The 288358-nt window shown below is 40.6% G+C and overlaps 4 protein-coding genes across 8 annotated transcripts in view; 2 read left to right on the forward strand and 2 right to left on the reverse strand.

Annotated features, from left to right (window-relative positions):
* Nucleotides 1-54533: 54533 nt before the first annotated feature.
* On the reverse strand, nucleotides 54534-173359 carry LOC117552984 (seizure protein 6 homolog). 3 transcript variants are annotated; one of them, XM_034226721.1, is made up of 18 exons: nucleotides 173140-173359; nucleotides 112325-113029; nucleotides 109091-109212; nucleotides 90675-90867; nucleotides 81311-81496; nucleotides 79905-80073; nucleotides 79239-79405; nucleotides 78817-79011; nucleotides 77169-77307; nucleotides 69556-69752; nucleotides 68294-68488; nucleotides 66485-66676; nucleotides 60680-60874; nucleotides 58567-58602; nucleotides 58358-58466; nucleotides 58166-58262; nucleotides 57582-57651; nucleotides 54534-55589 (listed from the first exon to the last, which is right to left on the reverse strand). In XM_034226721.1, exons 1-17 carry the CDS (start codon nucleotides 173225-173227, stop codon nucleotides 57625-57627), a joined length of 3012 nt encoding a protein of 1003 aa, XP_034082612.1. In that variant the 5' UTR covers nucleotides 173228-173359; the 3' UTR covers nucleotides 54534-55589; nucleotides 57582-57624. The 3 variants fall into 3 exon arrangements, with proteins under 3 accessions (XP_034082612.1, XP_034082614.1, XP_034082611.1); XM_034226723.1 differs by lacking the exons at nucleotides 54534-55589; nucleotides 57582-57651; nucleotides 173140-173359 and adding an exon at nucleotides 119774-119908 and having other exon boundaries at nucleotides 57665-58262; XM_034226720.1 differs by lacking the exons at nucleotides 54534-55589; nucleotides 57582-57651 and having other exon boundaries at nucleotides 57666-58262.
* A 62515-nt stretch (nucleotides 173360-235874) lies between these two features.
* Nucleotides 235875-238769, forward strand: LOC117552875. The gene is made up of 2 exons (XM_034226547.1): nucleotides 235875-237436; nucleotides 237644-238769. Exons 1-2 carry the CDS (start codon nucleotides 236066-236068, stop codon nucleotides 238154-238156), a joined length of 1884 nt encoding a protein of 627 aa, XP_034082438.1. The 5' UTR covers nucleotides 235875-236065; the 3' UTR covers nucleotides 238157-238769.
* A 5816-nt stretch (nucleotides 238770-244585) lies between these two features.
* On the forward strand, nucleotides 244586-254917 carry LOC117552876. Its single transcript, XM_034226548.1, has 2 exons — nucleotides 244586-246906; nucleotides 254846-254917. The coding sequence occupies exon 1, from the start codon at nucleotides 244884-244886 to the stop codon at nucleotides 245778-245780; it is 897 nt and encodes a 298-aa protein (XP_034082439.1). The 5' UTR covers nucleotides 244586-244883; the 3' UTR covers nucleotides 245781-246906; nucleotides 254846-254917.
* An 8219-nt stretch (nucleotides 254918-263136) lies between these two features.
* LOC117552941 (unconventional myosin-XVIIIa-like) overlaps nucleotides 263137-288358 on the reverse strand; it is a 123663-nt gene continuing 98441 nt past the window's right edge. For 2 of the 3 annotated variants that reach the window (XM_034226655.1, XM_034226654.1), the window contains 12 exons: nucleotides 284674-284778; nucleotides 284383-284529; nucleotides 283575-283688; nucleotides 282174-282290; nucleotides 280606-280689; nucleotides 278100-278237; nucleotides 277141-277326; nucleotides 276917-277056; nucleotides 276307-276351; nucleotides 270551-270673; nucleotides 267984-269403; nucleotides 264905-265027 (listed from right to left, as the gene is read on the reverse strand). In XM_034226655.1, the coding sequence (XP_034082546.1) occupies nucleotides 267999-269403; nucleotides 270551-270673; nucleotides 276307-276351; nucleotides 276917-277056; nucleotides 277141-277326; nucleotides 278100-278237; nucleotides 280606-280689; nucleotides 282174-282290; nucleotides 283575-283688; nucleotides 284383-284529; nucleotides 284674-284778 (2604 nt within the window). In that variant the 3' untranslated portion in view covers nucleotides 264905-265027; nucleotides 267984-267998. Of the gene's footprint in view, nucleotides 265028-267983; nucleotides 269404-270550; nucleotides 270674-276306; nucleotides 276352-276916; nucleotides 277057-277140; nucleotides 277327-278099; nucleotides 278238-280605; nucleotides 280690-282173; nucleotides 282291-283574; nucleotides 283689-284382; nucleotides 284530-284673; nucleotides 284779-288358 lie in introns of all 3 variants that reach the window. The other variant, XM_034226656.1, reaches the window with a different exon arrangement.

A 288358-nucleotide genomic window follows, 5' to 3' on the forward strand; every position in this document is an offset into this window, starting at 1 on the left:
TGAAGGATTCAAATCTAACCTCAGGTATCAGTACTGTTTCTTCAAATTCAGAGAGCAATTCAACGCTACTTTGTTCCACCATCATCATTAGTTTTTTAAACTCTACTTCGTCTCCTTTGCATCCTCTGTAGACAAAGCGTTTTTGCTGATGTGTAGAATGTCCACAGATAGCATTACTTTTGTTCCAGTACTCAAGGAGAGTTAATGTGAGCAATTGTTTTTAGTTGTACGTTGTTTGTTGAGTTGCCTTTTAGTAAAATCTTCTCTGGTATGCAACGATGCTGTTATTGTGAAAGGGAGACGATGACCAAGACGCAGACAGAATTACATTTTAAGCGGGGCTTAAACAAAACAGATCTAAACTAAACAATTCATTCATTGGAGTGCATGGATTGTATGTAGAATCCATGCACTCAAAATTGTCTTTATACTTAAAGGTCTCATGTCATGCTTTTCCGGTTATACCCGTCCCCTTGTGTGTTATGAAGGTTTTTATGCATGTAAACGGTCTGCAGTCACAAACCCTCAAAGTACACCCTGTAGCGAGTAAAACTGAACACAGAAAAGACCTGTCTATGCTGCCCCAGAACGCCTCGTTGGACATTTCTCATGTTCCATCGTTTACTTCCTGGGTACTGTGACGTGTGAATACCCAGAGGCCACACCCTCTGCCAGCATTTCACGAAACAAAGCTTCACAAACCTTTCAGCTATTCATGCCGGATATGTACAGCGTAGGGCTGAAGAACGATGCTGTTCCTACTTTGTTTGGACCAGCGGGAGATTCGGGTACACAACCTGTCAGTATTCATTGTTGTTTGTGTATTTATGATGTTTGAAACAAACAAGGTATATACCACGACTGTTTAAATGGGTAAAAGTTTTTCGGGCTGCTAAGTTGGGATCACGGAGAAATGCTCTCCGCAGACCCATTCTCACAGCGTTATAAACCTTTTTCTTACTCAATATCAAGCCACACTTATTGTTTTTACTTCGGCTGTGAGTGTTTGTGTGTGCTCAGGATGAGTTTCGCTTGTTCTCGCTGTATCGCCGACCCGGAAGCCTGTCCACTCCTCGCAGCAGATCGCAGCAACGAGCCTCGCAACGTCCCGACCAATCAGAGCACACTGGGCTCACAGGGAGGGGGGGCAGGAGCTCCAACAAGCCGTTTAGGACAGAGAGTGAATACCTGGTGAATACACATACTTTACAGAGATGCTGTATGAGAAACCAATGTGATTTTGGAAAATTGCACAGTATACATCTATTTTAGTTTACCTCAACAATGGAATTATGATCAGTAGAAATGGCCATGACATGGGACCTTTAATATTTATATAGTTATTTTCTCATTAAATACATATAGGCACACAAATATACACACAAGTGCTTTTTCCCCAGTGAGCTGCTAGCAGAGTTTATTTCTCAAATCCAGTGTTTCCCCTCTTGATTTGATGCCCCTTCTAACTGACAGGAGTGTAGCCTGTGTTTCTGTGTGTGTGTGTGTGTGTGTGTGTGTGTGTGTGTGTGATTGCGTGTGTGTGTGCAAGTACATCCCCATGTCCATTGTGTATGTGCACACGAGATAAAGAGGGACAGAGAGAATTGGGAGCGAGTACATGCCTGTAGCCAGACTATCCACATTTTTAATCAACATAAAAAACACAAACCAACAATCCGGGCTTCTTCTTCTTATCAGCAGCTGTGTCCTTTCCTTCCTCTCAGACTGCCCTCCCATCCCTGTCTGGCCTCCCAGATATGCTAATCACTTTGTAAGAATATCCTGTTGGATAATTACCATACATTACCCTGTGCTCATCTCCCGATTAATCCTTCATGTGCATAATCGCATTTGGGCTTCTTTTCCAGCTCAATGTTAAAGGTGAAACGTGGGTAAATACAATTTATACCGGTCGCACGTTATAGTATGGAATGTGTTAGCAGCCCTTACCTCCAGGATATTGTCTGCAGACTGAGATGGCTAAATGAAGAGGATTATCTCTTCAAACATTAACTGTCCAGACTGCTGGATCTTAGAGAGTTGTAATACCATCACCGGAGGCGGTATTCAATGGTGGATCCTGGCATTACCCTTTGTTATGTGATGGTTTTACATTCATTTGAATAGTTGTATTGGTGTCTTACAGTAAACCGGTGGCACCAAATACGTAATTATAGCATGAATTAAGCTTCTTTTTTGACTTCTATTTCAGCACTATACATTTACACATTCCCATAATTGAGTTGCCTTTAAAAAAATAAAAATGAATGGATGTGGATCTAGCACACAACCAAGAACACACAGCATAGTAATCATCTGCTCTTTAAACATATTTTTAATGTTTTATTTTACATTTCCAAGAAGGTACAGTTTGCATGAAATATCCGATTCCAAACGAATACACAGACTGCCGTAGGGTACACAATTCTGTGTTATTCCAATGTTCATGCATTCACAGAAATACATTTCAGAATAAACTTGTTGGGGTCATAACAAGTTTAAGACATGCTATTTTCCAAATCACTTATAGACATTAAACTGCGTTCACAAAAAATAAATGTGTCTGGTTGGCAGACTGATCAATGCATTCTCTTCACATGATGCTACACCTGGAACCCTCCCTTTATTGATAGCCCCTCCCCTATTCTTATATCTCATTTGAATATATTGAGTGAGCCATCTGTAAGCCATTTATCTACATCAAAAAGCCGTTAGAATTGCCGTCTCCTCCCCCTGGCCCTGCCTCCAGCCCGGTCGGCACATACAAATCAACACATGCATGCATATGTTGCTGCAAGCAAGCACACACATGCTCACATGGACGAAATACAAATGATTTTTCTGACAAGCCTCAAAAGCGTTGATGTATCTCATTGTCATATTTTCACAACCAATAATCAGTTGCACTGCTTAATTTTCATCAGCGTACCTTCAAATATTTCAGGGTCAGCGTTAGCCTTCTTCATGGACACATAGGAAGTTGTTTTAATATGATCCTCCTGACAACTGATGCCTACGTCTCTGTCTGCAGACCTTTCCACAAAGACCCGCCGTGGTGGTTGCACACATGACCCCTTGCGAAGGAAACACAAAAGCACTATTACAAGAGTAATGACCAAATTTAACACTTTGCCTCAGCACACCTGGGTTCCAGACAAGGACCGTATATTTCCTCTGACAGTCCCACCATCTCTGCAGAGCGCAGCGAACCAGAACTGAACTGGCAGGGTCAATATCCCTGGAGAGAGAGGAGTACTCTGAAGAAATAGTGAGTTTGTTGGTTCTCATTTGTGGCTGCATAAAGGCCCAGAGGGCAGCGAGGAGGACATTGAACAGAGCTCTTTGTTAATTGTTACAACTCTGGAATGAGAGACTGGACAGCAGTGAGGAAGTGTGTGGCTAGTATTGGCTTAAAAGGGGAGTTCTTTCTGCAAAAAGAGTCCACAATGCCAGACGCTTTCAGATGTTAGGCCTTTAATTTATAGTAACATATAAAAAACACAACTTTTATGTTTTAAGCTGTAACATTTCATTGTAAAGTAAATGTTTATTGGCACAATGTAATGGCTATTGAATAGACCAATGACCTAATGCTACTAAAGATTCGATTTACAGCACAAAATAAATAAGTTAACAATTGCACAACCAAAACAAGAAGATTATAGTAATTTTAGCCTGTTTACCTGGTAACTATCGGTAACTATCGGTAGCTATTGGTAGCTTTTGATAGCTATTGGTAGCTCACCCCAGTTACCAATGGAGATACAATGTAAGTTAAGTTACCATCCCGGTGCGGAATTGGTAGACACTGGTAAATCTGAAGTAACTGTCCAAAAACTAAATGCAGTGTCCTGTGCAGAGTTGCTTACTATTTTCCAATATTTTGACTTCAAATGCTAATTTGCATCATGTGGACGTCATCGCACAATATTTGCATGAAGCTTAGTGGTTTTCATAGTTGCAGCGATGAAGAGACTACATATAATAGTTTATTTGAATATATTTGTGTTCCTTTTCCCCCGATGTTCTGAATAAGTCAATCTAAATTTGTTGCCAATATACAAAGAAAAATAAAGCAATCCAGTTGTGACAGCGGCGTCAACAATCCTACCAATTAACACCTGGGGGGAGTTGTCTAATGCAACTCAACATGCAAAAATGGCCAGAGTGGTAGAGTTAGATAATAAAACCTTTTCTTTAAAAATAAATCAGAGCAGGATAATCGTCTGCTGAGGTTAGGGAGCAGCAGTGGCTTTAATAGCCAACAAGGCCTCAGGCAGGGCCAGAAGTCTTCATTTAGACGCAATGCTAATAGGTTAATCTGTTTTCTCTCAGCACACCCTAGGGGTTTATTATGGCCATCAAATAGTCTTTTCAACAAATTAGTTAATCGGTCACACAATAGGGAGAGACAAGGATGGAAATATATATTTTGTGTTTGCTATAATATAAAAAAATATGGTGTGCTTTAATAAACACCTTTGCTTACAGTATCAACTTGTTACTGTCCCTGTTTGCTGTGAAAAATTATTTTGTATGACTGCCCAGTTTTAAAAAACAAATATAAAACCAGAAAGAAATACATTGAGATCACAGCATGCAAAAGCTTTTAAAAATATATATCAGCAAGATTTGTGAATCTAAACTGATTTGCATCACAATATATTATTCATGTCACAATTGGTCACCCTCTGAGCTGCCAGTGCCAGAGTCAGCAAGGAGGTGGGTGGTAAGACTTGGGGGAGCGCACAGAGAAAAGTGCTAATGGATTGACACATTTGAGTGTCTGCCAAACCCAATGCCTCTTGACTGAGACATATGCTCAAAACAAATCACATCTCTAACATAGCTGGGGCACACTCACTGCTCTTTACTCAAACCTCCCACCGTTTTCTGGCTTTACCCCACATCCACCAAACACCTTGCCATGCCAATAAAACACCTATAGGAGATGAAAGGGGGCAGGACTGGGACGACCTGGAATAACACATTATATAGTTCATTAGCCATAACACATACACATTTTACACATCTCTCGAAATGCCCCCGTCGGCGGGGACCCTGTTTTTTTTTTTTCACGACACTGTGTCTCAGGGGATCTTAATATTTAAGAACCTATTAATGTGTTATACCAGATTAACGGAAATAATCTCAGCTAACTGACGATACAAACCATTTTTACCAAAACGAAACACAAGTCTCATAAGAAGCATCTAAATGACCCGTCAGCGAAAGATGCTAACGGACATTGGCACAGAACTCAAGATAAAAGTACCCTTATTACTTATCATAGCTGCACATACAATATATCCGATTAAAGCTGAGACTCCACAGATTATTTAGGTATATACTGTATATCATCACTGAGTGATCTGAACTCGCGACAGGGGAAGCAAACACAGACATCACACCACGTACCTTTACGGAGCTTCTAGGGAGATCGTCTCACCACCGTAGCTTTCAATCTGATCAAAATACGTGTTCAATGGCATTAAAACGAGAAAAAACGCGGCTGAATCGGTTAATCCATAGATTTTTAACGTCTCTGTATAAAAAAATGATTTAATTTATAATCCATAATTTCATTTTTATGTAAAAATTGGAGAGCAAATGTTAGCTGCTAATGGTAGCCACCAGAGTGGCTGCTGCTTCCGGTCTAGGCTATGCGGCAGTCTCACACACACATTACCAAATAAGGACTATGTGGGAGTTCCCCTCGATTCCATTGGCTCTGACTGTCAGAAAGAGATGTCACATGTCAAAATCCTGCAAGGGGGGCCAGAGATATGGAAAATCCACCCCATTTGGGTGGATTTTCCATATCTCTGGCCCCCCTTGCAGGATGAGTTTTTTTGTGCTAAATCTGTCAAAAAGGTCAAATATCACTTGTTTTGCATCAATCTTGATACAGGGTACTTATTATATGTTGTACTTTGGATTCCTAAAGCTTTTAGTCTACTAACCCATCATCCAAGGTTAGTTTTCACTATAAGTACAACATATTTTTTGGACGGACACTATAATTTACAGTTTTTTACCATGTTCAATCTGAATTTTCTTTAAAATAAAAAACATCTATTGAATCTGACTTTTCTACATCCAACTCACAGGTTTATCATTACTTTGAGAAAAAAGATTATTAATGTAACCCTTTTAGAAGGGAAGATATGGTCATTTGTTCTGGGAATGTCATTTTCGAGCCTGAAACCTGAAAAACAGACTCGGGGTTTAACAGGTTTTAACCAGTGGAATTTTACATGATGATTAGATTGATTTACAATATAAGGAACAAATTATCTGGTTATTCACAAAACAACTCACAACCATGTGCATTGACCCAACATTAATAGTGTTAAAAGTGTCCTTAAAATTATGTTTCTTCAGAATGTCAACTTTTTATTAAGTGGTTTTTAAACAGCTTCAAAAGAAGGGCAAATTTCTGAACCCACAAATGAACTCTTCAGTTTGTCTGTCAAACTCTGTCACCAATTCGAGAGAAACACGATTTCCTTTGGACAGCAACAATTAAATAAATACTTGATCTTATTGCAAATCCTACTGATTTTCAATCCTTATTGATCATATGCTGTATCTGTCATTACTTCACTCCTACACGGTTACATTGCCATGCCAACTATTTGTCCAAACAGCCTCATCAATGCAGATGTTTCATTTGTCATGTCAATAAAGCTATTTGCAAGTAATTGATCAGTTGCGACGTCCCGGATCCCACAAGGGGTTGAGTCCGAATTAAGGAGGGAATGACCAGTGGAAGGAGTGATTGACTGATTCGTCACCACTGACCCCAGATAATATCACAGGACCTGCATGAGCTCTTGTCAGTGCATTGCCTTGCTATCGCACACCTATTGGCTCCTCACTCTGGAGATAGTGAGAGATAAAAGAAGCCATGACACTGTACTCTCCCATCAGGAGTTGTCAAAGATCAGCATCAAACCCCTGGGGAGAAAGTAGGGCCTCCGTAGAGAAACCGGTGTCTGAATATTGCAGAGTGGATTCTCTCTTTGGCCTTTCCCCCAACAACATAGGACTTTGGACTATGCCCTTTTCTGATCCAGGCTGGCAATCACTGCATTCATGCTTACCTAGAATGCTTTTGGGTTATTCCCACCTTGGGATAGAAGAAAGACGTATCTGTCAGTTGAACAAAGCGTTGCTGCTGTTTTTTTTTTTTAAAAGAGGGAAAATCAATGGTTATCTCCAGTTTGTGGAGACACAATCAATTCTGTGTGGGTCTTATCCTCTCAATGGAGATGAGGGAACAAGAACAGAATATGGTCATTTCAGGGTCACTGCAGACTTTGGGAGATGGCCTCTGGTCGAGGTGTTTGTGTTGGATCCTGAGTGTTGTGTGTTGAGTATTGATTTCTTTCATTCTCTGTTGTCTGCACGAACCTGGCCTCCTTCACACAGGGAGGAGGCAAATCACCCCTTCATGGCTGCTCAATTTTCTGTCTCTATAGGTACTGTGAGGAGACCACAGCACGCCTTATTGTATATTTTGTCTCAGCCAGTGCTTAATAATGTTCCAAAACACATGACCAATTATAATTCTGTGGCTTTTACATTTTGAAGAGGTCATACATCTGAAAGGAATAATGCTTTTGCTGACCCCAATGCCCCCTCAACACAAGACACAACGTTCACGTGGTATGGCTTTGCACACCAACCCAAATCTTCTGGAACAACATAATCACTGTCGTCTCACACATCCAGGGTCACTGCACAACGCTTCCTAATAGCTTAGAATCTGCCACATACATGTTGCACATCACTAAGTGTTTGGATTCACTATACATCTAAAGAGAATGTCTGTGATTGTATTCTAACCAATACCATGAACAAGCAAGCAACGCCTGGTGCTTGGTGTTGGTGTGGGAGTTTGATTTACGGAGCGTCCACACTACAGCTTCAAAAAAAGCTTGGAGCTGGGCGTGTCTGAAGCTTGGGGATTTTATTCAAGCAACGCGACCAACAACCAATCACATGAATCTCCCGCCCCCGACATACAAAGCAAAAACCCCCGGGGATTTTATGGGAGCAATATATATATAAACTCCCCAAACAGGCGAAAACCTACCAGTTTCATCCACTGTCTCTGCCACCTCCCTCCATGCCTGGTTCCTCCGGTTTGTATCCCGGTAGGTGAAGAGGGTCTGGTCATACAAAACCGGGTGATTTGCTACGGCGATAATTAGTTTCTCCTCCATCTTTTTTTGAAATATAGAAATGAACGGCGGGATATCTCTCCCAGCTTAGACGCGGTTTGATTGGCTACGGCTTGAGCTGTCAGATTTTCCGAAACGGGATTTGATTGGCTGGCGCTGGCTACTCAGGCGTCTCCGGCGGAGACGGACCGCTATGCTACCCACAATTCAGTTCGGCGAAAAAGCGAGGCAACGTGACGTCACCCCATTCAAAGTGAATGGGCAGATTGAAGCTGTTCGACGCTGTCGACGCTGTAGTGTGGACGGGCCGTTAGATCTGTTTAAATGCAGTTTTGACATTTCTGACAAACTGAGAAATCAAAACCAAAAATCTAACTGATGATTTAAATACAAAATAATATAAGGAGGATTAAGCACAGGTGAGGGCAATGAGTTAATTAGGCAGGAAAACAGGCAGGGATTGGCTGGGAAGGACTAACGAGGCTGATTCAGAGCAAGTGTGTAGATGAGCCAAAGAGGGAAAGGCAGCAAAAGAACAGAAGTGGAAAAACTTAAAAAGCAAAGTCTACAACTCAGTAAAGTCTTAACAATACGTCTAAATTAATGCTGGATACAAAGCCAGCCTCTGGCAAATAATTAAATACATTTGTTTCCAATTCAAAAGAACCCTGAATCAAAAGTCCACAGTATGAAAAATAATAATTTTGTTCCAATAAAATGTTATAATGCAATCAACATCAGGGAGGGATCAGTCAGTACATGAAGCATTTATACAAATGAGGCATAGTAAAAGATAATTAAAATGAAAAAAAATAACAAATGAAATCATTATAAGTATAAACCCCTCCTTACCAACACAAACAAATAATAATTCACCTGGGATGACTTGTTTGCTATAAGATTATCATCCTGATTTCTAATAATCCCCTAAAATAATATTTAAATCTATTCCCACCCCGGGGATTAGGCTGCTTTATTCCACTGCATCTGTTGTGTACCTCCTGTGATTTGATACACCTTTGCTTGCCTGCAACCAAAAACTCTTCCCGTCATTCATTTTCTTTCTTTTTGAACCCCAGATAATCCATGATTGGCATGGTATCATCTTTTGATGTGTTACATCATGTGAGCAAAGCCTCAAAGTCATTGTCTTTGTATAGATTAGTCTTATTCTTCATGTAAATCGCTTCTTTGTTGCAGTGCATCCACTAATACACTCGGTCTCTGTCTATTGATGTAGGCCGTGGTTCTTCCTGGGCGATGCAAAGACATTGACAGGCAATGCATCATATCACACAGCAGGGCTTTGCATCAGACAAGTTTGCTGTCTTGTGACCTTTGCTTCCACATCATCTCCTCCCTGAGACACACAATGACTACTTGTCCAGGATTAGATACGACCATTGTCTTCACCACAGTTGAAAAGTCATTTGAAGGGAAAATCAATTTTCTACGTGTGGCAGACGCACTGACCCCCTTTACACCTTCCATTTAAATGTGTCTGGTTTTAAGATGGTTGAACCTTATTACATTTACACTTGGTATAAATGTAATACACTGTATGTGTCTTCAGTTTCTACATTCAGACCTGATTGAGAACCGATCGCAGTGTCCAGCTCTAATAGCAGAACATCATGTCCCCCTCTCTTTTGCGTGAGAACCAGAGAAGAATGGTGTTTTATGAAGCTGCCTGTTATTTGGGCCGCCACAGAAGACGATCTGGATGTGGGAACGCGTTCAAGAATGTAGGAAAAGGATAGATGACAGAAAAAAAACTGTAGTTAAACCTACTTATATCTGTTATCCTTTCATTACTGACTGCCTTTGACGTTTTCCAGAAAAGACAGCCATATTTGAGCCTATATAGTCTTTGAATGTCGATTGCAATCAGTCCATGACAACCTACGGAGGCACCCCTGGCCCAGAAGGTGATTTGGCGGATCAGAAAAAAAGAAAGAAAACAACAACAACAACAAAAGAACTGTCCACAATGCTTTTTTGGTGATTTACACATGTTTGTTCATGTGGTAAACACTGTTTCATTGCAATCAGATGACCTGAAAAGCATTTAATGCAAGGTCAAGTTGAGATCTTTCACACACCGTCATAATTAAGTTCAGCACTTACATCTTTGTTGCTTCAGGAAAGAACATAATGTTCTTGGCTTGGTTGCATCTATGTTGTTTACTTATCAAAATGTAATGCTATTGAAGAGACCAAAGTCAGAAGAACGACTTTCGGAAAATGGTACCATTAAGGGATATTTCTAAAGTAAAATTGGCTTTGAAGGAAGTATGCGCTCCTTGAGTACCATTATAGAAGTATAGGTGTTATGAGGTCTACTTGTTAAGTGCGGTGGACAAGGGCTTTTTTACACGTATACATTGTTTACATCCATTTGTTCTATGAATGTTTTTTGTGATTGGACTAACACTAAACACACAGGTTGATTTTACGAGTGGTTAGCACACACTTCAGAATAAATCAAACTGTAGAAGATGAACAGCCGTAATGAGCTGAGAGATGTTGTATGGAAAGATGGAACATGAGAACTGGGAACATCTGTCAGTATTTGTGATGAATCGAAAATGGACTTCTCTTTTCCATCCTCAGCGCTCCAGTATTCTCCACCACCTTGGATGACATTTCTCTTATCAGTCATGTTTTGCACATTTGTGGCAAATTAGTCCATCAGACATTGCTAGCACCTGTCCGTCAGACAAAGGGGGGAGCCTGATGTCTCACGGACAGGTGAGTGACAAGGACGGGCATGAGGGAGAAAACCAACCAGAGGCGGTGGTGCGAAAGAAATGAGGAGAGTAGAAAAGAGTGAAGAATGAGAAAAGCCAGCGACTGGTGAATTCCCCGGGGTGAAGCAGTATCAGTCAATCTGGGGGCTAATTCATGTCAGAGTGTGCCAGCTCCTTCAGAGGCCAGCAGAAGGTTGATCAAATTCAAGTGGAAATGAAGTTTGGCTGCACAAGTGGATAGATAAAAGACCGGTGACAATGATGAGGATGTTCTTTCTTTCAGTAGTATCTCTTTGCCCTTGGACTAATTCTTGCCTTCACTCCAATTTCTTTTATGTTTCAAAGAGCAATCCTAAACATTATTTTTCCATTTTAAAATGAAAAATAAGTATGTATCTGAAGAGAGTAACCAAACCAATTGTACATATAAAGAGTCTGTTTAAGGGTCTTAATACTACTTATATGATAACAATTGTCTCAAGTCACATCACTTGAGTCTTCATCGCATGGTCTGAAGAATACAAACATGACAATTAAAAGAAAATTGAGAATATGGAGTTTACCAGACCTGTAGCTCGCTCCTTATCCTTGCTTGAGGCTTAAAAGTACAAACTGCTACTACAGTAGCTTAACACACCTGGAACTCTGACAAAACTCGGGCAGCTGAGCTGCATTGTGGGTAATGTGGGTGGCAGGTGTTAACCTATGGTTAAGGAAGAAAAAATGCATGGAATGAAGAAATATGTTATATCTGGTTCGGTTTCATCAATTCTCATAGTCTTTTTCTCCCTTTTTTTCAGAAAAGCAATGAATTATTTCAAAATTGCATCGTAAGAAATCATGAATCTTCCTAAAGAGAGTAGGCCAGATGTCAGAAGACAACAGTATATGCTTATTACAAGTATATTAACTCTTACTTCCTAAACATGTTTTATTTTTTCTTTATATTTTCACTCTCAGAACCCCCCAGTATTCCGAAATGAAACTGAAACATCTGAGAAATCCTAAAACCTTTCCGGTGCCCCAACAAGGTCGTACATTCCTCTTTTTACAGATAATATAACAAAAATATCCCTATTTAGTAATTTGACATATTTATGTAATTTAGCATGTACTACAATGTATTCATGTCCCGTTCCAGTGATCAATGCATGGTTTGATAACATGATATCTTTTAAATGTTTCTATAAAGATTTAATATAGGGAGAGAAAATAAAACATAGGCAGGGGCAGGTGAGAGAGAGCAGATGGTGAGGTCGGAGCTCTGTGTCGAGTGCATAATGTGCCCTTGGGCCAGAGGAAGCGATGTCTAAATTAATATGATTTGTCCACCTTTGATATTTAAGAGGATTATACCTTATGTTCCAACACAGGGTTGTGAATAGCCTAGGATGAAAAGTGACACAGAGCGGAATAGAATTAGCGCTCCTGGAGGACTTCTTCATTCATTGTTAACTTCTTGCCTAATCCTTATTAGGATGTACAGGTCTGAGGGTGCTGGTCGGGGCTATGGGGACATGTGCCCCCATTGTGTGTCTGGTGGTTAATCATGCTGTCATGGCAGGGGGAGGGGACAGCAAATGGGAAAAGAGTGAGGGATCAAGAAAGTGCATAAAGGCCCCCTGCTTTTTATGGGTGTTACCCAGTCTGGCTGAGCTCTGATCCTCCTCTATGGCTTTAAGTACCAAGCACAGAGCACAGGCACTGACTCCCAGCATGTGCACATGAGGTATATCACACATACAAACCTGCAAATTGCATGTGGGTCTATTGTGGAAAAACAGCAAGTGCTTTTAGAACATAAGCACTATTGGATTTATAAAACACATGTTATTCATCAGTACCATCAAACATTGGATTTTGGGCCCTGTCTGAATAGATCGTGCTGCTGATAATCTTTAATATACACTTTCTCAGTCTTTATGTCATTATATACATTTCTCACTTATTCCTATTTTGTTTTACAATTGTGCTTGCGTGTGTAAATGGGTTTGTATGTAGCTGTTTTCTCATATCATCTCATATGAACCCCAGGGATATCCCGGGAATAAGGTCTTAATAATATATTTTATTTCTATAGCGCTTTTCTTGAACCCAAAGACGCTTTACATTTGGGAGGGAGGGTAGACAAACAAATCAAAAACAAAACCAAAAAGAACAAAGAAACAAAACAAAACAGAAAAGCAGTCAGGGGGGGATTACAATATTAATAATTAATTAATAATATTATAAATATTAATAACATTAATATCTTACGTTTCCTTTTGACAGGTAGCAGACAACAGGAGATTGTCCTGGTCGGAAGTGTTCATTCTTACCGAATACTGCATTGGTTTAGGTGAGGGTTAGCGCCTCGATAGATTAGCATGATCACAAGATGACATACAATGCAATCTTGCCATTCCTTGTATTTGTCTTACAATTTCAACTTCTGCCTCTCAGACCCAAACACACCTAGCTGTTTATGGATTGTTGATCAAAATCGAGCGTTTAGGATGCATTGTTTGCTTCTTTTTTTCAATGTTTGTATCACAACAAGGGCTTGTATATTTGCAGTTATATGTTTCCCTTTTTGAATACCAACGCCTGCTGTTGAGTTGCTTCATCTTATGCAGGCGCAGAACCTACATTTTAGTCGGCCATTGTCTTTAGTTTTTGCGGTGAGTTCAAATGTGACATACATTACATTACATTACATTTAGCTGACGCTTTTATCCAAAGCGACTTACAATAAGTGCATTCGACCAGGAAGATACAAACTTGAAGAAAACAGAATCATATAAGTACATCAGGTTTCATAGAGCCAAACATTTCAAGTGCTACTCAACTGGCTTTAGATAAGCCAGTCCTTTATTATATATAAGTGCTCTGTTAGCAGTTCTTTGTTAGTAATTCTATCGCTCGAGGTGGAGTCGAAAGAGATGAGTTTTCAGTTTGCGCCGGAAGATGTGCAAGCTTTCTGCTGTCCTGATGTCAATGGGGAGCTCATTCCACCATTTTGGAGCCAGGATAGCAGGATAGTCAGAGGAGACGTGGAACAGTCGGCTATGTTGTTACTAGTTATTTCATGTCTGTTTGTTGTGTCTGGGCGGACAAAAGTCCCCGAATCACTTCGTCTCCCCAGTAACACTTTTACGTTTGCGTGTTTATCTGACGAATGACAGAATTGTAATTGACAGGCACACTCGCTTGCTTCAAACTCTCAATGGCTTTTTTCACCTTTGGGCTCAATCAAAGCCAGACTATGTTCAAAGAAGCTGGCAGGGTCAAGTCTGTTTGATGTCAGGTCTGAAATGATTCATTTACAACTAGCAATGTCTAGATCATTTCAGGGTGGCAGTGCTTGTTTTTGCATGTTTGCCTTCTGTCCTAAGAAAAGCCTCCTGCTCCCCTGCTGATATCCATGACCTGTTTCCTGGGCCTCTCAGAAAGGATCATCACCATGGAAACACACTGTGGCAGTCCATTGTTTTTAACTGTCATCATAAATGTGTTAAGACACTGTTGCTATTGTTACATTGCTTTGCATAGAAGAATTGCTCTCTACCTAATGACAGCACAGCTCATACTGTATGAATCAGTGTGTTGTGGATTGTTGGGAGAATTACATGTACTGATTCATTTTGTGCCCTCTGCCCCAATCCTCTTTCGACCTATCAGTATCTCTGATGAGAATAAGCTTTATTTCACTTACACAGATCATCAATCTTGGAGAAAACACAGATCTAAGGGGTGATTCTTTTCAGATTGTTCCACTCCAGTCAATTAACCCTGAGTGGGATGCCCACACTTCGACTTACTGCTACTATAGCCCTTTTTCCCTTCAGATATATGTGATAATTGATGCATTGCATAAGAAACTTTTTTTTTTAGAAACTGCCACATTCAATACGATGCACCTTGTTCCTGTATATATCATTTAGGAATGTTTGTCTATATGAAAGAAATTGCTGAACACCTTTGTCCCTTATTCAATTTTTGTCAGCAACTTATTTTGTTTTCCGGCTTAGGGTTAGGGTTTCCAACCTCGACATCTTCTGCTCCATTGAGTGGCGGATTACAACCATGGGTGCAACATGGCCTTACGTGTCAACTTTCGACTAAGCTCCAAACTAGTTGATGGACACGCACCTAATTAACATTTCTGTGGAAGCTTGGGCTTTGTCATCTTTGACCGTGTCAAAGAACATTAACATTAGGCTGCAACACTAACCTTCAAGATCCATTGACAAGGCCAGAAGCTGCTGGGAATCTTCATTTTCTGGAGCATTTAAAATGAGCAGAATTAGCTTTTCAGTTCAAAGTTCTCATTTAATTTTATATAGCCAAAAAGTCTGTAACAAAAATTCCCATAGGCTACAGATAATAACTGTTTTTTATTTGTTTATCACCTTTTTTTTAATATTATTATATATTATTTTAAGTGTATACTACTATATACTTCTATACATATACAAAATCCAACCCCATTGAATATAAGACATCCTTTTTTTAACATAGAAAATCCTTTGGTTTTATACTGATTCACTTTCAGGTAAATGACCGTTTTGTACAACACTATCAACATTATGCATATCCGAGTGTCTTTCATGGAGAGTATGTACTGTAACATAGCATAATGTGCAGTAACATCGACAGACATATATCAGGACATTTTCAGCATCGAAATCAATCAAATGGGACTTGTACATTCACAACAATGCATCAGCATCATATTTATATATCTCCCTGCCCTCCTGTGTTAATGTAAAACAGCATTGTCCAAAGCTAACCCTGTCATTGTGTATCATGTGTTGTCTTCTCAGATAAGAAAAACTGGGTAAGGTTATTTGTATTCATCACCCCCACTCTCCCAAACACCAACGTGCTTCCATCTAATGCCACAGTGCACTGCTCTGACCCCAGCATGCTCACAGAGACACAGAGGATCATGTAAATGAAGTCAGGCTCTTTTTAAAGGGCCTTTGGGAGATCACTGGTTTATCAGAAACATGCCTGCCAGAGCAGCTCAGTATTGTCCATTCACATCAGTGCACAGAGAGCGTGTTGGAGTCATAGTCACAGTCCAAAGGTCAACATCAATACTGATGCAAACGGAGCCCTGCACACAAAAAGGAACTGAATACCTATTGTGGCTGTTATGCTTAAAAAGGTCTTCTTTGTAATTCTCTATATAATGATGAGAGGACATAGGTAACCTTTAAAATACTGCATGTTTATTATGTTCACTGAAAAAACTGAAGCATTGACTTTAATTAAATGTATTTTGTCAACAAATTTCATATGACTGAATTAGGTTAGTTGAAAGCAATAATATTAAGTTAAACCTAATATTTTGTATTTAAACTTCACATTATTGCTTTCAACTAACCTAATACAGTTATGTGAATTATGTTGACCTAATACATTTAATTAAATGCAACGTCTCAAATGTTTCAGTGTACTCTTAGGTTCCCATTTGACATGTCTCTAGCAAAATACCACATTTTGAAATGCTAATAGTGTTGGGAAATACTTTACAGTTCATATACGTAGTATTGGAAGAAAAAACGAATTGATTTGGAAAACAAATCAACACTAGATTATTTATGGATTTGAATGCAGTTTAATATCTGCACTGCCCTAATATACCAAACAGTGCATGACATTGACAGGAACGCACCCTCTCGGTTATTCTTACGCCTGCAGAGCTCCCCATCAAAACGTAATTAAATTATGAAGTGATACACATCGGGCCCGTCACGCTTGTTTGTTTATCCATTATTAGAGGCAGAGAGCCTCCATCCTGTGAATAAGAAACAGGGCTGACTCAATGCTGCATGTGCCTCACAAGGGCAGACAAATTATTATTAAAAGGCTGGTTTTATAAACTGGTGTGAATGGAAACGGCCCAATAATAAGAAGTTAAGTGTGTGTGTTTTTGTACAAAGCAGGTTGTGTTTCTGGTACCAGCCAGGAGGGACAAATTGTGTGATATTTAAAGTCGATCTACAAAAATATCAACCCACTAAATGAAACAACAAGCACTTTCCTCAACTTATATCATTACATAAGCACTCAATATTGTTTTGTTAAAATACATGGAAATAACAAACTGACCCATGTTGAACAAGAGACGAACAACAATCCATTTTCTTGTTGATGGCTTTTGTTCACATGCTTGTCTACTGCCTTTGTCCAGATCGAAGCACTCACCCTACTTTCCGTTATCCCTCACAACATTTGAGACATGTTATGTTTTGAGGGTTCAATTTAACATTCGTCGTCGAGCGACAATTCAGCCATTTACTTTCTCCCAACAACGGAAACAAGTTATAATGAGAGATGTTGTGGTTCCCATTTAATATAGGCTACTGTATTTCACAAAAATAAATGGCATAATTGTGGTTGTTAGAGCAAATTATGACACTTGTGGATAAACGTTCAGTAAACTCCCATTAGAGGTTAGGAGGGTTTCTGCACGCTGTAAGAGAGCACAGAGAGCAGGTGGAGAGGCAACAGGCTCCAGCCACCACAATCTGCCATAATAACCCCCCCCCCCCCCCCCCCCCTCCCATCTCCCATTCTCCTGTATGATTGAAGGACAATTTCAGAACTAAGATGGTCCACTTAACTTTTAATCTCTTTGAGGCACATTGTTTGTGTTTAACCTTTTCATACAGAAATATACATGTTATTTTATTTACACTCATAAATAACCAAACTCATATTTCATACGATGACTTGTGAGTATTTACCATACGCTGTTTACTTTGCTATATGCATTTAGTATTTTCTGTTAGTAAATGAATTCTTCCTTCAATGGCCACTTGATAAAAATGTCTAAAATAGAAGTTCACCAAGCAGAAATTGAAGGACAAGTCAGACATGTTGGGAAATATGGTTGTTTACTTTGTATTGTAGGACTATTGAGAGGGTTAATACATAATTTAAAATATTTAAAATATGAAGCTACCCTCAGCAGCCAGCTAGATTTTCTTAAAAAAGACTGGAAACAGGTCAGTTGTCTGTCCAAGGATAATACTTTTTAAGGTATCCTCACTTTTTACCATGTTGTATCTTGCTTTTGCTTTGAGTTTTTGCGACAGTGCTTCAAACTCGTATTCTCACTAATAGCACAAGTTACACTACTGGTTGCACAAGTAGTCTTATTGTAAAAAGGCCAATGAGAAAATTATATTAATTCTCACTTGATTACTAACCCCAGTGAACATTTTCCTAATGAGTGTATGCTAGTTTAAAGTCATTGTGATTAGCATTTTGTTAATTGTGTAACAAATAGTCCCATTTAGAGTAATATGGGTGATACAGGTATGCTTTTAGGGCCTGATTAGTGACAGGTTGCCAGCACAGTGTATCCAGTCTGGGTGTAGTCTGTTTTTTTAGTCTAGTCTAGTTTAGTTATTTTAACGCCACCCTTCTGCTGGCTCTTGCTTCTTTGTGCTAAGCTAAATTAACTGGATGCTATCGATTCCAATTTGGCATACACACCTGAGAAAAGAAGAATCCTCTCATCCAACACTAGGCAAGAGAGCGATTAAGCGTATTTTCTAAAATGTTAATATTTCCTTTTCACCATCCAGTAAGGGATATGTTCTGTGTGGATCCTCGTGCTGTTGAGTTTCTCCTTAATTAAGAGTAAGAGCTCTTCATTTAAAGAGTCTTCCATTTCCGTGGTCACTCCTCTCAGATATGGTACAATTAGGACAATTACACAAGTAAAGTGGCACTCTGTCCTCAGTGAGAAAAAGTGTGTCATGTGACCCTCTGGCAGATTACCGTCTACACTTATACAGCCCTAATTAGACTGGAGTGTGTGGCTCGTTGAGGTTATGAACTCTCGCTGGACTTCTGATGCCCTGGTATTAGACGTGATAATGATCCACTTACGCCTGACACAGAAACCCCTCTTCTTTATCATCACACTAAATGGATGTGTGAATGTAAACATTGAGATACATATTCAAAGCAATGCTACTTCTGCTTTCACTGGCGAATTGATGATACTATAAGGAGTAGCAATTATTTATTATTTTGAGAAATAACATTACATTTCAGTGTTTGTTATATTGCATGTTTTTGATAAAATATGATTGCAGTGCTGTCTAAATGGTGCATTTACAACATTTAAAGTCCTGGTAAAGCAAACATAAATATGTGTTAATAACCATACAGGAAAATGTGTTATTAACCACACAGCCAAATTTGGATAATTTAGAAATATTGGCAATTACGCCTTCACAAAATTGGGTTTAGAAGTTGTAAACTGCAGAAAAATATCTTTAACACAAAAATGGTTAAAAAGGTTTGACTGTATAACTTTACAATTCAGTACAACATATACAGTTCATAGTCATTGTCACCAAAACGTTTTTATATGTAATATGTGTAGAAACAAATCTCTGATTGTATTTGACTGAGACTTTAACGCATTTAATCATTCTGTAGTCACTGTATAGGCCTGTCTGGCATTTTAAGCCATGCTGCAGCTTTCCAGTTTTAGTATTCCAACATCATTCATCTCCAGCCTTGACTTCAACTCTCTCTCTTCCAGTGTCTCAGACATACTTGGTGATTCACAAGCAGCACATGCCTGGAATGTAACATCTCTTTACCCAGTATGTTGTGACAGTGCTGTGTGTGTGTTTTCCCCACACACAACATTGCTCAGAAAATATTGCGATGAAGTGACTTGTTAGGTGAAAAAAAAAGGTCACAACTGAGTGTAGCTTGTCCTAAAAATTACACTACCAAACAACCAAACTGCATTGTCAATGTTTCAAGGCAAACATGCAGTATTTTCCCTCGGATTACATTTGTTATTGACAAATGGAGGCTGCTGTTTGTCTAATGTAAAACTGAAAGCCAACGTTGACTTATTTCATCTTGCATACTTAACAAAGGTATACATATTTAATTAAAACCATCATATTTTGCCAAACTTAACCAAGTTTAAACTACTTATCAATTCACAAAGATAACCAGATGTAATTGAGAATACACTTTTGTTGAATGGCAATGTCATTGTTAGCAGTCAGGGTTGCAGTGTGATAGGCTAAGTGGCCATTATCTTTTTATCCTTATGCTGGACATACATAATTTCATAATAAAGTATATTTTTTCTGTATTACACATTTTAATGTTTATCAGAGTATTAACCCTTGCCTTAAAAGAAAATGCCTTACAAAGCATCTATCAACCACATTTCATTTCTGAGCATTTCCGTGAGATGAAAGCGCTGATTTCAGTGACTTGTATTCATTATCATTTAAATATTAGACAAAAGGCAGCTGACAAAACTCTGTGCTCATGCACTTAAGCAGCATGCTCCTCAGCAGCTTAGTGAGAGAGTGTGACAGCTGGCATTGAAACATGGGTTGAAAGGACTCCTGCTTAATATTAGCTCAGTCTGATAGCAGATGTAAGGTTACACTTTGAGTCATGCACTATATACAGTAACTTACACATTATAACGAAAATAAAATCTCTCTATTTAATCCTCCATTATGCCTTATGGTCTTAAAGGCGAAATACATTTGCCAATCAGAGCAGACTGGGATTTTTCCTAGTGTTTCTTAAAGAGAAAGGCACTAAAACAGAGCCTTTCAGACAGGTGACTAAAGGAACATTCAGACAGACAGTAGGGGGAAATCATGTTTCTTACCTTTAATCATGTAAACATGTTCAAGTACAACACAAACACAAATATGAGCCGAGAAAATAGCAGAAGAATTTCACCTTTAATTACCTTTATTAGATGGTTTTACTTGAAGAGGACAGTTGGTGGCCACGCTTGTAATAAGTGCATAGAATTGCAAGCTTGTTTATGAATATCACGCTGGTCTCCTTTACCTGTCACTACACTCCTCAAAGTAATTCACTCTCCTGTTATGACAATATTTATAGCAAGTGATCTAATAACTCTGCTAATTATAAAGCAAAGGAGCCTAATTAGCCTATCTTGAGAAAAGCTGTGTGGAGATCTAGGCTGTGAAACCAAAGGCCAAAAAGGCACTTTGAGTGAAGGATCTTTGGTGCTCATGTTTTATCATTAGGAAAAATAGAGTCCATTATCAAACGCTGAGAACACCGCAATTAACCCTCCAATCATTTATTTAGGCTCTATCTGTATGGGCTTCATACAGTACTTAACCTCCATATATGTAGTTAAGCCTGGGCACCATTAACCAGGCTTGTCATGAGTGTAATGTAGCTCATCGTCTAGTCCTCCACTTCTTCACAGTCCTCATATCACCATAAGTTAAATTAATAATCTTCGATTCAAATAGTTGTACCAGTGTGATCATGAACCAACAATCTGTCCAAGTCTCAATGAAACCATTCATCCGTTGTCCATAGCAGTTTATCCTGCGCGGTGTAGTGTGTGGGGGGGGGGGGGGGGGGGAGACACTCACCATGACATTTTAGAAATAGAAGAGGTTTTATAACAATATTTCCCAACAGGAAAAGCCTATGTCACATTATTGGCTTCATATAATTAAATGGTTCTATAATAATAAAGATAAGACATCTTTATTGACAAAAAACAGCAAAGGAAATATCAACACTTCGTTCACAGTACACTGCATATTTGTGAGATATTAATGTATTTATAATAAAACATTTTGGTTAAATAAATTAAAAAATCCCATTCTCTCAACGCAATTTTCCTTCAGCTCTCCCTCATATATCTTCAGCCCCAATTGAAACATAAAATGACTAATTATAGTATAATTTGAAAATGCATTTGCTGGTAAGTGATTAATCAAGACACTTGTAAAATGTAGTACCGTGGTGCCCCTGGTTAACATATTAAAGAATATATTAAATTTTAATGTTTAATTATAAAAAGATCTCAAATTAAATATTGATGACTTTTAATGATTCAGGTAGTGATTTTATTCCTATTTGTAGTATGTGTGCTGCTTTCATAGCATTCATTTGGGTTCATGATTACAGCTTTTTAATATCTGAGATACTATAATATTTTGTTCTGGTACGAATAGGGTTCTTAAATAATAATAATGTTTTCCAACTACGCTACAAATGCATTATTCTTTGTTGTCGTATATAATCCTCGCCTCAAATTGGCCATAGTCCAGGTTTTCACAGTATACTAATGCTTGAAATGTAAAGCACTTGACAAATGAACTTGACCTTGAAACTAACAACGAAATTATTAATGTTTAAATACCTGATCAGCTAAGTCAGAGTTAAACTGATCGGTCCACATTTTTGTTCATCATCACCTTCTGTAAGGTACTGTATAAATATGAAATCACCAATGTGCCAAAACTATGCAAATTAAGAAAAATCTTCACCGACTTGACTAAAAGCGCTGCATAAACAAATTGCAGCGGATAAAAAAACACTGCAATGAGCTCAAAACACAACGACAACAGGGACACTAAAAAGTGATGCACATAGCTGAGACCAGAGCGCTTGATGACCTCTGGGGATTATAAAGTTGGCCAAGTGTCACTGGAAATGAACTTATTTTAACATTGTGCTCGCTTAATTCCTTACAACATTATTGCAGATCTGCTCTAAGAAGGCTAGCTAATGTAGCTAAGCTAGTCAGTTCAAATATACAGAACAACACCTACACTCACAATTATTGTAACAGTTGGCCACCTTTATAATCCCTGAAAGTCATTAAGCTTTCCTGTCCTCGTTTGTAGTGTCCCCGTTCCCGTTGTGTTTTGAGCTTCTTGCAGTGTTTTTTAGATTTGCAGCATTTTGTTTATTCAGCACTTTTAGTCAATATTTTCTAAAAGCTTTGCATGTGTTGTCAAAATGTCCCTTCATTTGCATGTGTTTTGGCACATTTGTGTTTCTTTTATTTGCATCATTTTTTGTGTTTTGGGCCGTTGTAATGCCTTTGCCCCTGTTGGCCACCGTAGAAGTTAGAAGAGAAATTAAATGAATTTCCTTTTCTCTTTTTTCGATATGTAGCCATTTCATTCGGGGCCTGGATTCTGGGGTGCACCTCCAGCGTCATATTAAGTGCAAACCTTCATATATGGTAGCTACCAGACAAAATAAAATCCAGAGCACTTGCACAAGATAATTGCTTTTTTCTTTATCTCTCTTTTTTTGACGAGTCTCTCGGTGGCTCCAACAGCAGTTCAAAAGAAATGGCAGTGCACAAGCTCTGCAAACGGAGTCTTGTTTACCCCTCTTTGTATCTCATGCATCTCAATGAAGCCGTGTGAAAACAAACTTTACCTGGCATCCCGCACATTTCAAATCAGTAATGTTTGATAATGATTATGCATCACTGTGCTGAGCAGAAATGTGGGAAGGAGGAGCGAGGGGGAGACTGAGATCGATATAAACAGCACATTCTTCCCCTCGGTGGCGGAAAGGGGATCTATTATGGAGAAATCATGATTTATGTCAACGGTAGGAGGAATGTCAGGTTGAGCAAGGGATGGAGGTACGAGCCAATAATGATAAATGCCCCCCATTCACGTGTCCACCCAGCCCCCCAGTGCTCTTCTATGTGACCAGAGGTGAAGCTCTTCAGCCTTTCCTCCATTCCTCCTCTGGTTCTCTTTGGCATTTGCACACACCTTCATCGAGCTTCTCTTGTTATCCACGCCTTTTAGATATAGTCCCCTCTTCTTCTCTGTTTAACCTGTCTGTTGTTGTCGGTTCCGTGTGATCTGTCTATATGGAGACCAGTTCTGCTCATGATGGATTCCAATGATCCAGCGCTTTAGGGAACAAGGAGCGAGGCAGTCACCTTTAAGCTGTGGCGGAGCAATCTGTCTCTGTCAGACATCCCCCATACATGCAACATGGGCCAGACAGTGAACAAGAGGAAGAGGAGGGAATGAAGAAGAGAAATGGCCTGGATAGTGTACAGGAGAAGAAAGAATATAGCAGTGGGGTAAGAAGTATTCAATACATTACTTAGGTGAAATACCTCGACCATACTGTAACAATAGAGAAGAGAAGATGGACCTTTATTAATCCTCGAGGGGGAAATTCAGTTTCGAATCTGTCGTACACACGCATACGTTTTTATACAGGTCATGCAGTACACACTTTTTAGAACATGCACATACATGTAGAGGAAACTTCTGTGTAGCATGCAATGGAGTCACCGACTCAGGAAGGAGACACGGGAAGAGTCGGAGCTTTGATGTCAAACCACTGTGATTTATTTGGAGTTGGTACCAGAGTATTCACATCACAAATCCAAGAGTCAGAGGTTCTGACTTCACGGTAGAGTTGCCACGTCAATTCTGGAGAGCCTCTCTCTTGCCAGCCCATCTAACTGGTTTCGCAGAGAGTAAACAACATATTTGAGAAGATAGCCTAAACAGTGTGGGAACACTGAGCTACTTGTGTCGGACACTTATGACCTCGAAGATTTTACCTTGGAGTCCACAAATACAAAGAAGGAAATGTCCCAGTGTACCCACAACACAGACCATCTGTATCCCAGTATTGACCGGTCACAGAATGGGAACAATAACATTATTGGCTAAGCCGCCTGTGTCCTTAAAGAAGGTAAACAGACATCAAGGTTTGTCCTGTATGTTACAAATTGGCGTCTATGATAATTATTTCCATAACAATACATATACACAGACAGTTATATGCACACATGCAGTTGAGAGGTCAGAGCAGAGGCAGCACGTCTAGCCGGCACCAGTGAACAGTTGGGGGTTAGGTGCCTTGCTCAAGGGGACTTCGGCAGTGGCCCAGAAGGTGAACTGGCCCCTCTGCAGTACCAGTCCACATTCCATATTTTTTGGTCCGATCGGGGACGTGAACCGACCACCCTTCGGTCCTAAGTCCAATCCCCTACAGACTGAACCACTCCCGCAATGCTCTGTAAGAAGAACAAATCCTCCAAATGTAATATATAAATGGAATCATTAAAATCTACTTCTGATGTGATGGAAATTCAATGTGTGTACTGGGAAACAAGTAAGCTGGAGGCTGACAAACTAAAGGTTTATTTAAAGAGGACATATTATACTCATTTCCAGGTTCATATTTGTATGTAGTGCCTCTACTGTGACATGTCTCCATGCTTTAATGTTCAAAAAGCACTTTTCGCAGGAGACTCCCGATTTCATTGCCCTCTCTCGGTTTCCTCCCGGGGTCATATTTCTCCCGCATTTCTCCCGATTTCTGACAAAATCAGATTTACTCAGGACTGTTTCCACTCAGACTTTAATACAGTTACACCATTGTTTGGTTTCCATGGTAGCGCGTCTCTTTAGTAGCATGCGCAACTGAAAGTCTAAGAGGGTGAGGAAGATAGTCACAGAAAACAGAACAAGAATCGACAACTCCACCCTCTGCTCACTCCTTTCCTGTAAAATACAGGTCCAGCCCACACATAAGCTCCATCAAGGATGGTGCTACAGGCCGCAAGGCATTGCACTTAGAACTACAATAAGTTCTAAGTTAAGTTTGTTAATTAAAAATAAAAATTGTAAGTAGCCGTTGCTAAGGATGGCTTTTGTTTTGGAGCAGTTTGTGGCCAGTCCTACCGTGGGTCAGCTAGACTGGTGTAGGAAGGTTGATTTGCGGTTAGTTGCGGACCATTATCACGTTTCTGTCTCCTCTGCTCTTGTTAAAAGTGAACTCAAGGCTACTTTGCTAACTGGACTAGTTGAACAGGGGTTTTTGAGTCTGCCTACTTTAGTGGAATCTCCTGGCACGGTGGCCGGGGCTGTAGCAGCAGTATCTCATGGTGGAGGCCGCGTTGGTGTTACTCCTGGTGTTCAGAGTGCTACGGAACAGGCAAAACTTTTCACCACACCTCAGTTTGGCTCGTTCTCGGCAGGATCCTCACCTACGGGGTCTAAATTAGATGCCAGGGTAAAAGTGTGTATGGCTCGTCTCCAGTGTGAGAGGGAGGAGCGTGATAGGGATTTTCAGCTCAGGAGGGAGCTGGAGATCAGGAAGCAGGAGCTGGAGATCAGGAAGTTGGAGGCAGACACTGCTGTCCGGATGCGTCAACTAGAGCTTCAGGCAGCTGGGATGGGTGATTCTGCCGTTACACCTTCTGGTCCTGCTGCCTCCTTCGACGTGAGTAGAAATATTTCTTTGGTCCCTGTGTTTCGTGAATCAGAGGTGGAAATCTATTTTGGTGCATTTGAGCGCATTGCTGCTGCTCTGCACTGGCCAGAAGATGTGTGGGCTATTCTTTTACAGTGCAAGCTAGTCGGCAAGGCTCAAGAGGCTTGCTCTTCTCTTTCTGTTGAGGATAGTTTGGTGTATGAGTTACTTACGTGGAAACTTTCAAACTTACGTGGACTTCGCGAGGGAGAAGAAAGTCCTCTTTGACAGGTGGTGTAGAGCTTGTAAAGCTGATGACATTACTTCAGTGTGTGAGCTGATGATGTTAGAGGAGTTTAAAAACTATGTACCGGAGCGTACGTTAGTTTATCTGAACGAGCAGGTGCGTGATCCTCCTCAGCGGGACACTTATCGTAGAGCTCCTGACAATTACGTTCCCTGTGCCAGTGTTCCAGTGTTGGATCCCAGCCTAGACAGAGCTTGTTTTTTTTGTGTGATAGCAGACTGTGCAGCTTTGAAGCGAGAGTGGGCAGCAGGTGGCAAGCACCCAAAAGGGGTGGGCTTGATTAAAACAGTGTGTCCTAGTGGTCAGACCACTGTTAAAACGGGGCCTGATGAGTGTTTTAAGCCGTTCATCTCCACTGATTTTGTCTCTCTATCAGGGAAGGTGGAGGACCAGCGGCAGGTTACTGTGTTACGAGACAGTGGTGGCTCACAGTCGTTCATTCTTGCCAGTGCTCTGCCCTTGAGTAATGCGTCCGCCTGTGATGTAAGTGCCGTGGTAAGAGGTATCGAAATGGGTTTTGTGCCCGCACCTCTCCACAATGTCCATGTCCAGTCCAAACTGGCTACTGGTTTCTTCACAGTTGCCGTACTCCCCAGGTTTCCAATCGACGGTGTGGATTTCATAATGGGAAACGATATAGCCGGAGGTAAAGTGTATCCTACTTCAGAGGTTGTTGACGTTCCAGTTCCTGGTGCTGTAGATGATAACCTAGCTCTGACTCATCCGGAGGTATTTGCAGTTAGTGTTTTGACCAGAGCTCAGGCCCGTAAGCAGGCTCAGGATGTGGATTTGTCTGATTCTTGGCTTGTTTCTGCCCTATCTAACGACAGGTTGACCTCTGTTGATGGATTAGTGGAGGGCCCTCCAACAGTGTGTGATGGTGAAATGGAACCTGTCGCTATTGCTCCAGAGGTGGCTATGCCTTTGACCCGTGAGGCGCTCATCACGGCACAGAGAGATGATCCTACCTTGATCAAGTGTTTCGACGCTGCTGAGAACCCTAACGAATGCAATAAGAAACAGTTGTTTTTTGTGGATGATGGGGTGCTGATGCGCCGGTGGGCTGACCAATCAAGTGATGCAGATGTTGGTTCAGGTGGTGATTGGAACAGCGTTTATCAGTTAGTGGTTCCTGTGAGTTGTCGGCAGCAGGTTCTGGCGTTAGCCCATGAGCACTTGTGGTCTGGCCACTTAGGTGTGACTAAGACTTATGACCGGATCCTTCAACATTTATTTTGGCCAGGATCGAAAGATGACGTAGCGTGTTTCTGTAGAACTTGTAGCACATGCCAGGTGGTGGGTAAACCAAATCAAGTAGTTCCCCCAGCGCCGTTGTGTCCTGTTCCGGCTATTGATGAGCCTTTTGACCATATCATTGCTGACTGTGTCGGTCCGTTGCCGAAGAACAAGGCAGGTAATCAGTTTCTGCTGACTGTGATGTGTGTATCAACCCATTTCCCTGAGGCCATCCCTTTGCGGAAAATCACTGCACCCGCCATCATTAAAGCACTGGCCAAGTTTTTTACCACCTTTGGGTTGCCGAAGGTTGTGCAGACTGATCAGGGAACTAACTTCCTTTCCAAGATTTTTAGACGAATCTTGCAGTCATTGGGTGTTTCCCATTCAGTGTCTAGTGCCTACCACCCAGAGTCACAAGAGGCACTTGAGCGTTGGCATCAGACATTGAAGTCGATGCTTGGTAAATACTGCCATGACACAGGCAGGGACTGGGATGAGGGTGTTCCCTTCGTGTTATTAGCTATTCGTGATGCAAAGCAGGAGTCTATTGGGTTTAGCCCAGCTGAACTAGTGTTTGGGCATAATGTGCATGGCCCATTAAAGATGTTCAGTCAGACAACTCACGTGTTTCTTTAACATGTTTATTAGAAGCAGCATATAGTTAAGTTTGGCGACTAGGCTCGGGCATCATCACTCCATAGATATACATAGCACGATGAGTGATGATCAAATAACTAACCCCCGAGCCTACAGGTGGAAGCTGGGGTGGTGGTGGGGCAGCAAGCAGCAGCGACGTAGAGCTGCAGCAATAGCAGCAGCAAGCAATGCATGGAGAGAGATCTGGCAGGTTAAGTAGAGCGGCATATTAAGGAGACTCTGTTTGGTTGGTTGTGGCAAGGGGACGTTATGTATGAATGCAGCATAAGTGCTCGAGTTGACTGCCTGAACTAGCTCGCAGGCTTCGCCCCATTTCAGTCAGACAACTCACGTGTTCCTTTAACATGTTTATTAGAAGCAGCATATAGTTAAGTTTGGCGACTAGGCTCGGGCATCCTCACTCCATAGTAGGGGTGTAACGGTACACATACCCGTACCGAAATTATTCGGTACGGGCCCTTCGGTTCGGTACAGGTGTGTACCGAAGTGTACCGAACGAATATAACGTTAAACGTAAAACATTGAGAACGTGAACAACTTTTTAGAAGTAATCTCAGGTGCTGCGTCGCAGCATTCAGAGTAATTTGCTCACATTGGGTTCAACGCCTCATAGAGCGAGCAAGTAATTTCATTGGATGAGAGGCATACTATGAGAGCTGGTCAGAGGGATGCGTTCAAATGTAGTCAGTAATTTGAGGAACTGTCGAAAATTAATGGCGAACGCAGATAAAGTTGAGCTCGAAAATCCTCCAGCATCATTGAAGTCTCCGGTTTGGGAACATTTGGTTTCGCAGTTACGTACAAGGATGAAGGACAAAGATAGGTGGACCGAACCAAAGCTGTTTGTCGGCATTGTTCAACTAAAATTGGTTACGCGGCTGGCAATACATCAAACTTGCACACTCTTGAAAAGGCATCACCCGAACGTGAATATCACCGGTACCAAAAGAAAAAAGACTGAAGTGCAAACCCAACTCCCACTAGCATGTAAGCCTCCACCACTCGCAGAGAGTTCAGACCGAGCCAAAGCTATTACAAACGCCAAATATCCTTATGTTGCCATGTTAGCAAAGCGCTACCTGGCTGTATCTGCTACCTCTGTCCCTAGAGAGGGTGTTCTCCACAGCAGGAGACATTGTTAGTGCCAGCAGATCTGCCCTTTCGGCAAGCAATGTGGACAAGTTCATCTTTCTTTAAAAAAACATGAAAATACAATGACAAGCATGTCATAATGTCAAACTGGCTGCTTAGGTACTAGCACAGTACAGTTCAAATACAGATTATTTCAGTTCATCAAAAAGCTGCACCTTAATGTTTATTTTATTATATTTTGTATTTATTTGAGTGAATATTCACAGTTTAATAATAATTAAAAACCCAAAACGAATAGTTTATGTTTTGTGAGTACTAGTAGCCTACAGTAAAGTTCAAATACAGATTATTTCAGTTAATCGAAATGCTGCACCTTAATGTTTATTTTATTATATTTTGTATTTATTTGAGTGAATACATTATTCACAGTTTAATAATAATAAAAAAAATATATATATATATGTTTTGTTTTGTGAAAAAAATTTCTGCTGTACCGAAAACGTACCGAACCGAACCGTGACCAAAAAACCGAGGTACGTACCGAACCGAAATGTTTGTGAACCGTTACACCCCTACTCCATAGATATACATAGCACGATGAGTGATGATTAAATAACTATCCCCCAAAACTGCGTAGCCCGCGCCTGACACTGGTGATGTAAATCTGATAAGTAGAGGGCCTGGCGAGATGCCATGTGGCCATTCCCCCTAAGCACAGCGGCTTTAAGGGGAATATACTACTAAGTGAGACTGCTATGTGTAGGCCTGAGGAATAGCCCAGAGCCGATTCTTCCCCGAGCACAGCGGCTTTGAGAGGAATATACTACCTATATACACTACCTAGTTAAACTGCTATGTGAAGGCCCGGGAACAGCCTGAAAAGCCATCCCCCTTAAGCACTGCGACTTTAAGGGGAATATACTACCTAGTGACTGCTATGTGAAGGCCCGGGAACAGCCTGAAAAGCCATCCCCCTTAAGCACCGCGACTTTAAGGGGAATATACTACCTAGTGACTGCTATGTGAAGGCCCGGGAACACCCCGAAAGCCATCCTCCCCCAGCACAGCGGCTTTGAGGGGAATATACTACCTATATATGCTACCTAATGAAACTGCTATGTGAAGGCCCGGGAACAGCCCGAAAAGCCATCCCCCTTAAGCACCGCGGCTTTGAGGGGAATATACTACCTAGAGAGACTGCTATGTGTAGGCCTGGAAGTGACCAGTGCCGACCCCCCCCCAGCACCGCGGCTTTGAGGGGAATATACTACCTATCAAGACTGCTGTGTCTAGGTCTTTGAGGCAGCAACAATGAGCTTTCCCCCCCAAGCATGCAGCTATGAGGGGAATATACTATAATGAAATACATATGATCTAACCCAGCAACCACCTGGTATGCAAATAACAGAATTCTACAGATATACATCTTTGAACGTTACTCACCATCGAGTAGTGCAAGAGCTCATAGTTGTTTGTGCTGAAAGGATCTCATTCATGTGAGGCATGATATAGCGCTGGTGGGCAGAAGATGACCGACGGCCCAGGATACTCAGGGTTGAGGTAGGCGGATATAGAGCTGCGGTTGTGGCTGTGCAAATTCTTAAACAGTGGGAATAGCGATCTGGGGGCAGATCGCAGCTTAGGCAGAGATCACGCAGCTTGGAGGAGAACCCTCGTCGTTGGGTTTGCAGCCATCGAATAAACATGGGTGCCGACCTATGTGTCAGAGGGCAATGATGCGAGAAGTTCAGCATGGAAGATAAAGGACAAAGAAAACAGTGTTAGTTTTAGCAATGATTATTCGGGGTTCCTTGACTCCCCAGACAGAACTGTCAGACATTGAATGTTTCAAAACAGTGTGTATATTTGATCTCCAAAGTTAATTCAGTAAGGGAGAGATTATGCTGAGGATTAAAAGGTGAGAGGTCTGTGTATATTCGCCACCTGAGAAACCAATAGAAAGCTGTAACAACTGCATCTGACGTTTATCAATGTATAGTGAAACCCCTTTGCCTTAACTTAGACATTAACCTTTGCACGGGTGCAAAGTTAAGAGGCAGTCTTTATCATTGCGTGGAGGACGTGCCTGCTTAAGGCCCTTGAGGAGCAAATGAATGAACTCTAGCGTGGCTTAATACTTAGCACTTGAAGATTGCAGGATTTGAATAAAAATACAATTAATGTATGAACAACTATTATATCTATTGCATAAGTACACAGAGGAGGTTGGGACAGAAGAAGATAAAGTACCAAGCTGAATTGTATGCTTTGAATCATGCTCTTGGTTGGAGGCAGAATATGGGAAATCCTTGAGGGGCTTGACGTGTAGATCCAGAGTCATTTGGTTGAACGAAGGGCATGGCAAGCATGTGGGGCAACCACTCATTGTGAAATCCCCCGAACCAGCAGAAGGCACAGCATCTGTAAGTAACTAGAGAGGATCTGAAGACATCGCAAGGTCATTTATAAAAGAATGAACATAACATTCATGGAGAGAGAAGGAAAATAGGATGGGGTGAGCTGCGCTCCCTGTGATACTGACTATTGCATGGAGCAAGACTTCTGATGGCTCAGGCAGTCTGCTGGCTATTGCAAGACTTCTGATGCTCAGGCAGTCTGCTGGCTATTGCGAGACTTCTGATCTCTCAGGCAGTCTGCTGGCTATTGCAAGACTTCTGATGCTCAGGCAGTCTGCTGGCTATTGCGAGACTTCTGATCTCTCAGGCAGTCTGCTGGCTATTGCGAGACTTCTGATCTCTCAGGCAGTCTGCTGGCTATTGCGAGACTTCTGATCTCTCAGGCAGTCTGCTAGCTATTTTGAGACTTCTGACCTCTCAGGCAGTCTGCTGGCTATTGTGAGACTTCTGACCTCTCAGGCAGTCTGCTGGCTATTGTGAGACTTCTGACCTCTCAGGCAGTCTGCTGGCTATTGTGAGACTTCTGACCTCTCAGGCAGTCTGCTGGCTATTGTGAGACTTCTAATGCTCAGGCAGTCTGCTGGCTATTGCGAGACTTCTGATGTCTCAGGCAGTCTGCTGCTATTGCAAGACTTCTGATGCTCAGGCAGTCTGCTGGCTATTGCAAGACTTCTGATGCTCAGGCAGTCTGCTGGCTATTGCAAGACTTCTGATGCTCAGGCAGTCTGCTGGCTATTGCAAGACTTCTTATCGCTCAGGTAGTCTGCTGGAATAAGTGAGAGAGGCATAGCATGTGGTAAAACATTATCTTAGAAGGATGTGATATACCACCACCACCAGTTATATGCATAGCTTACCGTAGGAGTTTAACAGTTTTTGATTAGCCAGTACGGTGCGGATATCAGGTCGGATAGGGCATACGTGTGGTTACACGCATAAGGGCAGAATAAGCAATCATTATAAAACAGAGAATGACAGGACAGGGATGCAATTAGATGAAACCGTTCTGGAGAAGTGCTGATTAATGAATAATGTAATGCAATGAAGGTATTCTGCAGATGATTAAAACGTGAGCCGAGTGAGTGACTCATTGCTGTGAGAGACATACGCTGCAAGACTACATTGAGCATGAGTTGTTTATATTGCATCCATTCCTTATGCTTGACGTGTGCACTGAGACATTAGCTGAGGTATGCTATTGAGGTACCAGATAGAGGGGATCGTATGATCATTAAAGCAAGCACGGTTTGCACCACCACCAGTTATATGCATGAAAGTATGAAGGAGCACCTGTGCATTCTTTCTTTCTTTTATATTATTCATTTTTAAATATATCATTATTTTATCCAGACTCCCCCAACCCAAAGGGGTGCCGAGATACGAATTTGATGAGACACGGAGGGGATCATGCCTAAACGTCCTGTGAACACGGATAAACGTCATTTATCTGCTTGTTGAATTCCTGGGAGGGATTGAATGTGGCGTAGAGGGCCTGCACACGGTCGGCTTGTGCGTAATGCGACTTCCGTGTTCACGGATCAGCTGATCGAGGGGCCTCGACTCGCTTCTGATGCCGGATCAGCTTTTTCGCTTATGCCGAGACGGCCGGACGTACCCGTGTTTCCGCGGATGGAGGTCTCTCCTCTCGCTCTTGCTTGATATCTGCTACGAGGATCTGAAACGGGTATGTCGGCAGCATGAACACCTGAAGTCACAGCTGATTGAAGTCTAAAATGATGGTCAAAAATGTATCGCGCTTCCCTTCATATTCACGTAACGGAAATGATTAATTTATTTCCATTTATAGTAGTACACTTAATAATAATAATAATAATGGGTTCCATTTATAAAGCACTTCATATTTGATTTCAAATCCCGAAGTGCTACAAGTAGTGAGCATTATAAATAAACATTACACAACACGGTAGAATTAATAAAAAAATAAATAAAAGGGTGATAAAAAGGTCTAGGCAAAGGCTCTTTTGAAGAGATGGGTTTTGAGGCCTTTTTTAAAAGCCTCCACGGTCTGTGGTGCTCTCATTTGTTTGGTTACAACTTCTGTATAATTGCCTCAAATATGACTTACTGCAGGCCAAATATTTCCACAATAAAACATTGCTTATGCAGAATAGTATTATATACCTGCCACGATGCGATTCCTAATGCTGCGTTCGCACAATGAATTGCTGCTGCAGGGGGCAGGAAGCTAGAACTTGTGACTGGATCTGGGACTCCAATTCCCAGAATCCTCGGGGGGGTGACGTCAGCGGCACAACGTGGTTGAACGCGGAAGTAGAAACATTTGTTTACATTGCAGGCAGAGGAAATTGAGTTTGTTCACGGGAATATCGTGGAATTAAAGGCTTCAACCGCTGATTTTACTTCGAGAAGGTGGGACAGGATGGCAGGGAATGCCGGAGTCAGCTTGCTCCTGCCTTTTGTTGTTTAAATACCCCGCCGACCGAGAGACAGTACGACTGATTGATTGATTGATTGATTGATTGAAAAGTGTATTAACAGCTTGTATATTGGGTACAGTCAGTAGGCTACTCGAGTTGAGGGGGGATGAGGGGGGATGGCATCCCCCCTGAAATAAAAACGGTCAAAATCATCCCCCTTCTAAAACTGCCATTCCCCTTTTCCATCCCTTATCCAGTTAAGCCCTGAGCCTGTTTTTCAGGTTTCAGGCTCGAAAATGCCACTAACACAACAAATGATATATCTTCACTTCTAAAAGGGGTAAATTAATAATTATTTTTCTCAAAGCAAGGTTACATATGTGAGTTGGATGTAGAAGTGTCAGAATCAATATAGATGTTTTTTATTTTAAAGTAAATTCAGATGGAACATAGTAAAAACATGTAAATTCTAATGTCCACCTAAAAAAAAACCTTTACTTATAGTGAAAACCACCCTTGCATGATGGGTTAGTAGACTAAAAGCTTTAGGAATCCAAACTATAACATATAATAAGTACCCTGTATCAAGATTGATGCAAAACAAGTGAAATTTGACCTTTTTAGAGAGATTTAGACAAATAAAGTCTAAGCGGACTCACCTCTGGGTAATTTGGGAACCATCGGTTCCATTTGAACTTTTTCACTGTAAAAATCATTTTATTACTTTGAATTATCACTATATGTATTCATTCCATCCAAATACAACTGTTGTGAAAAAATATATATATATTAGCCTCGAGCGAAAAATGCTAACCTATTACGGCACCGAAAATCACTCCTCGCTCCCTTATTACTTATCCTAGCTGCACATCCAACACATTGTTTATGATTTATGAAGAATCTAACGGTGCCCACCTCAACACTGAAAGATACAAACTCGCGACGTTATCAACAAAAACGTACATCAAAACAAATGGCGCTAGCGCTAATGCGCTAGGCTAACAATGACTTACCTTCCTCGTTGTCTGGTCTAAACTGGTCTTCAATGGCATTAAAACGATAAAAACGATGATGTAGTTAATCCATAGATTAATATCCAATGGGGCTGTGTCCCCTTTAAAATGTTCTGATAATCTATAAGCAATACAACTGCAATTCCGTTATCTGCTGTCCGCTCTGTGCTCCGTGCGCTCTGGGTCCTGCTGCATTTCCTGCTTCGTTACGTTGTAAACAATAAATGAAGTCGGCTGCGTAATGTACTTAAGCTGGCTGGCATTCTTTATACTTTACGCAGGTTCTCTGGAACCCATTGGTCGATTCGTGTGATTTACACCTTTTTCTTAACCATCAGAACCAATAGAATCGATGGGCAGTTCCCAAATCTACGTAAACATTACCATAGTGGACGTAATAGAGAAGCAAACGAAGCATAGCTGAAAGTGCAAGCCTGGACGGCAATACTTTATACCGAGTATATTACCATAAATATGATGATTGATTATCAGTAAAAAATTCTACGTGACACAAAGACATTGGATTAACCTTGAGATGCGTTTTTATTCCGTTGAACACAACTTTTGATCACAAATCAAAAAAGGTAAGACGTAATTATTGTAATATTTTTGGAACCGGATGTTGTTTACTTTCTCTTTTCTGGCTGATAGTTCCAGGAATTCGAGGTCTTACAGTGATGACATTACATGTGTGGAATCTGTGGAGTCTCAGCTTTAAATCGTATATCTTGTTTGTGCAGTTAAGATAGTAATAAGGGCATTTCTACCGTGTGTTGTGTGTAAAAAAGCGTTAGCATTAGTTAGCATTTTTTCGCTCAATGCTAATTCAAAGGCTTGGTATTACTCTTGTGTTTTTTTTAGCTAACAATTGTTCTTATTGTCAGTTAGCGGAGTTTCTTACCTTTAAAAGGGTATGAAACATTAATAGTTTCATAAATGTTAAGAAGCCCTGAGACATGTGAGAAAAAAAAAACTGTGGGAGGGGTTCACTGGGGGGACCTTCGGGCTTAACTGGTTATGTAATTTTATCAATGAACGTGGCACTGGTATTACTGCTATTTCAACATTAATTTTGCGCATTTTGAGTAAAATACTGTGGGCGAGGGAGCACGCAATGACATTTTTACCAAGTCACTGACGCTATACTATGCGAGTGCCCTAGAGGGCGCCAGAGCGACATGATGCGCCTGTTTGATGGATGCCAGAAGCGCAGGTAACGGTCATCACAATGGCCAAGCAACCAGGAGGACAACGCGATCTGAGGGACTTCATATTTAAAAATACTCAAAATAACATTTCAGGTAAGTCAAGAGTCAGTAATCTTAGTCATTACTCATTACTTTAGTCACCAAAGGTGGAATCTATGGACATAAGCAGCAATAACAACTTAGTTTGGAGTTATACGTTTTTCTCTCGTGTTAGCTAGCTGGTAAGACTCAAAACTGTTGATGAAATGATCCCACCAGCACCAGAAGAGCTGAAACCCCTCCTTCAAGCAGTGAACACTCTGGTCATCTCCACAGCTGAGTGTGAACGTGGGTTTAGTCAGATGAACATTTGAATCACAACTAGAAGCTCCCTAGAGGTAAAAAGCATGTCAGCCTTGCTTTTCATCAAGTGTGTTGGCCCTCCACTGAACAAGTTCAGACCAGAGGTATATATGTCAAGACTTGGCTTCAAAGCCATTGCTTAGCAAACAATCCGAAAGCAAGAGCCAGAAAAATTGAGACCAAAAAACATGATTATGAAAATCTTTGGAAACTTCCATGAGATGGGGGAGAGTGGAGTAGGCAGCCATTGACAACATTGGTCCTATTTTGTATTATCTGTATAATCTTTTAATATATTTTCATATTTTGTAAACAATTTTAATTTGCACTTAATTCCCTGTTAAAAAAAGTAACATTGGGAATGTTAACATAACATATTTGTATTTTAACTGCAATAAAATGATGACGGATCAATATTTTTCAAATCTTTTTCCTCACATTTTTCATGAAGTGTTAGGGTTAGGGTTACATAATGATTTAATTAATTACGATAAAAATGTAACCCTTTAGATACCAGTTTTGATCGTATACCAGTAACTGCTTTTTTGAAAAAATACACTATAATTCAATATTCTAAAAACTATTTTGACTTTATTATTAGTGTAATCAGTTGGTCCATCTGAATAATAAATGAGGGACTGTTAACCTACAAGATTTGTACCATAGACTTCCATTATAACCACATTTTTGTATCCCCTCCCCCCCTTTAAATTAAAGTGAAAAAAAGATTTTGCACTAATTGTCCTCTGCATTTGACCCTAAATGTTAGTGGTGCCATGGCAGCCCGGGGACCGACTCTAATTCTGAGGTGCCTTGGTCAAGAGCAATGAAAGGAGTATCTGAACATCCATAACATGCATGTTGTTTTAGGAGTATAATAATTATCTTTATGCTGGTTGGTCTCCCACCCTCGGCGGGTTATCAGCACAAATGATGTCCCCATATGATAAAATCCACCATCCCCCCTGATTTTTTTTACAACTTGAGTACTGGGTACAGTACAGTACAGCTCAAAACATACAATTGTTAAGGGGATGCAGACCAGAGAAAGACTTTCGTCTTGTTTACATCAGGGTCCCCCATTTCCAATTCATCATATCATTTAAGACTAAGACATATTTGACATACAGATGGCTTATTTACAATTTACATACAGGTGGTTTTTTACATACAGATTGCTTATTTACAATTTTCATTTTAGATTTCGTTCTAATACATCCTAACCGGACATTTAAGACATACCAAGTCTACAGATATACAGTTAGTAACAGAGTCTAAAATGCGAGTATATACATAGATGGGGGGGGGAAGCTGTCCATTGAACGACAGGTTGAGATTTGCACCATTACCGGGGCCAGTTTTGCAATGCTCTCCCCCGAAGGTGCTCTTTAAGAGAGGTTTTGAAGGTAAGTATAGTTTTACTTTCCTTTACAGTTGTGGGAAGATCCTCTTAGCTGACACACAAGAGAGGGGTTGTTACCATGGATGTATAATAAGAACTGGATACAGCGTGGGAGGCAGGGCCTCATTCATTCCTATGAGAGTTGCTCAATGGCGCATGATGACAAAATGGCCCAACTTTTGAGAGAGCGAAACGTCACAGATTACCCGGCATGCCTGAGAAGTACCCGTATGTGCACTCATAGAGCATGCGCAACTTTAACCACGCCGCCCAAAAGGCTCGTTCACATTAAGCACGTGAATTTGCGTACACATAACAGCACCGCGCGTTCATGACAGCATGGTACTGGATTTATATTAACGAGGCGGCAGTTAGCAGCTAGCGGCTAGCTAGTAAATTATGCTAAGTTACAAATCAATCGTTATGTACTTTTATATTACGCTGACATCAGGATCTAGTGATATCCAAGCAACAGAGCTTCATTTAGCATGATACTTGTGTGGGTTGTACATGAAACCACTTGGTAATATATAAAAATGTATATGTTGAAGGCTGTTATGATCAATTGTGAGCTAAAACTTTATCTAAAAAGTAAAGCTGATGATGGATTACTGTGGTGGAGTTAAAATAACAATAGCCTATTTCTTTTTGAAATGTGATGGAGTAAAAGGATAGTAACTGTGATTATTCATGTTAAGTAGCCCACAAGTAACAAAAAAAATTGCAAGTGCAATAAGAAGCTACAGGAACGTTAATCTACGTCGGTAATATTAACTTTATTTAATACAACATTTACGGTACAAGATTTACATCATACAGCCCATGTAGTATAATATTTTACAAATGATGAATTACAGCAAACATGTGCAATATATCCATTACTACAGCTCCGTGGGATGGCAGTAAGGCGATATGGTCCATTGTTATTGTGCATCCATGGGTAAAGAGAAACTCATGTAGTGTTGAACACGAAACATGAACGTGCCGGGCGGCGCGGGTCCCGTGGGTTAGATGCGCGTTCATAATGCCGAGGGAAATAACTCAGAATAACGTTATTAGCACATTTTTACAACTTGAGGAACGAATGTTTTTAATAAGGGCTATACAAACGTTCATACTGGGTAGTTTATTTAGTTTAAAATTATCCAACGAGTTACAGACCACTCTTTCCCAGCAACCTAAAGGAAGTGTAGTACCGCCGTTTGACCAGCACGAATATTCTCATCAGACTCCGGCGCACTTCCTGGGGGCTTGGTTGTTACCGGAGCTGGCGTAGAACTCGGGACTTCCTCTGGCCCAAAGGATATTAAAAGCTACTCCAGATGAGGACGGAAGGGAGTGGGACACCTGAATGTGTGTCGTGCGGGAGCTGTGGGTCGTTCCAGCGCCATCTGAACCATGCTCTGAGCCAGCCTGTGTTTCGGGAATGAGGCATTTCTTACGGCTTCTTGCGTATGATGATTCGGTTCCAGAGTCGGAGATTGCAATAGACATTTGCAAGGACAGCACCGGCAGGCAAGCAGCAGGAACATGAAACACAGCAGCAGGAACGTGAACGCAGCAATAGCAAGTGAACGCAGCAATAGCAAGTGAACACAGCAGTGGCAGCAGGCAAGCAGCAGCGACGTAGAGGTAGCTGCAGCAATAGCAGCAGCAAGCAATGCATGGAGAGAGATCTGGCAGTTTAAATAGAGCGGCATATAAAGGAGACTCTGTTTGGTTGGTTGTAGAGTGGCAAGGGGGCGTTATGTATGAATGCAGCATAAGTGCTCGAGTTGACTGCCTGAACTAGTTCGCAGGCTTCGCCCCATTTAAAAGATACATTGATGTCTGAGTCCCTTCCCGAAAACTGATGTGAAGAAGTTTGTGTCCCAGTGTCATGAGCGTTTACAGCAGGCGACTAAGCTAGCAAGCGAAGCTCTTTCATCTTCGCAGGAAAGCATGAAGAACAGGTACGATAGGAGAGCAGTTAAGCGGCAGTTTCAGCCTGGTGAGCAGGTGCTGGTGTTGCTGCCTACACCCGGATCTGCTCTCAACGCGCGTTTCTCAGGTGCGTATGTGGTTGTAAGGCAAGTGTCTGACACCAACTATATCATTGACACACCTGAGCGTAGGAGAAAAACAAGGTTGTGCCATCTTAACATGCTTAAGTCCTATCATGCCAGGGAAGCTTCCCAGGGGGAGCAGCAAGGCACTGTGGTGACTGCTGTTCCCAGCGTGGCCACTTCCCTAGCCTGTGCCAAGTCTCTCCTCTGTAGTGCTCCAGTGTTGTGTGCGCCTAACTTCACCCTTCCCTTCAAACTAGAGGTGGATGCTAGTGGTTCTGGGGCTGGGGCTGGTGCTGTTCTGCTGCAGGAAGGTGATGGGGGTGTGTGCCATCCTGTGTGCTACTTCTTGACCAAGTTCAAGCAACATCAGCAGAATTATTCCACCATTGAGAAGGAGACTCTGGCCATGCTCCTTGCCCTGCAGCATTTTCAAGTGTATGTTGGGTCCAGTTCAACGCCAGTGGTGGTGTACACCGACCACAACCCAGATGTTCAACCACAACCAGCGGTTGATGGTCTGGGCCCTGTTGGCACAAGACTACAACATCGTCATCAAATACAAGAAGGGAGCGGATAATGTGGTGGCCGATATACTGTCCCGTGGGTGCGATTTCACGATTCATGTCCAATAGTCTGAGTGTTTTTGGTAACTGTGGCCACACACTTGTTTGGTTTTATGGGGAGGGGTGTTACGTGCCGTAGTGTTTGTGTGGGTGTGTGTGTGTCTTTCTCTCTCTCCCTCTGATTCCCCAGTTGCAGCCTGATTGTCCCCAGGTGCAGCCTCTCCCCAGGTTCTCCTAATTTTCCCAATCAGGGCCTCCATATAGGACCGGAGGAAGACTGCAGTGAGGCCCCATTTTCCTCCTCTGGCTGCATGCGTACAACCTGTGTTCTGTAGTAGATCAATAAGAGATGTGCTCCTGGGTATGGGACACTAGTTTAATGTGCAAGTTAGCTGGTGAGCAGCCCGTGTTCTTTTTTTGACTATTAAAAGGCCTGTTCGTGACTCCAGAGAACGGTTTCCTCTCTTTTTTCTCGTGCCTGATCAATGTTGTGTTTTGTTACTTCCCTTGGTACACCTAGATTTAGAGGTAACGTAACAAATGGGTATTTTATGTAGTAAAAAATAACTCTCTCTAAACGTAACAAATGGTTTAGGGAACCATTTGTTACGTTCCCTCTAAATCTAGGGGTACCAAGTTACCAAAAACACTCAGACTATTGGACATGAATCGTGAAATCGCACCCACGGGACAGTACATCGGCCACCACATTATCCGCTCCCTTGACATGATGACGATGTTGTAGTCTTGTGCCAACAGGGCCCAGCGTATCAACCGCTGGTTGTGATTGAACATCTGGGACAAACATACGAGTGGGTTGTGGTCGGTGTACACCACCACTGGCGTTGAACTGGACCCAACATACACTTGAAAATGCTGCAGGGCAAGGAGCATGGCCAGAGTCTCCTTCTCAATGGTGGAATGATTCAGCTGATGTCGCTTGAACTTGGTTGAGAAGTAGCACACAGGATGGCACACATCCCCATCACCTTCCTGCAGCAGAACAGCACCAGCCTCAGAACCACTAGCATCCACCTCTAGTTTGAAGGGAAGGGTGAAGTTAGGCGCACACAACACTGGAGCACTACAGAGGAGAGACTTGGCAGAGCTAAGGAGCGGCAACACTCCTCAGTCCATACAAATGGAACATTAGGGCTACACAGTTGAATTAGCGGTGCCACAACTACCGAAAAGTTCTTGCAAAAACATCGGTAGTACCCAGCCATACCGAGGAACCGCCGGAGTTCAAGTCGGGTGGCTGGAGCTGGGTAGGAAAGGATGGCTTCCACTTTAGCATCTACGTGGTCAGGCGTTACAAAGGCCGAGATGTCTGAGGCCCTAGAAGTGTGAGGGACCTGCCAATATCCCTTAAGGAGATCCAACTTCGTGATAAACACACTAGGACCAATACTGTTGATGCAATCATCCATACGGGGCAAAGGAAGGCTTTCTGGAAGATACGCCAGGTTAGACTCTCAGCTCAACATAAACTCAGAGTTCATAACCTACCACACTGCTGACCACCAGAGGGCACTATCAAATCATCCTCCAAATAAGCAGGTAAAGTCAAGCTCCTTCTTACCAATGTCCAAATAAGCAGGTAAAGTCAATGAATGAACAAAAGCATTGTTGTATCTTAAAGCCACGCTTGTGCTTCAGCAAAATAACTTATCTAGCACACGATGGTCTGAATGTCGGTATGCAGGTGTGATTAACATTACACCTAATGTTAATCTAACAGCTCTGGCGATCCACTAGCACCTAAAAAAATATATAAAAACACGCTTCACTACAGGGAAGGGACAACCCAACAAAGCAAAATCAGGCTTGTTTAAAAGTAAGCAGTCAGTATACTTTACTCCTCTTGGTGTTATACTATCATATACTATTATTTTACTCATGCATAAATATAAAAGCATGATTCTACTCTTGTAGTCGGTTGAGGGAGAGAGTTATTTTTTACTATTTTATGTATAACACTGCCACTTTTCTGGAGATAATTTCCTCTTTTGATCCATTGTTGATCTTTGATTGTTCAGTTTGTTAAAATAGAGAAATATTTTGAAAAATTGTGCCAAAACTACCCAGATTACCGATTACTACTAATATTTAAAAAGAAAAGTGAATAACTTTTATATTTGTAAAGCCACAAAAAATAAATGTGAACAATTACTAAAACTATCAAAATAGTTGCCAATTCATGATTTCTATCATTGTTTCAGTTGTATTTTATTTGTCGTTTATAAGTAAATGTACGTAGTTACATTCCAATACTGCAAACTAGATGGAGAAGAATTACAATAGCAGTGATTTGAGTAATATACTGCTTGGGTTAAAAACAAATATTTGTATTGGAGGTTATTATTTAATAACTAAATTAAATAACATGAACATTTTAATTTCACTTGTATTGTATTACTCACTACACAGCATCAGTTGTAATGTTATTAGTGGTCCGAATGTCGGTATGCAATATAAATAGTTTGTAGAGATGCCATTACACATTTGAGGGGTGGATAGGAAACATTTTGGATGGCATAAATGAGGCTTGACATTTCTAAGTTTGTAATGATTTCATTTTAGTTTAATGAGTATTGAGTTGTGCATCAATATAATTTGACACAAATGACAGCTTCATTCATGACTCAAGCACACAGAATCAATATGAATTAGCATTAACCTAAGCACAGTGTTATCATTTATTAACACATATTATCAATAGTGTGTTACACTTGAATTATTTTCTTTTGTATGAGGTATTTCATATGTATTGAAAATGATGCCAAAGAATCAGAATCAAATAGGTTTACACATACCAGGAATTTACTTTGGTGTATAGTGGATGATTCATACAGTCAAATGTATTTATCTATAAAAAAGGATGAAATAAAAATAAAACAATGTCTAAAAAATCAAATAAAAAATGTTTACTAGAATATAAATATAAAAAATAAGTAAATAAGAATAGGATAAATTGCACCAAAAAAACATGTGCTGTATCTCAGTAAAATGTCGGTTCAGTATAATTGGTTCTTTATTGTTGTGAACATCCTTTGAATTTTGCAGCTGGTAATGGTGTGGCTTATGTAATGACATGTATACTACTAGGTATTTTTAAATGATTATAATTCATCATAATCTATTAGTTGATTTGTCTATTATTTATTAATGATATCAACCTGCAAGGTAACTAAAGCAGACAGAAAAAAAAATGTATGGAGTAAAAAAATACAATATTTGCATGAATATTAAGCATGAAATGGAAATACGTACACAAAGTTCATCGAAATGGCACTTCAGTACAGTACTTGAGTAAATGTCCTTAGTTACTTTCCACCACTGTGTGCATATATGTACAAAATAAAATATTGTATGAATGTTCTAAGAGGTTATATTTCCGGCTAAAGTCCAAAGCAGGACAGGTCAGTGATCAGCAGGACTGAGTGTAAGTGTGTGTGAGTGATTGTCTTTCTGTGTTAGACATGTGATCGACCAGACTGACATAGACCCAGCTCCTTCTTACCAATGTCCAAATAAGCAGGTAAAGTCAATGAATGAACAAAAGCATTGTTGTATCTTAAAGCCACGCTTGTGCTTCAGCAAAATAACTTATCTAGCACACGATCGGTGAGTATCTGTTGTGGGTGTGTGATGGGATATTTTTCACTGTGTGGTAATAGGAGTCCAAGAGGCACCTAGTGTGTAATTGACGGAGACAGATAGCAGTCAGATGTGATTAGTTCCAGCTAGGCAAGCAGTCCATCGGTGGCCTGGCTCACAGAAGAGAACAGACAAGCAGCAGTGGTAGCTGCTTAGAGACAGGGCAGACTGGTATTGCATTATGCATCGTCCATATTTTATAAAAGGACTTTATTTACTCATATTACAGTTTTTGTAATCTCTAAATTATGCATAAAGGACAGCTATTGAAACTCCAGACGCAAAACCTCAGCATAAGTCTCAAACTCTAAACAAATGTTCTGCGTTGCTCCCAATTTGCAACTCATCTGACACCTTTGCACAGTGTTCTCTTAAAAAAAGTCACATACTTTTTCTTCTCACTTTTAGTTTAAACCGCAGCTTCCCTTATGAAGAATGCACTTTTGCATGCAGTATGCATACAATTGGGACATATGTATACCTTGTGCAAAGGATTCTGGGTCAGAATGTCCAGAAAACCAGCATACAGTCTTGCATGCATCAAAATGCGACAGGATCACTGTAGGACATCCTGGTATTTTTGTCATACTGCCTATGACATATTATGTATTAGTACACGCTTAATCAAACCCAGACTACAACATTTCATTAGGATATCATATATACAGTATATCACATAGACTAGTATACATACTATAAAGTGCTTCAGATTGAGAATTTACACCTGCCAAAAAGTCATATACAGTAGTATATATTCTAATCTCAGTTAGACTTTTTACCTGGTTAAATACAGTAATATATATGTTTATCGGAAAAAAAGAAATGTGTATGGACTTTGGTAGCAGGTGTGTAGCTTGAGTTTATGCTTAAATGTATTGTGTATACCACAATGCATACAACGGCTTCTGCACCTAAGACCACATGCAGTAGGAGATCATTTTGACTCAACATCAGCTGTTTTTATACTTGACATTAGTTTGCACCTGCACATTTTCAGTATGGTAAATACCAGCTGTATGATTTGTATTGACTTTAGCAGTTTGACCTCCCACAACACCTTCTTGAATATGCAAATCATCTTTTTCCATATTTAGATAACCAAATTTGAGTTTTCACAACTATGAATTTACATATAAAAATGCTGCAGTTGATTGGCAAACAATGGCAATAAAATCTATTTAACATGCCGAGGTGCATGAGTAAATATGACGGCCCGACCGCCCGCTCCCTCTCCATATTTACTGTGAGGTGCACAGACAGAAATCTCCCTGTGCTTAAGCTTCCGGCAAACAGATTGTCTGCTGCAGATTTACATGTACGATGGATCAACTACGATTTTCAAATGCACATGTTAAAAAATCCATTGGTGAATTAACTTTAAAATAATAGGAAAACAAATGTTTATCTTCTCAATTTTTTGTCTTCAAACTAAATGTAAAAAGTTATGTTCTGGGCTTTAAGCTAAAAAACAGCAGTAGAAAATCAAGTAACACCGCCAAATAGATAACTCAGCAGCCTACACTGAAAAAACTGAAACGTTGACTTTAATTAAATGTATTATGTCAACAAATTTCACATAAGGTTAGTTGAAAGCCATAATATTAAGTTGAACCTATACATTTCACTTGTATTTAAACATAATACATTTAATTTGATTTCAGTTTTTTACTGGTCCCTGCTTCCGAGGACTGGTTCAAATCTATCCGGAACCATTTCAGGTGTCCTTCATTTCCAAGTCTATCCAATAAAGGCACTGGTGGGACAACATTGTTTTCTAAAAATAAAAATAAAAGGCTAAGCTGCTACCCATTTTCAGAACTCCTTTATTAGTCAAACAGTGTCCAATTTGATGGATGCTTAACGCTATTCCATACATTATCTTCCTTTTTAGCAATGCATATTACCTTGTTTTAATTTGAATGATAGCACACTAAAAAAACCTAAACGTTGACTTTATACATAATACAATGAATTAAAGTCAACGTTTCAGTTTTTTCAGAGCATAAAATATCTAGCTAGTTTTAGGATAACGCTAAACAATTCATTTTCTTTTAGAATACAGGTAAATAGAGGTAATATAGTGTGGAAAATGAGAGTTGTAAGTCTCATGTGCAGGTGTAGGCTGAACAATAGCAGATGCAGTGGTGCACAAACAGCTGACAGAATGTCTCTGCTGAGCGGGGAACATGATCTAAATACTAATCAAACATCATTTACAGCTGGCTTTATTTGACGCTCCTGAGACTGTCCCATTCCGCTCCTTCGCCATGGTAACCAGGGATTCATTTCAGAGGTGTCATGCTGCATTATCATCTCCCCGGCTCATCCACTCCCCTCCGCCCTCTGGCTCGCTCGCTTTTGTCCCCCCTCTGTTCAGACCCTTCAATCTGAAACCTGCCCAGCATCCTGGAAGGAAAACATCTCCTATCTTGCTCGAGCTCAGATAATACACCGGTGTGATCTCTCTGCCTTACACACTGACACACACACACACACACACACACACACACACACACACACACACACACACACACACACACACACACACACCACACACACACACACACACACACACACACACACACACACACACACACACACGCACACACACACACACACACACACACACACACACACACACACACACACACACACACACACACACACCCACAGACACTTGCAGGCTCACATGCATACAGAGTAGTAGTTAAAAAACACAATTGCGTGAGCAGCTGCACATATCCAACATATTTAAACATACTACACATTTATGCATTATTAAAATCACCAAATATAAATAATTTTGTATGAAATTTGTATTCTATAAAGTTGATACAGTAGAAAATATCTATTAAATCGACGACATTTATTTAACAGCGTTATTGGTAGACATGACGTGACATTGGGCATAGGGCATCGCTTTACGTCACACTTTTTAATTCTTGGTTTCTGTTTTTACAGCTCTGGTCAACTCTTTGAGCCACAAAGGCATGCATTGAACAAGGTAGAATGATAAGGGGATTGTATTATTATATTATTGCTTTTAACTAACCTATTACAGTTATGAGAAATTGGTTGACATAATACATTTAACTAAAGTCAAGTTTTCAGTGTTGAATGATAATAGCTTGATAACGTTGTAATAATAATTTAATAATTCATTTATTTTATATAGGCGCCTTTCAAGGCTCTCAAGGTCGCCGTACAAACACATAAAAAACAAGATACACAATACCTAACACCAGCATAAGAAACATAAACAAGTCAATGCAGTATATAACAAATCAAATAAATAAAACAGAGGATGTGTGATGGATAATGATCAGGGTGGATATGTTGCACATTCTCATCTCCTATACACCTAATGTTGTTCATGCCTCTCATATTTCTCCTCCAAGCTTCTGTTCTGGGGCAACAAACATATTCTTACTGTGTCATTTTCCCAGTTCAACAACTTCCTGCTTTATTCATCTTCAGAATCATTTATCCACCCTTTACATCCATTCATCATCAACCCTAAATGCTACCTTTTTAATCTTAGAATCATCCTGGCTATTTGTATTTGCCAATAATCACTCCCACTTTCTTGTAAAAGAACCAGAAGTGTGTTCCCCTAGCTGCTTCCGACCAGCCAAAACATCTCTGGCAGGCTGTTACTGGATGTGTTTTGCAGGAGGAGGTAGAGAGGACGATAGAAGCCTTCTTATGCCAAATGGGATATACATGTAAAAAAAAGACGTATTAAATGTTTCTCTTTCACACCTGTGCAGAAACAATACAGCCTCATCAACAACCTTTCTTACGTGTATTTCATTTTGTAAAAAGGCTCAAAAACTCTTAACAAAACATCCAAAAAAAGCTTGTTAAAACCTCCGAGACTCAACGCTGTCAAATTGCTCCATATCATTTCAAACTGTTTAGTAGTAACATATCAACACCCCAAGACTCCTAACCGAATAGAATCTTTTTGGTATTCTAAATCTGTTTAGTGAACACATTCATATTTAAAAGAAAGAGTATAGATTTCAATGGTTTTGTTTCAATGTTGTAAATACCCAACTAGGCTTCAATAGAGGCACTTTTCACACAAAAGGTACCACTGAGTTATTATGTAATGTCATACTTCATCTTCATATGACAACAAACATTTTATATACACTGTATGTGCACATACTGTATATACAGACCCAAGCATCAGAAGGGGGAAGACATTTGATTTACACGACTTTCAATGTGGTGGTAGGTGGTAGACGGGCTGGTTTGAGTGTTGCTGAAAAGTCTGTAAAACATGTCAATTCAATGAATATTTAAGATACATACACTAACACAGGATTGAGTCAGAAATGCCTTATAATCTATGAACGTTTTAAAAATGACAGTGGGGATATTTGGAAGTGTTAACTACCAAAAGAAATCCCCAAAAAACTAAATCATTCTGATAAATAAATGTTTTAAGATTCATCAGCCGCATGCTAAAGACAGTATTTTTTATTTCTATAAAATCAATGCTTGCTTAGAGGAGTAAAAACAGTCATAATTGTCTTCCCCTATGATAAATATAATACATCTAGTGTACAATGTCATTCTTTCATTTGGACACAATCATTTCCCCTTTTCACAGTACTTCAGAATGTCCAGTAGTCTCTTCCCTTATGAGGAAATGTGTTTCCTTTCCGTCAGAGACCAGCTGTTCCAGGCATGGATCCAGAGGTTGGAGATGGAGATCATTCCAGCACTTCTTTGTTTGCATGAGTCTCAGTGATCTGAGGGCATTGGGGAAGCCCTGACCCCCTACAAATTCTGGAGAGGGAGATTTGGCATCTTGCCACATCAAGCAACACCAGGGGCGTGCGGAGGGGCTTACCCTTTGTTTTGTGCAAAATGGCTTCCTGAGGCTGCAGTTTGTAATAACAAAGACAGTGAGCCCTGTCTGTGCGATATGACACGGCTGCCTGCCTCATCAGACACCCCCTCCCCGGGGGCCGTAACAAATACAGTAGAGTAGCATACTGGAGAATTTTCTTACAAGAGCAATGAAGGGATAAAAAAGGAAGAAATACATTATTCCATATTGAGGGATTGAAGAGAGAAATCCTTTTTCAGTTGACTTTGACCCTTGGACACAATGTTAGACATAATTCCAATGTTGAAACTATGGAATTACCCATTTAAGAATTATTCTTATGGTTTTATGTTGTATTTCTACGTACACATTAGCCCTCAGTCAATTTAATGCAATTGTCAAGCAAAGCTAATTGAAGGTTCTAATGTCTGTAATTCCTAAAACCGTCTGTGTTTATGATTATACCTATTAAAAATATGTAGTGCAGCAGGAAGAAGCTAATTGCATGGAAATTGTTGAATTAACTGTCATGAAAAAGCCACTCAGGTGTACTAATAAGAGAACAGGGGTGTAAAATATAAAGCACACATACTTCACTTCTTATAAGGGCACCACAGACAAGCTATATATATTAGCTATAAAAAAAAGAAATATGATGGCCCTTATTCTGTGGGTCTATGTGATAAAAGTTCAGGATTGTGAGGGTCGTAACCTCCATGGAGCAGCCATGCAACCATCTTCCCTCCTGCACCTTCCTTAAATGAGAGGCAGCTTGAAAGTGTCCAGGCTCCATTACTGAGTTAATATTTCTGCTGCTATACTGTTTTAATGGCACATTAATCAGATTAATAGTAAGGAGGGGGAGCTTTCCTGTCAATCTCTCTAAGAACACAGAAGAGCAAAAAGAAGCCTCAGGGTGAACCATCAAAGCACTGATAAATCTGATTAAACCTCAAATGTATACCAAACAGACAGAAATGAAATGTCTATTTTTTCACAAAATAAGAAGGATAAAGAATGATTAAGATGTTGATGCTGGTGGAAGTGGAAGGAGCTATTGCTAATATTTACGACAAACTAGTGTATCCTTCTTCTATAAATATATTCACGCGTGTTTGTTCACCAAAAAGAAAAAGCATTAATTAAATGTATTATGTTGTCAGATTTCACATAGCTACATTAGGCTAGTTGAAAGCAATAATATTAAGTTTAAATAATAAATATTAGGTTTAACTTAATATTATTGCTTATAATAACCTGATACAGTTCTGTGAAATGTGTTGACATAATACATTCAATTTCAGTCACCATTTGAGTTTGTTCAGTGTTTCAGGGAATATAATGCTCCTAAAACCCGATGAATGCAACACTAGCCCTGTTTAAATGGGTCATTACATTAAACTATGTCTCATAATACGCATCCCACAGCTCCGCGGTGAGCGTACTGTACGCCCTGGGGCCGCCGACACAGAGAGGGAGGTCTAATGGTCTGCAGTATTAGTGGCTTAATTGCCATATCCTGGTCTCCATTGGATTGCGAGCAGGGCGTTTTAGTTTAATTGTGAACCATCCTGTCCTGTAACCCCCCCCCCCCCCCCCCCCCCCCCCCCCCTCCATTCACACCATGCTACCCTATGATGCTACCCGGCCCACCAGAAGTGCATGGTGGGAGTATTTAGTGTTGGAGATGGTCTGCATGATGCACTTGAGGAAGCTGACCCCCTTTGGACAAGGATGTTGGTAATATACTGCCACCTACTGTCACAATAAAAAAACTAAAACCCTGTATTATAAAAACGAAGCAATGGATTCCCAATCCCAACGCTCCCCCTAACCCTAACCCTAAACCACACTGAAAAATCTGACTTCAAATAAATATATGATGTCAACAGATTCCACATAACTGTATTAGGTTATTTGAAAGCAATAATATTAATATTTTTTATTTGTGTTAAAATATAATATTAAAGGTGGGTTAGGTAATTTTGGAGAAACCAGCTCGAGTGCGCTAGAATTTGAAAATACTCCAACACACACGAACGCGCACATGACCAATGAGGGCACGAGATAAGTTTGTGCCCAGATGGAAGGCTGACAGGCAGGTAGGTCATCCAGTTACTTTAGCCGGGCCGGCTAAAATGATTGGTCGTGCTTTTTACAGATGACATTTTTTTATGGATTTTTTGTCAAAGCACTTAAGATATTCATTGCTATCGGGATGTTAAGAGCATTCCATGGAATATAACAAAAAGTGTATCTCGAGCCGGTTTCTCAAACGTACCTACCCCACCTTTAACTTAATATTATTGGTTCCAACTAACTTAATACAGTGATGTGAAATATGTTGACATAATACATTTAATTAAAGTCAACGGTTCAGTTTTTTAAGTATAGCGCTAATAAAAGTCATTTTTAACATTTGTCAGTATTTCATTTGTATCTACATTTTTAGGAATGTTACTTTCCAATGGTTCCTGTTATTAAAACTATTCACTTTACAACACATATTCACAACATCATAGCCTAGGATGTTTTCTTTAGGACTGCATTAGCCTAAGCCCCCATCCGAAAGATCGCAACATCTGCAAGAAACAGCGTCTGAGGGCTTCTTAACATTTAAAAACCTATTAATGTGTCATACCCACTTAACGGGAAGAAACTCAGCTATCAGACAATATTAACCATTTTTAGCAAAACAAAACAAAAGGGTAATAACAAAGGCTCTGAATTAGCCCTGAGCGAAGAAATGCTAACACACTTAGCACAGAACTGACGTTAAAATACCCTTATTACTTATCGTATCTGTACAAACAAGATATCGAGTAGCAAGCTGAGATTGCACAGACTCGACAAGTATTAGTATCATTACTGACCGATCCAAACTCGCGACATGAGAAGCTAACAAAGACATCACACCACGTAGCATTAGGTAGCCAACACGGCAATATGTCTTACCTTTGTTGTTTTCTGATCAAAAGTTGTCTTCAATGGCATTAAAACTATAAAAACGCTGCTGAAGGTGAATCCATAGGTTAATCCAATGTGTCTGTGTCACTTTGAAATTATTTCTGATAATCCATCAGCAATAAACCTAGTTTTCAGTTTTCAGAGCGTAAGATTTGGGCAAACTGCGTGCGCATAGTTGTCATTCCTCAATGGTAACGTCTTTGTGTATGTGGAAATTCCCCTTCGATTCTATTGGCTCTAACAGTTCAAAAGAGATGTCAATCATCAAAATCGACCAATGGGTTCCAGAGAAACGGCAAATCCACCCAAATGACCCCAGAGGTGTTTTTTTTGTTAATAAACCTCTCTAAAAAGGTGCAATTTCACTTGTTTTGCATCAATCTTGATACAGGGTACTTATTATATGTTATAGTTTGGATTCCTAAAGCTTTTAGTCTACTAACCCATCATTCAAGGGTGGTTTTCACTATAAGTAATGGTTTATTTTTGGACGGACACTATCATTTACATTTTTTTACTATGTTCAATCTGAATTTACTTTAAAATAAAAAAAATCTATATTGATTCTGACTTTTCTACATCCAACTCACAGGTTTATCATTGCTTTGAGAACAACGATTATTGATTTACCCATTTTAGAAGGGAAGTTATTGTCATTTGTTCTGGGAATGTCCTTTTCGAGACCTGAACAACAGGCTTGGGGCTTAACAGGTTAGAAGCTATTTGTTGTTCAATGTATTTGATATTTCAGATTTTATTATTATTACCTGGTCTTACCCATTTCAAAAGTAAAGTGATGTGATATCTGTTCTTTTGTCGACACATTTTAAAGAAAAAGTTGTAATTTTGTATTCCTTATACTAGAACTGAATCATATCCAACCTTCATTAAATGGTTTGTAATTTGAATCTCAAACAACACACATAAAAAGGGTATAAACTACATCAGCTAAACCTTGGTGCAATCATTGTTTTATTTGTTATTATACCCCTTTTCAATTGCATTATTCCTCTCTGTGATAGCAAACATTGAGTCAGTGTGTTGGTGATTAACATGTGAACAAAGAGAACAGGCTGACACATGAGCAGATCCTCACTTGTGGTCCCTTTTCCTCAACCTTCACTGACTGCACGGGGACATTTACATTTTAATGGCTCAGGCTGCTTGGTGCCCCCTGCCTCAGAGTGAAAGCTCAGCTGAAAGCGCGGGTGACTGCTCCCAGAGACAGACCAGCTCCACACAAACACAAAAGCTGCAGAAACGAAAAGCTGGACTTGGTTGTAAACGATTTTGGCTGAACCTCATATAATAAATCGTTGTTTCAGATATAAAATAGCATAATTCATTACTAACCCTCCCTAACCCTAGTCCAACCAGGAAGCCTGTCTTTGCTAAAGAAAAGGTTGGCAGGTTGTCATTGTGACTACTGCCATAAATAAGGGAGGATGTGGATTATCACTTCTCTACATAACTATGACCTGCACTGTGTATCATTCTTAGATATTTTAACTTTAATCTTTAATAACATGGCAGCAATTCATAATTGTGCTCATGATCCTGCATCTAAAGCGAGATGTATAGAAATTCAAATCCAGAGGGGTTTTCTTTTAAATCTATAGACATCTTCTTGTGTCCTGCTACTGTGGATCTATGTTAACTGTAAACTCTGTCAACTTGGTGCTGTTATATCCATTTTCTTTTCCAAATTATTTTGTATTCTTTCATATTTAAAGGAAAATAAGGAGCTGCTGTTTCTCCTATGGGGCCCTGTTCTATTGTCTCACAGTGGCTGGAGTATCAAGTCTAAAACGTTTAAAATAGACTAACTTCAGTACAGTCTAAATGTGTTTGCCCAAACCATTTATGTTCCTTTCTTTTTGGTCCATGTCTCATTTAACTTTCAATTCTTTGTTTTTGTGAATTGGGTAAAAAAGTCAAGGGTTAGGGTTAAGGTCAGGCTTCTAAAAGTCTAAGGAGCGAATATAAATTTTGAAAAAATGTCAGGACTACAAAAATAAATAGAAAGTGAGTATTGTATACATTGTAAATTGAATGAGTAAGACAGTACAATCATAACAAAGGCATGATCAATAATCTGTACCTCATTCCTTACCTTGTCCTTCTTGTTATGCTGCCATCTAGGGGTAAATAGCTGTGTTGCAATGTGTCCTACCATATTAAAATGCAGGCTACAATAAAATGGCAGTAGTTAATAAATGTGCTCATGACCCTGCGTCGAAAGCCAGATGTATAGAAAATGGTATGTCAAACAAATATCTGGCAGATGATTAATCATTATTTCCACTTTTTACATTCAGGTTTATTAATGACTGAGGTAAAGCTTGTTATAATCTGCCGAAAGTGTTGACCAATGAATAACACTCATAATTAACTCAATGAGTCCATGACAATACTTTAAACAACAATTTATTGTATTATTAATCAGGGCAATATAGATATTTGAAGGTAATCTGGTTCCTGGGTGTGGTTGCACCAGCTGTGATGCTGAAAGAAATACTTTTTAACGACATTAAAAACCCTGTTACATGGGGATCTATTTTGTGCACTGTACTTTATAGGTTGCAATGCAGGATTTAATCTGATGTTGCCTGCATCAGTAAGCCCGTCATTACTTTATGTTATCCCAACATTTGCCTTTATCTCCATAAATGCTGAGATGCAACCACATTTTGGAACACACACAAACGGACAAATTGCTACTTAACCTTTGAGGCAGACTTTACAGTTTGACATAAAACAAAGTAATGCATAGCTGACGTGAGAAATCCTCTGAGGCTGTCTGCAGTTGGAACAACACATCAGCTCGTATAGGGAAATATCCAGCATCATTTCCCCTTGTTTCTAGAAGTGACACTGCATGATGGAAAGGACCGAGCATAATGTGGAGTGCTAAGAATGTCAGGCCTACAAAATAACAGTTAAACAAAAGATATCAATTTTCTTACAAACATTTTCACACGTGATTTTCAGGTTATAGTCAGTCGTGAGGCACTCGTATTGGACAGGCAGTTTATTTACAAATAGCAGACCCATACACACGAAGAAAATAAAGTAATGATGTCAAATTTCCAAAGAATATGGATAATTGGATATTGGTTTTCAACAGATCTCAACAATCAACGCATTGTTGCCCCTCAGTCTCTAATTGTTACTGCATTAGGGCGTGAAAAAGTAATCAAAAAACATACAATCACCAACGGTCGTCACCTTTTTACTTTATAAAAATATCACCATGGTGGTTCACAGATTCACAGATTAGACCGTGGACAGAGAGACATATTTACAGTAATACACACGAAAGGGGAAAAATGGAAAAAAATCATTTTGGAACAAAAAGGTTGGCGGAGAAAATATGAGCAGTGCAGAGAGGGTCCCAAAAGGCAAAGCTTGAGCAATTCTTTCTTAAAGGTCTCTAAATGGACACCTTTATTCTTTTTCATTTGCCCTGTAAAGACCAGACAAATTAACAAGTTAAAAAGGAGACAGTTATATAGTTGTACACATTGTGATTAACATATCAAAACAAACGTATATTCTCTATTTGTAATCATGTCATTCTTATTTGACATACATGCCATGTGACTTGTGTACGTTTAGATAGAAACACAACTCTGAAGTGCTGGCTATTTTAAATAAAATAAATAATGTTTCAGAATTTTCTTACACATTTAATGAACTTAAATTATAAAACATACACAACAAATGAACTTGACAAAAACAGAAATTATGATATTGTTACAAGATATATTGCACGACCTGTTACACATCAGGATATATCTGATCCTGTTTTGACTATACTTTTTGCCAATTATAGCTTGTTTTTTCTAAATGTGTATGTCTGTTACGATTTTATTTGATCAGTTTAATAAACAAGATAATTACAAAACATATACCGGAAGTAAAGTGATGCTTTATACTTTTAAGTAGCGTGCACCATTCAATATTGTCCGTGACCATGGTTCCCATTTATTCAATTTAATTCTATGTTAAATGTCTCATCTGTTTGGAAGTATCTCATGCGGACAAGTTTTACATGTTCTTGTTAGTGTTTTATTTATGTAACCTTTATATAGGGAGACAACGGCTCCTTTGAGAAAGGTCTCAATTTGGATGGATCCCAGGTTAAATGTTATACATACAATATTTTAACAATTTCAAAGCGTATTATATCTAGAAAGCCAATATTTCTATGGATGGTAACCTTGTTCTTCAGAGCAAAGAATTCAATACATTTGGATATTTTTTTAAAAGTTTATAGTGCACAATTTATCATTTTCATAATAAAGAAAAAAAAACTGTGAATGCGGTATATGGACTGAAACCGTTGTATCTTTACACATGTGAAGTAGATGCCACAATCACACATATACAATTGTTATTGTTTCAAGATAACACAACATTATCTTTATTGAAATGTAGAATGACAGAGATGCAATGGGGGGAAAAAGTGGGGGAAATACAATTTAAAAAAAGTCAGATATATAATGTTAGAGTTTTCATTATTGTCAGAGTTATTAAACCCTTCAAATCTTTTATCCATTAGTCTTGGTATAAAAAACTGTTATTTTACTCAAAGGTCCCATGTCATGGCCATTTCTACTGATCATAATTCCATTGTTGAGGTATACTAAAATAGATTTATATTGTGCAATGTTCCAAAATCACGTTTCTCATACAGCATATCTGTATAGTATGTGTATTCTCTGTCCTAAATGGCTTGTTGGAGCTCCTGCCCCCCCCCCCCCCCCCCCCTCCCTATGAGCCCAGTGGCCATCTGCGAGACACAGCGAAACCCAGCCCGAACACACACCCGCAGCCTGGCTGGGAGTTTGTGTGTGTGCTCAGTGCTCATACACCGACTCACAGCCTCGCCGCGTCCCGCCGTGTCAGGGAGGAGAAATCGGCAGAGCTGCAGCTGAGAAAAGATTGAGTGTGTGAGGGACCAATCCACAGACTTAACGTAACGACTCTGCGGACGTAACGGCTCCACGGATTGGTCCATTTGGACCAATGGGTCCATTTGGGTATGGGCACGTCACTGTACCCAGGAAGAAACAAATGGAATAAGAGAAATCTCCAACGAGGCGTTCTGGGGCAGCATAGACAGGAGTTTTACTCGCTACAAGGTGTACTTTGAGGGTTTGTGACTTTGCAGACCGTTTACATGGATAAAAACCTTCATAACACACAAGGGGACGGGTAATAACCGGAAAAGCATGACATGGGACCTTTAAAAAGAGGCCACCTATCTCCGACTGCATTACATTCTTACCAAAAGAAAATGTGTAAATAACAGAGTGATTGGTTGATTTTGTGTACAAATGCCATTTGAAGCTCTGCTGTAAAACCACATCAGAATGTGTGGCATCACAAACGACATGATGGAAGGGTCGGATGACAGTGAGTGAGATGAGCTTTTAACATTAGAAGATCTCACCTCAAAGTTCTTCAGCAGTACGGCCAAATTGAACAAACTGGGTTTAGTATCTAGAATGAGACTGCCAGTGCTGAAGGAGCGTGGGAAAAACACAAGAGGACGCAATTGAGACCGCATATAAAAACAATAACAAAACCAAAGATAACTTACATCCATATTCACTTTTCCCATAATGTAGCACTTATAATAACCATCAAAAAGTAATACAATAATTAATTAAACATATGATAATAGTAACACATTTGAACGTTCTTGTTTTTAAAATAAAAAATAAAACATGTGTGCAGACTAACAAATGTACACACCTTTACAGCATGCAACATAAAACACTTTATATGACAGGGGTAGGATATGAAATGTGAATGATGCACTGCAACTTTACTATGTGGATGAAATATGGAAATCCAAGATCCAAAACAACAGAATGAGGTGACAAACGTGTTTACTGATGATGACAGGTGAGGTGGAGGGCGCCCTCTGCTGGTGAACCATGAGATGAGGACATGATGAGAGCCACAGGATCAGGACAGCACACTGGTGTTCTGTGAATCCACGTCTTGCATGCTCATGACATCTGTACTTACTCCGCTCTCATACACAGGGTTGTCGAAAGCTGACTCTTCGGTCATGTTGTTGTACGGCGGCAGGGATGTCGGCATTCTGATGGTCTTCCCTTGGATCCTGAGTAAAGAGTAAAGAGTAGAGAAGCAGGAACATCCTGTAAGAGCCCGGAAGAATTGACAATGAAATAAATGTTGTTAAAAGTTGCGACTTACTTTGCAAAGTAGACATAAATCCCGAGAACAACCACCAGGATGATTGCAGTCGGGATAAAAACTGCAAGGGCAATATTGGTTCCATCCATGCTGTAATCCATATTTACAACTAGAAAGAGGGGGGGGAAGACAATTAAAGGTATTATTTCATCTGTGAAATACGCACAAAACAAACATAATTATACTGCAATTTTGTATACGTAACTCACCATCTAGCCTGCGTTCATTCACAAATTCGGTTGAGGCTGCAACAAAGACACAAATGCAGTTTTTTCAGTATTTGCACCAAAATCACAGTGCGTTATATAACATGAAGAAATCCATCCTTGCATTCACAAACAACCACAAAAAAAGCTTGTATAGTAATATTTTTCCACAAATGAGACAGTTGTTAAATAATTTAACATTAGCTACCATGTGGTAGGACTGTCTGTTCTTTTACAAATATAATTCACTATTTTGATATATTGTGATATGTAAAGAAAATGTGAAAAAAGCCTGAGTGATGTTATCAGTCAAATTAATCTTTAAGTTGTTTATTCTTTGTTTTGTGTCTATTTTATGGAAAATGAATCACTCTGCAAATTGTATGTGTGGCGTTTGGGGGTGGAAGACAGAAACAGACGAAAATAATTGAAGAGGTGTTGGGTTCTTTTTTATACATCAGGGTTTCCCACACATAGACTATACTTGGGCGGGCCGCCCAGGTATATTAACGGCCGCCCAAGTATATTTCGCGACCCATTTAGTTTTTTTGTTTTTTTTTTATAACATTTTTTTTTATGTTTTTTTTTTTTTATTCGTCCGTGACCACGACGCCATCTGCGATCGATTAACTTGTAGACAATGATCCCTCGCTCCCTTGCTCTGATCTCGCCTCCTTCTGGCCTGTTAAGTGGCCTGCCTCACACAGGGTGACTGGCTGTCCACATGATGCCGACATGGCCACTGTCATACAGATCATAAATCAAAGCCCTTGATTGGTCTCTGTGTGTCATTCAAGCTCGGGATAACCTCAGCTCAGGTGAGGTAAAGGACTCTCTGAGTGTTTAGATAGTTAACTTAGTCTAAGTTCTCAGTGGGTCTCAAACGATGTGGTCACCATTTATGTAAACACATATTTCCATTTGAGAGGGTAGTGATTGGTCTAATGGAGAGTGAGGTGGGCTGAAGATCGGAAGGCTGTGAGTTCAAATCCCGCCAGGAACACCACCACTAGTGTGCCCTTGAGTAAGGCACTTAGCCCTTAGTTACTCCAGGGAGAATGTCCCTGTAATCGGTCATTATAAGTCGCTTTGGATAAAAGCGTCAGCTAAATGAAATGTAATGTGATTAGTAAAATATGCATGAATACATAAATAAAAAGTTAACTAGGTGAAAAAAGGTAAGATACACTTTTAAAACTTGTTGAGAGAAAACTAGTCTTTGCTGCTGCCTCAAAGAGGAGGGGGGGAGAGGAGGGAGAGGGGGGAGAGGAGGGAGAGGGAGGAGAGGAGGGAGACAGGAGAGGCTGATTCAGGAGCACAGACACACTCACAACTATAAATGAACCAAAAATTAATAAACAAGTTTCAGTGTTTTTTTCATATTGGAAATGGGATGTTGTTGGTTATGGCCTTGATTTTATGATTATTGAAATGTATACAGTTCTGTTAAATATAGGTGTTTCCATAGATCTAGTCTCTTTATTTTCCCCTCAAAATGCACCAGATTGATGCATTTAACTCCAAAATAAAAAATAAAATCTTACCGGGGGGGCATGCCCCTGGCCCCCCCCAGAGGATTTGAGGTCGACCCCCACTAAAAATCACATGGATAGGTTCCTAAATACATTAATAAATACATTTATTTTTTTAAATAGTAACCCATTTCCATATGTTCATGTGTGGGTAGTAGATTTAAACTATAGGGCTGTCACTACGGGCCCTGCCTGTACCTGTTCGCTCTGCCATCGCGTGAAGGGTCTGCTAACAAGCGACCAACAGAAATGTTAATGTTGTTGCACGTCACCTCAACCCCCCCCGCTACCACCACCCCCCAAAGTATATTTCAGCCTTTCATGAAATCCCAGAAGGATGAAGTGCTCTGACAAACAGTGCCATCTTTGCGCAAAATGATTATACCGGAATGAAAAGTCAATAAATAATGTTGTTAAAACTTTTCTTTTTTTTCGCGCACCACCCTTCCCCCCCCCCCCCCCTCCTTGCCACCACCCGCCCAAGTATATTTAATATCTGTGGGAAACACTGTACATGTATTATTAACAAGATGTCGTTTTTTTTTACATCGCAGTTATCTTCAATAAGTGAGTGCAGGGTTTACCTCTGCAGGCAGGGGGGGTGCTGTTCCACTGTGACGGGTGTCCGGGGATGCAGTAGATGGAGCCATGGCCCTGCAGCTCGTAACCCGAGTGGCAGGAGAAGCTCAGCGTCTCTCCTGCTTGGTAGAAGGCCTTCTCAGAGCTCTGCTCACTGGTGGAGGCGGCGCCGGGGTTCCTGCACGGCTCGTACTTCTCAGCTGAGAGGATGAAATGTCATGTTGTAAAAACATTGTTATGCACCTTTTTCAACAGTACAAACACTGACGAAATCAACCGAGACATAAAAGTGCAAGATAGTTTGTACTCTACGCATGTCAGAATACTTTTGTGCTTTTTCTTTTTTTGTCTTTAAAAATTGTATCAGTAATCAAACCTGCCTATTATTACAGAAGTGCACAAGGATTTAAGAATCCTTGTTGCATTTTTTAAAAAGGTCTCATATTAAGAAAACCAGTATAATCCAATTAATTGTTGTTTGAAGTGATCAAATTCTTTACTTAAAAAAATTATAATTCATGTTTAGGACTTTCTTTCCTAATCATTTTGTACCTCAAACAGTTGTTTTATTTTTTAGAGATGCAGTATATTGAAAGTTAATCATATGTTATCAATGTAAAATCTTAATCTAAGCAAAAAAGTAAATAGTAAATAGTAAAAATACATTATTTCCCTTTGTTATATTTCACACAGGCTCCGCCCTCTACTGGACTCTATGGGTACTACCCTTAACCATGCTATGCGAGCATTCACATACTGAGTTGCATAAACGAAGCCGGCTAATCAGGGCGAGCCTACCTGAATGCACGCGCAGGCACACAGTATGTAATGCGGCCACGCCTCCTGATCCTGTTATCATTTTTCTCTTCAGCGAGCGAGCAACAACTGATGCAGAGAAAGCAAAACACGTTTGAAAGAAGAAGAAATAAGTTATCATATCTTCATGGAGTCGCCACTTCTAGAGACCCAGGCCAGACCTTCGTGCCCTGGCTTAATAGCGGGCGCCGATCCCCAACACCTCTGCTTCGAGTGTTTGGGGTACCAGAATATGGCAGAGGCGGTGCCATTCACGTTCGCCATTCCAGCGGGGCGGATGGCTCCGTTTGCCCGGGAGGATGCACTTTTCGTTGTCGGGCACTTCCGGAGCGTGGCAGCCCATCTGCTCCCAGCAGGCAGCAGGCTGGGCAGAGAACCTCTGCCCCGCTGCCGCATGACAGGGCGGCTGCAAATGAACACGGGTGTGTTGGGCGTCTCGCCCCCACCTCACCGGATCAGATCGATTATTTGGCCGCAGCATCGGCCAAATTAATAGCTTGGTCTACGGCAGGGGTGCCCAACCTTTTTTGAACCGAGAGCTACTTTTAAAGTTGCCAGTCTGCCGAGATCTACCAGTCCAAATAGAGAGGCGTAGTTACTGACAGCCTACCAGGTAAATACACACTTCTACTTGTATAAAACTGACCTTTGTACAATTAATACTTCATAACATACTGCAGATTCTTTATCTTACCTCTTTCTAATCTACACACATACAAGTATTTAACTGAAGTTACACAACAGTATTGTTGATGCAGAGTTGGAGTTTATTCACACGTCACATACTACAGTGGGTAATGTTTTCAAGAAACATTGAACAGTGCTGCCACATATGACACAGGAAAAACAGAAAAGACTCTGAACCCTTTCTTTGTCATTATATAAAAATAGTGTTGCTACAAAAGTATAAATGAGGCTTACTAATAAGACAACTCAGATCTGAAGCTACTCAGGAATCTGCTGCCAAAGTGCAATAAAAAAGACAAAATTAATAGAATCAAACCCTTTTTTTGTTGCATTTTAGTAGATTATAAAAATAAATGCCTTTTTTAAAATAGGATGCAAGCAACACTAGTTTCTTAACCTGAATTGATAGACTATAATCAATTTAAGTTTGCATTCTTATACCATTTTGTACAATAATTATAATGAATAAGTTCAAACAAACTAAAACTAACAGCTGATTAATAATGGTATCTAACTTGAGTTTTTATTATATCAAAAACCTGTTGAAATGCTACTGTTATTTTGACTGTCCCCAAAAAGCGCGTCGGCAGCCTCCAGGAAAGCTTCTTTCACAACTTCGCCGTCTTTGAAAGACTTCATGTGTTTCGCAAGAACGTGACTGACACGATAAGGTGCTCTGGTAGCAGCCTTGCTCTTGTTGTTGGGCCTGGTGAAAATGGACTGCTGTGCATTTAGCTGTCCTTTCAGGCCCCTCCCCTTTTGGGAGCGTAGGGCAGAATCCGGAGGGAATTCCGTCTCGTAGCGTTTGTGCACTGTCTTGAAATGCCGCTCCTAAATGACCCTTCTTCGATAAAGCCACGCTCGCATTGCAGATAAGACAGATGGACTTTGAATTGGAATAGATACAAAAATAATCATCTTCCCACTCGGAGTGAAAATTATATATTTTGGGCTTTTTTGCTTCTGCCATAATTGCGGTCTTGTGTGTGTGCGGACTGTCACTCCTGTTGAGTGTTGACACGGACAATGTCAGCTAAATAGTGCCCACTGCCCACCAGCCACGCCCCGACACATGGGGTCACGCCGGCCAATCACAAAGCTTTGATGCGTTCAAGTGCATTATTCTGGCACAGGAAAATTATGTTATACGACATTAACGATAAAACAGAATATTGTTGTTCTATTTTTAGACACATCTCGCGATCGACTGGTTGGGCACCCCTGGCCTACGGTGTGGCCGCCGCTGCTTGCTGTGTGATGTCCCTGGGGGATCACGCCGCATGGCACTTTCCAAAAAAAGGCTGTGATGATCTCCTGGGAGCCCCCAGGTCTGCGGAAGGGCTCTTTGGATCAATTTTCTTGGTCACGTGGGTGAGGAGTAGTCACAGCTTGGCGTATGATGCTTCTTGCTCATCCTCAGAAGGCAGAACATTGTCCCACACTAGCCGCCCGGCTGTAACTCCAGTAAAGGTAGCAGCAGGCGGGCGCGCACACGCACGTGAGGAATAAACTGCAGAAAGTGCTGTCAAAGCACTGTGCGGGTTCAAGAGACGATATTGCCGGCGTGCTGTTGTCAGAAAACACACCTTGCCTGGTATAATAGCTCAGATTAATGCGTTTCACCATTGAATGTGAAAACACAGCGTTAATACGAAGGCGCGGGGCCCCGTGAGAGTGGCCGCGGTGCGTTCAACGACCTCCGTAGAGAACGGTGGGTTACGTATTGTAACATGTGTAACATGTCATGGCCAGGTCCAGGGAAGGGGCAAACACAGCCCAATTGATCCAAGTGGATTGTGGTCAATTGGAAGAAGAGCAGCCCCATACCTCACCAGCAGGTGCAGTATCTGGGGGTTCTGCTTGATGCAGGCAGACTACGGGCCACCCTGTCAGAGAGCAGACAGGCATCCCTGCTTCGGGCAGTTTGCAGACTGCGACAGGGGGCGACAGTGTCAGCTTTGACCATTATGCAGAGTTATGCGATTGCTGCATATGCGTCGACTGCAGAGGTGGTTTGCCGGTCTTCGTTTAGATCCAAAGAGGCACAAACGGCGTCTGGTGACCATCCCCCCTCAGTGGAGGGCAACCTCCGATACTTAGGGTCCCCAAAACATCTGCGGAGGGGAACTCCACTGCGGCGAGTGCCCTCCTACATGACGGTGTTCACGCCCAGTTCGGGAGAGCGGAGGTGGACCTGTTTGCCAACCGGCGCAACAGCCACTGTGCCCTGTGGTTTTCCATGGCTCTGGGGGACAATCCACCCTTGGGGGTGGACGCGTTTGCACACGAGCCATGGCCAAGAAAGCTGTTATACGCCTTTCCACCGCTGCGTCTCATTCTCCCCCTCCTGGAGAGGGTGAGACGGGAACATCTGTCAGTCATCCTAGTGTGGCCCCAGGTCGGCGTTTGGCGCCATGGTATGCAGAGGTGACACAGATGATGGTGGGCCAGCCTTGGGCGGTGCCTCAGGTCTGGGGAGCGCTGTCTCAGGAGGCAGGTGCAATGGGGGTGTTACCCACTCTGGGCCAACCTCTCCAGGCTTGGCTCCTGAGAGGGACAGGCTGAGACAGGGGGGATTGTCTGACGAGGTTATTCAGACTATCCAAGCAGCAAGAGCAGAATCCACCACAGCCTGTTACAGGCCAAAGTGGTTGGGATTCCAGCGATGGTGTGAAGAAAGGAGTCTAGAGCCTATGTCTTGTAAGCTGGGCTCTATTCTGTCCTACTTACAGTTACTGGTGGACAGGGGGCTTGCTTATTCCACAATTAAAGTGTATTCAGCAGCCATTTCATCCTGCCATGAGGGATTTGGTGGCAGGTCAGCCTTCAGTCAGCCGCTTATGGCGCGGTTTTTGCAGGGGGTCAGGAGACAGCGCCCAGTGGTGCACACCTCCTCCTTGCAGTGGGACCTGCCGTTGGTGCTCGAGGCTCTGGTCACAGAACCATTTGAGCCTCTGGAGCGCTCCTCCCTGAAGGCTCTGTCAATGAAAGCAGCTACGCTGCTTGCCTTGACTTCAGCCAAAAGAGTGTCCGAGCTGACCGCTCTGTCGGTACACCCGAGTTGCCTTTTGATCCGGGGTGACCGTAGCGGGGCGATACTCAGACCGAAACCCCTCCTTTGTTCCCAAAAACCTAGGGAGTTCCTTTCAGGTCAAGTGTTATACAGTTGAACGGCTTTAGTCTTCCACCCCATGTTATGTAGAGCGCATGGCTTCCATTAGGCGCACCGAACAGCTGTTTGTGTGCTTGGGGGGGGGGGGTAAAGCTCTGTCCAAGAAGCACCTGACAGGATGGCTCTGCGAGTGCATCTCATATGCCTACGGACAGGCGGAGAGGGCTTTCACGGGGTATGGCCGTGTCATCAGCCTTGTTCAACGAGTGTGGAGGACATATGCATGGCGACGTCTTGGTCTACAGGCCCCTTCATAAGGTCTTATCTCTTGGACATGTCTGACTCCTTCTCATCCTCGGTGCTTGCTGGGGCAACACACGACTGGTGAGAGAGGGGGGGGGCTATGGGTCAGTAGGTATCTGACCCCCCCCGGGACATAGTGCGCTTATTTTTTCCCATGCGCCTTAGGGACCCTGGAAACGTAGTATGCTGCAAACCCCATACAGGATTGGAGGACGCTCCTCGCCTTCCTCACTATTTTCCATGCACACTACACGAGGTAAGCGTGTGTGAGTGTGGGGACCAAAAGCCGGTCAGGGGCAGTGTGATGGGTCGATGTTGTTGAACGACAGGGCGTTTATCCATCAGGGCTCCGCCTGTGCTTATATAACCAGGGTTACAATATGTAACCCACCGTTATATTTCACACAGGCTCCACCCTTTACTGGACTCTATGGGTACAGTGGGTGGAGCCCTCTACCTAGGGGCCCTGTCTTTCCTATGCCGCTCGCTGAAGAGGGTGTAGGATAACAGGATCAGGAGGCGTCTTATATACTGTGTGCCTGCACGCGCATTCAGGTAGGCTCGCCCTGATTGGCCGGCTACGTTTATGCAACTCAGTATGTGAATGCTTGCATAGCATGGTTAAGGGTAGTACCCATAGAGTCCAGTAGAGGGCTCCACCTGTGCTTATATAACCAGGGTTACAATATGTAACCCACCGTTAAGTAGTTTAAAGTAGCATTAAATGGAAATACTAAACTAAAGTACTTCAAAATTGCACTTGCAGTACTTAAATGTATGTACTAACTGCCTTTTCCAATACTACATTGTTTAAATCATGTAGTCAAAGCCTGAAAGAAGCTGTGTGTTGAGTTATTTTGTGTCCATGTGTGTGTTCTGACTCATGGCTTACGGGTGCACTTGGGCAGCCTCTCGTTCCACTTGGGTGTGGCTGAGTCTCGGTTGTAGCAGGTGAGCAGGCTGCTGCCGGACAGGATGTAGCCTTTATTACAGACAAACTGCACTGTTGATCCAACAATGAAACGGTTCCCTGCTATCACCTTATGACTGTGCTCCACATTCCCTGGGTCCTGACACGTCAAAACTGGTGCAGCACAAACACAAAATACATAGATTATTAGTTGGCAGTTGTAGTAAAATAGAAAACATTTGTACTTTATGCCCACAAGATAATAAAGAACTGTTTATGATTTTAAAAGAGTAAACTGTTTTTTTTGCACTCTAATAACATTGTTATTCTCAAGACTGACAGTTCAAAAAATAATGTGAAATGTAATCAACACTTAAATCAGACTTTAGTTACACCTGGAGTAAATTCACAAGCTACCCTGCAGTATACAAAGTCATTAAAACTAGCTGTAACCTTACCAGCTTTGATAATGACCAATAATTATAAAACATATCATATATATTATTCTGAAGTGGACCATCTGCAGAAAAAGTACTTTTACTGTTGATACTTTAAGTAAATGTTGATGCTAATTGTTCTGTCATTCTAATGACTGACATCTATCTCCTTGACTGCTATATCCTTAGTGGCCTCTAGGGACAGGCAAGTGCGTTCCCAGTAAAACGTCTGTGTTAGGTTTCCGTTCTGCCATTTTGTTTGAGAGCCGCATGGGGAGCAGGTTCCTGTCTCTATCTGTCTCCATCTGGTTATTTTCAACCTTGAGAAGGCATAATCTGTGAGTACATTTGTTTAGGGAAACATTTTGTATAATGTGCTACTTATATTTTTGCATTTCATGTAACATTTATCTAAATTCAGCATATGTAGTTAAGCCATGTATGTAATTGCTGCATGAGTAGTAATTGTCCCTTATTGGATGTTGGAGTGCATTTGGTTTATTTTTGGGGAAAAGTACATCGTATTTTGTTGTGTTAGACATTTATACATGTCTTTGTTTGTATAATTTCAGTTTCACACCGCTCCTATTAAAATACCAAACGTCAGCTCCTGTCTCGGTCATTTTTGGGAGAGTGTTTAGCTCGCTGCATAGCCATGCATCTACATGCGTGGTGAGGGCAGAAGACTAATACGTTTGCACTTTTACTTGATTAACATTTAGAATGCAGGACTTTGACTTGTAACAGAGTATTCCTACACTCTGGTACTTCTACTTTTACTCATGTAAAATATCTAAGTACTTCTCCCACCTCTGGTTAGTAGCAGCTAATATAGCATCTAAACATTGGATACAATATGAAATGGGGAGTGGGCAAGCAGCAACCTTGGGTTTGAAAAACCTGAATTATTTCTAATGACCAGCAGGGTCAACCATCGTTGGTTGGAAAATAAGTCTGATTATATAGAGGTCTATGAACAAAATAATGCTACTCTTTACTTGATTTATTACCTCAGTACACATGTTCCTATTAAGCTCCAAGAATATCTGCTTATAGCAAAAAGACTATATATAGTCTTTTTGAAAGACTATAGAGGTTTAAAAATGGTTGCCAGGTGCCAACATTGGCCTAAACCAAAGAGACTAGTAAAGTAAATAGTTCAAATCTGTCATGGCTACTGGTATGAAAGGGATACTCCGGACAATATGTGCAGACCAGATTATCAGGATATTTTTATCCGAATTCATCTGAGAAAAATACTTATGATAACCAAACCAAAGGATTCTGGTGTTGTAAAACAACACCAGAATTTGCTCACTACTCTCCCAATGTGAACAAATGGAGAACAGTTTACCTTCCTGACATTTGGGCACATCTCCGCTCCATGTTAGGTCCCACTGGCACATGAGGATCTCCGAGCCTACCAGCTCAAACCCAGGGTAGCACTGGTAGGTGATGACGGTGCCATGGATGAGGTCAGGGTGGGACGTGCTCTTCCAGCCGTTGGTGATCTCCGGCAACTCGGAGCAGGTGTCGTTCCTCGCCACCTCTGTGGATGTTGTAGTAGATGTCAGAGGTGGGAAGTAGTGGAGTACAAAAACGTTGTCATTTTTCCGTTGTTCAGCATCAAAACATTCATTAGCTAACAATGACATTATTGTTCTATTAATATAAAGTGAGGTCAGTTACTCTTTAAAACAGTTGGTAGTTATGGGTACTTTTTACTTAAGTACATTTCGAAGCCCATACTACTTTACTTTTACTTGAGAAAATAAGTTTAGTCAGTGCTTTTACTTTTACCAGAGTATTTTTAAACACGAGTATCTGTACTTCTACTTGAGTAAAGGATGTGGGTACTTTTGCCATCTCTGGTAGATGTGTTGGTAGAAAAGATGCAAGAAAGAGTGGGAAATAGCTGATTACAGACATCTTTATGCAGACACAATGAGAAAAAAAACAATGGTACTGGGAAGATTTCTTTATGTATTACTTATTTCTTTAGTAAAAGGACAACTATTGAGGTTCCTTCGTGGAAATCCTAGCATTGATATACAAGAATGTCCTCTGCAGGGGAAGGGAATATAAATGTGAGACTGCCTGTGTGCACTATAAAGCAGCAGATGGAGAGGACAATGTAAATAGGGGCTTGTGATGTGTGCTTGGAGGAACACAGCATGTGGTTTGGCAGCAGTCAATCTGCGCCTCCCTAACTGCCGCATGCTGGGCTTAGAAAACAAGGCATAGCAAAACCAGCTGATGTTGAAGTGTACCCTATTATTTTCGTTCTGTGTTTGTTGTTGTCTCATCCTGTGCACCTTGGATAAGCCAGAAGACATCGGCAAATCAAAAGAAACACAGGAAAGAAAAAGGAACAAATCAAGAACATTTTATAATTTGTTACCTGCTGGGTAAGGAGAATTTCACATTTCACGTTTATTAGTACAATTTTTGTTGGTTTCTAGTGTCTCTTCTAATGGGAAAAGTACAATTAATGTCTATCATCATTTAATTGTAAGTTTAACTGCTTCGTACTTCATTAAACTGGAACAAAAAATCTAGTTATTTTTCTCAAAATAAATCCCAATTTGATCAAATATAAAGAAGAGCTGTTCTTACCAAAGAAGTGGACCACAAAGCCGTTATTGTAGCCATAGATGTTGGTGGCAGGGTCGGACTGAAATTGAATGGTGACATCCGCCATGGAGGTATAGAGCTTGAAGTGTGGCTTTGTACCGCTGTATTGTCCCAGGATGTTGGCTGTCAGGTCGTCTCCATCATAGAAGGTCAGCAGGTCATTCTTACCAATATGGAGACTGCAACAGACATCAGAAACGGGTTAATAAACATTTCATGTTCACAATGCATTCCTAAGTCCTTCATTCACATGTATTGCTTAGGTCTTTAACTTGTACAATGATAGTTCGTTATAGTGATGTTTAGACTGTATTGATGTGTATCTGATTAAGGATTATATTTTTACATTATAAGTGACCCAAATAAGAAGAACTAATAAATTCCTATTCGATGTGATCTGTGCTGATTTGTGCCAATAATATGAATGAAGCTATTGAAAAAAACAAGACTTCTAAAGATATTCATATAACGTGGAAAAAAACACCTAACTCCAATTAAATTAAATGTGTCTTACATGTCCAGCGTAGTACTAAAATGCTGTATTGATTTGGAGCCACTTAGTCATACAACATTGAAGCTATTGAAAACAAAACAAGACTTTTGGGTAGAGCTTTAACAGTTAGGTGACTGGTTACCATCTCAGTGTTGAAAGCAAAAGCGTTGTCAACAGGACTTGGGAAATATGAATTCTGTTTATGTTGGATGAATCTGATGTGAAGTAAACACTAAATAATGAATGATGTATTGCTCTTCGACCCCCCCCCCCACCCACATAGGTCTCATGAATATGTGCCAAATTGTAAATCTGCAATAATATTATCTTTTAATAATGGCACAATGCTAGCACTGCTTTTGAATTTATGAATCGCCTCCCACCCGCACAAACTCTCCATTTCTATTTGCTGTATGCGAATAAGTCACCAATCAAACTATTTTTAGTAAAGCAGTATTCTTTAAAAATGGTAACTAACCCCCAAGTGTATCTCTTTACAATTTGCACAATCTGGATTAACACAAATTCAAAGTGATTATGCCTGAAAATCACATTTCCCATTCTTTTTTCAGCTAGTACTGATCAGAAGCTTATTTACAAATGCTGTCTCCATAAATCTTTGTCATTGATAAACTTTAAAGGTCCTATCATGCTATTTTTAGGCAATAGTATAGGTCTCAGATATATACAAATATATAAAAAAACATGTCTATGAAGTGTTTTGCTCAAAATACCAAACAGATCACCCATTCTAGCCATGCCTCATATCCCTCTATTTCACTTCCTGTTTCAAAAGTGCTGATTTTATGTATAAAGCTTTAAAAAAAAAAAAAGATTTGATAAAAACGAGGGGCGGAGCTCATGCGGGAGATTCTACCGACTGACACTGCGGTGATGAAACGCCATATCATGGATTATCAAGGATTCTGTCTGAAACAGTATGGAGCTCAAAGGCTTTCTGTCTTGCCGGTTATACCACAAGGTGAGTTCCTTTTTATTTCCTGCTTCTTCACTTACATGCTCTCTCCAGTACAGCTTAGCTCTGAGTGTTAGCAATGCTACGGAGCCCTGGAGGGTTCATAGAGAGAAAATAAAATAAAACGAGGTCACGCTTTATTAATTTGTGCGCACGATATACTTTCTCGTTCGCACAAGATAGTTACCGGTGCGCCAAGTAGGAAGTGGAGCGCATAGAAATGGAGATTGAAGAGAGATCAAACTTTGTCAAGAAAGCCTTCAAACTAAACACTTAAAATAAGAAACAAAGGAGTACAAATCCTTTAGTAAGAAACATGCCTGCAAAGATTATTTACATCTAATCAATAGGTCAGAAGGAGAACATGCCAGAACCTCATGTAGTGAAATATTTAAGATTCAATGTAAACACGTGCGAGCATATGAACTGTATGACTGAGACGTCTGCAACTTAATACAATAATGTATTCTTATCACTGTATAATATCTCAAAAACTAATGGAACAAGCAACATGTTTTGAGTACTTGAAAACAAACCTAAATGCCTGTTTCTTTTGTCCTCTCAGTTAATGTATTGCTTGGTAATGAACACACAAAGAAACCAAAATACTTTCTTTTGAAATCAAATGTTACTCTCTATACCTGTATTCTTTGTGATACTACCCTCTGATTTTTCTGTTTTGTGTGTCGGTTCTAAAAACACATGGACATGTATTTTTGGCCTAATGAGTAACCTGTCTAAGAACTCTTTGTCTATGTTCATGTTGATTGTAGTGTGAGCGCACTGATCGCAAGCACCTGTCTGACTGGGTTTCTTATGTTTCCCTTCATTTTGTGCTGAATCACTGACAGGCGATAAAGGGCCTCCAGATTGAGGCTCCTTTCTTTTCTGGCAGATGGACTTTTAGAACCCATGAGACTAACCCAGAGAACATTGGAACTAACACAGTAGGAGCCTTTGACAGGGCCATTTGTTGTGGGATTGAAACAGTTTTATGTCAATGGAAGGAAACAAAAGACCTGAGTCTGTTTACCTCTCCTCAATCTCTTATTCACAACCTCCCCCACAATATTTCAACATTACTGCTGAGTAAAAACAAGCATGCAAGTAAAATGCATCCACTTTATCTTTAATCACCCAGACTGGGAACAAATCCTACCTTTTAACGTTTACTGTCGAAACCAACCAACAATGTATATGATTTGACAAACAACATGTAAATTCATGACCCACTAGATGAGGCTAAATATTTAAGACAAAAACATAACCAGACTGGCTGATCCACTGCCTGCCTGTTCAATGTGCTGGTACTGAAACAAAAATCAAAGCCAAAACTGAATTCCAGCTCCTGACAGACACATAGGAGATGCCAGCTAAATGAATGGCAGTGAAATGAGGTGCTGAGTGACAATACTCCCACTGGTTAGTTGGACGGCTATGGGCACAATTTACACCTCCAGGTTCTCCCAACAATCACCAAGTGTGTTATACATGACAGGTATAACATGCCAGTTTCCATTTCCAAATGGCCATGAAAACACTTTATGCTTATATGCAAAAATGGTCATAATAAAGCATGGGTAGTCCAGAAAGGAAGGCCACATTGTTTGCATTTTTAATTCTTATCATATTTTACACCTTAATTGTATTCAAGCTTTATCCTCGACCATCTGCTCATTTAAACAAGGCTTTTATCTATGTATTTTCTCTTATCTCCTCTAAAAGGCATCCCTGCATTTAGACTACCCTAGAAGTCAGGCAGTCTTAAACTGTTGTATTAACTGAACTATCTTCATTTAACTTCCCTTGTTGCTACATACCGTACATGTTCTCCAGAAACTTTTCAAGTGGATCTTCACTCCTCACGTAATTTATTCTATTTTGATTCACATTGGTGTATCTTATCAATGACACAATCTGTATTTTTTTACTTGTTGGACTACTCTGGTGTGGTCATGAGAGCTCAATAGCATTTATACTTAACAACAACCATTCACGAAAACACAAAGTGTTTTAGCATTTCGAAGCAAAGTACATTTTACAATAACTTCAAGAACTGATGACATTCTTTGAAGGGGTTAAAGTTCTCGGAGGAAAACACAGAGAACACCCAAAGTGGATGATACTGTTGAAGCGAACTGTCAATCAAAAGGTAGTCACGTCTTAAAGCATTCTCTGCCTGATCTTCAATTGTATTCTAATAGAACCATATTCATCAAAATGAACTTAGGTAATACATCAAGTGAGAAGTAGGGGTGGTTTTCTTATAGACTTTTATACAATTGGACTTATTTTTCCCTGTGTTGGATTTGAGAGAGAATGCAGGTTTACCACACATCTGCATTTGATTCACGTTTCAAACCCAGAGGTGGCCGTTTGGAAAAAATGTACTATAATGCAGTTCATTCCTATCTGACATCAACAACAAGAACTTTGATCTGATGTTGGACAAGATACGAGGCCAACTCAGCAGCCATTTCTAAAGACACCTGATAATAGTCAGCGGTATTGGCATATCACTTGCACACTTCACAATCTGTGACCTTCCCTCCTGTCTGGGTTCCTAAGCCTCCCCAATTGCTCTGACTTATCGACAGTGCTGCAGTCAACCTTGGTTTTAAATGTTCCCACTGACCCAATCCATCCGCTCCACTGACTGCTTGAAGTGCACTTGAAATGGTGACAACACAAAAGAATGCCAAAGTGCTTTCAGTCCAGACTGAGACAGCACTCTGAAACCCAAATGTCATCCCACCTGGCTTCCCTCCTCCAGACAGGAAAGCAGTCACTTCCTGTCCTCTGTTGCGAGCTGATAATCTACCAAATACATATTTTCACCCCTTTCTGTATGTGTTCCTTAGTTTATTTTCCATTTTGCAGTAGCATTAATGTTTATCACTCTGCTGTCAAGGTAATACAAAGTTTGACCACTTTAATACATTTGTATGATTTATTGGTTTGTTCTTGAAGATAAATAAATGGAAGTGTAGCTGTGGTGACAGTCACTCTTCTTGTAAAGGTTACAAATAAAAGCATTAACCCATCAGGCACTTTAAATCAGTATTGGCTATTGGCACAACCTTAACCCTAACCCTCAACTTTGTTATACCCCCCGCTGAATTAATTTGAGTCTTGTTTACTGAGCCCTTGAACTACTTGAAACTAAAGTGATGACAACATGGTGTGAGAGAGTATGACTTGCTTTTAACATGGTCAATGCAGCTGGAAAGGATTCATTGGGTCCATTTCAAAACAATTTCAAGGCAATACTTTAGAGTTGTCCTATACTATTAAATGTCTCCTTCATCGACGTGAAGTTCCAAGGGTTTTGAAAGAGGACTTTTAAAGAATTCCCGAAAAGCTCCTCTGCATACCAATGGCACCGTCTCGATTCTGCAGATGAGGGGATGACAGCTGTTTTTTTTACAAGCCTCTAGGCGTTTTGTCACCTTCACTGACCTGTCAAGTCAAGTCTGAAGAACCCGACAAATATCTAGTAACTCTAACAGAAAGGAAATTGCTTTTAATGTCACACTTTCGAAAGACAACTTTCTAAATCCATTCATATGGATTTGACATTTAATTTGTTCTGCTCTGTAAAAAAAAAAGGTTCTTTCTTAAAATGAAAAAGACCATTTATTTCCAAGGCACCTTATCCAGCACTAGTAGGGATTGCAATGGGGTGCAACGCTTAGAGTCTCAACAAGAGGGCACCATAAACCCAGTATGTCCAAATTAAAACGTCTCATGCTCAGTAAACTGACAACAACATTACCACGGTAAAACAGACTTTTCCCCACTGTGCTGAAATATGTTACACATTTCTAGATACAATACTCTGAATGCTAGAAATCCACATGTGAATGGTTAACCTTGTTGTATTCCACAGGTGGGGGATATCAGCTGTAACCTCTCGTCTCCCGCTCCGTGCTAATTAGCACAGAGCCAGCCCTCCTGTTTGGCCTAAATTAATTAATCAGTTCTCATTATGCACAGTGCTCCACTGTAATTGCCAGCACAAGCACAGTGATGAATGATAATACAGAAAACATTCTCATTAATGTGTAAAAGTGTGTGCCCACCCTTATAATGAGACAGCTCTCATCCACAAGAGCCTTTTGTCACATGTGTGCACACAAACACACAAACTATGTGTTGAACTAGCCTTTATGAATGCAGTTCTCAAGATGAGCAGACCAGACATGAGGGTAATGGGAGGGTCTGCGGGGACCACGCAAGCTGTGTGTTTCTACTGCCACGAAGGCCATGCATGACCAACCTTGAGATAAACCAGAGCCGGCCACCGCGTCATTAATTTGCAGCCAGCGGCCTCATGCGGCCTCATGCGGCTCAGGATTAAAACAAATATTAGGCTAGTGCAATTTAAAAAGAGATCCCTGAGTGAAAATCAGTTTACCTCAAATCAAACTTGTTTACTTCTGTATGAGGGGGGAACAAAATCCTTTTGACTTTCAACCAATTTTAATCATTGAGTCTTAATCTCAGAGTAAAGAACAGGGAGGCAAGCAGGGTCACACACAAACCCCTGTGTGGTATTTTGTTATTGTGTATTATTGTCATCCTTGGTATCCTCCTCACTTCCACCAAACATTCTTTGGAGTGTATTGAGGGTTTTTTACAAGACTTAATTTAGCCATATCTAGACAAATCTAAAGTATGCAATATAATGTTCTGTGCCTTATATATGTTGTCCAAATTCAAGTATTTGAATTTGTTTTATTAAGGAAAATGCTACCACGCATATACAGGAGTTATTTCCCGCTGATACTGGTCATGCACAATAATTGTTGTGAACTGTTTGCACTTTACTCTGATCTCTGTCGGATTGTGTGTTCACCACCAGAACAGGAATTATTCTCGTTTTCTTGTTTTTAAGTATGGTTTGTACAATACCACAACAAGCTGATACAGTACTTTGCCCTTATCAACTTGTGACCCCAGCACAAATTAGAATGTCCATCTGGTCCAATTATTAAAAATAATGATTAGCATAATTTGCTACATGCTCATGATTCATTTGTATGTATTTATTCATGTTTAAAAGAAAATAATTTTGGCTCCTGTCAACAAATAGATCTTAATTTTGTGTTCACTTAATTGGGAAACTTATATTAACGGTTTTCTTTTCCTGAAGAGAAACTAGGAAATTCTAAAAAATAAAAATAATATATATTGGGTTTTCTATTTCTACATGCTCTACCACTGTGGATTAAAATCGATATGCTCAGCATCGAAACCTGATGGCATGACTAAACCTTTCAAATCATAATGAAAGAATACATAAATAGAGGAATTAAGAAATTGTACACATAACCATTGTGTGCTTGCATTGATGACCACCATGACCTCTGAGATTTATCAGTGACTCTATTTTTCTCTGAACTCAGGCAGTATTATTTCCCGCTGGTTTAATTTGAACCTCTCTGCTCTTGTGTGCAAGTGCTTCAGGCATAAACACGAATCACTTAAACTGTGCTATACGGTAGGCATGCTGGAGTAAATATTGTGGAGAATCGCAAACGGATGAATCCACATAAGATAATATGCACAAATAGTTTTGCTTTTAAAGAGACATTTATAATATAATGTGTTTACTTAAGAGCAATTACTCGGATGACAAAGTATATGAAGGGACATTTATGTCAAGTAAGAGTGATGGATGGAGGAGAAACAAGTTTTCCTGTGCCTATATTTTGACATCTGTGCGCATGCGTGTTGAATGTGTGTTGAATTGCAGTTGGGAGGGCTGTATAAGTGGCTCAGAGTAGTTCACTGCCAGAGCATATTTATTTCAAAGCCAACTCTGAGACACACACCAGGGAAGTGGGAGCAGGGAGGCTTACTAGCTAATCTGGTCAGAGAGCGGGCTGGAAGCTACACAGAATTCTTAATGTAGCGGAGGAAAAAAATGAAATCTAATTAGTGACTGCAGACACAGAAACACTTTCCCATTACGTGTTGTAATATGTGCCTCTGCGAGTGAAATAAAAGATGAGAAAAAAAGCAAGTTTGTGTCCAGAGTGTTTAACAACTCCAGGTCGATCCGGTGTCCTCTCTGAACTCCCTGTGTGATTTGTAGTCTTACACCTGCGTGCGGTTTCTTACACTTGGATGTCCAGCATGATCCTCTTGTCCTCTTCCACGTGGATGCCCCAGATGCAGTCCTGACCCTTGTCGTAGGCCTCGGGCCAATTAGGAGACAGCACCACGCCGGCAGAGTCCGTGATCTCCCCGCTGCACACAGCTGCAACACACAACCCCTCAGGTTCACACTGAGACACAACTGCTAAAGGATTTCATCACACAGAAACCTTTGATTAAAATGTAACATGATTTGGAAAGCAAAGTAAATTTCAAATTGTTAGGTTAGAAACTAGCACTTTCTATGAAGCCCATGCCCTAAATATACTTGTTAAGACATTAAAATGTGGTTATAGCACTGTATAACTGTCCAAAATAAACACATACAAATATAAAATGCTTTATGATGAGCAAACATCAAACATTTAAAAAAAAATTATAATGACGTATCATTTAAAAAATCCTAACACTTAATAATTGCTGGTCATTCAGAAAAACTGTTTAATCTCCGTGTAATATGAATTCATAATTGTTATACATTATAAACATTTCATTATGCATTCCATTTAAGACTAAGTGGTGTTGCTTTTAATTGAATACATTTCATGAGCTTGTGTTTTTTTTATTCACTTTCTTTAACAAACTGACCATTTCTAGTGACCTAATCACATTTTATTGCATTATTACAGTGAATATAATTCATTTTATGTTAAATATCTGTTTATAAGTGCTTAACTATAAATATACAGCTAAGTAGATTATAATGCACTCCAAGTATGTCTAAAATGTACTAGAGGCATGGCTAGAATATTGCAAGTTTAAAGTATGTTGAATGAATGTGACTTTAAAGAATGGAACCATGCTTTTCACGCTTAATAAAAGGCATCTGCAATTGAGGGTGCAGACTCCTTGACGTGAACCTTGTAAAACTGCATACTAGCAACAAAGTGCTTGATGACCATGACCCACAGGAGCAGACATTAAATGTACTCATATCTAGCTTTCCAGTGTTGCAGAAGGCAACAAAGGCCAAGAGTGAGAGGCGTGTGTGTGTGTGTGTGTTGTGTGTGTGTGTGTGTGTGTGTGTGTGTGTGTGTGTGTGTGTGTGTGTGTGTGTGTGTGTGTGTGTGTGTGTGTGTGTGTGTGTGTGTGTGTGTGTGTGTGTGTGTGTGTGTGTGTGTGTGTGTGTGTGTGTGTGTGTGTGTGTGTGTGTGTGTGTGTGTGTGTGTGTGTGTGTGTGTGTTACACACACACATACACACAGACAGACGGGAAAGTGCTCAGGGGTAGCTATTAAGTCTAGTGCGTACAGTATATGCAGTGTGGTATTTTTCATTCTAGGCCATCTATTGTATTCCTTTTTAATCTTAAGCACTTCTAGAGTCCGCCCTGGAAGCGCATATATCAAAGTTAATCATTGTAACCATTTTAAGGGGAAATGTATCATGGATCAGAGAAAAGCAGCTTATACAGATACAGTTAACTTCCAGTGGTCTTTAATATTTCAAGAAAAAGTATTCCCTAGCTGCTGCATTGATCAAGCAGACAATGAAAGCTGGGGGTCTACAGGTCAGTCATATCTGCCTCTGAATTCCGCTCCAGTCGAAGCACATTTTTGAAAATATTTCTTTTATCGCACAATTACTCAAGCAGATGAAATCGGGTGACCCACCTCGACATGCCGGCTCCGTCTCATTCCACTGTGGGTTTTGTGCGTCCACACACTCGATCACTACCGAGCCTTGCTCCAGCGTGTAGCCGGGGTCGCACGAGAACTCCACCACTGTACCCAGACCGTAGGCGGAGTCGCTGCCGCTGAAGTTCCCGTACTTCACAAAGGGCTCATAGCACATACCTTTGGCAAAAGCTGTCGACAAAAAAATCAAATACCTGGCATCAAACATAACAAACAAGATTTTGATTTGTCAGGATTTGTTATATATTTCATTACTTTGTGGATTTTAATCGAATGTACATGCTTTGTACAGTATCACTGCTTTTGTGGAAAAAAACTGGGAAAATCAATGAAGATATACAAAAACAAAACATAAACAAAGAATGGGTTACTATTTGCAAACAGCATGATCAACCTGCCTTCATATCTGACGGCTGCTCCAGTGGAGGTCAATGTCCCGTCTGTGGTGAACTCTATAAACAGGTAACGTCCGGTACTGAGCACACCCTCATTGGGCAAATACTCAACCTTGTAGGAGTCGTACACTGGGGGGGAGTCTATGTTGTTGCCATTCTTAATCAGCAGCCTGAGAAACACACACACAGAGAAGGAAAACAGTTTAAAATGGATTTAACTGAGCCTTGAAAGGTAAGAGAATCACAAAAAAAGAGAAGTTACAAGCTCTCCGAGAGCTGCTCACTCTTCCAGTTGTGGCTGTAATAACTTTGTGATAACTTTCTCCCCCGCTCGGTAATGAAGTGAATGGCCATGTGTGACGATAGCCATGTGGATCAGTAGTTACTGGAGACAAATGTAATGCGATTGCTGTTTCCTTCCCCTCACCACCCCTGTGCAGTCCCTTCAATGCATCCGCTTGATAGAACACTGTTAAAGGATTATAATGATAGAAAGCCCTTTCAAATTCATCTGTTGTTCCCTAAAGATTTTGATTATTTATAGCCATTGGTCTAACCGCAGCCATACAGAAATTGAGTTTAAAGCTCAGTGCCATCTACAAGCTGAGGACATAAACATTCAAACTGTACACACTGATTGATTTATTTTATTCAATGTGTGTACACTACCTGTCATCATCCTCTGCCAGAGCCACCTTCTCAAAGTGGATGTGGAGCCGCTGGCCTTCAGGGGCCTCAAGGACCCAGTGGCACGTCAGGTTGTTGCTGTAGTTGCCAGGGAAACCGGGAGAGACGATACGACCATAGGTGGCGTTTTTGATCATCCCCCCACAGGATGCTGTATGAGAAGAAAGAGGGAGAAGACAAAGAGTTGGAGGGACAAGATGAGAAAAGTATTGACACCATCGATGGCGGGGGAGGGGGGTTTGGAGAAAAGTACTAGTCTGAGCTTTGATTGCATCAAAATCCAGCGGACTGTGGCTGGACTGCACTAGGCGGCTCACCTGGGTCTCAGAGTGTGTGCCTGTGTGTGATGTACTTGTAAAGAGAACAGCAGCAGAAACACTATCAGTCCGGAGCAGCTGAAGGCAGGCAGAAGGAGAAAGGCTGGAACTGGCAGATGAGTCTTTACCAGCAGGAGAAGGATAGTCATGCAGCCCAGTTCTAATTACAGCAGCCAGGTCCAATGGCCTTGTTTTGCATCCATTTCCAAAGACTAGCTCTGTGGGCTGCTAATCACATGCAAACACACTCATTTGCCCTCACAGTGTAACTAATCAACGCAGTAGGAGACAACCAAGTGAAAGGCTGCGTTAATCAAAATCACCTGGATTCTGGAGGAAAGCTTACAATAAAGCTCAAATGTTTAAGTTTGGTCATTTATTGTCAAGAAGTTTGGTGCTATCTTTGAAACCATAAGTTAATTATGCAAAACTCAATACACTACCCACACAACTTTAGCAGCAAAACATTATACATCTCTTGCAAAAGCAATGAAATATTACAAAATACTTCTTTTTATATGGGTGTTTGCCTCAACTCCCACATACCATTAACCATTCATTTAACCACACATACTGTAAGTGCACTAAAGCACTTGCTTTATTGTGTGCAGGGCATAACAATTTGAAATAGATTTCTTATACATGTAAAGCTGTGTGTTCTGAGTATAACTCACTCTCAATACAAATAAGGAGTGTTATTATTCCTCTCAAAATGTTCTTAATCTCCTAAAGTAAATGATCGTGCAATCTTTGTTGGCACAGCCATTAGAGCCTTCATCCACATCCCACAGGTAATGGTTTGGGTTTATGGAAATGCGAATGGAAAAATAGTGCAGCAATGTGGAGACCAATGCTTCTAGTTTTCCTAGAAGTGTGTCATTTCATTGCAAACTGAGTGCAAAGCAAAAATGCATTCATTCAATTTGGCAGGTGTAAATGGTTTCTCGGATAGTGCTCAAAGAATCTCTGAGCAGTCAGCGTTCAGAAAAAAAGGACCAACAGTTCTAGAAATGTAGCTCTGTATATGTATACCACCGTGTCCCAAATGTGTGTCTAACCAGTTTGTCTTACCCACACATCGGGGCTCCTTTCCACTCCAGTAAGGCGTGGTTGCATTGCGGCAGGTGAGCATTTTGGGGCCTTGCAGCTTGTAGCCGGTGAAGCAGCTGAAGAAGGCTTCTCCTCCAGCGTGGAGGTGCGTCACAGAAACTTCTCCTCCGGCAGGCTCTTTGGGGAACGCACAGCTCAGCACAAAGGCTGCAGAAAAAAGAGTCAGAAAAGTAGAGAAGAAGAGAAAAGGCAAATAATAATTAATAAAATACAATGAGAAAATGTTTTCCTGTGATATAGTTTGCATCTTGTGGCCCATAATGGACCTCTAAAACAAACCAATTACATTCTGATAAGCAATGTATACATGTCAATATTATGTATTTATTGTATGACAGTTTTCATACATTTTGGGCGTAACATGCTGCAGATTGGACAGCCCATATAATGTTGGACTAACACGTTATCGCTAAAATACAATTGAATTACATCAAACTTTGATTATTTTTGATTACTTTTAGCTCTGCCAGAAAACTGAACTTCATGTATGTTTTGATGATGAAACACACATCAAGAGTCCCACCTAACATTTATGAAAATATAACAAATATTTTGCCGGCATCTTGGAGCATGTGGGAGATTTTCAATAAAAATGATAAAACTAAGATTTGTAATATGTATATATGTTAAATGTTTTATTCTCAACAAAAGTCAAATTCTAGCCTAAACAAACAGCCAACAATGTTAACAGACATAACCCCCTATCCTACATTGTGTTACCGCTGCTGTTGTGCTGCATTGTTGTCCGTGTTGTCTCTTCACCCATACAGTACGCATTTAGATATATTTGTGGAAACAAAAATTGTTTTACCATTCCTATATGCCTGACCATCACACACACCCCTATACACACACACACACACACTTAGGTTTATAACCATCCTTCAAATGTGTTTATTATCACCCCCAGCTCCTAATTAATTGCAGTTTACATGTTCATGCAGTATGCCAATGTTCACAGACAACAATGCAGCACTACAGTAATCAACACCACCGTGCACAGCCACTGCAAACACTTTTGACAAATGGAAATGCTGCTGATCAGTGGAACATCATAGGCCTGTAATGTGATAGCTAGAACAAGAATTGCCTGTGTTGTGGTTGTCAAAGAGTTGTGAATCCAGCAGGGTAAGATCAATGTTCCTGGACTTGTTTTGCATTGTGATCCTGTCCTGGTTTTTTAAATAAATGGTGTAGGATGAGATGGAGTTCACTTGGATAATGGAGTAAGCTAACCAAGTCTGTAATGGAAGCTATTAAACAGCCTTCTCGTCCTGTCTTAACAGCCACACTGTTCTACCTCATTAGTATAGGCACTTTAATGACCAGACTAAAACTTTTAAACTCACGGAAACTGTGTGAACAACAAAAAAAGCACCATAATTGGACCCACTAAAGCCTGTGTTACATCAGTGTTTTTGAACCCTGGGAAAATTGCAAAAAGCTTTTAAAAGCTGCAACGTTAGTCTAACTTTTTCCATGTTCCAACTGAACATAGTGTATGCAAGCCATCTTTAGAGTATAGGGAGGGAAAAAAACACTAATAGGGCAAGCTGAAAAACCAGTATGCTCTAATATTGTACTTATAATCTTAAAAGCCTTTATGATGATAATTGAGAATGGGCTATGTCAGGGGTGTCAAACTCAAGGCCCGGGGGCCAAATATATATATATATATATATATATATATATATATATATATATATATATATATATATGTAATATAATACATATATATATTCAATATTTATATATGTATTTTTATATAGTCTTAAAGTAACAACCGGCCCTTTGAGTGCAACCATAGTGCTGATGTGGCCCGTGTTGAAATTGAGTTTGACACCCCTGGGCTATGTAGTGTAAATACATTAATCTACCTATGCTATAATGATTAAGGTTATACGTTGTGAAGATGTGGACTACTGGAAATTAAAATAATCCCTATTAGGTTTTATGAGGTTTACCCTTTCCTGTGGTGTGTTTTATACGTTTTTGTGCATGTAAATAGTCTACAAAGGCGAAAATCCCAAAGTTCCCTTCAGAGGAATTTTCTCTCCAACACTATATATTACTGCAAAATGCGCCTTTATTAGCATGAACGAAAGTCCTACAATTGCAACATCAGTATCCAAATTGTAAGCTGGTAACCCTAACCCTAACCCTTGTAAGCTGGTTTATCACTGGGTATTTGCTATGGTGCATAACACGAAACATAGCAAAAGAAAAGATTCAAATTAAATAATGCATCTAAATATTAAATGATAGAAAAGAAAGTGCAATTAAATTATTCCATAGTGCTGTGCATGTGAGAAGAATATCAACAACTAGACATTGACATAATCCATGTCAGTGGTGATCCATGGCCAATGAGGATGAAAAAAACATATTTACTAAGGATTTCAAAAGTCACATCAAACATGATTTTTGGCTTGGTGGTTTAGAACATGGTTGACCAAATCTGAATTACCATGATAAAGTAAGCACCAACTGTTCAACCATTTTGATGGAGCTTCCATGTTAAAACAGCTAAGCATCAAACAATTAGGGCTTGATCAGCAGCCACATGAAAAAAGATAAATCTGACAACGTGAATACTTTAATATATTTGGTTCCTGAGGTCTTTACATGCGCTGATGCAGAGCTATTGGAGGTTAAACGGCACCAAAAAAAGATGAAACACTTTGCAGCAGTTTGTATTTGGAGTACTTTAATTCCTTCTGGTCATTTAAAGATGAAAAACAACCCTTTAGTGATGTTTCTAGCCTTACCTTGAAGCTAAATTGGATACTTATAATGTTATTTTATCCATCTTTGAACTTGACCTAAAGGGAAAAAAGCCCTAAACACATAATGGGCATAAAAGCTTGTAACGCAGCCCCTCCTCTAGTATTTTTCACACTCACTTTTTTTTTTTTCTCTTACAAAAGTCACTGGGTTCCACCATAATAAAAGAGGTCTTTCTTTTTGCACTAAATCAGTGAGCCACAGGGACGAGGTGCGCTGCCCCCGGGTCATCCATTCACTTCACAGTTTATCACTAGCTCCAATGAACCTAGTTATTGCCATTATCATAGCAGCATTTACATCCCTATTGAGCATGCAGCGGGAGAGCCAGAGGCAACAATTGTAGAGCCAATTCCTGAAGTATTAAATGACGTGCGGTCCCGTTCCCGTAGATGTGGTGCTGGGCCATAAAGTCTGATTGTTTTGCCATTACGAATAATAGATTCACGGTGCAGACAGCCATGAAGATTAGCTGGTACTGTGGGGCCACAGGAAACACATGGGTCTTTGGTTATTGTTTCCTTTTAGAGGAGAGGATAAAGTCATATTGGAAATATGCAGGTAAACCTTCCGTTTTATAGCGTGACTGGTATGGACCAGTCACAGACATCATTCTCGAGATGAAGAAAGGTATTATGGTTCAAAATAAGGAGACAATGGTGACATTAAAGTCTGACACCATCTCACTGTCTCACAATCATCCTTTATAAGTTCTTTTAAAATAGGTATCCAAAGAAAGAAGAAGACAGGGGCAAAAATAGAAGCAAGCTTTTGGGATTTAAATGGCACGGTTTGAAGTGAGAATGGTTCAAATTAGGTTTTATGTGCGGCTTGTCATAATCAATACATATTCATCAGGCATCAGAACATTGGGTAAATGATTTTTTTTCACTCTATTTTTGTCATTTCTCGATGCTTGTTCAAAAAGTTCAAGTCCCCAGTGTGCTTTCTTTCTTTTTCTCTGTGCAACGGCAATGGAATTGTCCTGTTTTTTAATATACTGTAACACATTTCTGTTTATATTGCTTATATCTTGAATTCAAGTTGTTTTGTTGTTGTCACAAATATGGAGTTCTGAATGTGTATTTCGGATCCAATAATTATTTATTGTTTCTCAACTAAAATCATTTACATAGAAAGTAAACACTCGCACACTCCACACAATAATGAGCCTTATTCTGCTGTTTGCACAGTTTTCATTTGCCAAATTGAGAACGCTGCTGCTCTACCAATAATGGACAACCATTGTCGACTAGGGCACAATAGATGAGGTGGAGAAGGCAGTTAAACTAAGTAATCCACCGCGTTTGGACAAACAAATAAAATGCAAGTCAATTTAGGGCTAATAGACTGCTGCACTGTTGTATTCCAAGCCTGAATCCCTCCAGGTAAAGAGCTGGAATGAGATCAAACTTGGCAAGGCGAGGGCAGGAGATAATGAAATAGTGTGACAGAAAACAGAGCATGAATAATGAATGTAATGTCGATTTTTATTATATTTAATGCCAGTGTGTTTGGAGAATATTATCTGCCATGTTACAACAACAATTTGGGAGTAAAATGGGTTTTCCAAAAGGAGAGAAAATCCTGTGCTATTATGCAGTCATCTCCAGTCAGCTGTTTTGCTGGAGATGCAGTTATCAGGTGACTTGTTTTCACTGTATCCAAGCCCCATGTTCTGGCTGTGCACCAAAGCATTACCTTTAACAGAAAGATCAATAGTGTTGTCTCTGGGAAAGTGATTCAGTTGTAGAAAGCCATAGCATAGTGCTGCCATGATATGGCCTATTGACATTTATGTGGTTGGGTTGAAAACTTGATTTAAATGGTCATTTACTCAATAAAGGCTATTAAAGAGAAATAACTTTGGACCAGAGGCTGCATCTCATTATTGCTACTGAGAAGTTGTGGCAAATCGGTGGACCGCTGCCATTGGCCGAGCTCCACCGGCCAACCCAGCTTATTAGTTCCAGTCAATCAATAACTCCTGTAAAGCATCACAGCCATTGGCAATGCCATCGATATATGATGTACTTGACCAAATCCTGCAGTGACAATGATATGATGGCAATTCAATGACAAAGGAGTTGAATTCCATCATCATTTTAATTCCATTTCAAATGAAGGACCAATTGGGAGTATAATTTGCCTTGGGTTGTCCATATTTGCATGCAAGTACCGACAATGCTCATCAATAGAAATGAGTTATTTTTGTAATGAAATGACAGCATTTTTGTACTCCTCTGTGAAGAAAGTCTGAATATAGCTTTTATTGGTTTACCGATAATTAGTTTGATCATTTGGGTGCTGTTAGGGAATAATTCTCATAGACTCCTAGATATCTAACCTTTTTGCCCTTTGACGTGTATGACCAACCCTGACGTCTGTTATCTCCTTTAAGGAAATGGGCTGCTTCAGCCATAATGTTGTTGTTCCCATTCTATGACCGGGCAACTCTAGGTCACAGATGGTTTATTGTTGTGGGTACACTGGGACACTTCCTTCTCTGTGTTTGTGGACTCCAAGTTGTGAAATCTTCGAGGCCATAAGTGTCAGACGGAAGTGACTCAGTGTTCCCAACTGTTTAGGCTATCTTCTCAAAATATGTTGATTACTCTCTGTGAAACCAGTTAACAGATCTAGTAAGAGAGAGGCGCTCCAGAATTGATGTGGCAACTCTCCTGTGCAGTCAGAACCTGGCTGCTATGACTTGTGGTGTGAATCCTCCGGCCGATACTCGTAATAAACCATCAGTGTTTGACATCAAAGCTCCAACTCTCCTCTTGTCTCTCTGAGTCCTGACTCTCCATTGCTACAGAAGTTTCCCTTACAGGTGCCAATACTTTAAGATGAAGTAGTCTGTCAACATGCTTGCATCAATAATTGCAATGAATGATCCTTATAAAGAGGCATCATTTTAAAAAGTATATATATATTGCCTCAACCCATTGTTAATTGTGTCACAAAATAAAACGGTGTCATATATAGTGAAGAGTAAGCCAGGCCTGAATGCCATTAACAATTGTTGACAATAATAAATGATCAACCCAGTGTGAATAACATCACTGTTTATTTGTTTGTTCTCTGGGGAAATGAAATACAGATACAAAAGTAAATACATAGAAGCACTTGTCTGCATATTTACCCCCAACAAATACATGTGATACAATTATTCTCGTTGTGTGCTGATATATAATGAAAAGTTATTGCAAGTAATTGTCCAACTGATCTGAACAAAATAACAGTTGCAGAAACAGGTTATTCAATTATAAAATGTTACCTTTATATTTTAAGGTAATAATGCATCAAATCGCAAGCACGCACCAAGACAGGCCAAGAATCTTCACGTTTGTTTGATAGAAAAACATATGATTTAATACAGCAAATATTCCTGCATTTCTTTGTTTGATACTACACTTATTTTATATGGTTATGTTTTGCTCGCTAATATTATAAGGTTTGTAAGAGTTCATGTGTGTATTTTTTTACTTTTTGTGTCTTTTGGGTGTGTTTCTTATAAAAGCCATTACAAACACAACAGTCACAACATTACACTATATTTACATAACACAGTTTTTATGTGAAACATAATTTATGTTGCATGCATGGTTTGTTGTTAGATTCATGCACCGTTGGTTGTTTTCTTGTTCAAATGCTGTAGCTGCAGAAGATGTCTCTGTGGACATTGTTGTTGAATACAAAGAATGCTTCATGTAGATGAGAATCTGAAGAAAAGACAAGGTAATGAATAAGGATGTGGTATGCTTCCCTCCTTTCCAATAGTCCTACTTGGGACTCCATGCATATAAACAGTAAAACACCCCTATAATCATGTTCCGAGTGTTAGGCCCACTGCTGGTGTTATAGTGTGTAGAGGCATCCATCAATCTGCCATGGCAGGCCGAGCCAGCGCTGGAACAGATATTAATTACCCTGAGCTCAGATCCATCTCTGCACAGTTCTGTCCCCTTCTCCACGCTTGTCCAATCACATTTCTCACAGCCTATTATACAGACAAGGTGATACTCTGCTCACCAAGGGGAGAGGAGCACAAATTGAAATATCTTCTGCGTATCCAATATGTCTACTCTTCCAGAAAATCTGCTCATTGCATTTCTTCTCATTACTGTATCGAAATTGATATCAACTTTGAAGGCGATTGATTGGTGGAACATCACACATTTGCCTGCAGGCTGACAACACACGGTTATAGGTTCAGAATTATTCAAATGAAAAAGTGCTGAGGAATATACAGTAGACACAATTATTTAAAGGTTGTATGTTAAGTTAAAGTGAAATATGGTATTCTTTTTATAAAATAATTCATTTTGAAATTCATTAGAAGTATTGAAAAGTGCATGATAGGACTCCGGCAGCAAACTCCAGGTCGGAAAACGTAAACTCATTTCTCTTTAATATCCAGCAAGGGGCGACCAAAGGGAGTCTTGATGTATGTACATCTATGAAATAATGATCAGCATTACCTAATTAAACATGTTCCTATTGAGTTCATAGTCTCAATTGATAGTTTCAAGTCTTAATAGAGCAGGACTTTTATTCTGTAAATTATGGTCACATTTAAAGTAATTTACATGAAAAAATCAGTTATTGACAGGTCGCGACCATGGTGATGTCTGGTTTGGGAGATATTGCTGTTTTTGTCTTAGAACTCTACCTCATTCATAGTGTGTTTCTGGTTCATTGAAGATAATAATACCGTTTTAGTTGCCTTTAAATGTATTGTTTATAATTTAGCCTTTAATCACTAAGTCCCACAAATACAAAACATGTGGCTTCAAAAGCACATAATATATATTTCAATAGTTTAACAATAGACAAGCTTTAATTTAAGTGAATCAGATATGGTGAACTTGATGTGAATTATTTTGCGGCTCTGTTTGAATTCTGTGTTGTAATGTACTGACAGCTGATATTTCAGGAGCAAACATTTAGCATGTTAACCAATACTTTGGCTCTATTCATGATACATACCTGAATAAGTCTCAGCTCAGAAATTACTTTGTTTAATTTCAGGGTGTATATCATTACAGCTTGTATCATTATCTCAAGTGAGTGTGAACCTGCACACATGCATGCACAATATTCTAGTTGTGTGCCTTCTCTTGGTTTTGAGCTTATTCTAGATATGATGTTTGATTCGGACATATGGAACCACTCAATAATTCATATCCCTTAAGAAGTGTTGTGAGCAAATGCAACATCATGGGTCTCAAAATAAGTAGCAGCCAGCATTTTCAAAATGAAGGGCATCAGCACTCTGTATAGTGTCACAAAGTCTTCCTGGAGAGCCTTTTTGGCATTAGCTGCATACTACTATTAAAACATTATGTATTGTCTTGTGCTTTTGGGCAATTAAGTATAGTGATATTAACACCCATATGTTTATTTTGGATGCTTCCTTTCCACTTTCCAACATAATCGCCCAAAACAACCTTTTTGCTTGTTTTGCTACTCTTGACAATTCCAAAGAAAGGCACACGGTATTTTCATCAATAAACCTGGTAAACACTGGATGCAATTCTGCTGAGTATGTCAAGAGAAGGAGAAACGCATTAGAACTGACAGCGTAATATATTTCCTCCATTTGTAACCATGTGTCCCCATCTATGCACCACCCTGTATGATCAGCACTGACCTCTCACTGTCATCATTTCAGCCTGACCACACAGCAATATTCACACGTCCAACAGCGACAGGCTGATTTATCACACGTCAGCGGCACTGTTTTGATGGTCGCTTTCATTTTCGAGCTGATGAAAGTGCCACAGTAATGTGGTGGAATGAATGTTTTGTCCACCAGCATCCACCATGAACTCAAATCGATGGGGCATGTAATTGCTGGCCACTTTGTGTGATTGCTAAGATAAACAGACATTGTTGCGGACATGGGAGATCAGTGTCACACACGAAACAAAAGACAGAGGGGATGGACTTATGGGCCATAATATTCACCCACAACATACAGTAACCATATCTGCTGTTGATTCTGGCGCACAATATCATCAGCACTCACAAAACATTTGAATGTGTTGATATCAATGGTAAAGCTATCTTCTCTTCTGTCATAGAGTTCAGATTAAGTGGCAATCTCCTGGTCTGAAAAATGAAGCAACTCCAATGGTTGCAAATAGATCAATTATATAGAAGTATATGACAAAATAACCCTTACTTCTCAGTCGATTTATTGCCTTTGTTTATATTTTCCTATTAAGTGTATGGTCTCAATCGCTAGTTTCAAGTCTTTGTCCATACAGCATGATTAATGATGGTCCCATTAAGAGTACAATAGAGGATAAAGTAGGATATGCATTGTTGGTACTGTATGTGTTACTGGTATTTTTCAGTTTGGCCACATATTGCATCTATTTAAAAAGGACATCATTTCTGCAAACTGGGTTAAGCGCAGTTCAAGGCAATTGTTATCGGTCTAAAAGAATACAAGAAGAGCGTTTTTCTCCTACATCAAAATGAAAATGGGTTCAGCCAGAGAAAAAGCCTATCCAAGATGGTACTGACTCACCTTGGTAATGGAGCAGGAGTAACATGGAGTTGCGCTGTTTGTCACCACGAAATCTGATGGAGATTTGGTTGCTCCAGCTGCGGAGCACGAGGCCTCTCATCAACACCGACTCATTGGCAAGGATGAAGGGTTCCCGGCCACCCGTGTCCTCCACTATCACCTGCTCCCCCTCCAACACACTCACATTCAGCACCTGAAAAAAAAAAGAGACATTGGATTACATTCTTGTCTTTATCGCTGTACCTTTGTGTCACATATGCTATCATGCAAGAAAACAGTTCATGGCTGACTTATTGCAAAGGGGTCTTTGAAGAGTCACACTTTGCACAAAGGTAACAGGCTGTGCATTGTATTTCTAGCACTGTAAGAATGAGCACATTTATTTCCGTCCACTCTATGAAAAAAAACTAAAAGAACATTTCATACACTTTTAACTCCATCATTACACCCAAAAATCCCATTGCACACAAACATGGTGACTAACTGTTGACTTACGAGGTCTCAGTTTACACCAGATGGGATCTTAATTTAGCACCCCCGCTTGTTATCCCATTTAAAGCCAGGTTTAGTCTAATGATGATGTTGCTCTGAAAAATGGGTCACCTGCTGTGTTACTTTGCTCAGTTGTCTACCGAAGCAGTAGCACAGGGATCTGTTTGGTTTAGTCATTTCTTTGTTAACCTGCTCCGGGATTGTAGACACGTTCTTGAGTAATTGTAGAATCTGTCTGGGTCATTCTACTCATGATTGATTCATCCCCTTTCGGTGTTCGCCTTGTGCCTGTAAGCCACTCTGACAGCAGTGCTTTATGTCTTCAACAGGTTTGAACAGCATCTGCAGCTAAATCTGGTGAAGGAACCTCGGGAGGATTTGACGTTGTTAAACTGTCTGGATAATGGAGCACTGACATATTTTGGAACAGCATTTGATTCATTCCCCAACAGAACGATAAGAGGCATGTTAATCCAGCAGAAGGTCATGGTCATTATGCATGATAGATATAGAAAGAAACGTTCACCTTCACTTGAGTTGGCACAATAGTTTGTTCTGACTCGCTTCTTTCAAGGTGCATGATATGTATTACCTTGTGTTTGCATGGCACTCTTGAATAACAATATGGTTTAAAACATTTTTAGTTTGGAGTTAACCAAGGTTTTAATCTTTTTACTAAATTCAAATCATTTGGAATTCTTTAACATTTTATTCAGAATGATTGAAAGCCTGTTATTGTTGCACTAAAGTGTGCACAAACACTACCCGCCCGCCGCCCCCCTGAAACACACTTTGATAAAGACAAGCAGCGTCTCTGTTATGAAAGTAAAACAAATGCAGACCTTTTCTTAAACTTGCATTCTTTCTCATGACCAGCAGGAGGCGACTACACAGGTTGCAGGAACAAATCTGAATGTATAGAAGTCTATAAGATAATGATACTGCTTATGTAATGTATTACCTCAGTAAATATATTTTTAAATACAATATTGAGCTTAAACACTAGTTTAAAGTCCACTTCAATTGAGTATGATGATCATTTTGTAAACTATGGTGCCATTTGTAGTGAAAAATATCCTAAAGCAAGGAATGCTTAATTGAAATGGCTTCCTTGTGATTGACAGGTCAAATCCAAGATTGTATTCAGGTCTCGGTACTGTTGTTTTTTGTCTGAGAATATTAATCGTTTTAAATTGTGTTTTTAATTCATGAATGTTATTTTTTAACAGTTTTCAAGCCATGAGTTTAACTTTTTTGGGCAATTATCGTCTTGGTTTGAGGCTGTTGCAATCTTTGAATGTGTGCAACCAGAAATGACACGAGAGGCTGGAGCTAAGTACAATTGAATACTAAACAAGACATTTTTAGGAGTCAAAAATGTCTTGAAAAGCCAAAACCAAGATGATAATTGCCAAAAAAGTTAAACTCATGCTCAAAACTGTAGTCTTCAAATCAATGGGTGACATCACAATTACTACCTCCACCTCAGATAAACCGTTTATGGTTAAAGATGACTTAACCTCAAAACAAATGGCAATCAAATAACTTAATATTGAGATTGCCAAATAACTTAATATCAACAAATAGCTTAATGTTTTGGGCCTTTGCTACTAAAAAGAGAGGAGGCAACAGCTGCCCAATCTGATGATTTGGAGTGGAGCCAGCTCCTGTCTTGAATGACAAGTGCACCATCAAAGCCAAATCAACCACATCTCAAGCTCTCAGTGAAATACATAACGTGTTCTAAAAGCTAATGCTGTCACCGGTGGTGGGCTTAGGTCTTAGGTATGCCATGAGGCAGAAAAAGTGTTGCCGGCCCTCCATAGGCTGCTGTCCCTGAGGTAATATGTGTGCAGGAGTTTTAGTGCAACAGCCTGGAAAAGCTGAGACAGTGGGCAGGGTGCACGACGGCAGCAGGAAAAGGAATTTGGCCGGGTTGGCTGTCACTCAAAGTGAAAGGAGAGCTGGCAATGAGTGCAGAGGCTAATGGACACTGAGACTGAGCTTAGAGGTGACTTCATCCTGAATCATCTGTGAGCTCAGCCACTTTGATTGATTTGATTTTTATCACAAGCAGAATTGAACACAAGTCTAGGAGGTTTCAGCCAAAGTGAGAAAAAAAGACAAACACTACATAAAAATAGACAAATATTTGCTTGTGTGTTTCAAAATCACCTGTGCATGTTTGAAATGCAAACGCTGTGCATCTTAGCTTACATTGGTAATTTGTTGCAGTAACCTTTAACAACATAAAGGCATGCCACAGGATTTTAGAATCCCCCGTTTCTCTCTTTCTCAAGGGCATCGCCAATGACAAAGCCTTAGGCACAGATCTCTTTTTTTCCATTACTGCCTCTCTGTCTCTGAGTTGTTATGGAGGGCTTGGGTGTTTTGCAAATCAGGTTACTTCAGCTACTTGCGTATCTTATAACTTCATTTTGACCCCCACAGCACAGTACAGTAATTCTCCTTCAATTTAACATCCATTCTCATATATTCAAGTTATGACATGATAGCGTTGACAATGTGGAATTGCAATATTGCTAACAACAGAGGTAACTTGATAAAAAAAACAAATAGAGCCTATAATTTCCTTCATCTCTGAAATGTATTCTTAAATTATTATTCAAATATGTGTTTGCTTTGTCTCCACCATTGTGTAAAGCTGGTTGGAGATGAGAAATGGCTAGTTGATGAGAAACTCAAAAATGTATAATTCAAGCATATTTCCAAAAAGAAAAAAGAAGACTAGAAATCAAAATGACCTTCTTCCTTGAGCATTCGGTGGAACTGATGGAAAGTATATTTTTCTTGCTCAATCCACTCTCCCCTATACCCAATCCAAGTCAATCTTTTTGCCTGTTCTAATAATCAGATACTAGATATCTCAACATACATAACATGGAAGGAAAATAAATCTGATCTTGCCATTTCTACCAGCCATTGTATCCATTAATCTTTAGCTTTTTTCAACTCAACAAAATAATTGTTGTATCCTGTTTTTTACAATAACTGTCTCCAACAGATATAAACATACATACTGTATAGCCACGTATGCTCTCTGTTGTGCATTGAGTCAAAAATGCACAGCTGAATTATTAAATCACTTTGCTCCACATAAATGTTTCTGTTACTGTACATAACCTATTTATATGAATTCAAAAATATAATGTTATGTAAAATGTTCTCTTTGATGCTTTGGTCCTTTCTTTGTTCTTTTCCAGAACGTAGAGATTGTGACTAAGGAAACTCTCTAGAAAATAAAGTATATCATTCTTAATTTCAGTGAAAAAGTTCCTATATTTCATTTTAGACTTTGATTGTGATTTTCCTTCTTGCTAAATTAACCAAAAGTTATCAGTAAACATCACATAGGTGTGTATGGCATTGTGTTATTTCTAATGCATGGTACGCACTTTGATATTGCAACAACAGATATGATCATATCCAGTGAGGCTAGACAGGTAGTTGGTCTTTCACCTCTAGGTTTACATACACCAGGGCTGCTCATGAAGGACAGGTGAGCAGATGGTGGACAGTGAGCACTCGGAGTGATAGATAGTTTGTCCCCACAGGGCCCTATCATCTGTCATCCACCCTGGGACCGTCAGTGCAGCCAGCAACAGCTGTCCTGCCTCAATTATGAATCATTGGCCATGTCAGGAGAAATCACACTACCTTATCCTCACCAGTGCTGGAGCCAAATCCCCAGAGGGCCTCTTTCTTTCAGTCTCTCACACGCACGCACGCACGCACGCACGCACGCACGCACGCACGCACGCACGCACGCACGCACGCACGCACGCACGCACGCACGCACGCACGCACGCACGCACGCACGCACGCACGCACGCACGCACGCACGCACGCACGCACGCACGCACGCACGCACGCACGCACGCACGCACGCACGCACGCACGCACGCACACACACACACACACACACACACACACACACACACACACACACACACACACACACACACACACACACACACACACACACACACACACACACACACACACACACACACACACACACACACACACACACACACACACACACACAGAAACGTGTGCATGTTCCTCTGGACTGTAATGAGAGCAGGCTTAATGTAACTCCTAGCTGGAACCTCGCCTCAGCAGACATATTTGTGAGACCGGGGATTTGGCTGACCAAGCACACTTCTGCAGCAACCACAACATTATCAGAGGATGCCATCTAAACATTGTGCTGTTCCATTTCGGAAAATTGTGTTGAGAGATTAAGTATTTGTCGGGGTTTTCTTTTATCCAGGTTATTAAAATAAACTAAATAATACAATCATTAAATGTCTTTAAGTGCTCTTTCAAATACCAATCATCAACCTTTAAGCATACATTTTTCCATTCAATATAATATTTCATGAGCACCATCAAACTGAGAGGACTAAAGGGGGAGGGTCATCTCTCTCCTGTAGTCACTGTCGCTCCAATCAAAACCACTATAATGAACAAACCAAGCTGCAAGGCCAAGAATACACTGTATAAAGGTTTGAAAGGATATTAATATTTGCAGAAGTGAACCTTGATCTTGCTGTTTTTACCGGGCTTCCAGGGTGCTGCAGTGTATGAGAGTGAACAGTGAGCAGAGGGGAAGTGTCATCTTATCGCATCCAAACAGAAAGCAAGGCTAGCATGGCTTTCATCTGTTACTATTGAATCACAGACAATCCACATTACCAAGAGTAGAGGGAAAACTATAGTTTGACCATGTTTGGTCAATGTGTAAAATGTTGGCCGAATTGTAAAATGTATATCCGTGTGTTAAGTGCATTACTTTTGTAAAACTTACATCAGAACAGTGTATTGGACAAGTACATGTCTTTGATGTCAATTCCATTATATTAAATATACAAATGCAATTGTCTGAAGTGGTCTTCGTAATCTTTATTCCTGATGTGATGTAGTAGCAAATCATTTTATAATCTATGTTTGAATCAAATATTACAAGCCTGTTTTAATTTAAAGGGGCCATATTATACTTTTTCTTGTTTTCCCTTTCCTTTCCTCGGATTTTCCTAGGTTTTTGTGGTCCCCCCCCCCTGCCTGAAACGCCTCCATTGTAGTCCATTGTTTACTTCCGCTACATAGTGACATCACTATGACACTGTGCTTCTATTGGCCAATCAGAGCAGATCGGGGTCTCGTTTCCGACAGAGGGTGAAAAGAGCTGCTGCAACACAGGCAGTATATGAAAAAGAAAACACTTTTCGAACATTAAAGCATATAAGCATGTCACAGTAGAGACACATAATACAATTGTGAACATTTGCATAAGAGGGCCCCTTTATTAATTTCAACAATATGATCAAGCTCTAGATCAGGGGTAGGCAAGTAAGTTTGGCCGTGGGACAATTTTTTGCTGAGCCGCAAGATGGCGGGCCAGAACATAATCAAAGCCTAATTCAAGGAAATGATTTTGGTAAGAGGGCGCAGCGCCCCTGTTCTCCGGTTCAGAAAAAACTCTATTGCTGATGACCCTCCCCATCAACACTCTGATGCGCAGTCAGATCCGCTGATTGGTTCACTGATGATATAGGCGCCCAATCCAGAGCCTCTGGCTAGACCCGCCCAAAGGGAGGCTCGTCCTCTCTAGCCCCATTTCAGTCCCAAAGCCAGGGCTATTATCTGTATTTTAACAGACTTATCTTTTAAATTGAGGTGTATTTATTGTTCTCTTCAAAGTTTATTTTTCTCTGAAATTTTAGGGAGGATGGTCCTCCCTTTCCTCAATGGACGAGCCTCCACTGAGTAAAGTAGAGTTATTAACTAGGTAGCAGTGTTATTTAACATTTTATTCTGATAAGTATTGTCAAGTTCTCTGGGTTTTTGGCATTTATTTGAGTGTTTGCACATTTGAGAGGCTTGAGGGGCAACAGAGGACGCATGGACAACTGGAATCCTTTTTCCTTTTCTTTATTTAAACTTTTCAAGGACACATTAGGATTCTTTCAGGTTGAAAACCTTTAAAAAATACCAAAGGACAAAATAAATCAATTACAGCATTTTGCTTTGCAATTTAATATATTATAACCTAAATTAATCAGTAACCAAGTATTTTACTCAAACTCAATGTATTTAATATATAGTTAAATAAGTACTTTAATTGACCTGGTTCCCCCCAATTTGCCATATGTGACCCGCTCTATCGAAATCAGTCGAAAGTCGCAACGGCTCATTTCAAAATAAACGTGGATATGCGTAAAAAACTAGTTTTTCGGGGATCGGGTGTTTTGTTTGATTTTAAATAAACAAAGTCTTGGCTTTCAGAATATGACATTTTTATTTCCAAAATCACACGATAAATACATGTTTGAAGCTTGTAAAGGGAAGATGACAGCTCTCCCTCGCCACTCTGCTCTTCCACAGCGCCGCTTCCCCTCCCTCCGCTGACATTATGAATGTAAGCGGATATGTCGGGACAGAATTTATTTTACCGTAATTTGAAACTTACCGGTCATGTTTCAATAATAATAATAAGAATGGTGTAGCAGAGTTTCCGTTAGCAGGTAATCACCGGACTATGAGCAGATATGCTGATGTTTAAAACTCAGTTAATGGGGCTCATTTTTATATTGCTTCAGTTTATAATCGTTACAGATCGAAAAGTTCAGATTCATTTTTCAATAAATGATTCCACAAACAACAAACAACATAATTATTACATTCAAAGAAACTACTTGTAGTAAATGAAGTACATTATTCAAAAGTTTACATTAACTTTCAATAATAACACGGGAGAAACGAATGCTCTCTTTTCCCCTCTCCCTCCCTCTCTCTCTCTCTCCTGACAGCCCGTCAGTTTCACAAGCAGCTCGCTAAACAGTGGGCGGGGCTTCAGGTGATTATGCAGAGCTGCATGTCTCCGTCAGACTCAGCAGCTGATCTGATCTCTCTCGGTCCGGTTATACTTCACTCGCGTTTATATCGATCAGATCCAGCTCTCCTGATCGGCCTTTATAGAGAGCACCGATCAAACTATTAATAGTGAATATCGGCCGATAGTGACCGGCGGCCGATCAATCAGCGGCTTTTATGTTGTAAAAAAAAAGAAAAAAAAAAAAATCTCAAAATAATATTTTATTAGTGATTCTCAAAATTACGGGCCAAATATTATTGCTGGCGGGCCAACAATGGCCCGCGGGCCGCCTGTTGCCGACCCATGCTCTAGATGTTACTCATCTAAAGCGTTTTTCAGCTGCCAACGGTAGTAGTTTTAGAAAAGTAGAAGCCACAGAGTGTAAACAGCGTAAACACTATCAGTCCATATTGATTTGAAGGAACAGCCAATGGGGAAACAGCAACACCCTCAGGGACTTATTTGTTTCCGGGTTTGGCCTTAACTAAATGAGCTCAAGGCAAAATATCTGTACCATGCAGTTAGGGTCTTGCTGTCAACTTAAAAATAAATAAGAATAGAGAGGGCAAGGAAAACGTTTCTTTTGGTGCTTTGAGGTAAACGATCTGTCAAACTAATTAGCCTTTTTAAACATGGCATGTAATCTTTATTCACTCACTTATTATTTTTTTCTATAAGCACACAGAATGTCCGCAGAGACTGGCTCTCGCTGATAATTTACTGATGGAAACATCTGGTGGTGCTCTGCCATAGACATTTATACTGACTCACAGGAGTCATTGCTGATGCAGAAATGAGCAGTATGTAATCAAAATGATTCCACTATACATGGAAATTAAATGCCCCTGCTGCTGGGGGCAATAAATCAACTCCCATTGGACTCTGCTGCAGTGTCATCTTTACTATGGCTTATGCAGAGGAGTACACTGCTTGTGTACCCACTTTAATTCACTGCCGTATCTAAGGCTCACATTTGAATAATCTTGGTACACCTCACACGGTTGGTTTCTGTGTATCTCCTGATAAATTCATACAAAAAGAGAATCCATCCAATGTTCATTATATGGAAAATGTAATCTTAATTGAACATTCACCTCTATATAAAACAGCCAAGGCCATTTCTTGTTTGCCCTGCTGTCTAAAACAATGGACCTTTACCAATCAGCGAAAGCAGAATGTTAATGAGAATGTGCCGGAGCTGGTGGCTAAATACAATACTCGCTTCAACTCACTGGGCCTCCAGGAGCTACGTTTTTTTTTTAAAATTCCAAACCGAAAAATATGAGAAATCAACCCCCAACACACTTTATAAACCATCCACAACTGCTCTACATGTTGTCAATGCGTAACACCCTCTTAACACTAAGGGCACGTGTGCAAAAACAATAGCACATGACCAATAATTGGAGAAATACCACTAATGTAATCAGTAAGAAGATCGTCAGTGGTAGTAATGTTGGGTTACTGTTAAATATGCAGAGTGTCAGTAATGGTGTTCCCGGTATGTAAGCTGAACGCAATATCATCCAATGTTTTTTTTATATACCGTTTATTCAACAGTTGAGCAATAGCTTTTATTTAGTCCACAATTCAAATTATCTTTATAATGACTCTAAAACATACCATACAAATTCATAACTGAAAAATCATGCATATTTGAAAATCCTTGAATCTAAGTCTAGTGTTCCCTTGCGTTGGATAAGCAATTTGTAGAGTGTGAAAACTAAATTATTCTAAGTACAGACACAATACAAAAAAATGTAGGATACCAACAACATTAAAAGGCAATTTCTTCTTATATGGCTTGTCACATTTGTCACATTTGTCACATTTGTATGTAACATTTATGCTGCTGAGACCCTCAAGACTCCAACATATAGTGACCATCTTCTCAAAGAACATTGTGCTACCCTCCAGTAAAGCAGCCTTAACACCCTCAGCATTTGAAACAGTCTCTTGCTCTCTGATCAATCAGCCTCTGAGGCGCCTCCTGGGCCTTGACATCCCCGTATATTTGCTGCAGTGTGCATAGATTTAAATACATGCATTGCTAATTACTCTTCATTCTTCATGTTACTCCTCTGGCATGCATCTTAACTCTCTGAGCCTCATCATGACACTGAGAGTCGGAGAGTTTTCTGGCAGACAGAGTTTTTTCTCTTCGTGACAGCTAGCTGGGTGGAGGAGCAATTAGTGTCACCTGAAAGCATTCCTCCCAGGGTGACTAGGCCCCATGAAAACTCATCTCCGAAAAGCCCTGACACCCTAAAAAGCTCATCAAGATCAAACTGGCCTTCTTCACGTCCTGCCTGACTCCCCCAAGGCACAACGTGATGAAGGCTTCCCTCTGCCCTCATCTCATGTTGATTAAAGGCAGAAAGCTCGTCTTGGCCTCCATTACTCAGTCAGGCTCAGTTTCTCCGCGACACATCTGCCACGTGGTGCCGCGTTTGTGCTGCTAGGAAACTACAAAACATGCATCACCTTGGTAGAAACCCACTTTTTGTATATCAGAGGAGACGGATGGAGGATTATAGGATCCATTGTATTACCAGGGGTGAAATATTGGCAATGAAAGTGTTGGTCAGAAATGTCAAAAGACTTTTGAAGAGAACTCTAGCAGTCAGTGAACACCAACAAAAGCAATGTAATTCCTTCCCCAATCAGTTACACTCAGCATGGGTCAATGCCATGTGCATTTGGCTTCTTTTGTAAGAAATGCTGGAATTAAAATGAGCGGGCAAGGATCAATACAGCAATTCACCCAGCACAGAAAGGAGGCTGAGTGCCAAGTATTTCTGCTGCTTATTAACATGACTATTGATTGGAGTCAGAGGAGCGTGGTCACGGAGGCAGCATCAAATACCGATCGTTAACCTTCAAGTCGGGGCAGGCCATTAACACTTGGCATGCTCTGTAACATCTCACTCCTTAAAGGGGCAATCCACTGGCCAGCCACCTCGACTTTACTTTATCCCCCGGCTTAGAATAAAACTCATTAGCACATGCAGCCTCGGCCTCATTAGAGATTTTGGTTGTTAAGTTTTCTTTAGTTTTGTTTGTTTGAAACAATATTCACTCATTTGAGGATGAAGAACTTGGAGGCCATTAATTCCCCGAATAAGATTCAAGGCGTTAGTTTGTTTCTATATTCAATTAAAGCTTATAAACATCAAAGCTAAATATGGGTTTCTTTTCACTTGATCCTCACTTACATCAATAAGAAAAATAATTATATATATTTACATTTGTCTGACCCTTCACCCTTCAGCATCTGTACGATATAATCCAAACTTCATACTAACTCAATTTTAAACTCCACTCTGGCACATTTTGTTCTGAGGAAAAATAATATTTGTAGTATGCATGGTGCCGATCACAGGCTAGGTTCTCAAATCCACTATTGACAATGTAGATGCTAACTACAGCAGGTGGTGCCCGTTGCTGATTAGCTACCTTCAACCTGCTGATTGGTCCACCTGAGGAGACAGCAGCATATTAAGCTGCAGCCGTGCAGTTCGTCTGCCGCTCTCTCTGACTTGACTTCTCCTACTCCCAACACAAATTGCGTTAAGATAGCGGTCCTGTTGTGCTGTGTGCCTATTTATACCGTATACCGGTCCTTCTCTTCTGTTGTGGGACTGTAGAAAGAAAAGCTACTTTACCTGTCTTTGTAGACACGCTTTATTTTTCTCAGGAGTGCAAAACCCTTTTCTTTTGGATAATTCGTTTTCTCCTGTTTTCACGTTAGAGTAGGTAAGAAGCCTGTACGTTTATTTTTCTCATTCGTTACAGTAGGTACGATTTTTGTGTTAAAAGTTTTGTTTGTTTTGTCGTGTCGTTTTGTTACTCCTCTTTGTAATAATTTTGTTAATTACATTTACCAAACGACATTCTCTGTCTCGGCGTCCATGTTCTTGGGAGTGGGTAAAGTTGGGAGAGTGCAACTTTATGCTGCGCCTACGTTCCCCTAGACCTGGGCGTAACATCGGATTGTTTTAGTGCAGGGCCACATTTCCCATCACAGGGCTAAAGATCTGTGCAGTTTTTCCACTTTATACAATTGAATAGCTTCGCTGCTATACTGTCACGTGATCAAATTATCATCTGGAGATGAGTATCGGTGTCCGACGCATGCTCATACACTCACATAGACCAATTAACAACCGTCTTTGGGCAATCGGAAAAGTGCTGTATGAATATCATGTATTATAATATAATAAAGGTTCATCTTCATCTTAAAAACACGGAGCTGAGCAGGACAGAGGGGACACACATCTACACAGTTACATCACTTTCTAAACTAGCCACAACTGTGCGTGTGTACATCCAGGAATGCATACATCATACAGTAGGTGCGCTCCGGTACTTATACAAATGGCACTACACCCCTGTGTAAACTTAACTGTGTCAAATCTATGGCCATTTACAAAGAGCAATATAAGTCCACTTAATGCAGGATGGAGGGAAGGAGAGAGGTCAAACTAACGCAGGGCTTTCACCCAATTGAAAATGTACCTTTCTTGTGAATACTAAAGTTTGTTTTGCAAAGATGCTATGCATGTAACAAGAGGGATCAAATTAACAGGCCACCGTTACAAAAACTGGCACCAAAGGGCTACCTCATCGTCATATTTCAAAGCGTGTAGGGCAATGGACAAAGCCGTCAGTATTTGATCAGTTGGGATGTGTTTGTCCTTTTCATATTTTCACAGGTTCTCCACAAGAACTGAATCTGACTGAGACACTAGACACATAGGAGAACTGATAAATGAGAGCAGATGGAAATAGAAAAATGAGGGTGCACGAGTTGGGAGAGGAATGGAGAAGAGTGAAAAAAAGACATATACAATATTGACCTAACAAATCTCTCCCACCTTGTTTTTGAATGATGTTGCTTTGAAGCTCTCAGAAAATGGAACTCTCCCCCAATCAGCCTTTGTGGCAGTGGGAGAAATTGGACATGTCTGCGCTCACAACGCCTGAAATGTATCAACCACTCTCAGTCCTCCCCACACAATACATTCTATTTTAGCATCGATGCAGGGATGTGGCCACCATGAAACAGAGGTGGAACTACCTGTGCTGAGCCTCACATGGAAACTACTTGAGAGCCAGGCAGGTAGATCAGTGAGCGGAGAAGACGGTGAAATCCGAATGGGACAGATGGCCTGGAGAGAGCTGATAACGGATTTATTTGATGAAATAAAAAAAAGATTGTAAGTACTTTAGTGCCACGGCCCAGTTCTGGAAAACCTCCATCTGTCCTCGACTAAAACCTTATTGCAGAAGTGACTGCCGAGAGGAGGAGAGAGAGAGAGATTTAGAGGAAATAAATAAGATGTGTGTAAGATTTTGCCAAGTCCCTGGTATGACATTTTTATTTAAAGATCTTGTCAAACCTGCTATAAACTACACCAAACATGCATTAATAACAATTCCTCACACGCAAGGAAGAGAGGGTGTGTTTGCTCCTCTATATATTTCTTAATTTTAACCTGCCTAAACCATATTTAAATGTCATCCCAGCTACCACGGAACGTTCTCACAACTTTGGCTAACGTTACCTACAGGTTCTAATAATGTTTTAAAGAAACGTTTTAATCTGAATGTTCAAAGAACCTTTTTAGGATGTTTATTTTTTCAAATAATGTTCCTATAAGGTTTAAGGTTAACTAAGAGATAACGTTTTGACTGCAACATGTTTTGAGGATGTTATTAAAGTCTGAGATGACAGAACGTTTTTTATAAAACGTTCCTTTAATGTGATGTGTTAACAAAGGTGGAACGTTTTGCCTGCAACATTCTAAGGATGTTTTTTGGACGTTGTTGATGTAACACAGTACAGATGTTTATAAAACATTCCCTCAATGTTACATGATAACAAAATAAGAACATTTTCAGGAGGTTATTCTTTTTTTATAAAACGTTCCTGTGATGGAAATATTAACACGGTCATGGTCAATGTCAGATTTATTTCTAGAGCGCTTTAAAAAACAAACTTGTTGCATTTGTTTGAAAAGGATGTTTTAAGAAATCTGTCACCACATTTTCCTTTTGAAAAAAAACAAGCACGTAATTCATGATAAGCAGCAAGCAGATATTGCATGTTTGCGTGGCATGTGTGAGTTCCCAGCTAGACATTGTTGGTTCTAAAAACATTCTGAGAATGTTACCATTCATTGTTCTAGGAATGTTTTCAGCGGGAAGTTTTCTTTTGGCTCCCAGAATGTTCTTCTGAAAGGTAGGATAACGTTCTCTAAAATCATTCTTAACATTTTTGGTGATACATTTCTTAAGATGTATGAGCGCATTGAGGCAATGAATAGGACGTATAAAAACGAATTTGCATGCCAATATTCACTCACATGCACTTATAATCACACTAAGGTATGGAGGCCCACAGTATTCATAATATCATATGTGTAAAATATCCGAAAATAATCACACTTTTTTTCTGACTATAAAGGTTGTGTCTCGTATGTAGGTTGTAACTGTTGGATAAGCTATCTGACCGTGTGATTTGTGAGGGCTGCGTATAAACAGTGTCCGCTGTTTATGCATATTGGATACAAATCGTTATTGCACCCTTTAGATTTGAGACCGACAGACATATAGAGGAACGGACCGACTGTCACTGCCCGTCCCTGAAACCCCTGTTAGTGTGTGTTTGTTTCTACTGTGTGTCTCCCCCCCCCCCCTGCCTGCTGGTCTGCTCTACACGGCTGGGAGCAATCTCCAATCAACCACACCTGCAACCTGCTCATCAGCCACACTATGAAAGCCTGCAGCCTGCACTCATACCCTACCGGATTGTTGTCGTGAACGGTTTGTTGCGTGCCGCTCTAGCTTTGACAACTTTGCCTGCTTTTGCCTCACACTCATTTGTGTGTCTCTCCCAGGAGGAACCCAAGACCTGCCACACTCCCAAGACCAGCCAGGCCTCTCTACCCACCCTGGAACAACTGTTTCCCACTGCCGCCATCACCAACCTCCACTCCCAGCTCCCCTTTTCTAATAAACAAATGTTACTTTCACCAGCTGATTCCGAGTCTGACTCTGGGTCCTCTCCAGTACATGTGACACCGACAGTGACTTCTACTAGCTGCTGGTCGCATTTAAAAATAAAGTATTCTGATAAATTGGAACGATAAAGCAGGTTATCCTACTCTAAAATGATAACATTCTGGCAACATAAAAAAATCTAACTTGCAACTGAAAACGTTTTAAGAATAGTATGGCATAATGTTCGAACAATGTTATCAAAAACATCTTAAGAAGGTTATCACCAAACATGTTAAGAATGATTTTAGAGAACGTTATCCTACCTTTCAGAAGAGCATTCTGGGAACCAAAAGAAAACTTCCCGCTGAAAACATTCCTAGAACAGTGAATGGTAACATTCTCAGAATGTTTTTAGAACCAAACATGTCTAGCTGGGATAACTGAGTAAAGTAAGCCTTCCTTCATAATACAGGCTTTAAAGTTATTCAACTTAATATAAGAGAAAATAATTTTAAAAAAGAAGCTAAATTACTAATGTTTAATCTTAAGGTAATACTATTGAAGACAATAATAATTACATTTAAATCTTTTATATCACTTACTGAATGAATTAACTCAATCATGATTGTTGTTTAACATACTGTATTTGTAACCCCTTTTTTAATACATATTCAGCAAACTATTAGTTTATGAGCTTAAGGTCGGCGTCACATTAGCCTTCTTATATTTGTGCAATTATTTTGCAAATAAATTGTAATGCAGACAGGATCAGCAGATGGGGCAATGCATTATCTGCCATTAGCTGTGTCAGAGGGGTTGAACAGTCAGGCCGAGGGCAGTAAATTATCCTGATACGTGTTTTATCCTCCCTCCCCTGCAAACTGCCAGGCTGCTGAAAGGACTATTGACTTACCACAGGAAAGGTCTGATCTTGCTTATTATCCCACACCAATCTATCTGATGTGTTTAACGCTTGTGGAAATCAGAAGGAGTGCTCTGTGTCCGACAGAAACAGGTAGTCCAAATCAACTTAAATATTTATTATGCGGTGACCTCATCCGTCCTTCAGTGTTTTTCTTTCCCTTCATTTCCCGTTCCTTGCCCTTGCAAACTGCTGGTCTGTCTGGTATGATGATGAATACCTTCCATAAAAGAGGCCGGCTGCCAAAACAAGAACATTCACTTCAGTCATAATGTCCCTCTTACGGCTCCTCTAGAGTGTGGAGCATGTGCATGATCCCTGTGTTAAAGCCGGCACATTAAATGGTGTCAAAACCTAGCTGATCAAAGTGCTGATTTGTGGTAATAGACTTTTTGTGGTAATTGATGATCCAACCCAGGAATTGTCAAGGGAGGGTCTTTAATCCCTCAGAAGATTGTTATGTAACGGTGAAAAAAAACTCAAAAAAGTGGAAGTAATCAGTTTAGTTGCTATTGACTTAATTTTGTCTGTCCTTTCTTATTGGATATTATAATTTAAGGATTAGTATTTTCAATTAGGCGACATGCGTGAAACATGATTAAAAGCAGGACTGTGAAAAGCTATAATTGAAATATGTTGCATATAATTTATAGAACACATTTTCATCTATGTATCACTTAAAAAATACATTTAAAAGAAACAAATAAAAATCTGTTTGATGTATTACCTTCATCATCTAGAGAGCCTTACTGTATCTATTATCCATGGGAATTTCTTACTTCTACTTTAATCAATTGAATCACAAATCAATAAAAAAAAGATATTACTTACAAATGTATATTATGAAATAATACCAAATTGAACCACGACAAATTGCACTTATATATGTTACTTGTTTTACCTTTAACGTGTCACCTTTCGAAGATTTTCTGCTATTTATGTTAAGAAATTATTACATTGAATACTTTTCATTTAACAATCTGTTGCAAGCATTATTTATACAGAAACTGTATAAGTTGTACAAGTCACTTGTGTACAAAACTAAACAATTGAAAGAAAACCTCTGTTTTACTCACTGGTACAGTAGTCGAGTCAAAAATAGTAGATACTTAAAACTTTAGGATTGTAATTTCTACCTTGTCTGTGTATTTCAGCATGTGTGTATGCTCACATGTCTTAGATACGGTGAATCCATTGAGACAACATCTAAATGTGGGTCCATTTCCCCCCCGAAAATGTTTGAAATGTGAGGTATATACTGTACTGCTTGCATAATACTTTCAGTGCACACTGCTCCTATACAAGTCTACTTCTTCATCTTGTTTATTTCACCATAACCTTTGGGATTTGGATAGCCTCCAGGCAGAGGAGCTTCACACAACCCTGATGAGAGGGTATGACACACACTTGACTTAAAATTCTATCTTTGCATCTTCATTCTCCAGAAACAGACACCATGGCTCCTCATTCTCTTCAGCCGTGCCAAGCGCTTGTCTGTATTGTTTTCCATCAGATCACTATCAGTCTAGCTGTAGGAGGGAGTGAGACTGTGGCCCCATCTGTTCACATGGTGGTGCTGAAACACATGGCATCCTCCTCTTAGTCTATCACGGGTGTTAGATGAGTGAGGATAACATTTCTATAAATTCCCTGCTAGCCTTGCTTTTTTATTGAGTCTCCAAATGAACAGGGAAAAGCATGTGAAAGTTAAAATGTAAAATGTGTGTGTGTGTGTGTATGTGTGTGTGTGTGTGTGTGTGTGTGTGTGTGTGTGTGTGTGTGTGTGTGTGTGTGTGTGTGTGTGTGTGGGTAACACACATTTTCTTCACTTACATTACCCAGAGGAAGCTTTCGGAAGAAAAACACACTCTCAAACATATACTCTGTCAAGACTTATCTTAGCCCTCCAGAGGCAGCAAGACAAAGCCCACACATTTTAAAGTCTCCTGTGGTAAATGAGGTGTTTGAGAAATTGCAAAAGCCCAGACACACACACACACACACACACACACACACACACACACACACACACACACACACACACACACACACACACACACACACACACACACACACACACACACACACACACACACACACACACACACAGTTCATTTTTATAACCTTTTGTGAGGAGACTTAGCGAGCAAACATTTCAACTTGAGACGGACCCCATCTATTTTGCCCCCATCCGCCCACTCACAGCAATTTGTTGCCTGTCTATCTTCAGCAACCCCCACAAGACCAGTGAATATTGTAAGAGCTAAACCAAAATATGTCACAGCTCCACAGTGGCTACATGGACAAAAAATGTGCAACATTATTTTACTTTCAGACATTTGTCAACCGACCCTGCAGTTCTGTGCTATAAAGCTATATGGAGCTTTACAGCATAGTTCAGATCATTTGGTTTATGGCCTGCATTTTAGTGTTAGGTTCAGTCTCATGGCTCTCATCATTTTCAAGGGAAAACCTCTGATAAACACATTGTAAAAAAATATGTGAACATATAGGAGTGGAAAGCCATAGTATTCTTATGGTAAGTTTTTGATGTGGGTCATAAGGAGTATCAGAACTTCTACATTTTACTCTTTGGTGTACTGTGACTTTTTATTTTGCAGCTACACATTTCACAATCTCCTGGCTCTGTTTTATCCCCTCAAGTTCTTTGGGCGATTCATGAAACATTTTTTTAAAGCCGTTAAAAAAACCCAACTGAAAGGAAAGTAACTATTGGTCTAACATGGGTCAGGTTGCCACACACACAAGGCTACATAATAATAACAAATTATATTTGTATAGCGCTTTTCTCTGACTCAAAGACGCTTTACAGTGTGAGGGACGGTAGACAAACAAGGACAGGCAAAAACAAACAAAAACAACAAAACAAAAAATAATGTATGCTAATGTTGCTTGTTGGTTTAAAATGCAACTGTTAACTTGTCATGTCAACTTAGAAAGTCTTCTTGTGTAAAGTATTCACAGTGCCCCAAAACATCTATTACTGTGGGGTTTAAGTGTGCAGTTTGAACCGAACCACTTCATCAGAGGTTGTATATTTAATTTTTATGAGAAATCTTAATCGTTACCACTCACCTGAACCTCGATGCCGTATCCCAGGTAGACCGTCACTAGGTAGTTACACTCCACTCCAGAGTCAAGTTGCTGCAGGATTTCGATGTTACCCTCTGGGTCAGTGAAATTCAGGCTGCATGGCTCTGTGGGAGACAGAATAAGACAAGTGATTCCCTTTTCCCCGGACCACTGCTCCATCTGACAGCCCACCTGTGTCACCATGGCCCCCGTAACCCTCTAACTATCTCTGCAGATTTCCTCTCAGACACTGCTCATCTGCGCCGTCAGCCCTCTGCGGCCAGGGGAGAGGACAGGCAGGACACATCAGGGAGAGTCTGATTGTTTCTGACACTTGAGTGACTCCGTTATCCCTGGTGGAGAGATGAATAGTGGTGTGCAGCATGCCAAATGAACGGCAGCCATGTTGTCGACCTGATGCTTAATTTTCCTGTCCTCTGGGAAGGATGTGTTAAATCTACTCGCATTTTGAATTTCCATCATGGCAAAAGCTATATTTGGCAGCTGCTGATATTAATTTCACAAGTCTATGAATGTCCAGTAACACTTTGTATGAAGGCTACATTTATATTGGATTATGAGGGCATGCATAGTGACCTAAAACGCTTCATGCACACTCATAAACACATGCTTTCTGATGCATATGAAACATAAATGTGACCTATAATGTAATACAACTTCTGAATGCTCTTGACTATTGAAATTGTCTGAATGATGAAGCTTATACTATGCATCATGTGTGTTTTCTACATAATAATAATAATAATAATAATAATAATAATAATAATAATAATAATGATAATAATAATAATAATAATAATAATAATAATAATAATGATAATAATAATAATAATAATAATAATAATAATACATGCCTCAAGATAATGTTTCATTCTTGGTGGATAAAAATGATGATGAAAGTGTAATGCATTTAGAAGAACCTAAGCTTCATCATAATTGATTCATCTGTTTGTTGCATTTTACATCAAATGTATTTATGACCAGTGGCGTTTTTATATGTAGAAAAGTGGTGGGGCACAAAAAACTTAGATGTTTATATATAAGCTTCTGCAGTGACGTGCAGTGAGGTTCCTGGCTGGTGAGGCACTGGCTCTGACTCTTCAGGTTTACAAATATTATATTTTGACCTAAATCAAAATATAATATTATTTTCAAAAGCTTTTTTAGTCTGATGCTTCGATTAATTTTAAACGACAGTTCAACAAAAGGACACCCAAAATATGTAATGTTATCATTTAAATATTGAACTGTTCTCTCTTAGGAAGATCCCATTTCAATTAAATTGTGGTCTTACCTTGACTTGAAGATGAAGTCCATGCTATCCTTCTGGACAAAAATCTCTATTACTTTTTTGTAAAAGTCTTCCTTATCTTCCCCTAGTTTCAAAAGTCAAATCATAAATCTATTCGATAGATTTATGATTAGAACATTATAAAAGTAGGGTAGACATGTGGATATTATCCGGCTGAACAAAATGTGCATTTATCTAACAGGTTCGTTCCACAGACCTTATTTAGAGCTATTTTCTAATCTCATTGCTTTTTTGTCGAGGGAACCCATTGGCAGCTTACTTCCGGGTTGTAGGATGCGTCACTGCAGCTCTCTCGTCTCCACTTTACACACTACATTTTTCGCGGCACACGTACTTACAGCCAATCAGCTCTGAATTATGTGAGATGACGTATGGTGGGGATGGCAGCTCAATGCCCCTATGGTCATTATTTTTTTGCCACACACATTGAATAGAAAAAGACTGAGCATGCGCAGTGTAGTTTTTACAGTACACATTCACTTAGACAGTGAGAGGGAGGGGCTAGATCGGGGCTTGCCCCCACATGGCTCAAAACGGCTCAATAAGCACACACTGTAGACACTAATTAGAAGAACACAGACTAAAACAGCAATGTACAGACAAATCAGATGATTAAACATGATCTTAAAATATATTTTAAGATGTATTTATTTTGCGTTGTTTTGCATTTTTTTGTAATTATTATTTTAATACTTTCTGCTGACACTAGGTGGGACTGCCCCTAATGACCAGTCACCACTGTTTATGACGCAGCATTTACAGTATATTATTTCAAATAATTAACTTTATTTGACACGTACAGTAATAAAGAATGGTACTGCATGGACTATTTAAGCATAATATTATCAACCCGGTATCACAGCAAGACGTGAACATGTGACGATTTACCATGCTGGGAGACGTGAAGATGTCACGATTTTATCCCTTCAAACGTGACAGTTACACGGTATTGTTAACCCACGTTAACCAGTGGAGAAATAACCGGAAATGCCAAGCAAATGCTACCCCGATGGTCGGTTGTTATTGTCAATATTAATATAATAATGATTTATTTTTTAATAGTCACACTCGATTACGCAGATTTTCTTGTTGCCCCAGCTGGTCGTCACCTCTTTTAGCAGAAACAAAGGCTACATTAATGTATTAAATCGATGTTAATCCATGCGTGTGGATGTGAAATTAACGGACGTGACGTTGTGCGATTGTGTTGCCAGGCAACAGCTTCAGTTCATGTTAATTTACAAACTTGTCAACTACAACCGTAGTTATATTTAAAAACATGTTAGAAGGCCTCACAAAATACTTTAATGTACATTTAAATGTGAAGGAATGTGTGTATAACAAAATACATCCGTCATAAACGAAACCGGAAACAGACGTAGGCAAGATCCTCAGCTCGATGATTGAATGATTTAGCCGCAATGCACGCTGGGATTTGGTGTTTATGCGATGTGAAATCCGAATTTTTTTTATTTCTCCACTGGTTAACATGGGTTAACAATACCGTGTAACTGTCACGTTTGAAGGGACAACATCATGACATCTTCACGTCTCCCAGCATGGTAAATCGTCTCATGTTCGCGTCTCGCCGTGATACCGGGTTGAATATTATAGTATACAGTTGATTGTTGAGAATGAGTAGTCATAATGTATTATAAATCAGTCAATCTATAGTTAATAATTAAGAGAATTTATAATACATATATAAATACATTATTATTCATAAATAAAGGGGGTGATCTATAAGGTTTATGACTATGCATCAAAAAGCGTTGGTGTGTGCTCATTAGTGTAGTCATGAAAAAAAAACATTATAATCCATGATAAAAGTCCCCATAAGGCAAAGAAAATGTTACCGTATGTTCTGCTCCTAAAATCTTTGAATGTAAGACAAAAAAAACTACCTGCTGTCTGCATGGTTGTGATGGTTGTGATGATGGTGGTGGCGGGACCTTCCTCTCGTGTGGTTAGATTGGGCGGTGGAAGATCAGGCCTCAGTTTGTCTTTCAGTGCTGTCACCCTAGCCTCGCCTTTCTCCATCCTCATCGAAGAGGGTGCCATGGTGGCCTCTACGGGAGAACTTTGAGGCCTCTGCCTGGAAGAGGAAGCCGCTGGGTTGTCTGTGACTGAACCTCTATTAATTGCTGTCACATGAGTTGTGAGGGAGTCTGTCGTTCGCTCCACCTTGTCAGCCCAGGTTGTCTTTGAGGACTTCTTTTGAGGCAGAGACATGAGCCATGGCCTTGGCGTTGTGGGAGAAAAAGTGGTCAGTGGGGAGGTGGCAGCCACAGTGGAAGTAGTGGCAATGTCTGAGAAGGCCGGGGCATCCTCGTGCGGCACCACCTGAGTGACGGGGTCTGAATCTGAGCCTGGCAGGGTGGAATATGCAGCCACAGAGCCATCACTCCTAAAAAAGTGCTGGTCCCCCTGGAAGTCCCTGATAAGGAGCTGCCCAGGAAGCAGCAGGCCCTTTAGGACCGGCTGGTGGTTGAGTACGTTCATCGGTGAGGGGGTGGTGACAGAGTGGACTTCGCTTTCTGTGTTCTGCGTTGGAGAGTCCCTGTCTGGGTCCAATGTCCTCTTACTGATGCCGTAGATTTCCATTGGAGCTAGAGAGCCGAAGAAAAGAGAAAATAGATAAGTGTTAAGCAAGCGGTTTTCAAAGTGTGAGGCGCGCCTCCCTGGGGGGGCGCGCCTCCCTGGGGGGGCGCCAGAGAGCTTTAGGGGAGGCGCAGCATGAGAAACAAATAAAGAGAAAAATATTAGTAAAGTGTCACTTGCACACTTTTGGCTGTCTGTGGAGACCGAGTTCCCCCAACTCACCAAAAAGGCTGTAAAAGTGCTCATTCCCTTCACCTCCACCTACCTGTGTGAGTGCGGGTTTTCCGCATAGACTTTGATCAAAAGCAAGTACCGGTCAAGGCTGCAGCCAGAGGATGATCTGCGTTTATTCCTGTCTACATTACATCCCAGCCAGAGTCCTGCACGGGTCTGATTTTCAAGACCCGCTCCCGCCATGTACCCGCGACATGCAATACCGAACCCGCCCAGCCACCCGCACATATTGCCAATTAGTTCCGCAAACAGACCCCGACCCGTCGGCACAAGATCCGCAAACCGACCCGAACCCGCATATCCTATGAGCAGTGAAAACATGCAATTATTAACACACGCAGTTGCGTATTTGGCTCAAAAAGCGTGGGATGTTGGTTATTTTCTCCATCTAGGATGACACCAAAAGCCTCCCAGATGTTGGATTTTGCTCTTGAGGAAGTGTTATTGAAAATGCTGTATTCTCCGCTAGAGAGCTTCACCTCAGCCATTTCGAATGTGACGCGCACAGCAGCAGATTGATGCGCTGCAGAGGTTATGATTATGCGCGGTCCCGCGGGGGAGAGGTCTGAGAACATTAAATTAAATTATTATTATTTAAATATATGTATTATGCAACATCCGCGACCCGACCCACATCTTCTTTGTTTTACCCAGAACCGAACCCGGATCACTTTTTTTGCGGGTCACCCGTCGGGTACCCGACACGATGCAGGACTCTGATCCCTGCATCAACCGCCTGTGCGCATCAAAGACGCAGACTCATTGTTCCCACTAAAGTAGGGGTGACTGAGTGTAATAAGGAGGCAAAGTTGACGTTCAGTGTGTTGCCGGGAGCATATAAGGATTCATCCACGAAGTTGAAAATGTTTCCAAAAAATAAAAAAAAATGTTTAAAACATAAAGATAAAAAAGTTAAAAAAAGTTATTGTTTAATGTTTTAAGGAGGTGACGCTACTCAGCCAATCAAATCGGTGCAGTCAGTGAGTAATTTCAAATGGCGTGCTCAAAAAAGAGAAAGGTAGACAGCGAAAACAGAGCATTTAATGACAATTTATCCTACTGGACCTCTTTGAAATGCAATTGAATACCCCTGCATTATAGCAACAACAACAACAATAATAATAATAATAATAATAATAATAATATTAATAATAATAGCAATAATAATTGGGAGGGGGGGGCGCGGCTGTTCTTATGTTCTCTGAGGGGAGGCTCACCTTCCCACACTTTGAAAACCCCTGTGTTAAGCCATATTATTGCAGTTCAGTAGGCTTCAAAGGCAACACACAGTACACAAAGTAGTTCGTCTTTTTGACAGTTTCATTATAGAATCATCAAGACGGCCTGGCTATCAAAAAATCCTTAATGAGGTTAGAGTCTGTCCTCTTTTTCTTAATTCATATATACGTGTTTTTGTTGCTATTTAAACCAGTTAATTATCCAGTGTGTGTCTGTGTGTGCAGCTTTAGGGGGAGGGGGCACTGGCATAGTAAGTATAATCCCTTATACTATGCATTATAAAAGCTTAAATAATATATATATATAGTCCAGTGGTTTGACATATGTAGGTCAAGTAACAGACAGTATGATTGTTTTACATAGTGTATGTTCAGTCTTCAGATATTCTCTTTCAACGCCATTTAATTGAAATACCATAAAGAACATTCCTTTAAGATTTTAAAATGCGGCTGATTCATGCTGACAGTGGTGAGTAGCAGCTTGCAGAAAGCCAGTTTGTTATCAAAGACAAATTCCACAATCACACCCGCAGGCAATGGAATCTGAGCGAATAAACACTATGTAGAAATAGTCTGGTTACTTGTAAGATAAAAAGATTTAAAAACACATATTTTACTAAGGTATACTACAGTAGACTAGTATTCTCTCTTTTTCTCTGACCTCACAGCACTCAAACAGTGTAGGCATTGTGAGAAAGGCACTTAACCAGGGAAAGGAAAGACTACCTCCCTTAAAAGCAGTACACTTGATACATTAGAATCAGAATACCTTTATTAACAATACAGTACAATGTACAGAAGGAGCTGAAACGCTCAGATTTAATCACTATGGGGGAATTCAGGTCCATCTTAAAGGACAGAGAACACGACACCATTGGTAGATGTGAGTGCTCGTATATCCTAAAATCGTTTTAAATGTTTGCCAGTTTTGAATGATTTGAATAGTTTGTTTTACTTCGCATATTGACTGGCTAATGTGCCATTTTATTTGTGTTTTACAGCTGTATTTGTCTGCCTGTCATGTCTGTGTTTTATCTGTTGTAACTTTGTACATGCTGCCCTTCTTGGCCAGGTCGCTCTTGGAAAAGAGATTTTAATCTCAATGAGTCTTTTACCTGGTTAAATAAAGGATATATATTAGTCCCACAGAGAGGACATTTGCATCGTTACAGCAGGAAAGAGCCACAGACAGATTAATGTTACATTATTGTTATAAAGTCACAAAAGACATTCTGACAAAAGTTTATACGTGGAAGATTTGTGTTGACATTACACTGGTAAATGTTATGTAAAATATATTATCCGTGGGGACTTTAGTAATTTGGAAAGTTACTGTTTATTACATTTTTTGTCAGTCATAATCAAAATGCCAAAGTATAACCACCAGTGGGAATAAATCAAATGAACATTGGTTGTTTATAAAAGAAATAAGGAAAGAAAGGTGTACATGCTCATTATCATGAAAGAAAGAATAACTCTGGATTTCGAGATTTTTAGAATTGTTTAGAACAAATGGGCTACATTAGGGCTATTTAAGTGATCATAATTGGAGTTCTATTTACATATAAAAAACACAATCTGCGTATTAACAGATGTCTCGATTAGAGAAAGTATTTCTTAAAAAGAAAGTGACTAACCAAATTTAGAGGGAGATTACAACCCAATATAATTCTCATTATCCACTCGCATTTATGCCAGTTTAAACATCAGCTTATCTTTTAGGCAGATGCTATTTGCACCCGGGTGTCTATAGTCAACAATGCTATTTTCACCCGGGTGCAAATAGACACTCTATACAAATGAATGGCCAGTCTAAGTCTTTCTTGTAACAAACATGATTACTCAGAGAGTCTAAAGTGCCATATTTACAAAATTATCCATTACAGTCTCCTCACTTATAGTTGAAAAAATGAATGGATGTTTAATTCCCAACACTGCAAAACCTCGAGACAGCGTAAACGTTAGCAAAGATGAATGTCTGTGTACGTTCTTAGTGGCTTTTACGGGACAGCTACCATAAAATGATCAAATGTTTTCCGGCTGGATGATAGTTATACATACCCAGATGACAACAAAGACTTTCCCCCTCATTTATAAGCCTATAGAGGGAAGAGTTTTCTTCAGGTTTTCAATATAGTGCTGAATGGCTGTTTTAGTGTGTTGGCCAGATTTGTTTGTTAAGATAAAGGTAAGATATAAAAAAAAAAAAACATACATTGCAATTTCAATGTTTTCTTGACGGTGGCGTAAGCTCACTAAAAAGGATCTTCATCTGACTGTTAACGTTTTTATTTTGGCATCAATGCAATCTCCATCTTTCTCTTTTTCCATCTAATTTCATCTAAACATAGAATGGTATGTCTTTTTGTTTTGTGTGACGTAAAAAACACGGAGGGGGTTAATATAATCCTCTTATGTGTACATGAAACAATGCCGGCTGCTTTGACACCTGACTGTAATTAGCTTGAATCCGTTTGTGTTAATGAGGCAGAAAAGATGCAAGCACACGTTTCCTGCTTATAGATGAAAGGATGTTGACACTGGCTGCAAAAGAGGGAGATATCTTCAGAAAGAGGGTTTCTATTAGCTGCATAAGGATGAAGGCTGGAAGTCAAAACACATGAATGATTCAATCAGAGATGGTCTTTTAACCCATATCGTTAAATATGGGTGAAACCATATAATACCATGTTCTTTTTATGGTGAGTGTCAGTCATTTTAGACTTGATCGGTATTTTCTGATTAAATTATAAGCTGGCATTGTCTACAATTGACTGGCTCATTTTGTGTGTATTGATTACATGCGGCAGTTGTTTTTCTTGCATGTGAAACAGATCTAATTGCCAGGAGACAAACGTTCACCCTGAAAGTGTGTCCTTGTTGTTATCGATTGAATAAAGGTTTAGGAAACATACATTTAAGATTTAATTGAGGAATAGTGTCTGAATTAATGTGCTAAATGAACTGCGCCACAGAAGGAGCTCTGCTCAGCTTGTAAATATTCCAAAGTAGTTGTAAGCCGCCATAGCATTTTGCTGACGCAGAGTAGTTTGAACACCATCCAGCACACTAATAAAAGTTTGATCAGGCTATTCAAGAGGAAGTGTAAACAATTGTATTACAAAGCCTCTTGCCGGCTGACAGAATTGAGACATGGTTTTACAATATCCAGCCAGACGCGACAACATCACATTTATCTTTCCTGGCGACAGAAGCAATTCAAAGACCTTTTGATGTTCTAAGATTGAGGAGGAACATTTCCTTGTAGCCTTATTCTGTCACAACAAGATCTCTGAAAGCTGCACTATAAAGGCAAGCTAAGCATATTTGACATGTCTCACAACCAGTGAGAATAAAGGGAGGTCTTCATGAGTGATTGAAGTTTATAAGGCTGGCACCCCCTCCTCATTATTGCAAAGTATAGGGGAAGTTCAAACATACTGTATGGTAAAGCTGGGGAATTGCTGCAGCACTGGTAACTGGAGCTTTTTTTTCTTATCTGTGTTAGTCTCTGTCTATTTCTCTATCTGTGTTGGTCAGCTGTTGACCATCCAGTTCCTGCCCTTCAGTCAGAATATCGAGTGGAAGTGGAGAGAGTGAGAATAGAGAAGTGGGTTAAAGCAGAGTTTCTCATACACAGATCAATACGGGATCTATTTTTACAGGTTGGAGACCTCACTGCGGTGATTAAATACGACGAGTGAGTGCTGCTACCAAACTCTCTAATTTCCCAACCTTAATCGGGTGTTCACATTAATTTCTTGCAATTTCTAAAGGAAATGTGTCATATTTATAGACATATGGTAGTCACTAATTACTTATCCTTTCTGTAAATGATGTGAAATATCTATTGAAGTGATGAACATTCTGGCATGTTAAAGATTAAATTGTGACATTTCATTTTGTAGTAACATAAGCATGGCATCTTTAAAATGCAATGAAGTTGAAAGAATGCGTAGTAATCATTGAACAAATGAATAATTTACAAAACCATACATTATTTTCAAATGTCAAATTTGCTAAGAAAGTAGGGGATTTTAGCAAATAAAAAAAGTACATTTTGAAAACACAGCATCTTGACGAATAAATTAATCTATTAAATATTATTTGTAAAGCTCCTTCTTGTAGAGGTTAGGACTATTCTGTGTGCTTTGCAGATGAATGACAAGGACATTGCAACAAGTATGAATGTAAACAGCTCGCCATATCAAATGAAAAACGATTATAAAAAGATAGCAAACAGGCAGGCAATAACAGTCATTAACAATTGAGAAATAAAATCAGTAAAATACCTAATGAATATATTCACCAACAATAATCTGCATACATTAGCAATACTGGCCTGAAAAACTGCTGTTGCGTCAGGTTTTGTGAATTCAAAAGAAAGTAATTTGCACAAAAATGAACTCAGGCACTCATTATGTTTTTGCAAAATAAATAAAAAACAAATGTCAGCCCGTGTTAAGTGTTTGACAGCCTATCATTTATGTACATTTCAACTTGCAACAAACAGGCAGATCTCTGAAGTAGCAAGAAAGAAAAAAAGCAGTTTTATAACAGCTATTTTCATGCTGTTATTGGTTTAGCAAAACGCTGGAATTATGTTCATCTGATTTGCTACTCTGCATTACTGTCAAATGGACACAAATGACAGCCTTTTCCAGACTCTGATTCTCTATATAAAAACACAGGCAGGATTCTGAACTTTTTTCATCCATAGTCTGAAAATCTAAACTTACTGCCAGCCAATTTAAATGAATTGTGCTTGAAGGACTCCAATCAGGTACATTAGACATACTGTATGCTAGTGTAACCAGGCAACTACAATTGATCTTGATGGGCTCTGTCAGGTCCACAGAATGGGTGTCATGCTGTCAGATGTACCTATTCACACATCAAGTCACAGGCAACTGGCCATTTCTTTTTCTTTTTTTGCTGTAGCAGTTACAGCATTCACAGGTGAATTATAACTTAGTTAAACTTAATTTATTGCACTAGATTCAACAGCTAAAACAAGATGCCATGCCAAGAGGTTTTGCGTTAAGTGCATTACATCACTCCGTTAATGTAGGTTGTTAATTACTGAGAGCCAAGTCATAAATTAAAGGTGGTAATTAGCGTGACAGAATGAGATTACAGTGATCTTATTCTGAGCAGTGTCACAAATACAATAAAATACTTTCTATAGTCTTTGGGGAAATGTACTTAATGAAATGTTTCTTCCAAATGCACATTTATTAAAGCAGATGTAGGGCATGTGAGTGTCTCAGAGATGCTCACCTGCTCCAAAGGAACCAAAAATGTCCGTATGCCTCATCAAATAAAGCATTACAACAAGCAAAGTGGTGTATCGAAGACATATCTACAGTCCTATGTCTAATCTCTACTGTTTAGAATATGATAAAGAGTGTCCAGCCATCCTGAGCATGTGTATGTGCAGGTTCCAACGCATGATTCATCCTTAGATTCCATGGCAACCTCTCCGCCTACACGAACACAGATGACAGAGTGAGCAATCATAAGGGGATCCTTCTCAAGACAGCAACACATAGCCTCTCTCTTGCGTTGCATATCAATGGAGTCATCAGTGAACACTCAGTGCATGGAGAGAGCACTAATAAGATGGGACAGGCCACACTTGAGGCAGGATGCTGATTGACATCAATCTCCTTATTATTACCGAGAGCCACTAGACAAGCAGATCAATAAGCCGCTTCCGCTGGGCTCGGATACGAAGCCTTCAGATCACTCTACAGGACTCCTTTGAGGGTCCTTAGTGGAGCTTTTATTTATTTATTTTCTGTTGCGACCACTGGCACTTCATCTTGGATGGTTGGTCACTACGCATACATTTCCACAACCATTGGCAGCCACAGTTTTTATCAATAGAAAGCTGACATTTGGCACGGAGTAAATGTGTTTTTTGAGGAGATGTGTTTGTGAAAGCACAAACACTTGGTTGAATGCATGAACAAAGTTTCAGCTATTGTAGCATTTGAACTGGCTTTTGTTTAATTGTATAATATATTACAGACTAGACCTTTCACATGATACCATTTTCACTACATGATTATTGTGGAAACAATTCTGTCACGACATAATATATATATATATATATATATATATATATATATATATATATATATCTAAATAATGCTTTTAGTCACAATGTGTATTTAACAATTGTTTTGTGCCTTTTGTCTCGTTTTTGGCAAATTAATTGCACCTAAAACATGATATTAAAGAGGTAAAGGAAGGGTTTATAGCCATAATTGTGTGTTACTTAATTAATCATTTGTCCTGGTAATTTAACAACACCTATGTAACACACAAGTGAGCTTAGTATTTATACGCTAACCCTCGTCATGAATTGTTTCTGAAGTAAAACGCAACATTTCATCTTAGTGGCTTTCGCTGCGTTTCCTGCAGCATGTGCAGACGTGTTTGCATGAAGCCATAAGGAAAGACTATAGGAAATAATGAGGTGAAACTGATAAATGATTCCATTAGTTAGCTTAATGAATTGATGATTTAATTTGGTTTGTGGGTGGGACAAGCGCATGGATGGGGAAATGCATAATGATAGAATAAATAAATAAATAGCAGGAAGAAAATAAATACAATAAAATTAAGAGAGCACTGGCTGAGAGAGAGAAAAAAAAGCTTTTTAACAAATCACACGGGTTAAAACCAGAACGGTGCATTCATGACGATGCCGAGATTTCGAATTTCTGAGTGTTACATTTTCCTTTTACTGTCTGGTGTTTGAGTCGTGAGGATACCAGCATATTGAAATGAGACACAATCTCACCCTCCATCTGCCCTTTGACTTCATTGAGCGGAACCATAACTTTTCCTTTTCATTTATTACGGCCTGTCTGTGTTCCGGTTCATTGAGCATTGTCCTTCAGACAGGCTTTAAACAAACTGTGTCTTAATGGTGCAAGGAAGCTCGTAAGACCTGACCTTTAAGCTGGAGCAGAACAAAAACACCCAGACCCTCCATTGGCATGAAATCTACTGTAAAGCACTCAAGCTGCAGGGGGTAAATGGGCCAACCTTAAACAAATCTGAACTCCATGGTGAAGGGTTGAATGCAGTATAATTGGCAATCATTCCTTTTAAAATCTATCATTTTGTTAGCTGAATCAATTTGCATTTCCTGTGCCACAGTATTCTGCCTTGGTCTTTTTATTTTCTGCTTTTCACTCTTTGGGGGTTTTTCTTTTTGCTACCAGAGAACTAAGGAATGAATGTGTGCAATGTGCATGTCTTGTTGTAGGAATGCCTGGTATTAAAATCACATCATATTCTGTAATCAAGGCAGAGTCTGTTTTACATAGAAGCCGGATCCTTGTTTTATTTCAATTTACCAATGTGCTGCATCCTAGAAAATAGCAGCAGAAATGTCTGTTTTCACACTTCATTTCCTCCCATTAGAGTCATTTATCTTTTCATTTCTTCTCATTTACTCCATGGCGGAGTCAATTAAGAATAGAGCTGTGGGTGAAATAAGACATTCATCTTTCAAATCTGTAGTGGATTACTATACTGTGAGCAAGATGTGTTTTAACAGTAGTTGTGAGGAAGTAGAAATTCTAGATAACTAACCTTTTTTGAGAGCACCTGTTTACTTGGTATTATCAGATCCCAGGGATGTAATTGTGTCATTACAACTATAACACATCCTATTATCAGCTAGTGTATATATATAAAGGTTATTTATTTATTCGGAAGCCCAAAATGGCCAAAGTTCAAACACTTTATATCCAATTTTTATCACATTATAAACAGTTAATTTAATTTATTTCCTCAAGATCACAATTCAATTCCATTAAAAACACTACTTTGGTCCTATTTATGTCATTTTATCCAGAAAACCGATGTTGCAGATATATATTTCTCTCGATCTTGAACTAATAACATGTTTTTGAGATAAGGACATACACAATTTGATACATTTCAGATCAAATCAACGTTTCATAAAATTAACTAAATAGGCTTCAATCCATGTCTCATGTTAACTGATCAAATAATGTTTTTCATGATAATGACATGAATAAGTTGCGATCTCGAGAATGAAAATTAATTAACTGTTATCATGGAAAAACACGAAAAATTAAATCATGGCATTGCTATGTTATTGTTAGGTAAATTACATAAACAACTTGTATATGGGTTTTTCTTATTGTGAGGTCTGGTCTTAATGAAGCAATTTCCTTTCTGCCAATACATATACACACATCATCTCCCGTGGGAGACAGTGAACCTAACAACAGTTTCTAGAGGACAAAATGTTATGTTCACATTCGTCTATACAGTTATGCTGATATTGAGGAGTATTCTCTGAGGGTGAAGGTTGTACATGTGTCTCTCCGCCCGACAACACAGACATAAGTGGTAAATTTAAAAGCAACTTGATTGATGACACACTTTCCGTTCCCCTTTGAATCATTCCCTAGCCCCATAACAATACCATCAGCTCAAGGAAAATACTACTAAAAGGACCACACAGGCGATTTACAACCTTATCTCTGTACTTGGCATAGACTGACATGCCTACAGTATGTGCGCCATTACACTTGTCAATACTCTATCTCTTGGGGAGGCTCCTGTTATAACACCGAATCAGTCACAGACCATATGAACCCCCTCACGTTCTTTCTCAGACAGAATCACTAGAAGAAACGGAAACTAGGAAAATTGATATGCCAGCAAGATGCATGGAGGACTGTTGTCTTTTTTTCATGTTTGGAAGACAAGTAGTGCGGTGCGCTTTTTGTGTTGATAAAGCTGACTTGAAAGGAAATACTTTTAATGGTTTGTGCAAGCATGGCAGTACTTGGCCACAGAGAGGGCTTTGTTTGGCACCCTGCTATTTTCACTGCTGTTTTAGTTTGCTTTTGTTGCAGCAGAATAGAGAAAAGGAGAAAGAAGAAAAGCTCATTGAATAAGAATACACAGAGGCCCTTATTATTTACCTCCGTCAAGAATGGTTATGTTTCGGCTCGGTTTGTTTGTGTTTGTCTGTCAGCAAGGTTTGAAGAAAAGCTACTGGCCTTATTTTCATGAAACCTGGTGGAAAGTTTGCAATTCAGAACCTTAGAATATTTTGGAATGGCAGATACAGAAACTGAATTCACTTTTGTGCATTCATGGGCCATGAAAAATTAGCTGACAGGGCCATTCCAGAATTGGAGGAAATGTTCTGTCGCACCAATGGAATTTCAAATAATTCATGCCCAAAATGCTCAAAAATGCACTCGTTGTGCTAAATATACTTGACCTTCGACAAAAGTAGCATTACATTCTGAAGCTTGCATTCATTTCTGAGGTTGAAGCTAACATTAGCATTGATTTGCAACCCTGTTTAGAATAAGATGGTTGAACTGCAGTTACAGGGAGGCATTTCAAATTATTATCTTTAGTCAAATGAAAAGTTAATGTGTTTCAAATGTATTACTGTATTTTCCCAGAATATGAATTGCCTTTTTTATAGCCTACAGATAGCCTTAGCATGTTAATTCTTAACAATTAACTCAAAATCAACACAACTAGTTTGATCAAGAGGCTAATAGATATTTTATGAATTGATTTCTACAGAGTTCTAGCGCACCATTGAGCGATGTTGAGAAGAAACAAATAAAACATCTAATCAAAAGTGTACCTTGGATTCCTGATCTGGCCAAATCCATTATTTTTTTGGTTTACTACCTGTTTTTCTCAAATACATAACAGAAAATTATAAAATAAAGGGTTCATTCTTTCTAAATGTTCCTTCAATGCTGAAATGACCCAAAAACTTGGAACTTTGTAGCATCCATGTTGGTTCCACATTACGACTTAGCACAAGAACACAACTTCACAACTCCAGAAATGGGGCCATGTGAATGCAGTATTGACCTTGGCCACTCTAGTTTTTTAAAATAATGACTTCAAGGTAGATCAAATGTATCAAGTACTGTAATAAGGGAGCTCACTTTACCTTAGGCCAGATATCCAAATAGCTTCCAATTCCCGAAAAAACATCCCAACTAAAATCTATTTTCTCAGTCTTACACCGTGGGAGTGTTCTCCTGCAGAGTCACCTTCCTTTGAAACGGGCCTCCTGGCATTCACAGCGAGACAGTCTCTGTGTCTATTAAAGTCCAGACTCTGTACCGTTTACTTTGTACTTTCTCACCTAACCCGTTGTTCCATTTGCTTCCTCCTTTATTGTATGACATACAGTACAGTAGCAGTCCTTTGATTTGTTGCGGCCTGATGCATTCACACACACAGCTGGATAGCACACTGATACACAGGCACATGTATCAAGCCCTGTTTTAACACTGTAGTTCCCTTGTAAATCAAACCCATACTAACATTTAGCATCTAAATGTTGCTTAACAGCATATTATTTTGTCAGGGGAAAAAAGTGGACAAAGCAAACATTAAAATGGTCATGCTGTGTCTGTTTCAGGATTATGGTGGGCTTCTTTTTTGTAAAAATCATGCTGAACATTTGATGTAATTCATCACATTGTGATTTTGCATCTGGACAGTGCTGCTCATTTACTGCAAAGAAGAGCTTGTAGTATAAGATGTTAGATGAATATTGTATTTCATCAATGATTTTTGATGTGGACCATCAAACAGAAGCAAAAATCAATAGTTTGCAGGAAATGTCCTTTTGAATTCCATCTACAAAAGCTTTTTCCTTCACTTTTTCACGCTCTAAAACGTGGATGTTAATGTCTATGGATGGGAAGGAAAAGGTGATTATTGTAATAGCGCTGTACAGGAGAGTAGAAGCGATCGTATTCAAGTGTGAGCTTTGACCTTTAAGTATTTACAGAATTAGTTCAAAGGGGGTGGTGGAGAACGCTCTCAGACACAAATCACTTTGGCACTTACATCTTTTGAAGTATTTTATGTGCACTCCGACTCAAAAAGAAGAGAAAAGTCAGGAGGAGACCCTGCGTTTGAAATTGCTGTATGAATATGACACGTTAGTGTTGAATCTCCAGTAAGGACAGACCGACACGCCGCATGTAAAGGCCCCCCCTCCTGCCTGAAAAGCCTCCATTGGACTCCTCTGTTTACTTTGGTAACATGATGGCCTGACTATGTGACACAATGTATGTGATATGCTGAGGAGCAGGACGTTTTTCCACACATCTCTAAGCGGTTGACCAATCAGTACAGCGTCGGCCGGCAGCTAGCCAATCAGAACAGACTTTGCTCTGGTTTCAGACGGAGGGTGAAAAGAGGTGCTGCAGCACAGACAGTATGAGAAAAATAAAGAGCTTTTGGAACATTAAAGCATGGAGACATGTCCCAGTAGAGGAACAAAATACAAATATGAACTGAGTAATGACCAAAATATAACCCTTTAACTTCCCAGTTATGACACATCATCTTAATATTAAATTAGCTAAATGTTAATTTGCATACATATGCAGAACACAGCTAAATAGAACATTGGATAAAGCCAGGTTTAAAATAGTTGATTAATTGACTTTACATATCAAATTGAAAGGTTTCTATTTTCGAAACTCAGAATATGCTTTCGACATGTTTTCACCACCTTTTTATGAATAGTAATGTTACAAAAATCCCACAGTGAATAATACTGTATTGAATGATAATATAAGCTGGCTCTAAGTATGAAAAGTCTAAAGCTTTATCTAATGTTTGGTTGATAAAGGACACATTTATAGACCAGATGGACACATTTTATTGAAATAATTACCCAAATCGTTTTTTTTTCACTAGCCTGAATGACATCATATTATGGAAGCAAAATAGCCTCTCAAAACTCTCAAAATGTATATGGTGGGGAGCTTTATTCAAAGAGAAATGTTTGTAATTTTGCACGCATTACAAGCACAATTGTCATATTCCAAATGCATAAAATCTGAAGGCATTTTTCTAAAAACATCCTGAAAAAAAAGGAACAGAATATAAAGCACACACCATAATAAGCTAAACCCTGGAGGGACGGACGAGAGAGCGAGAGAAATATGTCTAGGATCAGAAGCAATTTAATATGCTGGCTGCATGTAATGTTGAAATTAGTTTTATTCGTTTTGGCAGGGGGATGCCAGAGAGCAAAGCCAGGTGAGGGCCTGTGAGTACACAAGTCTGAAAACATAAACGCTGTAAACCAAAACACAAGCTGCCTATTGGGAGGTGAGAGGAAACAATATTAACACTGACAGTGATGGATGAAGCTCTTTCCTGTAGAGGTCTGATAGATACAGGGCCCTTTCGAGATGAGAGGCACCTCATTCTAGTAAAAGGTGCTTTCCATGTGAGTTTCGCATACAAAGGTAAACCTGCATATGAGCAGCTGTTTCCCAACACCTACCTCTTCCTGATATTACATTTTAATTATACCAAATGCTTACAAAAACAAACATGCTTGTGTTATTTTTTCCTATAAGTTATCATTTTGGAATATCAGTAGAACTCATAATTCAAAATAACTAACTCAAAATAAAGCAGCATTTGAGCTGTGATCCATACACAGAAAACATATCGCAATTGGTGCCATTGGTCTTCCTAAAGTCAATAATGGTAGTGCCATTCAACTTCATTATTTTAAATATCCTGCAGGGACTCCATGAGTTGCAAAACGTAGTCCAATTGCATAGAAGTCTATGAGAAAACGACCCGAGTTTTCACTGTATTTATTTCTCCAGTAAAATAAATCTCACAACTTTATGTTCTTTATTTCTTAATTCAAGTCATATTTGATAAATCATGATGTTAATAAAAAAAAAATGATGGCCCCATTCAGAGTCAAATAGATGATGAAGCATGGAATGCTTTAGGGCCTGGCTATTGACAAGTCACTACCACATGTGGTCGAATGTGGGTGTTTTTCTTTCAATACAAAACCCTGGCCCTTTTTGAATTGTAACATTTATAACTGTCTAAAAAAGAAAGCAAATAAGAGACAGATGTATAGATCATATGGATTTATGACTTATATGTTCTGTTTTATTATGCACACTTTTTTTTGTTTTTTTCCCTCAGAATAGTTCTTCCAGTCGGCGCTTAAATAAGTGCAAATCGCAGGCTCTTGCAGCTTATTGCTTTAATAAACTTGAACTGAGAGCAGTGCACTCGCGCATCATTGAGTGACTGCAAATAGTCTGCCTTGATCTTATTTAAATTTCTCACAGAAAAGAAGGGCCCTCTGCCTGATGGTGTGGGAGCAGGTTATTATGAGGGGCTGTAAATTACCACAGCAGGTAATTGGAGAACATTAGTAGAACCAATAAAGTGGAAGCACTGGCAGATGGTAAAAACAAAAGCCAGATGATGAACAAGTCTCTTGGCAGGCAGCTGTTATTCTTTAGCATTGCTGAGTCCTAAAATCCCCCAAAACCCCAAACTATACACAAAAGTTGCAAATATGTTTTTCATTGGTGCCTGTGTAATGAAAAGAATCATCACATTTTATAAACTTTTTATTTATTTATTTTTGTGCTTTATAGCTTCACCAAAATTGGATTTCAAGCCTGGCTACCCTAAGAGGATCTACAAACACATGTGGTGCAAGAGCAAATCTGTGTGGAAGAGCAAAAAAGATATAAGAGTGAAAATGAAAGTGGTTTAGCCTGAATGGATTTAAGGGCCTGGAAAATAAATGTTAGTGCCCAGTCATTCATCCTTCTCACATACTGTAAATATTCATTTTGAATGGTTTGTCTGTTTCAAGTCAGCGGAAATCTTGAGACATTCATCAGTAGGTGCTCCACTTTTACTCGGTTTCATGCAGCTAATCTATTGTGTGGGTAGCGTTACATTGTCTGATCAGTCATCCACTTCTATTAATTACAGATCCTTGCAAGCGATGACTAAACAATTTCAAACAATACTGCACTAAGAGACAACACAACCCAGTCTCATGGCATTTCGTGTTCACCAACACGATTTTTAATCTATTGATTCGTGTTCACCAACACGATTTTCCCCTTTTTTTCGTGTTGCACAGCACGATTTTAAAAGCAATGTATTTCTACTGGTAATGTGTTTCGTGCCTGCAGCAAGTCTTTTTCTCCGGTCGGGTCGTGAAAGACCGGAAGCTGTGTGGTTCATAAAAACATGTTCTTGCTCAATATCAAGCCACAATTATTGCTTTTTTAAATCGTATAATTTCGGACTTTTGTTGCCGTCTGTGAGGAAAATAAATGGGGCTCAGAGCCTCAGAATACTGAAATCTGTATTTTTTAAATCTTTTTTTCATTCTAATTTGTTATTCTTTTCAAAATAACACACCGTTATTTACTCACCGATAACACACAATTATCCTTGCTTTTATTTATTGGTGTAATTCTTAATTTCATAATCTCGTGCTTTTTTGGCGTCCGTCAGGAACTGAATTTCAAAATAAAAATAACCGGAAACAGACGTAGGCATTTCGAGTGATTACCCAAGATCCTCAGCTATGGTTTAAGCTCGCTGATTGGATGTTTTAGCCGCAATGCATGCTGGGATTTGGTGTTTATATGATATGAAATCCGGAAAACATTTTAAAAGAATAAAATAATACTTAATTCCGAGTGTTCTTGCTTTTCTCTTTGAAAGTCATCACATAACGGCATTGTAATACACGGTTCGGCTACATTACATATTACAGATCTGCCGTAGTTCTTTATTTATAGAGCCCTGATCAGAAGACCTTTGGAAAAACTGGAAGAAATGCCGCCGAAACTGAATACTTGACGTGGATCATAAATATATCAACAATTAAACAACATCTTCAATTTCTCTTCACACAATACGTCTCCTTGCAGTATCAACACTAATTCGGCTGACTTTTACATTTGATCTAATTCATAGATAGGTTATATTTACACCATAACGGTGCACAGCTGATATAAAAGGACTTTTTAAAGATATGACTGATTTTCTTTGAATGTAAGAATGTAAATACTGAGTCTGAAATAGTATAGCAATATGCTGTAAAATGATGTGAAAGCATGAATAAAACTACACATCTTCAGATGTTGTACATACATAAGTGTCCTACACTAATAATACAAAGTCATTATGGCTGTGTGTACCTTGTGTGCACCGCCTAGTGGTTAAAGCACGTTATTGAATTATTGTTTTTATGTGTTATATTTGATGAAAAAAATATTAATAGTACATACTTTCATAGGGTTAGGGTTAGGGGGAAAGTAGAAGGTCTGTGATAGAAATATAGAATATAAAAAATCAAGAAGATACTATAAGTGATCTCTACAATAAAACAGTTTAGTGCAGGATGTACAAAGATATTAATAGGAGGATGTGCAAAACAGAAAAACGAATTAACCTTTATTTAAACATTAAATAATACTTTAGATTAAGTATTCTTTTAAATAAGAAAACAACTTTGGGGGTATACAGATAAATATTAAGCCTGACAAAGTACTTAACGTCTAATATATTGCTTTCCTGCAATGTTAACTATGTTGAAGCACTTATTTTAACTGATATTATACATATGAATTATACTCTTATGTATGTAGATAGAATAAGAAATGTGCAGAATATGACAGTTTAATGGTGGAGGTACACACATATTGATAGATGTCTTGTAATGCACTGTTGAGGAACCTGTGACCCAAGTGTTTCATTCATTGCATAACTACACCGTAGTTGTGTATATGATATGTCAATAAACCTTTGAAAATCTTGAAAGGGATGTGCAAAATAGCCATAATATACAGTCTTTAATTAACTATTAGTAGAGAATAACGAGTAATGAATATACTTTATTACTCGTTTCCATTCATGTCAATTGCAGATAAATGTTTAGTATTCTCAAGTACCAACAATCAAATATCTCTCCTGATTGTTGGCACTTGACAATCACCTTCCCTGAATTTGACTAAGGTGTAACTAAAGTCTGATTTAAGGGTTGTTTATATTTCACATCATTAATCAGAATCTGCAAAGTAACTCAAATAAGTGTAGTGGAGTAAAAATACCAGGTTAACCTCTGAATTGTAGTGGAGTAGAATTACAAAGTAACAATGAGCTGTCATGTGGGTATATATTAATGCTGCGCATTATGGACACAAGCGATTTTCACCCATTTATTAATTATATGTTTTACATTTGATAACACCAATGTGTTTAATACTGGCAACTTCTAATTGTGGGAAAAACGAAAATGTTCAGTAAAGAACACATTACCCATAGAAATACATTGCTTTTAAAATCGTGCTGTGCAACACAAAAAAAAGGGGAGAAAATCGTGTTGGTGAACATGAATCAATAGATTAAAAATCATGTTGGTGAACACTAAATGCCATGAGACTGGGTTGGACAACACCAAGGCACTTATTGAATTGTGTTAATCATTCATCCTTCAATTATCTGTAAAAAAAAGTAAGCCTATGTATATAACGCTTTACTTTTGTATTTATACATTTAAAATCGTACGTTTCACTCGGAAAATTTTAACATAAGATAAAATATTAAAGGACTAAATAAACAACATTTTTCAGTTGGACCTCTGCTCAATACTGATTGGTGCTCACAGGTACGTGACATCATCTTTTTGCATCTGAGCAAACAAAGCACCAAGACAAAAATACACCTACAGAAATCTAAGAAAATACGTTTTAGGGGCCTTTAAGACCTATCTAACTGGTTTCAACTGTGGTTACTAGTGGCAATGGCAAGGGCGTTTAAAGTGCCTGTGACACGAGTTTCCCCCATCATCCAAACCCATCAATTTGAGTAAATATTGTCCCCTTTAAAACCATTACTGAACTGATTTTGGATATTTGTACTTTGATAACCATTAATCTGCCCTTCAATGTTGACCATTTTCTGGATCTTCTCGGGGATTCTTCAAGTCCCGCCAAATTATGTGTGACGTCATTGCGGGCACAGCGCTCCAGCTGCACCGTTCAGGATCCCAGCATCTGCATGTAAACGCACGATGGCGCACACAGCAGCAAGCTCAGACAGCGATGACAGTTTAATTTTGAACGTGTCTGAGAGCTCATATGAGGCTGAAGGATCGGTTTATGTTGTATCTGTTAGAAGTTTAGGAATTAGGTGCGTCAATATGGGCGATCATATGGTCATGTAGCCAGTGGTGGACTGGGACTAAAAATCAGCCCGGGACTCTCGACCGGCCCACTTCAGTACCGCTAGTAAATTGTCAACGGGGGGAGTGGGGGATGTGCTAGTGACTTATCCGACCGGCCCACTTCGGTACCGGCCCATCGGGATTCGTCCCGATGGCCAGTCCGCCACTGCACCCAGCCCAGCCCACGTAAACTGTCAACGGGGGGAGCCTCGCTGCGGGGAAACGGTGGACCTAGTGTCCCGATCAGAGTGGGAATAATAATAATAATCCGTGCATTTTATCCATTAATTTCCCCAACATTGTGGTAAAAAAAACACACGTTTAATCCATGTTGGTGTAGGCCTACTACAACTACAAAAAGCATCGGTTTGTTTTCTCATCAGGAAATGCAGACCGGCTCAAACAAACGATTTTTAATCATCATCCTCACGATCATTTAATCTATCATGTGTTCGCCGAATTGACATGAAAGCACTAATAAATGTAGTTTAATCCACTTGAGTTTACAACTACAAAAATAATCGATTTGTTTTTATATCACATCCGACGGGAGGAAATTCAGCAGCTCTCACTACCGATTTTGAATCCTAATGTAATCATCATCTTCACCACGATCATTTATGTTTATGTTCGCCGAATTGACATGAAAGCACTGACAAATATGAATATACTGTAGTCAACTTCATTAAAACGTTATTAACGTGCCTAAACTCAGTAATTCACAATTTCTACGCATGACAACACACTTTGTCCGTGTTTGGCTCTCTCGCCGCACAGTGAAGCGTTCCCGCATTGACGTCACTTCCGGCTTCCCCCAAAACTTCAAAATGAGTCGAAGGAATTTCCCCGCGATGTTCGAAATTATTGATATTTATCGGAACGGTATCGCACCTTCTTTTTTTAAACTGATGGTTCGAGATGACTAGTAGCCAAATATTTCATTGCACAACAGTTGTTGGGAGGCTGTCACAGGCTCTTTAAGGTTGGACAAAACGTGTATGGACCACTATGAGCGCAGAACAGATCTTTGGTGCTGGTTTGTCAAAAACAACAACATTAGGCTCAGAGTAAACATTGCGTAACATTGTTTTAAAGGTCACTAATGAAACATGCACCAGCTTTTTTTTTTAAATATCCACATAATTTCAATGGAATGGCTATTACTTTAAAATATCTGCAAATCATGTGCAGTATAAAGTCCCATTTACACGGGAACGCAAACGAAACGCAAACGAACCGAATTCGATATCAAAAAAGTATTCCGTTCACACGGATACGGCTCAATAAACGTGTCCCTTCACACGAGACCGCTCGACCCGCTGGAGACGCTGTAGTACATATGCCGGGCCTGTAAGTGGCGCTGTACTTCCACCACAAAATACACCAAAAGCAGCGAAGAAGACCCCCGAGCATGGTTGCCATGGTTGCCTGGTTGCCCTTCTGTTTATTCTCCGCAGTGGAGATTAGCAACATGTAGTTCATGTAGTTCTTCATGTCCACTTGTTGCTGATGGTTGTGGTAGAGGAGCTGTAGATTTTGCACTAACATCTGTATCATGGTCAGTAGCTGTAGCTACTGACCATGATACAGCAGTGAGCAGCAGAGGTGGAGAGAGGCGGGGCTATGGCTTCATCATTATCAGGAAATGATCGTATAGGGCGTACACACGGAGCCGTTTGGCCCCTCAGAGCATTGCGTATGCAGATATATCCACCTTGGGACCCGTTATCGTTTTAGGGGCCCGTTTCCGCGGTTCCATTACGGCCTTGTGTGAACGAACAGACTATATACAAAAGAGAAAAGTAGCAGATACACCCGTTTCGTTCCCGTGTAAACAGCACCTAAATCACTAACATAATCAGCACTTCAGCGAGCTCCAAGGAAAATAAGTGTTTTCCTAACCAAATATGGCATGGACCTATTTTTCATATTTAACTCCTTACCATAGCCTAAGACTGTAGCTTGCTTTAGTTTATACCCAATTTCACAAAATCTAGGAACATTTATTTCAGATTCACTTGACAAAGAAAATGACTAAAGCCCTTAATACTTGTATCGCTCTGTCCAATTGCTCATGCAGTCTAGCAAGTAATACTAATGTGTAGATAGATTTATGCAGAATGTGCAATCCCTCTTTTTTACAAAATAGCAATGACTATTTCCACTCTGAAACGTGTCTTTTGATGCAAATCTTCTGCATCTTATTTCCATGTGAGGCACTATTATTGACCAGATGCAATCTGGAGTGATCTGAAAGAAAGCTAGGAGGAGAATTAATTGATAGGTGAGCAGTGACACATACTGAGCTGAGAGTGGGGGAATGCTTCTCTAATTTATCCTCTTTCATGTCTCCTTTGTATGCTCCCTTTCAACCCTGTTGAGTATCGTAGCATGGCTCCGGCTCCTCAAGGTCTTTATAGACAGCAGGTGGTCACAACACCCACGCCAGCACTAACCCGTGTGCCGTCGCAGACATACATCAAAGCTGATACTCACATCTAGAGGTGTTTGTTTATCCCGTAGCAGCAAGATATGCATTGAACAGACCTTGATTTTAAGCTTGCTGGAAACATTAGTTCTCTGCAGCTATAAACACACAAGTCCTACTTTCAACTCCGGCACCGTGATCATCTGTGCTGTGTTTTTGTTCTGCTGCAAAATCAAACGGCACTGTAGTGCATATCAAGAGGGTATGATTTGCCAAAAAAAAAAAGAAACATTGTTTGTTGCCATGTAATCTCTTTTTGTCAGCTAGCCTTTTGTGGATTTCATATGCTCCATTAGTTCACACTTGTTTTGGTTCTGGCAATTGGTCCAAAAAAGAACATTTAAACAAGAAACAACCAAAACATGGATATAAGTAAAGTTATCCGAAATCATATGCCAAAATATAAAATATTTGTTTATCATTTATTATTTTCTTAATTACAAGGCAGTTATATGAACATGCTAGAGAATGCAGGACTAAGAGGACTAACATTCAGTAAAGGTTCAACTACCCATTGCAGGGTTGCAGAGGGATAATGTGTCTCAATGATCTAAGCAGCTATAATGCAATTTGTCAGTATTTTATCATATTTTTTTATTAAAATGTTCTTACTTTGGCAATGTTTCTGATAAATGGCTAATTACATTAAGATCAGAGTTGATCCTTCATAGATCCTTCATAGATTGACACAATGTGATTTCGTTTTCTTTCACTAGTTAGCAAACACTTAGTGTATTTTCAGCATTTTTGCTATCAAACATAAAAGTACAATTAAAACAAGTTATGTTTAAGGTTTTACTCTTACAAATGTTTGATCATTTCATAAGCATTTTAAGAACTGGGGCTGCCTGGCAAAACAGAGATATATAGTAGTTTATCATCAGCATAACAGTGATCTTTGACATAATGGAGATAATAAGATATTATTTTGTTTAATGTTTGACCTGTTTTTCTATTGTTTGCTGGTGATTATACTCAGAATTTATCAACAGTAATTATTTGTATTTTAAGCAGAGTTTAAGCTCTGAAAGATTTGACTGCTGCATCCCCTGGAAGCTCACAGCCATATGACAAGAATATGCAATGCATTTTCAGCCTTTCTGTTCCCATTAAAAGTTCAACAGAAAAGTTCAGACAGTAGCAAGTCATAAACAAATCTTGAAATTACTTCATGGCCACATTTAACAATGAAAAAGCTTATCAGCATTGATCTGTATCCTCTGGCAGGCTACACAAACATGACCCAAAAACTTCTCTCTTATCTGTTTTCAAAGTGATATGGACTGACAGTAGTATCAACCATGAAGCAGGGTGAATAATTCAGTGTATTTTTTTAAAGGACACAAAGAGTAGGGGAGTGACAACTTGTCAGCGGGAGATAAACTGGGCGGATGAATGACAGACGGAGAAAATAAAAGCGTGCCAGTGGTGAACCACTGCTATCTACTTTCCTAAAGCGTCCTTTTATTTGTGTTTATCCGTTTAACTTTCTTATTTTTTTCTCCTTTTATTTTGAGTCTCAAAAGGAACACACAGATCTTTTTCCTGTAGATTTGTTTCCTGTATGTCACATAGGAGCTAAAGCTGAGTTCAAAAGGGGGCATGGGGAGAGAGGTGAAGAGCTATTTAATGGTAACTAACATTGGCTGCTTATGCCTTTGGCCACAATGTGACTCACTTTAGCTCCCCTCAAAGAGCACTCTGACCAAGTATGTCCAACACGGCAGCCATGCTGAAGAAGGTTGAAGGGGAGTCACACGGACAAGACAGGAGGAAAAGGGTGCAGAGCGGAACTAAGGGAGCGGCCAGGAGGCAGGTTCTGCTCTGATTTGACAGTTTATGGTCAGTGCATTTATCACAAATGTCATCTTTAATCACTGCTGAGTTGTACCACATAGCCCACATTATGAAATTGTATAGGAAAGGTCTGAATGTAGGCACCAGTGAAATGTACGTATTTGACACTATTTTGTTATCGAAAGCAATGTATCAGCCAGTGATGAAAACCAGTGACTTTCAATATACTAGTTACATGAGTACTATAATATAACCCTATTTATTTAGTGTTCTTAGTGTAGTAAGAAAAGTTCTGTGCAATCCATGTAACAGAAAACCTCATTTTCAAAACCCAATTATACAAGTATATGTTATGTGGTGATTTGTTTGGGATTAAGCCACATGTATAAGGATGTTTTAAAGAGGACATATTATGCTCATTTTCAAGTTCATATTTGTATTTCGTGCTTCTCCTGTGACATAATATATAACATAGCATATCAGGTGCAATATGTTGGAAAGCTAGCCAATCCCAGAACTAAATAGTGACGTCTTTATGTAACTTAAGTAAACAAAGTAGTCAAATTGTGGCTTTAAGGTGTGGGAGAGAAACTCCCTCTGATGTGAACTTACAAACTTGCAGACCATAAGACACAACAGGAAAGGGACAACTCAAAAACCCCAAATAAATTATTTAAGTATTATTTATATAAAGTTCTGTTTTTTTTTTTTTTTTCAATGTTCAAATAAGGCCTCATATCTGAATCTGTGTTGCTGTGTCCCTGGCTCAAGAAAAGCACAACTGTGTGACGCATCAGAGTTTTTTTCTGCCGTCACATGGTTTTCTATCAATGACTTGAACTTCAGAAGTAGCTTAACTTATCTCTAACTGCCTGCATATTCCCTCACTGTGCGCTCTAAGCCATATGTTATGTTCTCTTGCACTTTATATGTCGTAGCTGCTACATTGTACTGCCATGTGGTAAATGCTTGTATATGCTGCTCATGCTCTTTCTGCATATCATGTATTTATTTTTGCTATGTATATAAATGTCATGTTCTTAAATGTTGTATGTGAGGGACTACGGATGGAAATTAGCTAAAAGCTAACATCCGGCATATTTACATTTTGAAGCATTAATTGTTAAAAATGTTCATCAATGTGCATTGTCCCTCTTCAAATAAACGATTAAATGAATATACATGAAACGTTACTCCCTGACCTTAGGATTTAAAAGGGCAAAGAAAATCACTTTTACCATAGTAATCCATATTGGATTTAGATGTTTTTTTGTTAATCCATAAACAGATTAAGTTGGATATTTCTGTTATGAGATATTCTATGTTCACAATATGCTGCCTTTCTTAGAGATTGCACTTAAAGCCCAGTGGGAAACAATACAGTACATGTTTTATGAAAATCGAAATGATCTCTGGCATGAAATGAAGCACATTAGTACACATGGTGCCAATTACATGTGGCAGTTACGACATTGCTCTTAAAATAACAATAACATTGTGCTTTGCAAATTTTTTTCCGAGCCAATATATCGATATTGGGAAAATCATTTGCATACTCTTATAAACTGGATCACCGGCTGTATGCTTGCGATATGGTCATTTAGAGGCCTTAAAATGTATAATACCAAAATCTGGCACAAAATACAATGTATTTTCTAGTATCAGTCCTACATGTATGTTTGCCATTGAGTGGGGGAGCGAACGCTTACTGTACCAAAGTATATCTGGTGAATGTGTACATTTGCTGATAAATCTGAACAGTCGTCACAGTGGTGCAAGGTTAAGCGGTCTCTAGCAGCACGGTGGAAAATACAACCCCGGTTTGATCCCTTAAATCCTGGCAGATCTACCAGCACAGGGGAAAAACATTCCAGCCAGCATTACTGGAAACAGATACTATGTGATACACATTGTCCCATTGTTAAATGTTTGATTAGCTCGGCCTCCTGTGGAAAGAGCTTTTCCATTCGGTCACCTGATATGTGTCCCTTCTTTGGCGGGGATAAATGAAATAGACACATCATTGCAACTAGCATTTAAACAGAACATATCGTAAAATATACCTCACTATGTGCCAACTAACCAACTAACGATTTGTGAAATAAGGCAACCCAGTAAGTCTTTTGTGGGCTGCCTGAATTAGAAAAGATGGGATTTAACAAGACATTCAGATGTTCCCTTCCTATGTCACATACAGGCTCATTAGAATATGCTGCAGACTATCTGAGTATCTCCATCCATGGCTTGAGAACTATAATTGCATTTTTTTCTCACAAGCCAATCAGAGCAGACTGGACATTCTCAAGAGGGGTTCTTAAAGAGACAGGCGCAACAACAAAGCGTTTCAGACAAAAGAGAGTATGCATGTATTTTCAGACAGAACAAAAGAGAAAAGAGTGTTTTTCTACTTTGAAATAGAAACAACAAATACAACCTTGAACCTGTAAAAGAGCTTTATATGTGCACGTTTTCAGATTGCCCCTATATTTAATATTTTGGAGATAAGAATATATTTCCAGTGTATACTTTCACTAAATTCAAATGATTTTGATGTGGTTGCAAAATGGCATTGCATGTTTTTGAAAAAAGACAATGCAGCCAGTCTTCAATAAGGCCAGAGGGCATAGTGGCACCAGCAAGCTGTGACTTAAATACTGAAATTAGAGAGAGTCACTATTTAGAGCTTGTTACAGCATCACTTGTCGTATCTACAAAGTCGGCCAGCAGCCTCACATTGTTCCAGCTCCCTCTGTCCCAGAGGCAGGTGAATAAGCAAGCAGTCCGACACATCAGTGTGTCAGTGCTGCGAGCCGTGCCAACCACAAGGTTAAAAGACGGCAACCTTTATGTGCGGCTGTTCACAAAGAGGTTATGATAATCCTGATCTTAACTCAACATGAAAGGGTTGTTATTTTCATTTTGAAGCAACATATCACCATAGTTGCATTGCTTCTCCTGAGGGAAATACTAATTCAGAGATTAGTGCACCTTGCCAACCTTATTTTAGTATTCTGGACTCAAAACACAAACACACATCTCTCTGCCCCTCAATTTTTTGAGGTAGATGTTTTTGAAAACATGTGCGTGCAAATGTAACACATTGACTTCAAGCATAATGAATCCACAGCAAAGTTAACTAAACATAAAGTCCACTGGGTTCCCATGTATTAATCAATCCTGTGTCGAGTTGAATATTAAAATAATGATTTATTTATTTGCACCAATACACTGGAGATATTTTCTCTTGTGAAAATATTTCTCATTAAGAGTTGTTCTTTCCCCCGATTGGGATTAATTAAACCTACTGTGGAACTGTTGCAATTTTCTAAACCCAAGAAACAGCCACTGCACTGCACAGTCGATGCTCTCTGCCATTCCGTATCTATCAAGCTTAGCGTCAATGGTGCTGATGGCCGACTCCCTAAATCGAGGTCTGTGGATGAGGGACGTGTCGGAAAGTGCCAGACTGGCAATCAACTACTTGTGAGAAAGTTCACCCAGGGAGCACAAGCTAGGATTGGGATATTTAACGTATTATAATAACAACACTTGCCTAACACCTTACAAATGTAAGATTGACATGCTCTCCTCCCTAAACACATATGTATTATGAGATCATGTATACTGTGTAGCTAGGCTGTCTCTTTTATACTCTTTTGTATGCAGGTTTGGTATACAGCAGTAGCCATGACCTGCAGACCTGGCCTGTAAAAGTGTTCCGCTTATCAGCTGTGAATTTATGTCAGCATGTGTAGCGCAACAGCTACATTTACAGATAAAACCATCTATCTATCTGTGCCCGATGGCTGAGGACAGAGAGTTTAGGTCATGTTGCTGTTGTCGTAAAGAGATAACTGATGGAGCGATGACCCTACGACGTCACAGGGATTGGCAGAGTTTTATGGGCCAGAAAAGGTCACTGGAGCCATAAACAACATCAGGTGCCCAGTGAGCAGGCAAGGTTGTTGATTAAAACTCCAGAGTTTCTCTCATAACTTCCCGTGGATACCTTAAAAAGAAACTCATCGACCAATCGAGCCATTTTATAACTCAGACACACACGGTGGTTGAATAAAGTGATAAAGCAGATAAAAAGGTGATATTTGAGGCAACAAGTAGCGAAAATACAGCGAGAAAAAAAAGACAGGAAGGAAAGCGCTATTTCATACCGTCTGAAATACAGTCGGTCGCACAGCTTGTGAACAGGGTAGATTAGCGTCATCAAAGATCTTTCAAAGTGCAGACTGCTGAGCTTCACTGCGTTGGCAGCATTGCCATCTGACAGATTTAGATAAGGAACTGATTGCTTTACAGTACTTTTATGTATGTTATTCCTGTGAATGTTGTCATGTTGAGTACATAGGGGAAACCAATGTGGGTCACATCTTCATTTTAGATATCATCTAATGGAAATAAAAATGTCTGTCCGGAAAGATTTGATTCCCCGTTCAGTTATGGAGGGCAACATTGTGTGGATTTATCTTGGCAAACATAGAGGTAAGAAACAACAGATGGAATACTTGTATCCATGTCCCCCATGAACACAATCGTTTGCAGATAACACCATGTTGTACTTTACCGTGAGTCTGTAAAGATCGACATTACAGTGACAATAAAAGTCAAGGTCTTTGTTACAAGTGGAGTATGAGTGTTGAACGTCGAGCTAAGTGTCTTTATCACATGAGGACACATTTTCCCCTGAGATGACCTTAATGATGATGGATTGATAGAGACCATCCATAGATTACAATAGCCTTTTGCTCCAGTGAGGTGAAGTACAAATAGAAGGAGTCACAAGTTTGGTTGTGAAAATGATAAATGTTAAAGCTGTTAGTGAGACATTGAGAACAGACATTTGCATTGACTTTGCATAATGCTGATGCTGCACAGAGATGCACAATGCATTTTGTTCCGTTTGTGATTGAGTGCAATTGTCAGGCTATGAGCTGGAGTGTCATAAAATACATGTTTATTGAGCAAGGCAGCCAGTCTCAGACAGGCGTAGATTGGGGGATCAGTTATGCTGTAGACAGCAACAGCAGATGGTTATGTGACTCATTCAAAAGAGAGCGATTCACAACAAATCTGAAAAATATTGACTTTATAAATAAATAAACCCATATCTTGCCACAATCAGAACTTTTAAATGTGTTAAAATGTGTATAAAAACCTAATCATGGTTTCAAATAAAGCGCCAGTCGTGTCTGGGCTGAGAATGTATATAAATCCTTAACACAATAATAGTATACTGTCACATTTTGTTGCTTGATTCTGGTCTATTGATGATCTCTGAGATATGCCACCGAAATATGGCTGTCATTGGCAATCTGTAGTTTTGTTTTCTCAAAAAGGCTCTTTGTTCTTCACGCTTATCATCCACTTAAGCGCGGAGGAGGGCTGTTATCAGGCCAGAGTATTGTAATTGATTCAAACTATTGAGAGGGACAAAAGGACAAAGGGAGTTAGTAAGACAGACAGTGAGCGATGTTTGGAGGAGATGATGGCAAGAGAAGCCCTGGCCATCCAGCAGAATTTTAATTACTGCAGGCAGCAGCACTTCTCACAGACTAATCTCCTCCACAGTAGGATTTATAGGCATTACTGATTCTGACAAAGTGATCGCTCAGGGAGAGATAAAACATTACAAAATAAAGCATGAAAATGGATATGAATAACACTTCATCCTCAAGGCAAGGTTGTTTTAATGTTTGTCTCACTGAACTCAATTGCCTATTAACAAATCGCTATGGATTCTCACATGAATTCGTAAGAACAAGGGTTTGTTTGTTTGTGGTTGTAGAGGCTTAATGAATATATTTGATTACATTGGGAAAAATTGAACTACACTGACATTTAATAATCAAGCTCTTTTGTTCCAAACAAACTTGACTTTCAGTGTGACTTTCCTCTGCAGCAAGGTTAATGCCATTTTAAAGCTGACGTGAGTGTGAAGTAGTAATGATGAATTCTACACAAGCTGTGATTTCTTACGCCTGCGGTTAGGACATCCAGCTCACCCCCTCCTCTCCATCCCTCTTTCCCCTTCCTGACATTTCTATTATTAAGAAACAGCAACTCTGGGGTAGCATGCTACTCTTGCCGCACTATATCCCCTCCAACTTAATCCTCCTGGCATAGCCAGCTCTCCTTCCTCACACACGCCAAACTATTTAATATTTAATCCACTTTAGATGGGATTACCACGCTACGGGTTAGTTGAACATTTTGGCAAGGGGACGGGCTTATTAATGGTTATGATGCATGGCGATGTTTATCTTATTTCCCTTTGGCTATGAAATGGAACGCCAGTTGATTGTGCTTGTTGACGGTGAACAGGGATTGATGAGGGGTCTAAATCTGCAGAGAGAGTTCCTAATGAACAAATAAATCAAATATCTCTCTAAGATTGAGCCACTGTCTCATCACCTGGATGGTAAAGTCACACCACATCAGACTTACTAAAGAAGATGATCAAGGGCATAATTGAATTGCAGTAAACACACATATAGTGCCGAATGCCTCACCACCCACACAACCGGAGCTATCACCTCAGTGGGAAGAGACTTTAATTTCACAGCCTCAAGACAATTTCACAGCCCGCCATCTCCATATGTTAATCTACAGAAATGTAATTTCCGTTATTAGTGACAGTCCTTCGGCCACATGCTCAACCACGCACCATTCCAAGACTCAGACATACCCAGAATGAACACATACATGCACGACATTTAAGTGTGAGAAATTCAGAATGGATTTATTCAGCTGGTGTATTTTTTAAATTAGGCGCTTATAACTTTGGATTGACAGTCAGTTTCAAAATGGTTCTCTGCATAGCAAAAGTATACTGTGACTGCTTTGAGCAAATATGTGGGATTGTGTAACATACTGCAGAACTCGTCAAGCAGAGCACATCATTCCAAGTATTTGTCTTTTCAGAAGAACTGATCCATTGAAGCAAAACTCTTAGGTATGATTAATGCTTTGAGTACAACTTCCCATATATCTGCATTGTTGAGATGTTTCCTTTCATTTAAGTCGTTTGTCTGCAGGGAGTCTTGCTGCCAATCTCGCAGATATGGAGTATTGGGATCCTTACTGCAAAACTCAGGATACCATCTTGTGTGATCAAACTAAAAGCAGAGGCCCCTCTGGAGGCATGTCTGTCTAAGAATAGAAACAAAAAGTTCAACAGAATAAATCTTGTGAAATTAACACGGTGATAGGAAACCAAACTGGTTTCAAATCACTCCACAGTCAACCATCCTAATATATCTACCCCTGTGGTACCTGCAGGAAACCTGAACATTGCCAGCAGAATATATTAAGGCAAAGTCATGTTTTGCACAAACAAACCCTTGGGTTATTTTCTCTAAAATCTATTGAACTGCTTTCTTGTTACTCCAGGTTATTGTATTGTGCCACTTTGCATTCTGCCTCACAGGAATGTAGGAGTTTGCAATATTCCCAGCTTAAATTTCCACTCCCAGACATCACAGCGTTTTATTGCACACTAACCCTAACGCCAAATTTACCAAAAAAACAATGACAAACTGGTGTGTACACACTTTTGAACACTCAGCACTGCAGCCTCCACCATTATAGGCTTAGTGTTCATTTGTAATGTTTCCCCTTATAACTTTTGTACAGAGAAGATGACTTTCATTGCAGCCTACTAATCACATTGGGGCAAAAAACAGGTTTTTATTTGAAATTGAGTTTTGATAAATATGGGCAAATATCCTGTATTTTTAACTGTCTTGATGTTGTTTAAGGTTTCTCATTTACAATATGCACTTCTAGAGTTGTGTGATGTAAGACAACAGCTTCTTCATAAAAGTTGTTGTCGATGGATTTGCCCAAAATATACAAGTGGGACCTATGACTTTGGGTGGTGTTCCATTTGAATTATTCTATGACGAGTTTGCTACTGTAGATGTTATAATTCTGAGTTGTTATAACACTGACTTAATATGATTTGTTTTCACAGGGAAGATAACTCTTCCGATGTACTAACCAAAGTTGTACAAGTTTGTCCATGTTCATGCAATGACTGTAGGCACAAGAGATTTTTTTCACTTCACCTGACACGACCTCGAAGTTATGAAGTGGGAGGTAAGAATTTTTGCAGAATAAGCTGATGCTATTTACCTATGTGCTTTAAGGCTTCCAGATACCAGGTTTGGCTTATTCTCCCTATCCCACAACTTACAATTTAAGGTTTTTGAGTTGGTTGCAGTAATGTGCAACAGGGAAGGCGAGATGATTAGGTATTTGCCTTGTTTGCTCGGCTTCATAGGGTCACTGGTCACACTTTTTGAATGTGGTTTAGAAAAAAGTTTCATGTGGAATTGGGAACCTGTAGGAGAGGGATTTAGATGTCGCCAACCGGCCAATAGGATTATTGTGAACTGCGTGAGAGCTCAGCACACCAGCATGAAATATGAGATTTGTAATGTAGAGATGTGGACTCAAAACAAGACATTTGGGAATGCCCACTGGCCTCCTTTCCTGAGCTCACATATGATAAGCCGCAACTGTCGTGTCTTGAGCCGCCGAGTTGGTGCGTGACATGGCCTCATCTGGCCAGGGTAACGGGCCATGACGTTTTCACCCCCCTCTCGCCAAGAGGATCCTTCTTCTATCTTCTCTCTCCAAAGCCCCCGTGGCCTGAGAGCACCGTCAGCATGCGGCAGTCAGCTGAGCCTGATTGAATTAACTGACACAAAATGGATTCTACTTACTCAACCTGCCAGACAGATCCTGAACGCATCACCAAAAGGCTTTGAAACCAGGCAATGCGGGCGTGTGTCTCATACAAGCTTTCACTAGAATATAAGGATGCAGTGGCTCAGACAGCCATTAGGATAAACACATTCTCAATGCGACACCAAACACAACTGGGGCGACTGTAAAATATAACAACCCTCAACCGTGGCATGAGTTCTCAGAGAAGGTTTCTTGTTGCTATTTGGCATTAAAGGCAGGGTTGGTTGTTTGAAGTAAATGTACGCGTTTCCTAGCAATGGGGCGGTGGAAGCCTGTCGGGTTAGGAAAGCAGGCTTATGAGTGGAGGTTGATTGGAAAGCCTGAGCTGTGGAAATTAATTAAAAGCTCTTTCCTGTGGTTGCAGCAGGCAAGCCCTCAAGCATTAGTGAACCTCATTTCATGAATTGCATATAACCCCCCCATTTCCTTACAACTTTTACCCCAAGGGTGTAAATGAATGTGAGCTTTAAGTCAACACACCTGGTAAAATAAAATGAAAACTTCCTCTGGAATCTACAGCAACATCCACCATTAGCGTAATAAATATGATGCTGGAGTGCCTGGAGGAGAAGTACACTATGATCAAAATACTCAAGAGCACTAATGGATGTTTAGACCAGTGTTGTTGTTCAATTCGGTGCACTCTAGGCCAGGGAGCGAAAAACACATTCATTTTCAGGGTTGCTTAAAGCCAGATGTTCCACTTACACGTTCGTTATATGATTAATATGCTATGCAGATTCCATTTCTATTTGATAAAAGAAAGAGAATGTCAGGCAAGAGAGGTTTCTTTTGTTAGATTATGCATGTGAAAATCTACTGTATGGAGAGACCCTATAGCACTCCCTGTTTGAGAATCACCTAGAAGTGGTAGCTGTATGTTACCAGACACACCAATCACTTTTTCTTCACTCAATTAAGTGTTGCAGCCTCCACAATGAGACATACAGTCGAGAAACCAACATTTGGAACAACCGTGGAAGATGGGTGTGGGTTTAGCCTCAGGGATTGACTCATTGATTCTCTACAGCCCTTAGGCTGGCTTTGAGAGCCACTAGCCAGGTTTCTAGGGCTCTCATTACCGACGCGTACATGTAAAGCTGTTCACTGCTGCCTGAAGCTGTCTGCGCAAGAACCCTAAATTGAGCGCTGCAGTGAGGATGATGGATAGCCTTGTCGGGGATACAGATGGTTCCTGCAGGAGGTCCGACTCCCCTTTGGGACAAATCAGCTGGGCTGATAGGACCACATGTTGACAGCCAGAACCTCTTTGCAGTGTAACATAAGGCACCACAGAGCCATCTATAACTGCCTGGAGACCATGTACATCTCTAACATGCTGCTGTAGTACCACAAAATCAATAAAGCAGTGGAGTGTAACACTAACAGCTCAACATGTGTCAGCCAATCCTAACTAAGCATAGTCATGTGATGTGAGATCCCCTGTGAAAACTCATCCCAACCAAACGTTCTCTACTGTGCCATACTGATACATAACTATAAAGTGAGTTTAAGTAAAAGTATTATAAAGCATGTCAGCAATATGAAATAAAATGAAAGATAATCTATTATTTAACATGTTAGCATTATAACTAGGGATGCACGATATTGGTTTGTTGAAACCGACACCGATACCGATAACTTCTCAAGACCGATACCGATAATAATATAATATATATATATATTAAATGTACCTGTAGTTTTTACACACCTGGTGGTAAAAAAAGACTAGTAGTGAGCAAATGACATGAGCATTACTACTATGAACAAAACAAAGCCAAGAACAGTTTTGACTCGTCAAGCGCCATCATTTCTATGATGAAGTTAGAGATCGTTTTAGCCCTGGGGTCGTCTCTGGCAAAGTTCTTGCCTTTTTTAAAAGCCTCGTCGATAGGTAAAAGCCCCGGTACCTTTGCAGCTGGCTTTGGATTCGCCGCTAGTTTAGCAGCGCAGGCGTCTTCGTACGCTTTTAACACACCATCGTAGCGATGGCGATGTTTCAGGTGACTAATCAGGTTGGAAGTATTATAGCTCGTTGCCTTTTTCCCTCCTCGTGGAACTTCTGCATTGCATTTGTTAATACAAATAGCAAGCGAACTATCTAACTCTGAAACTTTGAAATAGTCCCATACTACCGGCGACATGTTTGTTTACTGCCCTGGCTTCACGGCCGCACACCATTTACGTCACAGCCAGGCATGAGTTAGGGAGCGCTGGATTTGTGAAAAACTCCCCTCTTCCTAAACCACTAATACCACAGTACTGGCAAAACGGGAGGAGCCGAGTGAAAAACAAGCGCCCCTCATCCCAATCCACCCACACCGCAGTATTTTTTTCTTTTTTTTTACCCAAAAAATATATTGTATATTATCGGGCTATTAATACTTTTATCGGATTTATCGGGATGACGTCATAATTCATAATTATCGGACCGATAATTATCGTGCACCACTAATTATAACTCAAATGGGCATCAGTCACTTTCTGTGACGTCCAGCTCCATAATGCATTATCCTACTGATAATGCAGTACATTCTGCCTATAGCACTGTATATACCATCATGTGTGTGTTATGATGTAACAATAACTCCCAAAGTGGTAATATATTATAATTTTTTTAAGTAATACATTATCCATTAAGGCACAGGCAGATATAAAACATTACAAGCAGGTAATAATGTAAGTCTCTATCGGTGGGCCATGTTGGGAGTGGCTATATACAGGACCGTCCTGTACACAACGCCAAATGACTATATACAGGACCGTCCTGTACACAACGCCAAATGACTATATACAGGACCGTCCTGTACACAACCCTCTGAAATGGCTATATACAGGACGGTCCTGTATATAAGGTCTCTGAAATGGCTATATACAGGACCGTCCTGTAAACAGCTCTCTGAAATGGCATTTCAGAGAGCTGTGTACAGGACGGTCCTGTATATAGCCATTTGGCGTTGTGTACAGGACCGTCCTGTATATAGCCTCGGCCGTCAATGTTTGCTTTAAGTGAAGTGAAATAAAGCAGTATTTCATATATAATTAATTATAAAATGTCAGTCAGTGAAAAGATACAACTTTGAAATGCTTTATATTGTGTTTTGATTATTGTTTTAAAGGTTTATATATATATATATATATATGTATATATATGTATGTGCTTTATTCATATATTTAAATAGTGCTATAAATTATATTATTCCCAATGCATTATATGGGTGTCATAAGTGTATCCAACAAAGCATATAAGTAACACTGAGAATAACAATAATTGTAAAACAACTTATTGTTGATAATAAGTTTTCATATTGTATGTCATAGAATAATCAAAACCATACATTATTTTATGTTTATGTTTATTAAGGATCCCCATTAGCTTTTGCTCTCGTCAAAAGGGGTCTGACACTTAAAACAATACAACAATAATACGAATTTGTATTGTATTTGATCATGATAGACTAACAATCTCACACTGCTTCCTTAGAATGAATGTATGTCCGATTTCAGGAGAACTACTGAATGTGCCACATGCTCACAGTGCAGGGCAGCTACATAAATAAAATTAAGCAAGTGCTGTAGGAATATCTGTCCTGTATGTCACTTTGATGAAGAGAGCAGCAGAGTGCTGCATGATGGAGTGCACAAGGAGTGTGAGTGAGGGCTCAAGGGTCACATGTCTTTGTGTCCTGCCCTTTGAATATAGGCCTTGGCCTCCTGCTCCCACTGGCCCTGGCCCTCCTGTCGGTACACAGGTATAGCTAATCAGAGACGGTGGCATTGGGTCTATGCAGCCAGCCCTGAATAAAACATGCAGCGAAATAAATGTAATCAAGAGGGGGCATCTGCGGCTGTCTCGGGCTGCCGGTACCTGCACTCCAGCTATTATCCACATGTGTCCTCATACTAATGACACGCCTAAAAGGAGGCAGAGGGCAACCTCTTTTCATAATCAAAGTGTTTTTTATTCATGACATGTCTATTAATTAGTTTGGAATAGTCGGCACCATGTGCTCAGGAGAATTTAAATTGGCTGAAGAGGATTTGCCCTTTCCCTGTTGAGCCAATGATTTCCTGGCAAGTGTTTGTAACCAGGGAGGGACAAAGAGGGGGAGAGGAAGAGACAAGGAGATAGAAAGGGGAGTTGTTTGTGTGTGTGTGTGTGTGTGTGTGTGTGTGTGTGTGTGTGTGTGTGTGTGTGTGTGTGTGTGTGTGTGTGTGTGTGTGTGTGTGTGTGTGTGTGTGTGTGTGTGTGTGTGTGTGTGTGTGTGTGTGTGTGTGTGTGTGTGTGTGTGTGTGTGTGTGTGTGTGTGTGTGTGTGTGTGTGACTCATAGAGCCTATAAATCACTAGGGGCATCTCAACTCAAACTGTCTTAAGTGTTTGTTCTGTTTCAATGTATTTAAGCTAGGTGTGTTTATTTGTGAGAAGACACACAAACACAGTTGGATCCATAAGGCAATGTAACAACGATATGCAATGCATACAACGCATTATAAACATACTTAAAATGCGTTATGTTCATGTAGTGCTGGGGTTACGAGCACAAGCAGCTTTCGTTATGCTTAAAACAGTAGCTATAACACATCGTATATATTTTTTAATAAAACGGACAAGTCAAATGAAGCAATCTGATTGGTTCTTAGCCGTGATATACTGAGCGTATACCACGGGTAGAATTGTAAATTACTTTTCACAACAAGTCAGTATCCCTCCGCGTCTCAGAAAAACAGTATACAGTTGGGCTGAAAGGGCAGTAACAGGGCAGAAACCCTTCTTTTTACGCAGCGGTCGACATAGACATCAAACGGCAAAACATATTCAGTGTGCAGTTCCTTTGGCATTAGGGCAGGGATATCTAGATACTTTCCAAGGTTTGACATAATGAATTGTGCTACTTTTAAAGCAAGCAACGATGTTTTCAAATATGTAATCAAAGGTCCGCAAAAACGCTATCGACCAATCAGATTGATTTGACTTGTCAGTTTTAGAAATATATTTACATTTCTTCCGTTACGAAACAAACTTACAAAGCATAAGATAGAAACATTTAAGATTAACTTCGATTTACTATGGAGGAGTGGATTGAGGAGTGCCTATCTCCAGAAGAAGAAAAAAAAGCACCTAAATGACGACATGCAGAGCTAAGTGAAGAGCAGGTAGAAGTACCACCATTCAAAAGCTTTCTGATGCGGGTCTTGAAACAAAGCAGATAAATGATGACCGTTAGTGGCCACAGGTGCGAAAGCTCTCTCCAGAGCTACTGGAAGCCGAATCTCGGGGACTGGAGAAAGTGGAGCAATATTCTCGCCACGCCAAGCAACAGGGCAGCCTAGATTAGAACAACCTCAACCTATACAAGTAACCACGTAAGCCATTCTACTGATGCTGGACAGTTTTTCAGTGGGTGCACAATAAACGGCAACATACAATGAATGTAAATAAATAGCCAAATAATGGATCAACGCTCTCTGTCTAATATGTTCGCTAGCTGTTAGTGTTGTTGCATAGCAACCACCTCGCTCTATGTTTCGTGCAGAAGGCAACGGAGGGACTATTTTATTTTTGAACATCATTATTCACCAATAAAAACTATTTGAATTAGAGTGTGTATTTTTCTTTCATATTGCCACACTTGGTAACCGTTTTATAAAAGCAATAGCTCACTTCAGGCTGTGATATATGTACATATACCACGGCCTGTCGTGAGCTATTGCTTAATCTTAAACCCGCCCCCCACCCGATACCGGGGGAAAACGCGTCACTGCAGGAGACAGCGTCTGGGGGCTTCTTAATATTTAAAAACCTATGACTGTCTTATACTCAAATAACGGGAAAAAACTCAGCAACCTGACGATATGAGTCATTTTTACCGAAACAAAACAAAAGTCTCACAAGAAGCGTTAGCATTAGCCCTTAGTGAAAACAGGCTGATGCTACTTCCGGTGCTAACTAGCAAAAAGGATCTTTAAAACTTAATATGTTCTGCGCAAACTACATATCATCTGAAAGCTGATACTCCACAGATTATTTTTGATATCAGTATCATCACTGTAGGACACGAACTCATTGAGCTAGCAGCCAGAACAGAGCAAGAAAACAACAACAGTGTTCTAAACCATAACAATAATTATGTCTCACCGTTGCTGTTTTGTGATCAAAAGTCGTGTTCAAGGGAATAAAAACGCTGCTCAAGGTTAATCCAATGTCTCTTAGTCACTTTAGAATTGTTGCTGATAATCCATCATTACATTCATGGCCGCAGACTAGGTATAAAGTTTTTCAGTCCAGGCTCCGGCTGTCTCACGTGCTGTTTACGCAAGCCTCTCTCTCCTTGACGTAAGTGTTTAGCGGGGTTTACTAACTCCCCCTCGATTCTATTGGCTCTAAAGTTTCAAAAAAGGTGTCAATCACCCAAATCGACCAATGGGTTCCAGAGATAGGATCCTGCATAGTATGAATAATGCCAGCAGCAGCTGCTTTACGCACATGACGTAGCACCGCCAGCCGCACAACCAGCACAGCACAGCAGCAACGAACACAGCAAATAGAGAACACAGCAGGCAACCCTGATTATGAACTTCAGGAAAGGTATGTACTCTCTCTGTTTGTATCTATTAGTTGTGTATTTGGTGTAATCTATAGTAATTCCACACTCGCAAAATACAAAATGGACGCCGCTTTGTTGTTGTAGCGTTATCGTTCCGTGAGAAACATCATGTTGGTGAACGTATAAATAGATTAATTGTATTTCGTGACTATAACACAGCAGTATATAAAGAAAGCTGTATTGTATATCAACCCAGTATATATACTGTTATTCCACACATGCCAAATGGATGCTGTTTTGTAGTTCTACAGACATTGACTATTAGCAGTTTATAAATAAAGCTGTATTGTATATCAGTATATATATATATATATATATATATATGTATATGTATACTGTTATTTCACACACGCTAAATGGAGGAATTATTTCTGATTTGAGTCATGTTTGAAAGAATAAGCCAGTGAAGTAATCAAAGTAATTGTTTTTTCCACATTTGTTTTCACAGTGATGAAGACGAGTATCAAATAGCTTCTGTATCACAGCCATCAACATCTGCTACGACGTGCATCAGATCAGCATACAGTTGCCCCAGAGCCATCAACATCCAAGCTACGCCACCGGACGTCTGCACCAGTACTAACTCAACCTCCCTCTGCATCTTCTGATTCAGTGGACAGACTGTCAGGAGGAAAGTGAAACGGGCTGGTGTGTGGCAGACTAAGATTGTTACCGTTCCTGACGCTGTGGTGGACTACAACAGAAGCATGGGCTGCGTGGATGTGTCCGATGCTTTGATTGGGTACTACAGCGTTCACCACAAAACCATGAAATGGTACAAGACTTTTTTTTACCATTTTCTGGACATTACAGTGGTGAACAGCTTCCTTCTCCACAAGGAGCTGCACAAGATGAGGGGTGACAGCCACACACCCAGAAGTCCTTCAGGGAGCAGCTTGCTGCAGACATGAGGGGTGAAGTCCCTGCAGCACCACCACCACTCCCCCCATCATCACTCGTATGCATTCCCAAGTATTATGGGGAAGATGCCACCGCGCTCAGGAGGTGCTCTGATGCTGGCAACAAAATGGTGAAGACCTATCTACTGCACTAAGTGCCTGGTGCCTCAATTCAAAAACACTAAACACATTCAGGTTGTGTACATTTTTTCTTTTTTGCCAGTGTTTACAAAAAAATGCTTGTGGTGTTATTTCGGTTTTAGTGTAGTTTTTTAGTGTTATTTTCGAAATAAATTTGCTCCTGTTGGAGACAAATGTATCCTATGTTTCCTAATTGTTATTGTGTAAGTAAACCTTCCTAGAAGTGTTAGTCGGGTGATAAACATGTAAGGACTGTGGCAAAGTCCACACACACACACACACACACACACACCATTTATATTAAAAAAAAAGTAATTTAAAAAAACACTTGTATTTGGATGGAATGATTACCTATAGTGATAATAAAATAATTTTTACAGTATGGTACCTGAAAAAGGTCAAATGGCACTGATGGTATCCAAATGTGCCGAAATGTGCCCAAAGGTCAGTCCGCCTGGACTACTTTTTGCTAAATCTGTCTAAAAAGGTCAAATTTAACTTGTTTTGCCTCAATCTTGATACAGGGTACTTATTATATGTTATACTTTGGATTCCTAAAGCTTTTAGTCTACCATACCATCATTCAAGGGTGGTTTTCACTATACGTAATGGGTTTTTTTTAGGCGGAGGTAAGAATTTACCTTTTTTTACTATGTTCCATCTAAATTTACTCTGAAACAGAAACATCTATATTGATTCTGACACTTCTACATCCAACTCACAGATGTAACCTTGCTTTCATAAAATAAATTATTCATATAGCCCTTTTAGAAGTTAAGTTATAGTCATTTGTTTTGGGCATAGCATTTTCGAGCCTGAAACCTGAAAAACAGGCTCAGGGCTTAAGAGGTTAAATAATTAATAAGTTTAAATATCTTAAATCTTCTTAATGTACATTAACTCACTGACATTTTAAATTAACTAATATATATCTTACCACTTAAAGTGACTTATAACCAGCTTTGCACTGTATTTTATCTGTTTATACCTCAGGAATTTCTTACGTAAAGAATATGAATATGTATTACGAATTAGGATACACAATGATCCTCAGATACATAAATGACCATTAATTATGAAGAAATACAGTGTAATAAGCTGATTTTAACGTATTTAAAGTATGTTGAAAATGCATTATATAAATGGGAGAAAGACTAACTTTACTGAGATATCAATTATATAAATAAATAATTCATTACCTTTAATAAATAATACATTATGTATTATTTATACATATGACAATTGGGTTTACATATCACCAATGAACAAAAAAAAAGTCTGTGATAGGTGGATTAAGGAGAGGAAATTTTTTAACATTTTCTCCATAAATTGTTTTATATAATTATACAATACAAATAGAATGGATTGTTAAATGGGGAACAACACCTTACATTTTGAGAGAAAACTATAGCGTGACTTAGAAAATGAAATGTCTTCTCCTATGGCTCATTCTCTATCCTCACAGCGTAAAAGAAAACAAGTTATTGACATCTGTTTTTGTCTCCTGTCATTAAAGCCGTACTTCAATTTATTTTGAACTTCTGAGAAAATATACCCGAACACAATAGCTTTGGTTATCTTCTTCCATTCAAACCACGAATCAATAACACTGCATCATTTTTTTTTTTTAAACATAACAATGGAACCTCATAAGTGACCTGTCTCTGGTACGGTTAACAAACAGGCGTGCAGTATTGAGGCTTGTCAAGACATAATCAGCAGTGATGTTTTAGTCATGGTGAAGAATGTAAATTGTTCGCTAATTCTCATTTCACACTCCCGATGTGAAATCATCCAGGCACACAGAGCACTGGTTCCTCTGCATGCACAATGGTCTGGCTCGCCGCGTAACACCAAATTATCTTTCCCCTGACTTAATTATTCATTAGGCAAACATAATTAATTTCAAAAGCTTCTCTCACAGGAAGTGTTTCAAATAAAGGCCAGAAGGACAGCTTTTTCTGCTTAATCATTAACTGAATAGAACACAGCCAAGAATCTGAATGCTTTATGGAATATAGTCTCAACCTGTGCCAACTGGGTTTTTGTCATCGCGGAAAAGTTGAACAAAATTGCACTGCAATGTTTTTGTGCTTCCACTGATACAGCTAAATACATTCAAGTTCAACCTCTTGAACTGTCTGTGTTTTAATCCACAATAACATTAGCTAAAAACAAACCCCCCTGCTAGACACACTTTTGATAACACTATGTTTTCCTAGTCCTTGCTTCCAATCCACACATCATTTGGCTGGCCCTATTTTGTCTCACGAACAGATTGGACCGTGGTGCTTTTGTATCCGAAGCTCAGGCAGAAAGATTTTGTTCTGCGTCTCTTCTCAGCCGATCCATCTCCCCTCCTACACATTCACCAAACCCTAATTACACACACTGAGTACACAGGCACACACGCACAAACGTTGCCCTCCTTTATCTTCCCTTCTTTCGCTCAATCTCCCCCCGACTCTAACGGAAGCATCTCGATGAGAAGGCACAGGCTTTGATCTATCTTCTACGTGATTCCGGGCTTTCAGATCAAGGGGGGGGGGTTTGTCTTCGAGCTCACAAAATCCTCAGAAGGCCCGAGACAAAGAGCAAACACACTGAAGTGCCTTTCAAGAGCCATTTGCGTGTTCCTGCATTGACCCTTTTCTGTTGTACCCCGTTGTGCCACTCCATTCCCAGCAATCATTAGTTTTCTTTTTGAGGTGTATTATTATTATTATTATTCCACTTTGTTTTTCAGCCTTGATGAACTGTCTCAATTTAAGGACTGAGGTTCCCATTTTTTAATTCTCTGCTTTCGCTGTATTTCAAGTAAAATGTATTTGTGGGATTACTTACTGCGTGCGAACAATCCTCACCCATATTACCATAGAAACAACCAGATGTTGTTCCCGGAAGATCTATTAAACACTTCTATTCTGAGGATTAATTCACGAGTCAATGAAAAGGGTGAATATGACACCTCTGAGATTCTTCTGGAAGTGTGTGTCTTGATCAATAATTGTCTCGGACTGTTTTTGGTCTAAAACGCTTTCTAAAGAAAGAAGTCTTTTGATAGCTGTTATCGTCAATCTTCCATGTCTGCTTTAGTTTTAGCTGAAAATGTTAATCAAATACTAAGGTCCTTTATCAATAACAGGCTAGCTAGACGACTGCATGCATGTTAAGCTTCTAGAGAAAGTTAATCAATATAGGATTTACAGCTCGCTTACATCTTGTGTTTGAATAAGACAGAGAAAAACACAAGTCTGTTCAGTGGCGTAACAAGGTTGTGATTGGCCCCGGTGCAAATATTGTTTTGGGCCCCCCCCCCATCGCCCCAAACATAAGCGCACGCTGATGCGCTCACACAAGCACGGACATACACAACCACTGAGAAGCGCCACATGTATAGGCTATCAACAACAGCCTGCCCTGGCCTCAGAGCACCACAGACTGACAATGGCACTGCGAACTAAGAAGAGGATTAAACCAGTTTCCTTGATGTTTGTCTCTGGGGAATGGGCCGGTAGGCCTACATAGACCAGTTACTATAATATAGCTTTTGATCTTGGCGTCGGGGTCTCAATAGCGCCATAGAGTCCCTTATCGATTGGGGCCCTTGGGGGAACTGTTGGACCACCGCCGGGCACAGCCAAATCCAGCCTCTCCTCCTGGCTGGCTGGAGAAGAAGGTTGCACAGCCACGGATACAGCTTCACTTGTGGAGCTAGATGGCAAAGATGGTGGTGAGGCAGGTGAGCTATCGTTAGCCTCCTGCTCCGGCTGCTGCTGCACGTCAACATTGCTAACGTTAGCGCTCAATTTTGAGGACAATGTATGACAAAAAAAACTGTCTAATTTTGTCAGTTTAGCTGTTACATCTCCTTGTTCTCTCTTGTCCTTTCTCTTTTGAGCGCTGCTCTTGTGCTTTGGTTTGCTGTACATTATAAATGCAAGCTATTACATTTTTTATAATGCTGCCGAACTTGCTGCTGCTAGCTACAGTACAGGTTGATTAAACGGTTCGCTCGTCACGCAAGGTATCACATGACATGAAAGGGAGCAAGGTCATTGGACAGACAAATTACAAATTAATTTAGGTTGCTTGGTTACTTTGAAGACTGCGTGAACTGGTCAATGACATTGGGGCCCCAAAAACATCAAATAAAATAAATAAATATAAAAACTGGCTGCGTCTGCGTCTGTTGATATACGTACTTCGCCATAAAATAGAATGAAATAGGTTGTTTATTACAGTGGACGACCAGTGAAGACGCGTAACATCGGCCCAAAACTCTTACATGAGGAGAAACGCGCTGCACTTTCAATAATGATGCAAATATAAAAACACAAATGTGTCTAAACACATGCAAATTAAGAAAACATTCACCAACTTAAAGAAACATGTGAAGCGTTAACTTAAAACGCTGCTTAAACGAAATGCTGCAAATAAAAAGTGATGTGCTGGGACTAGAGTGCTTGTTGACATCAGGGGATTATAACCAACTACATTCACATTTTCTTTTTTCATTTGCAAATGTTGTTTAACTGCAGCACGTATCTCTTTATGGAAGGGTTTCATTGAGTTGAAGCAATGAGAACAAAATCTATTCCTGTAATAAGGTCATGATACTTCAGTTTCAAATACAAATGCAACAATAATACTCTATTATTATGCAGATAATATAGTATTTATCATTTTAATATTTGCTATGGTAATTGTTAGAGTTGTTATACTCTAATCATTTTTGACTTGTGGCCATTTTATCTCTGTAGATAGCCCCTAGGGGCACATTACTGGGACTAAAAGCCTTCAGAATCAGAACACCTTTATTTGTCCCACAGAGGGGACATTTACATTGTTACAGCAAAAGGGAAGATGGAGGAAAGGGCATGAACATAATATAGAGGAAACTACTCAGCGGTGAGTAGGAGCTGCTGTAACAAGGCTGCCACTTGAGCGACGCAGGAATCAGTTTGATCTTCGAATACCTCCTCTTATTTATTTTCATAATCAGTTTGGACAGGCTGGATTGTGCTGAGAAATGATATGTGAGTTTGCAAATCCCATTGGATTAAAGGGCAAATCCAGTAGCGTGAAACCTTTCTCTTATCTCTACTTTCATTTACTGTTAAGTGCAGTAAATATGAAGAGTCTGTAGTTAAGTTTGTCCAGAGTTGAAAATGAAGGACAGAGCATGCTTGTTAATGGCGAAGGGATGGAGAGAAAGAGAGTGCACATACAGACAATGAAAGGGAAGGCTGCAGAATAAAGTGACTCTGAAACCACTGCAGACATTTAATCCAATTTTCTTGGAGCTGTGTAGAAATCACATTGTGGTTTGTCCCCTATAAAAGCCATAGGAATAGCTATATGCCATCCAAATGGGCTATCCCAAAACACCAAAGGCAGAATTGAGCAAGTATCTAACAAGAGAAAAACAGATTCACGGAAAATATATTGCAGCCAGAGGAAAGAAGAAGAAATCTACTTTTTTTAAAAGACGGTTGACTTTAGCCAGATTACAATCTAAATGAAGGCCAAGCTCAAATGTTAACTGCATTTTTGCAATATGACAACATATTATGTATGTTGTCATACAACATTGTTGTTGTTGTTTTCTGTATTGTTGTGAGGAAAGTTATATCACATATTTGTGGAGTAATGACATTACAATTATATCTGCCTCTTTGGACATTGAAGTAATTTGATTTGTGTACATCATCATTGTTTGCTTAATCTGTTTCCACTGTACTGGAAACACGTCTTTGCAATATTTCACTATTTTTTTAGAATTTGTGATCTTCAAAAACATACTTTAGCAATAGTAAAGTCATCTCTTGCAGTTTGAATCCCACCATTTTGGTTTGCAAAGTATTTTAGAATCAAACCAATCCCAATATCTTGTCTAAAACTAGTATCCTATCTGAGACAGAACAGATATCTCTGTTATAATAAAATATCTCAGACAAAGACCTTCAAATCCGATAACGCTCCCTGGAAGTCAAACCATGCTTCATCTTGTTTTGTGTATTCTCTCCTCGCTGCTGAAACATTAAACACACCATAGGCTGACTCTCACTACTTAAACTATGTTACTGCCTCCTCCCTCCTGTCTCCGCATTATACCTTTCATCACTACCTCTGCATGTGCATCCACATGCAGAGCCGGGCTCCTGGAGCGGGCCAGGGAGCGTCCCTACAGCCTCTCAGCAGAAACAGCTTTGTCAAACTCAGTTAGCCGCCTCCGAGGAGGAAACACCTCTTTTCACAGTAATACTCCAACTATTCACATCATGCCCCTGCCTGTGCCTGCGCCACCTCATCAATCCACACAGCAACAAAGGTAAACAGCCTCTCGCCTTCCAAACAGAGGCCCGTGCTGCTTTGTTGACACAGTGTATGTGCAAAGCGCCTACACAGTGTGAGCGACTCACAGGACAGACTGAGCTTCATTTACAGAAGGTAATTGCACTGGAGCCAAGTGGTGCACTACTGTGATGAGATTTTTCTCCACAGCCTTGCTAGAAGAATTTGTTTACTCGCCAGATGAGACTACTTGGAAAAGGACGTATGATAAGTAAACACAAGTCAGTCACCTTCAACCAGGAAAGGTCACCGACATAGACATCCTTATTGTTTAACCTATCCATGAAATGACATGACATTTGTCTGCTCAGGATCTTTTGAGATGCTCCAAAAGAACACTGATGAATATTAATATTCTCACAGGCAGGCTTTTGAGCCCTGCTGGATCCTGTTTGCTCTTGTGGTTTTGTTAAGGCACTCTAGATAAAAGCATCGACCAAGTGGTGTATCTAATGTTTTCCCTAATACAAATAGAAAGGGAGAAGATTCGCCGCTACTTTGCTTTCATTTTCTCCCCCTATTTCTGTAACTCTGCTCTCACTTTCGCACCCGCCACGTCAAATTGTTTATAACCTGCTCCCTTTGTCGAGCCGAGGCACAATCCTTGCCGTGAAAACACAGGATATACCCTCACAGCTGTGATCATATTGGAGATGTTCAACTCCCCTCGATGGGAGATCTGCAACTTTAATGCCATACAAGCTCCCTCAGTTGTGCTATGAATTCAGTGAGGAATAAATCTGAAACGCATTTTGAAAAACCACCTGACGCCAAGAAAATCTGCAGCACACAGCGTGCTGAGATAATGAGAGACAGTCAGAGTGTTCTGAGGATTCTAACCGAGTCATTGTTTCAACAGCTGTCCTCACGCGTTGCAAATTCATTCATTTTGTCCTCGTGAAAAAAAACAGGATGTAGCAGAACATTTCATTCACAGCGCACTAAGAGAAATGGAGAAGAACTGAATAAGTGGGAGAGTGGTTTATAGCAGAACGGCCACAGAATTGACCCTAGCTGATGTTGCAAGCAAAAAATGCTCTGCTTTTCCAAAAGCTGCTTCCTGAGATGTGTTGTAAGGGAAATAAGAGAACACTGGAGGCCAGCTTAGAGCTCATCTCCTATAAAGGATGAGTATTGAGCATTTTCTCTGGTTCTATTCAGGCCTCCTCTTGAAACCAGTAATGAAACAAATATTCACTCTAAGGGCAGACACATGGAATCTCTTGTTCTACATATAAGGCCAGAGAGAGAATCATCAGTTCTTTGAAACAGGCAGATTTCAAGGCAGCATGGCATGGCGCACTGCCTCCCAGCGACTTGGATCTGAGTTCCCCTTTATAGATTCTGCCCTAGAGCATGCTGGGATAGAAGGAGATTGTGACCTTATTGTTGTAGAAGTAGCCTGTTACAGCCCATGATGTTCTTGCCCTGCTGCAGTAAAAAGACTGACCTGTGTTGGACCCAAAAATGATGGCCTGTCCACTCCAGCTGAACCTAGGTTAGTTGATTGTTGTCATAATAGGAAATGATGGTTTCAGGTGAAGTGTTTATCATCATCAGTTTACCTCACGTATATGTGAATCAGTGATGTATCCACCCGTTAGATCTCCATCACCTTTAGTACATTGATGCATGTTAAGATTTATTATCAGCGAACAGAATAGTTGATGGTTTAGTGGTACACATTTCCATCAAAGGTTAAACAGATAGCGTGGGGACATCTGTGCTTGTATTAATGTTCCTCTTCTTCTGATTATATCTCTTTATGCCTCAAAAACATTGCCCGTCTCCGCCCATCACTCTCCTCCTTTGCTGCTGAAACCCTGATTCATGCATTCATCACTTCACGACTCGACTACTGCAATAGCATCCTCTACGGCAGGGGTGCCCAACCAGTCGATCGCGATCGACCGGTCGATCGCGGGGAGATTCCCAGTCGATCGCGAGATGTGTCTAAAAATAGAACAACAATATTCTGTTTTATCGTTAATGTCCTATAACATAATCTTCCTGTGCCAGAATAATGCACTTGAACGCATCAAAGCTTTGTGATTGGCCGGCATGACCCCATGTGTCGGGGCGTGGCTGGTGGGCAGTGGGCACTATTTCGCTGACGTTGTCCGTGTCAACAGGAGTGACAGTCCGCACACACACAAGACCGCAATTATGGCAGAAGCAAAACAGCCCCAAATATATCATTTTCACTCCGAGTGGGAGGATGATTATTTCTGTATCTATTCCAATTCAAAGTCCATCTGTCTCATCTGCAATGCGAGCGTGGCTTTATCGAAGAAGGGTAATTTAGGAGCGGCATTTTCAAAACAGTGCACAAACGCTACGAGACGGAACTCCCTTCTAATTCTGCCCTACGCTCCCAAAAGGGGAGGGGCCTGAAAGGACAGCTAAATGCACAGCAGTCCATTTTCACCAGGCCCAACAACAAGAGCAAGGCTGCTGCCATAGCATCTTATCGTGTCAGTCACGTTCTTGCGAAACACATGAAGTCTTTCAAAGATGGCGAAGTTGTGAAAGAAGCTTTCCTGGAGGCTGCGACGCGCTTTTGGGGACAGTCAAAATAACAGTAGCATTTCAACAGGTTTTTGATATAATACAAACTCAAGTTAGATACCGTTATTAATCTGCTGTAAGTTTTAGTTTGTTTGAACTTAGTCATTATAATTATTGTACAAAATGGTATAAGAATGCAAACTTAAATTGATTATAGTCCATTATCAATTCGGGTTAAGAAACTGTTGCTTGCATCCTATTTTAAAGGCATTTCTTTTTATACTCTACTAAAATGCAACAAAAAAAGGGTTTGATTCTATTAATTTGTCTTTTTTATTGCACTTTGGCAGCAGATTCCTGTGTAGCTTCAGATCTGAGTTGTCTTATTAGTAAGCCTAATTTATACTTTTGTAGCAACACTATTTTTATATAATGGCAAAGAAAGGGTTCAGAGTCTTTTCTGTTTTTCCTGTGTCATATGTGGCAGCACTGTTCAATGTTTCTTGAAAACATTACCCACTGTAGTATGTGACGTGTGAATAAACTCCAACTCTGTATCAACAACACTGTTGTGTAACTTCAGTTAAATACTTGTATGTGTGTAGATTAGAAAGAGCCGAGGTAAGATAAAGGATCTGCAGTATTTTATGAAGTATTAATCGTACAAAGGTCAGTTTTATACAAGTAGAAGTGTGTATTTACCTGGTAGTAGGCTGTCAGTAATGGCTACGCCTCTCTATTTGGACTGGTAGATCTCAGCAGACTGGCAACTTTAAAAGTAGCTCTCGGTTAAAAAAAGGTTGGGCACCCCTGCTCTACGGCATACCATCCAACCTAATCAATAAACTCCAACATATCCAGAACACTGCTGCCCGCCTCCTCACCCACACCCGCTCCCGAGACCACATCACTCCCGTCCTCCAGAACCTCCACTGGCTCCCCGTCCATCAAAGAATCAACTTCAAAGTCCTCCTCATTACTCACAAAGCCCTCAACAATCAGGCCCCCCCCCTACCTCACAGACCTGCTGCACCACCACACCCCTTCCCGCTGCCTCCGCTCATCAGAAGCCAACCTCCTATCCATCCCCACCCGCACCAATCACCGGACCTGGGGGGACAGAGCCTTCTCCGTCGCTGTCCCCTCCCTCTGGAACTCACTCCCACAACCCATCAGAGACTGCACTGACCTCACCACCTTCAAAAAACTTACAAAAACTCACCTCTTCAATCTGGCTTTTAATGTGTGATTGTTTTTGTATTATTTGACTTTAACTTTAACTATATATTTATTTGTTGTTCCTTCCTTTTATTTTCCCTTCACTATACAGTATCTGTAAAGCGTCTTTGAGCACCTGTAAAAGCGCTAACAAATTAAATATATTATTATTATGCATACTTATATTAGGAATACAAAAGTCAGTTCACGGTTACAATTCAGGGATTCATTTACCATTTTGGTGGACATTTAAAATCTATGTAGCAGTTAAACTCCTTGGTGGGTTGAAATGTACGACCTCCTATTGGAAAAAAGAGAATGGAACGCCACTCAATCGGGGTTAGGGTTACTTGTAAACAAGTAGGCCTACTTGTGCGTCATGACGTCACCGTTTACGTCGCTGATTTTCTCCCCAACGGCGTCAGGTCGATGATCGTGTTGCTTTTAATCATACGAAGCCAGATTAAATTAAATAAGTACTACTTCTCAACCCTTGTACTTTTCTCATCCAGGCCTCTATAGCCTGTGAGGAACTTCCCCATGCTTCTCTGCTCAGTGCCCCTAGTGGACAGGAGGGCTACACACATGCAATGTCAAACAGGTCTTCTTTTTTAAACCAGTCAAACCATTGGAGTCACTGTCCATTATTTGGAGAGAATGTTAAAAGGCGGTTCCGCATTGCCTTCACTTTCTTTCCCGAGGGTGTGACCTATCTGATACCTGTTGAAATATTTCAGATGTATGTTTTTATTTCCTAAAGTGGAACCTAAAGAGCGATGGAATGAAAAAAAGACTTACATTATATCCTTGTCAAAGGTTTGGCTTAACAATCTTTTCAGGAAACTACTAAACATCCCACCCCCATCTTTTTACCCACTATGAAGAAATGTCAGAATTGCATAGACCAGCTCTTTACACTAAAAGCTTTAGTCCAGCAATCAATGACGTGGTCTAGCAGAGCTCCAGCTGTTCCCTGCTAAGTAATCCATTCTTCAGGGCGAATATTCTTTTTAAAGGCTACTCACGGCTTTGACAGATGAGAACGGCCACAATGAGCCGGCTCTCCATCACCCGGAGAGAAGCCCAAGTAGGGGACTGCCTCATAACTGACATCAATTGCCCGGCCACCCGGCAGGCGCCTTGACTGACAATGTTCAATATGTTGAAGATGGCGGTCGATGTTGGAACCTCTACATGATACACAAGGTCCTCTGGGACATAATTTCAATACATCTCTCTACAGAGCACGAGGCTCAGGGTTATATCGCGTCTCTACTGTCTGGATTGAAGTCCTCAGCTTCAAGAAATGATGGGAAATGGATGTGAAACTTTGATTTGAGATGATACCTCCTGCAATAATTCAAAGTATTTGGTGATCAGCTTGCCATAGAAGCATGTGTGCTTAAAACCAGAACATATGTTGAGTGAAAAATGGAGAAGCAGCAGCTATAAAAGCAACGTGTTTTTCCCTAGCGTGCTTTAAACTTACTTTGCTTATGTTTGTCTTTGACTATTTCCAATTACTCATGGAGCTACTATCCCCCCCTCCATCTATCCACAACAGTGTTATCTTTCCCCACTACTTACAATATGTTTACTCATCCTGATGAATTCAATTACATCTTTTCTGAGGAAATTACTGCGGGGGTGGCTCAGCCTGCCAGAGGTCAGCACTAACTGTGAATACTAAAACTACTCCCCCAAACACATTACACAGCCTATTACCTGCTGCTTTTCACCCGGCACTCTCAGACCCTACATAAGCCTTCCCACGGCCACAGATGAAATGCTTTCTAGATGGGATGTGGCGTGGAGAAGAGGGGAAGAGAGCAGGAGCTGTCCATAGGCCTAATCGTTCCAGAGAGCCATCCCCTCTGCAGCCGCAAAACACGCCAGTCCTGATTAGAGAGGTGTGTACACGGCCAGGCGGAGCGTGAAAGGTGCCGAAAGGAGACTCGGCCTAGGGGGAGGGAAACCGTGCCGACTCTTTTTCCAGAAGAAGACTGTGGGATTGATAAGGCGCCAGGCCAAAGCCAAAGCAGGTAGAATAAAGGCAGCAACGCACCACCTTGAAAAAGTGGGAGACGTCGCTTCAGTCAGGTCCTGTCCTAGACGGTCCCAGATTTTTTTTAACATGTGAAAGTCAAATGTTTCAATCTGGTGCACTTTGAGCACACAATTACTAGAGACTAGATCTAGGGGGTACAACTCTAAAACACCCATATGAAAAAGATCGGTTTACATTTTAATAATCAAATAAGTATGTGAACATAACCAATAACCTAACGTGGCCAATAAAAAAATTAATGTAGCATATTTTATTTTTGTTGTTCATTTATATCTTATTTTACCTAGTTAACATTTATTTATTTATGCATTTTTTTTAATATCTCCAGTTTTAAACCATATTTTTGGTTTACTGTCCTATAGTATACATTGGAATGATTTCAAACCTGTTTATCCTAATAATTATAAAGGAGTGCCTTGGAAATATGTGTTTACATAAATTGTGACCAAACCGTTTGAGACCCACTGAGATAACTTAGACTAAAGTGAACTATCTAAACACTCAAGAGTCCTTTACCTCACTGAGCTGTAGTTATCAGCCTCAATCCAACAACAATCCGCGGTACCGATGCGCGCCCTCTCTCCCTCTCTCTTGCTCGCTCGGAGGCTCGCTCGCACTTTGGCTGTGAGCTGCACTTTCATCACTTACAGCGCCCATCGTACAGGGCAAATGAAAAGTGTAACCGGGGTGAAAAGGGTGTTACCTTGACTTAATTATGAATGTTGTTATATCAAGGCTGAAAATTAGGATGAGCCAAACAGTCGAAAATGTTTTTTTCCCTCCCAGAACTACCAGCGCAGCGCCCCCCCAGATCTGGCGCCTATGCCAAACACCGGCCCTGGCTTCAGTGAGGGTTTTGCTAGAGGGGTGCTTGGAATACATTAAAAGGTTAAAACCTGCCCGCCACCCCCATTTTCTCTACATGTTGACATTTCATATTAAACGTATTTCTTTAAATCTCAAAAGAGATGATTGTGTGGAAAGAAACAGCACTCACATAATTATCCAAACACAATAACCGATTTCATGTCCATCCAAAAGTGTCAAAGTGAATAAACAAAGTTCAATTTTGTTTTGCTCTCTCTTGTGTATTACTGTTCTACTCTAGACTGGGACCAAATCCTTCAGGACTTCTTCTTCTTCTGTGAGTGCAACCTGCATTTTAAACATTGTAATCAAAGCCATCATGCTCGTTTATTTGTGGAACGCCAAAAATCGTCATCGAAATCGATAATTGATTAATTGTGCAGACCTACGATATGGTACAAAACTCTGCTATTGAGTCTTTGAACTCTGAATATGAAGATCTTTTCTAAATCCTGCTGCTTTCGCAAATAAATAATAGTATGCATGAATATACATAATGCTAAAAAGGGCATTGTGGAGGTGAAAAATGAAAAATAAGTTTCACTAATTAGTTAGTTACACCAGAACAAGGGCAGTAATATATTCAACTGCTTTGAGGGCAAATGAATGCCAACCTGACTCATGTCTGATTCTTCCCTATGATGAAAATGCAAAATGTTTCATTAGACAGCGAGGAGGAAGAAGAACCTTTCCAAGAAGCTGGTAAAAAAATATACAACGTAGCTGGTTGCCCTAATTTTTAAAGCTGATGCTGCATTTGTACCACAGTGAGGAGAGAATGAAACCATGTGTCTACTTTATGTTCTGCACATTTGAATTTGAATACTGAGCTGTAGATAAAGCTGAAGCACAGCCTGAATAGTAAGAACACCAGGCTCTAACCAGCTGATGGAGAACCGCTCCAAGAAAAACAGCGACAAAATCCAAAAAGATCCTTGCAAAAATAACTCATTTTCCTTTGACAAATAAAGCTCTGAACTATTGAAAAAAGACAATATATGAGACATGACTCAAATTAGGATGCATAGAACATTTCCCCGCAGAGCGAGAGAGGCATTTGCACATGAAGAGTTGAAAATGAGTTGCATTCAGCCAAGCTGTGAGCTCCACCTAGGAGGCAGTGAAAGAGAGCGAGGCAGGCACAGAGAGGGCTGAGGCAGGCAGGCGCCAAGCCTTGAAGAGGGGCATTTTGGCATAATGACTCTCATTTACCATTGACAGGCCTTGGGAAAGTTAAACTAATTATGACAGCACACAGATGCTCAATAGCCCTTGATGAAGTTAATCACTGGCAATCCAACTAACAGGTGTTGAATGATTTCTGTAACCACCCCTGGAACTATAGGGTGTTCAGATCTTTCTAGCGCTTCACACAACGCAACAATCTAGCCCAGATGATGATATCTTGGTTCCATGTTCCTGGCACAATTTCATGTGCAATATTTCCAATGCTGGGAAACAGAAAACGTACTAGTGTTTTAAGCAAGACAAACAGGAAGATTGGTAACTCTTTTGATATGACACTTCTGTCTATAATTCATTATAAAAATACCTATGTGTTGCTTAGCACTCCTATGGCATAATGCTTCACAACAACACTTATAACACATTATAAAGCATTTTATAATGACTTATAAGGCCAAGTATTATATAACTCGCTTTATTTTAGCAAGGATCATTGTATGTTATGATTCCCAAAGTTGTAACATATTATAATCTATTTATAATGCATTATAATCACTGTTTTAATGCATTGGTCATTAGGAACAACCTGAAATGTATGTTGTATAATCATATGTAATACATTACAAACTGGTTATAAGTCATTATAAATGGTTTGCTTTCAGTCAAATATAAGCAGTTTATGCCTTATGATCATAAAAATCGTTAATGTCAGCATGTGACCAGAGATAATGAAGAAATGTGATACATATGATGATAACTCACTACACACACTCAAGTATTATTAGACTGCATTATAGCCACCAAAAGAAAGTGTTAAGAGTAAGTACTATTTAGTTAAATGAGCACACACAAAATGCTTTTTCAAAACCATGAACATTATCACTGTGGCAGCAGGTATAATAACTCTTTTTCAGCTTTACTATTAGATTGAATATGCACCTCTTCTAATAATAACCTCATGTCAATACCACAGCAGCATCATAGAACTTCAGAAACAAATGGTAAAATAATTGTTTTTCTACAATCCAACTGGCAATATGTCACGATAATGAACAACATTTGTTGGATGTTGTAAATCTAAGTGTTACAGGATTCACAATACAACTTCCCGAACCCAACAGTGGCTTGTCAAGGAGCGCCCTGTCACCACGAGGAGATCACAACTCTTTTTAATGAGCTTTAGGACACATAAAGCATTCCTTTCTCCTACTCCCCTATCACTGCAGATCATTGCTAACAGGCGGAAAGATAATAAGCTCCGCTGAATGTCATTCAATTGTGCAAAACTTCCCAGTGCCGCACCGAGGCCAACACAAACTCTCCACACGTGATTAGCTTTTAATTATCTGTCAGGATTTTATCATACGTATTCATTTGAATGCAAAATTCAATTATTATTGAGTTACTTAGAGAATTAATTGGAAACAAGCTCAACAAAACATTATCTTAAGACAATGCTTTTGTGTAGGAACTGGAAAGATGTTTGTTGCTTTCCCAGTTTTGACATAATGTTTCATTTGACCCAGCTCTAAAGTAAAAGCAGTTACAGTATGATAACATTATTTGAGTGTACATTTGATTGATACATTTTGTGACAAGTTCAAGCTGTTGCCTTCAGGTTGTCTGTCCAAGCAAATGTTCCTAACGAGTTATGTCACTATGTCGCTCAGAGAATCACATTGAGTTCATTAAAGGCCAGTAGCATTATCGCGCTAAGTGTGACTTGTTGCAACTTGGTAATCATATCCCTTAAACACTTGCTGGTTGCTGTGCATTGGCAGCTCCGTTCATCACAATTCACACAATCAGGATGACTTCATTTCAATTCTCATGGAGAGAGCACTCTTTTTAATTTAATTAGATTTACTATTAAAGGATGCATGTATTTGTTTGACTTTTTACATATTGATGTAATTGGAATGCCAAAACTTTTTTTTTTTAAATGTTAGGAAATCATTCAAACTCCGCACAGCTACTGAGTCACTTTTCCCTTTTCACATAACATGCATAAAGGCTGGAGCACAGGCAAAGAAAAGATGCCTCATTAAAAACAAGGGACAGGTTTAGGAGCTGGAGTGTGTTGAGTTTTGTGTGGATGCCAATGGTCTGCAAAGGCTAAACCCCCCCCCGCCTGAAATGCCTCTTTTGAAGTCGTATGTTTACTTCCACGACATAGTGACATCACTATGTAACACTCATATAACACGTCCTTTAATTGGCTAGCACTCCAACACATTGGACATGATAGGCTATCTGGGACATCTCTAAGCGGTTGACTAATCACAACAGAGCTGGCCAGCTAACCAATCAGTGCAGACTGGGCTCTGGTTTCAGACAGAGGGTGAAAGGTGCTGCAGCACAGGCAGTATGAGAAAAATAAAGAGCTTTCTGAACATTAAAGCTTGGAGACATGTCACAGTAGAAGCTCAGAATACAAATCTATCCTGAAAATCTGCATAATAGGGCCTCTGTAAAGGTGCACACGGATCACTGAGTGGTTAAGATCAGAATTATAATTATTCTCCTTCTCATTACTGGGAAAACAAATGAAAGGCATCGAGGGCTTGACCAATGGATTTGAAAAGCAACATCATCCATCATGAACTTTATGCCTACTGTCCTGTGATTCCATTTTCTAATCAGGGGGTTTTTACTTTACTTCTTGCACGCTCTTGTCATTTGAATGTTTTGCTGTCTCTTTGATGCTCATCATATGAAAGAAATAGCTGATTGTAAAATCAGGCAGGCTTTGCTAATAAAGATCTGTAAAAAGTATTTAAACCATTTGTTTTGCATATTTTCTTGACATTGACAAGGAATGAAAAGTTAGTAACCAATTATATCGCCTATACATACTTAAAATACAACAATAAGCCAATTAACACATGTCACGTTTTCGGTCTGGATGTTTACATGATATGCAGTGAAGATACTGAACAGGATATTGTTTTTAAAATACCATAACAATGCCTGAATAGCTAATTAAAGGTACATTTCACATACTATATATAATCAAAAGAATATAAATTAAAGTACGTCACAAATGATGCATTGATGTCCTGGACGTGCAAATACAGAGTATAAGAAGCAATGCACCTTGGATAGAATCTGAAAAATATGAGTTGTGTTATTTTAATGACCCTAACAAAACATATGATGCTGATTTTTGACTGAAAATGGCACTGTCTTTAGAAATTACTTTTATTTTGCAGACTACAGATGGAAACATAATGTCACAGTTCCACGAGTTTTGCAATATGTCCCTAGTTCCTGTGCTCATGACAATGAAACGGATGGGTGTTTGTATTCCCTGCTCGCTAACAGACTGGGAAGTGAGTCCACAACAACAGGCTGTGCCACCAATGAGGGATTAAGACCTCCTCTAAAGAAAACCCCAAAGGGTTTCTGTGCGTGTCTAGTCAACAGAATGAAAACTTCTGACAATGGAAAAACATCAAAACCACGAGAATCAAAAATTGAAATGGCCAGCCTTGGAGAATTTGCTAAGACGGGAACAATTGCTGGCAAAGCAACGGCACAGAATTCACTAATGGAAGCAGTTAAATTGTGTTTTTGCTCTAAAAATAGTGCGCTGTGCTTTTTTCTTCTCCCTGGGGTTTTGAGAGGTGCAGGTGTGTTCTTGGGATGTGTGCAATTGTGACTCTGAAAACACTCAAAAATGCACACACCATATAAGCTCTGCTGCACAGTCTGTGTTCACTTAGAGCACTTAATCAAACAGTTTTTGCAATATCATATATAACGTCTTCGGGGGGGCTCTGAGACAAATAACTGGGTTTGCAATTTGCTCTTGATAAGTTGATAATGTATTTCATAAGCGATGCACCGACTTCAGTCCACTAGATATGTATCAGCAGATGTTTTGTTGACAGAGTAAAAGATTATTTCAGGCACTGGTCCAGAATTGGTTTAGGACTGACTGAGATGTGATGACTGAAACAACAGCCCAAGCTATTTCAATTCATTCTCACAATCATTGCATTTTTTAGGATGCACTTGTCCTTCTATAAATGTGTTCATCTTAACAGTAAAACAGCTAGCTTTGAATTAAAGGTTTTATCAAAAGACAATGTAGGAAATAATTCAGTTTACGTTATTTAATACAAATAGCATAGGTCTGTTTGACAATAATACGTAGTTCATGGACTAACTGATGATGTTAAGTGTATTCTGTCCTTCATAGAAAAAGCTTCAGATAATATAAATTATTATTCTTACTACAAAATGTAATACAGATAATAAAGTGCAGATCAATATTATGTTAGTCTTTAGACACTACACTGCGGCACATCGCATGATATTGTGTGATGGCCAATAGATAATGGGTGGTATTTGAAAATGTATATAATTCCTATTTTTTAAATATTAATAAAGTGTTATTATACAAGGAACATGCAGACATATATAATAACCCCAAAAAGAAAGATTTAGTTATTAGCTAATGTTTATATGAAATAAATATTATATATATATGGCAAACATAATATGATGCCAAATGTCTGATATACTGACATGTCTGAATTGACTGCATTTTATGTATTCAAAATGATAATGCAAAACATCTGTTGGCTTTTAATTCTATGAGAGGCAGAGAATATAATAACCTACCCCACAGACATACACTTTAAGTACCAACGCTGTCCTGACCCTTTTCATATCTTTGTGTTGTATCTGAAGAATAGGCTTTCTGTTCTATAAAAGCTTGTATAACTACATGATCTAGTATGTCATACATTGAACTAGAGATGTCTGTTTTCACAGGTAGTTTTAAAGCATTTCATTAAAATAATAAAGCAAAATGCTCTATGAAAACCAAAGTATGGTGAAGTGTTTTTGATGAAAAATGTATGAACATTGGAAAAGACAGAGCTTAACTTTATGTTAACAAAAGTGATGTCAAGTTCAGCGTTATGGAATCATTGAAATCATCCATCTTTACTGACTACACCTTAACCTTTCCTCCCATCCAGTAAGCAAAAACGATAGGTTCTTTTAATATAACAAACATTTAAAATATACTGTTATTTTATCTTCCATGAGAAGCAGGTAATTATCGGCTGTTTTAAATCCATCTTGTGTATCCTTATTTCAATCGTTGTCATCCTTTGTATTTCCTTTCTGCACACTGCACAGAATGTATCTGCATGTTTAGAGACAGTCTATGTCCAACTGCCTTAAAAAGCAATATATAGATCCTCACTGAAAGGGAGAGGGGGTTATAGTAAAACTGTGCAGACAAGCGGAAACACAGGTAGACCAACACAATGCATAGTTCGAATGATAAAGAGAAGCGGGTGCACAATAGAGGAATAATCAGGACAAGGCTGCTGAGCATGAATCCGTAGCCCGCTTCCCACAAGCACTCAACTGTGTCAAACAGCTTGGTCAATAATCTTCAGCAATTCCTGAGGATTAGAGTCTTATTACCGAGCACCGGCTGTCACACAGACCTCCGTGCTGTCTTCCAGTCTTCCTGACTGTTTACTCCAGCGTGGGCGTTTCATATAAATAAAGTTGAATATGGTTCAGTGTTTCATTTGTCTCATAAAGTTTTATTTGGTTATTTAATGTAATGCTATATGTGTGTGTGTGGTGTGGGTGTGTGTGTGTGTGTGTGTGGTGTGTGTGTGTGTGTGTGTGTGTGTGTGTGTGTGTGTGTGTGTGTGTGTGTGTGTGTGTGTGTGTGTGTGTGTGTGTGTGTGTGTGTGTGTGTGTGTGTGTGTGTGTGTGTGTGTGTGTGTGTGTGTGTGTGTGCGTGCAGTTAAAGCAATCTCCTAGGGGTTGTGTTAGTGGTGATTGACAGTAAACCCTTATGTAACCAACTCATATTAAAGCTACTTGAAGGTCTTTTAAATACATATTTAAAATATGTTGTGGTGAAAGTGGCAGTCTGTTTAATATGATGGAGCAGAACATTATTTAAATATGTTGTATCTACAGTATTATGTTCGGAATTAAGATAAAGATGATTAATGTTAGGGATTTGAGCATATACATTTTATTTCTGTAATACTATTGAAACACCAATAATGTCCCGGGACAATTTGACCCAAACATTACTAAAGGATCCAACATGTTTACATAATTGAAGGGTCAGTAACACTATAAAATGTTAAAAAATATAATGTTGTAATATTTATAGTATATCCAACTTGTGTCTGTGGAAATATTCCAGGCTTTAAGAAATGGTATATTGTATCTATTGTATACACACACAAAGAGGTAACCAGGGCCAGGAAAATAATTCTGAAAACTTGAAGCTCATGTATCAACAACAAGATCCAGACTGCAAAACTCTTGGCACAATCCAATTGTTTTTACTCCAATGGAAATTGTAAAATAACAATGACTGATTGGAGGATTACCTCTTAGAATTAAAAAGTAGCCGTTTGGAATGTGGGCAGATAATTAATGGGAGTATCTGCAACTCTTTACCCAGCAATGTTGCTAGTATTTTTGTTAGCTTGATTACGATTTTAGCTCAAAGATCAAGTAGTTAATTATGTGCTGTACCATGCACACTTGTAGATCTGACATAGCGAAGTGAACCCGGTGCCGTTGCCCTGCACTCAGCCTCGCCTCGTATAGTTGGACAGGAGGAACAATCCCCACAAAGTACGGCTACACACAAGTTCTTACCTTGTCCATGTATTTTCACCACGGCAGCAGAAGCGAGAACCAAAACCCCGAAGAGGGTCTTCAATTGACAGCCTTGTCTCGCGCACATGTCTACTAAAGTCGGGGTCGCTCTTTCTCTTCGCTACAGAACACGTCCTTGTGTTGGGAAAGAATACTTCCAGGGCTCTAAAAAAAAAACAAGCGAGAAATGCGCAAAACACAAGAGAGCCGCGCGGGTTGCACTTCTTCTACACTAACCGGAGTGGAGAGAACGGAGAATAATCAAGTGAAATGCGGAGGTGGAGCGGATTCCAGCGCGTGTGAGCAGGCACATGGAGAGGAGAGGCTTCAGTACCGCGGACAGCTCCTAGCGTCCGCTCAGGGAACAGCCTCCAGTCCTAATCCTGAGCTCTGTGGATTTCCTTTGATTCCCTCCACATTGTTTCGGTTGTTTTCTAAAAACAGTCATCTTTTAAATATGTTTAACACATTCAATATTTTTATACCAAGCATATGTATTCAATTTTCCATTTCCATCAACGTAGCTGTCACAACAACTGACTCTTAACTCCTCCCTTTAAGAACCTCAATAGACTTCCACAGAAAACCCTCTTTAACTGTGCAATTATTCTTTCATAATATTTTGAATAATATTTATTTTTGTAATAAAATGTATTATTCAGTTTTTTATATTATTGTGTTATCTGTTATGTATCATTATATATTGTATTGCATATTTTACTTGACCTTCTTGTGTTCTATATAGATAAGCTTATTCTATTTTATTTAGATGTTGTCATTTTATAGCATAGTTGTCTTTAACTTATCGTTATAAATACTTTTTGATATAGTTTATTGCAAAATAATTCTGGTTGAACATGAAGATGGCACACTCAGTGTTCGAAAATACTTATTTTAAATCCTTAAAAGAAATAAGACTTTAATTGAAGACTCTGTTTGAAAAAAATGGTATAAACACAGTTCAAATGTCCTCTACCTCCTCCCTCATTAACTTGCATTGCTTTTCATTTCTTATCCAGGGCTGCAGTCGAATAGTCCATTTAGCTTAGGAACCTTCCTAACCGAGTGAAATGACCCGGAAGTCCCTCAGTGGCAGCCATGATAAGTGCCGTCGAATTCTCTAGAATGATAGGAAAGGAGGTTTCAAACTTCCTTTATAACCTCCTTTAGCTTAGGAACTACTGGACCTCCCTAACCGAAAGGAGAGGAGAAAATGCTCCGTCCACACTCACAACAACGGCATTCTTTCACACACAATGACGTCACGAGCTTCCCACAATGCAACACGCGCCATATAAATATATATAAATGCGCCATTTTCCTGGAGGTGCTAATATCCTGGAAGTGCAAATATAAACAGCTTGCTAACTAGCCAGGCAGAGCGCAGTAGGTTTTTTTTTCTGAATTAACGACCGAAGAAATCGCTGCATGTCTTCGGATTACATCTCTGGACTTGAGGGGTGTGCTTTAGGTCGTTACCAGCGTACACTAGAGCTGTGTGGGTTGTTACAGACTGCCTGCAGATGTATGGAAAAACGACAGTGGCCTTCGTCGATTTTGGCTGCATCTACGTCTAATTTCTGGAAACACCAGGTGAATACCCCACTTGTCACAATAATATTATCATGCCAATGCATATATGTTGTATTTTAGAGTTGACTAGATATTGATTAAGGCAATAGACTATGATATTCTGTACAGGAAGCTTAGCAACACCTAGACGGTGTACGGCTGCTTGCACCTCGCGTAAAACGGCGCAGACCGGAAGTACGGTGTCGCGCTCGTCCCAATACCCGTATGTGTGTGTGAAAGAATACAGACATAAATAAAGCAGCGACTGTATTCACCATGACATAGACAGTCTGTGGTTTGTTCATGTTTAACTTTTGTCCAGTTTCTAAACAGATATGAGGAGCTGTGAGCTCTGAGTGTGTGCTAACGGCTGATGTTTCAGGACATGTTGCGCTGTCGGGTGATGACCAATCACGAAGCGTCATTTATTGAAAGGCAGCAAAAACAACCAATCACAGCAGTGCTTCTCTGGCTGGCTCTGTCCAATCACAAACAAGAAGTGTTCTCCCTATACCCTTTCCGTATACGTTGAAATGCTGTGGTGTTTCCTGAAATGCTGTAGCGTTTTCTGAAATGCTGTGGTGTTTCCTGAAATGGACGTGACTTGCACTTCAGGGCCACCGTACAGGACAGCAGCTGAGTAGAATTTTTTTAGCTGTTAGACCCATTCCCAGTTAGGCTCAGACCCTGCTGTGCATGACGAACTCTGTGGTGAGACGGTCCTCAGGTGCTGGAAATAATCATGCCACGCTCTGAGTCTCTTGGGTCACTTTCTTTTTTTACCCTTTCCTGGGTTCAGTTTATGTCTCAGGGCTGTATCTATTTGCCAGTGATGTGTCTGCCCAGAGCTTGCAGGAGAATGTTACTTTAATGAATAAAGTGGGCAGCCTAAATTGGATTCTGCGGGTAAAGAATATCGAGAAAATACAGTATTTGGTCTCTGTAGCAGCCAGAGCTAAAGCTGTGACAAGGACATAACATATAATGAAAGCAATCCAAGAGAAAAGAGCTAGTTAGTATCATGTGTTGGCAGAGAGTCACTGAACTGAAGCATGAGGAAGACACCTGACTCATCCCAGCTGCATGCTGAGTGGATGACCTTTGACCTCCCTTTAGAGTCCGAGCAAGTGAAAGATCAATACAGTATTACATCATTGTTCTTCTCGTTAATCAGAGTAAGGTAAGTCATTATAAATTCTCTTAGACAGCAAAATAGTTGTTACGAACCATGATCTTGTGTGTTTGCCTTTGCCCGTGTCGGCCACTGTAGGGGCATGATAGAGAAAAATGGATAAAGAAGATTTCATTTTTTTCTTTGCTTTTTGAATAAATATTGACAATAGAGTTAAAAAACTAAATTAGAATAAAGTCAAAATATTTACAATAAAGTCCAAATGTAGGGGGGAAAAGTGTACTTAATGGATAAAGTGAAAGGATGACTATATTCCTGACCCAAAATGAAATAAAATGTCTCCAATATGTATACATATATAAAGCAGTATTCAGTCTTAATATGTCAAAAGCAATTATTATTATTATTAAATGGTATGATAAGTATGTTGAAATATGCTCTGCCCAAAGTATTTATAGATAGGATCTACCATGCATATCATTACATCATATTTAGTTATCTAGGTCAAACTAGCCAGTTATATGAAAACATGTTCAATACAGCCAGTAAAATAATTGCTACTGTATGTTCCTGAATTCTGTACACTTCTACATACTGTAAGTGATGCAGGAACACTAATGGGTGAGTTTCAGAAATGGTTCACAGGAAGTAACAAGCAACAAAACATGTGATTTTTCAGGATGGTTTTGTGTCACCCGCACAACAGAAGAAACATCAGGTTGACGTGCATTCACAGGCAGGCTGTTGTGCGAGGAAAGAGCAAAACGGAATCAAAATAAAAGCAATTAGAAGGCGAGTATAGAGATGCGGGCTGGGTGCGGGGAATAAAAGCGCTATAAGAGACCCACAGTCAGTCGACACTAAAACAGTGTGTGTAAGCAGATGCTATTTCAAAACAAGACCACTCGGGCTAAAAATAAAAGGTGGTTGTATGTACGCCTGTTCTCTGAGGTCTGCACATGCATTATCGTACTGTAAGCCATAAGTGTGATGTGTTATTGTCAGGAAGGATGAACCCTCCCACCTCTCTGTCACACCTCTGGCACTTAAGACTCAACTGCTTCTTTGATATTTCATTCATTGTTGTCGTTGTTGCACAAGGAGTCCTTTCCCACTCTCCTTAATACTTCTGCTTTGTTATTTGTCATGTTGACTTTTCTTCCGGGTTCTATTTGACTTTGTCTCACTTTGTCCTCCTCTATCACTTTGTCATCCCCTTTCCTTCTAAATGTATCTCTTTGTTCCCCCCCTACATCCCCACACGTGGGACACTCTGCATCTCTCACTTCTAGTCTGACTCAGAAAAGGGCTCTAATAGTGTAACTTTCCCTTTGGTGAAGCTCGGCGGAGCTATAAAGCAGCTCTGAGGTCTAGCTGGCAGCCAGATGGTTTCAGCAGAGCTCTCATTCTGCTAATGGGAAGGGGGCAGAGCAGTTAATGAAATGACCAATGTACAAAGGTAATGAGGCACACATCGACTGCAAGCCTTTACACGCATTAAAGTAATCTGAGATGGCAGGATTATGTAAAAAAAAACATTTTACGATGACTGTTCATTAGATGGCTAAGGACTGACTGATTATTCCGCGGCCTGTTCGGCTAACAAACACACTCCCACTGACTCAGAGCTGTCTGTGATATTCAGATTGACTGGCTTGGCTAAGTGCTTCATCAAAGCAAGGATTGTGTGCCAAATGCTATCAATGAGTCTCTGCCCACGTGGCATTTCACCCTACAAATTACAGCACACATTACACTCAGTGACGGCAACACTATCACAGTCACAGGACTCACAAATGCATGCGCAGCTAATCATCATGCATTACATTCACAGTGCGGAACTGTGACCCCTTTCAGCAAACAATCGCAATTAGAGTAGTAGCCCAAAATCTGTTCACTGTTATTTACTGCTATTTGTCTTGCGTTAGGCCATGTCGATCAGGCTGCAGCTGCTACAGGGGAGGAGATGTTAGATATTTAGGGTTTGAAACTAGGGATGATACAAGAGTATGTTGGGGACAATAACAACAACATGAATCAGTAAAATAGCTCATGTTCTTGCCTGATGCTGCAGCTTTAGGATTCCATCAGACAGAAAGTGTCAGACAGAGCATGTTTTTATCCTTGGGTTGCTTTATGTTATTGTGTTTAATGAAGGGGGGCTGTTTGCCTACTTCCTTTGGGAGAACATCAGCTTTTTTTCCCTCTCAATGTGTCTGGGTTTCTGCAGTTGCACGAAATAAATCAGCTCAGGGCGAAAAAATACCCAACTTCATGACCAATTTTCTTCCATTGCTCAATAAGATGATTTGAGAGGCGGGATATCTGTATGGTTTTACCAACAATACTGTAGCTAGCATGATCTGAACAGAAATTGGAGATTTTTGGAAATTCTTTTCATTACTTTAAACTTTAGTATTAACTGTGACAAACCATGAACTAGCGTTAGCACTCATTTGGTTGTTGCCTAGCAACAATTAGTTTTCGAGAAACAGCTAACTCTGTTTGAACTGGGAAAAAAGGCACCAGGTGCTCCCCCCCCCCCACACACACTTTCAACCAGCAACACATCTTCTTTCTGTGCCTTGTCCTTGGCTGACTTTTCCCTCCTAAAGTTAGTGTGTTTCTTCTTTTTTAAGAATGATGTTTCACTAAAGTGCAACCAGCAGTCCTGATGATTTAACTACAGTCATCATTCAGAAAAGGATGATCATAGAAAAACAGCACAGCAAGAGTTATTGTTAATTTTGTCTGCACAACACTGTTGAGAAATATCTCTATTGATTTCCTCCTCTATTGAGTTTCTTCTTGACTGCTGCAACAAAACAAACACCATTCAAAGACATAATGAAGAAATTATTCTCAAAAGTAAAATAATAGTTTTTTTAAATACATTTTCATATACACATGGGACCATCATGTATTTTTGATAGTTTTAAGTGTTTTTGAAAGTGTTGATATGATTTTAACAAATGTTTTGAAGTTGTGTCAATGTCTCTTATCTAGATTTAGTTATTTTCATTTAACCACAAGCACAAGGCTTCTTTCACAGAGTGGTGCCAAACTGTATTGCCCATGGAATAGATAAGACAAAGCTGAAAGAAATATGCATATTGTGTATATAATGTTATCAATTGCCTTACTAATTTGGTTTTTGACACGTGTTATCTGTAATCTGACACTCTTTTTTCCCAATCTGTAAAGCTTCAAAGAAAGGCTAATACAACACCATAACAATGTTGGCTTATTCTGTTCACTCTTACACATTTCAAGGTTAAAATACTTTTCTTCACGCCTTTTACATATTTAATAGGCAACATTGGCAAAGTCACGATATTGCCCGATGCGGCCAGTAACCAAATGATTTATGCTCAGAAGCCAAAGATGATGTGTTGGTCACCCTTTAAAGAGCCTGTGACACGAGTTTCCCCCATCATCCAAACCCATCAATTTGATTAAATATTGTCCCCTTGAAAACCGTTACTGAACTGATTTTGGATATTTGTACTTTGATAACCATTAATCTGCCCTTCAATGTTGACCATTTTCTGGATCTTCTCGGGATTCTTCAAATCCCGCCAAATGATGTGTGACATCATTGCGGGCACGGCGCTCCAGCTGCACCGTTCAGGATCCCAGCATCTGCATGTAAACGCACGATGGCGCACACATCAGCAAGCGATGACAGCGATGACAGTTTAATTTTGAACGTGTCTGAGAGCTCATATGAGGCTGAAGGATCGGTTTATGTTGTATCTGTTAGAAGTTTAGGAATTAGGTGCGTCAATATGGGCGATCATACGGTCATGTAGCCAGTGGTGGACTGGGACTAAAAATCATCCCGGGACTCTCGACCGGCCCACTTCGGTACCGCTAGTAAATTGTCAACGGGGGGAGTGGGGGATGTGCTAGTGACTTATCCGACCGGCCCACTTCGGTACCAGCCCATCAGGATTCGTCCCGATGGCCAGTCCGCCACTGCACCCAGGGGGGGGGGGGGGGGGGGGGGGGGGGAGGGGGCTCGCTGCGGGGAAACGGTGGACCTAGTGTCCCGATCGGAGTGGGAATAATAATAACAATCATAATCCGTGCATTTTATCCATTAATTTCCCCAACATTGTGGTAAAAAAACCACACGTTTAATCCATGTCGGTGTACTACAACTACAAAAAGCATCGGTTTGTTTTCTCATCAGGAAATGCAGACCGGCTCAAACAAACGATTTTTAATCATCATCCTCACGATCATTTAATGTAGGCCTATCATGTGTTCGCCGAATTGACATGAAAGCACTAATAAATGTAGTTTAATCCACTTGAGTTTACAACTACAAAAATAATCTATTTGTTTTTATATCACATCCGACGGGAGGAAATGCAGCAGCTCTCACTACCGATTTTTAATCCTAATTTAATCATCATCTTCACCACGATCATTTATGTTTATGTTCGCCGAATTGACATGAAAGCACTGACAAATATGAATATACTGTAGTCAACTTCATTACAACGTTATTAACGTGCCTAAACTCAGTAATTCACCATTTCTACGCATGACAACACACTTTGTCCGTGTTTGGCTCTCTCGCCGCACAGTGAAGCGTTCCCGCATTGACGTCACTTCCGGCTTCCCCCAAAACTTCTAAATGAGTCGAAGGAATTTCCCTGCGATGTTCGAAATTATTGATATTTATCGGAACGGTATCGCACCTTCTTTTTTAAACTGACGGTTCGAGATTACTAGTAGCCCAATATTTCATTGCACAACAGTTGTTGGGAGGCTGTCACAGGCTCTTTAATGGATTATAAAATGTTTATAATGCATTACAGACATGGACGTCATAAAAAGCGTGGCAATTTTTTCACATTTGAATACATCTGTTTCAAGTGTTTCTATATTGGCATTAGGATCAAGACAATCAATGAATAGTTATTCATAAATGAAATGTGTTCTTTAAAATATAAAGATTTCAGAACACAAACAGCCAAGAATACATTTTCAAAGTGCCAGCACACAGAGTAAAACAATACAATTGTTCTCTTATTTCTGTGACCAGTTTATACCAGTGACATGTAATGTATGTGCTCTTGCCCTAACTCCTGTTTGCTTCCTGAAACGTTGACTTAGTCTGCAACACTTGAAATGCTCCTCAATTGGCAAAAATATATAAGAGGAGAATATCAGCAGCAGATCTCATGAGATGTCATGTTTCCAGTTGTGTGTGTGTGTCTAACCAACACATCCTCACTCCCAGGTCGGCCTATGTTGACGTTATGTCAAGTCCCCTGTCGGCTTTTTCCAACGCAAGGGGGGGGGCCTTAGCGTCCATTTTCAACGCAAGGGGGGGGGGGGGCCTTAGCGTCCATTTTCAGCTTTCCGGGATGTCCATATGCTTCTATGGACGCTCATGGAAGAACGGCATTCGTTTGTGTCGGCTGCCCTTAAAGGCAATGTGAGCGTCCATTCTCATTGGATAACGGAGAATTGTACACCCGGAAGTAAGTATTCCCCTTACTGTCGATTGATTTTACAGTGATATCTGCACTACTCATCGACTAAAAAACACCAGATTATCCTTGTTATCTACACAACATTGATTGGTTTAAATTGTGTGCAATGCTTTTGTATTTTTCCCCTTCGATTCGGAGAAACAAATATGTTTTCGGAGTAAAGGATGGCAGAAGACACTACACTACCCAGAATCCCCAGCTATCGTTTGGACTACACCATGTGCAGAGCCATATAATAGAAGAGTTACGACAACGGAAGTCCAAAAACGGTTATCGTCACGTGGTTCATGTAGAAGAGGATCGTTCCCCGGAAGTTCATGGCGGGCAATGTGAATGCATTGATAACAGGAGATAGAACTACGATGTTTGGTAATTATTAGTGAATAAAGGTTTTGATTTGCAATATGTATACAACAAATCGATATGTGTATGTATTTACATCAATATGTTTTAAAAAATAAAATAGAATTTGCTAATATTAAGTGATAATATTAGGATTAGTGTGAACAACTAGTTTACATGTTAGGCTAACAGTGCCTTGGTTAAAGAGCCTGTTGCTGTTTATTTATAGCTTTGAATTCTTTAAAACCAATATTATCTTCTTAAACTTGTATGGTAGTCAGGAGCATCACTTTCTAATGTGTATTGATATATTTAGAGGGAGGGGATCTAAAGTAATGCTTTAAAATTCAGATTAGATTAATGTCTACCATTTTCTTAAATTCATGGTAGTTTCAGTAACCATGGTAATTGAGGACACAAGTTATCTAAATGACTAATGTCATCTTTATGGCTTTCAGAAAGGACAGGAGACCGACAGGTGACTATCAAAGGACTAGCAGCAGCAGCAGCATGATGATGATGATGATGATGATGATGATACATGTGTTGTTTTAGGAACATCCATTGCAAATACATGGAATTCAATAAACATTGAATAGCATATCATGCAGTTTGTCCGTGCCTTTTCCTCCTTGTTGTCCTGGTTTGCTGTGCTGCCTCCTAGTCGCCTCCTGGGGATGCTCCAATCGCTCAGAGAAAGGAGTACGAATGTACAGCTTCCCCACTGACACAGAGCGGAGGAAGCAGGAGCAATTTCACGACCAACAGCAAAAAAATATGTGATTTATATACAAACACTGTATTTGCACTTTTCACAAAACGAAAACCACACCATTGGGAAAGCTTAATGTTTTTGTTTAATACAAAAAACAGGGAAAGGCTTGAAAAACACTGAGAGTTGAGACTCAGGGTGCAGGGTGAGGGTCTCAGTGCAGGTATTCAGGCTCCATTGAATCCCCCTCTGGTTCTTGTGCTGAAAGAGGGATAAACAGACAGGAGAAAGGGTTATACACACCTATATAGCACACCTATTGGATGGGAAATTGCCTTGGGGAGATAAGGTGTGGTCTTTGTTCCCAACTGAAGTTATGGAACTTTATTATTTGTGAGTTTAACAAAGTATGACAAATGGCATCAGTAACAGATGTGATATGAATTTCTATAAAGTTGTCTCACATTCTTGGTCATATTTTATATACAGTATGTAATGAGTATAACATGTCCAGTAAGTATAAAGTGTTTCCTAATACTGTGTATTCAACCACTATGGAATATGTATGTGGGCAGACAAGATTCAGACACAGTTGTTCTGTGTGTGAAGTAACCTCAAGTCACTCCGCAGGCACATTTTGATGCAGACCAGTTTGTCAAGACAAAAAAGGGCAAGACTAGGCTGAGAGCAGAGGCTATACCCACCATCTTCGTGCATCGCCCTGTGGTCAAAAAGAGAAGGGCCCCTGCACCACGATTCACCCCGGGACCTGTATCTACAAAGCCCATAGCTCATGATCACAGCTATAGTGTGAAAGGTGACACAGGTATAATAAGTATGAACTCTTAGTAACAAAAGTAATATTTCTTATTTTAAGTGGTATAATATTTTAAATGTTCGAACATTTACAGTGCCATGTCTTCTACTTACATTAGTCTCAAAGATTGAGGGAAGAAGGGAAGGGATCACTGCCCTCCACCTGCCAGAGGAGCGCAAACAACAAAAACAAGCAAGGTGTCCCGTCATGTACCTGGAAGTTTGGGTTGGCAAAATGGAGTAAGAGAGGGACTTGAAAAACCTTGGTGGCTGTCTACTCATGTTGTTACAGTTGGCTTGGTTACAGCTCTCAAGTTTTTTTTTGTGCCATTTCCACATCTTTAGAAAATGTGAAAAAATTGAAGTGAAATCAACCTCTTCTCTGGAGAACAAACCTCGATTTCTCTGTCTTGTGAGTTTGCAGTCTTGCAGTTTTGCTCCTCCACCTGTAACATCACTGCCCCTCCACCTGCCATACAGTAGGTTACTAACAAGATTACTTATATAATACAGTGATATAATACATGTTTAGTATGCTTACTTATATAAAACAGTAGTATTAAACTTACCTTGTGTGTTCACTCTCACTTAAGTCCCTCTCCCTTTGCCATCAATCCAAAATCAGCTGAGCTGCAACATTATACACACAGGTAATAATCAACATAATCACAAGGACACAATATGGCTCTGCTAAAAACACTCACTCTTACACGCACCAAAGTTATATTTATCTAATATTTAACTCCCTCCACCCCCGCATACAATCCCGTTTAGAAGCCCCTCTTCTCTAATTCAACAACGTTGGACCAAATAGACATTAAGAGAACGGAATTTACAATTAAAAGGCTGTTCAACGTGTGTTGCTAACTTGCTTCGGTATCCTAGCTTGATCTGTTATCTGTAAACGTTCCCTAAATCTACTAATTTAGGGATAATCCACTGACATCCTTTAATACACATGTTCAATTGAATCAGATGTACTGATAATATCCGCAATATAAATCTTTAAACTTCTTCTTACCTTTAAAAGTCCGTCACGAACGGTCTATTATGCTGCAACTCTACCGCTCTGCTAGCCTTGGCGCTAACTTCCGGGGAACGATTGAGAGGCTCCACGATCCGCCATTGCTGTAAAAAAGTGGTCCATTGGAGTGAACGGAGATGTCATAACTCTTCTATTATATGGCTCTGACCATGTGCTCTGTTTGACGTCACGTGATCTTCAAATTTCTCCCTGAAGAAAAAAAAAACATGGCCGAACTTCGTTTTATTCTCGATGGAAAATCCCTATTTTAAAGTTAGTTTGGCCATTAAAATGCGTTTCGATGTCATTTGATGCGAGAAATATGAGTTGTTATTTCAGATTATGTGTGCAGTGAATGTACATGATCTTTAGTTTGCTAGTTATTACGAAGATTACTTCAGGAAATTGCGTCCATAACGTTTTCATTGTTACCAAGGTGGTTGCTAGGGACGCTGCTATCGATATTATTTCTGTTATGTTGTGTAACTGTTTAATGGTGTTATCTTTATTGCTACCCCCTTCCCCGTCAATGTATAGTGTTGGTCCACAGCGAAAACATATTAGTTTAACAAAATCCGCATCTAAAGATAGCCTACGTTATTTTCCCCTGTGCAATTCCAGTCTCACATCTCACAGCACATCGTCATTAACAAATACCGGAAACAGACCGAAAACATTTTTTTTTAAAAATACAATAATACTTTATTCCGAGTGTGCTTGCTTTTCTCTTTGGAAGTCATCACATAACTGCATTGTAATACACGGTTCGGCTGCATTAAATATTACATATCTGCCGTAGTTCTGTATTTATAGAGCCCTGATGAGAAGACTTCTAGACAAACATGAGGAACTGAAAACGTGACGTGGATCATAAATATATCAGCCATTAAACAACATCTTACATTTCTTTTCACACAATACGTCTCCTTGCAGTATCAACACTAATTCGGCTGACTTTTATATTTGATCCAATTGGTAGATAGGCTGTATTTACACCATAAAGGTGCACACCTGATATAAAGGGACACCTAGTGGTTAAAGCATGTTATTGAATTTCATTATTTTTATTATTAGATATTAATAGGATCCCTATATAGTATATTAATTACTCGTTATTCTCTACTAATAGTTAATTAAAGACTGTTAAACTGTTACATGACTATTTTGCACATCCCTTTCAAGATTTCAAGATTGTCTAAGGTTTATTGACATATCATATAGGCCTACACAACTATGGTGTAGTTATGCATTGAATGAAAAACTTGGGTCGCAGGTTCCTCAATAGTGCATTACAAGACATCTATCAATATTTGTGCGTACCTCCAGCAATGTTAACTATGTTGAAGCACTTATTTTAACTGATATTATACATAATGTATTATACTCTTATAAGATGTATGTAGATATTTCATCTCCGACCTTGTCAGGTATTGAACAATCAATAAATAAAGAACACAGAATTGTTGAATATAAAACACAGAATTTGTGTGATTATACTAAATGATTTACAAATAAACACCACTGCATATTTAACTGTTACACATGCTGATGTAACGCAAATGTTCCAACTTGAGATCAATAAAGTATATCTTATCTTAAGCTGATCGATGGCTATACTGCCATATTTGCAAAATGTGCCTCTGAACCTTAACAAGTGCATGTTTCAGGCTTATCAATTAAGGTAATGTAATGTAATGTAATGTTATCAATTAACAACAGGGGTCACAAACATAAGACCAGCTGTTAAATAAAGCTCTTCTGACCTTAGCTGGCATGTGTGTATATATATATTAATGCTGCCCATTATGGGCACAAGCAATTTTCACCCATTTATTAATTATATGTTTTAAATGTGAGTGTTTCCTATCCCCTAAACCTCCAGGGATGTACACAGTTTAATACTGGCAACTTCTTATTATGGGAAATACGAAAACGTCTTTTAAAACTACAACTCCCAGTAGAGACGTGCCATAGATACAGAACATGTTGCGAAACAGAATAGCCAGCATTTGTAGTTCTGGGGACAGGGTGGGGGAGGGGGGACGCGGTGGACCCGTTCAAATCCAGTTTTGGACAGTCTGCCGTGCATGGTTCCATCCCATTTCAAGTGCTGTTCGAGGCTCGGCGTAACCCTCGGAGCACACTCTCCAATCACAGAGCTTGAGGACTATCACGGGGTTTGTCAAACAGAGCACATGGTGTAGTCCAAACGATAGCTGGGGATTCTGGGTAGTGTAGTGTCTTCTGCCATCCTTTACTCCGAAAAAACATTTGTTTCTCCGAATCGAAGGGGAAAAATACAAAAGCATTGCACACAATTTAAACCAATCAATGTTGTGTAATTAACAAGGATAATCTGGTGTTTTTTAGTCGATGAGTAGTGCAGATATCATTGTAAAATCAATCGACAGTAAGGGGAATACTTACTTCCGGGTGTACAATTCTCCGTTATCCAATGAGAATGGACGCTCACATTGCCTTTAAGGGCAGTCGACACAAACAAACGCCGTGCTTCCATGAGCGTCCATAGAAGCATATGGACATTCCGGAAAGCTGAAAATGGACGCTAAGGGCCCCCCCCTTGCGTTGAAAATGGACGCTAAGGCCCCCCCCCTTGCGTTGGAAAAAGCCGACAGGGGACTTGACATAACGTCAACATAGGCCGACCTGGGAGTGAGGATGTGTTGGTCTAACAGCCACTGTGAAGAGCTACAGATGTATTGCATTTGTGTTTCCTGCAATGTATTGTTTATTCTTGTGCATGCTATCGACTCAATGTGCTGGAACAATGACCCAATTTCCCTATAAATATTTGTTTCTAAACTTGCCCATGCCTGTGTGGCATAAATAGATCCGTGCAGTTTGTTGCATCGTACTGTCTGTCTGTCTCCCCCCCCCCCCCCCCCCCCCCCCATCCCTTTGTTGTGCACTTCCTCCTGGTGGAGCCCAGTTAATTGCACACTCCTCATTATCATGTATTGGAATAGAGCTCCCTCTGAGGCAGTCTTCAGCGCAGTAGACCATTTTTCAAAGCTCTCTGTTCACGTCTATTTCGTGCAGGAGAAAAATAAAAAGGGAAGGGAGGGGGGTTACAAGCACCACCTGACCTTCGGCCTACAATTAGGAATTTCTCCAACTGCTTGGCGGATTTGTAACTGCTGTGTGCACGAGACAGGCAAACATTACTCGTTGCCGCCCAATGTCTTCCCTCTGTGACAAACTGAGCACTTCTGGTTGGTTGTAATGCTCAGTCCCAACAGTGGGAATAAAGTAGATGTGACCCCATAGACTGAGCAGCAGCTGCTAACCCCCTGATCATCGCTTCTTCTTCTTTTATCCGACGGTGGCGTCTGCCCAGTCATGCGGGGCCCTGCCAATACATTCAGCAGACTATGGTAATGAGCCCGAAAAAGGATTCCCTAAACTCAGCGCTGTCGCTTTGATGACTGCAAAATTAACACTGCTCTCGAAATTCTAGACACCTGCTGTAATAACATTCAAGAAAGAAGTCTGCTGTAGAACAGGTACAGGGAAATGAACGTAACCCTTCTTGTCAAATGTAATTAAAACTATAGTGGCCCCAATAAGGCGCCATGAATGTTTTAAGAGGATGCAATTATTGCTGCAGTGAGAAACTCTGTTTTACCCAGGGTGCCTTTGCAGAGGCGTAGGATAAGATGGAGTTTTCTGTCCGTGAGTGTAATAGAGTGTTCTTGGAGAAGGGTTTGTATACTACCAAGCATCTTTTTACACACTGCCACCATGCAAGATGTCATGACAGGAACACACACAAATTAACATTTTCTCACACTTTCCTTTCATGCAGTGTGTGCCGCGATGTTCCACATCTCTGTTCACGATTCCTCCTCTTCCGCTCCGTGTGCACCCCTCCCTCTCCTTGACCTTCTCTTTTCATTAGTCAGAGTGTGTCTCATGCCCCTGAGCATGCTGATAGTGCAATGCTCCAAGGCTGCATTTATCAAGATGATAAAGCACTCTCAGACAACAGCCAAGTATCTCAAGGCTAGTGGCTGCGGTACCTGACAAGTGACAACAAGTCACACAAACAGATCCTCCTCCACGCGCTGTCTCCCCCCTCCCCCCCGCCGTATACCCTGCCTAGTTGGTCACAGGTTGTTGCCTTATGTCACACGAGCCCCTAATGACATGTTAAGTGCGGATGAAGGCGGGTGACTGCACAAGACAACAGGTCTGCCCCCCTCCCACGCCTGCACACACACTTGCTCTTCGTCACACAGCACACTGACGTTCTCTGAGCTGCAGTTCAGCGACATCCTATTACACAGTGGTGGAAAGTAAGTAGATTTATAAAGTAATGTACTTAAGTACAATTTTGATTAATTAAAACTAGCTGCACCTTTACCAGCTTTGATAACACTTTAATGATCAATCATTATAAAACATATCATATTATTCTGAAATGGGTCAATCTATAACGAGTACTTTTACTTTTGGTGCTCTTAGTATATTTTGATGCCAATACTTTTTCTACTTTTACTTGAGTAACATTTGGATTACAGGATTTTTTACTTGTAACAGAGTATTTCTACACTCTTCTTACTTTTACTCAAGTACAAAGTCTGAGTACGTCCTCCATATCTGCTGTTATACCACGCAGGCCTGTAAAGTCACTGGAATTGAAAGGCGTGCCACTTTAATCTCTGCTCAATTCAATGGCTGTGTTCCCCTCTCAGCCATAGAGGTGCTGTCAGCCTTGGGAAAGCTTTGCTCAGCTCTCACACTGACAGGGAAGTTATGTTATTCTCTTCAAAACGTATTAGCAATTGCTCTAATGGGAGGCAGTGGGACACTTTGACAATGCTTTTTGATGGTTTCTTTTTTCCTTTTTTCTATTCTTTTCTAGTCACCATTAAATTACTTTCAGACGTCATTTTTCTATGAAAACACAATTAGAACAGAGAAGTACATTGTTCGCAGAGTCTTTTAATGAAAAGGCTCAAAAGGCAATGTTTGCTAAATGTTTGCTAAAAATGTGCTTCTAGCTCTGCCTTTCTCTAAAGCCCCTGTCACACTGTCCCGAAATTGACACCCGATGGACACACGATAAAGGAAATGTTCAAATTCGGCTGTGATCGTAGCAACATCGGGCCATTCGTGAGGGCATCTTAAGCCATCGTATGACCACCGGTGGAGTTTCTCAGGCTCCGGCAGCAACTTTGTGAGCGGCAACTTCGTAATCAAAAAATCTTGAAGCTGGGCGTGTCTGAAGCTTGGCGATTTTTTGCGAGCAACGCGACCAACAACCAATCACATGAATCTCCCGCCCCCGACATACAAAGCAATAGCAATGTTAAAACGAAGTAAACTGGATATAAACTCCCCAAACAGGCGAAAACCTACCAGTTTCACCCACTGTCTCTGCCACCTCCCTCCATGCCTGGTTCCTCCGGTTTGTATCCCGGTAAGTTAATAGGGACTGGTCATAAAGAACCGGGTGATTTGCTACCGTAATTTCTCGTTTGGAATATGAGGAAATTAACTGCGGTCTGGCTCTCCCAGCTTTCACGCGGTTTGATTGGCTAGTGCTTGTACTGGCGGGAATTGCAAAAACGGGATTTGATTGGCTGACGCCAGCTTCGAGCAAGCGTCGAGCCTCAAAAGTTGAACAATGTTCAACTTTTGACGCCGATAGACGCTCGCGATGCTTGCAACGCCTTGCCATGCTACCCACAATGCAGTTCGGCGTAGTTTGAAAATATCCTACGTCACCCCATTCAAATGAATGGGCGAAGCGTTGAAAGCATTTTTTGACGCCTGTAGTGTAGACGGGCCGTTGGCACTCGTGAGGGCATCTTGTCAAGTCGTGTCATCTTCGTGTTATCATCGGTGCATTCGCCCTCACTCTGATCGGGGCGAATGCCCGATGGCACCGATGATAACAAGATGCCCTCACGATGGCCTTACGAAGGGCAAAATGTACACACAAATTCAACACGAAAATGAACCTTCGCAAGGTCCTTCGGCTATTTTTTGGCATGCCAAAGATGTTGCCACCGCTCACGAAGTTGCTGCCAGAGCCTGAGAAACTCCACCGGCGATCATACGATGGCTTAAGATGCCCTCACGAATGGCCCGATGTAGGCCTATACGATCAGAGCCGAATTTGAACATTTCCTTTATCGTGTGTCCATCTGGTTGTTTTATTGCACAACAAAATCATGTAAATATATTATGTAAATAACCCAATTTGTGTTCTGTGAAACTAAAAAGGATATAATATATTATTTTGAAGGCGAGTTGACAGGAAGTTGTTGTTGCTATGGAAACAACAACATGACGGAGAAAACGAAATATCTTCTACATATAAAGACGGAGAAAGTAAAGAACAAAGTCTGAAAATATCAGTACTGTATCATAGTACTGTAACATAATTGTTTTTGTTACTTTCGTTGCAGTTGTATGTCTTACATGTAATGTAAATGTTGCCTTTGTGTGTGGTTCGGGGCCATCTTCGTGCGAAACTCACAATTCCATATTCGTGTGTCCATCCGGTGTCAACTTCGGGACAGTGTGACAGGGGCTTAACACACACACACACACACACACACCAACACACGCACATTTAACTGACAGTTTGACTTTATCAATGTGAAGAGGAAATAATAGTATATATTTAGTTAATCAACATTGTTAGATTACTTAAAATATAGTAGCCAACCTTATATTTCATATTTTTTCCCTTTAGACTCTTGCGGTTTATTCTTAAAAACCCTTACCCTTACCCACCCCCCATTTTCCCTCCGCTGGTCTATGGCCTTGTAGAGGGTAACGGGGTACAGAGTCGCTTAGATAAGCGGGGTAGTGCATCTGACGAAGAGATAGGTTGTTGTGCTCCCTATCGCTGTTTCTTATCCTATATCTAATAGAACTGCTCGGGTCTTGATAGATTGAGTGGGGAAGTTCATGAGATCTTTCTAGAGGGTTATCAAGAATAACTTTTATCCAATGACCTTTTCCCTCTCTGTCTGTGTCTGTGTATTCTCTTGTTCCGATTAACCCAGCCAAATCTTTTTTCTTGTTTTGTATCTATATCTACGCCGGGATCCGGAGTCGAGGCTGATCCTCTTGCTGTAGTCCTGTGTCTTGGATCCTCTATCCTGAGTTCTGGATTAAGTCGTGGACTTCGGGTCGTGGCTGAACCTGTCTCTGCGGTCCTGCCTTGGGTCTCGTCATGCTGCTTCCCTGATGGCTTCCACAGGATTGTAGCTGACATCCTCGTGGATTCATCTTCTTATTACAGACACATGCATTTCCTAACATTCGGTCTATATGCTGTAAAATGTATTATCTCTTTGATGTACACGCGGCATCTATTGCACGTCTGTCCGTCCTGGGAGAGGGATCCCTCCTCTGTTGCTCTCCCTGAGGTTTCTCCCATGTTCCCCTTTGAACTGTGGGTTTTCTCTGGAAGTTTTTCCTTGTACGATGTGAGGGTCTAAGGATAGAGGGTGTCGTTTTTCCCATACTGATATTCTGAACAATCTGTGCTGTTGTATTAGCTGTAAAGTGTCTCTACTGTAGGCTATTTTTATTATATGTACAGCACTTTGGCTCGACCAAAAATCGTTTATAAATGTGCTATATAAATAAAACTTCATTTGATTTGATTTGTACTATACATTGACATGTGTTGCCTCTCGCTCTTATCATATTACCATACTTATGACAAGTACGCAAGAAATCCCTTCTTGTGCAAAATGAATATTGATGTTTTTTTTCAATTTGAGCTGCAACAATTTATCATAAACTATTTTGATAATCAATTAATTGTTTAGAAAAAGAATGCATTCATACAATGTTTTTCAACCTCTAAAATGATAGTATTTATTTTCTTTTTTTATCTCATATTAACCTGAATATATTTATGTTTTGGACTGACAAACAATACATTTAAAGGCGTCATTTTAGATATTGGGAAACCTTTTTTCATTATTTTCTGACATTTAGACTAAATGATTAATCAATTAATCGGGTAAAAATAATCTTCAAAGTAAGGAAACATAAAGATATTCTTAGGTTGCAGCCCTAGTTTCTATTTTAAATTGTATCAAGTAAACAAAGGCATTTCTACCAAAAAAGGAACACATACGAACCCCAGAAGAACAATCCTGAATGCTATAATAACAGCCATCTGCAGTAAGTGCTGTGAAAGGGAAGTGCGAGGAGTTTCAGGAGTCTCGCATGTCTTGCTGTAGAAGCAGAGGAGAGCACACTGCTGAAGGGGGGGAAGGGGGGGGGGGATGATGGCTGCACCGACAAAATAGAGGACCTCTTTGAAGTGTTTCTGAAATACCAAATGTCAAGGAGGAGGACAGATGGTCATTCTGTTTCATATCTTTTCCATCCTCTTCTCGAGCTGCTAGGTCAACAAACCATTTGAAAATGTTTTGCAGTGTGAGTGACGGCTGTGTATCAAACATCATTTAGGTTTCTTTTTTTATTAAAAGGGACCTATTATGCTTTTGGGGGTTTTCCCTTTCCTGTAGTGCGTTATATCGTTTTTCTGTGCATGTAAATGGTCTGCAAAGGCTAATATCATACCAAATGTCCATCCAGAGGGAGTTTCTCTCCCACACAATCCCCCCCTGCCTGAAACACCTCCATTGGACTCATTTGTTTACCTTCAGGACATAGAGACATCACTACGTAACACGAGTGCTTTTATTGGCCAGTGCTCCAACACTTTGGATGATATAGCCTTAGAGGCGGGACATCTCTAAGCGGTTGACCAATCCCAACAGAGCCGCCTAGCTAACCAATCAGAGCAGACTGGGCTCTGGTTTCAGACAGAGGGTGAAAAGAGGTTCTGCAGCACAGGCAGAATGAGAAAAATAAAGAGCTTTTTGAACATTAAAGCATGGAGAAATGTCACAGTAGAGACACTAAATACAAATATGAACCTGAACATGGGCACAATTATTTGTCTTTAAAGCATGACTGCAGATGTTAAAACATCTTGCAGCTGTCATCAATGGACTGTTTCTCAAATCTTTTAAAACCCTTTGAAAAATGTTTGTGCTCACTGACTATCTTTACACATCTTTTGTTGTGTTATGACCTGTATAGAGTGGTGCAGGGATGACATGTTTTAAAGGTCCCATGTCATGGCCATTTCTACTGATCATAATTCCATTGTTGAGGTATACTAAAATAGATTTATATTGTGCAATTTTCTAAACTCACATTGGTTTCTCATACAGCATCTCTGTATAGTATGTGTATTCACCAGGTATTCACTCTCTGTCCTAAACGGCTTGTTGGAGCTCCTGCCCCCCCCCTCCCTCCCTGTGAGCCCAGTGTGCTCTGATTGGTCGGGACGTTGAGAGGCTCGTTGCTGCGATCTGCTGCGAGGAGTGGACAGGCTTCCGGTTCGGCGATACAGCGAGAACAAGCGAAACTCATCCTGAGCACACACAAACACTCACAGCCGAAGTAAAAACAATAAGTGTGGCTTGATATTGAGTAAGAAAAAGGTTTATAACGCTGTGAGAATGGGTCTGCGGAGAGCATTTCTCCGTGATCCCAACTTAGCAGCCCGAAAAACGTTTACCCATTTAAACAGTCGTGGTAGATATACCTTGTTTGTTTCAAACATCATAAATACACAAACAACAATGAATACTGACAGGTTGTGTACCCGAATCTCCCGCTGGTCCAAACAAAGTAGGAACAGCATCGTTCTTCACCCCCAGTTTCCACTGGGTCCGTCTGCGCCGCGCTGCGCCGCGTCACGGTTTTGGTCCGACCTCCTCTAGCGCCATAACCCACCGGACGCGTCCCAGAAGCGTTTCAGAAGCGTAGCGTCGTGCGTGCAGGCTCGCAGTTTTGTTATTGATTCGGGCATCCTGGACATTTGTACTTCTACAAGAAAGTAAGTAGGCTACGTAGTTAAATGTTTTATTTTTGTGTCTGTTTAAATTGTGTTTATTGTTGTTATACATTTCCTATTTTGTTGTGTTGTAGTCTACAGACACAGTTAATAATAATTGTAACAGTCCCGTTATAAACTACATGAATCAAATATGTGTTGCTGTATTTTAGTGGTAAACAAATGCATTCATCATCATAATTATTCTATATATATAATTTACAGTGCCTGTAAACCGGAGGAGAACGCTGGCATTTCCGCTCACCTTTCCACTTCCTGCGAGGGGGGGCTGCCTGCCCGACCTCATGTTACGGCTGCGCCGCGGCAAAAATAGAATTCATCCTAATTTTAGAGAAGCGCTGCGCCGAGCCGCTTCTGGGCCGCTTCTGGGCCGCTTCTGGGCCGCTTCTGGGCCACTTCTGGGCCGCTTCTGGGACGAGTCTGGGACGCGTCTGAGCCGTAACGTGGCGCGTGTGGTCGAATAGCACCAATTGACTAGAGTGGCCGCGATCCTTACGACCGCCGCGGCGCAGCCGTAACACAGCGCAGCCGTAACACAGCTCAGCCGTAACGCGGCGCAGCCGTAACACGGCGCAGCCGTAACACGGCGCAGACGGACCCGGTGGAAACTGGGGGTTACGCTGTACATATCCGGCATGAATCGCTGAAAGGTTTGTGAAGCTTTGTTTCGTGAAATGCTGGCAGAGGGTGTGGCCTCTGGGTATTCACACGTCACAGAACCCAGGAAGCAAACAATGGAACATGAGAAATCTCCAACGAGGCGTTCTGGGGCAGCATAGACAGGTATTTTCTGTGTTAGAGTTTTACTTGCTACAGGGTGTACTTTGAGGGTTTTTGACTGCAGACCGTTTACATGCATAAAAACCTTCATAACACACAAGGGGACGGGTAACAACCGGAAAAGCATGACATGGGCCCTTTAAGCAACTGCTTATATGTATGGATTTCAGGACACATTACTGCACCGCTCTATAGCAGCTACGTATACAAAACAAATCCTTTTAGTTTATTTTAGTCTGAACGCTTGAACTTCTTCATGCATGAATTGAATGCTATTGTTGTAGCAAGGGCAATTTATAGCATTGAACTATTGCATTGAATATTAAATACAAAATGTAAAATTATTTTTGTATTGAAATTATTATGATATCATATTTCTAGGACTCTGAATAGCTGGTATTTATTTTATTAACAGTTTAAAATAATCACACAAACCTCCGGCAGTACTCCAAATTACCCCTGAAGGTTCTGGGATCTGGGAAAACAATGCATCAAATATTCAGGTGAACTAAGAAACATTTGGAGGCAATCCACTGCATTCTTTTGTATGACAACTATATTGAGCATTTCTTTCAAAGTCTTCTAATTTTAGCCCTCAAAAAGGGTTTTATTTCCGTAGCGTTGTCACATTTCATACTTTGACTTCCATACATCTGGATTAGTCCCATACATGTACGTGAGCGCCTTTCAAATAAGGAATGATATTAAATTCCCCCATAAATGCCAAATGTTAAATATAAATAACCATAAACCTATATATTGGAACTGTATATTCAGTATTTCCTATTTTTCCACATCACCCCCCCCCCCATTCCTTTATCCACACACTCTCTGCTCCCCAGCCCTGTCTGTCTTAGCCTTTTTTCTCATAAGGTTGTTCAGTATTCCAGATCGTATCTCTCTGTAGATGCTTAACTCTCACCTTTGTCAGTACTGCTGCATGTGAACTATCTGCGGAATCAAAGACTACAAAACCTCTCAAGAGCTCCACTGTATATCTCAAGGTTGGTGACCATTGCAGTGTTTTCTTTATATTTTCAGCTTTTTTTACACCAGTATTTCCCTGTTTTATCACTGTTGACACTGCAAACTTCACAATATGAACTCTCTGATAAGTAGCCTTTGTGACACCTCAGTAGAAAATATCTCATTCTGCATAGTCGGGTTGTGAACCTGCCATTGCCGGCTGCATTTATTTTCTTTATGCTTCCTTTAATGTTCTTTCACTGTGTGGGGACTTGGATTCTTAATGGTCTCCTTATGTTAGGCTCTATAGCAGTCAACTGGAGCAGAGCTTTCATTTGTGGTTGTGGCTTCGGGTTGGCTTCCATTGAGCTCCTTCCTTTCCTATGCTCATGACAGTAACATTCACAACACCACTGAGTAAACATTAATACAATAAAGCCTTTCTTATAATTGCAGCAACCAGATTAAAACCTGAGATAAGAAAAGTAATGCAACAAAGTTTGGCATGATGCAATATCCAGATACTCTGTATTGAGCCTTTGTGTGTCACATGTCAACACCTGAATGTAGATGTCTTATGCAACACACAAGGATGAAAATGTCACATTTGATTTGATGTATCTCGTGCACAAACTTTGCTTGCTCTTCACCCTAAAAGACAGGAAATAATGATTGTGATTTTCTGTTTTCCTCCTGAATAAAATACTGTCTCATTGATGACAAACAGTAAATTAGCACCATTTTGACACCAGGCATGACCTTTGCAGTGATTGGTTTATTTTAAGTTCTGTGTTGTTGATTTCCTCAGAGGTTTGCGTCTCCTTGCTAGTTTTATGACACTTAGTGAATGATTAGTGTCTGTTTTCCTATAGGCACATTGGTCTCGATGTTGTTTCCTTACGTAAGGTAATTAACAACGAGTGATAAATAATTTGTTTATCCTGTTTCAACTGTGCCGTCAATAACACTTGAGTTTTTTATTGCCATATCTAAACTGTAGCTACCGTACATAAGACAATAAAGCGATTGAATCTTTGAACATCCACTAGCTAGCTAGTTAGCTTAGATTTGTTCCAAGCACGTTACCTTCAGCGGGAAACCAACATTCACGTTGCTTATGCAACTTTCTTTTATGTTTTCATAGTCCCACACTTAAACAGTTGTATGACCTTTTGAGACTTATCCTCTAGCTAATTTGTGTTCATCACTGCCATGCGCTAGCAATTTCCAGTGAGTCTGGAGTCCCGATCCTCTGTAGCGCTGCTATGTCCAACATGATCCCTTTCCTTGTGCTCCAGAGAAAGATATTTTTATCCTGGGAATCTCCCACTCCGCCACAACTTTACATGTCTTATTTACAACGTGTGCAACAATGTGCTTCACTACCAGTAAGACATAAGGAAATACACCCTCAATGTGTGTCTTTATGATCAGTTGATTTGCTTCGTTTTTTATTTATGTTTTATAGTTTTTTCCTTTTTAATATACATTTTTATATTTCATATTTTATTTTCCATATATATATATATATTATTATTATTTTAATTGTATTTATGTTGGGACAGGCATGCAGGTTATTTTTTTATTTGGTTATTGCACTTATCATTTGGGCTGACATTCTTAACATTTCTTAATGTTGTTCACTACTGGTTGTGGGCCCTTCTTTGCCTTGTGCACACATCACTAGTGCAAGTATTGAAGCTAAACTATCAAACATCATATATTTATAATTCAAGGCACAATACAAACCGGATCAGAAATTATATATTTCCTCACCGTTACATTTTTATTTTCATAGAGGGACTTCTGTTTTCTATTTTGTGTGCCCTTGAGCAAACCTTCATAATCAGTCCCTCCAGAAATGCAGTAAAAAAAAAAGCTTTTTATATGAAACTCCCAGATGGGATTATTAATGAATCTCAGTGTCGCTAAAAGACAGCATGGTTCTATAAATCTTCCTCTAAAAATATAACGCTTTCAAAGGGAAAAAACGCTGCTCCTCTGTGAGTTGTGTGAGTTGTGCCTGTATCTACTGCAGCTGATGGTGCCTGCTGAGGTCGTGACCCCTGAAGGTTGACTTTGCCCTCTCTGAATGGCCTCAGCTGTGGAGGGATGATCAGTGCAGTTTGGCCAGAAAATGCTGCTTACGAACAACTGCTCTGCTCCGGCTTAGCCTCACTTCTGCTAGAAGGGCAGAAGCTTATGTGTGTTTTTACAACATCAGGAAGATACGTCCCCAGCTGACACAGAAAGCGACGCAGGTTCTGGTCCAGGCTCTCGTCATCTCACGCCTAGACTACTGCAACTCCCTCCTGGCTGGTCTACCTGCATGTGCCATCCGACCTCTGCAGCTCATCCAGAATGCAGCGGCTCGTCTGGTCTTCAACCTTCCTAAATTTTCCCACACCACGCCGCACCTCCGCTCCCTTCACTGGCTTCCGGTAACTGCTAGAATCCACTTCAAGACACTGGTACTTGCTTACCATGCTGCCAATGGATCTGGCCCTTCCTACATCCAGGACATGGTTAAACCGTACACCCCAGCGCGTGCACTACACTCTGCATCAGCCAAACGACTCGCTGCACCCTCGCTGCGAGGGGGACCCAAGTTCCCATCAGCAAAAACACGTGGGTTTGCTATCCTGGCTCCAAGATGGTGGAATGAGCTCCCCATTGACATCAGGACAGCAGATAGCTTGCACATCTTCCGGCGCAAACTGAAAACTCATCTCTTTCGACTCCACTTCGAGCGTTAGAACTATTAACGAAGTACTTTTATACTAATAAAGGACTGGCTTATCTAAAGCCAGTTGAGTAGCACTTGAAATGTTTGGCTCTATGAAACCTGATGTACTTATATGATTCTGTTTTCTTCAAGGTTGTGTCTTCCTGGTCGAATGTACTTATTGTAAGTCGCTTTGGATAAAAGCGTCAGTTAAATGCAATGTAATGTAATGTAATGTTATGTAGACCTGACCTTAGTGGACTTTAGGAAGAGTTATCATGACGAATCTATGAAGATTTGATGTAACCTGCTCTCAAACAAGGAATAAAAGAAAATAATATGTAGCAACAGTATTTATGCCTTTAATTAAAGAAAAATAATGTATCCAACTATACTGTTTTAGTGCAGCGTGGGTTATGCTTGCTGGATTATTTCTTATTCTTCGTCAAATGCTTTGTCATGTTATATGTTGCTGCTAAGGCTGTTATTGATTAAATCTCTACAAAGCTCTTCGCAACACTATTCCACCATCAGCCTAACAAACAAATAACAGAAACGTAGCAACCTCCGAATAATCCAATTCCAACGCATTTGTATGCACATAAACATATTTGCTAGGACAAAATAAATGGTTAGTCAGCATATATCTATAATAAGTGCATACTAGCCTGAGGCTGCTGAATATGTTCCTTATTAACAACTGCAGAAATACTGTATAAGAGGAACTTGTTTATCTGTTTACCATGCAATTTAACAAAATAGGTATGCATGAAATCCTGTGCGCGAACAGCGAACTCTGCCACTTACAATGTCAATGACAATATGTCATTATTTATTTTTTTAATGTAATAAGTATATACATTGTGTGGGTACTGCAGACAAACATATATTGTGTGGAAAAAGTGCTAATATGGCAATCCAACAGTAGAGTCCTGGATGCAAACCTTTCATTTCCATGGTTTAATATGGCCAGTGAAGATGACAGATTTAAAAACAACAATGTTGTGTTAGGTATGCGAATGAGGAGAGGTTCAGAGGGAATACATTTTTACTTTATTATGAAGAGTTAAGAATTTCTACATTAAATGAAAAGTCTGTTTAAAGTACAGAAATGTTTTTGATGCACTGCATAATTTAATGTTTATGTCATTTTCTTTCTTATGAATTGGCTTCTTTTCTTTGTAAAGCTTGTATACAGAAAGTAGTGTTATTGAAATGTCTGTTGCTCTCAGATTTTTGGTCTAAATAATGGTGTGTGGTGAGTCTTTTGGTACGGTGGTAAAGTGTGTTTTGAGCCTTTTACAGTGTTTTTTTGGTAAATGTATTGTTGTGAGGTTGCTGAATGTTTTCTAAATGTGTTGTCAATTTGGTGAAGATGTTTGCATGTGTTTTGTCACATTTGTGTTTTTATATGTGCATGGTTTCTGAAGCTGCAGTGCATTACTCTTAATAGAAATGTTTTTGGCCATCGGCCAACGTATGTTATGTATACATCATTTATGTATAACACAATAATAATCCAAATCAATCAAATGTGAGTTTTTGAGAGACTGAAAGTGTGCTGCGTTAAAGATGCATCAAATACAATGAGGTTCTGACAGATTTTCACCTAAAGTTAAAACTGTGATGAGAAATAAAAATGCTGATAGAATAGAAACATGTGTTCTGAATCCTGCTTTATGAAAACCAATGCAGAGAAATCATTGAAGGTTGAAAGAGTGGCTTTTTGAGTCTGATGCTCAACGCCGGGTGGCTGTGCACGGTGCAGACAGAAGCTGAGAGGTGAGCGGGATGAGGGGGAATAAAGTGACCTGGGGGGTTAGAGGAGAAGGTGGGGGGAGGGGTGATAATAAGGAATCCATGTGACTGACTCAGAGTGATGGGCTTACCTGGCCATGAATATTTCAGACGGCAGTGAGGTGTGTTATTACAGCTCAGAGGGAGCACTCACAACATGGGGCAGGACATGTGCCATGCCCAGATAGCACTAAGCGCACACACACACAAACAAAGCGTTTTTTCCAGCAGCATTAACAACAAACACCTTTCAAATTGCTCATTCACGCTGAATACGAGAATAACAAAATGTTTTCATCAACAAACTAACAGCATCTTCCACTGACATGCTCCCTGGAATCGATCATCAGCGAATCAATAAGCAAGGAGAGGTTTACACGTTATCCGAGGACTAGCTGGGAGTAAAATAAATCCATGTGCAGCATTTTACTTGCGTTGGTACAGTCCCACATGCCAAGAAGACGATTAAATACATATTCTGTTTACATGGACAGAGTGCCCAAGGGGTCTGCAAACTAGTACAGCAAAGCAGCTTTACTCAGCCAGCTAACAATTCAGAGCCTCTGGTCATTCTCATATACTCCCTCCATTATTTCAGCAGCTCCTCTCAGGCCACCATCCCTTCTGCGAAAAACAGTGATGAGACTGTCGTAGGGAGCTATGGTGAGGAGGCATATGCTTGTTCTGAGTACCCTGAAAACAGCTGAGAAATGTACTTTGAATGTGTCTAGGATAGTGGGAGTATTATTGTATACTCTATGTGTAGGCCTCATATCAAATGCCCACAGCGTAAATACCAAACAGCATATAGATGTGGATGGAGCTTATGGAAAGTATTCAATTCTGGCCAAGGTTTTTTTATCTGAAGTCGGTGTCATGAGTATAACCTTAGAATAAGTTATTTAGCTTTAATTTAAAGCATGAAACCAAAAAATATATAATTAAAATGAAAACATGATAATGATGAATTATTCAACATGCATTAACCTCAACGTTACATTTCTATCCAGGTCAAATTGATCAGCGGCTGGTTTTTTTTATTTCTCATGCATATTACTATCTAATTGGCATACATTATATGAATATAGAGCAGTTAAACAGATAGCTTCACAATTAGCTGAACCTTTATCACTTTTTAAAAATACAGGATTATTGGTCTACTGGGCACAGGCCCAAAGGCACAAGGTTTCACGTGCCTCCTTTGCCCTTACCCACAAAATAACACTCAAAGAGACACTTGTGAACCAGGAGGGGACACACAATGAAAGTCACTTGAAAAGACTATAAAGAAACACAATAAGACTCCAACAAAGCAAAACAGAGACCCACAGAAACTACAATAAAAGGGGCGAACAATGATAACAAAAGAATATAATAATTAGAATGAGACACAAATATGAACACAAAGAGTCACAAAATGACTTCAGAGACACAAATCCACTAAAAGAGGCTAAACAACTATAAAGTGTGTGATTCATGCTTTCCAAATCACTGTAACAAAGGGCATGACTGTACTTTGTATATTAGTGATTCACAATAACACATTACAGTACATGGCAATATAAAATACAGTTCACTGTACTTCAAATTTGGATATATTTTTCAACAATATGGTGATCTTTACAATATTGTCTGTATCGCAAATAGACCATTAAGCCACAGCTTGGGTGTTGTGTCATTGCATGTGTAAATATTTAAAAGGCCTGAAAATAAACTGTAAGCTATTAATGCCAATTATAGAGTAACATGTGTGGTAGATAAGAAAATTAAAGCTGCAAGGAGACTACTAACTTATTTGAACACGTATGTATAGGAATGATTCTTTCCCAATAATTGTTATCCATATGATCGGTTGATCACGTGTTGGTGGTTTCCAACATTCTAGGATAAAGAATTCATAAACAGTTCCTCCTGATGGGGACTTCCAACACCTTCCAACGTGGACAAAGCCCCAAGCAGAGAACAGCCAGTCTTATGCATTATACATCATCCCTTGGTTATTCATCATGAAGGACGCGCATTAACCTGTGCGCAACCCAGAGAGCACCATTAATATTCAGCAGATATCCGTTTGAACAGATCCAAAAATAAATGGTGCGACTTGAACATGCGGTAATTAAGACGAGTTTTCCTGCACTAAAGGAGGACATTCAGCCTGCTATAAATGCACTGCATTTGAATGTGTCACCGTTACCTGTCACCTATCACCTTCCATTGTGATGAGTTCTACAGGGATGTTATTGTTATATTGATTGTATGTAGTTGGTGTGGACAATGTATATATTTACCTAGAAATAGATCAATATGATTATATACTGTATATTATGAGACAAGCTGAGAAAATCAGTTAAAAGTATCTCAATCATATCAGTACCAAAACATTTTTGTAAACATTTTTAAATATTAAAATATATTTTTTGTTTTCCTTGTATAAATAGTCAACAAAATATTTGTTAGCACCCAGAATGATCTATCATAATGTTTTTGAGCGATTATGACATTTATTAATAAGCATGTATGTTGTATTTCAGGCAGCTTTACACATTGTTAAAGTGTAAAAATAATAATGTTTATTATCATATAAATAGCTTGGTAAGTGCTGATAAAGAATGCCAAACATGTGGGGTAAAAACATTTTGAAAAAACAAAAATGATTGAGTATCTAATTTGTATCAAACATAGCAAATATGTGTTTTTATGATAATTAAAAACACAACTTTAAATAATTTACACTTTACAGCCTGATTTGTAGAACCATGACCCTCTGTTGGAGCAGTGTCGGATTATTTGCTGTTTGATGGCTTTGGATGTTATTTGTTTTGGGATTAAAGTAGACAGTGTGCAGTCAGTCCACATTTCATCATGTAGTGCATTTACGCAGTTAGCTGTGTCTCACTCGGACAAGAAGCGATACTAGTGCAGATGTTAAATCAGCAGATCATTCCAAACCGATACTGCTCTAGCAGCTATTTGTGTTCTAGAAGATGTTACAGAAATATTTATGGCCCTGGAAAGTCAAAACTCAATATTATACCCAGCCAGTTTAATTATTCACTGCATTTCAGGAGGAGCAACATGACAGTGAGGTTCCTGCCAGTGCAACAGAATGGGAGAAAAGTTAATGAAGCTCACCTTTTTGAATACAATTCCCCGGTTTATTCAGTGAGTAAATAATGCTGGCAGACGCGGGACTCGTGGTTTGAGACTGGGGAGAGATCCTCAGAGGAAGCTGCCTGCTAGCATGAATAGCACCTGTAAAATAGCCAAGCAGGTGTACAATCAACCAGTGTGGAGTGCTCTCGCAGAGCACATTTTTACACCTGCCAGAATGTAATTTTGGCGGAGCAGCATGATGCCTTCCACTTTAAACACAAATCACAGTGGCTTTGTGTTTGTGTGTGTGTGTGTGTGTGTGTGTGTGTGTGTGTGTGTGTGTGTGTGTGTGTGTGTGTGTGTGTGTGTGTGTGTGTGTGTGTGTGTGTGTGTGTGTGTGTGTGTGTCCGTCCTTTCATTCCCTTTTCTCCTATCAACAAAGCTAACATCCTACATATGCCAGTTTAGCTTGAAGCCGCACAGTTTTTACATTCAAAACAATAATGTATCATCCAAAAAAAGTTTGATAGAATATCATGTTATTCTAATTTGACTTAGATAATGCAATTTATTTATTTGAAGGTCTATATTCGATCTTTGGAAAGATTAAATGAGCAAAAAGAGGCCCCGGAGCAAAATCACTATTTAGAAAACTAGAAAAATCTCTCTCCATTCTAAACTTATTTGTATTAAGATGTGGATGACACTGACACTGCACTTGGACTTAGGTTTTCACTTGGCAGAGTTAAAACAGAAAGATTACCAACTAGTTTCCATCATTTACATCTGCCTTCTTTTATTACACCCAGATAAGAAGCAGGAAGTCGTCTCTCAGTCAAGTTTATTTGTATAAATGGAGACCTTTGAACACTGGGAAGTGAAGACAGACAGAATCCCCACAGATAGCAAATATTCATGTTGTTTAACTGTTGGTGGACAGTACTTTCAGGGTCGTCTATCAGCAAATTATCCACATCACCAAAACTCCACGCTAAAGGAGAAGACACAGGATGAGCAACGTTTTGAAGATGCATCATAATGTCCAAACCATTCTGATGCAGAATATCAAACAGATGTTAAAATATTTCACAGGAGAAGTGAAAATTGTGACCTCCTGGTTGCATACATAAAAATATCAGGGGATCAAGTACAATGGGGAGTTTATCCTCTTGGCACCATGAACGTCTGTACAAAGAGTCATGGGAATATCCAGATATTGTAGTTGTTGAAATGTTTCAATAACGTAAAAAAATGCCAACCTGCTGGATAAAGAAGTCAGGGTTCACCTAGGTTTAAAAAAAACAACCTATAGGATGTATCCTCTGGGAACAATGAATGTCTGCACTTTTTCCAGGGATTACAGACCAAATGTGAACTGCTCTATCGAAATCAGTCGGATGCCGCATTTTGGTTGATTTTAAACAAATCTTAAACTGCCATATTCAGACAACAAACACATACTTGAAGCTTGTAAAGACTATCACTCTGATCGGTGCTGCTCCCCCTTCCTTTCTTCTCCTTCCTTCCTCCCTGAAATAATTAATGACTGACTGATAGTAACACAGCAGGGTCCTAACCCTCTTCCTAACCACCCAACCCATATCTGAGTAAAAAAAAAGAATCTTCTTTCTGATGCTACTAGCTTAAAATGATTGAGCCAAATCATTGCGATAGATTGATCTCAATGAACTAGAGGCTCCAAAACAACATTCCAAAAGTGATTGTGTGATGTCACATTGACTACGTTCACTTCTTATAGTAGATAACACCAGCCAAATTAGGCTAGTGGCGTCACCCACTTCTTACTCCCTGTAATTGCTCGGACGCCTCCTGTCTTTGAACCACATGGGAACACATATTGTAAGGATGACACACACAGATACACAAGACAATTCCAGCATTTCTGTCGCTGCCAGGAGTCGTGGCAACTACGGTAATGACCTGTAAGTAATGATGTCAATGTTTATATGCAGGCTTACATTTTTAGGTTCAGTGATTTGTTTGTCTATGAGGCTTTAGTTGCCCTAAAGGAAATGAAAATGTCAAACCTTGCATGAAACTTACGTCAACTAGAAATAGGAATAAGTCATCCTATAATAAAAGGGATTTAATCCATTATTTACAGTAATAATAGAATGAAAAAGAAAACATATTTAATCAGGCAGACAACACAGTTGCCGCTGTCTTGTCAGCAGCGTTGATGCCGGTTGCTACACAGCATAAAGGAACCATGGAGGTAGAATTGTGGAAATAGCAAATGTCAGATAGCAAAGCTTCCTATTGAGCTTTACCTTGACAACAGTAGTCTGAGGCTCACACTAGCAGTAATGATTCAGAGTATTGGTTAATGGTGAATAGACCAACAGTAACATCTTTAGATTTTTACAAAGGGATAATTTCTTCCTCTATGTCATCGTTGGTGTTATTCAGTGAGCACCACCTCAGCATTCAGAGCATCAAGTGTTGACAAACTGGGTCCTTTCCTTCACTGTTGCCAAGGGAGATGCAGTGGACATACACACATACCCTGGATGATCTGTGAGCAGGACTTTATCCTCCAGCCGTGCCAACAGCTCTGGGCAAAGTAAGAGGTGAGGCTAATGCCACTGAAATGCACTGGAGCAGGGGAGCAAAAAGAAGAAGCAACTTCTCCATCATTAAATCAGAGCAAGACAACCTCAGCTTTACAATCTTCTATTGTGGGTTTTTTCATTTGTGTGCTGTGGTTTTTTTGTAATACAATTCAGATTAAATTATCATTATAATTCCAAATCTGTCTTTCAGGAGTTTTTCTTTTGCTTTTGGCAAGCTATTTCATTCATCTCTGTTTACTCGGAGTGAAAGAGTATGAAAAGGGTCAAAAGACCAAAGTCAAAGATAAAATTGCAATTGCACCCTTACAAGCTTTTTGATAAGTTGGTGAGATGTTTATTTTCTCAGTTTTTGTCACTGCCTTATAAGATCTAGAAAGGTTGAAGGAAATGGTCAAATTTGAAAACAAAAAACGCTTGGAGCATTTGAGGTGAACTGTTTATTTTGAGCTGGAAAATCATAAAAAAATAATAATAATTGCAGTCGCAAAGTTGCAGATCCCTAGGGGGAGAGTTGAATGACCTGCCAAATCTAATTTCTCAGTGTGTGTATTTACCAGACAAGAAAATGTATTGTGTAAGCGCCTGGCACTTCTCTCTGTTATGGAAGTTCAGTGACCCATTATTCAGTGGTGTGGTGGGCATGCAGCGCATTGCAACGTAAGAAATGACTTGATGGTGTAGTGAGGAAATACACATTTGAGTCCAGTATAACTCAGGCTTGCTGATTAAAGGTCTGGAGACAATAAAAGGTCAAAGCAAATGTCTCCATCTGTTTTCACACAAACATGAACATTCTTATTACTCAGAGTGCAGAGAAAATATATTCTCCTAAAACCCTGACAAATACTGTTCAATAATACCATGGATTTAGAAACCAAAAACAAACCTTTTGTTTTGTTAACATTCAGACTCAGATATGATTGATCGAATCAGTGCATGATCCCTTCCAGCACCGATGCTTAATGTGCCGTTTCGCATATGTGTAGACTACAAAGTCAGCTGTATACATTTGCATTCATAGGGGACCTAAAACCGATCCCTGTGGAACACCCATTGTGCACAACAATGGACAGTGCATCACAAACTAACACATTGAATTATATTCGACAGTTCCCTGCTATTCTTCACTTACTTTGATTACCAGCATTAATATAAACACTTTTATACTGCAAGCTGAATGTAAGACATGGATCTTGAAAATGTATCAATATAAAATTGAAAAGAGAGATGATAGAGAAAATCATAGCATAAACTAAGAAATATCAACATGAAACTCCCACAGTTGATAAGTGACATTTAGAATTAATTTGATTATGAGGCCAGCTTTAAAATGTTAGTTGTATTTTGTTGACATATGCTGTAAGGGTCAACATTTTTTACAAAGGGAATTTGGGATACTTATTTGCATTACCAAAGGAATCAGAAAATACTGTTGATACTGTTCAATACTTTTAATTGAACTATTCATATCTTAAACTGCACTGTAACTTTGATCCATGTATTTTTTCTTTTAATGTTTATTTGATTAGCTTTTCTTTTTAATGACTGATTTTAAATGCCATTTTCTTAATGTCTTTCATTTTTTGTAAAGCACTTTGAATTGCCTTGTGTTGAAAAGTGCTATATAAATAAACGTGCCTTGCCTTGATAGCCATACACCCCTCTTTACAAAGCTTCAGAATACAGTTAGGGATGAAACTGAAATAATTGGGTTTGACAAAACAGCCTTTAAAGATATGTATTGTAAAATGTTTGCAACATGCTTAAGTTGGAGAGGGTAAAGTATTTGAACTAATATGGTTATCACCATGAAACTTCCCCAGTTGATTACTTACATTGAGAACAAATATAGTTTTTCTTTTTCCAAGTGTTCTGAAATTCTATGTTTACATATGCAAACAAGGATAATATAGGATTTATCTACAGATGAAAACACTGACTTCTTTGTTACTAAACAAATATAAACAGAGTAAATCCCAACTCTACCGAGGAGTGGACCTAAGTGCAAAGGCTGCTGGAACAAAGCTAGGAGAATCTGATTTCCGTCCCACAGACAATGAGGCCCATCACTCAGTGTCACCACGTACCATCATAGATCATATTTACACCCTGACAGCAGATCGGGGCTGCGGGGGCTCCATGGGATGCACAGGAAGCGGAGGTCACTTGACAAAACACAACCCATGTGGGCCTTTGGGAATAAAGCAGCAGCCATACATCATGCCCGAGGCAATCCGTCACCCGGGCCGCTCGATTTGAGGCAGCCACTTTCAGATTTTCCGCAGCCACCGGCCCTAAAGGGACAAGTTGGTGACAGAGCCACTCTATACCTCTCTCAAGCTGGACACTATGTACACAGGTCGCAAGTGTCAGGAGGTAAACTTGATTTTGGTTCCCATTTTGTCATTTAACTTACACTCACAAAAACGTAACTTAATGCTTACTAGCAGATATAAATGTGTTGTTATTTTAGGTGAGAGAAATCCATTTCTAAATAGAGTCTGCAGCAATAAGCCATTGGTGCAGACGGCCAGCATAGCAAATCATCTGTTTAAGGTGCATTTGGGAAGGATCTGGCATTGGTTACTGAAGTGTATTGTTCTACAGTAACTGGGGTATTTTGGAATATTGGGTCCATAATCCATGTGTGGAGCTTTTAGAGGTTCCTGGAAAGGTTTAAGTAAACTCTGCCAAAATTGAAGGGCTAGTGTATTTTAAACATAATTAAATCATTGTTCAGTTGCTACTTTAGTACTGATTTGTAGCTTATATTTTGTTGCATGTCATATTGTCAGTCTTTCTCCTTCCAGCACATTAAGGATTTGGCCAAAACCAGACACTGTGAATATGTTATGCTTGCGCATGTTTAACAGCAGCCATTTTATTGTCTTGTGTTGTAAAACAAGGGTGCAGATTTCCTGTAAATCCAATGGATGCCACACAATGTCAACAAATTGTCCCCGGCATAATGTCATTCGTCAAATCGAATTTGTCTTCTTCTATAAGAGGCCATTATGAACGACCTCAAACACAATGTGATATCTAGCTCTCTCAACACACAATTAAGGATACATATATGGTTGGCCAACATCATTGGACACATTATAAGTTGTATAAGTTAGCTGGCATTTGCAGATTTTAAATTTAAAATGGACCTTTTTGTAACTGATGTTAATCATCTATTATTGGAAATGAAATAAAATAAAATATCTATCTCTTTGGACCCATAGCAGGAAATGAAATAAGCACCTATCACCTTCCAAATACAGGGTTAATGTGTAGCGTAGGTTTTATCCCTTGAGTATAAAATTACATTCGGGCGCCAGACAGAAGAATATTTTATATATTTATCTTTAAAAAAATCCCCAAAAGATGCAGAACCAAATATGTCAATATAAATAACAAAACATCAATACATTACTTGAATCACAGGAATCATCTATCCAAACCAACAGGAGTGACTATGAATGAGTGTGTGAGGATTTGTAGTGTCGTTTTACACTCTGGAAACTGTCCAATGAGTGTAGTTCAGTTGGATATGGGGGTGTATGAATGTAGAGTTCAGTCCGACCAGTTCAGAGTGTAGTCTGTGGGGCAGGTTTGAGTGTAGTTTTTGAGGGGGGGATATGAATTGTGCAAGGAGGCAGATAAAAACTTAGCTGAAGGTCCAAGCAGGCCGGGGAAGATCACAGAGAATGCAGGTTGCAGTGTTGAGGGTGAATTGGTTTACCTCACCAGCTCGTGGGTTCAGTGATGGTCAAAAGACGGCCTGGTTGTTCAGAAAAAGTCCCAACTGGGTTCAGTAGCTGGATCAGACTTCCATTCCTGTTCTCTGGCTGCAGTTGAGTGAGATCTCCTTCCTCCTCCATAGCACACAGGTGTGATTAAGGCCCAATTCCAAACCGCCCCCTACACCCTACACCCTACACACTACACACTACTCCTCCGTTTTCAGGTTCTGGTGGAGGGTCCACCACATTAAGTGCTGTTCCAAACCAACGAGTGTTGAGGGGGATGCAATGTATTCCTATCGGCGGCGGTATTTGATGCTCATGGAAGCACCGCATCCATTTATGTCGGCAGCTCTTAAAGGCAATGTGAGCGTCCATTCCCATTGGATAACGGAGAATTGTACACCCGGAAGTATGTATTCTCCTTACTGTCGATTGATTTGACAGTGATATCTCCACTACTCATCAACTCAAAACCACCAGATTACCTTTGTTAATTAAACGACATTGATAGGTTTAAATTGTGTACAATGCTTTTGTGTTTTTCCCCTTCAATTCTGAGAAACAACTTGTTTTCTCTGAAATGTGGAGCGCCACAGAGACTACACTACCCACAATCCCCAGCTATTGTGACGACGCCTGTCCACTTTGACAAACCTTGTGATAAGTCAACAACCTCTGTGATTGGATGAAACATAAATTCATACTAAAAAAGTGACGTAGATTTTACTCTCATCTATTATTCAAAACCATTCTATTTATTCTAATTTGGGATTTGGGTGATGGGAGACACATCTATGGAATCACAATTGCAATAGCTTACCATTAAATGATGGATATACCTTTCTGTCTGTGATGTTTTACAAATCAGATATTAATGTGTAGAAGTAAAACATGAGAAACAGTACAGTATAGCAATATCCTGTAAAATTATGTAAAAACATGAATAAAACTACACATCTTCAGATGTTATACATACATAAGTGTATAAATAATACAAAGTTATTATTAGTATGCTGTGTGTACCTTGTGTGCACCGCCTAGTGGTTAAAGCACGTTATTGAATTATTTTTGTTGAATAATGTTATTTGATGAAAAAAATATTAAGAGTACATACTTTCATAGAGAGAAAGTAGAAGGTCAATGATAGAAATATAGAATATAAAAAGTCAAGAAGATACTGTAAGTGATCTCTACAATAAAACAGTTTAGTGCCGGATGTACAAAGATATTAATAGGAGGATGTGCAAAACAGACAAACTAATTAACCGTTATTAACACATTAAAGAATACTTTAGGTTAAGGTCTTCTTTCAAATAAGAAAAAACGTTGGGGGTATCTATCTACAGAAAAATATTAAGCCTGACAAAGTACTTAACGTCTAATATATTGCTTTCCTGCAATGTTATGTTGAAGCACTTATTTTAACTGATATTATACATATGAATTATACTCTTATGTATGTAGATAGAATAAGAAATGTGCAAAATTTGACAGTTTAATGGTGGAGGTACACACACATTGATAGATGTCTTGTAATGCACTGTTGAGGAACCTGTGACCCAAGTTGTTCATTCATTGCATAACTACACTGTAGTTGTGTATATGATATGTCAATACACCTTTGAAAATCTTGAAATCTTGAAAGGGATGTGCAAAATAGCAATTATACCGTTTTTAATTAACTATTAGTAGAGAATAACGAGTAATGAATATACTTTATAGAGATCTGCAGATCAATGTTTAGTCTTCTCAAGCACCACCTATCAAATATCTCTCCTGATTGTTGGCACTTGACAATCACCTTCCCTGAATTTTACTCAGGTGTAACTAAAGTCTGATTTAAGGGTTGTTTATATTTCACATCATTAATCAGAATCTGCAAAGTAACTAAACTAAATGTAGTGGAGTAAAAATACCAGGTTAACCTCTGAATTGTAGTGGAGTAGAATTAAAAAGTAACAATGAGCTGTCGTGTGGGTATATATTAATGCTGCCCATTATGGATACAAGCGATTTCCACCCATTTAGTAATTACATGTTTTAAATTTGTACACACCAATGTGTTTCCTATCGCCTAAACCTCCAGGGCTGTACACAGTTTAATACTGTCAACTTCTAATTTTGGGAAAAACGAAAACGTCTTTTAAAACTACAATTCCCAGTAGCGACGTGCCATAGAGAACAGTCTCTATGGCATAGTCTTTTGAATAGTCTGCCGTGGTTTCGTTCCATTTCAAAGAGCTTGACGCTCGGCGTAACCTTGGCGCACTGCCACTCCAACATCCAATCCCAGAGCTTGAAGATTAATCATGGGGTTTGTCGCAAAGCGGACAGGCGTCGTCACAACAATAGCTGGGGATTGTGGGTAGTGTAGTCTCTTTGGCACTCCACATTTCAGAGAAAATAAGTTATTTCTCAGAATTGAAGGGGAAAAACACAAAAGCATTGTACACAATTTAAACCTATCAATGTCGTTTAATTAACAAAGGTAATCTGGTGTTTTTGAGTTGATGAGTAGTGGAGATATCACTGTCAAATCAATCGACAGTAAGGAGAATACTCACATTGCCTTTAAGAGCTGCCGACATAAATGGATGCGGTGCTTCCATGAGCGTCAAATACCGCCGCCGATGGGAATACATTGCAATCAGTTGAAAGCTCTTTGCGTCCGTTTATGAAGCTGAAGGAGCCTCGACGCGTCACAACTGGACGCCACGGGACCCTGACCAAGCGTCGCTCCTGGACGCTTAGGTAGTGAGAGTGTGTTGGTTTCTCCCTCCCCTTTACTGATTGTCTCCCTTCAGGTGCTGCCTCTCTCAGGTGTTCCTAATCCCTCATCAGAGCCTGGATAAAAGGCTTGGAACATTTGAGCCGTTCTCTTTTTGTGACAAAGTTGCTGGTATGTGTCTTTGTTAGACGTTTGAAAGGGCTGGGATGTGCCACATTATAACTTCATATATTGATTACCGGTGCCCCTTTTTCTCTTTTGAAAGTTGTCTTTAGTTTATTCTTGAATTGGCTGCTGAGCCTGTGTATTTAGAGGTAACAAACAATATTCTAAACAATTCCGTTTTCTCTCATTCTTCCCCCGGCTTATTTGTGTTACTTCTATAGTAAGTAAGTCCATAGAAATTAGAAATGGAACACAGGTACAGTACTTCTCTGCAGCATCACAATATGACATTCAAAAACATATTTACATATTTCGATATATATATATATTTATTTTTTACGCGTTCTCAAAATATTTCAGAAGCAAAACACATTTCTTCGGAAAGAATTCAATGGAGACCCTGTCCCTCGATGCCCTTTGCCCCTTCCAAAATATCCTATGTTTTTATATAAGGTCTAATTTATGCATTTTAGATTACCTAAAGAGAGATTATGTATGAATGTATTGTTGTGTCATATAACTTCTGTGTAAATAAAGGGAGCTGTGGACATTTGAAATGCATGAAAATATTATTATGTTTTAGTGATGCAGGGCTACCATATGGAAACAGAAACACCTTTCCAAACATATTTATAAGTGCACTTACAGACTGAAAATCAAAGAAGCCCTTCAGCTGTATTTCTCAACATGTATGCATCTGTTATTTTCTTGGAAAATGTTACAAGACATTTCCTTTTAGTCAGTGGTGTAGTGGGGATTTTTTTTACTGGGGGGACGTTATTTTAATTAGGTCATCCCAAACAATGCCACACAAGTGCGCACGCGCGCAGTGCACTCACAAAACGGGCAGACAGGTCCACAGAAACTACCGGTATGCTTAGTCCTACTTTAGTTACTGTACTACAAAAAGCAGACGGCGCTGCGTTCAACACACACACAGACTCAAAACCATGAACACACAGGCACATAAGTTACATAAACAATTTATAGGCCTAAATTGCATAAGCTACAGTATTGCAACTAAGCAGACAGCGCTGCTTCTCTCTATCTCCACTTTCAAAATCTATTTAAAACTCATAACAAACAAACAAAATTCCCAAAGTTGTCCTGAAATTAACTTATTAAATAAACGAAATGAAAAATATAGCCTACTAATGCAAACAACATTGAATCTGGACTTGAAATTATTCTGATTAGGCCTAGCCTACATTGCAAATAAGCAGACAGCGCTGCTTCACACACACACACACACACACACACACACACACACACACAACACACACACACACACACACACACACACACACACACACACACACACACACAACACACACACACACACACAACACACACACACACACACACACAACACACACACACACACACACACACACACACACACACACACACACACACACACACACACACACACACACACACACACACACACACACACACACACACACACACACACACACACACACACACACACACACACACACACACACACACACACACACACACACACACACACACACACACACACACACACACACACACACACACACACACACACACACCACACACACACACACACACACACACACACACACACACACACACACACACACACACACACACACCTCTTGAGTGAAGGGGCATCCGCTGTGCTTGTGTCAGCGAACCACCAGCTATCAGTGAGGCCAAAACTCACCAACCAGCCCACCAGGTTTGCAAATGCTTCACTAGTTTGATACTGAAGACCACCGGATCAGCTGGAACCCCACAGACTCAGGCTTGCATAATACCCCACAACCCCCAATCCTATCACCGTATACTGATCACCGTGTTACTCCAGTTCATGTATCTTCATTTCTAGGCCCTGGAGCTTCAATACAGGTACCTCAGCTCTGTTTCGACAACAGCCCTAGCCTGGGTCCAAGTCACCAGACTAACAGGTCTGATTATGGCAGACTGGGTGCAGCCGCTTCTCAGCCGGTGATACAGTCAACGATGGTCTCTGCCCCCCCACCCCAAGTCAGTGTGTATGAACCCACAGCTATTGTACCACCTCAGAGCTTCCCACTCAACGCCTACCCTGAAATGCAAACTATGCAGCAGCTCAACATAAATCCTCCAATTAACCCCCCTTATCCAACCGAGGCCATTCAGCGTAACTCCCATGTCTACACCAGCTATGCATATCCCGCTCCTGAACCCCAAGTACCCGCACCAAGCTTTGAAACACCACAAACAATTAACATTATGAATAACCCCCCTGCTGCTGGGCAGACCCTCCGATGGTCAGATTATGAACGAACCCCCCAATCACATATGTCACAAGCTGCTGTCCATTATCCACATGACCTGACTCAAAGTGAAGGAGCCCCGAGATTCTGTCACCAGTGCATGGGGCCCCAACATGACAGCGCCCAACCCCCTGAATGTAACTTATGCAGCTCACACCCAAGCCCCTGCTCCAAGGATGCCTGCTTCGGATCATCAAGTCAGCAGTAATCGCCATTTTCTCCATCAGTCCGCGCCCTTACCTCCATATCCCACTCACCACACTCAACCCGGTCTATCTGAGCCACTGCAAAGGACTCCTGGCAGAGCCCTCACCCACCCAAGCATTCCAAATAAGCAGACAGCGCTGCTTCACACACACACACACACACACACACACACACACACACACACACACACACACACACACACACACACACACACACACACACACACACACACACACACACACACACACACACCACACACACACACACACACACACACACACACACACACACACACACACACACACACACACACACACACACACACACACACACACACACACACACACACACACACACACACACACACACACACACACACACACACACACACACACACACACACACACACACACACACACACACACACACACACACACACACACCACACACACCCTTGCGTTTTGAAGACTGATAAATCCGACATGGATGAACAAACTTTGCAGCCCAGTTTCCCAGCTTTGCAGTCTATCCACGGGTATGCCTCTTGTTTCCTCCGCCACATCTCCTCTGTCCATACCTCTGGGAAAGGTGAGCTTGAGCTAGCCAGGGGAATGTTGCTAGCGCAGCTAACGTTAACATTAGTGCTAGCATTATCCACGTCTTTAGGCGGCTCTTCTGATGATGAAATACTAGTAGCAGCTTCACTTGTAGCTTCGGTGCTGCTAGCCTCTTTCTTCTTGTGAATTATATTCTTTTTAGAAAAGAAGTCAAGCAAAAAATGTTTGCCTGCCATTATAGAGCTTTTTCGTTAGCGTTCTTGAAGGAAAGAGCTGCCGCAAAATCGGCGGGCGGCGAGCTGGGGGTGTGTCACTGACACACCCCCAGCTCGCCACGGGGTCACGAGCGTGATGACGAATCATAATTTTTTAAGGAAATAGTTTTTAGTTTTTATTATAATTAGGCCTACTGTGAAATGTATTATGTTTTTGTCATTATTACAACAAATACATACTTGCAACTGATAAGACTGGCAATGATTTAATATTTATTAGACTATTAAAAAAAAGATCATGCTCCAAATAAGTGGGGGTACGGCGTACCCCCACGTCCAACGCCCACTACACCACTGCTTTTAGTTATAGAAACAGCAGAAAGTGTGCTTCATTCAAGTATAAGACTAGCAGACTAAAGCATCATACCTGCCGCAGAAATCAATAAAAGCTTTGCAATTATTTGTGTCTGACGCTGGAGATAATAGAGTCACGTGACACAAGTTGTTTGGAAATCAGTCTTTTTTCTTCCATACACAGGTAAAAGCTTACCTCTCATTCCTATTCTGTGATGTTTGGCCCTGAAAAACGGCAGACAGCAAGAGACAACTGCTCTAAATGAAATGTCTGTGTATATTTGGCTCAGTAGGTGTGAAATAAATGCATGTGCCCTTGTACTAGTGTGTTGTGGGTGGACAGGCGTTGTAGATTATGTTTTGCCACTGGCATGCATAGGCTCCAGCACATGCAGTATGTAGCTTGAGCAGCATTCTGGAGAAGAAAGAGAGCAGCAAAAACACATAAGTCCGAATGGCTTATTCGGACTGCACGCCCTTCAACGAGCACCGCAAAGGATTAATGTGAGGAAATATGATTCATAAATGTATCCATCTGTACTTCCCATGATGCAGCCCTGTTTTACGCTGGCAAAGGTCTCAGGCAAAAAAAGTCCTTCCATGCTGATATAACCTTTCTCAACAGCATCACCTCAAGTACTGACACTGAATAATTTAGTGCCTATTAGTCTCCCATTTGCCTGGACATAAAGTCTCCTGGCAACATTGACATCAAGACGTCAGGAAGGTGTTTTGTCACAGAAGCAATTAAGACAGCAGGTAGGGCTGTGTATTACACACAGAGGGAAGACACGCACATTATGTGTTTCCATTTACAATGGACAGATTTTCTATGAATAACTACAATGACGTGGATTTCGTATTTACACTGTTTCTTTAGAAGTGTCTTGATTTAAAGGGACAGTACATCCCCAAATTATGAAATATATTTGTTTCCTCTCGGCTTTTGCAACCCAGTCTCACATCTAAACGTGTAATAACAACTTGGGACGTAGTATTTCTACAAAATGCCTCTGAAATTGTAAGATCCCTACGTTTCTTTTCACCATTCATTTCCAATGGCTGGCGTCTATGTCACGTGATCTTTAAATTTCTCCCCGCAGAAGAAAACAAAACATGGCCGACCTTCGTTTTATTCTCGGTGGAAAATGCTTATTTTAAGGTTAGTTTGGCCATTAAAATGCGTTTTGATGTCATTTGATGCGAGAAATATGAGTTGTTATTTCAGATTATGTGTGCAGTGGATGTACATGATCTTTAGTTTGCTAGTTATTACGAAGATTACTTCAGGAAATTGTGTCCCTACAACGTTTACATTGTTACCAAGGTAGTTGGGACGCTACTATAGATATTATTTCTGTTATGTTGTGTAACTGTTTAATGGTGTTATCTTTATTGCTACCCCCTTCCCCGTCAATTTATAGTGTTGGTCCACAGCGTAAACGTATTAGTTTAACAAAATCCGCATCTAAAATTGTGGCATAGATACGTTATTTTCCCCTGTGCAATTCTCCAACCCAGTCTCACATCTCACATCACATCGTCATAAACAAATACCGGAAACAGACGTAGGCAAGATCCTCACTCTGTGATTGGATGGTTTAGCCGCAATGCACGTTGGGAAATGGTGTTTATGCGATGTGAAATCCGAAAACATTTTTTTAAAATAAAATAATTAGGGCTGTCAGTCGATTAAAATATTTAATCGCGATTAATCGCATGATTGTCCATAGTTAATCGCGATTCATCGCAAATTAATCAATTTAAATGTACCTTAGAGGAATATTTTTCAAGTTTTTAATACTCTTATCAACATATGAGTGGACAAATATGCTTTATGGTAATGTTTATTATCATTTGAACAATGACAAATATTCTCATGAATATTAAACACAACAACTTCTGAACATTACAAATATTCGCCTAAATTCAACCTGGAACCTAATACAATAAAAAGTGTGTGTGTGTGTGTGTGTGTGTGTGTGTGTGTGTGTGTGTGTGTGTGTGTGTGTGTGTGTGTGTGTGTGTGTGTGTGTGTGTGTGTGTGTGTGTGTGTGTGTGTGTGTGTGTGTGTGTGTGTGTGTGTGTGTGTGTGTGTGTGTGTGTGTGTGTGTGTGTGTGTGTGTGTGTGTGGTGAGATGGATCGTTGGAGCTATGTGCAACTCAAGGTATAAAGGTAATAAACTTTTCAATCAATCAATCAATCAAGGCATATGCTCGAACGGGAGCTGCCTGGACGCTGCAATCATGTTGCGCACTATCCGTGCTGAGTGTGCTGACTTTTCGTACAATGTCCCACTGTCTGGCTGCCTGCATAAAGTCAAGTGCTCGGCGCAGTTGTCGGCGAAATGTCGCTCCTCTGTTTTCATTTAAATAGCTCTTTATATCCGTTAGCGCAGCTAGCTAGCACCAGATGCTAACAACAACAATGAACGTAATGTCTCTCTCTCCCTCGCTCGAGCCACACATACACACATCCTCCGGTCCTCCCAATAGCCAGTCGGTGCCTGCCGGTGAGCGTGGAAGTGTGGCTGTCAGCATCAGCTTGCAGATGGTATTTTAAATTCGATGCGCTCTGAAACTACGGGGTGGCCGAGGACAAAAAATACACATGCGTTAATCGCGTTAAAATAATTAGTGGCTGTAACGATCACAAAGGGAGTCGGAAACAGGCTGCTAGTTATTAGGCTTTAATAACTCTTCTTCTTTACAGATGATCACAGGTTCAGGAACAGCTTGTGGGTTCAACCTCACACTAACACTAACTCCTACACATACCCATATATATAACAGTGTCTACGTCACAACTTCCCGCCCTCCCCCGTCTGCTCCCCCGTCTGCTCCCCCAACCACAGGCCCGCACCTCAACCAGCATCACTGTGCAGCTCTATGATTGGCAGAGAGACGGGGGATGCCTGAGTGACACCCTCAGCATCCTATACAGGGTCGCTACACTACCGCCCCACTACAAAATTCCTCGCCCACGAGAAACAAATAAAACCCAGCACCAACACTATAACTACACACTGTACTTTGACTAGGAAGGTCTGGGTGGACTACCATCCCTTCCAGTGAGACCAGGGCGCATTCTTGCCCTCTACAGGAACCGAGGGGTCTCACTATAACTTTACTACCAAACAAAGTCTCTGAAACGACCCGGGGGTCGTGACTGCCTTCTTGGCAGGGGGACTGGGGTCAGGAGGACAGGGGTTGCCGGTTCTGGCCCAGGCGACGAAAAAATGGGGGGACACTCAGTCCCTGATGGGGCCTGCTGCTCTGCTCGCCGGGGGACCTGAGTGGGGGTGTCGAGGGGACGGCTGTGGGCCCCGATGTTCCTTGGGCCTGTGGAGAAGCGACTCCTCTGTATACGGAGCCAACCTGTCTCTGTGGAGCACAACTTTTCTCCCCTTTGGTGGCAGCTGCACCTTGTAGACCACTTCCCCCACCCTCTCCAGTACTCTGCAGGGGCCAACCCACTGACTGTCCAGTTTTGGGCACCGGCCTTTCTTCCGTTGTGGGCTGGAGACCCAAACCAGCTCCCCGGCCCGGAAATGCTGCCCTCTTGTCCTGGTGTCATAGTTCCGCTTCTGTCTCACCCCAGCACTTTTCTGCTGATCGCGGGCAAAGGCGTGAGCGGAATCAAGGCGGTCCTGAAGTCTCCTGGCGTACTCAGGCCCTGGAGGAGTGTCCAGGGAATCTGGCGGCTGACCAAACGCCAAAACAGCAGGGGTTCGAAGCTCTCTCCCCAACATGAGGAGGGCAGGAGAACAGGCTGAGGACTCCTGGACTGCAGAACGACATGCCATGAGCACAAGGGGCAGATGCTCGTCCCAGTCGCGCTGATGCTGAGACGTGAGGATGGCCAGCTGCTGTCCCATGGTGCGATGGAATCTCTCGACTAGTCCGTCGCTCTGAGGTCGCAAGGGGGAGGTGCGTGTTTTGTGCATGCCCAGTTGTGAGCATATGGAGGCGAACACCCGGGACTCGAAATTTCTCCTCTGGTCACTGTGCAGGGTCTACGGCACTCCGAACCGGCTGAACATGCCGTCCACCAAGGCATCTGCGACTGTCTCTGCTTCTTGATCAGGGAGAGCATACGCCTCTGGCCATTTTGTGAAATAGTCTATGGCCGTGAGAACGTAGCGGTTACCCCTGTTTGACAAAGGTAGAGGCCCCACCACATCAACCGCTACTCTCTCCATCGGGGCCCCCACGGGGAAACTGTTGCAGCGGAGCATGGGAACGACCAGGGGGGCCCTTCCGAGCCATACACGGATCACAGCGGCGACAGAAGTCTTCGACATCCCTCCGGCACTGCCCCCAGTAGCAGCCCTGTCGAAGGCGCCGGAGAGTCTTAGTGACGCCAAAGTGCCCAGAGCCTGCCGTTCCATGCATGGCCTTGAGTACGACCTCTTGCAGACCCCTCGGGACCACCACCTGACACCTCTTCTCCCCCGTTGCTGGCTCCTTCCACGTCCGCTGTAGTACGCCCTGACACAGACGTAGAGTCTCAAACTGAGACCACAGCCCCTTGGTTGCTTTGGAGAGCACTGCCACTTCCTCCCACGGTGGCCGCTGCTGCGACTCAACCCACTGCAGTACAGGCTGTAGAACGGCGTCCAGCTCTTGCTGTTGCTTCCACTCTGCCACGTCCACTGTCTGGAGCTCCCAGCAGATAACCTCTTCCACTTGCCGTGCTGCCGCACAGACGATGTCCTCCTCCAGCAGCTCCTTTTCACGAGTCTCTCTCTTCTCGCAGTAGTGGCATCCGCCGGCGGCACACGGGCGGCGGGAGAGAGCGTCTGCATTTGTGTGGCGCACCCCAGCCCGGTGCTCCACCCTGAAGTCGAAAGCTTGGAGCTCTTCTAGCCACCTGGCGACCTGCCCTTCTGGCTCTTTGAACGTCATGAGCCACTGTAATGCAGAGTGCTCAGTCCTCACCGTGAACGCCTGCCCACACAGGTAGTACTTAAAGTGTCTGATGCCCAGCACCACTGCCAAAAGTTCCCTGCGGGTGACGCAGTATCGTCGCTCTGCTTTGTTGAACGCCCGGCTGAAGTATGCCACCACCCGCTACCCCTCTGGTGTAGTCTGGGAGAGCACTCCGCCTACACCAACGCTGCTAGCGTCTGTGTCCAGGGTGAACGGCAGCCTGGGGTTGGCTGGGGCGAGAACCGGGGATTCACTCAAGGCACGCCGAAGGCTGTCAAACGCTGCTCAGACCACAGGAAATCCCTGTCCTTCTGCAGTAGCTGGAACAGGGGTGCGGCAGTGCAAACAAAACCCCGTACAAACTTTCTGTAGTACGAGGCCAGGCCCAGGAAACTCTTCAGCTGTTTCTGGTTGCGAGGATTTGGCCAGCCTGCGACCACCTGCACTTTCTCGTGCAGGGTGCCGATGCCCTCACCCCCCACTTTGTGGCCCAGGAAAGTGACCTCTCTCTGCAGGAAATGACACGTATCTGGATGTAGCTTCAAACCAGCGGCTCTGATCCTCTCCAGCACCACTCTTAGAGATCCCATGGCCACCTAAAACAAGCTGCCATGCACCAGGATGTCGTCCAGGTAAACCAAACACTGCTGGCGGGGAATCCCAGACAGCACCCTGTCCATCAACCGCACAAAGGTGGCCGGGGCATTACACAGCCCAAAACTGAGGACCTTGAACTGCCATAGTCCCCGGCCGGTGCAGAAAGCCGTTTTTGGTCTGGCCTCTGGGGCAAGAGGAACTTGGTAATACCCGCTGCGGAGGTCCAAGGAAGAGAACCACGACGACCCTGCGACCAGGTCCAGGGACTCATCGATGCGGGGAAGGGGTTATGAATCCTTCTTGGTGACCCCGTTCACCGGTCTGTAGTCTGAGCACAGCCGCCAGCCACCTGTCTTCTTCGGGACCATGACTACAGGTGCTGTCGGAGGGCTCGATGATGTCTGCCTGCAGCATGCTCTGCACTGCCTCGTCGCAAGCCTGCTGACGAGCAAGGGGAAGTTGGCGTGGGCGACACCTGATGGGACGCGAGTCCCCTGTATCAATCTCGTGTTCTACCAGATGCGTTCGGCCCACCTCCTCCTCCTTCATGGCGAAACTGCTCTGGAACTCTAGCAGAAGCTGCCCCAATTGCTCTTGCTGCTCGGGATTCAGGCCGCCACAGTTCTTCCTCCACACCTCCAATACTGCAGACTGAGCCTCTTCCACCTCCTTCTGGGGTAACTTGGGGGGGGCTGTGATCAGGTGGCACAGTCCGGGGGTGACAGATGGGGAATTGTCCTGAGCGGGCGTCACCGGGGATACGGGAAAGGAGGGAGGGTTTTCTTCAGTTCCTAGGGTACTCACGGTGGGTGTAGAGGGTCTCCCCGCCGGCTCAGCAGGGTTGTGGATACGGGTCATAGTAATCACAGGAAACTCACTGTGCCTGCTTGAAGATCCAGGAGGCAGCCAGACGCCTTCAAAAAGTCCAAACCCAGAATACACAGGTCCTGTACATCCGCTATCCACACGGGGTGCTGCACTTCAACTCCCCCCACCGACACAGTCAGCATGCCTCTTCCTTTCATAGGCGCCAGCTCTCCTGTGACTGTGCGTAGACGCACCGCTGTCGGCTCTAACATAGTCCCACTGGGCAACACATCTGCTCTGACCAGGGTTACTGTAGAGCCTGTGTCCACCAGTGCAGTGCAGGGCACCCCTTCCACATCGACAGGGACATAGCAGGAATCCCCACCACCAGCACGGCCCACCGCGACGACAGGCTCCACGCATGTGCTGTCATCTTCTTCAGGAAGCCGTAGAGTCTGGCTCCCCCGGCTGTGCTGTCGGGCTCCTTCCTCGGATGTCTGAGTTGGTGACAATAAAGCTGTGGTTTGGTTGGGGAGTCTTTGGGCTTGGTTCCGCATCTTCTCCTTTATGCGGGCCCCCCGTCGTTTCCCTGGGTCCGGTGTGCCTTGGGACAGTCTCTGGCCAAATGTCCTGGCTGACCACACCCCCAGCAGACCCTGGTACTTGGTCTGCGTGTTGGCTGCAGAGAAACAGCCCTTATCATTTCAGTCATCTCGGTAACCCATGCAGGCTTCTCCTCCTCCCTGCAGCTCCTCACAGCCGGTGCTCCACTCCACACCTTCTCTCTCCCCACAGCCATCTCCAAGGCCGCCTGCAAGGACTGTGGATGCTGCAGCTGTACCTCGACCCTCAAGTCCGCAGGGCGAAGAGCCCTGATGAATTGATCACGTGCCAGCTCACTCTGCACTCCGGGTGTCATGTGTGCATACCCCCGCCGCGTCAGGCTCTCCATGTCGTTAGCCAACGCACGCAGCGTCTCTCCAAACTCCCTACAGCGGTTACTCAACTCGTTCCGGAGCAGCTCTGGCGGGAAACACTGTCCAAACCGCCTCTTCAAAGCCCCCGCTAATGCTTCATAGCTGAGTCGGTCCTCAGGGCTAAGTAGTAGGGTAGTTGACGTGGACTGAAAGCAAAAATAAAATTATATTTTTTTCTGAAATGTTACTCAAATTACATATCACTGAATGACTTAATACGTGAATAACTCAAAAACTTTGTGAGACCCAATCTATTTCCTTAATTATTTGATATAATATGAACTTTTCTGTGCGGAAGTCCTAATAATTGTCTCCTGGTGTGACATTATGTTTAATGATAATATTTAATTCAGAGATTGTCAGACAGAGAAGAAATATATCCTCAACCATTATCAACTTGTTTTAAATATTCCCCTACAACCATAGTAATCCATTTTAATTTATAATCATGTTATTGCCCTACTAAATGATCTACACATAGGGACTTTTCATAAAAGTTTGGGTTATTTTCATTATAATAAGTATGAAACCTGATTGAACTAAAAACTATCTTTACATATCCATAGTGATGCTATTACTCTTCTTCTATTCAACACTTTTCTCAGGCATTTGAGAACCAAAATGCCTATTTTCTTTACTTTTCTTTTTGTCGCACCACAGGACATTCTGTCACACCGATGGACACCATTACAAAATATGCCAAGTTTTGTACAAAATCTTTATTATTTCATCTCTACTCTCTAAGGTTATATTCTGAACATCAGAACCAACAGTGCTATTTAAAAATGTGTATTGGCTAATAGCCATCATAACATCATGTCACATCATAACATGGACATAAACGGAAATGTGAATAACAATGGATAGCTTGAAACATATTCAAAACAATTCATTAAACAATTCATCCATAAAACTCATTAATGTTCATTCATGAAACATTCAGTAGAGATAAGCAATTTCATTTTTTAGTAAAATTCATTGAACAATTGATAAAACTAATTAATAAAAACATTCAGAAAAGATAAACACATTCATTGTTAAGTAAAATTCAGTCACATCTGTAGTTTGACTCGAGTGGTGAAACAATGTCCACTAGCTTATACTGTATAGCTTTTGGTGCTTGGGATTCGCATCATGTTTCTACATTCTTTCAGATCTCATTGAATAGTAACCAGTCATATTTGGTGAGCTGTGCAGCACGCTGGTTGGGCTCTGGCTCGGAGATGACACTGGCGATTTGTTCTCTGTGGTAGAAAATGCAGTCTGGCTTGGTAGGCCACTTGAATACATGTATCTTTCCATGCTGAACCATGCAGTTGATTTCAATGTTGTCAAGAAGTAGCTTGGTGATCTGACCAACAAATAGTTTGTTGTCATAGCTAACTATGACAAACTTTCCCACAGTGTACTCTTCATTCTTCTCCACATCAGTACTGGGACTCTCAGCATAGGTCTCCTGGATGCTGTCTGGCTGCAGGTGATCAGAATTTGCATTTGAAGAATCGTCCATCCTCATCTTAGTTGGTTTGAAGCATTCACACATCTCTGGGTATTGGCAGAAGCAGCTGAGATCCCTGTAGTAAATCTCTCCTGGACAGAAAGAAAGTATCTGGTGTGTTTTAAGAAGCCCTGGGACTTTTGGAACTGATGGTGGCAACATTTCATTGAAGACATTAATGTCACTTTCATCAATCCATTTGAATCGGATGTTCTCGACTTCTCTGTTGATCAGAAATGCATACAAGTCCTTCGGATTTTGTAAGTCTTTCCCCCCATGGACATGGTTGTCCGCCATCCGTTTCACAGCTCCACCAACTCCATCAGGTGCACCCTTACCGTGGGCTCTCTCTGAGTAATTCCAAGTGATTTGCTTGAGCCCCCAGGTATAGGGTACACTGCTGAGGAGGAAACAGTTTGCCCTATTTCGATACTGTGTGACTGGACCGTCACTCATTTAAAAAAAAAATATTAGTAATAGCCTGCTGTCCTCCAAAGTTATGAATTCTTAAAATATTATATTTATGATATTTTTGCGGAAAAATTATGTATTCATGCTCGTCTCTTGTCCTGGGTGGCAGGTTATGTCACTTCCGCCTAAAACCCAGGAGGTATACGATCTAGCACTAACCCTAATGAGAAGACTTCTAGACAAACAGGAAGAACTGCCGCAAAAACTGAATACGTGACGTGGATCATAAATATATCAGCAATTAAACAACATCTTACATTTCTTTTCACACAATACGTCTCCTTGCAGTATCAACACTAATTCGGCTGACTTTTATATTTGATCCAATTGGTAGATAGGCTGTATTTACACCATAAAGGTGCACAGCTGATATAAAGGGACACCTAGTGGTTAAAGCATGTTATTGAATTTTATTATTTTTATTATTAGATATTAATAGGATCCCTATAAAGTATATTCATTACTCGTTATTCTCTACTAATAGTTAATTAAAGACTGTATATAATGACTATTTTGCACATCCCTTTCAAGATTTCAAGATTTTCTAAGGTTTATTGACATATCATATACACAAACTGTGTAGTTATGCCAGTGGTTCTCAAACTTTTTCTGTCAGGCCCCCCCTTTGGAGAAAAAAAAAAGTCGGGCCCCCCCAACACAGATAGTCAGGCTCAGTGGCGGCGCCAGAGATTTATTTTGAGGGTGCTGTGGGGTAGCTTGACGTTTCATAGAGGGTGCTCAAACATTTAGGGTTTCCCATTAATGTACCGGTCGCTACAGTGGAACGTTCTACTGCAACAATCCCCACGCACATACACAGTGCGACTGTTACAATGAAGGCTCGATAATCAGCTCACGGCATATAGGTGTAAGCAGGGGTCAAGTGCTATTTTTACAGGTGGTGTGTGGACCTCACATAGGGGGGTCCGGGGGCAAGCTCCCCCGGGAAGATTTATTTTTAAATATTGAAGTTAAATGCATCAATCTGGTGCACTTTGAGAGCAAAATGAAGAGATCTATGGATACCTCTCTCAACACCCATATGAAACAGATTTACTTTTTCTTTATGGATATTTTACAAATCACCCTTTTAAACTTTATTCTTTTTTTACTGTCATATAGTATTTCATACCTGTTTTTCATTTATTCTCTTATTTTTGTATAACTATAATGATCATATAAACGTGTGCCTCGGAAATAATTGTTTACATTAATGGTGACCAAAACATTTGAGACCCACTGAGATAACACTGCAGAGTCCTTTAGTTCACTGAGCCTCTCAGTCTGACTCAGTCCACTTTGTTGTTGAAAAAACTCCTTATATCTGTTAGCGTAGCTCGCTAGCACCAGAAGCTAACAACAACGATCTCCAGTACCGGTGCGCTCTCTCTCTCTCGTGCGCAAACAAAATGGCTCGTTACACACACACACACACACACACACACACACACACACACACACACACACACACACACACACACACACACACACACACACACACACACACACACACAGAGCCAAGCTTTAATGAAACACAGAGACCCAGACGTAATAGTACTGCATCATATTATTTTCGAATCAATAATTTTAAAAATTCTGATTTTTTTTTTTTAATCTTTTTTTTTTTTTTAGAACCATTTTTCCTCCTGGTCTCTCGCGCCCCCCCTGGCATGCCTCTGCGCCCCCCAGGGGGGGCACGCCCCCCACATTGAGAACCACTGAGTTATGCAATGAATTAAAAACTTGGGTCGCAGGTTCCTCAACAGTGCATTACAAGACATCTATCAATATGTGTGTATACCTCCAGCAATGTTAACTATGTTTAAGCACTTATTTTAACTGATATTATACATATGTATTATACTCTTACAAGATGTATGTAGATAGTATAAGAAATGTGCAGAATATGACAGTTTAATGGTGGAGGTATACACACATATTGATAGATGTCTTGTAATGCACTGTTGAGGAACCTGTGACTCAAGTTTTTAATCTCCAACCATGTCAGGTATTGAACATTCAATAAATAAAGAACACATAATTATTAAATATAAAACACAGAATTTGTGTGATTATACTAAATGATTTACAAATAAACACCACTGCATATTTACAACTGTTACACATGCTGATGTAACGCAAATGTTTCCAACTTGGGATCAATAAAGTATATCTTAAGCTGATCGATGGTTACTGCCATATTTGCAAAATGTGCCTCTGAACCTTGACAAGTGCATGTTTCAGGCTTATCAATTAACAACAGGAGGGGTCACAGACATAAGACCAGCTGTTAAATAAAACTCTTCTGACCTTAGCTGGCATGTGGGTATTAATGCTGCCCATTATGGGCACAAGCTATTTTCACCCATTTATTAATTATATATTTTAAATGTGAGTGTTTCCTATCCCCTAAACCTCCAGGGATGTACACAGTTTAATACTGGCAACTTCTTATAATGGGAAATACGAAAACGTCTTTTAAAACTACAATTCCCAGTAGAGACGTGCCATAGAACATGTTGCGAAACACACAATAGCCAGCATGTGTAGTTCTGGGACGTTCAAATCCAGTTTTGGACAGTCTGCCGTGGTTCCATCCCATTTCAAGTGCTGTTCGACGCTTGGCGTAACCCTCGGCGCACACTCAAACATCCAATCACAGAGCTTGAGGACTATCACGGGGTTTTTCAAGCGAAGCGGAGAGAATACTTACTTCCGGGTGTAATATTCTCTAAAGCAAATGAGCTGCTCCGACCCTCGGTCCTGACGGACTCCAATATGTGTTTATTAATCAAACAAATAAATAAACACAAGGATAATTATGTGTTATTGTTGAGTAAATGGAGAATTGCACAGGGGAAAATAACGTATCTATGCCACAATTTTAGATGCGGATTTTGTTAAACTAATACGTTTGCGCTGTGGACCAACACTATAAATTGACGGGGAAGGGGGTAGCAATAAAGATAACACCATTAAACAGTTACACAACATAACAGAAATAATATCGATAGCAGCGTCCCTAGCAACCACCTTGGTAACAATGAAAACGTTGTATGGACACAATTTCCTGAAGTAATCTTCGTAATAACTAGCAAACTAAAGATCATGTACATCCACTGCACATATAATCTGAAATAACAACTCATATTTCTCGCATCAAATGACATCAAAACGCATTTGAATGGCCAAACTAACCTTAAAATAGACATTTTCCACCGAGAATAAAACGAAGGTCGGCCATGGAAATGAATGGTGAAAAAAAACGTAGAGATCTTACAATTTCAGAGGTGTTTTTGTAGAAATACTACGTCCCAAGTTGTGGACCAACGTAGTTATTACACGTTTAGATGTGAGACTGGGTTGGCTTTTGAGGCGTGAATGTTGAAAATATTCACCATAGAGATGTCTGCCGAGTCAACTTGGGGTTTTCAATGCGACAAAACATTATTATTTTTTTAGTCGACAGCAATGTCTCTTTCCCGTTGTCGTTATAAGGGTTTCTCAGATAAGCCACATAACTTGTTGTGGGCAGTTTCATCATCTTCTGTACAGGTAAAAGCTTCCCCCCCATTCTAATTCTGTATTGTCAGGCCTGAAAAACAGCAGACAGCCAGAGACAACCGCTTTAAAGATATGTCTGTGTATATTTAGCTCAGTAGGAAGGAGTGAAATAAGTGCATGTGCCCTTGTACTGTATGAGGTGTGCTACAGGTGGGCAGGCGTTGTAGATGAATTGTGCCACTGGCATGGCAAGGCTCCAAACACATTGTATATATTTAAAATAATTTGAAGGAAAAAATATTTTATTTTTGTTTCTCTTGTATTGTTTTTCAAAGAAATATTGATTTATAAACAATGTAAAATGTGTACTTTTTAAATATATTGTGTTTTATTTAAATTTGTATTCAAGCAATAAAGGCACCATATTATAATATATTTGAACCAAATGTTATAGGGCCATATCTATACAGAACATGTCTATTAAGTGTTTTGCTCAAAATACCAAACCCACTGTAGAATGCCTCATACCCAGTGACGTGCGGTGAGGTTCGTGGCTGGTGAGGCACTGACTCTTTCAGAGTCAGATTTACAAATATTATATATATATATATTATATATATATATATATATATATATATATATATTCTAGGTAAAATTATTGAAAAAGTTGTTTTTCAACAGTTGAGTAATTTCTTGCATTTAAATAACTGTTTCGATGTGTTCCAGTCAGGCTTTCGTCCAAACCACAGCACTGAGACTGCTCTTGTAAAGGTCTTTAATGACATCCACTTAAACACAGACAGTGGCAGAACTTCAGTGTTAGTATTATTAGATCTCAGTGCTGCGTTTGACACTGTTGACCACAGCATATTACTAGACCGACTTGAAAACTGGGTGGGACTTTCGGAAACAGTTCTAAATTGGTTTGAATCCTACTTAAAGGACAGAAACAACGTTGTTTCTATAGGTAAATACACATCTGAGTTGACAAATATGACATGTGGGGTTCCTCAAGGCTCCATCTTGGGGCCTCTTCTCTTTAACATCTACATGCTACCACTGGCTCAGATAATAAAAACAACAAAATAAGTTACCATAGCTATGCAGATGACACACAAATTTACGTAACAATTTCACCAGGAGACTATGCTCCAATTCAAACACTGAGTAAGTGCATTGAACAAATCAATGACTGGATGTGTCAGAACTTTCTCCAATTAAACAAAGATACAACTGAGGTAATGGTTTTTGGAGCCAAGGCAGAACGTATAAAAGTTAGCGCTGAGCTTCAGTCTGCAATGTTCAAAACAACAGATAAAGCCAGAAATCTAGGTGTAGTCATGGACTCTGACCTGAGTTTCAACAGTCACATTAAAACAGTTACTAAATCAGCCTACTATCACCTAAAGAATATATCTAGGATTAAAAGACTAATGTCACAGCAGGATTTGGAAAAACGTGTCCATGCTTTTATCTTCAGTAGACTCGACTACTGCAATGGTGTCTTCACAGGTCTCACTAAAAAATCTATTAGGAAGCTGCAGATTTCAAAATACTGCTGCTGGTTTATAAAGCTTTGAATGGTTTAGGCTCAAAATACATTTCTGACCTCGTGCTAAATTATTAACCATCCAGATCTCTCAGGTCTTCAGGGACTGGTCAGCTTTCTGTCCCCAAAGTCAGAACTAAACATGGTAAAGTAGCGTTCAGTTATTATGCTCCAAATATCTGGAACAAACTCCCAGAAACCTGCCGGTCCGCTGCAACTCTTACTACTTTTAAATCCAGGCTGAAGACTTTTCTTTTTGTCGCTGCTTTTAATTGAACTATTCATATCTTAGACTGCACTGTAACTTTTATCCATGTATTTTTTCTTTTAATATTTAATTGAACTATTCATATCTTAGACTGCACTGTAACTTTTATCCATGTATTTTTTCTTTTAATGTTTATTTTATTAGATTTTCTTTTTAATGACTGATTTTAAATGCCATTTTCTTAATGTCTTTCATTTTTTGTAAAGCACTTTGAATTGCCTTGTGTTGAAAAGTGCTATATAAATAAACTTGCCTTGCCTTGCCTTGCCTATATTTTCACCTTAATCGAAATATTCGGTTATTTTCAAAAGCTTTTTTAGTCTAATGCTTCAATTCATTTTAAACAGACTGTTCAACAAAAGGATACCCGAAATCTAAATATTGGATTGTTCTTTCTTAGTAAGATCCCATTTTCATTACAATTGTGGTCTTACCTTGACTTGAAGATGAAGTCCATGCTATCCTTCTGGACAACAATCTCTATTACTTTTTTGTAAAAGTCCTCCTTATCTTCCTCTAGTTTCAAAAGTCTAGTTTGTTGTTTGCGTCTATCAATCAATCAATCAATGTTTATTTATATAGCCCAATATCACAAATGTTACATTTGTCTCAGTGGACTTTACAGTTTGTACAAAATATCAGTATGACAATACGACACCCTCTGTCCTTAGACCCTCACATCGTACAAGGAAAAACTTCCGAAGAAAACCCACAGTTTAAAGGGAAAAATGGGAGAAACCCCAGGGAGAGCAACAGAGGAGGGATCCCTCTCCCAGGACGGACAGACGTGCAATAGATGACGTGTGTAAATTGAAAAGATAATACATTTGCAACATAGGTAGTCCAAATGTTTGGAAATGCATGTGTGTATAATAGGAAGATGAATCCACGAGGATATCCATCCAGGACCTATGATCCAGGACCACAGCCACGACTCAAGATCCAGGACAGAGGAGCGCAGGATCATCCATGACTCCGGATCCCGGCGTATACAGACACCAAAAAGAAAGACATTTGGGGAAGCTGGGTTAATCGGAACATGAGAGTACACAAGTATAGACAGAGAGAAGGAAGAAGTAAGATGTCCCCCGACAAACTAAGCCTATATCAGCAAAACTAGGGGCTGAATCTAATCAGCCCTAACTATAAGCTTTATCAAAAAGGAAGGTCTTAAGCGCACTCTTAAAAACGGATAGGGTGTCTGCCGCCCGAACACAAACTGGAAGCTGATTCCACAAATGTGGAGCTTGATAAGAAAACTACCGTCTACCGTCTCTGCATAGAACAACAGTAGCAACAAGAACCTGTGGGCTCACTTGCGCCCCCTTCAGTGCGGCAGAGGTTGTGGCTGCCTCCCCTGGTGCTTTTTTCATTGCCGTTGTATGATGAGACCAGCGAGCCTAAATATCATATATACATGAAATAAGTTATTTAGAGACTATGGATGGCGAGGATAAATGTAATAAAGGGATCTACAAACATTACATTAGTGACATACAGTGAGATGGTGCAGGCATGCGCTTAGGGCCCGCTTTCCAGCCAGTTTCTGTGGGGTGACGCATTCTGAGGTGAGGCAGATCTCATCTGTGCCTCACCTCACCCCACAGTAACTGGCTTGAGCGCGCTCACAGAATAAGTGCCCACGTTAAATTAGTGCCCGCGCTCCAGCAAGTTACTGTGGGCTTACGAGAGGCAGAGCTCGTCCCTGCCTCACTTCTCATCGCTACCCGTAGTTGTAGCGGAGCTCGGCAAATTGGCTGATTTTGACTATAAAAAGCGATTGGAATCATACAGAAATCACACTTACAACACAGATCAGTGGAGACATTTTATTATTATTACTATTTAGTTTTTCTTTAGTTGTTTTTCTGTTACATTGGAGTATGACAGGTTAGGCTCTGCCTCCCCTGCCTCCCCTGACTGCACGTCGCTGCTCATACCCCTCTATTTCAGCCCTGTTACTAAAGTGCTGATTCTGAGTCAGTAACTTCAAATGGAAATGAACCAGTGCTGGTTACGCCCCTTTGGAGCTGCTGCTGGCCACGCCCCTTTGGAGCTGCTGCTGACCACGCCCCTTTGGAGCGTCTGCATGCAAGCACTGAGCTCTGTGAAGAGCATGGTGAAGAGCTGTCTACCAGCAGAAACTCAGCTAAAAGCTGCCGTGATTAAACGCCATATTTATTATCAAGTATTATTTGTGAAACAGTATGGAGCTCAAACACTTTCTCTTTCTAGCGGGTTTACCATAAGAACAGTACCTTTTATATCCGGCTTCTTTACACATATTAGCTCCAGTACAGCGTTAGCTCTGAGTGTTAGCGATTGCTAATGTAACACAGACCAGTGTTTCCCACAGATATGAAATATACTTGGGCGGGTGGTGGCAAGGAGGGGGGGGGGGGGGGGGTGCGCGAAAAAAAAAAAAAAGTTTTAACAACATTATTTATTGACTTTTCATTCCGGTATAATCATTTTGCGCAAAGATGGCACTGTTTGTCAGAGCACTTCATCCTTCTGGGATTTCATGAAGAACAGCTCCAACGCCTGTGTGTATGGGAATGCCTCTGGTGCTGGTCCATTAACTGCCAGTGTTTCCCACAGATCTGAAATATACTTTGGGGGGGTGGTGGTAGCGGGGGGGGGTTGAGGTGACGTGCAACAACATTAACCTTTCTGTTGGTCGCTTGTTAGCAGACCCTTCACGCGATGGCAGAGCGAACAGGTACAGGCAGGGTCCATAATGATAGCCCTATAGTTTAAATCTACTACCCACACATGAACATATGGAAATGGGCTACTATTTAAAAAAATTAATGTATTTATTAATGTATTTAGGAACCTATCCATGTGATTTTTAGTGGGGGTCGACCTCAAATCCTCTAGGGGGGTCCAGGGGCATGCCCCCCCCGGTAAGAGTTTATTTTTTATTTTGGAGTTAAATGCATCAATCTGGTGCATTTTGAGGGGAAAATAAAGAGACTAGATCTATGGAAACACCTATATTTAACAGAACTGTATACATTTCAATAATCATAAAATCAAGGCCATAACCAACAACATCCCATTTCCAATATGAAAAAAACACTGAAACTTGTTAATTTATTTTTGGTTCATTTATAGTTGTGAGTGTGTCTGTGCTCCTGAATCAGCCTCTCCTGTCTCCCTCCTCTCCCCCCCTCCTCTTTGAGGCAGCAGCAAAGACTAGTTTTCTCTCAACAAGTTTTAAAAGTGTATCTTACCTTTTTTCACCTAGTTAACTTTTTATTTATTTATTCATGCATATTTTACAAATCACATTACATTTCATTTAGCTGACGCTTTTATCCAAAGCGACTTATAATGACCGATTACAGGGACATTCTCCCTGGAGTAACTAAGGGCTAAGTGCCTTACTCAAGGGCACACTATTGGTGGTGTTCCTGGCGGGATTTGAACTCACAGCCTTCCGATCTTCAGCCCACCTCACTCTCCATTAGACCAATCACTACCCTCTCAAATGGAAATATGTGTTTACATAAATGGTGACCACACCGTTTGAGACCCACTGAGAACTTAGACTAAGTTAACTATCTAAACACTCAGAGAGTCCTTTACCTCACCTGAGCTGAGGTTATCCCGAGCTTGAATGACACACAGAGACCAATCAAGGGCTTTGATTTATGATCTGTATGACAGTGGCCATGTCGGCAGGCCACATCATGTGGACAGCCAGTCACCCTGTGTGAGGCAGGCCACTTAACAGGCCAGAAGGAGGCGAGATCAGAGCAAGGGAGCGAGGGATCATTGTCTACAAGTTAATCGATCGCAGATGGCGTCGTGGTCACGGACGAATAAAAAAAAAAAAACATTAAAAAAAAAAAAACATTAAAAAAAAAAAAAAAAACTAAATGGGTCGCGAAATATACTTGGGCGGCCGTTAATATACCTGGGCGGCCCGCCCAGGTAGAGTCTATGTGTGGGAAACCCTGCAGACCACATTACTTCCAAAACACGTTGCGCATTGTTTCTGATACAGCACATAGCTTGACATGTTCTTTAGGCAGTATTTACCGCTAGAACAGTGCCATTATATATATTATATATATATATATATATATATATATATATATATGTAAGGTAACAGCCTTGACAGGCCACTATGTGTTGCTGTTGCGCAGCAAATTGTTGTTTTTTGTCCATTGTGGGACACTGTATTTATCTTGTTGTTCTGGGTGCGGCCGCCATCTTGGCGCTAATGTTTGTATTCACTCCGCAAAAGGTGAGCAGTGTTAATGGCGGCAAATAATTGTACACATTATTATGTTAAAAACGTCCAAACATTCCATTTATTTAATTAATGGGTTAGTTTAAATGTTTATTTACCCGTTTGTGTATGTTTGGGAGTGAGATGTTTATGTTTTGTCTGTTCATTTGGTTATTGTATTGGTTAGCATGTAGCTAATGTTTGTATTCACTCCGCAAAAGGTGTGTCAGAAGAGCTGCCATTGTAAAGAATAAATCACTACTCAGCGTCTCCACCGCAATCCGATCTACTGTGTCCTGTTTTCCGCCCCTCTGCGTAACATTAACATAACCGCCATGTTATGAATGTTATGTTATGTTATGGCGGAGAAGATGATGAGGTCGTCAAGGTAGATCAAGAGGTGGGTCAAGTTCAGATCCCCAAAACAGCAGGTCATGAGCCCCTGGAAGGTGGACGGAGCATTCTGCAGTCCGAAGGGCATCCTGTTGGCCTCAAACAGCCCCATGGGTGTGCTGAATGCTGTCTTGTGCTTGTCTTGTTCCGCTACCTCCACCTGCCAGCAGAGTTGGGTGTAACGCGTTACTTTGTAACGCAGTAACGTAACTACTTTTTCGGGTAAAACGTAGTGTAACGCGTTACTACGAAACATTTGGTAACGTAACGTAGTTTCTTCTTCAATTCTCCGCAACGTTACTTTTACGAGTGACAGTGACACTGCCTACTCAGCTGCGTGCTTACGCATTAGGCACGAGCTCTCATTCCACACTGTACGTGCTACGTGACGTGCTGGTGGTGGCATGAAGACTGAAGAGCAGTGATGGCAACGGCAAGTGAGAAGCAGGCGCAGCCAACGCTAACATTCGAGGGATGGAGGTATTCCCATTACTTCGAACTTGTTGACAATAAGGGGAAAAATGTGAGTGTAAGGTGCACGTTGTGCCCTGGCCAGAAACTTTTGTCCACTGCCGTTAATTCAACTGCCAACCTCATCAAGCATTTGAGAGGAAAACATGCTAGCATGAAGCTAGTAGCTCAAGATCCCCGGAGAAATGAAGATATTTCGAGTCCAAGCCCAAAGCAGCTAAAACTTCAGTTTCTCCTATCTAAACAAGAGTTGGACAAACTTGTAGCTTCGTTCATCGTCGAAGAAATGTTGCCCATCAATACTGTTGAATCTCCCACTTTCAGAAAGATACTTAGCAAGATACCGATAACAGGAGACAGGCGCCCATGGTCAGATCGTAAAACGTTCACTGGCTATCTGGATGAATGCTATCTGAAAATGGAGAGTGAATTAAAGAAAACGTTCGAGAGTTTGCCGTATCTGTCAACCACTGCGGATATATGGAGTAGTCATAACAGAAGCTTTTTGGGAATCACTGTGCACTGGATCAATCCATGCAACTTTAAACGTGAGAAAGCTGCCATCGCATGCAAAAGAATAAAGGGCAGGCATACATATGATGTTATAGGCTTTGAAATGGAACAGATTCACTCAGCATTTGGCCTTTCACATAGGATCACCGCCACCGTTACAGACAACGGGTCTAATTTTGTTAAAGCTTTCAAGATGTATGCACCGCCTGAGCCTAACGAGGAGGAGGATAATGACGAGCAAGGTGTCGTTTTCACAGATGTGGAAGAGTTGCTTGGGGCCAAAGAAGGACAGTTTTCTCTTCCCCCGCATTTCAGGTGTGCTTCGCATACACTCAATTTGATCTCGTGCAATGACATCGACAAATGGCTGTCCTCCAACAGTGACTCAAAATGTGTGTACAGGAGTGCAACGGCAAAGTGCGCTGCTCTTTGGACAAAGGCGAGCCGCTCTACCTTGGCCTCTGAGATTGTCGATGAAATCTGTGGAAAAAAAATGATTGTGCCTACATCAACAAGGTGGAATTCCTTCCACGATGCCCTGTCCCGCATCAGTGACATCCCGGCCCAAGATTTGAATACGCTTTGTACTAGACTGGACATCAGAGCCCCGACAGAGCGCGAACATCTATTCCTAAAGGAATACTGCAGTGTTTTGAAACCCCTGACGGTAGCACTGGATATATTGCAAGGGGAAGACAACTGCTACTATGGGACTCTTCTACCAACCCTGGAGACCCTGATGTCCAGGACACTGGCACTCCAAAATGGACTGTCGAGGATGACAGCAAACCTACCGGGTGTAATTGTACAGGTAAGCCGATTCTTAAAGTTAGTAGCCTAGGCATATACATCATATATAGCCTACGATGTCTATGATATAAATGTATATGCCTATCCATTAACGGACATTTCTTAATAAATATTCTTAAGATAAATGCATTATGCCTCCCCTGATGGAGCTCTAGTGAGTCGTGTGTCTGAAAACTAGGCTTATTTGTTCTATATAATTTTGTCCTAGGCTATCAGGACGCGATTCGCACCAGTGTTGGAGAGCAGTGAAGCTTTATTGGCTGCCTTGACGTTGCCGAAATTTAAAGTTCGATGGATTGTGGGAGCGGAGCGGAGAGAAGCGGCGCGTGCGCTGCTCATCGCGGAGTGTCGCACTCTACCCCGTGATGAAGAGCCGGCTAACAATAAAAACCGAGAAGCCGCCGCACACAGCAGCGCCAATGAGAATGACTTTTTTTCTTTTGATGAGGAAGAGGAAGACGCAATGTCCATTAGCGCAGACTCGGAGGTATTTGAGTACATGAGATCAGGCTCAGAGTTAGAAGTCCTCAACCGTTTCCCCCGAGTGAAAGCTGTGTGTATGAAATACAACACTGCCACACCATCCAGTGCACCGGTGGAGAGGCTGTTCAGCCTGGGAGGTATTGTGCTTTCCCCCAGAAGAAACAGACTCTCAGATAAACGTTTTGAAAGACTGCTCCTGATGAGGTATAATCGCACATTTTGTACTGATGTGGAATAGGTTGCCTGCCACCCATGCTATAGACATAGCTCAAGCCTATGCCTAATATCCTCTTTTTTTTATCTGCCATCATACTGTGAAGAAGGGTGAGCATATGCAGTGAACATAGCCTTTTAATTCTGAGGCCAGTCCTGCTTTAAGTTGTTCTTGATTTTATTTTGGCTAAAATGTCTTTGCTTCCAAGCTGTATTATGCCATTTTATTTTATTTACACAAGCCATCGATATCAAGACATTTTGAAGTTATTCTTTTTCTGTTGGATTTACATGAGGCATGTTTTATTTTGAGACACATGAGCCATTTTGAGGTTATCATGTTGTTCCTAAGGAGCCTATTGATATGATTTGCACTAGCTTTGCACCTATTTTGGGGCTAGCCTGTTTAATGATTATGATTTTATATTGATATTTGATATTGATAGCCCAATGTTTTGTTAAGTGCTCTGTGGCATTTTTTTATAATAAAGAGCACAAAAGAAATATCTGTTATGTCCTCCATATATGTAGAACTTTATGTAAGCCTACACATTTAGGAACAGAGATGGAGTTCTGCCCAAAGTCGAGCAACATAAAAGTAACGTAAAAGTAACGAGTAACGTAAAAAGTTACTTTCCTTGCAGGGTAACTAAGTAAAGTAAGGGATTACTTTTTTAAAGAAGTAAGGAGTAACGAGCAAACACTACTTTTTAAAAGTAACTTCCCCAACACTGCCTGCCAGTAACCAGATGTGAGGTCAAGTGTGGAAAAGTACTTTGCTTGCCCCAGAGCCTCCAGGGCCTCTTCTATTCTGGGCAGGGGAAATGCGTCTCTCGTGTTGTAGGAGTTTAGCTTTCTGTAGTCAATGCACAACCTTAATGACCCGTCTTTCTTAGTCACGATCACCACTGGGGACGCATATGGACTCTTACTAGGCCTGATGACTCCTGTCGCCTCCATCTCTATCAACAACTTCCGCACATCTTGCCACTGTGAAGGAGGAATCTTGCGATACGGGAGCCGGAAGGGCTTGGAATCAACCAGGGGAATGTCATGCTGCATTGTTTTTGTGTGGCCGTAGTCCATGGGATGCTTGGAGAAAACACCTATGTTCCTCTCAACAAGATCTCTAAGGAGGGAGCGCTGGTGTTCATTCTCAACTGCTGCTTCACTTAGGTCCACCCCACAACTCACCACTACCTGGTCCAGACTCAGGCAGACTTCCTGACTCCCATTATTGCGACATCCACTCAGCTTTTCGTCTGGAAATTCCACAACATTGTCCACCAGGAATGCATTGGCCAGGTGAGTGTGTGGCTTAATAGTAATAGCATGTTGGGACAGGTTCATCACTCTGACCGGGGCGCAGCCTTTCTTTACATCAGCCAGGACTTTGGCAACCAAGAGGTCCTGGGGAAGCTGCAAGGAGGAGTTGCTTTCAATGAGGGCAGTATAAGTCTTTCTCCGTGGGCCCGTTTTGATCTCACACCTCAAGTCCTTCTCTTTTCCTGCTTGAATTCAAATCTTGCGCCCGGTATACACAGCAGGGCCCACCTTGTCATCTGTTGCCTCACGGTCGGTGCTGCCAATCTCCAGTAGAGCGGTGTACCACTCCGGGTGATCTTCCTTGACTCGTTGAAGAAACTGCTGGCCGTAGGTTGCTTGGAGGTGACTCCTCGAGGCCCGAATGACATTCGTTCCCACAAGCAATGGAACAGAGGAGCGATAATCAGAATCAGGGACAACAAAAGCAGGCACAGTTCTTTTCCCAGCACTTTCAAGTCAATTTGCAGGACACCATAGTAGGACACACTTCGACCTGCTGCACCCTCTATGGGTACTTTAGAAGGCTGCAGCTTTTGGTTCTGCAGGGCAGGGTGGTTGCACCAATATCCGTGAGTAATACTGGTTACCTGAGAGCCAGAGTCGATGAGAGCTTTGCACTTCATTCCATTGACATCAACCTCACCCTCGTTCCGTGGGCCTACTAAGGGGGTGCCCTCTTTTCCACCAATTGATTGTTTTACTTGCTGTGGGGGATCTTGCTGCCCGCCCATGGTTGCCCCGGTTACCATGGGCTCTAAGCGTTTAAATGCTGAGCTGAGTTAGGCCTGTTCTCCTCCGCAGGGGTCATAGGCTGTGGTTGGCGTGCCTAGGCCGGATTGGGATCTGGGAGCACTGCTCTGCAGACACGGGCTGTATGTCCTTCCTTCCCACACCGGTAGCATACAAAACTTGAACTCTGGATTGCAGTTCTAGGGGGTGGCTGAACCCTTGATGGAGGAACCGTGGGTGAAGCAGCAACTCTTGACTCCAGACGAGACAACTTTGCCATCTGCTCCTCTTGGTTAACAGCCAATCTCTTGACCATCTCTGTCAACTCTGACCACTCTGAGGTATTCTTTGAACTTTCTGCCCTTACATTAGTACCCTCTGTTGTAACTGGGCGTATGTTTTATTTGCCTTGTTTTGTGACTGGAACCTTTTAGACTCTTTTGCTAGGTTTCTGAGTTCAGTTTGAAGCTCTCGGAAACTGAAAAGCAGGGGCTTCATAGGTGAAATCCTCGTGTAGACTTCCTCATCAATAAGCCCTCTTAGGAGCTGTCGGTTAAGTTTGCAATCTCGGTCAGGGAAAGGCCTGCCCCCTCTTTGACTTTCTTCGACAGCCCGCAGTATTGCCTCCAACGCTATAGCATAAGAGCAGGGAGATTCTCCGGACCTCTGGCTATGCTCATATAAGTCAGCCAGTGGATCTAGAGAGCCTTGTGTGTCACCGTACTCTGCCCTCAGTTCTTCAAATGCCTTCTCAGGGGTTTGATCATGGAGGGGTAGGTTCAGAACCAGCTTCCTAGCCTCACCACCCAGGTGTCGCACAGCAGTGGAGAAGCGGAGGTGCATGGGAAGCTCTACTGCCTCCAGAAGGTACTGCAGGTCACAAATCCAGTCCTCTATGAGAATTTTACTGTCAGCGTTGCCAGTGAAGACTTGGACATTCTTCACCTGATGAGTCTGCATGAAGCCACCATAGGCAGGCAGTGGAATGCTTGGGTGGGTGAGGGCTCTGCCAGGAGTCCTTTGCAGTGGCTCAGATAGACCGGGTTGAGTGTGGTGAGTGGGATATGGAGGTAAGGGCGCGGACTGATGGAGAAAATGGCGATTACTGCTGACTTGATGATCCGAAGCAGGCATCCTTGGAGCAGGGGCTTGGGTGTGAGCTGCATAAGTTACATTCAGGGGGTTGGGCGCTGTCATGTTGGGGCCCCATGCACTGGTGACAGAATCTCGGGGCTCCTTCACTTTGAGTCAGGTCATGTGGATAATGGACAGCAGCTTGTGACATATGTGATTGGGGGGTTCGTTCATAATCTGACCATCGGAGGGTCTGCCCAGCAGCAGGGGGGTTATTCATAATGTTAATTGTTTGTGGTGTTTCAAAGCTTGGTGCGGGTACTTGGGGTTCAGGAGCGGGATATGCATAGCTGGTGTAGACATGGGAGTTACGCTGAATGGCCTCGGTTGGATAAGGGGGGTTAATTGGAGGATTTATGTTGAGCTGCTGCATAGTTTGCATTTCAGGGTAGGCGTTGAGTGGGAAGCTCTGAGGTGGTACAATAGCTGTGGGTTCATACACACTGACTTGGGGTGGGGGGGCAGAGACCATCGTTGACTGTATCACCGGCTGAGAAGCGGCTGCACCCAGTCTGCCATAATCAGACCTGTTAGTCTGGTGACTTGGACCCAGGCTAGGGCTGTTGTCGAAACAGAGCTGAGGTACCTGTATTGAAGCTCCAGGGCCTAGAAATGAAGATACATGAACTGGAGTAACACGGTGATCAGTATACGGTGATAGGATTGGGGGTTGTGGGGTATTATGCAAGCCTGAGTCTGTGGGGTTCCAGCTGATCCGGTGGTCTTCAGTATCAACTAGTGAAGCATTTGCAAACCTGGTGGGCTGGTTGGTGAGTTTGGCCTCACTGATAGCTGGTGGTTCGCTGTGCTTGTGTCAGCGGATGCCCCTTCACTAAGAGGTGTGTGTGGTGTGTGTGTGTGTGTGTGTGTGTGTGTGTGTGTGTGTGTGTGTGTGTGTGTGTGTGTGTGTGTGTGTGTGTGTGTGTGTGTGTGTGTGTGTGTGTGTGTGTGTGTGTGTGTGTGTGTGTGTGTGTGTTTTAATAGGGGAGTCATAGTTGAGGCTCATTGCAGGCCCAGGGAGAGGTTGCAGGCCTGATGCCTCAAGCTTTGATGGGGAATCTGTACGGGCACTCCACATCTGTTTGTGTGTTAACTTGTGTTTATGTGGAAATGTTATTTATAATGTATTGTAATGAGTCAAAACAATCAATACAAATTATAATGTCTAGCACAATATCAGCTCGTAATTAAATTACATCTAGAACACTGCTCAATAAGAATATATATGAGATAAACTGGCAACAATAGCTTAATATTCGTTGCAGAGTGGTCTCACACACAATATACTCTTTAACCATTCAAGTAGTGGTGAAGTTGCTATAATAACAGGAACATTTCTCTAAAGAAAACAGCAAAGTTCACAGCCTTTAAAGGATATATTGGAGAAGGTGAATGTTATGTTATGTTATGTTATGGCGCCACATCAGGACAGACCCAGAGAAGATCAGCAAGGTCAGGGACTGGGTAAGGCCCACAAACAGGAAGGAAGTGTTGCAGTTCTTAGGGTTTGCTGGATATTACAGGCGGTACGTTGGTGGCTACTCGAGCATCGCTGCTCCTTTATACCGCCTGACAACTGATGACCCCAGGAAGAAAATAAGAGGAAGGAAGACAAGTTTGGGTCCTGAGCTGCCCTTTTTGTGGACTACAGAGTGTGAAGAAGCCTTTCAGTCCCTGAAGCAAAAGTTGACGACTGCTCCAGTACTGGGTTACCCGGATTACAGCCTACCTTTTGTGCTTCAGACCGATGCGTCGGGACAGGGGCTTGGTGCTGTCTTGGTTCAAGTCCAGGATGGAGCTGAGAGAGTCATAGCCTATGCGAGCAGAGGCTTGAGCCCGGCCGAGTCGAGGTATCCTGCACACAAACTGGAGTTCCTTGCTCTGAAGTGGGCAGTGACAGACAAGTTTTACGACCATCTCTATGGGCGTCCATTCTCTGTCCAGACGGATAACAACCCCCTTAAATATGTGATGTCCTCTGCAAAGCTGGATGCTACCGGTCAGCGATGGGTGTCTCGGCTGTCTACATTCCACTTTGACATCCAGTATTGGAGGGGACAATGTAACGCAAATGCAGATGCCCTCTCCCGTATGTCAAACCAGGAGGTCACACAGGTCCTACAAACCTGTCCTCAGCGGGTGGGGATCAATGTGAGAGTGCATGGGGAGACAAAGCCCACACTAGAACCAGGAGGGCCCCCTGATGAGAACACTGCCGCAGAGAACCCTGACTCACAAGACCTTGGGCCGGGCATGTCAAGTGAGCCCTACATGGAGGTGGGGACGGAATCCCTGCCTGCCATGACAAAACAGGAGATCCGTGTGGGGCAGAAGGAGGACTCTGTCATTGGCCCCGTCTTGCACTACAAAAGTTTGAACCGGAAACCAAGCCGCAGCGAGAGGGTCAGTGGTGGTGGGCAGGTGTGCCTTCTTTTAAAAGAGTGGTGGAGGTTAATGGTGAGGGATGGTATCATGTACCGCCACATCCAGGACGGCCAAAGGGGAGTAGTGGAGCAGCTAGTATTGCCAGAGAAACTACATACAGCAGTAAAGACTGCTCTCCATGATGATTCAGGGCATTTAGTGTAAGGTTTCAGCGTTAGAGTCTGTGAGCCTATTGTTTTGTGTTTATTCTGGTGGCCTTACAGTTTATTTTGATGTTGGCTCTGTCCTCTCGTTTCAGGTGTCATCACTTCCTGTCGTGGTGTGTCACTTGCCAGCTTGATTGTGATCTCCTGTTCTGGATTGTTTGCACCTGTGCCTCATTAACTGTTGTGTATATGTAGCCCTATTCTCCTGTTGTCTTTTGTCGGTTCGTCTTGTCTCTATACCAAGTCCATGTCTGTACTCCCTCGTGTAAACATTGAGCATACTAGTCGAACCTAGTGAACTATTGAGTATCCTAGTAGATCCTAGAAACCTTTTTCTTTGTAAAGTCTTTTCGTACTATTAGTTGAACCTAGCGAACTTTTGAGTGTCCTAGTTGATCCTAAAACCCTTTTGTATATTAAAAGGTATCTTTTGAAATCAAGAAAGAATCGTGCATCTGAGTCTTTGTGAGTCCTTCGTGTCATTTAGAATTCGAGAGGACGTTGCAAATGATAAGGGAGAGATTCTACTGGCCAAGAATGTTTCAAGAAATCAAGGCTTGGTGTGAGCAGTGTGAAAAGTGCTGTCTCCGGAAGACCCTTACTGCAGGCTCCAGGGCTCCCCTGGTCAGTATCCACAGCAGTGCCCCCATGGAGCTGGTGTGTGTGGACTTTCTGACTCTGGAGAAGTCCAAAGGTGGCATAGAAAATGTGCTTGTGGTTACAGACCACTTTTCCCGCTACGCTCAGGCCTACCCGACAAAAGACCAAAAGGCCTCTACAGTGGCTAAAACACTGTGGAAAAACGTCTTCTGCCGGTTTGGGTTACCTGCAAAGCTGCATGCGGACTAAGGGCGCAACTTTGAAAGTACAGTTGTGAAGGAGCTGTGTAAGTGCACTGGCATCACAAAGACTCATACGACCCCTTACCACCCACAAGGCAACGGGACCACCGAAAGGTTCAACCGGACCCTCATGAACATGCTGGGGACCTTGGAGCCACACTTGAAACCCCGCTGGCATGAGCATCTTGACGCAATGACACATGCCTATAACTGCACACAGCACGATTCAACGGGTTACACACCATACTACCTGATGTTTGGGAGACATCCTAGGCTCCCAGTGGACCTGATTTTTGGGCTTTCCACCGCAAGTGAGCCACGTGGATACAGTGATTATGTACAAATTATGTACGGCAGTCTGTCACAGGCATATGCACAGACTAATCAAACCTCTCGGCATGCTAAGGCTCAACAGAAAAAGCACTATGACAGAAAAGCAAAGGGTCAAGTCTTCATACCGGGGGATAGAGTCCTTGTCAAAGTATGTCAAGTGGAGGGACGGCAGAAACTGGGAGACAGATGGGAGGCACGTCCATACATTGTGGTGAAGAAACAACTCAACACACCTGCATATGTGATACGATTAGAGGACAGCGAGAGAGAGAGGGTGGTGCACCGCAACCTCCTCACACAGTGTATGTTCCTTCCAGTGGAACGAGCCAGTGAAGTGATAGGAGAAGAGGTTGAATCGGATGCAGCAGAGGACTGTGAGATCGATCATATAGAGGAAGTTGAGGAGAATGTGGGACCTGGGACACCAGTGGTACACGATGAGCCCAAACAAATGGAGGAAGTGGATGTGGATGAAGGACAAATGGATGAAGGAGATGAGGAAAGTACGACTGTGAGTGACACCAAATCACCTGACAAGGCTCCTAGGAGAAATCCACCAAGAAATCGGTGTGCCCTGAAGAGACAGTCATGTGAGTCACAAGTCCTGAGTTCGGAAGAGGACCAGAGGAGGAGAGAAAGGGGATGGAAGTTGTGGCAAAGGGCCAAAGCAAGTAGAGAAGCAGGACAGGGGTGACACAATCAAGCCACAACATTCTGACTGTTAAAATGTATAACACACACACATTTTACGAGACAATCATACATACAGAAAGGTTATTTGTTTCTCTTTAACTGTTTAAATAGTTTGTGCTACATGGCCTTTGTTGTATTTTGTTTGGCCTGATGGCTGGGACGCCATCAATTAAAGAAGGGGTAGATGTAAGGTAACAGCCTTGACAGGCCACTAGGTGTTGTTGTTGCACAGCAAATTGTTGTTTTTTGTCCATTGTGGGACACCGTATTTCTCTTGTTGTTCTGGGTGCGGCCACCATCTTGGCGCTAATGTTTGTATTCACTCCGCAAAAGGTGAGCAGTGTTAATGGCGGCAAATAATTGTACACATTATTATGTTAAAAACGTCCAAACATTCCATTTATTTAATTAATGGGTTAGTTTAAATGTTTATTTACCCGTTTGTGTATGTTTGGGAGTGAGATGTTTATGTTTTGTCTGTTCATTTGGTTATTGTATTGGTGAGCATGTAGCTAATGCGCTAATGTTTGTATTCACTCCGCAAAAGGTGTCAGAAGAGCTGCCATTGTGAAGAATAAATCACTAATCAGCATCTCCACCGCAATCCGATCTACTGTGTCCTGTTTTCCGCCCCTCTGCATAACATCCCATCACCAATAATAAACACAACGCAGAGTCCCAGGGTGTTCAGAGAGTCTACGGGACATTTGGGTTACATAATATAACAACTTTACTCTAAGTCCCTCCCGTAGACATCCTGCTGAATACACAGACACACAGCTGCAGAAGGGGATTCAGCCAGCCGACTGTGGGCGATGATAGGTTGGGCCGTGGGCGGGACGTTGCCAGGAGGTCAATGTCCCGCCAATGTAACCAGAGGGAGTTTCTCTACCACACCCCAAACACTGTGCTGTGCTGCTGTAGCTGCTTCCACCTGCCCTGCTTTGCTGTGCTGCTGTAGCTGAGGCCTGCTTCCACCTGTCTACCATCTACCTGTAGCTATCTGCAGCAGCTAACATCTAGCTGGAGCTATCTCACCAACAACAGCTTTCAGTATGCCACCAAAGAAGGTGCAGATGGACAGCAAAGAAGGACAACCAGAGGAGGATCTGGTCTCTCTCGCTCAGGTAACAGAGTTACTAAATCAGCAGAAATACATGTTTAGTTTTTTAGTTTAGTTTATTTATTTATAGTGTCGTGGACAGTCCCCATCGATGAACTGTCACAAAAACAGTAAATGGTGCAGCTTTAGCCGACATGGCTAATTTCCAGCTGTTGTCCCCGGCCAGATGGTAATAGACACCCTGAAAATTACAATATATCAACAGCATTAGTTATAAGAAAATATATAAAATAAAATAAAAAGGAGGAAAGACAAGTAGATACCAGTGAGAGGATAAAAGAGAACAATAAATAACACACGTTACTATATACAGTACATGTCATAGCACATCACAATCACATAACAGAAACGAGGGGCAACATCTATGATCACAACATGTAACACAACATGTAACACTCACGCCATACTCAACACAGACTAGTGTATGCAGGGGTAGTTCTCAGTGAACCATGTTTTTAAGTGAGCTGTGAAGTAGTGTTAATTTCGTTGACTAAAACTATGACGAAATATGTTCGTCAACGACCTTTTCTTCCATGACGAAAACGAGACGATGACGAGACGGCACCGACGGCAGTAAACAATAACTGCAACGAAATCATCATGCAATATCGTTGACGAAAAGTGACGAGACGAAAATTTAGTTAACTAAAAAAAAAATGATGCCAAAATCTCTCTTTACTTTCGTTGACGAAAAATGAGGAGACGAAATATTATCAAAGATAACGTTACATCTGATAGTCAGTTTTTTTCTCCCAGCAGTTCCATTTCCGGTGCTGCGGCTGGGCAGCAGCTGTGTGTCTGTGCTGCGCGCGACGGTAGATTTGAATTACACGGGGCAGCGGCACACTGTGAACTGTCAGGAAGACTCGGGTCTAACTCATGGTCTAACTAACCTTATTTAACAGAAAATAAAATGGCAACAACAGGGCTTGGGAGCAGTGGTCGCACTCGCGTTAACCGAATACCCCCCGTCAGCGCGAGTGATTGATAAATTGTGCACTCGACGGATAATAATGGATTATGACGGAAAAGTTACGATCCTGTCCGTCAAAATGACTGACAACGAAAAAGTCTAAAGTCACCACTGCTTGGGAGAAAGAAACTATGTGATATTTGGGCCCTTTTTCGCTACAATGAGGCGGAGAAAAATAGCGAATGCATTGTTTTACCAGAAGGGAAGCAATGTGGCCATAACACTGGTAAAAACACCACAAACCTGACCAGATACTCTCTGCAAAGCTGCATTCTTAATCATTCAACCTGTGTTTTTCATCAAATAAGGACAAGATATAATCTTATTTATTTATATATGCTAAAATGACAAATTATTGGTTTTGGCTAGTTTGACTGAAATGTTCTATATAATCTGATGACTAAAAAAGACTCAACAGTTTTCATTGACAAAAAGTAGACTAAAATAATTAGTTTTCTTTGACTAAAATAAGACTAAAATGCTCAGACTTTTAGTCGACTAAAACTTGACTAAATAAAAAGAGGATGAAGGTGACTAAATATGACTAAAACTAAAAAGGAAATTTAACACAGGACTAAGACTAAAACTAAATAAAAAAATAGCTGACGAAATTAACACTACTGTGAAGGTGGTATGTGTATGTATGTCTTTGATTTGAGTGGGTAGAGAATTCTAGTTTTGTATTGCTATGACCGAGAATGATGACTGACCAAAAGTACTCTTCCTGAATGGGACTGATAGGTCGCCACGTGTGGAGCTTATAGTGGTCCGTCTGGTGTTGTTACGTTGAGTAACCAATGAGTTAAGAGGTGGAGGGGCTGTATTGTGCAGGATTTTGTAAACCAGAACGTTGTTCCTATACTTTATTAAATCTTCCCAACTCAGGATGTTATGCTTGTTGAGGATGGTACCCGTGATGGGAGCGGTTAGGTTTCTGGTCCAGTACTTTGAGGGTTTGTTTGTACAGGGTTGCTAGTGGCTTCAGTGTGGAGCTGTCAGTTTGCCCCAGCTTGTGAGACAGTATGTAAGATGTGACATGATCATGGCATTCATGTATAATTTGGCAGAATTCAATGTCATTGTGTTTCTTATGTATTTAAAATTTGCTAGGCTAAACTTAACTCTTTGGGTCACTTTTTTTACTTGTGTTTTGAATGTTAAATTAGAGTCAATAATGATTCCAAGGTACTTAACCTGAGGCACAATGTTAATATGTTCACCTGAGATGCTTATATTTGACACAATGTTGCATTTTCTTTTTGTGAAAAACATTCCAACTGTTTTGTTGACATTAAGCTGAAGACAGGAGCGGTGTAGCCAGCTAGTGATCAGCACTAAAGCTGAGGTCAGTTTATCAGCAGCCTTTTGCTTTGTGTTGGCATGCACATATATCACCGTGTCATCGGCATATAGCTGTGTTTCCACATCAGGACAGACAGATGGCAGGTCATTAATATATAGGGAAAAAATAAGTGGACCAAGTATTGAACCTTGTGGTACTCCGGTGCTTAAGTCTAGAGCTGGAGAGAGTCGATTATTGACGATAACATGCTGACCAGTGAGGTATGATTTGGACAGAAGGACCTTATGGTTGACTGTATCAAAGGCTTTGCGTAGATCCAGAAATACTGCACCAACAACACCTCCTTTGTCAACCATTGCTTTGACCTTTTCTATAAAAAAGCAGTTAGCTGTTTCGGTTGAATAATTTGCCCTGAAGCCAAACTGCATGGGAAGTTGAAATGGACTGTTGTTTAAGAAGGAGACAAGCTGTTCTGACACCCACTTTTCAGCCACCTTGGATACTACAGGTAAGATGCGAATTAGGCGGTAGTTGTTGATGTTCAGAGGGTCACCTGACTTGAAAATGGGTGTTACAATTGCAGTCTTCCATGCACTTGGGAATGTCCCATGTAATACAGATGAATTGATTATTTGGGTAAGAGGGCAGACTAAGTCATCTTGCAGTGATTTAAGCATTGTAGAATCCATAGCGTATGTGTCCTTAGCTGTCGAAGTTTTAAGAGAATTAATAATTGCTTTGGTTTTTAATTCCGATATGGGTTGAATGCAAAAGGACATCTTACTTTCGTCGACTTTGATAATATGTTCTGCTCTCAAAGGAAAGTTCTGTGCAATCTCATCTACAGAGTTGATAAAATATGTATTAAAAGTAGGGCTGTCAAGTTAACGCGTTAATAACGCGTTAACGCAAAAAAAAATTAACGCCACTAATTATTTTAACGCGATTAACGCATGTGTATTTTTTTTCCTCGGCCGCCCCGTAGTTTAAGAGCGCATCGAGTTTAAAATACCATCTACAAGCTGATGCTGACAGCCCCGCTCCTGCTGCCTGCTTGCAGCAGACCACACTTCCACGCTCACCGGCAGGTACCGACTGGCTGTTGGGAGGACCGGGAGGGTGTGTGTATGTGTGGCCCGAGCGAGCGAGAGAGAGACCTTACGTGCATTGTTGTTGTTAGCATCCGGTGCTAGCTAGCTGCGCTAACGGCTATAAGGAGCTGTTCAAATGAAAACAGAGGAGCGACATTTCGCCACAACTGCGCCGAGCACTTGACTTTATGCAGGAAGCCAGACAGTGGGACATTGTACGAAAAGTCAGCACACTCAGCACGGATAGTGTGCAACATGATTGCAGCGTCCAGGCAGCTCCCGTTCGAGCATATGCCTTGAGTTGCACATAGCACACACGCACGCACACACACACACACACACACACACACACACACACACACACACACACACACACACACACACACACACACACACACACACACACACACACACACACACACACACACACACACACACACACACACCATTTGTATTGTATTATTGTATGAGAGAGGTTCCAGATTGAATTGAGGCGAATATTTGTAATGTTCAGAGGTTGTTGTGTTTAATATTCAAGAGAATATTTGACATTGTTCAAATGATAATAAACATAAGCATAAAGCATATTTGTCCACTCATATGTTGATAAGAGTATTAAAAACTTGAAAAATATTCCTCTAAGGTACATTTAGAACAGATAAAAAATGTGCGATTCATTTGCGATTAATCGCGATTAACTATGGACAATCATGCGATTAAATATTTTAATCGACTGACAGCCCTAATTAAAAGCTATGGCAAGTTGTTCTGGGTCTTGCACTAGGTTACCATTCTCTTTTAGTTCTAGCTGCTTTTTTGGTCTGTGCTTGATTCCCAGTAAGTTTTTAATCTGTTCCCAAATTATTTTAGTGTTACCTTTTGCCTAATTAATTATTGTTATGAAGAAGTTGGCTTTGGCCTGTAGCAACTAGATTACTGCACTCTTACAGCAGCAACAGGAGAACTTCAGAGGCTTTGTTAAAATGATTATGGATTCCACTAACACGAGACTGGATGCCATTACAAGGGAGGTTCAGGAAATCAGGTCTAGCATTCAATTTACTCAAAAGGATGCAGATGACATGAAAACTCAAAATGTGAAACAGTCTGTACACTGTAAGTCTATGCAAGCTGACATCTTGAAAAATAGTGACGGTCTGTCAGCTGTCACTGACAAAATAGAATATGCAGAAGTATCGGCCGATATCGATGGGTGACTGATCGATCGGAGCATCCATAGTCATTAGTAGATGGCCCTTCAATCTCTTCTTGAAAGAGGCTCTGGACTCTATTTCAGCAAGGTAGTTTGGCAATGAGTTCCATTCCTTTATAGCTCTATAAGACAGAAGATTTGTCCAGGGTTTAGGTGCCAGTAGATGGCCTGATGTACACTGAACAAAAATATAAATGCAACACTTTTGTTTTTGCTCCCATTTTTCATGAGATGAACTCAAAGATCTAAAACATTTTCTATATACACAAAATAACCATTTCTCTCAAATATTGTTCACAAATCTGAAAAAATCTGTGATAGTGAGCACTTAATATCATATCAATATGCTGATTAGACAGCATGATTATTGCACAGGTGTGCCTTAGGCTGGTCACAATAAAAGGCCACTCTGAAACGTGCAGTTTTGCTTTATTGGGGGGGTCTGGGGGGGTCCGAAAACCAGTCAGTATCTGGTATGACCACCATTTGCCTCACGCAGTGCAACACATCTCCTTCGCATAGAGTTGATCAGGTTGTTGATTGTGGCCTGTGGAATGTTGGTCCACTCCTCTTCAATGGCTGTGCGAAGTTGCTGGATATTGGCAGGAACTGGAACACGCTGTCGTATACGCCAATCCAGAGCATCCCAAACATGCTCAATGGGTGACATGTCCGGTGAGTATGCTGGCCATGCAAGAACTGGGATGTTTTCAGCCTCCAGGAATTGTGTACAGATCCTTGCAACATGGGGCCGTGCATTATCATGCTGCAACATGAGGTGATGGTCGTGGATGAATGGCAAAACAATGGGCCTCAGGATCTCGTCACGGTATCTCTGTGCATTCACAATGCCATCAATAAAATGCACCTGTGTTCCTCGTCCATAACATACGCCTGCCCATACCATAACCCAACCACCACCATGGGCCACTCGATTCACAAAATTGACATCAGAAAACCGCTCACCCACACGACGCCACACACGCTGTCTGCCATCTGCCCTGAACAGTGAAAACCGGGATTCATCCGTGAAGAGAACACTTCTCCAACATGCCAGACGCCATCGAATGTGAGCATTTGCCCACTCAAGTCGGTTACGACGACGAACCGGAGTCAGGTCGAGACCCCGATGAGGACGACGAGCATGCAGATGAGCTTCCCTGAGACGGTTTCTGACAGTTTGTGCAGAAATTCTTTGGTTATGCAAACCGATTGTTGCAGCAGCTGTCCGAGTGGCTGGTCTCAGACGATCTTGGAGGTGAACATGCTGGATGTGGAGGTCCTGGGCTGGTGCGGTTACACGTGGTCTGCGGTTGTGAGGCCGGTTGGATGTACTGCCAAATTCTCTGAAACGGCTTATGGTAGAGAAATGAACATTCAATTCACGGGCAACAGCTCTGGTGGACATTCCTGCTGTCAGCATGCCAATTGCACGCTCCCTCAAAACTTGCGACATCTATGGCATTGTGCTGTGTGATAAAACTGAACATTTTAGAGTGGCCTTTTATTGTGGCCAGCCTAAGGCACACCTGTGCAATAATCATGCTGTCTAATCAGCATCTTGATATGCCACACCTGTGAGGTGGGATGGATTATCTCAGCAAAGGAGAAGTGCTCACTATCACAGATCTTTTCAGATTTGTGAACAATATTTGAGAGAAATGGTTATTTTGTGTATATAGAAAATGTTTTAGATCTTTGAGTTCATCTCATGAAAAATGGGAGCAAAAACAAAAGTGTTGCATTTATATTTTTGTTCAGTGTACATCAGGCCATCTACTGGCACCTAAACCCTGGACAAATCTTCTGTCTTATAGAGCTATAAAGGAATGGAACTCATTGCCAAACTACCTTGCTGAAATAGAGTCCAGAGCCTCTTTCAAGAAGAGATTGAAGGGCCATCTACTAATGACTAGGGATGCTCCGATCGATCAGTCACCCATCGATATCGGCCGATACTCACTCTCTACCGATCGATCGGTGCTCTCTAAACATGCCGATCGCGAGAGCCGATCGCGAGAGCCGATCTTATGACGTAAAATACATGACACTTTTCTCTGTGTGCGGCAAAACAAGCTCGCCAAAATGGCTTCACCGGTCTGGCAGTATTTTAAGGTGTCCGAAAAAGACAATAAAATAGCGGTATGCAACGTGTGTGAAGCAGAAATCCTGCAGCTCCGCCCGCCGGACAGGTAAGCGGGACGAAACACACAAGACCTAACACACTTAGCTATTTTATCTACCTCTGGAACAAGCTAAACTAGTTATTATAAATATATTTATTCTTCACTGTCGGGTCACTTATTACTAGATCAGTGAGCTGCATGAGATACTGACAGGCTGTCAGGAGAGAGAGAGAGGGGGAGAGAGGGGGGAGATAGAGAGGGAGAGAGAAAAAGAGAGCGCTTCCGCTCATTTCTCCCGTGTTATTATCCAAAGTGAATGTAAACTTGAATAATGTACATCATTTGAATGTAATAATTAAGTTGATTGTTGTTTGTGGAAGCTCCAGTGAATGAGCCCCATTAACTGAGTTTAAACATCACTTTAAATGGAAGATTTAAAGTGATGTTTAAATCTTCCATTTAGGCCCCGCCCACTCGATCGGATCGGCGATCGGTATCGGCCGATACTGATTCCGGCGATCGGCCCTGAAATTGGCGATCGGAGCATCCCTACTAATGACCATGTACCCTTGTGAGCTGTGAACCCTAATTTAATTTGATCTCATTGTTTTAATTGTCGGACCCCAGGAAGAGTAGCTTTTGTCAAGAGCAAAAGCTAATGTGGATCCTTAATAAACATAAACATAAAGCATGCCCACATTTTATTAATGACGTCAAGACCTCAGCAAATTTGGATCAGGTCCGTTGTACCCCCTTTTTTTTAGATGTGGGTAAGGAGGAAAAGAGAGAGGGTTGTATTCTCTGACACTTTGTGAGTCTCGTTACACACCGACACATATTTATGTATAGAAGACATCAAAAATTACTTAAAATATAGTACCTTATATTTCATATTTTTTCCCTTTAGACCCTTGCGGTTTATTCTTAAAAATCCTTACCCTTACCCATCCCCCATTTTCCCTCTGCTGGTCTATGGCCTTGTAGAGGGTAACGGGGTACAGAGTCGCTGAGATAAGCGGGGGAGTGCATCTGACGAAGAGATAGGTTGTTGTGCTCCCTATCGCTGTTTCTTATCCTATATCTAATAGAACTGCTCGGGTCTTGATAGATTGAGTGGGGAAGTTCATGAGATCTTTCTAGAGGGTTATCAAGAATAACTTTTATCCAATGACCTTTTCCCTCTCTGTCTGTGTCTGTGTATTCTCTTGTTCCGATTTTGTATCTATATCTACGCCAGGAACCGGAGTCGAGGCTGATCCTCTTGCTGTAGTCCTGTGTCTTGGATCCTCTATCCTGAGTTCTGGATTAAGTCGTGGACTTCGGGTCGTGGCTGAACCTGTCTCTGCGGTCCTGCCTTGGGTCTCGTCATGCTGCTTCCCTGATGGCTTCCACAGGATTGTAGCTGACATCCTCGTGGATTCATCTTCTTATTACAGACACATGCATTTCCTAACATTCGGTCTATATGCTGTAAAATGTATTATCTCTTCGATTTACACACGGCATCTATTGCACGTCTGTCCGTCCTGGGAGAGGGATCCGTCCTCTGTTGCTCTCCCTGAGGTTTCTCCCATTGTTTCCCCTTAAACTGTGGGTTTTCTCTGGAAGTTTTTCCTTGTACGATGTGAGGGTCTAAGGATAGAGGGTGTTGTTTTTCTCATACTGATATTCTGAACAATCTGTGTTATTGTATTTGCTTTAAAGTGTCTCTACTGTAGGCTATTTTTATTATATGTACAGCACTTTGGCTCGACCAAACATCGTTTAAAAATGTGCTATATAAATAAAACTTGATTTGATTTGATTTGAAAAGTGAATTTTGCATAATAGATGACCTTTTATACTAATTCTGTCATTTAAAATGAAATAAAAAATATATAGTAAAGAAAAAGGTTCTGGTTTAAGCGTCATTTTGATGTACAGGTTTTGACTTACAACATGTAAGAGGAAAAATATGCATTTAAAAAAAATAATGTATGTGACCTGTCCCTTTTAAGGTTTGCTTGCCGGGTCCAACACTAAAAATAACTTCACATATGTGACAGGAACGATGACCTTCAGCTAGATGGAGGACCATTCTGCTCTACTGCTAGCAGATGGGACACCAGGCTAAATAGAGTGCACACACACTATCAACAGACAATAATGAAGAAGCAGTAATATAATAATGTATGTCCATAATTCGCTAATGACGACTCAGTGCCAGGGTATTCTGATACAGGCCTGCATGCCCACACTTTGAGGCCGAGGGATTGTAAATGTCAGTGGCCTGTCACTCAGACTCAGTCCCACATGGGCAGCGACATGGAGCACGCCTAAAAGGGGGGAGGCGGGGGCAATGGAAGGACAGACATTAGCTTCCTGTTATGAAGAACTCAGTGTCCAACTGTCAATCTCTGGATATGTTCGGCACACTACTTTACCACATTATACATTTCCAAAATTATTTTCAGCGCCTGATTATCCCCCTATTCACTGCTGGATGCTGCTGATTGGTTCCCCCCACTGAATAACATTTTATGGTCTTCCGATTGGTTGTGGTTCAAATTGCTTTTCCCCGATTTCAGTGGGGTTAAGTAGAAACGGAAAATGAAATGTATCAGAATCAGGGATGAGATCTTTCATCCAATCACTGCAGAAATCAAAATATAAACCTTTGAAAATACATCCTGAGATTTAGGGGCTAGTTTTGAGAACAAAAAATAAAAACGTTTTTTTTATCTCCTCTGAGGATTCATTTCCTTTCTGTTAATATTCATCAGTATGAATCACAACTTTTATATCATCACCTTTATTTGATTATCTGGTGAAGTCACTATGCAATGAATTTAAAATGATCTGACACATTTTGCTGTGCAGGATGTGAGAGATTTTCTCCAGAATCCAAACATTTTAACCACCAAAGGGAGTTTAATATGTCAAATGTCAATCATGCAGGACACTGATATGCATACGGTCTATAAGAGCCATCTGCAATGTTGTATTCCAGTAAACTGTGCCATTATCACTGAGTCTGCACATGCCAAGACTTGATGACACAAATGTCCACTAGGCTTTTTTGTTAGTTCAAATAAATCCCACTTTGGAGAGGAACATGTTCCTCTGGACTTAGCTTCCACTGTGCAATATCCTGAGGTTTAAATGAAGTGACTCTAACACACCAATGACTTCCATCTGCTCAGTGAGTTATGCTTGTAAAGTCTGCAATTAGATGTGTAGTTAATTCCTGCTATCTATCCAGTTATAGCTTGTGAGTTTGGTGGCAAAGACCAGCAAGCTGTCAAGCGCTGGCACCAAGTGGAGAACATGTTATCTCCAAGCGCAATGACTCGTGCAGTGACGGCGAAAAATAATTTATTAAGTATCGACTGCTAGAGTCACCAGGCTGTATGTTTCTGCACTTATTTAAAACTTGTTCATTTTCTTCAGGATTAAAGGCCTAAGCTTTCGTAAAGGACGGATTGAAAATGTTTGCAGTTCTTCGAAATTGCCTAAATAATTACTAACAGCCTCTTCATGTATATCTCTGGGATGTGGACAAGCTCCTGGGTAGAATGTGATGTCCATGAAGTGGAACTGGACAGCTTGGCAGCGGGTCAGAAAAGCAACATGACCTCCTGGTTGGAAGTGGGATCTGGAGATTCAAGGATCATTAGAAATAGACATGAATGCAGCTTCATAGAAAATATGGAACAGTACAATCATTTAGCAACTCATTCAAAACATCTGCTGCAATAGGAATGTGTTTCCTGGCACAATAATTCCCATTGACTACCTTTTCTTCCAGAGGACTAAAAGGCTATTTAGCAATCTATCACTCCATTGTTCAGTGCAGCATCAGCAGCCTCCTCCCCCCCCCCCCCCCCCCCCCCCCCATGTCAATCCTCCCATCTGTTTGGCTGCAAATTGATATGGACAATAAAGTTGCAATTTTGCAATGTAGATGAGAAAAGAGATCCAAGAGATGCAAAATAATGTTGCAATAAAACTGCTTTGACAAAAACCGCTTTGACATGGGGCCATTTGGGCTGGAAAAAATGAAGCATTTTAGTTTACAGGGACATAAATGTGAATCACAAATTTGTTGTGTGGGGTGGTAGAGAGAGAGAGAGAGACATAGAGAGAGACATAGAGAGAGAGAGAGAGAGAGAGGAGAAGAGAGAGAGAGAGAGAGAGAGAGGAGAGAGAGAGAGAGAGAGAGAGAGAGAGAGAGAGAGAAGAGAGAGAGCAGAGAGAGAGAGAGCGTACTCTCTCTCTCTATCTCTCTCTCTCTACGCTCTCTCTCCTCTCTCCTCTCTCTCTCTCTCTCTCTCTCTCTCTCTCTCTCTCTCTCTCTCTCTCTCTCTCTCTCTCTCTCTCTCTCTCAGCACCACTCTCCATCACTCAGAAGCTGAAAGAGAGTTAGGGGAAACAGTAGGAGGATTATAATATTTAAACAGGTGGGTAGGTGTAGATCCACATCTGAGAGATATTTGGTTTAAAGCTGCAAATCTCAGTGAAGCAATCACTAACAATCACAAATCTGAGTGTATGCAAGTGCTTACATTGTATATTAGACCTTTTTATGCAGTGAAAAAAAGCTTACATCGAAAAAAGTTATTTCTTTAGGGTCTAGAGGTTTAGAGGTCATCATAAATATGTGGAAGTTTCTTTTTTTTGGTAACACTTTACACTATGACGCCCATGTTTAGTGCACTGTTACATGTTATAATGACTTTAATATATATATATATATATATATATAAAATGTTTCCACTATACTTTAAGCAAAAAAAGACTAGTTAATGTGTCTTAAACCAGCATTTAATGTATCATATTTGCCTATACCTCAGGATAATGCATTATTAGAAAATACCTTATTCTTTCAATAATACATGACTTATTATTAAGTATTATAGAAAGCTCAATAATATGTTATATAGTATAGTATTTGTGGTTTCTTTTTACAGTGCTATAATCAGACTATTGCATTCAACCAATTCACCTCTACAGTAGCAAGATAGCAAAGATGGAGAGAAAGAACATGAAAATAAGAGATGGATAGATAGGTGCTTTATTGATCCCTAACTGGGAAATTATTTAAATAGATAGGTCAGGGAAGATAGGAGCTCATAAAAAGTGTTACTCCGCATCTTGTGTCTACATCTTAAAAGCATTCTGAAAGACACCCGAAATGAAATCGCAGTGAGGGGGCAAGTGCTTGGAGGCAGTTGTGAAGCAGGTAAATGATCTTTCAGACACTTTCCCACTGAGAGAGGCCTGGAGGAAGGACCATTTACGCCCCTTTCAAATCCCTCAGATGTAGTGGACCACTGTAGAGTAAGTCTTCACTTGCCCCTCAGATGCACGCACGGATAGTGCGCAATATGATTACTGCGTCCAGGCAGCTCCCGTTCGAGCATATGCCTTGAGTTGCACATAGCACACACGCACACACACACACACACACCCCCACACACACACACACACACACACACACACACATCAGCGACAGGCACAACTCCCCTTTGGCAGAGGCACTGAGCACTGAACAGCTCTGAGCACAGCAGGAGGCGTCGGCCACCTGCACACCGAGGAGAGGAGATACAGAGACAAATCCTACACTGAAATTGGTGATAGGCATTTCAACATTTCCTTTTTCCACTCCAAGTATTACAGAGAATTGTTTAAGGTTCAAACTGCATTTAAGTATGAAGAGTGGCCTAAAACTAAATAAATTAAAGATTCCCCCTTTGCTGCATGTGCTAAAGCTGATTCACTTTTATGGTACATGAAGAGAAAAATATGCTTTTGTTGTTTCCCCGGGCTCGGGAAAGACCTATGCAAAATGTAAACAATGTTTGAGCCTGCCTTTTGAGCCTTGTTACAATGGCCAACTACCATGCAGTGTTCATTAGAGTGGAAATGATATGTGCAAACGAAGAAAGGCTCCCCGGCAGCGCACTGCAGCGTTTCTACTTCTTAGAATTGCAAATGAACGCCGCCTCCTCACCTGGTCCCTGCAGGCGGGGTCCCGGGGCCTCCAATCATGCCTTTATTGACAGCAGGCATCCATCCAGCAGGATTCTGGCAGTGCTAATAGCAGAAGACGATGCTTGATTAACACAACCCCCCCACACACACACTTTTTACAGCCTGCCAGTGTGGCCTTCAACCAAGGTCAAAATGTGGAAATGCTTGGCGAATAGATCAGTTTATGCGGGAAAACATTTTTAACACGTATTGATTTAGTAGTCAGTTCTGACTCTGTTTGGCTGCTCTCCATCTGCAATGTAATTGGTGCACCTTTGTCCGTACTGGGAGAATAATCTTGTTGGAGGACACAAGTAGTGCCATGAATATATCAGGAAAAGTACACAATTTCACACACATTTAAGATTAGATGTGAAAGATAGGAGGAAATATAATACCTTGGTGTTCCACTTGATAAGCAAACTGTAGAGTAATGTTAAGGTTGTAGAAAGAGAGATTTCCAAGTCTTTTTTGATTATAAAGCAGGTCTAAATGCTGCATAAAAACTGGTCAAACTTCAAAATGCTTAATCCGTGGAGAAATTACACAGTGAGTCCCTTACTATATTGACACTGTGAATAGAGTGCCACAGTGATGCGTCCTAAAACCCGGAAGTAAGCTGCGCATGGGTTCCTTCGACAAAAATGATTCTTAATTTTTTTATCATAAATCTATCGATCATAAATCTATCAATTCGTTTTATGATTCGAAAATTATAAAAGTAGGGTAGACATGTGGAGATTATCCGACTGAACAAAACGTGATCCGTCTCTTAAATGTGTGTCAACCACAGACCTTATTTCGAGCTATTTTCCAAAATCCTATGGAGAAATTGCATTGATTTTTTGTCGAAAAATGCGCAGCTTACTTCTGGGTTTTAGGACGCGTCACTGTGGCACTCTTTAGTGTAACAGAAAACAGGAAACACTGACCAATCAGCAGACCACAAGAGACAGGCGCTAAAAATAAGCATTTCAACCATACATTATCTAAAAAAAAACAAGTATGATGAATACAAGTATATTCAGATTGACAGTGTAAGAAAAAGAATGTGCTTTTGTAACATTAAAGCCTGTAGGCATGATCTAGTAGCAGCTCAAAATCAGAGCATGAACCTGAAAATGACCATGATGTGTGCTCTTTAAATAAACTGTTGACTATGCATCATCGAAAGCTGCGATTGCAATTTGCAGCCAACTGAATACTTTCCGTCTCAATTTTGCAAAACTGTGCTAACATCGTGGTATCTTTCAGGACCTTTGACTCTCTCAGACACTATCTTTACAGCTACACTATTTAAGAGCAACAAAACTCAGTCAGCAGCTGGTGATAGTGCAATTGTTCCAGGTGATTATCCACCCCTGAAAGCAGTGGCGGTTCTAGACCAATTTGACTGGGAGGGCCAGGCTGGGGCCAGTTATTTTCTGAGGAACGAAAAAGACAAAGACAGTATGAAGTAATTGCGCATACACCTAAGAAAACAATGCAATACAGTTATTGGTATTTGTTTCATTACACATTATTATATGCTTACCTTTGTGTGCTGTTTGGGTCTGTGGGACCCGTTTTCGGTGTTTACTAAAAGAAAATGTATGCAATTTAATTATTTGAACCTGCTTTATTTGGGGGTGGACCTAACATTCTCTAGGGGGGTCCGGGTTGAAGTTAAATGCATCAATCTGGTGCACTTTGAGCACAAAATGAATTGATGGATACAGCTCTCAACACTCAGATGAAAGAGAGCTGTATACTTTTCAAGAATCAAAAAATCTTTAGAATATGATCACAACCCATAACAAATCATTTAAACTAGTTTATTCTTATCTTATGTTACCTATAGTTAGTATTCTTTCTTTTTATTTATGCATATTTTACTAATCACTCCCCTTTCAAATAGTTTTTTTTTTTGTACTGTCCTATAGTACACATTGGAATGACTTCTTGATTTTTTACAACACATTAAATAGATAAAGGTGTGCTCTCTCTAGCTCTCTCTCTCTGTCTCGCTCGTTCACAGAGGCTGTGTGCTCTTCCGTTGCGATGACGGCTTGCGTTAAAAAAAAAAACATATTTGTAAAGTGGGGGCTATTGAGGGCTTGCGAGATACCGGTAGCTCGTGATCGACCAGGCCCCTGCTCTAATGGGTCCGACTAGAATGACAAATATCGTTACTTCCGCCTATTCCGTCAGCCAAGAAATAGTTTAATCATAAACCTTTTATTTTTAGGGGGGCCACAGGGGGGTCCAAAGTCAGTGTTATGGGGGCACTGGCCCCCCCATGACCCCCCTAGAACCGCCCCTGCCTGAAAGACCACACACCTTCCCTCGCAGACTGAAAACCCACCTGTTTCAACTGCACAATGGCCATTCAGCCTAACAAGAAAAACATTATAATAGAATGTTGTTGTATTTATAAGCTTTAGCTCATTTGAAACTAATGCACCGGCACTTACTGTACAGTACAATGGATTAGATTATTTGAAGCTAATTTAGCCTACCTGCAGGGTTCTCGCTGTTCTGAGTTTATATCTTGATATTGCACTTATTGTATGTCACTTTGGATAAAAGACAGCTAAATTAAATGTATTTGAATGTAAAACACAAATAAAATGATAGTTAAATATTAAATATTATTTCTGCTTATAGTTTCCCCTAAATAATACACACTGGTGATCCATTTGGCTGCATAGGGCCTGCATGTCCATGTCGGCGCGACTTCCAGTGCAGCAAACGTCTGCGGCCAAAGCGCTAAATAACAGGGGGGATGGCACGGTAAACACAGACTTGCTTGGCTTTGTCGAGCTAATGACTTCCTGCTCCAGTGGCTTGTGAAACAGTGTTAGAGCCAAAATAAGTAAAAATCGGAGGCAGAATTTAATCTGTCACTCAATGGAAAGCCTTTGAGCAGAAACATACAGCCACCCAGAGGCTGCACACAAGTGAGGGGAAATTACAGCGAAGCTCCCAGGCACTGAGTGAGGTGCCAGCACAGGTCGTGTTGTGTATAGGACTGAGGATTACAGATTGGTTGGATAAACAAGGGATTCTTTAAAGCAAAACACACCGAGTGTGAAAGTCAACCAAGGTGGTAATCTAAAACCATCAATTATTTGAGGCTAGGTAAACTCCAGCTATGTAGAATACAGATTGTTGTGGGGAGGAAGGATGTGATTGCTCCTGTTTTTTTTTTATCTTCCTTCATTCGCCTCAAACTCAGTTTTGAACTGTGTAGTTGTGCTCATTTTTTGACAACCCATGTTGCAAGGAAGTGCAAGCTATTATTCTCCAACAGCTCAGAATTAATAATTTCAATGAATTGTTTGTTGCCTCTAGTCTCATGGGAGAAGTGGATGGGTATGATGAGAAGTTACTCTGGAGTAGATGAGCTAAAAGTAATCAAACATATCAATGGCTTGTTCTAACCTCCTTTTCTCCAACTGTTTTCTGGCTGTGCTGCATTTGAAACAAAAATTGCATCCAAATTGTACCTATGCAATTATAGCAAGCCAACATTGATTCTGTAAACAAACAGCTGAATTTATTTACGGAAAATCTCCAAAAAGCACTCATTCCACAAATGATCTGTTCAATGATAAAAACAGACAAGCCTTTTCAAGAGATATCATTTATAAACTTTTGAAAAATTATGTCTAATGCCAAAAACTCCAACCGAGAGGCAATACAACTTAAAAATAAAAATCTAATAAAAGTCTATTCTGAACCACTGACATCAAAGTTCCTGAACATTAATATGCATGGGTGAAAAAAGGGAAAAAATAAGACATGAAATGCAGATTAGCCTTTTTCTGAGAAGATATGCAAATATCAAGCCAGACACTTGAGCATTTTCTTTGCACTCGAGCAGACAGTCCACATGCACATACTGCACATGCTGTTTTATTCATATCCACCTACACGTAATTTAAACAAAATTATCTGCGGTTTTCATTACAATTCTGTAAGGCCAAATATAGAAATAACCAGCGAGTTTCACGAGTGTACAATCAGCAACATATAAGGGTGTTCTTAAAGCAGACTGGCTTTAATTTAAGGGTATTCTTGGCATAATTATTTGATAGTTTGACATGTAAACCCTCCCGTAACACAACCTGGGAATAACACAATATCATCATACAACTGCTGCTCAATGACATGTGCTCATTGGTAGTCATGGATCAATCCCAAGTGTTTTCTTACAGGCAAAATATCACCGGTTTAATGAACACAGTCTTTGGCACCTTCAATTTGGAGGACTCTATTGTGCTGAATAGGATGTCATTATTTTACGGTTTGATAAATTGATATGGCCAAAAGATCCCTTGATTCTAGACAACCTGGGAACATAAATATGCATAAATATTTGAACATTTGACATGATACTGGTATATTATTCTGCAGGATTCAACATTAAAACAAGATTTAATTAAAATTATGATATAAAGCAGAAATCCAGTGTTTATGCATCTTTAGAAAATGCTCTACAGAAAGCTACTTTGTAATAGCAAACAAACATATTCCCTTTAATCCTATAATAATACACAAGTCGACAAAAGTATTAGAGATTGAACTCCACAAGAAGATAAGAGAAAACCAGGGATATATCCTTATCCTAAGGAAATACAAAATATCTTAATTCACTTGAATATTACATTCACATAAAGGCTTCAATTCCTCATATAATAATGTATATATCGCTATAAAATGATTTCTAGATCACTTTTCTTTAAATCCATGCCTCAACTCAGCATTTCAAACATATATATCACATCTAACAGCTTAGTTCAAATACAAATGTGTTTTCCACGTTCATGTCAGTAATCATGACCTAGCATCACTTTGTTTAAATGATGCATATCTGAACTTGGAACAAGAGCCACATGTTAACTTACAGCGAGATAATTAATGAAAATGGGTTAATACCTCCCAACGCGCTAGTCCACATTAACAGGGAAGAGATAAGAACTTCGTCTTAATAGCCGGTCAGAGCTTCTTGGAGAAATGTAGCTTATCTAAATCCTCTTGGCAGGGCGATGTGGAGAGTCAGAGGAGTGCTCAAATTTGCCTGAAAAGCAGCTATTATAAATCAAGCAGCATCATGTGATACCATCTTCCTTAACTTCTTTAATATGTTTTGTTAAAATAAAACAGAGAAAGCACATATTAAACATGGACGCCTCTTATCTGTCCATGCCGCTGGAAGCCTCTCTTTCTGGCTGAGAAGTGGTGAATAAATTGGGGGGAAATAATCCCTTCTGCGTCTGCGTCATGAGGTGACCTGAGTCTGGGTTACGATGTGCTGTCTGCCAATGTGCCTCCTCCGTCGCTCTGCCTCAGCGACTGCTTGCTGTCCGCCTCATCCTCTTCATCAGATCTGCCGAGGCTCAGGTGTCTGCGGCACACAGGAGGACTATAGGGGTCAACACACACAGAAACACAGGATTAAACTCTCCCCCCAGGCGGTAAACAACACATCTCCTGAGGCGTGCACATTCTTGCAAGTTTTTTAATATATCGGAAAAACACATCTGATATAATTGTGGTCCAAAGTCCTAGATGAGACACTATTATTCGGATTAACACACATAAGTCATCACAAGAAATGTCTTCACAAAAACAACACAGAAAGCATGCATATTTGACATATGAGTAATAAGTATGTGCAGTTAAAATGGGAAATGTCAGGAATCAAGGCAAGTTTATTTATATGGGACATTTCAACACAAGGGAATTCAAAGTGCTTTACAAAAAATATGAAAGGGGCCCTATTATGCACTTTGGGGTTTTCCCTTTCCTGTAGTGTGTAATATAGGTTTTTGTCTGCAAAGGCTAAAATCCCAAACACACCCCCCCCAAATCAAAATAATTCAAATTAAAACAAACTAAAATAGAACAGTTATAAAATAAAGTGCAGTGTAAGGTATCAAAAGTGTGTTGATTGAAATGAAAGCAGCAGCTAAATGAAAGCTCTTCTGCTGCTGCATCAATAAACTCAACAACTGAGATTAATCCTGTAGTATGTGTTCAACGTCGCATACTCATTAAAGGTCATTTGGAACCAGGGCTTTACATCCTTAGATTATGTTGTCATGACAACACACGGTATGCCAAGCATTCAATCTATTACTTGAATACCAACATTGGAGATTGCATTTATCCACAATGCCATGGCCCCTGCCATTTACTCAGAGGAAAATAACAACATGTCCTTGTCAGCACTATGACACCCACAAAGGGCAACCGGTAATACCTTTCTACTATTGGAAAACACCTACAGTATGTAGCTTGAAGTATTTGATATTTGGAAAAAGACTTAAGTTCGGGCAAAGAAGTGGACTTTGTGAAGATAAGCATGACGTAGTCATGACATAGTCAGACATTAGAACAAAGGCAATGGATTTACTAACAGGTCTGTTTTTGTACAATGAAAGTGACACTTTGTTTATAGGAGATGTTTTATCAGTATTTGGGAATTACCTGATGTTGCCTTGAAACTAGGGCCACATATTTGCCAGTCAGGAGGCACAGGGGCTGGGTCTGAGCCAGGGTCAGCTTAACCTGGTTTGCAGTGCATTTCATTTCAACCTGTGGCCTCTCTGAGATACATTGGCATTGAGCATGTTAGATATCAGAGAACATGAGGTTATTTAAGCAGCCGAGTATAAGAGTAAAACCCAAAAGGTCTGAATCAAGGGTATGAGATCAAAACATTTTCTGTAAAATAATGAATAAATAACAATGGTTGTATCATGATGGCTCTTCCTACATACCTGTATACAGCACACTTTGTTTTCAAGCGTAAAAGGAAGGATGTTTCAATCCATACTGTTTCTTTATAGCAGATAAATATGTGTATGTTGTGCTTAGTTTACATGCATGGAGTCCAACGAGGTGTTTCAGGCAGTGGGGGAGTGTGTGGAGAAATTCCCTCTGGAAGTAACTTTGGGAATTTAGCCTTACAGACCATTTACAGAAAAAGGGAAACCCGAAAAAGAACAAGAGGGCCCCTCTCAAGTGTTACTGTTTTGTATGTACTTTTTCTAAGTGCTCAATTGAATTCTATATTGTTTGTGGGTGTTCAAGCATAAGTCATTTGGATGAACTGACCATATTGATGCTGTTAGCCGTGCATTTACTTGATAATGAATCAATTTGTATCGCCTGTATCATCTTCAGTCCACTCAAACTGTCTTTATTCACCCTGCAGTGATTCAAGAGCTAGAGAGCCAGTGTTTCACTTAAGAGGCAAACAAGTTCAAGGACCATTTTAAACAAATCAAGCCTCCTGTCTTGCATTTTGCAAGTGTCAGTGAATCACAGTAGACAGGCTTTTGAAGCTTGGAGCTAAACTTAGCGTCTTAATTACGATGCAAAGTATTAACATCAAGCCATATCAGCAGTCATGTCACAACTCTTTCAACTCAATGTTAAAGCAAAGATTGGTATTATTTCGTTTTTTTCTAATTGCCAACATCTGTTTGTGCTTAAAGACGCAGCAAAACAACTCTCTCTCAATCCTATTTGCTTTTAACACAACGTCAGGGAAAACACGGCAATCCATCTTTGCAAAGAGGAGAGAGCAACGTAACAATTATTTACAGCACTAGTACGGCCGATGAAACGTATTTCACTGCACCGCTTCTTAAGCATAAATAAGTGCTGAGGCAACAAAGAGAAAAGTCATGCATTGCAGTGACGATGGGCAAGAAACCTTGCGTCAAATGTACGCTGCAAAGAAAATATGTGTTGTATTTTATTGCTTAGAGCACTAAAACAACATGTAATTGCGAATTCTGAAATGTTCCAGATTCAGTGTAAGTTCACATACATTTTCCCAGTTGGGAACTCATTTTTTTGATTATCCAGACACTGCATGTATCCGCGCTGTGATTCAAAAATGCTCAAAAATGTAATGGGTTCTTCTTTCGTCCATTCTACACCCTTTCACCAAGATTTATTTAATTGGGCTAGTAGTGTTTGAATAATCAAGCTGACAGACTAACAAACAAACCAAGCTAAAAACATAACCTCCCTGGCAGAGGTAATAAAACAGAAGTGACTGGAGTTTGCAGTGGTGCAAACTAAAGAGATAACTACAGTATACTGCAGTAAATTGGCAATTTGTTTCGATGTGAATGGATGTTGGCAGGAGCATAAGCACAACAAAAATCAGTGGCATGCACTAATTGGCCATGTGACTTTTGAAAAACGCAGCCAAGGCTCATTTAGTAGTCAGCATTAGTGTATCAGAGTATTACATACAAAACATTTTCACACGGCAAACCAAGTTAGTTTATTCTGCGAAAGATCTTGAATCAGTTTCAGGAACGCTAGGCTCCAGGGGTTATTGTCACACCGTGCATCACCTTTTGGTGTTGGTATCAGTCACTGTCAGGCTTGTAGCGGTACTTCATCATCAAGTTATCCATCTTCTTCTGCTTTTTCTTGGTTTCCTTCTTGCTAGATGTCCCACGGCCTGCAGGCTCTTGCTCATCATCGTCAGATGGTTGTTTCGGGGCCCTTTTAACACTGCTAGAGCTGCGATAGGAGACGGTGGAGTCGGAGGAAGAGGACTCGGATGTCTTTGAGGAAGAAGAGGAATCCTCCGATTTGCTTTGCTTCTTCTTAGATTTCTTCTTGGACTTCTTGCCCTTCTTCCCCCTCGAGCTCTTTTTGCTGTGGCGATCATCAGAGGAGGAAGAGGAAGAGTCGTCGGACAGAGAGACTTTGCTTTTTTTATCTTTCCGACTGCGGGAGCTGCTGGTGCTCATGGTGCTGGATGACCGATTGCTGTAGTCCAGAGCGGAGCCCGACGCTGAGCGAAGCAGGCTGGAGCTTCGCCCCTCGTCTTCTCCCTTCTTCCTACCTTCCTCGCCTGCCGGCCCCTTGTTCTGGTCTTCTTCCTCCTCGCTCGACTCTTCAAGCTTGCTGCGCTTGAACTTAATGGGTTTGAAGCTCAGCACCTCATTGATTGCAGCTTCCAATTCAGGGTCCAAGTAGTTTCGGTGGGTGACAGACTTTATTTCAGGTGAATCTGGAAGATTTGTTTCTGAGGAACGTGATTGGCCAGGGTTAGAAAAGCTGCGACTGAGGGAGCGGGGACTGAAGGATGAAGTTCCTCCTTCAGTATAAGCAACACTACGGCCATCATCATCGTCGTCGTCACTGTGTGCTGTATGCAAGCCAAATTCGCTGAGACCACAGCTGCGGGCAACGGACAGGCGTGAGCTACTGCGTCTATCGTCCTTCCAAGAGCTGCTGCGATGTAACCCCCTAGGGCTGGATCGGCTCACGCTGCTGATAGTTGACTTGTTGTCATCGTCCATGTCTACAATGCCCCTCCTGGTGGACATCCTGCTGGGAGCCACAGAGGACACTATGGATTCCTTATCAAATTCCGGGCTACTGCGGGAGGCCCAACGTGACTCCAGACCCTTCCTTGCTCGGCTGGTCGCTTCAGAATAAGCCATGGAGATGACGGAGCTTTTGTCGTTAAAGTCGTCATGGCTCTTCTTCCAATCCTCCTGGGGCACTCCAGACTTCCCCTTGGCTTTACGAATGGAGGCCTGGTCTGGTGCGTCAGGCTGTTCTTTGAGAGTGCTAAACAAGAAGCTTTCATCGCCTGTACCCCCTATGGAGTCTTTCAGGTTGGAACGCTTCCTGTAGCTCAAGGAACTCATGACAGACACTGATCTGTTTGGCTCTACCTCTTTTGCGTCTTTATTTCCATCAAACGTCTTTTCCTTACCTTCTTTCATCTCCTTAGTATCTGCATTTGCTGCATATCTGGAAGGTTGTGTCATAAAATTGACAGCAAGAAACCCAACAGAAGAAAACAAATCAGTGGCCAGTTGCATGGAAGACCTTGAGTCATTTTAAGGTGAAAAACAAGTGAAACCTGAAAAAACAAGAATTGAAACTGAAAACATAATGGTTTTGAATCTGAAAACGTAAAATCTGCAACTGAAAAAAATAAGGATTCAAATATCAAAATATGTATAAAAGTGAAATATTAAAATAAATATTTTATTCCAAAAAATTGCAGAACTGAATCAAAATAATATTTAACCTGCAAAATGATTCCAAATAATTATTTTTCAAAGTTCAGGATACAAACTTGAACTTTCAAATAAATTGTATTTTTTTTTAATGATCAAAACTTATGACCCTGATATAGCTCCATACTATGTGCCTTCTTTATTGCACTTCTCTAGGTATATAATAATTCCTTCCTCTGAACAATCTTTTTCTTCCTTCTCTCAACTTTGTAAGAAAATAACAGGTATAACAATCTCAAGTGCAAGCAAACTGTCTCCATGGAATCAGAAACATTGAAATGGTAATTCCTTAATGGTATTCCTTCACTCATGAAACCTTGAGGGTTCATGTACTGTACAACACCCTTACGTTTTCCCTAAGTTAAGTAGAAAGAGTAGAAAGAGAAAACGTAAGGTGTTTTGTGCAAATGGCCACATTCTAAATTGTTTTGATCTTCCATACGCATCATGCTTTATGTGGCAACTGAGATTTTTGCTACCTTGACAGAATATTAGATTTGTCATTTTCATTTTGTCCTTGGGACCTGTCCTGAGTTTATTGCTGTTATGTACAACATACACTGTAGAAAGAAGGCAATCAACCAGCGAGGAGATCTATCTAACTGTGGCAGAGCGTCATTAAGCAGCCGTGCCAACTGGCCACGGGCCACTTCAATACATTTGACAGCAGCCGCTTCCCTGTTCCGCCTCCTGTCATTAGACAGATTACTATACTGTAAGAGAGAGATGACACCTAATCACATGAGATACTCGTCGTTCTGTTGCAAAATGCCCTGGGTAATCCTGGGCCTTTTTAAGGCTGGGAATGTGGGTTCTTTTATCACCGGGATATACATGGGTTATCTGTCATGATGCAAAAGGATGTGGGCACTAACCTCGTGCTCTTTAGACTTCCCTCTTCTGACAGTGTCTTGGTGGAGCCTTTGTTCTTCGAGAGCCAAGTCTTAACTCCATCCACACGGTCCTCCACCTCGGAGTCAGTTTCAGTTTCATCCCCACTGCAACGATACAAGAATTTAGCTCCAACAGACAGAGCAAAAATATTCACCTTAACAAGCCATTGTTACATTTTCAAGTGCATAAAGCAAGTAAGGTAATTCCCCTTTATACAAATCAGTAATTTTCCTAAATACCCACAACTGATACTATTAAAATAAATGTGCCTAATGCAATGGTTCGGAATCCATTTAGGCAGAAAAATAAATTAGACTAAATGACTCGATATGTGAATATTCTATGCAGTGTACCATCACACAAATTACACAGGCAAAAATAGTTATCAGTTTTTACAAAGATCACAAGCTTTTTGTTAGTAATTTGTCAGTTTAAGAGGGCAGTATGATGCAAGGCAATCCAGACAGGTAAGCATTATTTGGTTAAGCATGATAGTGTGACACAATATTAACGTAATGAAGATGATTTGTTGACAGAATGTTCAGCTGACGTGGCTGGGATGAGTGATCGAGGCAGACTGTAGATGAAGCTGATGGAGAAATAATGAACTTGTTTGGCTGGTTCTGGGCTGCTAGCATCTGTGTGGCATGTCACCTGCTCCTAGTGAGTTATTGGAGAGGAGCTGCGAGACAGCGCCGTGGCCCGACGCCTGACATAACAATCAATATACAGGGACCTGTGGATCCGCATGAAAAAGCTTGGTAGATCCCACCTGGATAAGGTCAATCGTCATTCATTGCAAATCCACAGTGAATTATGCATCCCATTGCTTGATAAGGTTAATGTGACAACGTGTAAACAACGTCTAAGTAAAAACTGCCAACATGGTTGAAATGTATTTGGGAGATGTATTACATGAAATAGACCTCCGATTGTTAAAGGACACATTGCTTCTGACTACACTTCTTCGCTATGTGATGTGTCAAAATGTAACTGTAATTGTAACAATCAAAGAGACAGTCGTAAAATTACACAAATATACATATACCAGAAGGACTTTACTTTGTAGTATTTTGCAATAACGATTGCAATTATGACCGACTCGCTGTACAATATCCTGCTTATTTCACAGCTACTTACTTTATATATAAAAACTTTCTCGCAAAATATTTGTTTTCGAATGATATTTTACACTGAAGCTGGCAGCTAGTTCAGAAGCTCAAACTTCGAACATAGGAACGGTATGTTATTTATAGCAGCGGTCTGCTATGAAGATATATCAGACCGATGAATACCATAATGGATCAATTCAAATCAAATGTTCAAAACAGATCTGAATATTTATTTAGTAAAATCATACAACTAATTATAAGTATCTTCAGCATGCATTGTAGACATTGACTTGCAAACTCAGAGACTACCTTTTATGAAGTATTATGATAATTGAAGGCAATATAAAATAATCCTTTATGATGGGTTATGATTATGTTTGAGTGCTAACACCTATATTACAAAACTATAAGTGGATTGTAACGCATTATGTGTTATTATAAGTTAATGAAATTGAGATGTGCTTCATAGAAAGTGTAACCAAATTACACTTTACATTATATAAGTTTGTATGTACTGTAATGCAGGGGTTCCCAACCTTTTTTCCCAAGAGCCCCCCCAAATGACTCCTGTTGGAAGTTGTCCACGCAACCGCGGTAATTAAAGTTTAAAAGTCTCAAAAATGCTACAACTACTGTCACAAACTGGATGAATGTGAAGTATTTTGTTAAAGGAGGATGAAAGCGTAATTAAGGAGCACTATTGGAGTGACTTTGATGGTTATTGGACTCAGGATTAATTCATTTGGATTCCCGCTGAATGAAGAAATTAAAGGACGGCGCGGAAGTGGAAACAATTCACAAAGGGATTAAACTGTTTAAAACACATGCTCAAAGTAAGCCGGATTTTGCCGATGTGTTGATTTCAAAAGTCGTAAATAATTTACAAAATGGAGGAGACCGATCTGATCGGAGCAACTGTGACAAATAATCCAACTGAAACCGGCATGGACAATGACTATGTTTTAAAAATGCGCTTATGCAGACAAGCCTGGTTTGGACACTTTACGGGCAGAAGAAACATTTCTATTAAAGAAAAAATTATACATTTCTGTCTTTTTATGCCTTTAATACTAACTTGAATTTGTATTCAAATTAATTAATCAATTATTTTTTTATATTTTATTGTAATGTAGAGACAAGGCTTTTAGCGACAATCATCTATTGCGTTACAATTCTATGTAAAAAAAAAAGTCTAAATATGATATTTGGCCTCAAATCATCTGAGGCCTGGCGCACCCCCTGCAATCTTTGGCACACTGCATCAGGAAAAAATAGGGTCAATGACAGGGTTGTGGAGGAGCTGCCATTTTTAATTCCAGATGGTCATTTTCGGACAAGCTTCTCTATCCGAGTCTTGGAACATGTTGAATGTGAATGAACATGTTGAATACAAAGTGTTTGAAAAATGCTTATAAGCAGGAGCAAACAATATGCAGGGAGGTGTGATATGACAGCCAGACTGCTGAGTTCCATCATTTGTCCACATATCCCTCTCTGCAGGCCTCCCCGTGAACAGCACACCATTTCCTTTTGTCACCAAGCTTTGTGTCACACATCAAATCAAATCAAGTTTTATTTATATAGCACATTTATAAACGATTTTTGTAAACACACATGTTTCCTCAACAAAGTGTCCTCGCTGCTCTCTTAAAACATGTTTTTTGGATACCTCTTTTTTAACACTAAAGAGGAGGTGGTGATGTGAGCATTGTTAAGGGGTGAGCACAGACAGAAAGAAGCTTCTGATCCTCGGACTGAATGGTAATTCAAGATTTCTAAGAGCATTAACACATTTAACTGTCTCATCATCGACCTTACGGGCCAGGCATTCTGCGGGGGAAGGTAATGATGATCCCAGAGAGACTAAATGGTCTGATTATATTATTTTCTACAGGCAAACCCGTTCATTTAATTTGAGAGGTGCTTAAAGAGGCGGCAGGCTCAAATTGTAAGTTTAAGTTCAGCTATTATATCTTCCCTTTATATTCCACCGAATTCCCTCCCTTCTGCATTCTAAACAACAGTGATAAACGCCCACCGTAACCAGATAATGGGTTCATTAATACTACAAAGTTGATTACACTTGCTGCCCATTTGTTATCTCTGTGGCACTGAGACTTTTTTAACATGATATATCACACAACAAAAAGCTGAATCCAGCCCACAGCTAAATCTCCCTCTTTCACTCTCTCCCTAACACACAGACACGCACAAAATAAAAGGTGGCTTGCAATTGAGTGCTGTGCAAATGGTGTCACAAACGATTTGTCCTTGGCCCGACACTACTAGCTAACCAGTCCTGAGGCTCGTAGATACAAACAAGCCCCGAGAATTTAGAAGTGAACATTAATAGCTTCTGACAATTGGCCTGCACTGGTTGTAAATCTTTGTCACAAATACTTAGACTCAGCATCAAATCTCGTATGGCTTGGTTTGATCAGTTTAGCACTTGTGGTACCAACACCATATTTTAAGATATCGGTTCACCATGAGCTAATTATAAATTCAGAAAGTAAAAGCACATGTTATTAGATTATGCTAATAAAAACACACAAACATAGCACTTAAAGTGTAAAAATGCAACCATTTCCACTCAATTGCACTGATGAAAGCATTTGCATAGCTTGCAATGTATAGTCTTGCATTATAAATGTATGTAACCCTTGTTTTAAAAAATATATATAATCTATTATGGAGAAGCCTCCCTCTACAATATTAATAATCCAGCTACAGTAACCTCTGGTTTTGAAGCATTGAGAACTAAATCTATTGTATACTAATGTATGTCATCTGGAATATCCACTTCATAATTAGAAGGGAAAAAATCACTTCCTCTATTATTGTTCACCCATGCTGCTAATGTAATGATGTCGAAGGAGGGGAAAATGTAATTAAGTAAACATGGACAAGCATTGCGCTTTTCCTCGAGTTGCACAAAAAGAAAAGCACATCGCTGATGATGAACAAAATGCATATAAAGAGCGCGATGCCACGTCTCTCTGAAGAAGCAATCAGAGGTTAATGTGAGGAAATGATGGACGGGCTTATGTGCTTCAAACTGAAGACTACATTTCCTTACTGCGCTCTGATGAAGGTTTAAATTATTAAACATGCCATACAGATTCCTTTCATTGAATAGAAAACTGAAAGAAAATGTGTTTCAGTCAGTCAGAAAAATATAATTTACACTCACAAATCGATGAATACACATTTTACATGCAAGACAAGGTGGACAAGTGTATATAAGTGTTTTACAGCAATATAAAATGAGTTTGAAAATGTGGATTATTTTTCATGCATTGAAAGCTGAACTTTTGGGGAAAACATCTCAGTTGCATACATTATTTCACCTTCAAGTCTTCCAGAGCACATGCACATTACTTCCACCATGCTACATTTTTGTTAAAGGCACAATGCAGTTTTAAAATGTAAAATGTATAAAATCAGTACAGTATCTCCAAATATTTCCAAGAGCATAACGTGTACTTGTTATCAGCCTCTAGTGTTGTATGATGTTGAATTATATTACTGTAAGGACGCTAGTTTTTGGTTTTTCTGTTTCCTGTTCTATTTTGAAAAGTATTACTTCCTTTTTTTTACGTTTTCCTGCCTGTTTTTATTGTTTGTCAGTCACCCATCAGTCCTTCAACCACCTGACCTGTACAACTGCATTATATCCACTCTTTGGTTTAAATTGTACTGAAGTCTTCTGTTTAGTCAAAACATTTAATGTTTGTATTGTGAAGATCTGTTTGGTTCTGTTTTGCCTTGCCTTGTCCGGGTGAGGCCTTTTTGTTCAAGTTCCTGTTCCTTGGATTTGGGTGCACCCAACTCTATATTGCGTGACACCATCTATAGTTCTATAATTTGTATTGTCTGATAACCAATCAGAAGAAAAATAATTGTACTGAAGTAGATCACATGACCACAATTTAGTGAGGTGATATGTTGCAATACATGTTTTCCCTTTCAGACACCGATTCCTGAACTATTATGTCAGCATATAATTGCATACACCTAATAGGAGGTATAGTTTTGGAGGAATTACTGATAATGGTATCTGTATTGTAACAACACTATGTACAAACAAGGTGTAGACATGTTGCATGTGCTTTGGAAAACCCTAAAGAGAAACGGAAAGAAATATCCAAACGATGGATACAAATATGTGGAAAACAGTTTCGAATCAAGGTACAAACAAATGCAGTATGAGGGTGCATAATGAGAGCAGATTCAAAATATTCATGAAGAAAATGATGCAGTATTACCACAGCTCTGTAACACTTTGCTGTTTTTCATGTGGGTCCTACAGCAGTGAGACTGGCTTGGCTGGTGTCATTTAGAGTCTTCTAACATTCACACACCTCTGGACCCTTGGCACAAAATAAAATGGCTAAATAAAACCCTGGGGGCCATCTTTAAACATAGCTTTTATCAGATGTATACCACTGCAGCTCTCCATGATATTTTAAAATGTGTTGTTTTGCCTTGTTATTGTGAATAACACAAACTAAGGGAAAAGGAATACTGCATTATTCTCTGTTGTTGTTGGAATGGGCGTGAAGAAAAAAAAACGTGCAAACAGCCATGATGACACAAACAAAGGATGCATTTTCTCTTCTCACGTTTTGTTCTTTCTTTTCTGATATTTTGTCACCATGTCTTGCAAACTGCCAGGAGTGTTGAAAACAAAGAAGGGAGCACAGGGAAAAAGAGAAGGTGAGACAACAGCAAGTAAATGATGTTACACTTACACGTTCACATAACATAACCAAATAACCCAACCTCCTTCTCAAACTGGTGTTTGTCCTATCTCCTTTTTAGAGGTTTTTATTACTGCAGTCTATGTTTACCTTTGTTTTACCTTTGTGGGCTCAGAGCTAGTACAACCCTGAACCGCTCTGCAAAGAGAGCAGGAGTAACCAACAGGAAAAGAATGGCGCAAAGACAAAAGATGAGAAGTAGGGAGAATAATGTAAACCTTGTAAGACAGACAAAGGGAATATTTTCTCACTGAGTGCTAAAGAGTTAAGACAGGAATTGATGTAGGAAGACGTGGGAGACTAAGACGGAAAAGAGATACAAGTTGTGATTGACAGGCTACTAGAAAAACTAGAAAATCTCATTGTGTAAGGTTCTTCAGCTCTGGCAGTATCCCCTAATGTACCAAACACACTTCACTGATCTACTGAGGCAATTGTATCTTCTTTTACACAAAGTTAAAGTGTGCTGTACCTGTTGACTAAGTCGTCATTGTCATCGCTCTCCATCTCGTCCTCTATGGCAGCCTGCAGGTCACCTATCCTCTTGAAGGCCAGCTTGAGGTCCACTTGTAAGCTCTGATTTGCCGCCTCTAAGCTCTCGATGTCCATTTCCTGTTGAATAGATCACAGCACGGTTATCTCCTCTAGCGTGAACTCAGGGAATCGTATCAAGTCTCCCAGCACCCAAAGACTTACCAGTTCGTGCTTCTTCCGACTGGCCTCGGACTCCTTCTTGGACAGCTCTCCCATTTCTTCTTTCATGTCCCTTATCTGCCTCTGCATTCGCTTATTCTGTTCCTTTTCCCTGTTTTCCGCTGCGATGCGTTGGTTTTTCTCCTCAGTCAACTTTTCGAGGTTCTCCTTCAGACGACCCACCAGGCTCTGGGGAGGATTGGAGGTGAAATTGAGTGAATTTGTTCAGACAAAAGTAACACCAACTCCTACAATTGTTCTTTTGATTATTGATTCCTTATGTGTACAATTTCTTATTTTGTGCCGCTGATCTTTCAAACAAAACCAAACAAAAGACAGTGTTTGGCAGTGACCATGGCTTTCTTCTCAGTCGGTTTGTTAGTATTCTTCAGGGTTCAAAATCCAGGAGTTTAAAGCAGGTAAAAACACTAAATAGTGCAGTTTCACAATAACAAAACAGTGTTTCACCAATGCGGTCCTGGGTGCATATAATGATAGGGTTTTCAAACCACTGTTTTCTCAGCTTGTTTCTCTGATAAAAAAAATCCACGCATCGAATGAATAAAATCCTTCATCCAGGTTAAAATATATAGTTAGAAAGGACCAAGATCTTAAAAGTGAATATTAAAAATGACAGTTTCTGTCAGACAACCACAGTAGCAACGAATGCCCAAAGAGGATAACATCATCTTTACAGGCGACCAATGGAAATGTTTGGGATAATCTAAGTACTCGTTTTAAGACATTTTGATGCGTAAATGTTACAAATTATACATTTCAATAAAACCATAGTTGGCTTATTAGAGAATAATAATCCCAGGTGGATGCTTTTCTTAACCAGCACCTCAAAAATACGGAGCTATGCAAGCCTTCATATCATCTCTACATCTTGATAAATAGATAATTAAATACTACATTTGCGTTGAAGGAGCAAGTCTTTTACATGCATAGGATTATCTGACCTCCAAGCGTTTGATCTGCGTCCTCTCGTACTCCAGCTTTGTCTCCAGCTCACGGATCTTGGCCTCCTGACGGCACACAAGAGACTTCTCCACCATAGATTGTTCTTGGAACTCTAGCTGGCTCTGCAGCGAATGAAGCTGAAAGCAGGACACAGATATACAAACATAATTAACAACCAAATCACTTCCTGAGGATCAGCACTGACCTCCGCTTTTCCACTTTTTCTCAACTACGAACAGCTTTGTGCTGATGTTGTTTGTATGCATTAATTTAAAACCAAATTATTGTTAACTTTTAACCTTTTTGTGTACATTTAATCCATCTTGGTACATGTAAATATTGTGCATCCAGCCTGAATAATGAGCTCCAGATAAGCCCCCAATCTACCACAAATGGTCAGAAGAGCTCGTGGTTCAGGCTGAGTAGCAGCGAGTCACAGTAATTTCACAGGCTTTGGGAGAGGAGCGCAGCTTCATGCAAAGCACGTTTGTTCCATCTGAATCGTTTTCTCATGACTGATAAAAGGAAGGAAGATACGTCGCAACAAAAGCGGCCCAAAAGGCACCGTGGAACCTAATGGGGGACTTTGGATCTGAGACATGGAGGATTTGGAGCTCGCCTTTGATATTACTAAAGAAGCTAGATTTCCCTCGTACCAGGGATAAGATAACCACTTCAAGGTCACATGCTTTAGATGGCTATCACTGCCTTTCCTGGCAGCCTTTAACAATGTCTTACAGCCGGCTGCGTGTCTCTAGTGTAGCCAAAAATATTCTGATGGGTGGGCTCAGCAAATAACAGCGCTTTGCATTAGTTTAGTTTAATTTAATAGAAGCAGGGTGTGCTTTTAGAGGGTGGCAAGAGCTTAATTTTGTCCTTTAGGGAAATTATATTTGAACACATTCTGTTCAAGGCAGATGGTTGTATTTGTTTATTCTACACTTAAAGGAAGACACCCTTTTGAAAGTACTACCCTGAGTGTGTGTAATGTACACACAAACTAAACATTAGATTTGCCATATACTGGGTAAATTCGGCTTTAATAGCCCAAAGGCAATTTATTTAGCTAACAAATGCATCAACAAAGAACATCAACATGCATTAATACATGACATGTTAGAGGTTACACAAATAGTGTTCCATCAAAAATAAAACACTATTATTATAAAAGTACCGTTACCAACATGAATGTGGTGCATTAACCGTTATACCACGTGAATCCACATTAACGCAGAGCCTCAATCATGTTCAACACATTAAACAGCAGCTAAACCATACAGCACAGAAATAACTGATTCAGACGGGGACGGTGTAGCTCCAGGTTTATGACAGTTATTGAGTTGAAACACAAAGATGTTAGTGAGGGAGATGTAAGCCTGTTGAATAACATGCTAACGTTCGAGCTGGTATAATGTTTTCCTATTTATCCATCTTGTTTGTTAGCATGCTGCAAGTTAGACTATTGTTCTAGCTTTACTATTAGGTCATAAATGTTGGAGGAATAAGAATATTGAACTGATGGTGGTGTTAAAGGAAAAGTAAGGGAATATCTTGATACTGTTATCCCCAGGGGAACATGACAATGTTAAAGGCATTAAACAATGTTATTGTTCATCGCAACGAAAACACTTTAAATGTTCATTATGTATGTATGTATATTATGTCATGAAAATACTCAAGAATGATTTTAAAATGCTGTCTAGTTCACTCTCATGGTTGGGAAGTCCAAAAAAGAGCTGAAATAAAATATATGATACTTAACTAAATGTGAGGTTCTATTTTAAGCTAGAATTTTTACTTTATTTGTGTTGATTATCTGGATAATATTGTGAATGACATATAACAAATTCCCAGGATAATCGTCCCGACCCTGGTCCCATATGCTTGAAATTAGTTCTTTAGAGCAAAGAGCAGGAGTTTGACATTTACAAAACGACTCTGCTGTGGGCAGGTTGTCAGAGGTTTAAAAAAATTGGAGAATGAAATTGCATATTCATGATTTTGTATTCCATTAGTCACAAAGTGTTGCCATTTTGTCCGATGATATTTCCAAATTCCACCTTTTCATTTACAGATATTTTTTGATATTTCAAAACAATATGATGCACTTGCATGTTAGAGAAATCCATGAGACAGAAGCTGCTTCACCGAGTTGAAAAATAAATGTGTTGAAAGGATCAGGATGAGCCCTTTCAGTGTACCTAATTGGTTAATCCATGGCAACAAGCTCCTGCGTTTATATACATGACCCTACCTTTAAACATGAGTACTCAGATGCAAAAGAACAATTTCTCTCCTTGACTCCAAATCTTCGCTGATTCCTGCTATTTAAATGCAAATTGCATTGCAATTTTGAGAAGAAAGCTTCCACAGAAACGGGGCATTTTTCGGTCACAATAATCAGAGGAACTCAGAGAAAAGCTGAGGTCTAATCAGAGAGAAGTGTTAAGGCAGCAGGCGGGTTCCTGCCAGGCGGCTGTAGTGCTTTTCAATACTTCCTTGTACCTTTTCTTGGATCTCCTGCTTCTCCTTTGTGGCTTCTTCCAGCTGGGCCTGCAGGTCACTGATCTGGCCCAAGTCCCTGGCAGACTAGAGCACACACGCGCACGCACGCACGCACACGCACGCACACACACACACACACACACACACACACACACACACACACACACACACACACACACACACACACACACACACACACACACACACACACACACACACACACACACACACACACACACACACACACACACACACACACACACACACACACACACACACACACACACACACAAAGTCAACAGTCAGAAAATGTGGGTACATGTGTGTGAGAGAGGAAGGGCGTGCCGATGTGTGCTTAAATTGTCTGTTAAATGAAAAACATCCCTTAATGTAAATGGAAAATGAACATAGCATGTCTGTGTCAAATCATTTGTCATGTGATCTGCTGCAGAACAGATTGCTTCTCCCTGATTGCAGAGCACACTGCGTTTAGAGGGGAATATGTCCTCTAAACCTCAAAGCCCCTCTACTTAAACACGCAGAAAGAACAATGTTCATTTTAAAGACGCCACCCTACAAATTCTAAAATGTAATAACAATTAAAAAATGCCCCCAAATTAAAAGTATCAGAAGGGAGAACACATCTATCATTGAGCAGAATGGCTCTTGTTAAAGTATCTTAGAGTAATATAAATATGTATTATTCTGTCTTCATCAAGAAAAAATACATAGAGTTATTTTTAATGTTGAAGAGTGTCAAACTGGATGGGTACTTTGGTACTACCAAGGAGATTTGTAGTAGTAGTGTGTACTTTATATTTATACTTAGAGTATATCCTATGAATGCATCATGACAGTAAACTACCCTATCTTCCTTCAAACCAGTCCTCAAAACCAGCCCTCCTTTTCCCATGGAAATCCCACCCCCCACGTCAAAACTCTGCCAAACCGAATTCTATTGACCAATTGAATTGTTGGGAAGTGTGACTTTTGTAAAGTGTCTTAGAGTATTTTTAAGAGCGCTATGTAAATGATATGTATTAGGTAAAATGAAGCTTAAAGAGTAAAATAATGGAAAATTATACTTCTACTCCACTATGTCTGAGAGGGAAATACTCAAGTACAAGTACCTCAAAAATACTCTAAAAGGCCCTATAATTATAATTTTCAGGTTCATATTTGTATTTTCTGCCTCTACTCTACTCTGACATGTGACATGCTTTAATGTCTTTATTTTTGTGATGTCTTTATGTAACGGAAGTAAACAAAGGAGTAAAATCAATTCAGGCAGGGGTGGAGTGTGGAATTGTAGCCTTTGCAAACCATTTACATGCACACAAACCTATATAACTCACCACAGGAAAGGGAAAACCCAAAAAAGCATAATAAGTTCCCTTAAAGTACATTACTTAAGTAAATGTACTTAGCTACATTCAACCACTCACTATTTTTGTTGGATATTGATCTTGGTGTGAGCATTGATAACCGAAGAATTCATACAACTGTAATTATTTTTAATTTCTCTTATATAAGCTTCTTCAACTTCTCACCAAGGCATGCTTGGTTACCTGGGCAACTGCGGCTTTGTGTTTCTTCATCAGCTCATTCATGTCTTCCTGATCCTCCTCATTACGAGACTGCAGGTCGTTCTTCTCCCTCTGCAGGCGACTAACCTGCTCCTCCAGCTGAAGGACGAAAGCAGGAGGAAACACACATTGTTTTGCGTACAGTAGAATGACAGGATTTATTCATGAGCTGTTGAATATGATAAAAGGTCGTTAGTGCTGGAATCTCATCTGATGGCAGAGAAACACAATCTGGAGTTGGGGTTCTGGCTGGAGGATGAGAGCAATTGGAGATAATCAATTGGTTTATTTGGGCTGAAGAAAGTGCAGCATACTGGTGATGTCCTATTTAGAGTTCCTCCTCTGTGTTTAGGGGGACTCAGACCCTCATATGCATTCTCTAATCTGGGACATTTTACAAGACCTTCCCTCGCCATAAATGCAGCAATTAACAAGCAAAGCACAGGCACACAGCACTCTGCGTGTCGTCCCCAGAGACACAAACACCCTCAGTCTACGAGGCAGCGCTCTCAGGAGACAGCCATTAATGAGCAGATGGAGAGAAAAAAACAACAGTCAACAAAGCTTATTTATCCATTAGAGAACAATTTTGAATTCAGATATATGCTGCCAAAGGGCATTTATTATTTTAACACCCCACCATGGTTTGATGATGCACACATATCATTGTTAGAACCCCGCTGTATTCCTAAGAGTGAAGGCAGAAAACCTGCATCAATAATAAACTGTGTTTGCTGTTTTGGGGTTTTATTTGCTCTTAAAAAGATTAATATAGAAGCATTTACAGAAACAATTTGTTTTTTTATCAAAAAGTACTGTCTGAATTGTGAGATGAAAGACCGGGGTAGGTTTTTTTGTTTTTGTTTCTATAAATATATGAAATATAAATGTGTGATAATATACACACTGCTGTCAAAAGTTGTATTGTTTTAGAAACATATGAAGAACTGATTGGCATTGTAGACTAACTAAGAGAATAATGGAAATACAATGAGTGCATTTGCAGCGAGCAGTTTTTATTTAGTCATGTCAGGGCATTAATGTCATACCTAAGTCAAAGAAAATCATAACTATTTTAGTTTATGTCAATCAAAATTGAAACATGGTATATTTACCTTTTCAGTCTATACAGTGTATCTAAATATCTCTGAGTCCTTCTGACTGTTCTCATTGTTGATAATAGTAAGTATCCTATTTGAAATAAGTTTTCATTTCTCAAATGTTATATTAGTCTTCTTTATTTTTCATCAACAATATTGCATGTTAACAGTCAAAGCTAATATGAAGTGACGTTGGTGCAGTCTTGACATCGTCATGTCTTAGTCATGGAAAACCCTTTGGTGATTGTTTCACTTTACCAAATATTCTTGTGTCAAAACTCACCGACATCTTAGTTTTGACCACATCCTCCATTTGGATATGCAAGTCCTCTATTTCGATCTCCATGCTCTTTCGAGCCTTCACTGCTGCTGCGGAAGTGAACTCTGACTCCTCTAGCTGTGAGAAACAGGAGGGAGGGAAAGATGCCGGAGGGGAGAGGAGGGAGAACCATTAATGGGCACAGATCAAGGATCTATCCTGCAGGGTATATGCAGGAATCCTGAAGTCAAATGTAAGACCTTTTAAGACCTTTTTCAAGACCCTTTCCACACATTTTAAAATGTCATCACCACTTGGAGTTTTAACCGGTTACATTGGCGACACACTTTACCTCACATTGACTATATACAGAATTGATTGTCCTTCCTCCTTATCTTCCAACCATTTGGACGCAGACTTGCATTTCCCCATAATGATGTTGTTTAGCAACCGGCGTAAACGGACCTTTGCACGCTATCAAGCAGTGAGCGTGCGATGTCCTGTTGACGTCAAACCCAACAGGATGCCATAAATAAACTACACAGAATCACACTACACACCTACGCAATGATTACATTCAGGCAAACTGTAGAATACAACCTCTCTGGACCATTTAATTACTTATTGAAAACAAGCTACAAAATGTCATACCTTGGAAAATGCCGTTTAATACTTTTTAATAGCCTTAATCTTTGCTAAATTGATTTATCAACTTTTAATACTTTTTGAGACCCCGCGGACACCCTGTCCTGGAAACGCTCAGGATTTATTGCAGTTCAAAATGTGTTTTTTCCACAGAATACACAGGAAGGTGTTTGATTGTGTGGCATACTTGATTTTTAAGCTGAGCAATCTCCCTCTTGCTGGGCGCGTTGCTCTTCAGGTGGTCAAGCATAATCTGTGCATCAGCCAGAAGGACTTTGGTTCTCTTCAGGTCTTTCCTTAGCTTCTTCTCCGTCTCAACATCCCTCTGGCTCACCTGAATCACATTATTTCAAAAAGTATTGTTACACACTCTCCATTTTCCCATCCTCCTTCACAAACCCACATCAGCCATCCAGACTGAAAAGTGGCTTCTCTCCAATTGAAAATAAGTGGCGCGCACTAAATTGCACACTTGTACCTGGTCCTGGGCATTGAGCAGTTTGGACTCCAGCTCTCTCCTCTCACGCAACACTTTCTGCTTGTCTTCATACTCCTCCTCCAGCTGCACCTCCATCTGTTTCAGCTGCAGGACACATGAACAGAGTGTCGGGATGCACGAACAGATGATAAGTGATAAAAAAGTCAGACATAACACACCATCTTCCATCCTGTTAGACACGGCTGCTCTCGCATGTAGAAGACAAATGCCCCTGAGCTAATATGCTAGCCTGAAGATACATTCTTTGGAAATAAAATGTATAATTTTGTATTAGATACAAAGGAGAATACTTATTGTATTCCAAATTGTATTTCATTTTTTGGATATGCAAGTACTCAGGCTTTTGGAGTAATGAAATACATGAGATGGGTCGATGTAATTGGGATTTTTTTTAAAAGGTACCTGTATTCCCTTGCATTTATAGGAACAAAAGACATAATCAGATTACTTTTATATTTAAAGAATTACTAGCAGGATTACAATGAAACAATAGATTTTCAAATCAAGAACAATAAAATCAAAAGCACATACAACAATAGCAAATGTTCCAGTTCATCATCATGGCCTTTGGTTTAAAGAATGCTTTCACTGGGTAGAAATGTACTATGTAATCTACTCAACAAACAAAAACAGAGCATTATGTATTGCTCCTATTTTATTATTGCTTCTTTTTACCTGTATAATGTGGTCATGTGTTGTGTACTTTAATTGTTGTTCTACAGACTAAAGCCTGAAGATGCATAATGGAAGCAAGGTTTAAAAAACACTAAACAAATAACACATTTTTTAAACAAACATCTTGGTTTATTTTAATCTAAGTATACATTGTTTGGTTGCTCACATAATATACTTTCTAGTATTTGATATTGAGGTAATCAAAAGGTAACAGAAACGTGACACTACATGTATATTGTGGTACTCAGATTAGGTTACTGATTACATTTATTCGAAGGCAATTAGTAGCTGTAACAGAATACATGCTTAACGTCACAACCCTGCGTGCACTGTTAGGAAGATGTACGCTTTAGGTACTGTTGTACCGTATGTTCCTATGACATGATCTAATGCAGTGCTTCTCAAAGTGTGGTCCGCGGACCACTGGTGGTCCGTGAGCGCCCCCTAGTGGTCCGTGAGTATATTGGTAACATTTCACATTTGAAATTAATTAATCAATTTATGTTTTCCGCACTCTCGCGGGAATATCTCCACAATGGAGCAAGGTTAAGTTTCACATTAAATTGCATGATATAGCCCAGCAGAACACCTTCATCACACATGTTGCCACTTGTTTGTACCATTTTCAGGCGATTTGTAATCTGTTCTAGAAAAACGATGTGTTTTTTGATATTTGTGGAGTTAGGTGGTCTCATCAACGTTGCGTGGAAGTCGGAAACAGTACCTAAGGAGTGGCAGACCGGGGTGGTGGTTCCCATTTTTAAAAAGGGGGATCAGAGAGTGTGTGCCAATTACAGAGGCATCACACTACTCAGCCTCCCCGGGAAAGTTTACTCTAAGGTACTCGAAAGGAGGGTCAGGCCGATTGTCGAACCTCAGATTGAGGAGGAACAATGCGGATTCCGTCCTGGTCGTGGAACAACGGATCAGCTTTTTACTCTCGCAAGGATCCTGGAGGGGGCCTGGGAGTACGCTTATCCGGTCTACATGTGTTTTGTAGACTTGGAGAAGGCGTATGACCGAGTTCCCAGGGAGTTACTGTGGGAGTATGGGGTGAGGGGGTCTCTACTCAGGGCCATCCAATCTCTGTACTCCCAAAGCGAGAGCTGTGTCCGGGTCCTCGGCAGTAAGTCGGACCCATTTCCGGTGAGGGTTGGCCTCCGCCAGGGCTGCGCTTTGTCACCAATCCTGTTTGTAATATACATGGATCGGATTTCGAGGCGTAGTCATGGGGGAGGGGGTCTGCAGTTCGGTGGACTAAGGATTGCACCACTGCTTTTTGCAGATGATGTGGTTCTAATGGCTTCATCGGTCTGCGACCTTCAGCACTCACTGGATCGGTTCGCAACCGAGTGTGAAGCGGCTGGGATGAGGATCAGCACCTCCAAATCTGAGGCCATGGTTCTCAGCAGGAAACCGATGGACTGTCCACTTCAAGTAGGGAATGAGTCCTTACCCCAAGTGAAGGAGTTCAAGTATCCCGGGGTCTTGTTCTCGAGTGAGGGAACAATGGAGCGTGAGATGGGTCGGAGAATCGGAGCAGCGGGAGCGGTACTGCAGTCGCTTTACCGCACCGTTGTGACGAAAAGGGAGCTGAGCCAGAAGGCAAAGATCTCTGTCTACCGGGCCATTTTCGTTCCTACCCTCACCTATGGTCATGAAGGATGGGTCATGACCGAAAGAACGAGATCGCGGATACAAGCGGCCGAGATGGGTTTTCTCCACAGGGTGGCTGGTGTCTCCCTTAGGGATAAGGTGAGAAGTTCGGTCATCAGGGAGGGACTCAGAGTTGAGCCGCTCCTCCTTCGCGTCGACAGGAGCCAGTTGAGGTGGTTCGAGCACCTAGTTAGGATGCCACCTGGGCGCCTCCCTAGGGAGGTGTTCCAGGCACGTCCAGCTGGGAAGAGACCAAGGGGTAGACCTAGGACCAGGCGGAGGGATTATATCTCTTCGCTGGCCTGGGAGCGCCTTGGGATCCCCCAGTCAGAGCTGGTTGATGTCGCCAGGGAAAAGAAAGTTTGGGGCTCTCTGCTGGAACTGATACCCCCGCGACCCGACCACGGATAAGCGGGAGAAGTTGGATGGATGGATGGATGGTGGTCCGCGAGTGTTTATTTATTGGTTAAGTGGTCCTTGGTATGAAAAAGTTTGAGAAACACTAATCTAATGTATTATAAACTATATAAATATTATTTAAACGTTCTTCTGATAAATAAAGCATACAGTATATGTTTACCGCATGGACAGATACTAATGCCAAAGAAAACTCAACTCAAACTCAAGTTGCATGGATCTCGTCTGGTCTTCAACCTTCCTAAATTCTCCCACACCACTCCGCTCCTCCGCTCCCTTCACTGGCTTCCGGTAACTGCTAGAATCCACTTCAAGACACTGGTACTTGCTTACCATGCTGCGAATGGATCTGGCCCTTCCTACATCCAGGACATGGTTAAACCGTACACCCCAGCGCGTGCACTACGCTCTGCATCAGCCAAACGACTCGTTGCGCCCTCGCTGCGAGGGGGACCCAAGTTCCCATCGGCGAAAACACGTGGGTTTGCTGTCCTGGCTCCAAGATGGTGAAATGAGCTCCCCATTGACATCAGGACGGCAGATAGCTTGCACATCTTCCGGCGCAAACTGAAAACTCATCTCTTTCGACTCCACTTTGAGCGTTAGAACTATTAACGAAGCACTTTTATACTAATAAAGGACTGGCTTCTAAAGCCAGTTGAGTAGCACTTGAAATGTTTGGCTCTATGAAACCTGATGTACTTATATGATTCTATTTTCTTCAAGGTTGTATCTTCCTGGTCGAATGTACTTATTGTAAGTCGCTTTGGATAAAAGCGTCAGCTAAATGCAATGTAATGTAATGTAATCTCTCAGTAAAATGAATTTCAACACACATTTGTGAGTGTGTTTCTCAGTGCTGGCTTGACCCGGCCAATCAATCAATTGAGTATTCAAGATAGAAGAGCTATATATG

Source organism: Gymnodraco acuticeps, unplaced genomic scaffold, assembly GCF_902827175.1.
Source record: "Gymnodraco acuticeps unplaced genomic scaffold, fGymAcu1.1, whole genome shotgun sequence".
Classification (NCBI taxonomy): Eukaryota; Metazoa; Chordata; class Actinopteri; order Perciformes; family Bathydraconidae; genus Gymnodraco; species Gymnodraco acuticeps.

What these genes read in the sequence shown, in the direction of transcription:
- LOC117552984 (XM_034226720.1), bottom strand. Translation starts at nt 173,227, where the DNA reads ATGTGCGCGAGACAAGGCTGTCAATTGAAGACCCTCTTCGGGGTTTTG. An exon ending in AAAGGAGCCCCGATGTGTGG is followed by an intron (nt 80,074 to 81,310) that starts GTAAGACAAACT and finishes CTTCTCATACAG; the next exon opens with CATCCTGTGGGGGGATGATC. An exon ending in GAGGCTGCCCAAGTGCACCC is followed by an intron (nt 60,875 to 66,484) that starts GTAAGCCATGAG and finishes TCATCCTCTCAG; the next exon opens with CTGAGAAGTACGAGCCGTGC.
- LOC117552875 (XM_034226547.1), top strand. Translation starts at nt 236,066, where the DNA reads ATGGCAACGGCAAGTGAGAAGCAGGCGCAGCCAACGCTAACATTCGAG. An exon ending in TACCGGGTGTAATTGTACAG is followed by an intron (nt 237,437 to 237,643) that starts GTAAGCCGATTC and finishes ATTTTGTCCTAG; the next exon opens with GCTATCAGGACGCGATTCGC.
- LOC117552876 (XM_034226548.1), top strand. Translation starts at nt 244,884, where the DNA reads ATGAACATGCTGGGGACCTTGGAGCCACACTTGAAACCCCGCTGGCAT.